The 229,722-nt window shown below is 53.8% G+C and overlaps 64 protein-coding genes and 1 pseudogene across 65 annotated transcripts; 36 read left to right on the forward strand and 29 right to left on the reverse strand.

The window, feature by feature from the left end:
- On the reverse strand, positions 1-1,191 carry EV422DRAFT_204782 (nucleotide-diphospho-sugar transferase; the record flags this gene model as incomplete). Its single annotated transcript, XM_053065329.1, has 3 exons — positions 976-1,191; positions 625-884; positions 1-301 (listed from the first exon to the last, which is right to left on the reverse strand). Coding segments are annotated over exons 2-3 (545 nt in total), but the record flags the coding sequence as incomplete, so codon positions are not given.
- Positions 1,192-1,197: 6 nt separating this feature from the next.
- EV422DRAFT_539858 (uncharacterized protein) lies at positions 1,198-2,781 on the reverse strand. Its single transcript, XM_053071096.1, has one exon. It carries the CDS (start codon positions 2,547-2,549, stop codon positions 1,509-1,511), a length of 1,041 nt encoding a protein of 346 aa, XP_052922730.1. The 5' UTR covers positions 2,550-2,781; the 3' UTR covers positions 1,198-1,508.
- A 164-nt stretch (positions 2,782-2,945) lies between these two features.
- On the reverse strand, positions 2,946-5,153 carry EV422DRAFT_204803 (uncharacterized protein). The gene is made up of 6 exons (XM_053065330.1): positions 4,736-5,153; positions 4,432-4,671; positions 4,069-4,360; positions 3,654-3,995; positions 3,506-3,592; positions 2,946-3,436 (listed from the first exon to the last, which is right to left on the reverse strand). Exons 1-6 carry the CDS (start codon positions 4,823-4,825, stop codon positions 3,345-3,347), a joined length of 1,143 nt encoding a protein of 380 aa, XP_052922731.1. The 5' UTR covers positions 4,826-5,153; the 3' UTR covers positions 2,946-3,344.
- Positions 5,154-5,278: 125 nt separating this feature from the next.
- Positions 5,279-7,300, forward strand: EV422DRAFT_622263 (uncharacterized protein; the record flags this gene model as incomplete). The annotated part of the gene is made up of 2 exons (XM_053074166.1): positions 5,279-5,389; positions 5,459-7,300. Exon 2 carries the CDS (start codon positions 5,483-5,485, stop codon positions 7,298-7,300), a length of 1,818 nt encoding a protein of 605 aa, XP_052922732.1. The 5' UTR covers positions 5,279-5,389; positions 5,459-5,482.
- A 1,192-nt stretch (positions 7,301-8,492) lies between these two features.
- Positions 8,493-11,706, forward strand: EV422DRAFT_204812 (uncharacterized protein). Its single transcript, XM_053065331.1, has 4 exons — positions 8,493-8,672; positions 8,745-8,824; positions 8,898-9,215; positions 9,275-11,706. The coding sequence occupies exons 2-4, from the start codon at positions 8,776-8,778 to the stop codon at positions 11,437-11,439; spliced, it is 2,532 nt and encodes an 843-aa protein (XP_052922733.1). The 5' UTR covers positions 8,493-8,672; positions 8,745-8,775; the 3' UTR covers positions 11,440-11,706.
- EV422DRAFT_539870 (uncharacterized protein) lies at positions 11,681-12,300 on the reverse strand. Its single transcript, XM_053071097.1, has 2 exons — positions 12,132-12,300; positions 11,681-12,049 (listed from the first exon to the last, which is right to left on the reverse strand). Exons 1-2 carry the CDS (start codon positions 12,277-12,279, stop codon positions 11,901-11,903), a joined length of 297 nt encoding a protein of 98 aa, XP_052922734.1. The 5' UTR covers positions 12,280-12,300; the 3' UTR covers positions 11,681-11,900.
- Positions 12,301-13,162: 862 nt separating this feature from the next.
- EV422DRAFT_574472 (acyl-CoA dehydrogenase/oxidase) lies at positions 13,163-15,443 on the forward strand. Its single transcript, XM_053073192.1, has 5 exons — positions 13,163-13,434; positions 13,511-13,759; positions 13,821-14,319; positions 14,394-14,969; positions 15,037-15,443. The coding sequence occupies exons 1-5, from the start codon at positions 13,334-13,336 to the stop codon at positions 15,169-15,171; spliced, it is 1,560 nt and encodes a 519-aa protein (XP_052922735.1). The 5' UTR covers positions 13,163-13,333; the 3' UTR covers positions 15,172-15,443.
- A 208-nt stretch (positions 15,444-15,651) lies between these two features.
- EV422DRAFT_499638 (uncharacterized protein) lies at positions 15,652-16,635 on the forward strand (the record flags this gene model as incomplete). The annotated part of the gene is made up of 4 exons (XM_053068095.1): positions 15,652-15,752; positions 16,183-16,245; positions 16,318-16,393; positions 16,477-16,635. Coding segments are annotated over 4 exons (399 nt in total), but the record flags the coding sequence as incomplete, so codon positions are not given.
- Positions 16,636-16,756: 121 nt separating this feature from the next.
- Positions 16,757-17,155, forward strand: EV422DRAFT_570233 (uncharacterized protein; the record flags this gene model as incomplete). The annotated part of the gene is made up of 1 exon (XM_053072854.1): positions 16,757-17,155. The coding sequence occupies one exon, from the start codon at positions 16,757-16,759 to the stop codon at positions 17,153-17,155; it is 399 nt and encodes a 132-aa protein (XP_052922737.1).
- Positions 17,156-17,240: 85 nt separating this feature from the next.
- On the reverse strand, positions 17,241-19,913 carry EV422DRAFT_539879 (uncharacterized protein). The gene has a single exon (XM_053071098.1). It carries the CDS (start codon positions 19,814-19,816, stop codon positions 17,432-17,434), a length of 2,385 nt encoding a protein of 794 aa, XP_052922738.1. The 5' UTR covers positions 19,817-19,913; the 3' UTR covers positions 17,241-17,431.
- Positions 19,914-19,995: 82 nt separating this feature from the next.
- Positions 19,996-21,186, reverse strand: EV422DRAFT_539880 (uncharacterized protein). The gene is made up of 2 exons (XM_053071099.1): positions 20,577-21,186; positions 19,996-20,515 (listed from the first exon to the last, which is right to left on the reverse strand). Exons 1-2 carry the CDS (start codon positions 20,699-20,701, stop codon positions 20,380-20,382), a joined length of 261 nt encoding a protein of 86 aa, XP_052922739.1. The 5' UTR covers positions 20,702-21,186; the 3' UTR covers positions 19,996-20,379.
- Positions 21,187-21,334: 148 nt separating this feature from the next.
- EV422DRAFT_508610 (uncharacterized protein) lies at positions 21,335-22,719 on the reverse strand (the record flags this gene model as incomplete). Its single annotated transcript, XM_053068759.1, has 6 exons — positions 21,335-21,507; positions 21,597-21,927; positions 22,001-22,110; positions 22,167-22,277; positions 22,332-22,497; positions 22,564-22,719. The coding sequence occupies 6 exons, from the start codon at positions 22,717-22,719 to the stop codon at positions 21,335-21,337; spliced, it is 1,047 nt and encodes a 348-aa protein (XP_052922740.1).
- A 1,543-nt stretch (positions 22,720-24,262) lies between these two features.
- Positions 24,263-26,078, reverse strand: EV422DRAFT_205111 (guanine nucleotide binding protein, alpha activating activity polypeptide O). The gene is made up of 5 exons (XM_053065333.1): positions 25,638-26,078; positions 25,465-25,583; positions 25,114-25,379; positions 24,895-25,041; positions 24,263-24,583 (listed from the first exon to the last, which is right to left on the reverse strand). Exons 1-5 carry the CDS (start codon positions 25,968-25,970, stop codon positions 24,396-24,398), a joined length of 1,053 nt encoding a protein of 350 aa, XP_052922741.1. The 5' UTR covers positions 25,971-26,078; the 3' UTR covers positions 24,263-24,395.
- A 331-nt stretch (positions 26,079-26,409) lies between these two features.
- EV422DRAFT_539887 (Rhodanese-like domain-containing protein) lies at positions 26,410-27,648 on the forward strand. The gene is made up of 3 exons (XM_053071100.1): positions 26,410-26,613; positions 26,793-27,020; positions 27,178-27,648. Exons 1-3 carry the CDS (start codon positions 26,527-26,529, stop codon positions 27,379-27,381), a joined length of 519 nt encoding a protein of 172 aa, XP_052922742.1. The 5' UTR covers positions 26,410-26,526; the 3' UTR covers positions 27,382-27,648.
- Positions 27,649-28,123: 475 nt separating this feature from the next.
- On the reverse strand, positions 28,124-30,617 carry EV422DRAFT_590168 (uncharacterized protein; the record flags this gene model as incomplete). Its single annotated transcript, XM_053073520.1, has 9 exons — positions 30,161-30,617; positions 29,608-29,784; positions 29,440-29,526; positions 29,244-29,378; positions 29,091-29,168; positions 28,916-29,021; positions 28,703-28,831; positions 28,403-28,615; positions 28,124-28,332 (listed from the first exon to the last, which is right to left on the reverse strand). The coding sequence occupies exons 1-9, from the start codon at positions 30,497-30,499 to the stop codon at positions 28,124-28,126; spliced, it is 1,473 nt and encodes a 490-aa protein (XP_052922743.1). The 5' UTR covers positions 30,500-30,617.
- A 325-nt stretch (positions 30,618-30,942) lies between these two features.
- On the forward strand, positions 30,943-32,902 carry EV422DRAFT_539896 (P-loop containing nucleoside triphosphate hydrolase protein). Its single transcript, XM_053071101.1, has 8 exons — positions 30,943-31,174; positions 31,255-31,278; positions 31,339-31,568; positions 31,644-31,773; positions 31,844-32,148; positions 32,230-32,278; positions 32,347-32,442; positions 32,506-32,902. Exons 1-8 carry the CDS (start codon positions 31,160-31,162, stop codon positions 32,758-32,760), a joined length of 1,104 nt encoding a protein of 367 aa, XP_052922744.1. The 5' UTR covers positions 30,943-31,159; the 3' UTR covers positions 32,761-32,902.
- Positions 32,903-33,343: 441 nt separating this feature from the next.
- Positions 33,344-35,947, forward strand: EV422DRAFT_570240 (concanavalin A-like lectin/glucanase domain-containing protein; the record flags this gene model as incomplete). The annotated part of the gene is made up of 10 exons (XM_053072855.1): positions 33,344-33,429; positions 33,501-33,967; positions 34,046-34,116; positions 34,184-34,224; positions 34,328-34,380; positions 34,443-34,753; positions 34,822-35,068; positions 35,164-35,519; positions 35,618-35,729; positions 35,817-35,947. 10 exons carry the CDS (start codon positions 33,344-33,346, stop codon positions 35,945-35,947), a joined length of 1,875 nt encoding a protein of 624 aa, XP_052922745.1.
- Positions 35,948-36,237: 290 nt separating this feature from the next.
- Positions 36,238-36,909, reverse strand: EV422DRAFT_499641 (ribosomal protein L22/L17; the record flags this gene model as incomplete). Its single annotated transcript, XM_053068096.1, has 1 exon — positions 36,238-36,909. The coding sequence occupies one exon, from the start codon at positions 36,907-36,909 to the stop codon at positions 36,238-36,240; it is 672 nt and encodes a 223-aa protein (XP_052922746.1).
- Positions 36,910-37,633: 724 nt separating this feature from the next.
- Positions 37,634-38,332, reverse strand: EV422DRAFT_570242 (uncharacterized protein; the record flags this gene model as incomplete). Its single annotated transcript, XM_053072856.1, has 4 exons — positions 37,634-37,646; positions 37,713-37,797; positions 37,883-37,951; positions 38,170-38,332. 4 exons carry the CDS (start codon positions 38,330-38,332, stop codon positions 37,634-37,636), a joined length of 330 nt encoding a protein of 109 aa, XP_052922747.1.
- Positions 38,333-39,259: 927 nt separating this feature from the next.
- EV422DRAFT_539906 (uncharacterized protein) lies at positions 39,260-40,928 on the forward strand. The gene is made up of 3 exons (XM_053071102.1): positions 39,260-39,282; positions 39,348-39,428; positions 39,505-40,928. The coding sequence occupies exon 3, from the start codon at positions 39,550-39,552 to the stop codon at positions 40,447-40,449; it is 900 nt and encodes a 299-aa protein (XP_052922748.1). The 5' UTR covers positions 39,260-39,282; positions 39,348-39,428; positions 39,505-39,549; the 3' UTR covers positions 40,450-40,928.
- Positions 40,929-48,877: 7,949 nt separating this feature from the next.
- Positions 48,878-49,482, forward strand: EV422DRAFT_205429 (uncharacterized protein). Its single transcript, XM_053065334.1, has one exon. It carries the CDS (start codon positions 49,055-49,057, stop codon positions 49,454-49,456), a length of 402 nt encoding a protein of 133 aa, XP_052922749.1. The 5' UTR covers positions 48,878-49,054; the 3' UTR covers positions 49,457-49,482.
- Positions 49,483-50,178: 696 nt separating this feature from the next.
- EV422DRAFT_570246 (uncharacterized protein) lies at positions 50,179-51,229 on the forward strand (the record flags this gene model as incomplete). Its single annotated transcript, XM_053072857.1, has 2 exons — positions 50,179-50,253; positions 50,333-51,229. The coding sequence occupies 2 exons, from the start codon at positions 50,179-50,181 to the stop codon at positions 51,227-51,229; spliced, it is 972 nt and encodes a 323-aa protein (XP_052922750.1).
- A 1,644-nt stretch (positions 51,230-52,873) lies between these two features.
- EV422DRAFT_508620 (uncharacterized protein) lies at positions 52,874-54,046 on the reverse strand (the record flags this gene model as incomplete). Its single annotated transcript, XM_053068760.1, has 5 exons — positions 52,874-53,191; positions 53,229-53,255; positions 53,300-53,466; positions 53,578-53,745; positions 53,767-54,046. The coding sequence occupies 5 exons, from the start codon at positions 54,044-54,046 to the stop codon at positions 52,874-52,876; spliced, it is 960 nt and encodes a 319-aa protein (XP_052922751.1).
- A 19,036-nt stretch (positions 54,047-73,082) lies between these two features.
- Positions 73,083-73,916, reverse strand: EV422DRAFT_499624 (uncharacterized protein; the record flags this gene model as incomplete). The annotated part of the gene is made up of 1 exon (XM_053068094.1): positions 73,083-73,916. One exon carries the CDS (start codon positions 73,914-73,916, stop codon positions 73,083-73,085), a length of 834 nt encoding a protein of 277 aa, XP_052922752.1.
- An 864-nt stretch (positions 73,917-74,780) lies between these two features.
- On the forward strand, positions 74,781-76,547 carry EV422DRAFT_603512 (uncharacterized protein; the record flags this gene model as incomplete). Its single annotated transcript, XM_053073739.1, has 1 exon — positions 74,781-76,547. One exon carries the CDS (start codon positions 74,781-74,783, stop codon positions 76,545-76,547), a length of 1,767 nt encoding a protein of 588 aa, XP_052922753.1.
- Positions 76,548-76,591: 44 nt separating this feature from the next.
- Positions 76,592-78,877, forward strand: EV422DRAFT_570258 (Endonuclease/exonuclease/phosphatase; the record flags this gene model as incomplete). Its single annotated transcript, XM_053072858.1, has 1 exon — positions 76,592-78,877. The coding sequence occupies one exon, from the start codon at positions 76,592-76,594 to the stop codon at positions 78,875-78,877; it is 2,286 nt and encodes a 761-aa protein (XP_052922754.1).
- Positions 78,878-80,902: 2,025 nt separating this feature from the next.
- Positions 80,903-81,421, forward strand: EV422DRAFT_480240 (uncharacterized protein; the record flags this gene model as incomplete). Its single annotated transcript, XM_053067295.1, has 1 exon — positions 80,903-81,421. A coding segment is annotated over one exon (519 nt), but the record flags the coding sequence as incomplete, so codon positions are not given.
- Positions 81,422-83,284: 1,863 nt separating this feature from the next.
- On the reverse strand, positions 83,285-85,751 carry EV422DRAFT_539919 (SecY subunit domain-containing protein). Its single transcript, XM_053071103.1, has 7 exons — positions 85,541-85,751; positions 85,400-85,467; positions 84,997-85,276; positions 84,661-84,924; positions 84,223-84,581; positions 83,769-84,155; positions 83,285-83,692 (listed from the first exon to the last, which is right to left on the reverse strand). The coding sequence occupies exons 1-7, from the start codon at positions 85,545-85,547 to the stop codon at positions 83,639-83,641; spliced, it is 1,419 nt and encodes a 472-aa protein (XP_052922756.1). The 5' UTR covers positions 85,548-85,751; the 3' UTR covers positions 83,285-83,638.
- Positions 85,631-86,846, forward strand: EV422DRAFT_205821 (uncharacterized protein). Its single transcript, XM_053065335.1, has one exon. The coding sequence runs from the start codon at positions 85,962-85,964 to the stop codon at positions 86,658-86,660; it is 699 nt and encodes a 232-aa protein (XP_052922757.1). The 5' UTR covers positions 85,631-85,961; the 3' UTR covers positions 86,661-86,846.
- A 1,856-nt stretch (positions 86,847-88,702) lies between these two features.
- Positions 88,703-89,853, reverse strand: EV422DRAFT_508625 (uncharacterized protein; the record flags this gene model as incomplete). Its single annotated transcript, XM_053068761.1, has 5 exons — positions 88,703-88,852; positions 88,925-89,036; positions 89,101-89,318; positions 89,459-89,478; positions 89,652-89,853. 5 exons carry the CDS (start codon positions 89,851-89,853, stop codon positions 88,703-88,705), a joined length of 702 nt encoding a protein of 233 aa, XP_052922758.1.
- A 480-nt stretch (positions 89,854-90,333) lies between these two features.
- On the reverse strand, positions 90,334-90,690 carry EV422DRAFT_570261 (uncharacterized protein; the record flags this gene model as incomplete). Its single annotated transcript, XM_053072859.1, has 1 exon — positions 90,334-90,690. One exon carries the CDS (start codon positions 90,688-90,690, stop codon positions 90,334-90,336), a length of 357 nt encoding a protein of 118 aa, XP_052922759.1.
- A 263-nt stretch (positions 90,691-90,953) lies between these two features.
- On the reverse strand, positions 90,954-92,189 carry EV422DRAFT_499644 (P-loop containing nucleoside triphosphate hydrolase protein; the record flags this gene model as incomplete). The annotated part of the gene is made up of 3 exons (XM_053068097.1): positions 90,954-91,055; positions 91,125-91,225; positions 91,322-92,189. 3 exons carry the CDS (start codon positions 92,187-92,189, stop codon positions 90,954-90,956), a joined length of 1,071 nt encoding a protein of 356 aa, XP_052922760.1.
- A 1,087-nt stretch (positions 92,190-93,276) lies between these two features.
- On the reverse strand, positions 93,277-95,761 carry EV422DRAFT_539937 (uncharacterized protein). The gene is made up of 3 exons (XM_053071104.1): positions 94,736-95,761; positions 93,615-94,655; positions 93,277-93,510 (listed from the first exon to the last, which is right to left on the reverse strand). The coding sequence occupies exons 1-3, from the start codon at positions 95,373-95,375 to the stop codon at positions 93,428-93,430; spliced, it is 1,764 nt and encodes a 587-aa protein (XP_052922761.1). The 5' UTR covers positions 95,376-95,761; the 3' UTR covers positions 93,277-93,427.
- Positions 95,620-101,899, forward strand: EV422DRAFT_539939 (uncharacterized protein). Its single transcript, XM_053071105.1, has 14 exons — positions 95,620-96,122; positions 96,200-96,286; positions 96,360-96,470; positions 96,548-96,940; positions 97,018-97,044; positions 97,107-97,219; positions 97,282-97,525; positions 97,593-97,749; positions 97,812-97,945; positions 98,005-98,230; positions 98,300-98,400; positions 98,485-101,241; positions 101,306-101,380; positions 101,467-101,899. The coding sequence occupies exons 1-14, from the start codon at positions 96,038-96,040 to the stop codon at positions 101,781-101,783; spliced, it is 4,827 nt and encodes a 1,608-aa protein (XP_052922762.1). The 5' UTR covers positions 95,620-96,037; the 3' UTR covers positions 101,784-101,899.
- A 1,269-nt stretch (positions 101,900-103,168) lies between these two features.
- EV422DRAFT_603527 (uncharacterized protein) lies at positions 103,169-108,350 on the reverse strand (the record flags this gene model as incomplete). Its single annotated transcript, XM_053073740.1, has 16 exons — positions 103,169-103,488; positions 103,559-103,837; positions 103,906-104,185; positions 104,278-104,345; positions 104,420-104,518; positions 104,604-104,751; positions 104,826-105,625; positions 105,817-106,158; positions 106,221-106,717; positions 106,791-107,000; positions 107,069-107,356; positions 107,440-107,521; positions 107,664-107,894; positions 107,959-107,994; positions 108,071-108,152; positions 108,201-108,350. The coding sequence occupies 16 exons, from the start codon at positions 108,348-108,350 to the stop codon at positions 103,169-103,171; spliced, it is 3,912 nt and encodes a 1,303-aa protein (XP_052922763.1).
- Positions 108,351-110,160: 1,810 nt separating this feature from the next.
- Positions 110,161-111,038, forward strand: EV422DRAFT_508631 (uncharacterized protein; the record flags this gene model as incomplete). Its single annotated transcript, XM_053068762.1, has 3 exons — positions 110,161-110,299; positions 110,422-110,667; positions 110,923-111,038. The coding sequence occupies 3 exons, from the start codon at positions 110,161-110,163 to the stop codon at positions 111,036-111,038; spliced, it is 501 nt and encodes a 166-aa protein (XP_052922764.1).
- Positions 111,039-112,651: 1,613 nt separating this feature from the next.
- Positions 112,652-114,891, reverse strand: EV422DRAFT_570267 (Saccharopine dehydrogenase; the record flags this gene model as incomplete). The annotated part of the gene is made up of 13 exons (XM_053072860.1): positions 112,652-112,761; positions 112,855-112,963; positions 113,050-113,206; positions 113,279-113,359; positions 113,440-113,486; positions 113,574-113,669; positions 113,740-113,904; positions 113,974-114,114; positions 114,179-114,237; positions 114,302-114,351; positions 114,413-114,523; positions 114,594-114,720; positions 114,789-114,891. The coding sequence occupies 13 exons, from the start codon at positions 114,889-114,891 to the stop codon at positions 112,652-112,654; spliced, it is 1,356 nt and encodes a 451-aa protein (XP_052922765.1).
- An 832-nt stretch (positions 114,892-115,723) lies between these two features.
- EV422DRAFT_539947 (uncharacterized protein) lies at positions 115,724-118,067 on the forward strand. The gene is made up of 3 exons (XM_053071106.1): positions 115,724-116,367; positions 116,449-116,622; positions 116,681-118,067. Exons 1-3 carry the CDS (start codon positions 115,947-115,949, stop codon positions 117,874-117,876), a joined length of 1,791 nt encoding a protein of 596 aa, XP_052922766.1. The 5' UTR covers positions 115,724-115,946; the 3' UTR covers positions 117,877-118,067.
- A 1,032-nt stretch (positions 118,068-119,099) lies between these two features.
- On the forward strand, positions 119,100-120,217 carry EV422DRAFT_590179 (uncharacterized protein; the record flags this gene model as incomplete). The annotated part of the gene is made up of 5 exons (XM_053073521.1): positions 119,100-119,243; positions 119,327-119,477; positions 119,551-119,732; positions 119,794-119,951; positions 120,037-120,217. The coding sequence occupies 5 exons, from the start codon at positions 119,100-119,102 to the stop codon at positions 120,215-120,217; spliced, it is 816 nt and encodes a 271-aa protein (XP_052922767.1).
- Positions 120,218-120,288: 71 nt separating this feature from the next.
- On the reverse strand, positions 120,289-121,572 carry EV422DRAFT_539958 (uncharacterized protein; the record flags this gene model as incomplete). Its single annotated transcript, XM_053071107.1, has 2 exons — positions 121,554-121,572; positions 120,289-121,490 (listed from the first exon to the last, which is right to left on the reverse strand). A coding segment is annotated over exon 2 (653 nt), but the record flags the coding sequence as incomplete, so codon positions are not given.
- Positions 121,573-124,202: 2,630 nt separating this feature from the next.
- Positions 124,203-126,056, forward strand: EV422DRAFT_206117 (uncharacterized protein). The gene is made up of 2 exons (XM_053065337.1): positions 124,203-124,403; positions 124,518-126,056. Exons 1-2 carry the CDS (start codon positions 124,352-124,354, stop codon positions 125,675-125,677), a joined length of 1,212 nt encoding a protein of 403 aa, XP_052922769.1. The 5' UTR covers positions 124,203-124,351; the 3' UTR covers positions 125,678-126,056.
- Positions 126,057-126,738: 682 nt separating this feature from the next.
- Positions 126,739-127,873, forward strand: EV422DRAFT_539968 (transporter Sec61 subunit beta). Its single transcript, XM_053071108.1, has 4 exons — positions 126,739-126,935; positions 127,004-127,167; positions 127,577-127,641; positions 127,716-127,873. The coding sequence occupies exons 1-4, from the start codon at positions 126,933-126,935 to the stop codon at positions 127,733-127,735; spliced, it is 252 nt and encodes an 83-aa protein (XP_052922770.1). The 5' UTR covers positions 126,739-126,932; the 3' UTR covers positions 127,736-127,873.
- Positions 127,874-128,449: 576 nt separating this feature from the next.
- Positions 128,450-130,375, forward strand: EV422DRAFT_539974 (60Kd inner membrane protein-domain-containing protein). The gene is made up of 4 exons (XM_053071109.1): positions 128,450-128,731; positions 128,816-129,752; positions 129,862-129,960; positions 130,040-130,375. Exons 1-4 carry the CDS (start codon positions 128,646-128,648, stop codon positions 130,289-130,291), a joined length of 1,374 nt encoding a protein of 457 aa, XP_052922771.1. The 5' UTR covers positions 128,450-128,645; the 3' UTR covers positions 130,292-130,375.
- On the reverse strand, positions 130,376-131,443 carry EV422DRAFT_539979 (mitochondrial import inner membrane translocase subunit TIM8). Its single transcript, XM_053071110.1, has 5 exons — positions 131,230-131,443; positions 130,995-131,019; positions 130,899-130,913; positions 130,763-130,822; positions 130,376-130,675 (listed from the first exon to the last, which is right to left on the reverse strand). The coding sequence occupies exons 1-5, from the start codon at positions 131,308-131,310 to the stop codon at positions 130,593-130,595; spliced, it is 264 nt and encodes an 87-aa protein (XP_052922772.1). The 5' UTR covers positions 131,311-131,443; the 3' UTR covers positions 130,376-130,592.
- A 608-nt stretch (positions 131,444-132,051) lies between these two features.
- EV422DRAFT_499675 (beta-lactamase-like protein) lies at positions 132,052-133,187 on the forward strand (the record flags this gene model as incomplete). Its single annotated transcript, XM_053068099.1, has 2 exons — positions 132,052-132,260; positions 132,332-133,187. Coding segments are annotated over 2 exons (1,065 nt in total), but the record flags the coding sequence as incomplete, so codon positions are not given.
- Positions 133,188-134,820: 1,633 nt separating this feature from the next.
- Positions 134,821-135,424, forward strand: EV422DRAFT_206333 (uncharacterized protein). Its single transcript, XM_053065338.1, has one exon. The coding sequence runs from the start codon at positions 134,889-134,891 to the stop codon at positions 135,204-135,206; it is 318 nt and encodes a 105-aa protein (XP_052922774.1). The 5' UTR covers positions 134,821-134,888; the 3' UTR covers positions 135,207-135,424.
- A 1,606-nt stretch (positions 135,425-137,030) lies between these two features.
- Positions 137,031-140,508, reverse strand: EV422DRAFT_539989 (uncharacterized protein). Its single transcript, XM_053071111.1, has 13 exons — positions 140,012-140,508; positions 139,727-139,892; positions 139,436-139,633; positions 139,261-139,357; positions 139,065-139,170; positions 138,946-138,994; positions 138,821-138,857; positions 138,655-138,748; positions 138,515-138,572; positions 138,383-138,441; positions 138,201-138,315; positions 137,874-138,115; positions 137,031-137,753 (listed from the first exon to the last, which is right to left on the reverse strand). Exons 1-13 carry the CDS (start codon positions 140,185-140,187, stop codon positions 137,462-137,464), a joined length of 1,689 nt encoding a protein of 562 aa, XP_052922775.1. The 5' UTR covers positions 140,188-140,508; the 3' UTR covers positions 137,031-137,461.
- A 2,160-nt stretch (positions 140,509-142,668) lies between these two features.
- On the forward strand, positions 142,669-147,728 carry EV422DRAFT_540012 (7 transmembrane sweet-taste receptor of 3 GCPR-domain-containing protein). The gene is made up of 13 exons (XM_053071112.1): positions 142,669-143,319; positions 143,392-143,621; positions 143,715-143,966; positions 144,026-144,238; positions 144,326-144,902; positions 144,964-145,009; positions 145,127-145,435; positions 145,501-145,595; positions 145,672-146,193; positions 146,268-146,388; positions 146,470-146,696; positions 146,762-147,131; positions 147,210-147,728. Exons 1-13 carry the CDS (start codon positions 143,108-143,110, stop codon positions 147,543-147,545), a joined length of 3,510 nt encoding a protein of 1,169 aa, XP_052922776.1. The 5' UTR covers positions 142,669-143,107; the 3' UTR covers positions 147,546-147,728.
- Positions 147,729-148,341: 613 nt separating this feature from the next.
- Positions 148,342-149,611, forward strand: EV422DRAFT_206652 (uncharacterized protein). The gene is made up of 3 exons (XM_053065340.1): positions 148,342-148,535; positions 148,597-149,421; positions 149,504-149,611. The coding sequence occupies exon 2, from the start codon at positions 148,653-148,655 to the stop codon at positions 149,367-149,369; it is 717 nt and encodes a 238-aa protein (XP_052922777.1). The 5' UTR covers positions 148,342-148,535; positions 148,597-148,652; the 3' UTR covers positions 149,370-149,421; positions 149,504-149,611.
- Positions 149,612-150,177: 566 nt separating this feature from the next.
- EV422DRAFT_206682 (uncharacterized protein) lies at positions 150,178-151,006 on the forward strand. The gene is made up of 2 exons (XM_053065341.1): positions 150,178-150,320; positions 150,382-151,006. Exon 2 carries the CDS (start codon positions 150,413-150,415, stop codon positions 150,911-150,913), a length of 501 nt encoding a protein of 166 aa, XP_052922778.1. The 5' UTR covers positions 150,178-150,320; positions 150,382-150,412; the 3' UTR covers positions 150,914-151,006.
- A 395-nt stretch (positions 151,007-151,401) lies between these two features.
- On the forward strand, positions 151,402-153,482 carry EV422DRAFT_206693 (uncharacterized protein). The gene is made up of 3 exons (XM_053065342.1): positions 151,402-151,707; positions 151,769-153,111; positions 153,203-153,482. Exons 1-3 carry the CDS (start codon positions 151,527-151,529, stop codon positions 153,224-153,226), a joined length of 1,548 nt encoding a protein of 515 aa, XP_052922779.1. The 5' UTR covers positions 151,402-151,526; the 3' UTR covers positions 153,227-153,482.
- Positions 153,483-154,491, forward strand: EV422DRAFT_206603 (uncharacterized protein). The gene is made up of 2 exons (XM_053065339.1): positions 153,483-153,844; positions 153,915-154,491. The coding sequence occupies exons 1-2, from the start codon at positions 153,739-153,741 to the stop codon at positions 154,349-154,351; spliced, it is 543 nt and encodes a 180-aa protein (XP_052922780.1). The 5' UTR covers positions 153,483-153,738; the 3' UTR covers positions 154,352-154,491.
- A 457-nt stretch (positions 154,492-154,948) lies between these two features.
- Positions 154,949-156,385, reverse strand: EV422DRAFT_580455 (uncharacterized protein). Its single transcript, XM_053073338.1, has 4 exons — positions 155,891-156,385; positions 155,754-155,833; positions 155,428-155,731; positions 154,949-155,307 (listed from the first exon to the last, which is right to left on the reverse strand). The coding sequence occupies exons 1-4, from the start codon at positions 156,095-156,097 to the stop codon at positions 155,203-155,205; spliced, it is 696 nt and encodes a 231-aa protein (XP_052922781.1). The 5' UTR covers positions 156,098-156,385; the 3' UTR covers positions 154,949-155,202.
- Positions 156,340-158,031, forward strand: EV422DRAFT_206861 (uncharacterized protein). The gene is made up of 4 exons (XM_053065344.1): positions 156,340-156,918; positions 157,267-157,508; positions 157,586-157,637; positions 157,706-158,031. Exons 1-4 carry the CDS (start codon positions 156,581-156,583, stop codon positions 157,869-157,871), a joined length of 798 nt encoding a protein of 265 aa, XP_052922782.1. The 5' UTR covers positions 156,340-156,580; the 3' UTR covers positions 157,872-158,031.
- Positions 157,775-160,872, forward strand: EV422DRAFT_206761 (Spc98 family-domain-containing protein). Its single transcript, XM_053065343.1, has 10 exons — positions 157,775-157,955; positions 158,054-158,176; positions 158,258-158,405; positions 158,470-158,597; positions 158,678-158,803; positions 158,878-159,115; positions 159,216-159,310; positions 159,394-159,576; positions 159,699-160,154; positions 160,248-160,872. Exons 1-10 carry the CDS (start codon positions 157,875-157,877, stop codon positions 160,746-160,748), a joined length of 2,079 nt encoding a protein of 692 aa, XP_052922783.1. The 5' UTR covers positions 157,775-157,874; the 3' UTR covers positions 160,749-160,872.
- Positions 160,873-161,914: 1,042 nt separating this feature from the next.
- On the forward strand, positions 161,915-163,313 carry EV422DRAFT_540059 (NADH-ubiquinone oxidoreductase B18 subunit-domain-containing protein). Its single transcript, XM_053071113.1, has 3 exons — positions 161,915-162,103; positions 162,260-162,428; positions 162,718-163,313. The coding sequence occupies exons 1-3, from the start codon at positions 162,037-162,039 to the stop codon at positions 162,815-162,817; spliced, it is 336 nt and encodes a 111-aa protein (XP_052922784.1). The 5' UTR covers positions 161,915-162,036; the 3' UTR covers positions 162,818-163,313.
- Positions 163,311-164,786, reverse strand: EV422DRAFT_540063 (uncharacterized protein). The gene is made up of 2 exons (XM_053071114.1): positions 164,571-164,786; positions 163,311-164,263 (listed from the first exon to the last, which is right to left on the reverse strand). Exons 1-2 carry the CDS (start codon positions 164,749-164,751, stop codon positions 163,599-163,601), a joined length of 846 nt encoding a protein of 281 aa, XP_052922785.1. The 5' UTR covers positions 164,752-164,786; the 3' UTR covers positions 163,311-163,598.
- Positions 164,787-165,100: 314 nt separating this feature from the next.
- EV422DRAFT_540066 (uncharacterized protein) lies at positions 165,101-166,221 on the reverse strand. Its single transcript, XM_053071115.1, has 2 exons — positions 165,938-166,221; positions 165,101-165,628 (listed from the first exon to the last, which is right to left on the reverse strand). Exons 1-2 carry the CDS (start codon positions 166,091-166,093, stop codon positions 165,530-165,532), a joined length of 255 nt encoding a protein of 84 aa, XP_052922786.1. The 5' UTR covers positions 166,094-166,221; the 3' UTR covers positions 165,101-165,529.
- Positions 166,222-166,457: 236 nt separating this feature from the next.
- Positions 166,458-168,067, reverse strand: EV422DRAFT_540067 (uncharacterized protein). The gene is made up of 2 exons (XM_053071116.1): positions 167,642-168,067; positions 166,458-167,501 (listed from the first exon to the last, which is right to left on the reverse strand). The coding sequence occupies exons 1-2, from the start codon at positions 167,765-167,767 to the stop codon at positions 166,833-166,835; spliced, it is 795 nt and encodes a 264-aa protein (XP_052922787.1). The 5' UTR covers positions 167,768-168,067; the 3' UTR covers positions 166,458-166,832.
- Positions 168,068-172,386: 4,319 nt separating this feature from the next.
- On the forward strand, positions 172,387-174,133 carry EV422DRAFT_206960 (putative phosphatase regulatory subunit-domain-containing protein). Its single transcript, XM_053065345.1, has one exon. The coding sequence runs from the start codon at positions 172,509-172,511 to the stop codon at positions 173,748-173,750; it is 1,242 nt and encodes a 413-aa protein (XP_052922788.1). The 5' UTR covers positions 172,387-172,508; the 3' UTR covers positions 173,751-174,133.
- Positions 174,134-174,918: 785 nt separating this feature from the next.
- EV422DRAFT_540078 (uncharacterized protein) lies at positions 174,919-178,854 on the reverse strand. Its single transcript, XM_053071117.1, has 2 exons — positions 178,498-178,854; positions 174,919-178,426 (listed from the first exon to the last, which is right to left on the reverse strand). The coding sequence occupies exons 1-2, from the start codon at positions 178,528-178,530 to the stop codon at positions 175,160-175,162; spliced, it is 3,300 nt and encodes a 1,099-aa protein (XP_052922789.1). The 5' UTR covers positions 178,531-178,854; the 3' UTR covers positions 174,919-175,159.
- Positions 178,855-178,998: 144 nt separating this feature from the next.
- Positions 178,999-182,654, reverse strand: EV422DRAFT_540080 (tRNA synthetases class I (M)-domain-containing protein). Its single transcript, XM_053071118.1, has 7 exons — positions 182,149-182,654; positions 181,832-181,948; positions 181,533-181,736; positions 181,329-181,415; positions 180,876-181,265; positions 180,579-180,760; positions 178,999-180,445 (listed from the first exon to the last, which is right to left on the reverse strand). Exons 1-7 carry the CDS (start codon positions 182,253-182,255, stop codon positions 179,379-179,381), a joined length of 2,154 nt encoding a protein of 717 aa, XP_052922790.1. The 5' UTR covers positions 182,256-182,654; the 3' UTR covers positions 178,999-179,378.
- Positions 182,655-183,661: 1,007 nt separating this feature from the next.
- Positions 183,662-186,426, forward strand: EV422DRAFT_508649 (uncharacterized protein; the record flags this gene model as incomplete). Its single annotated transcript, XM_053068763.1, has 5 exons — positions 183,662-185,056; positions 185,158-185,196; positions 185,627-185,663; positions 185,873-185,896; positions 186,080-186,426. 5 exons carry the CDS (start codon positions 183,662-183,664, stop codon positions 186,424-186,426), a joined length of 1,842 nt encoding a protein of 613 aa, XP_052922791.1.
- Positions 186,427-189,979: 3,553 nt separating this feature from the next.
- Positions 189,980-191,374, forward strand: EV422DRAFT_508651 (uncharacterized protein; the record flags this gene model as incomplete). Its single annotated transcript, XM_053068764.1, has 6 exons — positions 189,980-190,011; positions 190,104-190,276; positions 190,408-190,470; positions 190,636-190,734; positions 190,757-190,834; positions 190,896-191,374. 6 exons carry the CDS (start codon positions 189,980-189,982, stop codon positions 191,372-191,374), a joined length of 924 nt encoding a protein of 307 aa, XP_052922792.1.
- Positions 191,375-226,281: 34,907 nt separating this feature from the next.
- On the forward strand, positions 226,282-226,353 carry EV422DRAFT_t117 (annotated as a pseudogene). Its single transcript has one exon. The product of its transcript is annotated as a tRNA-OTHER (tRNA).
- The last annotated feature ends 3,369 nt before the right edge of the window (positions 226,354-229,722 follow it).

Below are 229,722 nucleotides of genomic sequence, written 5' to 3' on the forward strand. Positions count from 1 at the left end.
GTCATTGGGTCGCTCATGGACGTTAAGGGTATGACGAGGGCGCCGGCGCCTTTGGAGATGATGGTGCGCCCGAGGCCCCAGGAGGAGTCGACTTTGCCGCCCTTGCGGGTGCCGATGACGAACTCGGAGGTGTGGAGGGCGGTGAAGAGGCGCGGGAGGACGTGGGCGGGGTGCTGGCCGTCTGCGTCCATGCACAAGAGGTAGCTGCCGTGGGAGTCGGAGAAGCCCCGGAGGACGGCGGAGGAGAGGCCGCGGTCGGTTGTGCGTGTGATCAGCCGGATTGTGAAGCCTCCGGGAACTCCTAAGGGATGAAAACAAAACATGTCAGCGACGGATGGACGATGAAGCGAAAGCGAAGCGATGGACGATGAGGCAAGAAACCGGAGCGAAGCGAGGCGATGAACAATGAAGTGATGTATGGTTGAACGATACCCAACCGCAAAGCGATGGATGGCTGGACGGAAGATGGATGGTGAACGATACCCTGCTCGCTCCGCTCGCGACGCAGACACCACGTTCAGCGAGCGCGCTACGCTCACCATCCTCCTACGGCCCAGAACCTCAGGCATTCTCCTCGCTTCGCTCGGCCATCCGCTCGCCCCTGACTCTGCTCGGTGCCCTTACCGAATCTCTTAATGAGTTCATCACAAACTTGAATCGTCCCATCCTGTGAGTTATCATCCACAACCACAACCTCCGTCTGGTTCAAAAAGGGGCTTTGTTGCAAGGCAGCATAAATATTGGGAATAACGGTTGGCAAGTTTTTTGCTTCCTTATAAGTGGGGATAATGATCGAGTACACTACGTTCGTTGCTGAGGGTGGGTGGGATAGGGAGGTTTGGGGGGCGAGGGCGGATGTGGTTGTCATTGTTGGGATGTTGATGCTGTTATTGTTTGAGTGAGGGACGGGAGGGAGGTGTAAGATTTAGTTGTAGATCACTGTGGGCGAGAGCGGTGCGTGAGGGAGAGGGAGACCTGCCTGACGTACATTCTTTTGAGGGCCTTCGGGGGGAGGGCTATGCAGTAGAAGGCAGGCCTTGTTGCAGGTTTGATGAGCGGCTGAGCAGCGCTGTGCAGGACGCTGCTTGCTCGAGAAGGGGATGGATGTGGACCGGGCAGGCCGCCCGCCCGGCCAGTCAGACAGACTGATGGGAGAGACACGCGTTATCAAGTGCCGCATCAGTCTTCTCGTACGAAGCGAGACCATTTATGTAAACGACTATACATTTGCAGATAAGGATATCATCCCTCATCATGGCGTCTATACGAGCAACACTTACAAAAGCGCCATGCGGGACGGGTAGGAGGGCATGAACACAGGGAACCAAAAAGGTGGGGGGTTGGGACTTGGCAGGCTCATCACAAAGGAGGGGGTATACAGGTACATAATACACAAAGACAGGTAAACGATTTCCAGCGCGCCCATCATGACGACGACAACCTCCAGCAATCGCAAACACTGTGTAACGCGCGGCGAGAGAGACCGGATATATGCATCCTCATCCCGTTCAATCGCTCATATCGTTCCGGTCTTGTTTCTCGTCCCTTCGCCACCTGCTCCGCTTGTACGCCGGCTCAGCGCCGAACGGTTCCGTCCAGTTGAAGATCGGCCCGCCACCGTTGGGAGCCCCACCACCTCCACCGCCGTTCGCTCCACCCCCGATCCCATTCCCACTCGGTGTCCATCGCCGCTTCAACAGCGACGCAGCCCCGCCGATCCCGCCGCCGAGCTCCTGCTGCGACTGGAAAGATGTCGGGTCGTTCGCAGGTTGGAGACCGTTGCCAAAGCCGTTCATGGCTTGTTGTTGCTGTGGAGTTGTCATGCCTTGCATAGCGGGAGCGAGGTGGGGTGGGATGAGTCCGTATGGCCTGCCGATCGCTTGACGCTGCTGCTGCTGTTGTCCTGCATGCTGTTGGGAGGAGCCGTATAGCGGATGCAACGGTGGCGGGACGAAAGTGAAGTCGGAGGATGGGAGGTGGGGTTGTTGATCGTACGGAGATGTTGCTGCTGCGGAGGGTATGACGTTCGTGGGCTGGAGCGGTTGTTGTTGCTGTTGTTGTGAGGGTTCCCGGGAAAGTGGTGGTGGATGTTCGGCAGTCGTTTGCGATGTCGGTTGCTGTGCAGACCCTATGCTATCTGCACTTTGTGGCCCCTGCTGCTGTTGTTGCGCCTGATGGGACTGACCCTCATCTTCCTGCCGTTGTTGTTGCTGCTGCTGCTGCTGCGTTTGCTGCTGCGATGGTGCGTCTCCATCCGCGCTGGACGACAGCTCAATAGCATTCCGCAGCGCCTCATGCTTGGCCGAAAAGAAAGACACCAAATCCGTCACAGTCAGATTCTCCTTGGCCCCTCCCGCAGCGGATCGCTGGGCAGACACGAACTGCCAGAGGTCCTGAAGACACTGATCGTAGCCGGCCAGGTAACCCCGCCGCTGCAATTTGATGGACTCGCGGTAGAGGTGGGTGACGGTTTGAGCAGCGGCTTTGAAGCTTTGGAGCAGTGCGGGGTCTGGGTCGCCCGCTGGGCTGGAGAAGTTGCCAGAGTCCATTGTGGAAATGGGACAGGTATTGAGAACTCCCACGCCGGAAGCAGCTGCCGAACTGTCAAGAAAGGAATTATGTGTCCGGACTTCAACCGAAGACGGGAGAAGGAGCGCACAGAAGGCGGGTCGTTGACACCAAGTGACGAGAAGCGTTTAAATGGTTATGAGGTTTGTTTACGGTGTTGTGGGAACTTCGTGGTGGTGGGAACGTTTGCATGGTTGGCACGTAAAGAAGCCAGCTCTCTAGCTTCTCCTGGGGAGGATCCGTTTTGACCAGAGCCTTTTGTTCTGTTACCCAGGAGGCCGTTGCGAAATAACCTTACAGTTAGGGTTACATGCGTGAGTAACAGCCAATCACAGCCTTCCGCGCGAGAAACAGCCAATAACAGCCTTCCGCCCGAAATAACAGAGTAACAGCCGTAACATCTGCACGCAAAAGATGAAAGAAGGCTGCGTAAGCGGGCTGAGATACGATGTATTGAAGTGAAGAAAAAGTGAAGAAGTCCTTCGCAGCGCCGGACGACTGACAGCCTTATATTCATCTTCCGAGTGTCTCCTTTACTTATGCACTTCTGCAATGTAGGTGCATGATAGGCGTGCGACATAATAGCAGATGCAGGCGGGGATGAGACGGGGTTGTGTGTGTACCATGGATGGGCGCCAAAAATGGTTGCTTGAAATGTCGTATGTCATGGTGAATGTGTGCGATGCATGTCGTGTGTCTGAGTAATGAATAGGTTGTCGACTCCAAAAATCTATATAGGCACGCTCCATCCCCACTGCCTGGGTCACAGGCGTTCTCTATTCCAGCGAGTATTGAGGAGCTTCCTTGGGTCCGTGCTGTCCTGATTGTAGGTTTTCGAGCTCCAGGTCCCCTCTTCGCGTTTTGCTTACTGCATTTGTTAGGATATCTTGTGAGGAAAACAGTTGGGCAACGCTTCAGATCCACCAGTTCCACTTACGCTGTTCTTTCAGTCCCTTCCCAAAATTTCTGAACGTCAGAAGCGCAAAGACGAATGTCGCTACGCAAAGGGCCAATGTTATCCCCTCTGTGAACCATGAGAAACATGAGTATCGTGTCTTTTGCGTCGCAGGATTTTCCACGCTTACCGAAGAACGTCAGCGACCGCCTGCTTCCAGAATACTTTGATGTTGACCCATTCTGAGATACATCCACCAATTTTGAGATCAGGTATCCGATTCCTCCTGCCAGTCCCAGTAGCGTCGCTGTCATCAGAAGTTTGCTTTCACGACGCACAGCCAGGTATGCGACCACTAGTAAAGCGAGCGTAAAGGGAATTGCTACGAGACCGTGGATCCATTTTTCGCTTTCCGATACACTGCCCCTGCCGCTCATGATGACAAGGGCAAGAAACTGAACGTCGAACCCAATGAAGAAGAACACATCGAGCTTCAAAAGCATTAAATAGATGTGGTAAAGCTTGAGCCGATCTGCAATGGGAAGCGTGAGTATGTGTTTTCAGGATGACAAACAACAACACGTTTTCGTGTTAGCCGAACTCACTTCGCACGGATATATCCGCTCCTAACTCTTTGAAGATGCTCCACCCAAATACTCGGTACAGGCGTTGCGAAAGAACGACCCATCCTGTCACAAAGACCGCCATTGCACACAGGATTATTATTTCCAATGTCGCTGTTGAATGGGTATCCAGCGTTCCGGACGGGACCAGTCCCGTTGCGCCAATTTTGTCAGCAATGTCGGTAGCCTGCTTGTATTGTAATCCCGAATATGCGAGCAATGCCACATTGAATAAAGTTGTGGAGACCAATTCGATCATGGAATATGTGTACACCTATATGGAGGCGGCGTAGTACTTGAGTCCACGGCAACTTCCAAAGGCGCCTCCATATGAAACCCACGTACCGCATCAACGGCCAGCACCCATTGAAACACTTGCGCCGCAATAAAGAGCACATGGTAGACTGTCAGGGCTCTGGTATTCGCTATCAAATCCGCGGCGACAGGGTTTTGATTTAGTACTGTTTCCAAATCGGAGTTGTTGGATGCATGTTTCTTTGCAACGATGCTCTCCAGGATAACGATGATGAGGAGCTGAGCAGTTGCCCAGATGATTGCAGCTTTTCCCCACGGGTCCTTCGGTACCTATTAGAAGGAAAGTTCTAAGAAGGAGGGCTTCAAGAGAGTGAAAGGATGGTCAGGCGCCTACCAGTCTGGAGCGCCTATTCCTGGCAGGACGGGCAAGCTCCGTAGATGCTGAGTGGGGTATCCGTTCGAGGGACCTGGCGTCGAGGTCCATGGTGGTTGCTGGAGTGCCCTAAGGTCGACAAGCTTCGTCCCGCTTGAATACGACCGGATACGAGTTCCCGAGTTTCGTACCGCTCCGCAATCCACTTCGGAGGAGTGAAGTATAGAGACCCCGGATGTTGCTGGTAGCGTCGATCAGAATGGCAACCTCGTGAAAATGGATGTAAGCACAGACTCTCTGAAGGTCATACTTACAAAAAAATATTGACCCCATTCCATCTCGAATCGACGGGCCACACACCGGTGAGGCCCTCCTTGGCGCCTGGGCCCTGTTGATTGGCCGGGTGGGAACCGGGTGACGGGCCCTTATTGGCGGGCTCCTATTGGCGGAATGTCTTAGATGCCATACCTCACATACATCATCGTCCAATCAAAGCTCAGGTCGAAGATCCCGTTGAAACACGTTGGGCCAATCAAATCACGGCGTTTTCGCCAGCTCTTCGATGTTGGCAGAAGACACAAGACAAGGTCGCCGTCTTAAGACAAAGTTCTCCTTCAACCAACCGCTAACCTCCCACCTCAACCATCCCAACCAACTGTTAACAACCCAACCATCGTGAGTGTTTTCGCGACCCGCAGGTTCCTTTCCTTATCCTCCTCCACTCACCCTTGTTTGCATCATCAGGAAACACCCATCTTCGGTCAGGTCATGACCTCCTCCGACGACGACCCCACCAACGAAGAAATTGTAGCCCTGTGGAAGCAGCAGAGAGCACGGGAGAAAGCCGCGGCACGGGAGAAAGAAGCTGCTGAATTGAGGGTGGTGGCGGAGAGGGAGCCGCAGGAGTTAAGGGTGGCAGCTGAATTGCGAGCGGCCGAGAGGGAGACGGAAACACCAAAGAGGGCCAGGCTGGATGCCGAAACGGGACTGAGGCTGAGTGCGACCACTAAGGTGGCGGAGAGGGAGGCGGGGGAATTAGGGGTGGCCTCTGAATTGCGAGCGGCCGAGAGGGAGACGGAAACACCAAAGAGGGCCAGGTTGGATGCTGAAACGGGACTGAGGCTGAGTGCGACCACTAAGGTGGCGGAGAGGGAGGCGGGGGAAGTAAGGGTGGTCTCTGAATTGCGAGCGGCCGAGAGGGAGACGGAAACACCAAAGAGGGCCAGGCTGGATGCCGAAACGGGACTGAGGCTGAGTGCGACCACTAAGGTGGCGGAGAGGGAGGCGGGGGAATTAGGGGTGGCCTCTGAATTGCGAGCGGCCGAGAGGGAGACGGAAACATCGGAGAGGGCCAGGCTGGATGCCGAAACGGGACTGAGGCTTAGTGCGACCGCTAAGGTCGCTGCGAAGAGGGGAGGCGGCAAGCAAAGAGTCTTGAAGGCGACAAAGGCAGTTGCGGCGGCAACCGCGGAGAAGGCGGAGACGAAAAACAACGAAACGGCAATCCAACCGCACCCGGCAATCCAACCGCACCCGTTCCCCACCCTATCGACTTTCCAGTACGGACAAACCGCCTTTCCTGGCTTTTTTGGCGGCCAGACAAATGGCTCTCCGTCGACAAATGGGTTTCCGTCGACGAACCGTTTTTCCAGATTCGTTCCTATCCTTCCCGCGCCCGCCCCAAACGACATCCCCGCCGCCACTGCCACGAACATCATTCCGATCAAGAGCTTCGCCAATCTGAATCCCATCATCCCCATCAGAGCCACGAACCCCGACCCCCCTATGAACGCCGATCCCCCTGCGAACCGTAAAAAGAGGAAACGGGCAGCTGCGACCGTTGCGGAACAGTGCACTGCAAATCAATTGGAAGAAATGGCGGCGGACACGAATGACGAGGACTCGAACGACATCATATTCGTCCACAGTGAAAGTGACCTGGGGCGGCCACCTACATCTGTCCCGGCACCCGTCGCCGCAACCGTTGCCGCAACCATCCATGAAACGATCCGCACAATGATCCCTGCAACGATCTCCGCACCGATCCCCGCAACCATCCCGGCGACCGTGCCCACACCCGACATCCCACCCCGACAGGCGAAAAAAATCAGGCTATCGGAGCTTGCCCAAGTTCGTCAGCGAAACCACAGTGGTCAGTTCATGAGGGACACGCCGATCGATATCAACGTATCATCCGTTTTCAATGCCGCCGGAATCGTTGGGGATCGTTCGAATTACAAGTACACCATGATGAAGAGCATCCTGCATACAATGAACGCCATGGACACCTCCACTCTCACCATGATGCACGCATTGTTGTTCTGTCCCTTCGAACAGGTGGTTCGAGAAGCACATCTGCGAGTCAATCGAAACCATTATCAATCCGACCAAGAATGGCAGGATGGGATCGAGAGTTTTATATCGGAAATACATCGGAGGATGGTCGAACGGTTCAACATGGAGTTGGATTTGATGCGGGGCGATCGACTTAATCTTCTCTCCCTGGTCTTGGCTGAACGTGAGCGCGCGTCGGAGGAGGAATGTAAGGAGAAGGAGACGGGGATGGAGGGCCAGCAGCGAATGTAAATATACCCATACAGTTTTTGTTTATGTTTGAGTCTCGAATGAAAATTGAATAGCATTTCGCGAATTTCATGTCAGCTCCATTACCTATGCCAGAGGAATGTCGTCGCCGTGCTCGTCGGTGCTTCCAGCGCCCGCCCCCAACAGCGCCGTCCCTCGCGATGAACAAACTGCGCCCGATCCCCGCGACGGACAAACAGAGATGGATCCGGTGGACGAACAAACTCCCACCCGTGGCCAAAGGTTAGTGACGCAAATCTCAGGTTCCTTCAGCAAGTTGTGGAGGTCGACAAGATGCCCGAGAACAAACGTCTCCGCCGAGGTAGCGACATCAAAATCCCGGAAGGGTTGTCGAGTATCCAGAGGGAGAGCGTTTGGAGATGCCTCAATCCGAGAAGCTGGTTGAACGATCAAGTGATAAATAAGTATGCAACTCGATGAAACTCTCTCACTCAATGTCTCACCGGGAATCGATTTATCTAATGCCGTCCATTTTCAACCCTCGCACACAGGACAGCCAGGCATACCGGAATAAGATCGATACTATTTGCGCCGTCGCCTGGAACTGGTATTCCAACGCCGCGCCAACCTCCACGGTCCCACGGCGCCCCAAGTAAGGACGATCCCAAGACCCCAGCAAACGGACAGTGTCAACTGTGGGCTGTTTGTATGCATGATGGCGGATGCTATTGTTCGCAATGCCGTGGGTGAGATTACAGACGTCTGAGCCGATGATCCTCAGACGCTTCTTAACGCCCGGCATAATATCGCGCTCAGCATCATGCTCTCGATGTTCATGAACGACCGTGGCGATTCGTCTCAATATACCCGAATATCAAGTTCTGAAGGATATGTATCTATTTAGAATATAGGTTGCTTCTATAGATGTAGATAATTTCCTGGGAAGCAAGTTTGCAGTGTGCTCTGGACGAGGAGGAGGCTGCTTTACTGGTGCGTTCCGAAAACTTTTGTCGTGGTACTGTACAGTACGTTCTGCTGTTTGAGCAGGTCCAGTTGCCAAGTTACTGGTCTTTCTGGGCGTGTGCTGGCAAGCAACTCACGCTTTGCAGAAATTGGGTCCCACACTGTTACCTCCGTACAAGTCGACTGGAAGCACATACTATGGCGCCGGCCGCCCTAGCTTCAGAGCACGAAAGGGATCGAGAGGAGTTTGTAGGGGCCAGAATTGCGGAGCAAGTAGCCCGGCAACCTCAGGCATGTGCTCTCATATACTACGGTGCGGCTCGAGGAGCAGCGGTCCAGAGGTTCACATATGCCGAGGTGTGGAAGACGGCTGTGGGGTTGGCCAAAGTCTTCGGTGAAAGACTGCGTTCGGTTGCTTGCTCGAAGAAGGGAGGTTCTGCCATACCGAAAAGTAAGCGTCGCAGAAAGCAAGCTACGTGTCCTCTCTCTCTGTTCCTTTGCTCACCGTTCGTTCTTTGTGAAGGGCAGTCGGCGTGCTAGTCCAGGAGGGACCGATGCTGCCCATGATCCATCTCGCTGTTCTGCTGACGGAACCGGCAACGGGTGAGTGCCTTGATCTCTCCTCATATTGTTACTTGAACTGGATTTTGAACTAAGAAAAGGCGAACGTATGTAGCGATGGTCCCGATGGATCCCGCAGATCCCCGACTGCCTCTGGTGATCCAGGACGTGTCGCCGGACCTGATTGTTGCACAGGACGACGCATACAAAGCATTGGCTAGCGCAATACAGCAGTGCCACAACGCTGAAAGAAGTCTGGGGAATGGAGGGTGGCAGGGTCCGGGCCAAATCACTGTGAGCGAATCAGTAAAGGCAACTCAAACATGGGAAAGAGAACGTCCCGACGCCATGGGCTCGTTTTCCGTTGGTCTTCGGAAGTCAGAAGACGTTTCCCACATTTACATGACCAGCGGCTCTACAGGCAGGCCGAAAGGTACGTGAAATCTAGCTTGTGTCATCATGCTGTGGCCATACCTAACGCTTTTGCCTCAGGCTGTATATCTACACACGGCGCATTAGCATCGTATTGCAGCGCGAAAAATGTAGCACATCAGGTTACGTCCGACAGCATATGCTTTGTGGCGTCCGCACCGAGCTTCGATCCATCATATGGGGACTTCATGGCCAGCTGGAGCATAGGTGCAACTGTAGCGAGCGCTGATCGGCAAACCATCTTCACGATGCTGGGAGAGTGCCTGAAGGAGACAGGGGCAACGCATGTCCTTACGACACCGTCTCTGTTCAACACTATCTTGCACGACAAGCTTGGGCCGAAAGACTTACCAGCGCTTCGCACGATAGCATTAGGCGGGGAACCGATGTCGCTGGAAACTGTGAGGGTCTGGGCCGATGCGGCACGGCTCATCAACACTTATGGTGTCACGGAATGCTGTGTATATCAAGCCTATGCCATCGTTCGAGACGCGGCGTCGCGCAAATTGATTGGCGAAGCATTAGAAGGAAACACCCTCCTCGTCATGACAAACAACGGAGAGCTAGAGATGCTTGCTGACACCGACCCTGCCGCCATGCTCGCCGTCACACCTGGGAAAGAAAGCACCGGAGAGCTCTGGATTGCTGGGAAGCAAGTAGGCGTCGGCTACCTGAATCGATCAGAGCTCACCCAGAAGAAATTCATACATCACCCTACACTTGGACGCTGCTTCCGTACAGGAGATGTGGTCAAGGTCTTCTCGCAGGACGGGAAAGACCACATGAGATTGTTGGGAAGGTTGGACCATCAAGTAAAAATCTCAGGGCAGCGCGTAGATCTCGAAGAATGCGAGGTCGCTTTGCTTGCGTGTGCGACGGATATTCTGCTGTCGCAAGCGGCAGTAGTTTTACATCAAGAGACGAAACAGCTTGTGGCATTCTGCGTACCTCAAGACGCCGAAGGAATCTTTACCGACGATCATCATCAGCGCATGTTGATTGAGTTGCTCCGGACGCTGAGCGCAGAACGTCTTCCGCGGCATATGATTCCCTCTCGATTCATCTTTGTTAAAGAGTTACCGCAAACAAGCACGGGCAAAATCGCAAGAACGAGTCAGGCCAAACAGCCTCTGCCGTTTCTGAACGGTGAATCGATTGACAATGAGGAGACATACGGAGGGTGGACTGCTGCGATCGAGAAGGTGTGGAAAAAAGAAATGGGATTTGCGGCTTCAGCTCGACTGGGGAACCTAGCGCATTTCCAGGAACATGGAGGCGATTCCCTCACAGCGTTGCGGATATGCAAAGAATTGGCAAATGTAGCTGGCGGCTTGAAATCTCAACAAACTTCAAAAGAAGAATCCGATGGCACATTTGGAGAGCTTTTGGGTCAGCTTGCACCGGCAGAGTTGCTGAAGAGGCCGGTTTTGGGGAGTTTCGCGCGATATATACAAGAGTGCTTCGGAAGCCTGGACCCAGACTCTCAATCGCAATTGCGTGAGATATCGGATGAGGGCAGGACAATCAAGATTACCGATATATTCTCAGCTGCTGGCGCTGGTGCGACAGCCATTGTACGATTCTTCGTACAAAAACGGGGAGTCGATCCAGGAGGTGGCGCGGCACAGGACAACCTTCGCCTCGCTACACCCCTACATTGCGCATGCTTGAACGGACATGTAGACACAGCGCGATATCTCTTGGAAGCTGGCGCAAATCCAGGAGCGATCGACACACACGGACGGACACCGTTCCATCTCGCCTGTCAAAGCGGGAGCCTCCCTCTCGTCTCGGTCCTGAATGACGCATACAAACCAAGCAACAAGAAAGGCACGGTATCCCTCTTCCTTCGCCAAGACACCTCCGGCCAATCTCCACTCCACTACGCCGCCCGCGCAGGAGCCCCATCATCCATCCTCGAACTCCTCCTCTCCAAATCCCCCAAACCCGAGTTGTTTCTCGAGCTCCGTGACGAATGGAGGCGGACAGCGCTCCATTGGGCGGTCGTCAACGGACACCGGAACGCCGCGCAGACGTTGCTGGCGTGGGGCGGTGACCGGCAAGCGGTCGATTCGGCGGGAGAGACGCCTTTGGATGTTGCGGAGCGGAGAGCGAGATGTGGGGCGAATGAAAGGCAGGCTGGCGTGGGCGCGAGCGTTTTTGGCGATATCGCAAAATTGTTGGGAGGCAGTGGGGCGACGAAAAATGTTAGCAGGTTTTCTTAGGGTAAATTTGTAGGATGTTCGCGTAGGGCGTATAATGTATATTGGCATTTGCTTTCCGTTTCGATTTCTTCGCGGTCATGTGAAGATTTTCCTCTCTCCCTCTCATGGTGGGTGCGGACTTGAGACAATTCATCATATTCCAAGATTTCTCTGCGCCGAATGCTGGTCGCCCAATCTACATCTGGCTACACCGACCTCCCCGATGACATAAATGTAGCTTGCCAATGATGAAGGCGGACGGGTGGGCGGACTCCATTGGGATTCAGTTCCAAGCGATCGCTATCTACTCTATCTGGTGATTTCGCGGTATCCTACGCCTGATCAGTTTTCCATTTCGCACCTTGATTGCGGTCGCGAGATATCAGCCTCATGCATTCCCTCCCACCCTCAATTGCCTTCACTTCCCATCCCTCCCCTTTCTTACTTTACTCTACACCGTGAAAGGGTACTTCTCGCAAAACTCATCCTTTGTCATCCTCTCCCCATGCTTCTGCACAAACGCCGTGATTGTTTTGTTCAGCTCGGAAAAGGGTCATGGGCCGCATGCACTGTATCGAGTGGTGGTCTGTGTGCTCGTGGAGAAGCACTAGATCCGGAGGAAGGTCCGTGCCTGTGTCCCGTATTGATTGTCATGTGATTCGTCAGTTGCTTGGAAGTACACTGCAACGCTTTCCAGAAGCCTTCGTTCTTACCTGCCGGAATCCTCCAGATGGTCGTATTCTTTCCGCGGAACCCACGAACGACCTCCTGAAGGAACGCGCCGTTTGGCCGGACCGAAGCTCCGTTGGGACCTGCAATGTCGGAATGGACCAGGTCAGCCTCCGCCTCCGCCCACTCCATTCCGCTCTCACCCGCCTCCCCCCGTCCTCCCCCCCCCTCTCCCATAACAACATCATAAATCCCGGCATCGAACGGATGCCTCACCAGCATATCATACAAATCCTCCGGCAACCTCGCCACCAGCCCCACCGTAACTTGCACAACCCGCGGTGGTGGTCGTGGTTGTGGGAGTGTGGTGGTGGTGAGGGGTGCTTGAGCGGCCTTTGCTGGAGGATGGGGTTGTGGTGGTGGAGGGACGGCCGGTGGGTGGGCGGCTTGGGGAGGTTACTACTGTGGTTCCGAACGCTACGGCTGTTGTCGTGGTGGTTGTTGGGGTGGTTGGGGTAGCGGGGTTTTCCCAGCACCACCGCCGCGACTTGGGGATAGACAGGTTGAGGTGCGACAACCTGCCGGCGTCCCTTTGCATGCCCCTTATACTGTACTGTACGTTCCCAAGGGAAACTGGATTTGGTGGCACTTCTGTTGTCTGTCGTTCTGTGTTTGCAAGGAAGTCTGTCTATCCGCAGCGCTCAGCCAGCCGGGCAAGCAACCCTGATGAACTCCGTGCTGCCGTTCGCGCGTCCTCACCCTCGCCTCCTCCTAACGCTTACGCCCAAGACAACCACTTGCAAAAAGTATCGCGCTCCATGCAAACGGGCCACTCGATTTGATTGGCCAATCTGCAGTGTCTGGCTGGTGCTGTCTGGAGCCGTCTGGCCAGTCCTTGACCCAATGCGGTCGTCCCGATGTGGCCACACAACATGTGGGACCGATGTGGGACGCGCAGCCGTATACTCATCCAACGCGTCCGCATGCCACGAGTGTCATGTGTCGCTTGTGTTTTGACGGCGCCTCCGCTTCTGCGTTGACCCTCGGCTGAATCGATTATGACCGGCAACTTCCGCTCGCAACGCTCAGCACTCCAGCACTCTCACAACGCGGACATAAACAGCGTTCAGCCGCCTACACCTCGCAACCATTCATATAAACAACCACCAGCAATCGAGCCCCCCTTCGTCGTTCAAGCCTGTATCGCATTCTCAACGAAACCCACTATAATTGTCGAAAACGAGTCATGGCGGGCACCAAAACATTACGCGAGCTGACACGCGAGGAAGTTGCCAAACACAACACGGAGAAGGATCTGTGGATAATCGTGGACAGCTATGTCTATGAGTAAGTCTTGGAATACGGCCATCGAACGCCACAATGACCGTGTCCTCATCTTCTCCCCCTCCCCGTCTCATTCCAGCATCACAAAATTTGTAGGCCTGCACCCAGGCGGTGAAGGCGTCCTTTTGCAAGTCGCCGGAAAGGAAGCCACGGAACAATTCTATGGCCTCCACAGGCATGAGGTTATGGAGAAGTTCGGCCCACGCTACATCATTGGCCAGATCATAGGCGAGATGCCCAAGCTTCAGCTGCAGCGGTCAGGCGAGTTCAGCAAGGTCCCTTATGCCGAGTCGCCGTTTGTTCAGGGGCGGCCGTCGCCTTATTACAAGTAAGGTTTTGGTTTTCCGTTGCGATTGATGGGGAGCGTTCCTGATCTGGTCCTATGATAGGGAATCCCATGTGAAATTCCGCCAAGCCCTGCGGAAGTTCTACGACGAGGAGCTCCTGCCCGACGCAGCCTCAGCAGACGCAATGGGCGAAGCCCCCGATCTCGAAATTTACCAAAAGATGGGACAGGCGGGCATTCTCGCTACTCGTATGGGACCTGGACCCCACTTGAAGCTTGTGCCTAAACTCCCAGGAGGCGTCTCACCTGACGAGTTCGACTATTTCCACGAACTGGTTGGACACGAGGAACTGACCAGGTTGGGAATCTATGGGTACGCCGAGGGATTGGCTTCTGGGATGGTTATTGGGCTGCCACCTGTTATGGTGTTTGGACCCAACTGGATGAAGGAGAAGATTATTCCGGAGGTTCTGATGGGGAACAAGCGTATTTGCTTGGCGATCTCTGAGCCGACCGTTGGAAGTGATGTTGCTGGGTTGGCCACTACTGCTGTGAAGACGGCTGATGGAAAGCATTTCATTGTGAACGGTGTCAAGAAATGGGTATGTGTATTTTCCTTTCTCCTTGATAGAAATGTATCCTGGGATTGTTGTCTGATTAACGCGCTCCACTGCAGATCACAAACGGCACGTTCTCCGACTACTTCACCACTGCCGTCCGAACAGGCGGCCCCGGCATGGGCGGCATCTCTATGCTCCTAATCGAGCGCACCGAAGGCGTCAGCACCAAAATCATCAAAACCAGCGGCACCGCCAGCGCCGGAACCGCCTACGTCACCTTCGACAACGTCAAAGTCCCCGTCGAGAACCTCATCGGCGGCGAAAACAAAGGGTTCCAAGTGATCATGGCCAACTTCAACCATGAGCGTTGGTCTATGGTCGTTGGATGTGCGCGTGCGGCCCGGCTTGTCACTGAGGAGTGCTTCAAGTGGGCGAACCAGCGCAAGGTGTTTGGGAAGGCGTTGATTGAGCAACCTGTCATTCGGTTCAAGCTGGCGGAGATGGTTGCGGGCGTTGAGGCGACGCAGGGGTGGCTGGAATCTATCACGTATCAGATGACAAAGATGTCGTATAAGGAGCAGTCGCTGCATTTGGCGGGTACCATTGCGTTGCTCAAGTACAATGCTACGCGGATGACGCAGAGGGTCTCGGATAATGCTGTGCAGATCTTTGGTGGACGGGCGATCACGAAGGTGGGTTCACTGGGTATCGTCACGTCCATCGTTCGATTGTTTCGTTCTAATGGTTTTCTCAAATCAGGGCGGCATGGGCCGAATCATCGAAAACTTCCAAGCACGAAACAAATTCGGAGCCATCCTCGGCGGCAGTGAAGAGATCATGGCCGATCTCGGCATCCGACAGACCTTGAAAACTTTCCCCAATACCAGGTTGTAGAAGGTGCCACACATCCATTTTTGCAGAGTAGTAAACGTCTAGTCACCGACAAACGGCGTCTACACATTAGTAGATAGGAGTGGGCTGTGCTGCATGCTTCCACTTCTGGACTTTCTGCTCCTTTTGTATCCAACCAATTACCCATTTTTTCTTGAGTACTGTACTTTTGTTTGAGTTCCATAGTTTGAAATTGAGGTATGTCTCTCTAGAGCACAACATTGACTGCATTGGATTAACTATATACATACAGCCAACCGAAATTAATCAACCCGGGATCTCGCCATTTGCACAGCATCATCGCTCGCAAACCCGGCCATTCTCACGGCCAGGAATCAGCTACCGATACTACAGATACCTCTCTCTCTCTCAACGCTCCCCCTAACTCACCCATGTGGAAGTCCCTTCGCCGCTCCTCAAGCGTTTCTCTTCTTGCAACCCCGCAAAAGTCCAACTTCTGACGGAACATCTCCAATCACAGGCAAACACGTACTGAACGCACAGGTCGCTGTCCGTGCGCCATGCTGCAAGAAATGGTTCGACTGTCCAGAATGTCACGCTGAGGTTTCTGACCATAACTTGGGGTATTGAGGAAAACTGGACTGGGCGCGGATGAGTGGGGTCGGCATCCCGCGATCCTCGATCGGGATAGCGAGGGCCGTGGGAGCGGGCGACTTCTGATGGAGGAAGGCGCCGGAGTGTGCCCAAATCCACCGTCTCTTATGCGCCCGAATGCCTTTCGCCCGAATATCCGCGACCAAGGGCGGGGAAGACGAGGCTGGCGAGGGCGGTGGCGGAGCTTTATGGGTTGGTGTGGTTGTCGATAGATGAGGTTTTGGGGAGGTGGGAGAGCGGGGAGGTTGAGACGGGGTTCAAGGCAGTTGCGGAGAAGGTTTTGTTTGTTTGGTTTGAGATTGGGATGTGATGGGATGTTGGGCGAGACGGTATGGATGCCCGTGTTTTTCATGTGACAGCTTTGCTACGGGATTCTTCCGACTTGTTTCCCACACATAGGAAAACGCTTGAAATGTGCTTTGCATGTAAGAAGTGCAAGAAGGTGTTTCGGAAAGACATGTCGTGGGTATATCCAAGGTGTGGGGACATTCTGAGGGTTGAGTATTCCCCGGCTGATGTTGTCTGTTTTTCCAGCAACTACGAGGAGGAAGACGAGTCTTGCCCAAACTGCGACAACCACTATGTCATTGAGGCCAAGGCGGCACAAATGGTATGCTCTCAAAGGATGTATCGCTGTGTACAGAGGCACGGTACAAATTTCCTGATTCAATCGGGGCTCTCATCTTTTCCCAGGGTATCGGCATCGAAGGAGATGACCCACGACTCCAGAGGGATTTCCGAGAAAAGCAAAAGCAATTGCTCGAAGAAGAATTCATGAGCGATCGACTGGGATGGGGAATTCATGAAATGTGGGGAATTTGGGCGAACAGTTTCCGAGAGAGAGGGAGATGACCATTGATGAGGATGGTTGTTGTATGTGACGTATGGACATTGAACTTTTTTTGGCAGGGCTGTGGGGTTCGTGCTTGGGCGGGCTGAGGCAGCGACGTGGTTCCTGCGCGCCTGATGAGCGATGGGGGCCGTGGCGTGTACACAAATCGAAGATGGATCGGAGCGGACGGTCGCTGGTTCCCAAGAGCAATCCCAGTACCACCTGCCGACGGCGGATTGTGGACACCGTATCATATTCGAACAAGGCGCCTACCGCGTTATCGACGATCCCCGCATCAAACACACGCCGAATCTCGACGTCGCTGAGCTCTACGACTCCCTCATTGCCGTTCAGGGGACTCGCCGCGACGGCATCCAGGAGGTTTTCATCAACCGGCAGCAGAACTCCTTTGTTCGATTCCCCCGTGTAAACACACTCAAGTTTTGGGATGTCCCCTTCCTACGATTCTTCCCATTCGAGTTTTCCGACGAAAAAGTTCCAATTGGGGGAATAGGGAGGGACGAGACGCTTTGCATATGAAGTCTGCCGAGTTATTATCAGTGTAGAATCATACAATCATGAACGATAAAGTAATGCGATGAATGCGAGAATGAATGGGGGGGGGGGGGGGGGGAGGGGGGGGGATATCAAAAGCGAATTCGGGCGTTTGCCAAACTCGCGCGGTAAAAGGTGGGGGGGAAAACACATAGAAACGGTGGCCGCTGCACGGGTTGATGACGCACACGCCTGATGGGGGTACGTGGCACCCAGTATACTGTTTGTACACCTCCACCAATGCGGCCTCTAGCACCCGCCTCACGAGAACCCCACGGGCACCCCCGTCTGCCTATAATCCAACTCGACCACATACTCGCCGACCTTACACCCGAGCGTGGACTCGACATCCACCTCAAACAGCGTCAGATGCTGCTTGCTCTCCCTCCGTTCGGGAGTGTCGGATAGCCGTGAATGGGAGAGGTAGGCGACTTCGATCTCGTCGTCGTCGCCGATGTCGGAGCGGGAGGAGGAGAGCGGGGAGGGGGAGGGGGTGAACAGGTCGAGGGAGGTACGGGATTTTTCGCGGGGTTGCGGTGCTGTAGTTGACGGGGGAATTGGTGACGCGGGGGCGGTTGATCTCGCCTTCCCACTCGCACTCGCCTTCCCACTCGCACTCCCACTCCCACTCGCAGCCTGCAACTCCCTCACCGGGGCGCGTTTCGGACCCGCCATCTGCGGTGGTGGTGGCCGTTGCATATGTGGTTCGGAATGCGACCGGGTGTGCATGAACTGCGCGTTGAAATGCTGTAACGCTGCTGGGGCACGGACGCCATTCACCGCTGACGACAACGACGACGACGACGGGCTCAGAGGGGGCATCAACAGCCCCTGCTGCTTCCCGGTGCCCCCCGCAGCGGCTCCGGCGGCACCCATCCTCCCCGCCCATCCCGCCGAGACGACCGCTCCAACAGCCTTTGCGGAAATCAGCAGCCGCATATCCATCGTATGGGTCGTCACGGTCTGTCCAGGCGGGATAACCACCGCTTTCCCGGCCTTGTCTAGATCTTCGTCGAGCGTGCCAAGGTGTTCCCCGCGGCAGGTGACGTTCCCCTTCATCCACAGAACGGTGACAGGCGCGTCGAGCGGGTTGAATAACACAAGCCGGGCGGCGGATTGCATGGTCGCGGCGAGGTAGAAGAACCGAAAGGGGTCGACGACCAACTGCGTGCGTACGATCATTTTTCGAGTTTCCCCAGGGAGGGTGGATGTTACCGCTAGCGAGGAGAGGGCGGGTTGGAGGTAAGGGAAAGGTGTTGAGGGCGGTCGGGGCGCGCGCGGGGTGGCGGATTGCGGGGAATGGATGAAGGGGGAGCGTTGAAGCAGGGTAGAGGATGGGGAGGGGTAACCACGGATGGTACACTGGGATTGTTTCCCCGTGACATAGTTTGCGAGGAGACGACGGCCGGATTGGGTTTCTGCGGGTGTGCGGGGGTCGTAGGTTGCGGTTGCGGTGATGGTGTTCTTGCCTGGTTGGAGGGACATGTTGCGCATTTGCACGGAACCGACGCGGTGTGAGCCGTCGTGGTAGAGGTCGAGGGTCACGTCGCCCATGCTGACGGTGAGATCGGAGGGGTTGCCGATTTCGCAGACGATGGAGAGCTGCATGTGGGTGGGTGTGCCGCCGACCGTGCGCGCTTCGAGGATCGTGATGTCTTCCATGCCGTCCAGGCCTTTCAGCGCGATGGTTTTCCGCATGGATACGCCTTTGATAGCGAGCAATGATGAATCAAACGGGCGCACCGTCACGTCTTTCGCAATCAAGATCATCTCAAAGGACGCGGACTGGAGCATCATGGTCGCGAACCGGCCAAACGCCGCAGCGTTCGTAACGCGTACTTCGACTGTCGTATCCATCGCCGCCTTCCCATCGCGGACCTGCATATCCGGCATACCTAGAATCTCCCCCGCAATCACCACGTTCGGCTTGTGCGCTCGGCCGTCGCTAGCGGTCGCCGTCGCAGAATCAGGCAAATCGTCCTCGAACGCAATATACACCGGCCCATCAAACCGCAGCGTGGCAGGCAACGGCCCCGCATCCGACACCTCGCACTTCATCCCCATGCTCACGCCATCCATCCGCGGGTTCTCAATCGACCCAGACGTGACGTTTAACGTCGATTTCTCGACCAGTTTTGTCGCGATGTACGGTAGAAGGAACCGGCGGGCGAGGTAGTTTGCAACCAGGATCGGGATGAGGCGGTACCGCGAGAAAACGCGACGGAAGAACCGCACGATGATGTTGTTAGGTGGGGATGAGCCTGGTGGGCGGGGATACCAGACTTTCCCTGTGGTGCCGCCGTTGTCGGTGGGGTTGCCGAGTCCTAGGATCGCGGCTGCTATCCCGTGCAACGTTCCTAGCAGTTGGAAGAGGTGTGACGCGACGGTCGGTAGGGAAGATGCGAAGAGGAGGAGGAGCGCGTGGCGGGAGGTGCGTGAGGTAATGAGTCGGTGGCCGCTACCAGGTTTGGGGGATGGGTCGTCGTCGCCATTGCTTTGCGGTGTGCTGGGTGGCGGCGGATTCGGGGAGGCGAGCGTACGTTGGCCGGGCCTGCTTGACTTACGCCCGTTCACTGTAGTAGTACTACTACTGCTGCTGCTGCCCCCGCCGCTGCCAGGGGCGCTTGAAGTTGCCGCCGGAGCCATGTCTTTGCGTCGGAAGAGTGTACAGTACTTATGTAGTGTGAAAGTGCTGTGGGATAAGTATGTCCTCTTTCCCCTGGGTCCCCTCCCATGTGCTGAGTGCGAGCGAGCGAGGGAACGCGTCGCCCTCCTGCAACTGCAGTCTGCATTCAGTCGGACCGAGACTTATTAAGGCCGCGGACCGACACGTGATGGAACCCACGTGATGGAACGCTCTCTCGCTGCTGCTGCTGCCACTGCCGCGTGCTTTGTTTCCACCCTGGGACCTAACCCTAACCCACATCAGGCAGTGGCGCCCATCCAACACCGGGCTCGACTTCAACGGCGTCTCCCAGGCTACGGCATCTGATTGGATGGCGAGCCTTCAAGCCGACATTGCGTCAAGACCTTGAGACTGACACCTGGCCACATATGGAGTTGAACTCTCACATTCGATACTATCTTCCTTCCTCGTTGTCCTGCAAATGTCAGCATCGAACGGTCCCAACGGGGGCACCAGCGGCATCCCTCAAACGCCGCCGCGACTTTGAAATCGAAGGCTTCACCGCCGACATCTCTACACTGCGCTAACAGCTCAAGCATCTCGAGCGCAGTATACTCAAATACGCGCCCCTAGAGGACCGCGAGCTTGTGTTGCTGAATATCGCGAAGGAGACGGGGGAGAGGGTTGCGAAGATGTCAAGTGATTTGCATGGGTTCAAGGTAAGGTTGAGCAAGTAGTGGCATATGTACCTTAAGCTGACAGTGGACCGATTTGGTGCAGGCAAAGGTGTATGCAGCGGATAGGGATCTTCGGACAGTTCCGGTGTGTGAAGCTTGTGGGATTTGCGTTGGACACGCAACGCCTTGCTGTACGCGGAGCAGCAGCGGCAGCAGCACACATTGCATTTGTTGAGAAAAACCGAAGGCGGCCGGCGGGGGGCGTCATCACCGGTTGATGTTTGTCGGCAGAACGTGGTGCTCGATCTTTTGCTGCCATGATGAGTGCTCAACATTTTGGATTGAGGGCGATGAAGTGGTCATTTCGGCGGGGCTTTGACGAGCAGATGGGGGATCGCCTGATGTCAGGATACGAAAGCATGAATGGAGCAAAAACTACTTGGAATCGTCAGACATATATATCCCGTGACAAATGAAAGGCGACATCATCAACGATGTGATGTTGGATTGTACCAGTCGTACGACTCTGCTATTTACAGCGGTTGGCGAAACAAAAAAAAAGTATTCAAAAAAAAGCAAAAGAAAAAAGGCCATGTAGTATGTAATAATTCTAGTAAACTAGAATAATGAGTAGGTAGTTTCCGTAGTTTACAGTAGGTGGCCAAAACTGAGGTTGCGCGCGCCCGCAGACTCCTGTGGTTTCACCAGCAACCTCCCACCGCGCGCAACCTCAGTTTTGGCCACCTAGTGTATACACCGCTAACTACCATCAACACTACTCAACCGCTAATCTTTCGTTCGTCACCTTGTCTCACAACGCCACGGACACAGCTTCGGGGAACTGCTCACGTACTACAAATGCTAGAGCGCGGTTGAGCTTGGTGTTCGCGACCAGAAGTGGGTGGTCGAACGGAGTGATGTAGTTAAGTCGGGAGTGTTGTAGTGTGCGTTGTTGTTAAGCTGTCGGTATTGGTTGAGGAGCTGGAATAGAGTCAAGTTGACTTTCGTAAATCCCTTTCGCAAGATGGTCATAGCTATACGGGGGCAGTTTCCATGCACTGCACCATTCAAAAAGGCGGTCAGCACTGGAAGGGAGTTACGGACAATGCCAAAAATCACTCACTAGCATGCAATAGCACATCTTTACTGTTGTATCTGGGACTTCCATTCGGATCGAGCACAGGATTACCGTCCATCATTTTTACAAATGATGCGGTCGTGAAGTCGCACGGCTCCGTTGTGTCGTCATGAAGAACAGCGAGCTGGGCGGTTAGAAATTCGCACAGTGTTCGCGAGTCCACATCTGTCTGCGCCCGAGAAGCATTATTGTGTTGGTCCTGCAACTTTGCGAGATCATCTTTCAGAACTTTCTTCTCAAACTGCAAATTCGCAATCTCCTTCTTCAGCTCGTCAACGCTGACGTCCGACTCGGACCATTGCCGACTTAACGGGGTCTGTGGACAAGATTGTCAGGTTCCCGAAAGCAAAAGGCGGTCACCTCAACGACAGCGAGCATGATTCACGTACCGCTTTAGAAGCTAGGTCGTAGAGTTTCTCTACAATACCCTTTAACGCAACCCTCTCCTCCCTTCCCAGTCTCGATCTCTTCCCACACAAGAAATCGACGATGTCTCCGACTGTTGATGACTGTGAAATCATTGAACTATGCCAAATAAACAAGCTGGAGACGTACATTTGACTTGTTCCAAAACACTCAAGATCTTGTCAGTGTCATCATCATTCGTTGATCGTACAATAGGTGCTCCCGACAACGTGTCTTCGGAGGGAAGTAGAGGGTGGTGTTCTGCTCCATATGCGTTAGGGAGGAAAATCATGTTATATCTATCTCTATACATACCAATATCGAGATTTTCTTCGCACAAGATGCACCCCTCCTTCCGATCCGAGATCATGATCGTAACACCTTCATCCCGCAAACGCCTCATGGTTATCGTTGAGTCTTTCCAGTCAAGGAATGAATCGCCGACGGTTTCGACAAGGATGTGTGCGCGGTGGTGCTTGAGCTGCAGGCAATATTCAGTAGTGACATGGATCAAGGAAATTTCGCGGCTTCGAAAGCAATTACTTACCACATTCTTCACAGGAATGGCAAACTTCTCCGCCTCCTCCATCACCTTGCTCAAAAACGCTCCCGTCAATAACCTATCCTCCAACTCAACTCTCACAAACAACTCAAAGGACTCGTTGCTCCCCTGGAGATTGACAGATATCACGTATGAGGTCATTGTCTTAGGATTCAGTTAGATAATTGAGTTGCGCTTAGATGAAGTCGAGCAACGCAAGAAGTGAAATTGAGTGGGGGTCTGGTGCTGCTATTAACTTATCAAGTATTTTGACGGAGTCGCCACAAGTCATCTTCGTACAGTACTGTGCCACAGCAGAGACAGCAGATTGTTACACAAACACCCGGAATTCAATTTGCTACCAAGGACTCAAGGATGGCCAGAATGCGGCTGGGTATGAACTTTGAAGCAGCTGTGCTGTGTTGACTGCTTGCAACAAAAATAACTGGAATATTCGCAATCCAGTCACTATCTTCCAAGCTGAATCGGTGCAGTACGGCGGACATTTCGATGTGATGGGACGGGCACAGTAAGCGAGAGTGAATGCCTCTGGATGGATGTAATGGATGCGGGGGCATGCATATTGTATCGTACATATACAGGATTGGAAGAACGCCCGCCGCTTGAAGAACCTGACTGCATTGGGGCGGCCTCGCAGTGGTTTGACTGCTTTGAAAACTCTTCTCTCGGAGGTAAACCCACGTCCAATTGGCAAGTCCTTCCTTAGCTGCCGGCGAGAGCAGAAGGCGTCAGAAGGAGTGTCATTCTAAACTGGCTACACCCGGTATCGTTCTAGCATTTCCCTACATTTAGCCGATATAGCTGTTGGGTCAAAGCCAAGTCAAAGCTGCCGACATGCACTCTACCAGACCTGAGTGCCTGTACGGCATTCGGACGGCATTTCTTCGGCATTCTTCTGCGTTGTTCGCCCCCTACCTTGTATGCAGGTAGCATCCTCATACGGCCCGCACCGCCGGCCCCGGCGTTGGCGGACTGCCCCACACGCACGACTTGGAGGCGACATTATCGTCATACTTGAGACAGAGCACGTGGAGCAAGCTGTCCAGCAAGGAGGTTGCGGGCGCCTCAACAGTCAGCTCGGAGATGATTGCTCATTTGCACAATGACTTCATCCCAGCGACCTATGTCCTTGACCGCCTGATGCGGACGAGCAGACAAATCTCGTCGGGCCCGTGTGGGCAAGTGTCGATGTTGCTGGCTGGTTTTTGTCAAAGTACGGATTGGCAACAGAGGGCCGGAATAGGAATTTCAGACGCCGGCCTCATGTGCGATGGGGGCATCGACCTCGTCCACGACCGGGCAACGTTCGAGCAATTCTGCCCACAGCCAGCAAGCGAATATCATTCATGGCATCGTTGAAATCAATGCACTCGGATTGTGTGATATCACGCGCCCTGGAAATGTCCTCCTTGTTTGCCTTTGGAGAGCGGCAGAGCAGGGACAACTCCGACCGAAAAACATCAAAACGGGGCCTGCGCTGCGTGATCTACTCTTGAAGGGTAAAGCTTTCGCATATCTGGGCAAAGGGGCAGATCCATGGCGGGGCCTCTAAACCAGAATGCGAAGGAACGATGTGGAGCAAAAGAAAGTCACATGGTGTGTGGTATGGTTTTGCTCCATATGTAGTCGCCTGTTAAATTCCAAAAACACTTCACACTCTGCCCTCCGTCCGCAGCCACAGCATACATATATACGAATCCCAAAACCTATAACCTCTCGCCTCAAAATCTTCCATTCTCCGGAATTTCCACATCCAATACATCCCAAGAATCAGATCCACCTCCCATTCCCCTCCCCAACCTCCAACATCCCACCACCTAAAACAACCCACTAGCATGCAAGTTCTCCTTCAGAATCAACGCCTTGACCGTTGCGAGCACAGTCGCGATATGGCCCGTATCCGTCGCCCAAGTGAAATGGATGTAGACCTTCTTCTCGGCGGAGCGGTTGAGGTTCATGAAGCGTTGCGCGAAGAAGGTTGCTGCTGTGTCGAATGTGTTTGGGCCTTGGGGAGAGAGAAAGGTCAGGTGGCGGTTGCTATTTGAGTGGTGGTTACTGTATAGGTTCGAGGTGCAATGGCACTCCCTCAGAACATCCCACATCTATCTCTCGGCAGCCCATCCTCTACGTCCAAGACTGCTCCTCTGACGACGCAATAAGTCCGGTATGTCTTCCCAAGAGTGCATCTGAATCATCCGGAAACACCAGATGTCTTCCCAAAATTGCACATCCATCCCCCCTTTTTTCTTCCCGTTGACATCATTCAAACTCCCCAACCTCCCCCTTTTCCCGCCGTCTCCGAACAAAAGAACACACCTTTATAATCCGGAAAATAGTCAACAATAGGCGTCGTCTTCAACTTTTGCGTAAACACATCCACCTTGTTCAAAAACAAGATGATCGAGGTGTCCCGAAATAAGGGGTGGTTGCAGATCGAGTCGAAGAGGTTGAGTGATTCCAACACTGGCAAAAAAAGGTATCAGTAAACCCATCCACCCTCCGAAAAAACAAAAATTGAAGCAATTCCCCACTTACTCCGATTAGTCTCATTATCCTCCTTACACCTCTGATCATACGCACTAATCGCTGCCAAGAATATAATCGCATGCACGTCATCAAAGTACGGCGCCCATTTCTTGCGTTCCGAGCGTTGTCCGCCGAGATCGAAGAGGCGGAAGGTGAGCCCGTTGATAAGCAGGCGGTGTTCGGTGATGGAGGTGGTTGTGACGCGGGCGCGCAAGATGTCTTGGTCGGTGGGCGTGTAGGTGGGGGAGGCGAGGCGGGGGAGGTCAGAGAGGTAGCTGTTGGGGTAAACAGAATTAGTGGGATGGGACACAAGGAAAGGAGAACGGCGGGACGCCTTTTTTTTTTCTTCCGACAACTTACTACTGACAACAATCAATCAACTGCAACTCATTCGACCTCGCATAACACCTTTGCACCCCAGCATCGTTCCAAAACACATGCACAGCCTGCACAAACTCCGGCGTCAACAAACCCACACCCTCCCCCTCCCCATTTCCCTCCGCCCTGCCCCCACCCCCCGCATACATCTCCACACCCTCCCTAATCCTCCTCGCCGCCTCCTTCCCCTTCTCACTCTGATACTTCAACTCCAACCTCCTCATCCCCTCCAACAGCGTCGCGAGAGACTCCACAACATTCCCGTGTATCGTACTCTTATACACCTTTCGATCGTCGTCGGCAAAGGGGACGCCGTGGATGAGTTTGAACTGTTTGAGGACGGTGGATTTGCCGGACTCGCCGGCGCCGAGGAGGAGGAGCTTGACGTCGGATTCGGTGCAGCGGGCTTCGGCGGTTAGGAGCCTGTTGATGGCTTGGGTGCGTTGTGCCGAGGCTTTCTCGTCGGGCGTGCTCACGCAGGCGCCCATTGTTAAGGATGGGGCATGTAGGTGGGGGAGGGGATGGGAGGGGTGTGGCGGGGTGTGGCTAGGCCGGGGTGGGATGGATGGTAGTGTGGGGGCCTGTAGGTCTCTTGCTTTGCTAGACGCTGCTCGCGCTGAGGTATCCCTCTATTCGGTACGGATACTGTATGCTATGCTGATTTATCAACGGATGCGTTGAGCGGTTCGATCCACGCTCAGATCTATGTTTTCGCTTTTCTTCTTACGGGCGACCACAAAACGCTTTTTTTGGGCGGCCCATTCATACTCTTCGGAAATCAAGATGGAAATCGCCCAACCTACGAACAGTACGGTTCCACCCTCTTGCCTGCGGAAGGGCCATGCGAAAGCTGCGAAGGGTCTTGCCCTTTGGCGCGGACGGACGTGCGCGCGTCAGTCACGTGAGGCCGCTTCAGATTAATATGCACTCGCTTCTTCTACGTACAGTATCTGTCGTTCCCCCTGCAACAACCAAACCGCTGCTCGCCAACATCGACCTCGACAACGACAGCACAACCTCCTTGCCCTCGTCAACCACATAGCAATGAGGCCATTAACACGAGCGTCACCCGCCATGTGCCTGCGTGCAGTCGCCGTCCACAGAATACCGGCTACCAGGTCTTTCGCTACCGTACGTGTCCTCCTTTTCAGCCCTCATTTTCCAAAACCCACCCACCGGCGTGATTCCCTTATTCCCACCGCTTGCGCTCCGCCTTGTGTGATATCCCTTCTATCCCTCCAGACGAAGGCTTCTCGCTCTCCTCCGCAGCGCATTATATTCTGTCTCTAACCAAATACCCACTCCCACAGACCACACCCCGCCATTCCCTATTCGCCTCCTACCTCAACACGGTCCGCAAGAACGTGAAAGAGATCACTCCGCAGCAACTCAACGCCAAGCTCGCCTCGGCGCCACAACAGGACGGCAACGCCCACACCGCGTTCCACGTCTTGGATGTGAGGGAACCCCAGGAATGGAATAAAGATTGTCTGCCGTATGCTTTGTACACTGGACGAGGGTGCTTGGAGCGTGATATTGTGAGTAGGGGGGCTGAGAGGGGAAAGGGAGATGATTGGGTTTCAGTGGCGGTGCGGCGGAGGAAATGCGGAGTTTATGGCTGGTTGACCTGAAAGCTCAACTCGAATTATTAGCCCATCACTAACACTCCCATTCCCTCCCATCGGACCAATCCAGGAAGGCATCGTCCCCGACCCATACGACAACATCGTAGTCTACTGCGCCGGCGGCGTCCGCTCGATCCTCGCTGCCGACGCGCTGCAGAAGATGGGTTACAAGAATGTTGCGAGCCTGAGCGGTGGGATTAGCCAGTGGAAGCAGGACGGATACCCCCTTGGAAAGGCCCATCAGAGCTTTTCGCCGCTTGTTGCGTATGAATGAGTGATTTTTTGTGTGTCTCGAAAATGGAAAAATTTGAAATGAAATGAAAGGACAAGTCTGCATCTGGATGTGAGGAAGTGGGAGCGGGGTCAGAGCGGGATGGGATAGGAATGGGAGAGAACGAGCGTAACCGAAATGAACAGCATGGCAGAGACGAAACAAATGCTGTTTTCCTTTTGTCAACAGAGTTATTCTGGTTGTCTTCGTGCGTTGAAGATATGTCAATAGTCGAGAAGAGATTCACAATACGAATTTGATTCAGACCGGATGTTGTGGAGATGGACGACCGACATGGAGGGCACACGGCTGCAAATGCCGTCTCCAATCGTCGTGGTCGGAGTGGGGGAAAGAAGTATGAGGAAGAAAAAAGAGAAGCAGGAAAGTACTGCTAGCACTATGGCTGCTAAGGGCAAGGAATTGGAATTGAGGACGGGGACGAAGAAGAGATCTAAGTAGATTCATTCAGGCCTCGGCATTGCCTGAAGAACATGCAGCCGATGCAATTTTTTTGGTACAGTCTGGGGAACGTGGTCTAAGTTTTTGAGTCCGGAAAGGCAACCGAACTGCCGACGGACTATGTCTGTGCCTACACCGCCTATCATCAACGACAGAAAGTGGGGATGCATGGTATACGTTCAAACAACAGACAGCCATGCTGCCGCATTTGGCTTCACGCCAGATTACACCATCACATAATCCCTACGCCCACAGCCCGTGCAACCAAGTGTGCCTCCAACCCCCGTCACCTCCCCGTCCCCCGCCCATCCTCACCATCATCCTCATACCCCCTCTCAAACCCCCTAGCATCATCCCCATACGTACGGGTATCACCCCCCTCACCCCCCTCCTCATCCTCCTGCACAAGAAACGCAAGACAAAACTTATCCTTATCCAACAACGCCAGCGACGTGCCGGAGGGGTTCCATGTAAGGTGGTGTGTTTGGAAATTTGCTGTCGGATGTCAATAAATTTCCCGTCAGATATTTTCCATACAAATAAAACAACAAACAAACCCACATACCAGCGGGCACAACAACAGCCTCACAGGTCGCATTCCGCATCCCCACATCCACATCACACATATACACCGCCAGCGACGCCGTGCAGATCGCCAGCCGCGTCGGGTGTTGCGGGTTCCATTGGATCCGCTTAATTGGGTGGGTATGGTGCAGGATTAGGCGGTGCGAGGTTGGGGGGTGCAGGGCGTGGATGTGGAGGGTTGTTGGGTGGGTGTCTGTTTGTGGGTCGGGGGAGGTGCGGTGATGTCAGCGAACGGGGATATGGGAGACACACATTCGGAAACAGTGGGGGAATACAATACCGTTCCGCACGGCGACGAATTGCCCTGTGGGGTTGAACTCGAGCATCCCGATGCCTAGCTTTGGATTGGGCTTGTCGGGGTCGGGCCGTACTACGTGCTGGATCGCGAATGGTGTCGGCACAATTTCGTCTGTTTGAGAGATACAAGGACAACCCGAACATAAATCAGCGCTGTCATTGCAGTGTAAGACACGGACATCGGCCTCCCACTCACATTGAATCTTCGGCTGCTGGCCTCCACTCTCCGTCGTCGGCGGCTGCGGCCACGGCCCACCACCAGCCCCATCCTCCGCGTCCGAGTTCCGTTCTCTAAATATCGTCTGTCATCACGTCAGCATAGGAGCCGTTGAAGAAGTGCATAGAGCAAAAATGTGGTGGGGAATACTCACGGTCTCCGGGTCAGAGATCTCCTTCGGGTACGTGTACTCCAGGATAGGTTTCCAGGTGTAGTAGTTTAGCAGGCGGACCTGGAGGACGGGTAGATCAGCACCAGCTTCTGCATCACGTTGCAAGAAAGACAAATCCTCCATTCGGGTGCACACCTTCTGATCATAACTTCCAACCGCCAGAAACTGCCCAGACGGCGACCACTGCACAGTCTTGATGCCGAGCCCAGAATCGTAGGCCGAGTAGGTGCCTGCTAGCCGTCCGTCGGGGTGGTGGATGTATACTTTGTACTAACATGGGGAAATTTTAAGTAATCGACGGAGATGGGCAGGAGGGGTATGAAGCATGTACCTCGAGCATAGACTCCCAAGCCGCAATGTACTGCCCGTCCGGTGACCACGCGATGTTTTCTGCGTCGTTCGTTGGGAGTGCGAAACGCTGTCCAACACGTCAAGTTGTTTGTAAACACGCCTCCATCACTGCATCATTTCCCATTCTCTTGCCCATCACATACCTTACCTTCACAGACGACCATTCATCGCACGCGTAGATCCCAACATAGTCTTTACAGTCGACGCGCTCTAGCAGAGCAAGGTACTTGCCGTCGCGACGGAAACAGAAGCCCTTGTCGGAGTATTTCGGGTATTGCATGTAGCAGGCGTCTTTTGTGGTGAGGGACCAGACTGTTGTGCGGAGCTGTGAGATTCATCGGAACGAAAGTGAGTGGGAAGCGAACGGAAGTTGATTGACGGACAGTTGATGATGGCGGTCGATCGAAACGACATCCTGCTCGCTTCGCTCGCTTTGCTCGCGACAAGAATGTTGGGCCGTGGTGGGCTATGCTCACTTCGCTCGCGAAAGATCTGACGATCGCCGAGGCTGGCTAAGAACTGCGGTGAGGCGAGTATTGCCCCTGTGGCTCGCTCCGCCCCGCTCGCCTGCCTCAATCATCCCTGTGCCTCGCTTCGCTGGTCGCAGTCGCTCGCTTCACTCGCGTAAGCGTTCGCTCTGGTCCTCGCTACGGTAGGTCTCCCAGATCGAACCAAAGCCCTCGCTCCCGCCTGCACCCTACCTGAAACTCTGAAAAGCTCAGTAAATGCCTCGAATCCGGCGTCCACACGACGTTCGTACATCCGGCAACGCCCTCACTAATCTTCGCCGTCCACTCCTCATCCAGCAAACTCCACACCTGCACGACGCCCAGTTTCAGCGACGCGCAACACACGAGCTGCGAGTCCGGGGACCACTCTACGAGTTGGACGGAATCTGTGCAGGTGAATAAGTGGAGGATTTGAAGGGTTTCTGCGTCGCGGATGACGACTCGGAATTGGACTGCGGTGGCGAGGTAGCGGCCGTCGGGGGAGAAGCGGCAGAGGTTGGAGGTTTGTTTGTAGAGTTCGGTGAAGTCCATTGTGAGCGGGTGTCTGAGGTTGGAGGGGGTGGTAATGGACGGCGGCCGACAAGGGCACTCTCGGAACGAGAGACCAGAAGAGATGACGAGAAGGATAGAGGTAAGATGGGTTGTGTGCACATACATACATAGAGAGCGAGAGAACACCCCGTTTTGGGAGGCCCAGGTGTTGGTCAAAGTTTGTCCAGTGGGTCGGACTTCTGAAAATGACGGCGCGTTTTTGCCGCCCGTGAATTTGCTGCAGATCGCGGATTGGATGGAAGCAATCGATGTCAGCGTTTGATTGGGCCGCGCTGGACATGGAGCTCATTCACATTCCGTGATGGAGGTTTTCGGCCAATCGCAAGATGGATGGCGAGAGGCCTATGAGCTCCTGCGCACCGTTTGTGGGATTGCAGGTGATTGGACTGGATCCGTGGACGTCTGGCCAACCACGGCCTTCCGCAAAGTCCACGCTCGCAACCCTGCGATTGGCCAGAGGAAAAAGCCCCAGATCCAGTAAACCGATGCACACCTGCCGCAAATGCGCTTTGGAAACCTGAGCCGAATGCCCATTCCCTGTACGGAGTGTTGAAGAACGCACGGCTTTGGCACCTGCCGGACAACAGATCCTGGGCAAAACGCAAACACCGCAGCACTTGACCTTCAACCTGCGCCAAAATGTCGACATATGAGGTACGCTCGTCTTGCATTTTCACCTATGCCCATATGAAGTATGATTACTGACGAAAGCCATGCCTGGCATCTCGCTACAGAAAATCAAAGATATTGAGGCCGAGGTAGGTCGCTGGCCGGCTGTCATAATCTGAAAGGGAGGTGGCTGACGGCTCGCGAAACAGATGGCTCGGACTCAAAAAAACAAAGCAACCAGTTATCACCTGGGTATCCTGAAGGCGAAGCTCGCCAAATTACGTCGAGAGCTTTTGACGCCGCAGGGGGCCGGCGGTGGCGGTGCTGGAGTGGGATTCGATGTTGCAAAGACCGGTGTTGCTCGAGTTGGATTTGTCGGCTTTCCGTCCGTTGGAAAGTCGACGCTCATGTCGAAAATGACTGGAACGCACTCTGAAGTGTGAGTCTTGCAAGGTTTTGGAAGGGGAAGCGTGGCTGCGGAAGGAGGCTGAGACTTACCGTTGGTCGTTACCAGAGGAGCGTACGAATTCACCACGCTGACGACAGTTCCGGGCGTTATCGAGTATAAAGGAGCAAAAATTCAGATTCTCGATTTGCCAGGAATTATTGAAGGCGCGAAGGACGGAAAGGGTCGTGGTCGACAGGTACATGTCGATGTTGACGACGTATTAACAAGCGACGGGGCAATGGGAACTGATGCCCTTGCATTGACAGGTCATCGCTGTAGCACGGACGTGCTCTCTGATCTTCATTGTCCTCGATGTGCTGAAACCGTTGGGAGACAAGAGGCTGATTGAGAAAGAATTGGAGGGTTTCGGCATTCGTTTGAACAAGAAACCGCCAGCAATCTCTTTCAGGAAGAAGGAGAAGGGAGGAATCAACATGACGTCCACTGTGACGTTGACGAACCTTGACCAGGATCTTGTCAAAGCTATTCTATCCGAATACAAGATCCATAACGCAGATATCATGTTCCGATGCGACGCAACACAGGACGATCTGATCGACATTTTGGAAGGGTGGGTTTTGACATGACGCAACGGCCCACGGCGTTGCTTTCAATGGAGCACTCGACTGAAGTATGATTCTCGCAATGTTAGAAACCGTATCTACATCCCCGCCATCTATGTCCTGAACAAGATCGACCAGGTTAGTGTTATTTTGGTTTCAACTAGGTTAGCGCAGTCTAACGTGTGTTTGGTTTGGCAATTCTGCAGATTTCCATCGAAGAGCTGGATATCATCTACAAGATTCCCCACTCCATCCCGATTAGTTCCCACCATGAATGGAACTTCGATGACCTGCTAGAGAAGGTTGGGTTCGAGCATACGCGTTCATTGCATTGTCGTCCTCACTTATTACCTTTCTTATTTCAGATGTGGACCTACTTGGATCTGGCACGAATCTACACCAAACCAAAGGGACAGCTTCCCGACTACAGCGCACCTGTCGTCATGAGGCGGGACAAGTGCACCGTCGAAGATTTCTGTAATGCCATCCACAAGTCCATCCTGAAGGACTTCAAGAACGCCCTTGTGTGGGGCACATCCGTCAAGCACAACCCGCAAAAGGTCGGGAAAGAGCATGTTCTTGGAGATGAAGATGTCGTGCAAATCATCAAGCGGACTTGAACAGGAGGCAGAATGCTCGGAGGGTTATCCCCAGCGTACTTTTGGCTCGCATTATCTATCACCCACCACATCTTGTTTATGTATATACACCATTCTCAAGCTTATGCATTGTGTACCTATCGAATGCTTCCGAATGTTGACAGAGTGTCTCCTGCATGTTTGGCGAAATGATCTGCTGCCTCAAGTGGGGACTTGCTGTGACTGTCCCGAACGATAGAAGCAGTGATTAGCGCCGTGGGGGGAAACACCGCGCGCGTCACACCCACAGTGAGAGAGGGGGAGCGATGACACACGCCCCCAGTGCAGGCAGGCAAGGATCGATTGTTATTAGTGCAACTCCTCCCTGCTCCCACAACCGGACCAGCTACGTATGTACTGTACCATACGCTACAACCACCAGAAGCAACTCGCTACACCTCCCACGGCAACGCAGAGAGCTATTGCTTCCCCGCTTACACTGGCTTCTGTGCCAACTTCACCCATCCCGCGCTACCGGTCGGCCTGTCTTCCGGGTACATCACCAGCGTCGTTCGGTAAAGCCATTCGAACTCCCCCCCATCGGGATACCGCTGCTCCTGGTGCAATGACAAACACCAACACGGCTTCCAACCAGGCGTCCAGTGGGACTGGGAGCGGGCGCCGTCCGACTTCAGTCATCTCGCCTGTCCTGTAAGTGCTGCGTGGCGTTTTCCCACGTTTTCCTTCAAAGGGACTTTCTGCTGATCATGTATTTCCCACAGAAACTTCCTCGGACAATCAGCAATGAGGCTAGCAGGCGGGTCCCCAGTCTCCGAACCCGAAGAAATACCTCCAACAACATCAACAACGCGAGGGGTAGGCTCGTCAAAACCATCAGGACCCATCCGCGTCAAAACGAACCGCAACAAACCCCCAGACTACCTCTCCGGACTCTTCCAATCCGGCCAGCAAACGACCACAAGCGGCGCGAGCGAAAAGCGAATGCCGTTGTACACCAACCTCCCCGCATCCGCGTTCCTGGTGTGGAATAACAACTCGGCAGCAGCTGCAGCGGGGAATAGCGCGTCGAAGCATATGGACCATGACACGGACGGGGATGTGAAGGCGGGAGAGAGCAATACCTCTCCAAAACAGAAGAAGAAGCTGAATCTGCCGACGCAGTGGAATGCGAAGGATAAGAATCAGTCGCTGGACTTGGCGCCGAATGGGTTGAGGATAACGTATACAGGTGCTTACATGGGAGACGCATAAGCGTATGGAGTGATTGCTCATGCGGTTCTAACGCGGCGTTCGCAATGTTATTCAGGACCAGGGCAGATGGACGCGCATGCGGCAGCTGTGCGGACGAATTACCCTATACCGCCTCAATGTGGTCTGGTGAGCACTTCGGTGGGGAGGGACTCCCGTGTGATACGTGGGCCCACTAATGAGTATTTCCTTGTAGTTCTATTACGAGGTTACCATCATAAGCAAAGGCAGGGAAGGGTGAGTAGATGGGCCGTATGGAGCCCGTGGCGAGCGACCGGTGCGAAGGGAGGGTCAAGCGTAGGGGCAGGTTTACTGACCGATCGATCACCCAACGCTGCAGGTTCATCGGGATCGGACTGTGTGCACATAATGTGCAACTAAACCGACTACCAGGTACGACTTGCCAGACCTGGCCGCATCGCATCTGCGGTACTCAAATTCTATCACTACAACAGGCTGGGAAGACCATTCATGGGGCTACCACGGCGACGACGGCCACTCCTTCTGCTGCTCCGGCACGGGCAAACCCTACGGCCCCTGCTTCACCACCGGCGACGTGATCGGCTGCATCGTCAACTTCATGACCAAATCCATCTCCTTCACCAAAAACGGCGCGTTACTGGGCACCGCGTTCCCGAATGCGCTGGATAACCCGAAACTGGAGGGGAATCTGTACCCCTCGATTGGACTGAGGACACCGGGGGAGGTGGTGGAGGCGAATTTTGGACAGAATAAGTTTGAGTTTGATATCGGGTTGTATTTTCAGGTATGAGTCCGTTTCGAACCCCTACGTTTATTACGCACATGACCCACCTCCCTACGTCCCCGACACAGGAAGAAAAGGCCCGAATATGGCACCAAGTCAACTCCGCGCCCCTTCCCCCTCTCCTCCCACCTATGTACTCCCCAACCACACCACCCACCCAACAACCCAGCATAAACCACCTCATCCTCTCCTACCTAATCCACCACGGCTTCTGCGAAACAGCCTCGGCTTTCTCATCTAGTTCCATCTCCGGGGATGTGTCTCCTGTACCGGATGACGAGCCGTTTGATGAGGTTGATATGCGGCAGCGGCAACGTACGTTCTATGGTTTCGTCAAGTTGTGCAGTGTCGGCGGAGTAGGAGGCAGGGCCTACCATGGTATCATTGCCTAACTCGAACTTCCCCGTTAGGCATCAGAGACGCAATCCTAACGGGCTCAATCCCCCTCGCCACACAACTTATGGACCAATACTACCCCGGCATCTTATCGCAGAACCGCCGCCTCGCGTTCATGTTGCAGAGTCAGAAGTTTGTCGAGTTGATGCGGGGGGTTGGTGTCGAGTCAAATCCATCCGAGGCGGTGATTGCGGGAGAGGAGGGGGAGGATGCGATGGATGTTGATGGTGCGGGAGGGGAAGGGGAAGGGCACGAAGGCGGGGCCGGGGACACGGAGGAGGAACGATTACGCGCGGTCGTGGCGCACGGGCAGGACCTGAATGTGACGTTTGGGACTGTCGAGAATGAGTTTGTGCAACGCGCTTTGGTGGTACGTACGTCCCCCCCCTTCCCTTTCGTTACCCCCGTTCTCTTCTCGTGTGCGCTGCGCCATACCCCACTCACGACAGGGATATGTGGGCATTGTAGGAAACGTATTCGCTGTTGGCATACCCTGACCCCTGGACCTCGCCCGTCTCGTACCTCCTCGACCCCGTGAACCGCGCCCTGGTCGCCGACGCTGTCAATTCCGCTATCCTCGGTGCGTCTTCCATCCAACCCCCCCCTCAAATCAAACACCCCACCCCTACTCACATTTGTGAACTTCTTCTATTTCTTCATTATGTAGTGGCATCATCCCGCCCCGGCATACCAGCAATTGAGAGCATATACCGTCAAGCGGCGGTTGTGGGCTGGGAGCTGTTGAAGAGCGGGGGTGGGGCGGCGGCATTTGTTAGGGCTGAGGAGTGTTTGGTATGAGATCAAGAAGGGGGGTTTTCTGTGTGTATGTGATTGAGGGGGGGGATTTTGTGTGTATGTGTTTAGGAATGAGATTTCATGTTTTTTTCTCGATCTTTTATCTCGATCTGGTGTGATGTTTTTTTTTCTCTATTTCGTTTTGCATGAATTTCTTTGTTCGCAATGTATATATACACCAATGGAGAACCGAGAGAGAGAGAGAGGGAAAACACAGAGAGAGCGGAGGCGCCGAGTGATGACGAAACCGTCCGTCCGCCTTCCCACTTTCCCACTCTGCCCACCCCACCTCCCTACTGCCGCTTCGCCCGCGCATTCTCCGGACTCACCCACTTCCCACTCGTCACATACTTCCACGGTTTCGCACTCCACGGCACCGCAACATGCCTCAACGGAATGTTATCCCTCAACGGCACAAACAGCTCCTTCCGCCTAAATATCTTCACCAGCCGCTCAAATTCCACATCCACCTCCTTGCTCCCCACCTCCCTCCTCTCGACGACCACCTTGAGATGGGCGCGGGGGCGATGCATGATCCCAAACCGTGCGCGTCCATGGATCTTCAACCGTTTCAGAAACACCCCCTTCCCGACCCAGGCCTGTGTGATGACATACTCGTCGGCATCCTGGTTGTAGTTCTCCTTGAGGTTGCAGCGGACGCGGTGGAGGAGGGCGCGGACACGGTCGGCGGCGCGTTTCTTGCTCATCGTCATCTGCGTGTGCGCTTCGGGGACCGACATGTGTTTGATGAGCCGCGCGAGGTGGGTGAGTTTTTGCGGGGAGCAGGGGAAATCGCCGGTGGTGAAGGTTGGGATCTGTTTGGGCTTTCTCGATTTCGCGCCTGCGAGGGTGGTGGAGGAGGAGGAGGGGGACGGGGTGCCGGTGGCTGCGGCGGCGTCTTTGATGGCGGCGTCGAAGAGGGGGGAGGCGGTGGCGGAGACTTCGTCCAGTGGGGCGGTTTTCATTGTAGAGGATTGGGTTGAGGAGGAGGATGTTGAGGCGGGGCGGTGGGATTGCAGGAGGGTAGTGGTGGCGGTGGTGGTGGTGGTGGCGGGGAGACGGGTGAGGCAGATGGGACGCAATGGTTGGCGCCGGCAGAGGCTCAGGGCTGGCCGGCGGAGGGAGTGGGCGAGGGTCATTGTGGGCAACTGCTTTCAGGGGGGGGTTGGGTATGTGCCGATAATGTGCGGGGATTGGAAATCTCTGGTGGGAAGGAAGGGTCCGCTAGCTTCAGCAGTCGTTGAAGACCCTAGACAATGGGACGGTGGGGGAATGTTGGTCCCTCTCTGTACGTTAACGTGGGGTTGATGCGGGGCGAGTACGATCTCTCTGTGTTTTGGGAAACCGTTTGCACGTCGTTGTCGAGGGGCCATTTGGCGGAGTGGCGCAGTCGGCCTCGGCACACAAAATTCACACCGCGCGTCCCATACGGGCCCTATTCATATTGCTTCACCACCATCGAACGAGGCTTCAATTCTCAGCTCAATTGATCGGGATTGGTCATGTAGCAACACTTGATGATGTCGTCTCGACGGATGCTTGTATTATGTACAGATTCTCTATGCAAAAGGTCCCCGGCGAACGGGGTGAAGGAAAGGAATCCAAGTATGTGCGGGTGACTGGAAGCAGAGACTATGAAGGATGGGGTCATCTACTATTGTATCTACATGCGCTGGCCAAAAGAAATATCTACATGAAGTGTCTAGCCAGAAGAACAGATGTTAGAATGCCTATGTCCGCATAAGGAGCGGAACATAGTCGGACTTACTTTCGCATGTAACCTGAGACGGTCTTGAAAACCACCAGGAGGATACCACCGCCGGGTCTCAGACAAAGTACTTTCGGTACAAAGCCTAGAATCGAAGTGAAGGATGAGGACACGGTTATTCCGGTTTCTCAGGATACGATGATCCCGTCCCGTTTACCCCTTTTGCGTACCTTTGTAAAGAGCCCGAGGTCCTTCCTCACGCAGGACCAGTCCAAGTGATGGTAAGGCAGATGCCCAGCCTAGGAGGCATTTAACAATGCTTGGATTGTCTCCCATTCCTTGTAGAACTCAGACGCACTCCTTAGAATCCGAATCGAAACTTCGTCTAAACTTAAGACCGTCGGAAGGAGCTTTCTGAGATGCTCAGCAAAGCCTTGGTCATCCGCGGCAGAGCCCAAGTAGAGAACCGTATAGTGCAGAGGTTCATTGAGTATCTCGTGAACACTGCAACCCATACACGGCTGGGTAGACAGCTTTGCCTTGAGCTTTATTCCATCGTCATAAAAATCGTTGAGCTGATCCCACACTGTCGGCGGATTATCGGGATCGAAATTTTCTTCTCCCTCAAGTTTCTGAATAGCGGTGTCAAACAAATCGTTCGCTTTGTCAATAGCCTCCATGATGCGGCGATAGGTCCTTGTCACTTCTGCGGCCCATTGTACATGCAACCCGCAGATACCTGATACGGACGACATAGTTGTTATTGAACATTATCATACTATTAATTCTCATGTTCTCCAGCGCAATATTACTGACCTTTGAGTCGAGGACCGTTCCGGACACTTGACTGGGCAATTGACAAGAGGTATTCAAACTCGACGTCCCGTCTATCCACATTCTCAGGCTTTCTCTTTTGAACGAAAGTTTCTTCGGATAAAGGTCCAGAACCACTATGACTACGTCGTATATCGGCCATGGCAGCGTAGGATAAATCATTCCAAAGAAAGACGAACAGAGGAATCTGCGCCTTGATGACAAAAATGAAATGGGAGTCGCGTGATCACACCGCCAATGGCGCCAAGTTTTTCCACGCCCGTAAACTGTCGAAATACTGTCATAGAACGCCCCTTGATCTCCTGGCCCAAAGAAGCTCCTTCCATAGAAGTTTAGCGATTTTCTGCACCCGTCCATCCGTAGGTCAGTGTGCGCCCTTGGTCCTCCCGAGGGATTCAGAAGGCATCGGGTCCGGACCGAGTCCACACCAAGTCAGGAAACACCGAACAACATGGATGAAAAAATCGCCTACGTCAACCGTATCGATGGCCCGCCCACCGGCGTCTTTTCACTCAGAGAAGTCGCAAGCGGCCCGCAAAAAAACCAGGTACATAAATACCTCGTCGAGATCCCAACCTCCCCCACAACACTCAATGCCCGAAGAAAGCAACATCACCGAACCCTGTTGAAAGAAAGATAAAGAGATTGAACGACTGCGGAAGGAAATCCGGCACTCGAAGGCAAAGCTCGCTGAGTCGCCGTGCACCAAACAATCCGCTTCAGTCAAAATGCCGGCCGACGTCAAACAAACACATAGTGATCATATTCAAGAAGCACATCAGTACGCTCGGAGAAGGTACAGAAGGAAATGCCCTACTGCTGCCGACATCCTCCCTGCTGAACGGGGATGGGTTTTGCAAGATTCCTATAGGGGCGAGTACATAGAAGAGGATTTCTATCGCCGTCGCAGGGATCTCAAACCTGCATCTGGCTCTCCCATAGGTGACTCCGAACCAGAATGTATTTCAGATGATTTATCTGAAGAGGAAACCCTAACCCTAACCCTAAGAGATTACAGGGAATCATGAATTCTTTAATGCGTAAACCGTAAGACCGACCAACAATGCCTAAACCGCTCGTCCCTTCAGAGAAGGTACGCCTCCATGAACGGGCCATCATCGCCCAGCTCAAGAAGGAACGGGCATTCAATCATGATGCGATTGCCGCGCTGATGGACAACCTCATGCCTTCACGTCGGGGCTTCGAGGAGACCGTGCTCGACAAAGTGTGGGCACAATACTATGCTTCGATAGATTACGAGGTCATCAATCTGATCCAAAGAAATCCAAAAGATCCCTTCCTCACCCATAACGAGCACCAGGCTATCACCTGTTTCCTCACTGCTAGATATCTGGCCCTATTGATGCGTTTAGGGACCCGAACACCGAAGGACATGACACTCTACAGGGGCATCTCGATACGGCAAAACAAGCTGGACCAGTTTCGGCAAACGTACGTCCCTGGCCGACGGATCATCACCAACGAATTCATGTCCACCACCCCCACCTTGGACATCGCCCACAGCTTCACTATGTATCCCAACAGCGCCGCTGTGATGATGGTCCTGTCAATCCCCCGTGGGACGCCTATCGACGTCGGAAATAACCACGCCGTTGAAGAGGAGGCGGTCCTCCACAATTGCACACAGTGGCGGGTGGATGCCATGCACATGATAGATCCCAATACCTTCCGGGTCTATATGCACCTTGAGGCGATGAGCACGCCGTTCATCGAGATGGACGATGGAATTGAGGCGCTCTGTCGCCTCTACGAGGAGAATCAGGCAGGTGATCTAATGTACACTCTCGCGCTCTGGGACGATTACCGGAAAGGAGGCGGATGCGCAAACATAAGGCCCGTTCGTCACACCAGTCGCAAGTTCCCCTCCCTGAAGGGTTTGCCGACGGCCGTGGTCTTATTCGTCAAAGGTGGTCAGGCTGTTGCGCCCGGCTCCAGCACATAAGGACAACGTTAAGGACAACGGACCCTTAACCAATGGAGGAATGCTCTTTCTTGTTCGGATTCGGGAGTGTGAGAGCGTGGAGAGCTCGACAAGCCTGTCCCGGGAAAATGGGTCCTTAGGTATGTCTGGCAACAGCACAGTCCCAAACTCTGACGAAGAGGAGATGGGTATAAAAGAGCGCCGTGCCGGGCGCCAGCTCACCTTCAGAAAATCATACCAAAGTCAATATGTCAAACGCACGAACACCATCGAGGACGCTCTCTCCCGAACTGTATGCCCTCTTCGGGATCAAGGAGGGCACCCGGGTCGATCTTCTCGAGATACTGAAATACTTGAACAAATATATTGACGATGTTATGATCTCGACGACGGAGGCGGAAGCGAAGAAGAGAAGACAGAGCGAGAGTGATAGGTGACAAGAGATTGTATTGGGCGAAACGACAAACAAGGACTAGAACAGGAGATGAGCAGAACTGGTGTTGATCTGCTGGGGAGGAAGGGAATGGACGAAGAGAGGCCGGCTATTATAGATAGACAACCCAGCAGATCAAAGAACAACAACAAGAGGGGACTGGGGGGGGGGGGGGGGGGGGGGCGCCAGCTATGCTCCTAGAGCGGCCGTGGCGAGCGTAGAGGGCATTGCTACGGCTGCTGGCTATGGAGAAGTAGTGGGGGGTGTGGAGAAGCCGTGGGGGGATTGGCGAAATGAGAGGAGAGAGGAGGAGCGGCAAATGGGGGATTGGCGGACGAGAGCAGAGCAGGGGATTGGCGAAATGAGAGGGGAAGGCATTGACATTGACATTGACATTGACACCGACATTGACATTGACAGTGGCGTTCGACATTGGTGGCTGTCAGTGTGCTGTCATGAGGTATGCTTATGGTATGGGCTCATTGTCCATAACATCACCCCCCTCTTTAGCGGCGGCGGCGGCGGCGGTGTTGAGTCTTGTGTGGTCGCAGAGGACGGGCATCGGGGACGGAGCAAGGTTTGTCGGGGTACACGCTGTGGAAGCCCTCGAGGGGTTCGTCCGCATGGGTGAGGTGTTCCACGGGCTCCCAGGTGTTCTCAGAGTCAGGCCAGTCTTGCCATTTGATGAGATACTGAAGGTGACGACGATGGGTGTGAGAGTCGAGGATGGCTTCGATGACCCATTCTTCTTGACCATCAATGTTCTCTGGAGGCGCGGGTTTGGGTTTGTGTCGTTTGGGGATGGTGAAGCAAGGTTCGAGGAGCGAGACAAGGAAGACATTGTGGAATTTGTAGGTAGACGGGAGCTTAAGACAGTAGGCGACTGAATTGATCTTTTCAATGATTGGGAATGGCCCAATCTTGCGATTGTCGAGTTTCGGAGAGGGCCTGGTCGTCTGGAGGTTTTTGCAGAGGAGCCAGACGTGGTGGCCAGGTTTCAAGTCCGTTCCAGGAATTTGCTTAGCGCCGGCGTAGTGCTTCATTCGATCTTGGGCTTCCTTGAACTCAAGCGCAAGCTGTTCATGGATTTCCTTGAGTTGTTTAGCGCGGGCTTCGGCAGCCGGATTGACGGATTCAGAGGTAGCAGAGGCCGTGAAACTGAAGTGGGGGTGGAGACAATTGTTGGCGTAGAGGGGAGTGGTCTGGGATGAGGACTGGTGGGTGTTGTTGTAGGCAAACTCGGCGGACGACAGAAGCTGTTTCCAGTTGTCCTGTTGGTGGTTGCAAAAGCATCGGAGATACTGCTCCAGGATCTGGTTGGCGCGTTCCGTCTGGCCGTCGCTCTGGGGGTGGAAGGCTGAGGAGAGGTTGGCTTTGGCCCTGAGGAGCTCGAGAAGTTGACGCCAGAACCAAGACTTGAACCGGGGTCCTCGGTCAGAGACGATATCGTCGGGGTGGCCGTGGAGACGGATGATATTGTGGAAGACTAGGTCGGCGGTGGATGTTGGAGGTATCATCCTCCCGAGTCCCCGGTTAGGGTTCCTGTAGTTTATTTCCTCACGTGACTTCCCCCCCGCTTACGCCACGCTTCCGCGTACGGGACTTCACTCTTTTCTTCCCCTTTTCGGACCTCGCGTCCTCTTTTCTACACCAGACAATATATACTTCACAGCACAGCATTGCACACTACATAGAGTTTGCTCAGTTATCTGCTTCCTCTGCCAACTACTGCTAAGTGGTTATGAGCCCTGGCTTTGCCCGCAACTAGCGGACGTCCAGGATGAAGAACTCACGGCCTCCAGTCACCGCTCTCTTAGAAAGCACCATGCCACCTAAGGACTCAACAACCCAACCTCAGAAGGGCTACGCAGCTGCAGTGACAGCCGGCAAGCCCTCCGCTCACCACACGCGGTCCCAAGGAGGAGCTCTCCTGGGACCCCTACCTGCGGCTACTAGAGGCAGAGGAAAGAAAGTTCAACAACCCCCTGTTAAGAGTTCTGAGTCTATTTATCCGCGCTCTGGCATTGACTCACGTACTCCGCTTAATCAAGGTGTAGCCCGTCATGCCGACTTACGCAGTGAACCGACACCTACCCTGCCTTACAAAATGCCTGGTGAATTTGTGGATGAGAAGAAGAGGAAGGAGGAACTTTCTGCTACTATTGCGGAATGGAAAGACGCAACCACGCCATATGTGGATGCGCCTGAATCACGCGCACATACCAGAACCAAAAACAACCCCTTCCTGATGTATTCCATTCAGGAAGAACCTATGCCTGTCAAGCAGGAAGAGGAGATGATTCAAATAAAGGATCAAATAGCCAATCTGACTGGATTGGTTACCTTGCTCCTGAATTCGGGCCGAGCGCCACAACAAGGCGAACCTACCGTCCCCTCCGTGAACCCGCTTGCTCAGTCGCCAGTGAACAGCACTTGCTCTCATCATTTGACTAGCCCTATCCAGGCAAACGTTGAGGTAGGCAGGGTAATGTAGATGTATTTTGGGTAAAGAAGAAAAGAGGAAGCCGGTGCAGTCGCGCGCGAAGATGTACAAGTAGAAAAATGCAACAACAAGTCATGTGAGTGGGGATATAGACTAGCTAGTGGGTTAGGTTTACCGCAGGGAGTTAGGGTTCCGCAGACAGGTAGGGTTGGGGAAATATGACACGTCTCCCCACCGCACCACATTCCTCCCCCTGCCTCCACAGTGCCAAGCGAGTCAGCAAGCGAAACTGAAATCGGAAAAAAAGGACGTTGATCGACGCAGAGGCACTAGCGCGGTATCGAGGGACCGTCCCGGTGGGCATATGCGGGGGCGCGGTGACGTGAGCGAGCGATCGTTCGAGTAGTGAGCAAACGCGAGAATCCGAAACGAAGAAGAAGCGAGACGAAAAAGTGAAACCGGAAAGGAAGACGTGTGAAGTCGGTGAACATCAACAGCCGTGGCGACTGGGACGGCCGGCGGGCGTGTGGAAAAGAGGGGTCAACGAAGCGGCGTCAAGAGCGTGCGGTTGGTCGACAGGGAGGGCACCTGGGTAGGAAGAGGTGTCGTCCGAGGGGAGCGCAGCGTAGTGGGCAACTAACGAAACTTGGAGTTCGTCCAGGACAAGATCCGGGACATCGGAGAGAGAGTCATTGTCGATCTCTTCTTCGGGCGTAGCATTCGGAGGGGGATCCACTTGGTCGTCGTGGAGGGGAAGGTTGGACGGCAGGGTGAAAGCGGGTGCGTGCCAGGCAGGGCGTATCCTTGCGGGGACCATCCGGAGGTGATTGACAGGGCGGGAGTTGAACGCAGGGCCCCCGTACTCATTGAGGAGCAAGTAGGCGCCACCGGCGTAGGCCTTGGAAATCTGATATGGACCGGTCCAGCGGTTGACGAGCTTGCGGGTCGAGACGTAAGTCGTGTCCAACTCGTTGCGATGAACGTACACCCAGTCGCCAACAGCATAGGTATGCGGGGCCTTCCGCTTAGCGTTGATGGTTTACGCTTATCGATGTTCGAAAAGCATACCATCGTCTTCTTATACGCAAACAAGATTGAGAAAAAACGGCAATACAAATTCGCTTCGGACATTTCGAGTATTTGATTATGCCGTTTGGGCTTACCAACGCACCTGCTGCATTTCAACGTCTTATGAATACGACCTTGCATAAAGATTACGAAGAATTCCTTGCTACCTACCTGGACGACATTTTTATTTCTCGAAGACCTTAGCTGAACATCGGGAACACGTCGATCGTCTCCTGAAGAAACTTGAAGAACACGCCCTTTTCATCAAGCCTTCAAAGTACGTATGGGCTAAAGAAGAACTCGAATGGTGTGGTCATATTGTCGGAAGACATGGTGTTCGCATCGCGCCCTCGAAAATCCAAGCTATCAAGGATTGGGCTACTCCTAAGTCAACAAAAGGAGTTCAAAGCTTTCTCGGGTTCACAAACTACTTCCTTGACTTCGTACAAGGTTGTTCGGACATCGCTCTGCCCCTATCAAGTATTCAATCTTCGAAAGTCAAATTTCGATGGGGTCCTGAGCAACAAGAGGCATTTCAAAAGTTGAAAGAAGCGTTGATCAATGCGCCTACGCTAGCAACCATCGACAAAACCAAGCCGATTTACGTCTATACTGACTCATCGAGCTACGCTATTGCTGGCCTGATTGGACAACCTTCTGGGGATGAAACAATCCCTACAAATCTGCCTACTCTCGTCGGACAATGGAAGAAGTTACCTAGGCTCCGGCCTGTGGTTTTCTTTTCTAGAAAGATGAAAGACGCAGAAACTCGATATCCTACGCACGAACAGGAGTTTATAGCTCTTGTCAAGATGTTGGTTGCCAATCGACCATATCTGATCGGTCGTTACTTCCGATGTTTTAGCGATCACAAGGGACTTGAACTCATCCAAACGCAACCCCATTTGGGCAGAAGACAAGCCAATTGGGTGGAGAAGCTACAAGAGTATGATTTCGACATCCAGTATTTACCTGGACGATGGAATCATATCGCCGACATGCTCTCCCGCAATCCAATCTATGCGCCTCGGTGTGTAGATTGTCAACGACGCCTCGACATGCATACGCAGATCAGCAACATGCTTGTCAATGAACCCTCCTCCAACGCTACGACAGACAATCCACAAAACTCACCTACTTGCTCAGAAGAAGAATGGAAAAAAGCCCTACGCGAAGATCCATATTCAGATTATCTCAATGAAATTTCTCGAAAGCCTCAACACGCGAAAACTTCAAAAGAACTCCGTTATATGTTCAAAAATGGATTAGTACGACACGAAGGACGTCTATACGTTCCTGAAGACATTCGCCCGAAGATTTTACGGACAAGAATTCTTACGGACTATTACTGGCCTACCGTACGCTCCGATGTCATCAAATACGTTGGAACTTGCAAATCCTGTCGACAATTCAAATCTGGTCATCGTTGATACGGATTTCTTTGACCTCTTCCTATACCTTTTGGAAGATGGCACACGATTGGATTCAAGATTTTCGAAGTAGATGAAACAAACTCTTGTCTCGTTTGCATTGATTACCTTTCCGGACGTGTGATCCTAACGCCGATCAGGAAGACAATCACTGGACGCAAACTAGCCGAAGTCTTCTTAGATCATGTATGGAAACATGTCGGTACGCCAAAAGTCTTTGTTACGGACCGTGAACCTCGCGCACTTTCCGACTTCTTCCTGACATTTGATATCCTCCTCAGTGTAAAACATGAATACGCTACGGCTCGTCATCAGCAAACCGACGGCAAAGTTGAGTGAGCCATCCAAACCCTGAAAAGGATTTGGAAGCAATATCTCAACTACGATAAAAGCAATTGGAAGAAACTATTGCCTTTAATCGAATTCGCATACAACACCGCTCCGAGGGAGGAATATGAAGGTTTATCGCCATTCAAAGTAGATCTCGGACGCTCTCCAATCCTCCCGGGTTGGAATCCAACACTCGAAGGACTAGAACTCAAACTTCGAGCTGTAGATCGAAACGAAATCGAACTCTTCAAGAAAGGGCAGGAAGACATCGCCCGTATCGTACGCGAAAACCTTCAGAGATCGCGAGATCAATTTGCACATCAACACGACAAAGGTCGAACGCCAATCGCATACAAAATTGGCGACCTCGTCGATCTAAATCGACCAGGAATCAACCTAGAAGTAGACGCTCGAAGAGGACTTCGATACCCAGCTACGTGGATCGCTACACGCCTGCCTACAAACGATGGCGAAAAGCTCATCCACAATCTTTGTGGATACGGAGACGAACAGCATAGAGCATCTCATATCACATCACACGTGGACGTCGCAAGAACCGCTCACTTCCAATCACACCACTGACAATAGCGACGTAAACTACATCACATCACGCGCGGCGACGCAAGAACCGACCTTATACACACACATCACACACGAGGTCGGCTTAGGGACGCCTTTGCCTCAAAAACACACATCACACAGTGCGTCAACACTATAAAATAAACAAGTGCGTCAACACTTTAAAATGGACATGAGCTCTCCCTTTCTTCACATATCCCTCGTAGTTCACCTCTTATTTATTCGGCGCCCTCCTCAGGATCTGAGCGAGGTGTCGGGGATATCTCATATTCACTTGTATTTCATATTACATCTCTGTACTTCTACTTGATCGGAGGCCCGGGTTGGTCACCCGAGCTCTCGGTGATACATTACATAAGGCGCCAAGCCTCACTGAAGCCACGCAAGCCCCGCTGGCAGCCCATATATAAAGCTGTCAGTCGAGCAGCCGCTGCGAAAAGAATCTTACTTTTTTCTTCACTACAATACACTGCTCTCAGCCCTCTCGGAAGGGCCCAATGTCATCTACGTTTCCTCTGAGGTTACAAAGCCCACCGTTTCATGACCCTTGATCGGCCGACACTTCAAGCCTGAGTTCTTCCACCACTCCAGAACCTCCACGCGACCATGTATCAAAGCTAGCCGCGGTGGACTGATTGTAATGGCACTCCAATCCGTTCCCAACGCCCTCCGTTACCCACCACTGAAGGACAGCGATAGGACCGCTCCTGGATGCGTATTATGCCAGTTTGCCAAACAGAGCGCTTACCCGGTCATGTACTGTACTGGTAGGTGCCCCTTTAACACGAACCACTGTCTGCTCCACTCTGGGTCTCTCGTTGTCGCATCGGAAACAGGTTTGCTTGTGTTCTTTTCGATAGCGGCGCAACTGGGGTATTCCTTGACAAGACATTCATCGAAAAAGCACAAACTTCCCAAGAAACGTATCGAACCCAAGCAGATATGGCTGGCCGACAAGGAATCATACATGATTCTCAACACGGTTGTTTCGGAAAAGTTAGATCCATGGGATCTCGAATCTCAGTTGCTTTTCTTAGTTGGACAACTTCCCTGGCTAGTCAGTAATCTGGCTTATGACGCTATTATTGGAACTCCTTTTTGGCGTTTCTTCAATTACGCTGAACAATTCTCAATGAGCACCCTACCTGTCCTTCGCTGGACCAATTACACTTAGCAGTAGTCAGCAGAGGAAGCAGATGACTGATCAAACTCTATATTGTGTGGGATGTAATATTGTGAAGTATGTGTTGTCTAGAGTAGAAAGAGGACGCAAGGTCCGAAGGGGAAGAAAAGAGTGAAGTCCCGTACGCGGAAGCGTGGCGTAAGCGGGGGGGAAGTCACGTGAGGAAATAAACTACAGGAACCCTAACCGGGGACTCGGGAGGATGATACCTCCAACAGTTTTGGTCCTTCTGGCCATACTTTTGTGTGCCTGATTTGCCTTTTGACGAGGAGACTTTTAATGTCATTTTGATGGAGTGGGAGGGGGCGTCTCGGTGGGGGATGGCTGACGAAGGTCTTGTTCTGGTGGGAGCGGGGTCTGGTTGAAAAGTGCAAAATGCGAGGCTATCCCCTCCATCCCTGTGAGAGAAGCACTAACCATTGCTAACCCTAACTCCCTATCCCTAACCCTAGCTCCATGCATCCACATGACACTACCGTACTTTATTGTTTTCTTCCCTACATGTCGGAGTAGCTGCAGCTTCCTGTCTCCTTTCAGGCGGCCCCTTTGACATGTGGGGAATGCGTCACATGTCCCCAATGTCCTGTCACGTCACATGCTGCTTGAAATCCACATTTCATTCGGCCCATAGAGCAAAAACCACACCCAGCTCAGCAAGGATCCCTCTTGTAATCTCATCTCAACGCACAGTAACAATGGCTGGTTGAGGAATAAAATGGCTGGGGCTGTTTTGGAGGGGACGCAGGGTGGGAGTGGGGGGATGCGGAGGAGGGTAGCGTTTTATGTATTGGACGCGTCAGGTAACAATTGTAATGTGGGTTGTCCGTCCAGTTGGAGAACAACATGTCTGCAAGACAGGCCTCGCGGGATAAACCTGTATTTAAGCGTCCAGACAGTGTTCTCCAGTGGACTCCGACCTCCTGGGTGCTTTACCAGCGCTCGTCGCGTGTTCCTATTCACAACAAGTATTTCTTTTGCTGCATATTGAATAGCAGCGCCGACAAACACCCATTCCGTCTACAATACCTTACAGCAAAGTAGTTACTGTATACGAACATCAGTTCTACAACCCGTGTGGAAGGTAGTCCACATCACTATTGGTTACCTTGCAAAACACGAAACACGGAGAAAGTGTCGCTGACGGATTGGGTACTTCTCAAATGTTAGATATTGCAAAATGGACCGCCAACGTCTCCGCCACCGCCCTCACAATTGCCCGTAAATTCCTTTCCCCCACCACCTTCAACGAGCAGCTATCCTTCCCATACACCCTCACCCCCCTCGCTTGTCAACTCCTCCCGCCAACACCGCATCAATCACCGGAACACCCCACCCCAAAAAAACCAACATGGAAAAAACACACCTGTCCCTTCTGCATCGACACACAAACGGGGGAGCCGAAGGTGTTGAATGGGGAGCATGAGTGGAGGGTGCATTTTGGGACTAGGGGGCCTAAAATGAGGATGGGCGGTGGGGAGAGGGCGAGGAGAGGGAGGCGTAGGGAAAGTGGTGGTGGGGATGTGAGCAGGGAGGAGGTGGCGGGTAGAATAGATGTATATTAGGTAGGATATACAGTTTTTTGGGGGTGGCAGGGATGTGGAACGGTCATGGAATTCAACATCGGCGTTGTTGCTCGCCCACTACGGTCTTTAGATCTATAGGGTCATCGAAAAACGGTCGACCGGAAACGCGCTGTCGAATTCCTCTGTAATGTGCTGTCACCCGCGGCCGTGCGAGTCCCGTTGCTGTCCCCGTTTTCCCGTGCTCATTCATACTCACGAACCTGCACGTCACATCTTTGAGTCCCGCTGCACCCTTGTCATAGCTCATCAACTCCCAAACTGAGCAACCCTCAAAGGTCTGCAATTTACACACATCTTCGCAGTCACTGAATAATTTCAAGGCTCGAAAAGGCCCCCACTCTCTTTTAAGCATTCCATCCGGGTATCGCACTCCCACACCGTATCCGCGCATCCGTACGAAACTCCACAGACTGAGCACGACATAAGACACCCACACACGACACAAACACACCACCACCACCAAAACACATCACATCTCTCAGTCAGTTTAGACTGTGGATCAGTCATCCCGGACGTCCACCAAAATCGTGCAACCCTTGAAAAAAAAACAAATAGTCTTGAGTCAATATGGAGGGCTTGACGAACGGTGACGAGGTAAACTACAACGCGCAGTGAGCCCCCACGCCGAGAGAAGGGTTTGGATCTGACTGTTGGTGATCCATGTGCATCTGCTGGCCCACGGCCTCGAATCCACCGCTTCGATGGATGAGAACGGTGGAGAGGTCGAAGAGGTTGAAGAGGAGGAGGAGATGGTTGTTTCTACTACCGAGCCAAAGGTACCCACTCTGTCCCCTCTCCGTTTCCCATCCCCTCACCTCACCAAAACCTCCCACGCCCTCATGAACCCTCCGACAGCAGCTCCCAAAACGCAAACGCAAACCCGCGACCTCTGCCGCGACCACAACGCCCTCGGACACACTGAACCAAACCGATGTGACAGAAGAGGAAGTCAAACCCAAACGCAGACGCCGCGCGAACGGTGACGCTGCCCTGGGTGCGCCGCCGGCACGTAAACGGGCTACGAAGAGAACCGCTGACGTCAAGACTGAGGGTGCCGCTGATACCCCCGCTGTGCAACAGGATGTGCAGGACGGGCCTGTGACAGAGGCGAAGAAGCGGGTGAGGGAGCCGAGGAAGAAGGCTGGCGTTGTTGAGAAGGAAGTAAAGGCTGAAGATGGAGATGAAGGGCGTGGTGGTGGAGTGGATGAAGGGGGCGCAAATGGCGCTGATAGGATGACGGGTGGTGCGGGGAGTAGCGAGGGGAACAGCGTGAAGAACGAAGCAGATGGAAGCCACTTTGACCACAATATGGCGGCGCGCGGGAAGAGTAATAACGGTGATGGCAATGAGAACGAGATGGATGGAAACGACCAAGACCCCGACAATGCGGTGCGTGGAGAGGGCAGCAATGGTAACAACGGTAACGGTACGGAGAAAAAGCAGACCAACGACAAAAAAGCTGCTGCCGAGAAACCTAAGAAGCCGGCTGCGGCACGTAAGCCCCGCAGCACAGTTCCCATCAACACCAGCACCTCCGATGGCGCTGACACCAGCCTCCTCACCCCCGTTGCGCTCAGCCCTTTGGAAAGCCACGTGCTATGTACAGCGTGGCCGGAGTGTGGCGGAGACTGGAACAAGCTTGCAGCCGTGTTTTTTGAGAAAGTACATGGGATGAGCATGGCGCAGGTTAAGAAGCATATTGCGAATAAGAAGATGCAGGCTGCAAATAAGAAGATGCGGGCGAAGGAGTAGGTGGGGAGGAGGGGTTGCGGGAGCGATGGGGGGGATGCGTAGAACGATGCACGCTGACACCGTCCACCCCCGACTGGAAAGCACCAAAAATCTCAGAACCAAAAACAACGGCCAACGCAGAACAATATTACACCCCGCTCGCATTGGCTCATCTGTCAAAAGAAGAGATATCACCCAAGCCCGAACAATATTCACCAATGGCTTTACACCAAAAGGAGCGGGGATTGCAACATGAAGGAGAAAGTAGGAGGCAGTGTCCTCGTTTCCCCCCTATTACTCCCTCTTATACTAGGCGGTTTCGAGTTCTCATCGGCAAGTTCCGCATAGAGTTTCTTGAATTTGTGTGGCTCTCGTCTATGCATACAGGTCAAATAAGAACAAACGTTTGCGAAAGAGATGAACGGGAAGGGCGGTGGTGGCACTGGTGGGGCTTGCAATTGACAGTGGAAGGACAGCAGGAGGTTGAGATGGCACAAGCCCACGTCACGCTCCGCCAAGCGGCATGCTGTCAATTCATCGCCCACAGGTCTCTCCGCAACCAGAATCGAAGGCAAAGGTATTTAAATCAGCTACATATTTACACTATGTGCAGGGCAAGAAGCGAGGTGGCAAAAGCATGCAGTGGCCAGCGCGCCGAAGGCTTTGATTCCAATAGGTTGCTGCATACGCCAATCCTGATGCAAACTGACGAGGACGACATCTCAAGAAACGACTGGGACTGGAAGATTGATCTGGACGGTGGGAGAATGAATAAGTGTATGCAGGAATGGTATCTTAGTCTCAAACCAAGCTCAGACATACAACGTTGTCGTGTACGAATTTCTCCATTGCGGAGAGCCTTTCCAAAACTTCTTGCACGGTATCGGCGTTGTCTGTGTTGATTACGACTCGCTGAAAACAGACGGCTTCCTTCAGCGCGAACGCAATTCCACGTTCTATGATTCTGGAACAAGCATACCTTATCAAAGTATTGATATGCGAGGCAGGCTTGAGTGGCCTCTGCAATCTGCCAGGAGGGCAACATTAGTTTGAGACCGTCCGACTATGCGATGTACATTTGTTACCTGCTGGATCTGCACCAGCATCCTCTGCTCCTCGCGCAGCGTCATTCTCTCAAGCACCTCAGAGTTGAAATCCCAAGTCCCAACGATGGGTTGAGGATGGAGCACTCTGAGAGCAATGCATGGCGAATGTAGCATCGCGGCTTTAACTCTGAATAGACGCGATGTAGTGCGCATAGCAGTATTCCTCACGGTCCAACGCTCCGCAAGGTAAGATCACAGAAATAACACGTCGTATTTTCCCTCTTCCCATGTACCATAGTTCCATTACAAACTGATCCATATACATCTTTCAAAATATCAAGGAAGCACACTACGTTGCGTGCCATTTAGATGCGTTACATTGTTTACTGGTATATTCTCATGAACATTTCTTTTGCCTTCAGAACTCCTTTTTTTAAATGGCACGAGCATTTACGTCCATTAGGACATCCCCAATGCATGCTTGTTGCGCTAGAGCGCGCTGTTTCGAGGATGGACTTCACGCTCGGCATGATAGCGATGGCTGGACGAATGAAGAAAGCGCCCTTTAAGGCGGTTGGATTCCAACCAACAAGAAGGTGAATGTAGCAGCACAGCAAAGTTACCAAACCTTTAAGAACACCGTCCTCGCGTTATTCCCGGTTTTTGAAATTGGGTATGGAAGTCCACTGTCGGAGTTGCTCCGGATGAGCGAGCGGGGCGAGAGAGCATATGAGCTGGATGCTCGCGGTGCCCGTCGAGTGGCTGAGGGGCAATGAGGCGTAATGGGGCCAACGCCGATGTCGTGCGGTGAGGCTGCCGTCTTGTCTCGTCCGGATGCTCCGGATATGCCGTTGACACGCGTGGATGCCATTGCCGTCCGCTCCAAGTCAAAAGTCATCGAGGCGCTGTCCAAAACGCATTCTGCTCTTCCTTCTTCCTTGGCATATACAGTACATATACAGTATACAACACACCGTTTCCTTGACCTTGCGGGCAGTCCGCTGCAGGAAAGCGTCGACGCTGCCTTGCGCTTTTCCTGGCTTACCTTACAGCCAACGGAACTGGAACGGAAACCATTGCCTGAGCCTTGGGCGCCATGTATTACGACTGTGCCATCTGCGACAGGTGCTTCCATACGAGCAGCTCTCTCTACCAGCATGAGTGGGCGACCCACTTCCCTTGCACTGATTGCGCCAGGGTGTTCTCGACCCCCTAGTCATTGCATCAACACTCGCGCGCCGTGCATGTCAAATGCGCCTGGTGCAAGGAGTACTTCTGGAGCGACAGTGACTACTCCGACCACCTCCATCAATATCATTCTACCTGCGAATACTGCAACAACGTCTGCCAAGACAACGATGCCCTCGCCCGTCACATCGAAGAAGAGCATCCCAGCTGTGCCGATTGCGGCCGCACCTTCCGCCGAGAGCAAGACTTCGACCAGCACGTAAACTCGGGAATTCATACGCAGCGGACGGTGGATTGCAACTACTGTGGGGAATCATTCCGGACCTTCTTGGGTCTGACGTAACACGTCGAATCCGGCAATTGCGAGGTCATGCCAATGACCCGCAAACAAATCAAGAACATCGTCCGTGTACGCGAGCGTGCTACGGGACTCCCTGGTACCATTCTCCAGCCTCGAATAACTTACGGAGATCATCCTTCCCTTCCGGAGAAAGCCACCAGCAGAAGTTGGAACGGCTTGGGTTATGCTTGCTGCGTTTGTAACAGGTCCTTTCCGCAACTCAGCCAACTCAACGAACATTTGATCACCCACGAGCCAGATCATTATCCCTGCATCAATTGCGGACGGCGGTTCAAGGTGTTGTCCGCCTTACTTCAGCATTGGGAGTTGACCCACTGTGGACAGAGCGCGGCAAAAAATGCAACCCGCATCTTCCGGAGGCAGATCCCTGACTGCTTTTAGTTAGGCGAACTCAGTAGCGATAGATTGCAGATTAGAAACCCCGATCAAAGGAAGTGTGGACTCCTTGTGTCATCGGTCGTTAAATGAGTAGAATGAGATTCTGGATGGGTCATACATGGTAGTTGGGGTTGAGAATGCCCTATTAGAGTAGGGAGGAAGCTACAATGCGCACAGCGTTTCTGTTCCGTACAACTACCGCTTTTTCATAACCTCTGCTACAATCTCCAGCCTCAAATACGGAAAGCCTGACACAACTTGCAAGCTATATTCCATTTGAGCTTTTGAAAAAGCATGTAGGAGGGGAAACTGCCCGCAGTATATGCATCCACCGGATGTTGTCCAAGAGCTGGCAACCCCCTTCCTCCACCCCCACATCATACATGTTGCTGCCGACACAAATCCGCATACAACCCATCCAGCTTAACCACCAAAGGCAATTGTTCCACTACTCCTTATCTTCGTATGATTCTGAACCGTAGATTTCTTCAACTTTGCAACCAGGGCTCATAACCTACTAGATCGGCAGTAGCCGACAAAGGTCAGGTTGTACTAGTAGTCTATGCTGCGTTGTCTATAGAGAAAGGGGTAAACCACCTCGTTTTGCAGGCTTTTCCTTAGGGTTAGGGTTGGGGTTTAGGGTTAGGGCTTTTCATCCACAGCGGAATTTCGGGAAGTGCAGCAACCGCAAATATGAGATATCCCCGACACAACACACACCACCTGCTGGTGATAAGGTAAGTCTGTGGAAGATTGCCCCAAGGTGTAATCATGAAAGTATTCATTGCGCTCAACATCCTCCTATCTTTGGCAGGCTGCAATGACGGAAGAAGAGCAGCAGATAGCTAGGGCAAAGCGATTTGGAATACCTGTCGAACCGGCTGCCCCTGCAGACGCAAAGACGGCAACGACGGCAGGACCAAAGCAAGCTGCAGCTGCAAAACCTGCCAAAGAGGTTGCGAAACCCCCTACGCCAGCCTCAGGCTCCAAGGCTCAGGCTCCAGCATTGCCGCTGCATTCCTGCTGCCGCTGCGTTGCCGCTGCATTCCTCACTCCCCTTGATTCTGCAATCCTCGAAAAGATCAAAGTTGCCTACACCACTGATGACCTTGCAAAGACCATCCACGAACAGCTCAAGATCTCCCTTGCCCAACGGACCGGAGAAGCCCAGGATCGTATCAAGCGTTTCTCAGATGATGTTATGGACGACGCGCCCATACCATAAGCTTACCTACTGACAGCCGCCAATGTCAACCGTCAGATGTCAAACGCCAATGTCAATGTCAATGTCAGTGTCAATGTCAGTGTCAATGTCAATGTCAATGCCACTCCCCCTCTCTCCTCTCATTTTGCCAATCCTCTTGCAATATCGCCACTCCTCCTCTCTCCTCTCATTTCGCCAATCCCCCCTCGGCTTCTCCACACCCCCCACTGCTTCCCCATAGCCAGCAGCTGTAGCAATGCTCTCTACGCTCGCCACGCACGCTCTAGGAGCATAGCTGGCGCCCCCCAGCCCCTCTTGTTGTTGTTGTTCTCTGATCTGCTGGGTTGCCTATCTATAAATAGCCGGCCTCTCTTCGTCCATTCCCTTCCTCCCCAGCAGATCAACACCAGTTCTTCTCGTCTCTTGTTCTAGTCCTTGTCTCTTGTTTTGCCAATACAATCTCTTGTCGCCCATCGCTCTCGCCTTGTCTTCTCTACTTTGCTTCCGCCTCAGTCGTTGAGATCATAACAGTTTGATCTGCTCCAACACTGCGATGTTCAGAACCCGTCAAGCCCTGCATCTGCCAAACCTTTTCACCATGTCCCAATCCGGATCCGTACCTTTCACCGCCGAACAATGGAATGATATGTGCCAAGCCATCGCCGCCTTGCAAAGCCAAAACGCCAACTTGCAGGCCAACCTAGCGCAAGCGCAAGCCGACGCACAAGCTGCCCAGAACATTGCCACCCAGGTTCAAGCCGATGCGTACGCCCGTCGTCAAGTCACCAACCCGGCTCCTGGAGCTCTGGAGCCAAGAATCAGCTCGCCCGAGAAGTTTGATGGTACCCGCAGCAAATTCTGTGGGTGGTTGAACAACATCCGGTTGATGCTTGCTCACCAGCCTGACCGCTACCCCAGCGACATCATCAAGATCCAAACTATTGGCACCTACCTCACCGGCACTGCGCAAGCCTGGATGGCGCCCCTAGTCGAACGCCAAGATTACAGCCTTCAGGACTTCAATAGTTTTATCAGTCAGATGCAATCGGTCTTCGGAGACAGCGACAGGGTCCGCACCTCTGAAAACAAGCTCCAGAACCTTCGCCAAACCCGTGCAGCAACCGAGTACGTTGCTGAGTTCCGCCAGCTACAATGCGATGTCTCCTGGAATGACCAGGCCCTGATTGCTACCTTCCGCCGTGGCCTCAAAGAAGACGTCAAAGACCTGATGCTCACAATGCCCCCTGCGGCCACCATTGATGTGGTGATGGAGCAGGCTATCCAGTGCGATAACCGGCTGTTTGAGCGCCGCCTGCAGCGAAACAGAAGCCGCCAGACCTTCCCGGTTCCCCACACCTCGTTTACTACTACCACCACTGTCGACCACAGCGAGCCTATGCAGATTGACGCCGCTCGTCCCCGCGGCCCTCTGAGCCTTCAGGAACGCCAACGCCGCATTTCCAACAACCTCTGGCTTTACTGGGGTGGCGCGGGGCACATTGCAAAAGTCTGCCCCGTCAAGAACAAGACCACCACCCGTGCCGCCAACGTCGACATCAAAGAACCCTCCACCGAACAGGGTTTTCCCAAAGTCCAGCCGCAGTAAAGCCCCAGCGACTGGACAACACACACCGCCCCGGGCCTCCTAACCTCGCAGCTCCTGCAACAAGAGAGGCCACCCCCCTGGTTCCCGACTCCGTTATAGCCGACACAACCCTCCTAGCCGCTGCCCATGTCGAAAACTCCGAAATTAACCCCCGCGCCATGCTTGTGCTGGGTCCCGTCAAACCCTTCAACTACCCCGTTACCATCATGGTATCATCCAGCCGCGCCCCGATACCTACCTCAGCCATGATCGACAACGGTGCCCTGTCCTGCTTCATCGACAGAGACTTTGCCCGCAAACACCGCACCGCCCTAGTCCCGCATCAGCGTCCACTGACGATCGAACTCGTTGACGGTCAACCCAGCTCTGCTGGGCCAATCACCCATCACACCCAACCAGTAGGCATGTGGGTCGACGACCACTTCGAAGAACTCGTCTTCCATGTCACCAAATCACCCCATGCTCCAATCCTCCTTGGTCTCCCCTGGCTCCGCCTCCACGACGTTAACCTTGACTTCAAGAACCTTTCGGTCGGTTTCCGTTGCGACTGCCAGTACCATGAATTCGCGAATTGGGACAACTCCCCAGCACCCCCGAGCCCAGCACCCGCCAGAACCCCCGAGCCCTTGATCCGTATCCCCCAGGATGAAGTCCCCGTCGACGAAACATGGTCGATTCCAGTACCCAAGGTATCTCGCTCCAGCACCCCAGAATCGGCTCCCACGCCGCTCCGAGTCTCGTTCATCTCCGCCCCAGCCTTTCGGGGCGCAGCAAGGCATGACCAGGTCTTTGTCGCCTACGCCAACCCTGCGAAACCCGATCCCCCGGCCTCGCCTAGCCCCAGTAACCCCCCGACACCCGAGAAAGACATCAAAGACTTCCTGCCCCCCGAGTATCAAGACTTTGCCGACGTTCTCGAAAAAAGAAATGCTGACACTCTCCCCGAGCACCGGCCCTACGACTGTCCAATTGATCTGGAAGAAGGCAAGCAGCCACCTTTCGGCCCGATGTACAGCCTCAGCAAACCAGAAATGAAGGCACTCTGCGAATACCTCGAAGAAAACCTCGCCAAAGGATTCATCAAACCCTCAAAGTCCCCTGCCGGTGCGCCAGTCTTATTCGTGAAGAAAAAGGACGGTTCTCTCCGCCTCTGCATGGATTATCGAGGCCTGAACAGCATCACTGTGAAGAATCGCTACCCCCTGCCCCTGATCAACGGTATCATGGATCGTTTGCGCGGCGCCCGCCGTCTCACCAAGATTGACCTCCGCGGCGCTTATAACCTCTTACGCATGCGCCCGGGCGATGAATGGAAGACAGCCTTCCGCTGCCGCTACGGCCTATTCGAATACAATGTCATGCCCTTTGGACTCAGCAATGCTCCTGGCGTCTTCCAATACCTGATGAACGACATCTTCTGCAACATTCTCGATGTGTTTGTTGTCGTCTACCTCGACAATATCCTGATATTCTCCAAGAACCCCGAAGATCACCCCAGACATGTCCGCAAAGTCTTGTCCCGCCTCCGACAGCATGGGTTGTACGCCAAACCCGAGAAGTGCAAATTCAATCGCGAATCCGTTGAGTTCCTAGGCTTCATCATCTCCGAGAAAGGCATCCAGATGGACCCCAAGAAGATCGCTGCCATCACGGATTGGGAACCTCCCAAGACTGACAAAGGCGTCCAGCGGTTCCTCGGCTTTGCCAACTTCTATCGCCGATTCATCCAAGGTTATTCCAAGATCGCTGCCCCGCTCACAGCCCTGACCCGGAAAGACATCCCGTACGCCCGGACACCCGCCGCAAACACCGCCTTTGAGAACCTGAAGAAAGCATTCACCACCGCCCCCAGCCTTGCTCACCCTGACCCAGAGAAGCCCTTCGTCGTCGAAACTGACGCCTCCGACTTCGCTCTTGGCGCAATTCTCCTCCAACCTGACCAGGACAATCAGCTCCACCCCGTGGCCTTCCACTCTTGCAAATTCACGGCCGAAGAGATCAACTACGAGATCTACGACAAGGAACTTCTGGACATCCAAGACTCCTTTGCCCAGTGGGGACACCATCTCATTGGCGCCCGTCACAAGATCACCGTTTACTCCGACCATAAAAACCTTCAGTACTTCATGACCACCCGCACCCTGAACCGCCGCCAACCCCGCTGGTCGATATTCTTCTCGGATTTTGACTTTGTCATTACCTATCGCCCCGGTTCCCAGCAGCACCAAGCCGATGCCCTCTCCCGACGCTCCGAACATGAGCTAAAAAAGGGGGAGGAAGCGTTCCGCTCCCAGGCAACCACAATTTTGACTCCCGACGCCGCGGCCTACCTCACACCCACGGATACCACGCTGCTTGACAAGATTAAGGCCGCCCAGGCCTCTGATCCCCTTGCTAAGACCATTCGCGAAAAGCTCAAGATACCCCTCGCCCAACGAACCGAGGAAACCCAAGATCGTATCAAGCGGTTCTCAGATGAAGTTGGGATCCTGCTGCGCGATAACCTGGTCTATGTCCCCACCAACGAGCTCCGAGCTGAAGTCTGCCACGACATGCACAGTACACCCCTAGCCGGCCACTTTGGGGTATCCAGGACCCTCGAACTCGTCTCCCGCAACTACTGGTGGCCCAGCCAGTGGCGCTTTGTCAAAGCCTACGTCAAGTCCTGCGATATCTGTAGCCAAGCGAAATCCAGTCGACACAAACCGTACGGCCTTCTCCAGCCCAACATTATCCCTGTTGGAGGTATCATCCTCCCGAGTCCTTAGTTAGGGTTCCTGTAGCTAGGTTCCCCTTGTGACTCACCTCCCGCTTACGCCACGCTTACGCGTACGGGACTTCACTCTTTTCTTCCCCTACGGACCTCGCGTCCTCTTTCCACAAGAGACTTGAATACATACTTCTCAGGACTACATCTCACCATACATAGAGTTCGCTCAGTCATCTGCTTCCTCTGCCGACTACTGCTAAGTGGTTATGAGCCCTGGCTCCGCCCGCAACTAGCGGGTGGGTCAGGATAAAGAACTCTTGGTCTCCCGGCGCCGACTCCCAACTTCGATTCAACAAACTCAGAAAGCACGCTCTGCTGCATTAGCAGCCGGCAAGCCCTCTGCCCCTAATACGCGCTTGCCTGGACCCGCTGACGCCGACAAAATGCCTGGTGGATATGTGGAAGGGGAGAAGGGGAAGGAGAGGTTTTCTGCAACTTTGGCAGAGTTGAGAGACGCAACCACGCCGTATGTGGATGCGCCTGAATTGCGCGGAGCCGTGGAAACCGAAATCAACCCATTCCTGACGGCCCCAATTATGGATCCCAATCAGGAAGGGTATATTCCTATCAAGCAGGAAGAAGGCTTCTTCGCTGAGAGGACGGCTGGACTAGTTACCTCTCTCTTGAATCAGGAACGAGCGCCACAACAAGGCGGACCTACCGTCCCCTCAGTGAACCCGCTCACCCAATCGCCAGTATTCAGCACTTGTTCTGATTTGGCTAGCCCTACACCGGCACCTCAACCCGGCACTCAAGGCCCTCCTTTCGCTGATCACCGAAGTGAACCTCTGAGGCCACCCCATGTGCCTTCTCAGTGCGCTACGGCTTACTCCATCCCATACGCTTATCAAGCCCCGGGACGACAGCCACCTCATGCGCCTTCTCAGCGCGCAACGGCCTACACCGCTCCATACGCTTATCAAGCCCCGGAACGGCAGCCAGTTACCCCAGTAACAGTTACCTTGGTAACATCCCCAATGAACAATAAGAAGGAGGCCCCCGCTGCCCCTTCCATGGCGCACGCCATGCACGTTCAAATCCCAGCCACACACGACGACTGCCTCTTCACGGCGAATTCGGGCTGTATGGATTCTAGTACCCTTACTTCGCAGAAAAAGGACACCGTACTAGATCCATCTCTTCAAGACCACCACCGCCTTATTGGACTTGCGGGGATTCTCATCCACCCTACGTCCAGTGGCAACGCGCCCGCTCCCCGCGGGGTGTTTTTCAGGTCCCGGTCTTACCAAACCTCTTATATCAGCTGCAAAATGCACTGATAAAGAGACTCAAAGGCGTTACCCCCATCGACGGATTAACCCGATTTGGACAACAAAACGCTACCCCGGCTTCCACACCATACGCCATTTCAGCGCGTACCCAACCCGCCTCTGCAGTTTCCCCATTTGAACACTCTTCTCCACCCGGAAGCAGTGGGGGCCGTCACGTGGGCATCTCGGCGCTGCAACATTTCAACTGCCGTCGGCTTCATTTTGTCGTCGTCAGGTCTCAGCTCCGTACCCAAGCCGCCCGGGAAGATGTACTTCACATCATGCGCTGCATTCAACGAACCCGCACCGTCGCGCTTACCTATACGTCCAGTAATCAAGGTCTTCGCATCCATACCGGCGTATAATACACATCCCGCAACCGCCCACTTCTCGCGCACGATCACCTTCTACTCATTGTTCAGATTTATCTTTCACTTAGATAGACTCGTGAGTTTGAGTGGGGGTGTTGGAGGTATCATCCTCCCGAGTCCTTAGTTAGGGTTCCCGTAGCTAGTTTCACTTAGCAGTAGTCGGCAGAGGAAGCAGATGACTGAGCGAACTCTATGTTGTGTGAGATGTAGTACTGTATTGTATAAGAAGTAATGCAGAGAAGTCTGAAGCAGAAAGAGGACGCGAGGTCCGGAAGGGAAGAAAAGAGTGAAGTCCCGTACGCGGAAGCGTGGCGTAAGCGGGAGGGGAGTCACGTGAGGAAATAAACTACGGGAACCCTAACCGGGGACAAGCGACTCTTCGATGTCGAAAGCCCGAGTGAGGGAAGCTCTTCGATTGGCGACGGAGGTGGCAACGTTGAGGTACCGGAAGGATAACCATGAGAACCTCGCCAAGCACCTGGCGTTTACGAAGGCGAAACTGGATCGATCGAAGCGAAAGAAGGGGTTGTTCAAGGCATTGATGGAGGAGGCGGACTACCTGGGATGTAAGGCAGTCTTGGAGTCGCGATATAAAGGAAAAGGCGGCATAACGAAGGAGAAAATGAAAGAGGCAAAGCGCCGCAGTGATGCGGCCTAGAGACGGGAGCGAGACAAGATGATGAAGCGACTCCAGTACTTGCGAAAGCACATGGATGATTCCTCTTCGAGTGATGATGGAGACGGTGACGGAAACGGCGGGGGAGGTGGTCCAGGGGGTTCGCCTGGTGGAGGCGGAGCCGGAGCCAGTGGAGCCACCGGTGCCGGGGCAGCGGCGGCTATCATGGTGGCAGGGTAAGGTGCTGAAGTCGTATATAGTGCCCAGAAGCTGCCCCAGTATGTGTGTTCTGTATGTCTCATTCGGACGTAGTCGTCGCCGGCTGTCTATTGCTAGCGACATGACCTTCTTGAATTGCTTGAATAAATTTCGTATGTGTCTCGGGAGGAAAGGGCTTTGTGAAGTAATTAGCCAGTTGTTCCTGCGTTGCGCTGTCGAGGAGTACGACGTCTTTCTTTGCCACGCCGTCGTGTAGCTTGTGGTAGCGTACGTAGATGTGTTTGGAGCTTTGACTAATAGCCGTGGAGTTGGCAATCTTGCGGGCGCTTTGATTGTCAATGTGGATTGGCGTGGGGTCCTTGATGTTGCCGTATTCGTCGCCGAAGACCTTCGCGATGATCGAGCAGAGCCAGTAGACCTCGTTGTAACCAAGGGCTGCGGCGATATACTCAGCTTCCGTGGAGCTGAGAGCTACACACTTCTGTTTGGTGCTTTCCCAGTAGATAAGCTGGCCTTTGAAGAAGCTGGCGATGCCCGCGGTAGATTTGCGGTTGTTGACATCGTCTGCGTAGGATGCGTCTGTATAGACGCTAAGTCCAGCCTGATCTGAATGACCGGACTTGTAGGTAAGCTCGAAGGTGCAGGTACCTTTCAGGTAGCGCATGATGCGAAGTACATCATTCCAGTCGGCTTGGGTAGAAGCTGAGACTTGACGTGCGACGAAGCCTACGGCAGTTGAAATATCCCAGCGCCAGGTAATGGATGCCCACGTGAGGGCCCCAACTGCTTCCTGGTAGAGAAGCTTGTTAGGAAAAGGGGGGCTTGCGGAGGTGGTCGGGTACGCGCAGAGACGGCGCACGGCGTAGAGACCGGGGTAGCTTTTTGTTGTCCAAATCGTTCGAGTAAACCGTCGATAGAGGTAACATTGCTGATTTTGAGTTGGTTCCCGGACGGCGAGAGCTGGTAATTGAAGACCAGACCCAGGCAGTTTTTGATGGGACCGAGATCCGTACAGTTGAAATGAGAACATAGTTCACCTTTCACTTGCTTGACGTGTAAGGGAAAGCAGCAGGCGATGAAATTGTCCACATAGATAAGGAGCATCCGGAGGGCGACCAGAGTGCGCATCGTTGTCGCGCAGCGATAGAAGACGCAAGGGCAGTTCTTTAGCGCAGTAAAGCCGAGAGAACTGAGGGTTTTGCAAAGGGTACGGTACCAGAGAAGCGGAGATTGCGTCAGACCATATAGAGCCTTGCGTAAGAGGTATACCCAGTCTGCACGCAGCTTGTGCAGATCTTCGTAGCCTTGAAATTGTTCAACATAGACGGGTCCATCGATATCGCTGCGTAAGAACGCGTTGGGGACGTTGAGTGGATGGATTTCCATACCGAGAGAGACAGCAATGGAGAGGAAAAGGCGAAGAACTGACATGGGTAGGGTTGGAGCGTAGGTGTCGTTATAATCAATACCCTTGGATTGACAAAAACCTTGAACTACACTGCGGCCCTTGTCGGGGATATCTCATCTTCACTTGTATTTCATATTATATCTCTTTACTTTTACTTGATCTGAGACCCGGGCTGGCCACCCAAGCTCGTAAGACGCAAACGGCCCATAAGACGGTGAGACCAGCAGCCCCTCCAGCTGCACCTCCGCCAGGACCCTCACGACCGACTACGCGCTCTACGCGCGCTTCGTCCGCAGCGTCCGCAAGCGGCTCTTCGATATCGAAAGCCCGAGTTAGAGAAGCTCTTCGATTGGCGACAGAGGTATCGACGTTGAGGACGCACAAACTCAAGCTATCGTTGCGGCTGTCGCAGCTGCTTTTGCTACTCAGCAGTGTGCTGTTACGCAAGACACCCAACGAGCCGAACGCTTCAGACTTCTTATGGACGCTTGCGAGAACAAGCTCGTCGAATACGATGGCGCCAAAGCTGCCAAAAAGACCGAAGAGTTCGTTACATCTCACCACAACTTTCTCGAGTCTTTCACTGTCCCGGCTGTAGCAGCTGGAACAGACGGTACTGGAGCTGCCAATGCCATACCCTTTACTATGGCAGAGTATGCTCCTACGCTCACTACCTCCCTCAAGGGTACTGCTCTTGAGTGGTACAATACGACTTACGCCGCTGGACCTCCCGCAAATTGGGCAGGTTTTGAAACGGCTCTTGTCGCTCACTTTTATCCTCGCAATTTGCGTAATACTATTGAGCTCAAGCTCTCTGGCCTCAAGCTCGGCGACTCTCTTGAGAAATATATCAAGGAGTTTCAAGACACCAATAATGAGCTCGAAGCTGCTCATCGTCTCGATAACACCCAAGGTACAATTCCCCTTATCGATCAGATTCGATACTTCAAGGCCGGTCTTCTCAGGAATACGGTAATCAGTCATTATCTCGCTGAAGCCGTTACGAACTTCGAAGTCTCGGGCACTACCAATATCAACACCCCTATCACTCTCGATCAAGCTATCACTGCAGCTCGTCGTGCTCATGTGGCTCACAGGTTCACTGACGGCAAGCAAGCCAATACGCCTCGTCCGATCGCCTCGGCAACAAGTGCTTGTGGCGGCGGCGGAGCCAGTCGCGGTCGAGGTAGTCGTGGCAGTGGTCGTGGCGGACGATTTGCCCTTTACACCAATTCTCGAATTACGGAATTCGAGCAAGACTTAGGTGATATGACCTTTGGGCTCAATGCCCTCAGTACGTCATACTATCCCCCTGGAGTGAGTCGTCTCACTACAGGTCAAGTTCTCTACCAACGTCAACAGCCCTTCCGTCGACGTGGACAATGGCAAACTACTCACGTTCCTCGTCAACGTCCAATGACTCCTTGTCCCCTTTGTAACAAAATGGGACATTGGAGTGTTGAATGCTGGTCAAATCCCAAAAATTGACAGCAAGGCTCGCAAACCCAGAACCGACACGGTGGTTTTTGACAGCGCGGTCGTGGCGCTCAAACTCAGCAGCGCAGTCGCCAACCTAATCAACAACAAGGTTCAGCCAATCAGGTTGATGCTGGGTCACGCATCACGGAAATTCTCGATGACGCCGTCAACTCTGCGAATACTACAAATACTACTACAAATCAATCTTCGAGTTTTTTCCAAGGTCATTAGAGCCCCTCGGTAGCTCTGCTCGGCCTACAACATACGATCCTACCGATAAACCTGCGTTTGCACCACTGTCTGCTGGACTCTGGGTCTCTCATTGTCGCATCGGAAACAAGTTTGCTCGTGTTCTTTTCGATAGCGGCGCAACTGGGTTATTCCTTGATAAGACATTCTTCGAAAAGCACAAATTTCCCAAGAAACGTATCGAATTGAAGCAGATATGGCTGGCCGACAAAGAATCATACATGATTCTCGAAACGTTCGTTTCGGAAAAGTTAGATCTATGGGATCTCGAATCTCAGTCGGGTTCACAAAGTACTTCCTCGACTTGGGAAGTTGTTCAACTAAGAAAAGTGACTGAGATTCGAGATCCCATAGATCTAACTTTTCCGAAACGAACGTTTCGAGAATCATGTATGATTCTTTGTCGGCCAGCCATATCTGCTTCAATTCGATACGTTTCTTGGGAAATTTGTGCTTTTCGAAGAATGTCTTATCAAGGAATAACCCAGTTGCGCCGCTATCGAAAAGAACACGAGCAAACTTGTTTCCGATGCGACAATGAGAGACCCAGAGTCCAGCAGACAGTGGTGCAAACGCAGGTTTATCGGTAGGATCGTATGTTGTAGGCCGAGCAGAGCTACCGAGGGGCTCTAATGACCTTGGAAAAAACTCGAAGATTGATTTGTAGTAGTATTTGTAGTATTCGCAGAGTTGACGGCGTCATCGAGAATTTCCGTGATGCGTGACCCAGCATCAACCTGATTGGCTGAACCTTGTTGTTGATTAGGTTGGCGACTGCGCTGCTGAGTTTGAGCGCCACGACCGCGCTGTCAAAAACCACCGTGTCGGTTCTGGGTTTGCGAGCCTTGCTGTCAATTTTTGGGATTTGACCAGCATTCAACACTCCAATGTCCCATTTTGTTACAAAGGGGACAAGGAGTCATTGGACGTTGACGAGGAACGTGAGTAGTTTGCCATTGTCCACGTCGACAAGAGGGCTGTCGACGTTGGTAGAGAACTTGACCTGTAGTGAGCCGACTCACTCCAGGGGGAAAGTATGACGTACTGAGGGCATTGAGCCCAAAGGTCATATCATCTAAGTCTTGCTTGAATTCCGTAATTCGAGAATTGGTGTAAAGGGCAAATCGTCCGCCGCGACCACCGCCACGACTACCTCAACCGCGACTGGCTCCGCGGCCGCCACAAGCACTTGTTGCCGAGGCGATCGGACGAGGCGTATTGGCTTGCTTGCCGTCAGTGAACCTGTGAGCCACATGAGCACGACGAGCTGCAGTGATAGCTTGATCGAGAGTGATAGGGGTGTTGATATTGGTAGTGCCCGAGACTTCGAAGTTCGTAACGGCTTCAGCGAGATAATGACTGATTACCGTATTCCTGAGAAGACCGGCCTTGAAGTATCGAATCTGATCGATAAGGGGAATTGTACCTTGGGTGTTATCGAGACGATGAGCAGCTTCGAGCTCATTATTGGTGTCTTGAAACTCCTTGATATATTTCTCAAGAGAGTCGCCGAGCTTGAGGCCAGAGAGCTTGAGCTCAATAGTATTACGCAAATTGCGAGGATAAAAGTGAGCGACAAGAGCCGTTTCAAAACCTGCCCAATTTGCGGGAGGTCCAGCGGCGTAAGTCGTATTGTACCACTCAAGAGCAGTACCCTTGAGGGAGGTAGTGAGCGTAGGAGCATACTCTGCCATAGTAAAGGGTATGGCATTGGCAGCTCCAGTACCGTCTGTTCCAGCTGCTACAGCCGGGACAGTGAAAGACTCGAGAAAGTTGTGGTGAGATGTAACGAACTCTTCGGTCTTTTTGGCAGCTTTGGCGCCATCGTATTCGACGAGCTTCTTCTCGCAAGCGTCCATAAGAAGTCTGAAGCGTTCGGCTCGTTGGGTGTCTTGCGTAACAGCACACTGCTGAGTAGCAAAAGCAGCTGCGACAGCCGCAACGATAGCTTGAGTTTGTGCGTCCTCAACGTCGATACCTCTGTCGCCAATCGAAGAGCTTCTCTAACTCGGGCTTTCGATATCGAAGAGCCGCTTGCGGACGCTGCGGACGAAGCGCGCGTAGAGCGCGTAGTCGGTCGTGAGGGTCCTGGCGGAGGTGCAGCTGGAGGGGCTGCTGGTCTCACCGTCTTATGGGCCGTTTGCGTCTTACGAGCTCGGGTGGCCAGCCCGGGTCTCAGATCAAGTAAAAGTAAAGAGATATAATATGAAATACAAGTGAAGATGAGATATCCCCGACAAGGGCCGCAGTGTAGTTCAAGGTTTTTGTCAATCCAAGGGTATTGATTATAACGACACCTACGCTTCAACCCTACCCATGTCAGTTCTTCGCCTTTTCCTCTCCATTGCTGTCTCTCTCGGTATGGAAATCCATCCAGTCAACGTCCCCAACGCGTTCTTACGCAGCGATATCGATGGACCCGTCTACGTTGAACAATTTCAAGGCTACGAAGATCTGCACAAGCTGCGTGCAGACTGGGTATACCTCTTACGCAAGGCTCTATATGGTCTGACGCAATCTCCGCTTCTCTGGTACCGTACCCTTTGCAAAACCCTCAGTTCTCTCGGCTTTACTGCGCTAAAGAACTGCCCTTGCGTCTTCTATCGCTGCGCGACAACAATGCGCACTCTGGTCGCCCTCCGGATGCTCCTTATCTATGTGGACAATTTCATCGCCTGCTGCTTTCCCTTACACGTCAAGCAAGTGAAAGGTGAACTATGTTCTCATTTCAACTGTACGGATCTCGGTCCCATCAAAAACTGCCTGGGTCTGGTCTTCAATTACCAGCTCTCGCCGTCCGGGAACCAACTCAAAATCAGCAATGTTACCTCTATCGACGGTTTACTCGAACGATTTGGACAACAAAAAGCTACCCCGGTCTCTACGCCGTGCGCCGTCTCTGCGCGTACCCGACCACCTCCGCAAGCCCCCCTTTTCCTAACAAGCTTCTCTACCAGGAAGCAGTTGGGGCCCTCACGTGGGCATCCATTACCTGGCGCTGGGATATTTCAACTGCCGTAGGCTTCGTCGCACGTCAAGTCTCAGCTTCTACCCAAGCCGACTGGAATGATGTACTTCGCATCATGCGCTACCTGAAAGGTACATGCACCTTCGAGCTTACCTACAAGTCCGGTCATTCAGATCAGGCTGGACTTAGCGTCTATACAGACGCATCCTACGCAGACGATGTCAACAACCGCAAATCTACCGTGGGCATCGCCAGCTTCTTCAAAGGCCAGCTTATCTACTGGGAAAGCACCAAACAGAAGTGCGTAGCTCTCAGCTCCACGGAAGCTGAGTATATCGCCGCAGCCCTCGGTTACAACGAGGTCTACTGGCTCCGCTCGGACATCGCGGAGGTCTTCGGCGACGAATACGGCAACATCAAGGACCCCACGCCAATCCACATTGACAATCAAAGCGCCCGCGAGATTGCCAACTCCACGGCTATTACTCAACGCTCCAAACACATCGACGTACGCTACCACAAGCTACGCGACGGCGTGGCAAAGAAAGACGTCGTACTCCTCGACAGCGCAACGCAGGAACAACTGGCTAATTACTTCACAAAGCCCTTTCCTCCCAAGACACATACGAAATTTATTCAAGCAATTCAAGAAGGTTGTGTCGCTAGCAATAGACAGCCGGCGACGACTACGTCCGAATGAGACATACAGAACACCCATACTGGGGCGGCTTCTGGGCACTATATACCACTTCAGCATCTTACCCTGCCACCATGATAGCCGCCGCTGCCCCGGCACCGGGGGCTCCACTGGCTCCGGCTCCGCCTCCACCAGGCGAACCCCCTAGACCACCTCCCCCGCCGTTTCCGTCACCGTCTCCATCATCACTCGAAGACGAATCATCCATGTGCTTTCGCAAGTACTGGAGTCGCTTCATCATCTTGTCTTGCTCCCGTCTCTAGGCCGCATCATTGCGGCGCCTTGCCTCTTTCATTTTCTCCTTCGTTATGCCGCCTTTTCCTTTATATCGCGACTCCAAGACTGCCTTACATCCCAGGTAGTCTGCCTCCTCCATCAATGTCTCGAACAACCCCTTCTTTCGCTTCGATCGATCCAGTTTCGCCTTCGTAAACGCCAGGTGCTTGGCAAGGTTCTCATGGTTATCCTTCCGGTACCTCAACGTCGCCACCTCCGTCGCCAATCGAAGAGCTTCCCTCACTTGGGCTTTCGACATCGAAGAGTCGCTTGTCCCCGGTTAGGGTTCCCGTAGTTTATTTCCTCACATGACTCCCCTCCCGCTTACGCCACGCTTCCGCGTACGGGACTTCACTCTTTTCTTCCCTTCCGGACCTCGCGTCCTCTTTCTACTTCAGACTTCTCTGCATTACTTCTTATACAATACAGTACTACATCTCACACAACATAGAGTTCGCTCAGTCATCTGCTTCCTCTGCCGACTACTGCTAAGTGAACCTACCTACGGGAACCCTAACTAAGGACTCGGGAGGATGATACCTCCAACACCCCCACTCAAACTCACGAGTCTATCTAAGTGAAAGATAAATCTGAACAATGAGTAGAAGGTGATCGTGCGCGAGAAGTGGGCGGTTGCGGGATGTGTATTATACGCCGGTATGGATGCGAAGACCTTGATTACTGGACGTATAGGTAAGCGCGACGGTGCGGGTTCGTTGAATGCAGCGCATGATGTGAAGTACATCTTCCCGGTCGGCTTGGGTACGGAGCTGAGACCTGACGACGACGAAATGAAGCCGACGGCAGTTGAAATGTCGCAGCGCCGAGATGCCCACGTGACGGCCCCCACTGCTTCCGGGTGGAGAGAGTGTTCAAATGGGGAAACTGCAGAGGCGGGTTGGGTACGCGCTGAAATGGCGTATGGTGTGGAAGCCGGGGTAGCGTTTTGTTGTCCAAATCGGGTTAATCCGTTGATGGGGGTAACGCCTTTGAGTCTCTTTATCAGTGCATTTCGCAGCTGATATAAGAGGTTTGGTAAGACCGGGACCTGAAAAACACCCCGCGGGGAGCGGGCGCGTTGCCACTGGACGTAGGGTGGATGAGAATCCCCGCAAGTCCAATAAGGCGGTGGTGGTCTTGAAGAGATGGATCTAGTACGGTGTCCTTTTTCTGCGAAGTAAGGGTACTAGAATCCATACAGCCCGAATTCGCCGTGAAGAGGCAGTCGTCGTGTGTGGCTGGGATTTGAACGTGCATGGCGTGCGCCATGGAAGGGGCAGCGGGGGCCTCCTTCTTATTGTTCATTGGGGATGTTACCAAGGTAACTGTTACTGGGGTAGCTGGCTGCCGTTCCGGGGCTTGATAAGCGTATGGAGCGGTGTAGGCCGTTGCGCGCTGAGAAGGCGCATGAGGTGGCTGTCGTCCTGGGGCTTGATAAGCGTATGGGATGGAGTAAGCCGTAGCGCACTGAGAAGGCACATGGGGTGGCCTCAGAGGTTCACTTCGGTGATCAGCGAAAGGAGGGCCTTGAGTGCCGGGTTGAGGTGCCGGTGTAGGGCTAGCCGAATCAGAACAAGTGCTGAATACTGGCGATTGGGTGAGCGGGTTCACTGAGGGGACGGTAGGTCCGCCTTGTTGTGGCGCTCGTTCCTGATTCAAGAGAGAGGTAACTAGTCCAGCCGTCCTCTCAGCGAAGAAGCCTTCTTCCTGCTTGATAGGAATATACCCTTCCTGATTGGGATCCATAATTGGGGCCGTCAGGAATGGGTTGATTTCGGTTTCCACGGCTCCGCGCAATTCAGGCGCATCCACATACGGCGTGGTTGCGTCTCTCAACTCTGCCAAAGTTGCAGAAAACCTCTCCTTCCCCTTCTCCCCTTCCACATATCCACCAGGCATTTTGTCGGCGTCAGCGGGTCCAGGCAAGCGCGTATTAGGGGCAGAGGGCTTGCCGGCTGCTAATGCAGCAGAGCGTGCTTTCTGAGTTTGTTGAATCGAAGTTGGGAGTCGGCGCCGGGAGACCAAGAGTTCTTTATCCTGACCCACCCGCTAGTTGCGGGCGGAGCCAGGGCTCATAACCACTTAGCAGTAGTCGGCAGAGGAAGCAGATGACTGAGCGAACTCTATGTATGGTGAGATGTAGTCCTGAGAAGTATGTATTCAAGTCTCTTGTGGAAAGAGGACGCGAGGTCCGTAGGGGAAGAAAAGAGTGAAGTCCCGTACGCGTAAGCGTGGCGTAAGCGGGAGGTGAGTCACAAGGGGAACCTAGCTACAGGAACCCTAACTAAGGACTCGGGAGGATGATACCTCCAACAGGGATAATGTTGGGCTGGAGAAGGCCGTACGGTTTGTGTCGACTGGATTTCGCTTGGCTACAGATATCGCAGGACTTGACGTAGGCTTTGACAAAGCGCCACTGGCTGGGCCACCAGTAGTTGCGGGAGACGAGTTCGAGGGTCCTGGATACCCCAAAGTGGCCGGCTAGGGGCGTATAATGCATGTCGTGGCAGATTTCGGCTCGGAGCTCATTGGTGGGGACATAGACAAGGTTATAGTACAGCAGAATCCCGTGTTCATCTGAGAAACGCTTGATACGATCCTGGGCTTCTCCGGTCCGTTGGGCAAGGGAGATCTTGAGCTGTTCGTGGATGGTCTTTGCAAGGTCATCAGTGGTGTAGGCAACTTTGATCTTTTCGAGGATTGCAGAATCAAGGGGAGTGAGGAATGCAGCGGCAACGCAGCGGCAGCAGGAATGCAGCGGCAATGCTGGAGCCTGAGCCTTGGAGCCTGAGGCTGGCGTAGGGGGTTTTGCAACCTCTTTGGCAGGTTTTGCAGCGGCAGCTTGCTTTGGTCCTGCCGTCGTTGCCGTCTTTGCGTCTGCAGGGGCAGCCGGTTCGACAGGTATTCCAAATCGCTTTGCCCTAGCTATTCGCTGCTCTTCTTCCGTCATTGCAGCCTGCCAAAGATAGGAGGATGTTGAGCGCAATGAATACTTTCATGATTACACCTTGGGGCAATCTTCCACAGACTTACCTTATCACCAGCAGGTGGTGTGTGTTGTGTCGGGGATATCTCATATTCGCGGTTGCTGCACTTCCCAAAATTCCGCTGTGGATGAAAAGCACTAACCCTAAACCCCAACCCTAACCCTAAGGAAAAGCCTGCAAAACGAGGTGGTTTACCCCTTTCTCTATAGACAACGCAGCATAGACTACTAGTACAACCTGACCTTTGTCGGCTACTGCCGATCTAGTAGGTTATGAGCCCTGGTTGCAAAGTTGAAGAAATCTACGGTTCAGAATCATACGAAGATAAGGAGTAGTGGAACAATTGCCTTTGGTGGTTAAGCTGGATGGGTTGTATGCGGATTTGTGTCGGCAGCAACATGTATGATGTGGGGGTGGAGGAAGGGGGTTGCCAGCTCTTGGACAACATCCGGTGGATGCATATACTGCGGGCAGTTTCCCCTCCTACATGCTTTTTCAAAAGCTCAAATGGAATATAGCTTGCAAGTTGTGTCAGGCTTTCCGTATTTGAGGCTGGAGATTGTAGCAGAGGTTATGAAAAAGCGGTAGTTGTACGGAACAGAAACGCTGTGCGCATTGTAGCTTCCTCCCTACTCCAATAGGGCATTCTCAACCCCAACTACCATGTATGACCCATCCAGAACCTCATTCTACTCATTTAACGACCGATGACAAAAGGAGTCCAAACTTCCTTTGATCGGGGTTTCCAATCTGCAATCTATCGCTACTGAGTTTGCCTAACTAAAAGCAGTCAGGGATCTGCCTCCGGAAGATGCGGGTTGCATTTTTTGCCGCGCTCTGTCCACAGTGGGTCAACTCCCAATGCTGAAGTAAGGCGGACAACACCTTGAACCGCCGTCTGCAATTGATGCAGGGATAATGATCTGGCTCGTGGGTGATCAAATGTTCGTTGAGTTGGCTGAGTTGCGGAAAGGACCTGTTACAAACGCAGCAAGCATAACCCGAGCCGTTCCAACTTCTGCTGGTGGCTTTCTCCGGAAGGGAAGGATGATCTCCGTAAGTGATTCGAGGCTGGAGGATGGTACCAGGGAGTCCCGTAGCACGCTCGCATACACGGACGATGTTCTTGATTTGTTTGCGGGTCATCGGCATGACCTCGCAATTGCCGGATTCGATGTGTTGCGTCAGACCCGAGAAGGTCCGGAATGATTCCCCACAGTAGTTGCAATCCACCGTCCGCTGCGTATGAATTCCCGAATTTACATGCTGGTCGAAGTCTTGCTCTCGGCGGAAGGTGCGGCCGCAATCGGCACAGCTAGGATGCTCTTCTTCGATGTGACGGGCGAGGGCATCGTCGTCTTGGCAGACGTTGTTGCAGTATTCGCAGGTAGAATGATATTGATGGAGGTGGTCGGAGTAGTCACTGTCGCTCCAGAAGTACTCCTCCCACCAGGCGCATTTGACATGCATGGCGCGCGAGTGTTGATGCAATGACTGAGGGGTCGAAAATACCCTGGCGCAAACAGTGCAAGGGAAGTGGGTCGCCCACTGATGCTGGTAGAGAGAGCTGCTCGTACGGAAGCACCTGTCGCAGATGGGACAGTCGTAATACATGGCGCCGAAGGCTCAGGCAATGGTTTCCATTCCAGTTCCGTTGGCTGTAAGGTAAGCCAGGAAAAGCGCAAGGCAGCGTCGACACTTTCCTGCAGCGGACTGCCCGCAAGGTCAAGGAAACTGTGTGTTGTATACTGTATATGTACTGTATATGCCAAGGAAGAAGGAAGAGCAGAATGCGTTTTGGACAGCGCCTCGATGAATTTTGACTTGGAGCGGATGGCAATGGCATCCACGCGTTGTGGTGCGGTGAGGAAACAGGTCATATTGCCGCAACCCTAACTCCCTGCGGTAACCCTACCCCACTAGCTAGTTTATATCCCCAGTCACCTGACTTGTTGTCGTATTTTTCTACTTGTACATATCCGCGCGCGACTGCGCCGGCTTTCTCTTTTCTTCTTTACCCATAATACATCTATATATCCCTGCCTACCTCATTCTGGTGGAGAATTGGGAAGTAGGTGTTTTGGGGACACCCACACCGTCGCTACAACCGCAACAAAGAAGAGTATCCGTTCTTCCGTTTCGTCCATACTTGGTGTACCGTTTTGAGCATTCCACGCCATTCCCGCCACTTTCCGCGTGGCTATAGCGATTTCCTTAGTTACCGGCGGCGATCCCCGGCATCCATCCATCCATCAGTTCCCGACAACAATCCACCAATCCGACGACGGCTTCCTAGGCATCATCGTCCCGGCTATCCATTCCCGCTGAGTATCCATCGATTGGACCACTCTCCGCAACGATCCATTCATACACGTCGTCGTCCCGTGAGAAAAGCCCAGCTTGAGGTGCAGCCTGGATTTGGGCACTCGCAACAACACAGAGACCGTACTTTTCGTAACCGTCCGTCGAGAATATCCAATGGCGTTCCCTGGCACTCCCGCCTTCTTCGGAAGCAACGATTGGCGTGACACTCGTCCTCTTTTTAGCGACACCCAAGAAGACAATGAACTCAGCGAGCACGACAGCAGCGACGGCCACTCCGCTTGCGCCTGCGCTACGGAGTCCGCGCACGCGCGCATCGACGCCTTCCTTGCCCGCTCACAAATCGAGCATGCGGGTGTAAAGATCGGATTGTATGGCGCCATTTCGCATGTCGATGCAGAAGTCCTTGTCGGCTTGCTTCAATTCTGTACCGATATGGGCATTAGCTTCGATTCAGTATGTGAAGGCTTAGCGGACGGTACCCTTGATCGAGTCTACGTCCAATCCCTCAAGTTCGCACTCGACGCTCATCCCGCGCAATTCGCCCTCCGTGAATTTGCGAACATCGTCAAAACTGCCACTGTTTGGCGTCTCTCGCGTGATCGCTACCATGCCGGCCCGCATGCGGCGACTCGTCCTCAGTCGGCGCCCTCAAACAACCCTACTTCTCGTCCTCCGCATCGCGCTGGTGCTATACCTTCGGCACCTGTAGCCGCTGCCCCTCTAGATGGCGCCGTTAGTCAACAGGATCTCGTCACGTTGATGTTCCGCACCCTCGAACAACTTCAGCGCACCCCGCAGACAACCAATTCACAAGCGTCACTCAACAAAGGCCTGCCCAAATACGAAGGCAATAAATATCATCAGGACTCGTCACGAATCTTGCAATGGCTCCGCACCTTCGACAAGCTCGCTGACTCTTGCGGCGTTCAAGAAAAGGACCGCTTCCGTTGGCTGTCTAAGGCGATTGATGACAAAGACCAGCTCACTTGGACATGGTTTACGTCGTATCAAGGCAACACCCAAGATTGGAACCACGTTCGTACCGATATGGTTTTAGAATGCGCCTCGTCGGTCGACCGCGACCCGTCGCTCCTCGCCGACCGCATCTCAACCTTCCAGCGCGCTCCGGGGCAAACCATTCGTCAGTACGGCAGCCTATTCTTGTCATTAGTTTACGAACTCGAATACCTCAATAAACACATTGCAACGGTCGCTACGGAACTCACCCGGACCCAAATTGCTCGAGCTTTTATCCGCGGTCTAGGCGATAGTGCTACGCTGGCGCACGCGCTTGGTTTGCCGAACTTCAACCAGCTTCCAATCGAGGAGTTGATTCGGGCTTGCGCCGATTACGCCGAACGCAAGGACGCATACTCAGCGCCAAACGTGCCGTATCAGGCGTCGACTCGTCCATCGTACCCCGCACCGACGGCTACGAACATCCCGGGCACCAACAACCAGTATCCCTCAAATGCGCGGAACCAGCGTCCTTCGGTACCTCGCGCACAGCCCGCTCCACGGGTCTTGCAACCAGCGCCGCAAGCTTCGGCCCCGACGACTTCGGCGGCTCCGGCAGCGTCTGGTCCGGATGACTTGACTGCCCGCATGCGCGACCTTTCCATCAAGACCGCCGGTAATAGCAACCAGTATCCTCCGGGCCTTCCCAGCGCGCGCCCTCAACGCCGCGACCGCGCCTGCTTTCGTGGCGGACAATCCGGCCACATCTTCAGGGATTGTCAATCCACCACGAAACTGGATACCTGGCATGGGTACCAGTTAGCGGCCGCCTTCTACCCCAAAGAAGTCCATGAGTACGACGAAGATCATACCGAATATTACTCGATGGTCCTCCGCGATGTGGGCCACTACTACGCGGACCCGGAAGACCAGGATTTTCCCAATGGGAGCTCGGAGCAGTAGGGGACTCCGACCTCCCGCAATACGATCCTCCGGATCCCCGCCCAATGTCGTTGGCGATTTTTATGGCTGAGAAGAGAAAAGCGGATGAGCTCCCGTCCGAACCGGCTTCGAAACGACTGAACACTTCGACGCACCCGATGCCCTTCCCGGCACGGCCCCCGCTCAAGACTCGTCCCTCGGTGACGCCCGCCCGCCCGCCGGGTGTCCTTCCTTCACGTTACACTGTCGGTCAACAACAGAGTACGCCGATGCCGGCGCGGTTTCCCCCGGTACCTCCCCCGCCGACCAGATTACCTCCTACACCCATTGTCGAGTTACCTCGCGTTACTCCACCGCCTAAATCGGTACGCTTCAACACTCCCACCAGTACACCGATGGAGATCGATCCCCGGGGGACATCCGGTCCAACCCGACCTGCCGCACCGCACAAGCCGCCGTCACCGATTGTTCCCACCCGCAAGTCCCCCTCACCGCCGCCCCGCGCCGATTCCCCGGTCGGTGATGACGATCCGCGCATTCCTGCTCCCATCCGTGCGCTGATTGACAAGAAACAATTCGATATCGTCAACTTCCTCAACGAGACTGAAGTGCGCGGACTTACTCTCGCTGACCTACTCCAATGGAGCCCGGCCTTACGCGAACGCCTCCGCGACGCGATGAAACTCGTCCCCAAGGTGCGCCGCGCGGCTCTATGTTTTCGCAAACCTCTACTTGGTGCCTGGCACCCTGACACTGAGCCTCCGGACCATGACAACGACAACACCCTCGACGGACGTCTCGACTTTCACCTCAAAGCTCTCTCCAAGGTTGATGTTTCCGCAACCGGCACCCATTACATGAACGCGCTCATCCAGAATTCGCCCGCGAAGTGCCTCTTCGACGGTGGTTGCTGCTTGATCGCCATCAGCGCCGAGGTCCGCAAGCGCCACCAATGGACTCTCACCAAGGTTCCTCCTACCTTTCATTTGCGCCAAGTTGACGGTTCCGCTCCTAAGCTCGAGGGAGAGGTCCACAACCTCGTCGTCACCATCGAGGGTCATCAAGTTCCGATCAACGTCCTTTCCATCGTCGGAATGGACGCCGAGTGCTTACTAGGTCGTCCATTTCTGGAGATGGTAATGGGCATCACCCATTGGAAGAATTCCATTTACCATTTCAAGATTCACGGCTCCTGGATCCTCGTCCAAGGTAGCACTGGAGAGACGCGCGAAGTCCGTACCCTCACGGCGGCCGAGGAACGTGAATGGGATCAGCACGGTCGTACACCCCTTCTCGATATCACTCCTCCGGCGCCACGCACCCGTTCCCAAACCAGGCAAGCCAACATCTCCTCATTGATCGCTGACGGCTTCAAGGTGGAGATCGATCACACGGGCGATCAGACGCTCGCTGACATTCGTAGTGGCGCTCTCTTCGGCATACTACAAACTGAGCCCTGTCCACCCCTACCCGGCGACGACTATTCCCCGGATTCCGATCAGATGGATTTCCGCATCAACCTGCTACGCACCTTCGCGAATGCCCCGGTCCCCAACCAGATCACCGTCCCGGCTTTCCGACAACTTAAACAGGCTTTGCAACTCGAGCCCAAACTGCCCGAATTCACTCTCCCCGCGACACATGAGTTCCGCTTCCTCACGTGGAATGTTAATTCTTTGCGCAACCTCGTCCGCAAGGGGGTCGACCTGGGCTCCCTCTTCAACCGCCTGAACCTCGATATCGTTTGTTTCCAAGAAATCAAGTGTTCGCGTTCTTCATTACCGCTGTCGCTCACGGACATTCCGGGTTACCGCTCCTTTTGGTCGCTCAGTGAGACCAAACAAGGTGTCAAAGGCGTTGGGACGTACGTCCGCGCTGAGTTAGCCGCTACGCTACGCAAGGTCACAACCGACGCTGATCTACCGATCGACCCGGACGCCGATTGTGAGGGCCGTGTTCTCGCCCTCGACTTCGACCAATGCACCGTGATCAACGTCTATTATCCGAACGGCGGGATGGGCGACGCTGATCAACAGGCTCATGCGATTACTTCCAAGATCGCCCTCCATCAGACTCTGCTTCAGATCGCCACCGCGGCCCGGACGAGCGGACGACATGTCATATTCGCCGGCGATTTCAACGTTGCGCATACCGATTCGGATGTTCACCCCAACCTGAAACACCAGATGCACACCGGTGTGACCCCAGCGGAGCGACAACTGCTCACGCATTTGACCGATCACGATTTCGTCGACACTTACACTACCTGCCACCCTGACGCGCCGGCCGGTGATGGCTACACCACATGGTGGTTCTCCAAGCACGCGCGCGAACGGAACATTGGGCTTTGACTCGATTATATCTTCCTCGGTCTGCCGGATGCGGATTATACTCCTCATATCACTTGCGATGTCCTGCACGAACTCCACGGCTCCGATCACGTTCCGCTGTTATTCACCCTACGCACCATAGTCGAAGAAACGATCCCCGAGTATCACGCCAAGATGTCGTCGTTAGTCAACGCTTCCCCGGAGTACGTTTCGCCCCTAGCCCCCCGCGACTCACCTACGCTCGTCCGCCAAGTCGCCGGCATCACTATCGAGTCGATCACTGCGCGATCCATACGCCCGACACCCATGCGCCCACTCAAGGTCGGCACCCGCACCTTCCAGGTTGCCGAAGATTTACCACCCGCGGTCGTTACCGAGTTAGAACAACTTCTTCACGAATACCACGACGAGTTCTGCAATAAAGACGAAGTGCCCCGCACCTTCAAGAACGTGCCTGAAATGAATCCGGTCTTGAAGCCCGACCATACCGGTCAACGCAAACTCCCTTTCCCGAAAACGCGCGCGCACAGCCCCAAGGATACCAAGGTGTTAAACGAATGGTGCGACCGGATGCTCCGGTGGGACAAGATCGAGCTGGTTACCGATCCCCCAGTGGTCGCTGCGCTGCCCATCGTCGTCTACAAGAATGGTGTAGCGCGGGTATGTGCGCACTTCAAGGTCAACAGCGAGATCCAAGCTTTCCGGTACCCCATCATTCCCGCTCACCTTACCTTGCAACGTGTCGCCGCGGCCGACCGCATCACGGCCTTCGACTTCCGCCTCGGCTATCATCAGTCCCCACTCCATGTCGCCGCTCGTTACCTCACCACCATCTTACTTCCGCGCGGGATTTATCAGTACAAAGTCGGACCCATGGGCTTCATCGACACGGGCGAATGGTTCTCCTTCCAAATCGACACCATGATCGGCGAAGTCAAGTTACTCAAGGACCACACCCACCTCTTTCGCGACGACGCTTACCTGTGCGAAGACAATTTAACAGACCACTCCAGACCCACACACATTGACCGCCTCCGCGCATTCTTGGAAACCGCCCGCACTCACAACGCTTCAATCTCCGAGCACAAATGTCTCTTCGCCGCTGGCCGGGTCCCCGCGCTGGGCAAACTCGTCGGCAATCGACAAATCGCGACCACCGCCAGTAAACTTGACGTCGTCGCCCAGTGGCCTACCCCACGCCATCAAGAAGACCTCCGTTCCTTCCGCGGTTTCATCGGCTTCATCTCGGACGGGCTTCCTGACTACGGTCTCTTGATGGCACCTTTGAATACGCTCCTCCGCAAAGAATTTGCCGATAAACGCAAGTTCCGCGCCGAATGGCTCCGCTCCCAAGAGTACTGTCGCGCCTTTTTAGATGTCAAGCAGCTCGCATCCGACAGCTTCGTTCTTCACGCATACAACCCTAATCGGCCATTGATCATTGCCACCGACGGGTCCGGCACCGGCGCCGGGGTTGTGGTCGCTCATTGTCTCGATCCCGCCGATGACTACCGGGTTACGGCCGACACTCGCTACGTTCCATGTGAATTCTTCTCCCGCACATGGACCGGAGCCGAGCTTCACTACGAACAACCCGAACGAGAATTGGCTGCCATCATTTTCGGGTTGCTGAAAGCGGAAGTCCACCTCACCTTCGAATTCTACATTATCACGGATCATCAAGCTTGGGTCAAGTGTCAGAACGCGCATACCAAGAATCGACGCATCCTCAAATGGTTCAACTACATCAACGCACTCCCTACCGCTGACGGTTGGCCGAAATATATCTTCCGCCGCACGGCCGCCCACATCGACGCCGACGCTCTCTCCCGTCGACCCGCAGCCCCGAGCGAACTTCTCACTTCCACAATCGACGATGAGCTGGATCTGACGCATCCGTGCCCGCTGAACGACATTCACATCAGCGCCAACATCAACCTCCTCACGCTCGGTTGGGAACCGTACGACTCCATTCACGCTTACCTCCGGGGAGATCACGCATTCCTCGGTACCGACCCGGCACATGCTACGCGCATCCGCTCATTGGCTCACCGCTTCTTCATCTACGACGGTCGCCTCTATCGCCGCAGCCTTCCTCGCATGCCACCCCGACTGGTCCCCCGTTTAGAGGATGTCGCAGCCATCAAGCGTACCTTCCATGGCGACCATCCGGGCTCCTTTGGCCATCTCGGCGTCTTGACAGCGTATCAGATGATTGCCTTACGCTACTTCTGGTTCAACTTGTACAGCGACATTGAAGAGTGGGTGCGCGCCTGTCCAGTATGTCAGCTCCGTCAATTACGCCGCCCCAAGCAATACCAGCTGTTTCGCATCATTCCCCCGGCGCTCCTCTTCACGTTGTTAGGTCTCGACTGCGTCACCTACCCGAACGCCCAGATCGGTCGGTCTTCCCAAGTCTACATCGGCTGCCTCTGCGTCTTTGATTACCCGTCCGGCTACGGTTGGGCCTACCCGCTCAAGGCGTTCGACGGCCTCAACATCGTTCTCGCGCTCCGCGATTGGTGCGCTCGGTATGGTGTCCCAGTTCACATCGTGGTTGACAACGCGCAGTATTTTATTGAAGGCGCATTCGCGGCATGGGCGTCCAGGAAATCGATCGAGCTCGTTCAAACGTCGACAATGCACCCCATGGGGAATGGTCGGGCTGAGAAGTTTGTCCAGGACATCACTCGTGTTCTGTCTCACATCGTATTGCAACGGAACTTAGAAGCCAAGGTCGACCCCCCGGACCTGACGATTTGGCCCGACTGCCTCGATTCGGCGATGTACACTTACCTGAATCACGTCGCCCGGACCACAGCCGTTTCCCCCTACAACGTTGTATTCGGCCAGCATTGCCACGTTCCCGGACATGCGACCACCGGCCTGCTCGACCCGGAAGCGCTCGACACCTTGCTCACTGACGAATACCGCGCCGACCGCGACGTCCTCCGCACATGGGCTCTTCAGACCGCTAACCGCAACCGCATCCACGAAACCGAGGCCATCAACGCTACCCGCAAACCCCCGAGAACATATGCGGTCGGTGATTGGGTGTACGTTCATCGCAACGAGCTGGACACGACCTACGTCTCGACCCGCAAGCTCGTCAACCGTTGGACCGGTCCATATCAGATTTCCAAGGCTTACCCCGGTGGCGCCTATCTGCTCCTAGATGAACACGGGACCCCTGCTTTCAACTCGCGCCCTGTCAACCATCTCCGCTTAGTTCCCGCTCGAGTACGCCCTGCGTGGTCCGCCCCCGCGTTTACCGCCGACCTCCCACTCCCGCTCCATGACGACCAATTGGATCCCCCTCCCAACGCTACGACTAAAGAGATCAACAATGACTCTCTCTCCGTCCCTGAACCCATCCCGGACGACCTCCAAGTTTCCCTCGCCGTCCTTTCCGCGGCGCTTCCCTCAGACGACATCTCCTCATATCCTTGCGAACGCCCCGTCGATCCCGCCCATCCTGTTCGCCGCAGGTGTTGACTCTTCCTCTTTCGACTTCCCGCCTTTCTCCCGTTCCGCTTTTTTCTCGTTTCGGTTTTTTCGCTTTCGCTTCATCAACTCGAACGATCGCTCGCCTCCGTCACCACGCGCCCGCTAATGCCCCCGGGACGGTCCGTCTATACCGCGTCAGTGCCTCTGCGTCGATCAACGTCCTTTTCTTCTTCTTTTCGGTTTCGGATCACTTGTGTTGCGTCTTGTTTCGGTTTCTCGTGACTCGCTTGGCACTGTGGAGGCAGGGGGAGGAATGTGGTGCGGTGAGGAAACAGGTCATATTGCCGCAACCCTAACTCCCTGCGGTAACCCTACCCCACTAGCTAGTTTATATCCCCAGTCACATGACTTGTTGTCGTATTTTTCTACTTGTACATATCCGCGCGCGACTGCGCCGGCTTTCTCTTTTCTTCTTTACCCATAATACATCTATATATCCCTGCCTACCTCAGCGTGTCAACGGCATATCCGGAGCATCCGGACGAGACGAGACGGCAGCCTCACCGCACGACATCGGCGTTGGCCCCATTACGCCTCATCGCCCCTCAGCCACTCAACGGGCACCGCGAGCATCCAGCTCATATGCTCTCTCGCCCCGCTCGCTCATCCGGAGCAACTCCGACAGTGGACTTCCATACCCGATTTCAAAAACCGGGAATAACGCGAGGACGGTGTTCTTAAAGGTTTGGTAACTTTGCTGTGCTGATACATTCACCTTCGTGTTGGTTGGAATCCAACCGCCTTAAAGGGCGCTTTCTTCATTTGTCCAGCCATCGCTATCATGCCGAGCGTGAAGTCCATCCTCGAAACAGCGCCCTCTAGCGCGACAAGCGTGCATCGGGGATGTCCTAATGGACGTAAATGCTCGTGCCATTTAAAAAAAGGAGTTCTGAAGGCAAAAGAAATGTTCATGGGAATATACCAGTAAACAATGTAACGCATCTAAATGGCACGCAACGTAGTGTGCTTCCTTGATATTTTGAAAGATGTATATGGATCAGTTTGTCATGGAACTATGGTACATGGGAACAGGGAAAATACGACGTGTTATTTCCATCTGAGTACTTGCAGCCCAAAAAAGTGGCGCGCCAAGGTGAGCCGATGCTGTGCTGTGTTCGTTCTATATCCAGCTGCCAATGAGTCAAGAGCGTTTAGGCGGACGCTCGTAGGATTCCTGGCTGCGAGGGCTCTCTCTAGCTTCGCGCCGATCGTGTTCAAATACATAATTGGGAGGAGCCCGGCTGCTATCCCTCTTTCGCTTGCAGCAATGCGGCTCTAGAACATCGCTTGTCCCTCTTCGTACTGCTCCTTGAGGAAGATCTCAAAGTACTGTAGTGCACAGAAACGGGCAAGCATGTGAGTATATTTACCAGACCACCAGTGACCCCGCGACACGGAAGCATACCTGGTAGATGATGGTAACCGCAAGCAAGATACCGGTCCCGGACCCAATAGCGCCGAGCAGGTCAGCAGAAACCGACAAAGCCCCAATACACAGGCCCCCAAAAGCCGCAGCAGTCGGAATGATCCGCTTCAGCTCCTTGTACATCGACTGATCACGATGACCGCGCATGACCAGCTGTTGCTCTTTCAGCTGTCTAACCACATCGCGCGGAGACGATCCCGACACCTCGATCCATGTTTTGGAAAGGAATGCGCATGCGGAGAGCATGAATGTGACGTAGATGACAAAGTGCACGGGATCGACGAAGGCCTCCTTGAGACTGTGGGGCGGCGAGATGTAGTAGGCAAATCCGCTGGCGGCTTGTTCTTGTGGAATGCCTTCAGGGCTCTGTGATTACGGGTTGAACAGTGAGGTGAAGAATCTCCCAGAGACTGCCCTTCAATAGACAACGCACCTTCCACACGCCCAAAAGACGGACAAGCAAGTTCTCCGGCCATCTCTTATACAAAAGCTGGGAAATGAAAAAGACGTTGGAAACGAGCGCCGACTGTAGCATGATAGGCATGTTGGATGTGTAGAAGAGTTTGATCGGGTAGTTGCCCTGTTGCCCACGGTAGCGGTTGGACTTGACGGGAATGTCGATGCGGAAGCTTTGCAAGTAGATGACAACGGCAAAGACGACCAGGGTCGCAATCAAGTTGGAGAGGTTGGGCAGGTTTTGGCGGTACATGGCCTCCTTCAACGCGCGGAATTTGTCACTTCTGGTGAACAGGAGATGAAACAATGCGACAACGGCTCCTTCAAACTCCGTTCCTGGAATGAATGGCACAGATTGGATATGTCATCTGACGATCAGGAGCCCATGCAAATGAATATCCTTTCCAAATCCTACCTCGTCCGGTGTTGTAGGTGGTGGGACTAAAGGCTTTCCAGATGATGGTTTCGCAGATGTTCGTGGCGATGAAGAGCGAGATGCCGGATCCAAGACCGTAACCCTTCTGCAGTAGCTCGTCGAGCAACAGGATAATCAATGCCGCGATGCAGAGTTGAAGAATCAACAAAACAGAGATCGCTGGTCCGATATCCTTGGGATTTCCGTACACTCCCGACCACACCGCTACCGTCGCTTGACCGATCGCAATCACCATTGCAAACACTATGGAGAGTGCCTAGAGTAAGTACCATCGTCTTGGGTATCCATACGCAGGGTTCATCCATCAACACTTACGTTTCTGAGCCCCCGAAAACAACGCGCGATCTTCTTTGAGGGAGTGATCGACCTCAATGATATTGGCACCGGCCAACAGCTGCATAATCATGCTGGATGTCACGATGGGAGTTATCCCCAGCTCCATCAAGGTTCCTCTATTGGACGCCATGATGACACGGAGCCAGTACATGGGATCTGAGGATTCGGAAGACATGATTCCGAACAGTGGGATCTGACTGCAGACCAGGAAGATGAAGAGCGTGATTGCGGTCCACATGACCTTCTCGCGGAACTGAACCTGTTGAAACGGGTGAAGCATCGATAAATAAGCTTTTGCCGTAAGATGCATCTCCCATCGGGGCGTCGTTCGACGTCAAACCCATTCCCCTGTTTCCAACGGTCGTATTTTTGCCTCCCATACCTTGCGATCTGGCGAGACGACCTCGGGCATCAGCGCAATAAATGGCTTCAGCACATGAAGCAAGCGGACTGTGTGGGACGAATCGACGCATTAAAACCATATCCGACAGATTTCGAAAGGACTTCCTGGCCGCAAACTTACACGACATCTTGGGGGATTACTTGAAGTAAAGAAGGGAGCTTGGGGCGGGTCCACTGCCGACTGACTGCTGGCTAGTGGTTATTAGAGAGCGTACAGTACAGAGAGCGTAGAGCGCGAGCGGCAGTTGAGCGGCAGTGACAATGCAGTCGGCGCATCGCATCCATCCAGCCAATCAGCGCGCGCCAGTCATCGAAGCACCCTCCGAGCGTGTTCTCCAGTTTCCCTTCCTTTTGCTTCGTTTCCATTTTTTTTCCCAAGTGAACTTCAAACCCTCCTTGCCAACCTCAACCTCCGCACCCTCCTATGAACGCAGGTCAACGCACTCCCCTCCAACCCGCCCTCGGCTGCTTACACCCAACCTGCCTCCGACCCTAGTGAGCAGAGGGAACACGGCAACGTGTCGATTGGGGAGAAGTTGAAGATGGAGGTGGACAAATCGGGGCGGAGGAGGAAAGAAAGGGGTAAAGACGACCGTCTCCGAGGCCGGGGCCGGGATGCGATGCGGAGCCCTTCTGTATCGCTCTCACGATCAAGGTCGCGATCCGAGTCTAGGTCTCGCAAACGCAATCGCGCGCCGTCTCGCTCGCCGGGGCGAGCACCTCTACCTCCCCGGGATACGAGCAGTGCTCCAGCTCCGCCTCGACCAATGCAGCCGCCTTTGCCCAGAGAGAGCTTCCGAGACGACCCGCCCTCTTGGCGAGACTCGAATCGGGAACGTGGTATGATGACAACATATCCGTCTGAAAGTGCACACCGCACTTCATACCCACAGCGGGAGAGAACACAGGAGAGGGGGAGGCAGAGGGAGCGGGGGAGGGAGGAGTGGGCGGCGGTGAATGCCGGGCGCTGGCAGCTAGGGCGCAAACACGTTCGGGATAACGCAGCGGCAAACCCGTGCCGCAATCTTTGGCGCTTGGCGGGGAGGGATGTGGGCTTGGATGGTAGTGCGGCGGCCGTGGAGCTGTTGGGTTGGGCCGCCCAAAACAGGTGGATAAGGTGCAAAACGCGAGGGAACCCTCACTGCGAGAACAATGAGTGCATTGTATGTTGCCACAATCGTGGCCTGCGCTGCCCACATCAGGTCCTGGACGAAATCAAACGGAAGAGGCGCCGCAGATGAAAGTGTTTCCGGAGACGCTGCCTCATGCCTACAGGTTGGAGCAATATCGCAACAGTAGCTACCATACGGGATTGGGGAGCTGATCAGATTCATATCGACGAATCCCACAAAAGACATAGGCACTGCTAGGTACCTTTCATTGTTTCCTCCCTGATACTCTGACCGCAACGCCCATCTCACAATGATGTATTTGTAGATCAGCGCTGGACAGCACGGCAGAAGCGGAAGTGCAGAAAGCTATCGATCAGGCGGCTGTGGGGAGGACGAAGTGACTATTGCGCATCGGTGTGTGTGGCCGGTGGAGTGGTAGGGGCAGGAATGGGGTTTGAGGGTTAGGGTTTGAGGAGCTGGAGGCTGGATGGGGTGTATGCGGATTTGTGTCGGGAGCAACGTGTATGATGTGGGGGTGGAGGAAGGGGGTTGCAAGGTCTTGGACATCATCCGGTGGATGCATATACTGCGCGCAGTTTCCCCTCCTACATGCACTTTCAAAAGCTGAAATAGAATATAGCTTGAAAGCTTGCTGCAAGTTGTGTAAGGGTGTCCATATTTGAGACTAGAGATTGTAACGGAGGTTATGACGAAGCGGTAGGTTTAGGGTTAAGTTTGGCTCACTGCATATGGCCAGACTCTCGTCGGTTCCGTGATTCAGCAGATTTGTTATTTGCATAGAGCCCTCGATTCCATGATACATACTGTGGACGAAATGCTGCTTGGGTTGCGGCGATGGGTCTCCTCACCCCCGCCTTGCGGCTAGAGCCGTATACTGTTGATCACTCGATGTACGACCGGAGGAGAGAGTGACTGGAACGTTCGTTTTGGAAAGGTAAGCCAATATTTGAAATTGAAGTCAACACTCTCCGTGACTTACCCGACTCTGTATTACGATAGCAGACTACCATCCTGATGTTGACGTGCGTAGCAGGTTGCCTGAAAGTGCCTTTTCCGAGCGCACCGTCAATATGCCGCGGCGTCTTCGGATTCCGTTGTTGAGCTTGGGTCGGAACTGCCGTCCGTGAGCTCTCCTCCATCTCAATCTGTTCGCGCATGACGATTACTCGTGCCAAGGTCTCGTATCATACTCGCCCGCAGTCGGGCTGGCGCTCTGGCGGCACTCTCTTCCAGAGTGAGTCAGTGCCCGGCGCTCTCTTGTGAGTGAGTGCCCGGCTTCAAGCAGCGCGAGTATGATACGAGTATGATGCGAGACCTTTGGCACGCGTAACCTCCCAATGCCCCTCACGGCCGCAGCGCCAACATAGTTCGTTGGGAATTCCTCGAGAACGGGCTGGTTGGTCACCAGAGCTGGGGCGATGCGGAGCAGGGCACCTTGAGGCGAAATGTCCCTGACGGCCGCACTCAAATCGGATGACGGCATGCGTCGGATCTGGTGCGAAGCTGTCGCTGGAGAGGCGAATCAGATCCTCGCTAAGGTTCGCCGTAACGTATGACCCTCCACGGACACGGTCAACCCCGTATTGTTCCATATAGCGCAACGTTAGCTCATCTTCCGATATGTCGCATATCGCGCGGGTCTCCAGCAACCTGATCGGTCGGTGCAACTGTGTCCAAAGAGATTGCGACTGTCAGGGGACAGCTATTAACCGCGGGAAACTCCAAAAGAGCCGTGACTGTGTAACACCCCTACGCCGCCGGATCACTTCCTAGATTCCTCACGCATCGCCGCGAGCTTTAGAGCTGCCCACTACCCACGGCGGCGGTGCCGTACGCCAGCATCCCACGAGCGCAAGTAAAACGGGTGTTTGGGGGTGGCAGTGGTGTTAGGTAGCGGTGTTTAAGGGCGTGAGGCCGAATGGGTGGAAGGGACTGGCGACGGTTCTTGCGGTTGAGGGCGCCGATCGGAGGGGTGATGCGAGGGACGGGTCACATAAACGTCGTCCCGGATCACTCGTGCCCATGGTCGCGCGGTGCTAGCTCCCTGGGCCCGCCAAATCACCGGACGATGTGCGCGTCATGATCTTCGAATACTGACAAATCAACGTCGTTTACGACTGCATTTTTCAATATGCCCTCCTCCATCTTGATCAATCCTTGGGTTGCGGTGCCTTGAAGAGCCTCCGATATGGTGTACCATTGGACACCGCTTCGTACAATCCAAGCCATTCCTCAGGCTCCACGAACTGTTCATACGAGTCAGGAATGTGTCCCGTCACCAAATCCCTGCTTTCATTGTACTGTGAGGGAAAGTGATTGAAGTATGGAGATCAGACCTGCATAATCTCATCTTGGAAATCACATGCACTCACATTGTCTTGAGAAGCATGTTGTGGGTCGACGCCGCCTGGTTCACATTTTGATCCTCTAACAGCAGGTACGCTGCCACCTTTCTCAACAATTTGGAGACATTCATCCCCCCGACTTGTACCTTTGTCAACAGAAAAATCGTTGGCACGGGGGGCATAAACCTCCAAAAAGATCACACCTTTGTCGCACATCATTGGCATGGAGGTAGTTATAGTCGCCATTAAGTGCCTGGTGCAAGCCAAGGAGCTCCTCTACATCTCCGAGTTCTCCGGCGGAAGGCGCAATCTGCCCTTCCGTAAGACCCGTTTCGCCTGAGTCGACACGGTCCTGCGCGGGACCATTGCTTTCCGAGGCCGCGGTTTCATTCCCGTACAAGTGGTCTATTTTCCGCTTGCCCTTCAGCGGCTCCGAGCGAGCCCCGCATCATCCCGTGACGAGATCTATCAATCAAACGCCGCATTAGTCACGAAGCCAGAGCGCATGCAACCCACAGAGGAGTAACCGCTGTCGTTCGTGATAGAGCAGATGTCCCTTACCTGGGCTGATTGCCGTGAGACTAGACGGCGGCGTGTCTTCCCAGTCGTAGAGGCGGGCGTCCTCTCTCAGGAGATTCCTCGCACGTAAGAGACCAGAACTTAATTCCAACCGACGCATTCGATCGTCGTCCGACGGTTGTCCTATCCATCCAGAGATAGCGAACCCGGATGAATCGGTGTAAACGTTATGTACCCAGAGTTGCTTTCCAGGCCACCCAAGAGTCCAAAGCCTTCCACATCCCGACCATCTCGACCAACTGCCCAGGTTCTTGAGTGCCGTCCCATTCGTGCCGTTCGTCAAGAGCCTGAGCGCCTGGCCAAAATGGCCAAAATGGTCTGACCTTCCCTGCACCGCGCGTCGACTCCGTCCTGCCCCGCAAAAAGTCGACGACCATGGTACCTCAAATCGTGTACCCTATCATGTCGAAGTTCCGTAACCGCCTGCTCGAACGCATGTTTACCCTATTCCGTAGAAAACGAATAGTAGAGCCAAAGGCGTGTTAGTTGCGGCTTCCATCGGATTCAAGGGGTTTGATAAGCATGGGGGGTGAAATTCTCGTCACGAATAAGCGGGACCTGACCCAGAAGTCCTCGGCCTTTGTCTGCAACAAACAAAGGTGATCTAGCTTGGTTTTTACGCCCCCAGATGGACAAGTACGCAGTCATGGCGCCTTGCCTAGGGGATTCACCAGTAATCGGTCTCTCCCCACTTCTGGATCAGGTGGTTACCCCGCCTCGAGAATATTTGGGGATTTCAGTCATCTGAAACTTTTCGCTCAAGGATACAGATGTCTCATATGGATGATTACATGCACAAAAGTGGAAGATACAGATGTAATATCAGCTGTCTTGCGCTACGCCTAGCTACGCCTACCCTACGCATACACAGCCTTAATAACCTCCTCAAGAACCGGCTGGACCTGTTTCCGCAACGAGCGCACATTCCGCTGCTCATACAACCTCGCCCCGGCGTCGATCTGTGTAATGACTGCGAGGTCAAGTGTTGACGCCTCAATCTTCGTCACAAGCTCCGTTTGCTGCTGTTCCGAGACCGTAGACGTGGGGAAGAGGAGCAGAAGTTCGCGTTTATATCCATGTTCAGCTTGTGCGAGAACGCGTCGATCCAGAAACGCACTCCCTATGGGTTGCCTATGGGTCACCGGCGCTCGGCGTCCCTCCCCTAATATTAACGGTGTGGTTGTAGAGGCGGTAGAGTATTTGCCACCGTTCATTCCTGTTCGTTCTCCTTGGTGTGTATCCATGCTTTCTCAAAGTTTGGCTCACTGCACAAATAATATTACCGTAATAACCACACACAAAGGGAAATAAATACATGGCTACACTATGGTACACGGGAAAAAGGGGACAATGCCGTAGTATATGTGCACGTGCAGGATATGCGGGAGGGGGAATCTATACTAATCGTCTACTTTGCGGTGTGTGATGGTGTAGGGTGGTTGGTTGCTGCTGCTGTATTGAGCAATGGGATTTGATCTCAATCCAGATCAACAACCTCTGCGGATGTGTCTTCATCGCCCAGTGTTTGGTCATGGGGTACGAAGAAGTCAGAGACTCGTAGTTGGCGTACTTTCATGTCCTGAGAGAATCAATGTGTGAGCATCGCAGATTGAAAGGTCGAAAGGTCATGGAGAAGTGAGGAACCTACACTTGCGTCGAATTCGTGTAAGAGATGTCCGTCTAGTTCACGGATGGCTTCTCTTATTGGCATCATGGCGGCGTTTCGGCATAATTCTTTGAGGTCGCTGCCTGTGGAACCAACGGCATATTGTCTCAGATTCTCGTGCGTTAAGGGGTTGGGACTAGGACGAGGGAATAGAGCCCAGAGGCCCAGAGCAAACGCACCTGAGTAACCTGCTGTCCTGTACACAAGCTCCTTGACATCGAATCCCGGCTCCAAATCCGCACCCGCCAGCAATAACGACAGCACCCGCGTCCGTTGCTCCGCATCCGGTAACCTAATCTCGAACCGTTTCGGCATCCGCCTCAAAATCGCCTGATCGATATCGGTTGGACGATTCGTAGCTCCCAGTACCAGCACCCGCATATCCCCAGTGCTTAACCCATCCCACAACGTCATAAACTCTGCCTTCATCATCGCGGTCACTTCGTGGTCCTGGCTCTTCCTCTCTCTCAGGAACGAGTCGATCTCGTCAATGAAAATGATGCAGGGCTGCAGCTTATGCGCTAGTGAAAAGACGGCGGAGACTAGTTTTTGCGATTCGCCGAACCATTTCTCCATCAGCGTCGACACATGCAGGTTGATGAAGGTCGCTCCCGACTCCTTGGCGAGCGCTTTCGCCAGCATGGTCTTCCCACAGCCCGGTGGTCCGTAGAGCAGCACGCCTTTCGGTGCTCCCAGCAGTCCGGAGGCGGAGCTAAACAGCTGCGGATAACACAGGGGGTAGATGACGGACTCCTTGAGCGATTTGACGATATGGTCCAGCCCGCCGATATCCTTGAACCCGACGGGAATGTCTTCTGGATACACGACCTCCGCCGCGATGATCTCCTCGTGCTCCGTCAACTTCAGGACCTGCAGACCCAGCCTGCCCAGCACGCGCGTGCTCTTTGCTTTCGCTTCCTCCTTTTTCTTCTTGAAGGGGTCCATCCCTGCCAGCACCCATTTGACGCCAAAGTATAGGACGACCTGTGAGAGTGCGAATATCGATACGTCTACGAGGACTTTTTTAGAAGTTGGGTTCAGCTTCATCATTGCGGCGAGTGTTCGGGCGGGGGAGGATGCGGTGGGTTGTGAGAGTGGTGTGAAGACCATTAAGAGGGGGGGGGTTGTGGTGAGTGAAAAGACTCGTTTTTTTGGCTGTAGAATCAGGGAGTGAAGTAGCAGGCTGAGGAGGACTATACGACGTTGACTGACTTGTGCTGAAGTGGGAGCTGTCGAGTATATGTATATATAGTGGTTGCGGTGAGCAACAAGTATCGGAAGTTGGAGGGGGGTATGTTGCGAACAAGAGGGGAACGCGGACAACGCAGGTTGGAGCGAGAGAGGCCCTTAATCTCGCTTGAAGGCATTAAGGGAAAATAAATAATTATCCTCAAGGGAGGGCGGAAGAACTTGAAGGTTCTCTTTATGCTCATACCTGACGCGAACCAGTGCTACTGGAAGACCCGGGCTCCGAGAATCAACGCGTTGATTTCAAACTATGAAGTCGGCCGACATCACGATCGAAGGGCCACCAAATACGGATTGACAGGCATGAGCTGCTTTGGTCACTATGCAGAAAACAGATGCCGCTTCTGCCTACCTGATCTGCAGACCTGATCTGCCCTGGCGACATGGTGTTCATCTCTGATGGAACAGTCAGGCGGAACAGCACTTTATCTTGCGGTAGTCATCCAAGAAGCGACCAAACGACAGGCGCCGTGCCTATCTGCAATTCACTCACCAGGCCATGTCAAATATGGGCAATTGCAAACGAGATGGCCCGTGTCAAGCTGGAAGCTTTAGAGGCTCACAAAAACCTTGGGCGTGGTGGGCGGAAGAAGAAGGAGAAGAAGAAGAACGAAGAAGGGAAACATCGGTGGGACACGGAGGAGGAGTTGAAGATGAAGATGAAGATGGAGACGGCGCCTACGACCGAGGCTATGAAGAAGATGAAGGACGAAGAGGCATTGACGAAGATGGAGGAACCGGAGAGGGAGGATTTTATTGGAAAGCTAGAGCGCGGGAGAGCGCGGGTCTTATTGGGAGGTACGTGGGTTGTACGAGCAGTAACGAAATCTTCTTGCCCTCCTTTTGTTTTTTCCAACAAGTCCATCTCAGCTCACTTTACAATCACAGTGAATTCCTGAGACCCTCCCTTGTCGGAAGTGACTTTTACTTTGCGCGGGTTAATGTTGGTCGCTATGCGGACTTGCCAGGCATTCTTTGCGACGACTACCGGGGCAGGTGTTGTATAAGGGAGGTCGAATTTGGGCGATACGCAAGCATCATCGGAACACGAGGGATACACAGTGAGCTTGGCGCCTTCTTCGGAGCCCGTGCCCGAGATCCGCAACGACGCCTTCCCGTCGTAAGTGCCGATATCGATGGTAATCTTATCGTTAGGCTGAGGGTCGGAGGTCTTTCTTTCGCTGAACTTGCTGATAAAGCCTCCGGCGTACTTGGTCGCCACAGCATAAGTGTAATCGCGTTTGCCAAATCGGCCGAAAACCGTAACCTGTGCCGCCGTGGTCTCGGTACTCAGAGTCTCGAAAGGGTCTCCAATCGTTGGACCCGTGCTGCCCTCGTATTCCTGAATGAGATACGATTTGGCATTGGCGTCTTTGTTCCAGGAAATCGTAACGATCGCAGCTCCACCCACGACTTTCAGACCCGTTGGGACGGGGACGGGAGCAGCGAGGGTGTAAATGAACTGTGCCTTGGTGAACTCGTCGGAGTCGGAAAAGGCGTAGGCGACATTGAGTTCGACACGCCCGCCGGGGGCGATCGCAGGAGCTGATTGCGCTAGTTCGATAGGACCGGTATATACCTTGGCGGAGGCGCTAAAGATCGGTTTTGGTGATTCGGTTTCGTAGATCGGTGTGTTCAACGTGTATTTGATGATTCCGGCGTTCGAAGAAGTCAACTTCACAAACTGAGCCGTCTGGCCTGTGGCTGGCTCGGCGGCGAGCTTCAGGGGGCCGCGAAGAGTGAATAGGTCTGAAGTCCTCGTAGTCGGATTATCAGTCGGCCCGTGCTCAACCACAGCGCGAATCTGGACCGACGTGGCGTCGATAATATTTGGTCCCACGACCGTTATCTGAGTTTGTGAGGCGGGAGCAGGGACATAGGCGCCGACAATGTCGCTACGGACCGCCTTGGAAGCTTTAGGCTGAAGGACCAGAACATCGTAGCCGGCCAGTGGATTTAATCCAGCCGGCATCGTGGGCTCTTTCCAAGAAACCGTGACAACGTTCTTGATTGCCGGGGTTTCACCCGTGGTTTCCACGGTAGTCCAGTATTTGCTGGCAGGAGGCGCGAATTCTTGAGGTCCCGGAGGACAACCACCCATGCCAGGTCCACCAGTTTCCCCTAATTCATGGATCGTCAGTCCTCGAGGGAGGGCGTCGGGTGTCACATCCAGCCAGCCCATCACGCGAGCTCCTCCTCCTCTGTAAGCAATCTGTGCCGCTTCAACGTCATCAAAAGTGAAGGTGGCTACGAATTGATTATTGTCTGCAAGAAAGTATAGGTGGTCGTTTACTTTGTCTTCATTGCGATTTTACAGCACTGGGGGATGACTAAAAATCACGTACCCGGGTTAATGACGAGGGTAGAAGTATAGCCGTCGTGGGTTGTAGGTTGGGGAGCCCGAATGTCCCGTTTTGTTACGAAAGGGCGGAGATCGGGATTTACGATTCGCACTTCGTAACAATCTTTACATTTGTCTTTGTTGAACGGGTCGACGTACCCTTTCAAGGTAAGGATTTTGCTGCCATCATACACGACGCTGGTTATTTTAGCGTCGAGTGTCCGAACCGAAGCCTCCTTGATGTTGTCGAAATACAGATCGATGATGTCTCCGCCAACAATATCAGGGGTGACTTTGATGTCGGTCCCTGCTCCCCAACAGTAACCGCCCGGGTGGTTAATGTCGAATGCATTGGCTCCTCCGCTGACAACAGCCTTCACGGATGCGACGACTGTGAGGACGGCGTCAGCGGCTAACCCGGAACGGCTAACCATACGGCTAACCCGGACCTCAGCGATTTTGCCTTGCTGTGCCCAGTAAGCTTCGACTGTCAAGAAATCGCGATCTGGGAAAATCGATATGCCATTCGGGGGCATGGGAAGGCAGTCGCCACCATCCTGGCATGATAGGGGGGCGGCGATGGCTACAGCCAAGATAGTAGCCCACACGAGCAGAGACTGTACTACTGCCGAGCCAGAAAACATGGCGGGCGTGCAGATTGTCGTAAAATGTGGGCCGTCTCAGGTTTCTGAGAAGAGAGAGCACTGAGATTTCCTCCTCTGCACGACTACTGAACTTCAGTATCGGCGTCAGGAAATCTCTCGGTGTTTATAAGTCTTTTGGTTGTCCGCGCTGGGAGACGTTTGGATCCATTCCATTCAGTGAGCGGAAAATTCGCGGCTTACCTACTGTAAGGGTCGCGCTGTCGATTTTTGTTGCAAACTTCTCATTTTCGATTTTCCGCCGCTTACCTACAAGGAGGCCCATGTCGGATTCGTCTGTAGGGAGGGCAAGATCAATGGGATCCGGCGGCCCTCCCTGAACAACGATCCCTGAAGGCAGCACTTATACGCCTCTGCCTATATAGCACCCTGCAATCCGTCCCTGAGGGTGCGTATAAATAGAGGATTTTCGATTTTCCGCCGCTTACCTACAAGGAGGCCCATGTCGGATTCGTCTGTAGGGAGGGCAAGATCAATGGGATCCGGCGGCCCTCCCTGAACAACGATCCCTGAAGGCAGCACTTATACGCCTCTGCCTATATAGCACTCTGCAATCCGTCCCTGAGGGTGCGTATAAATAGAGGCGGCAACAGCAGTCATGTTTTTTCGGCATGTATTGCTAACACTGAGGACACTGCTCGGCCATGCGCACATCGCGGCAGAATCTTGTAGGCACACTGCTGCTGGGTTCTCGTGGCGCTTGGGCATTGTCTACGGCGGGATGCGGGGGTAGGAATTTCCGTCCAAGATCATTTTGATAGCGGGACTGCCACCCAGGTTTTCGTCGGCTAATGACGTTTGAACAGATCCGACTTCCTCCATCGAGGGTGTACTTAGTGATCGGAACGCATGTGTCCCAGGTTCCGGTGTTCAATGCCGTCCCTGGGAAATCAGTAAGTTTTCATAAGCACCACTGGTATTGGGACCGAGCACTCCGAAAGCTCACACCACATGCTCTCTCTCTAGCCGTCGACGGGAACCGAGATTGCTTGGAGAAATCCACTACAAATGTCTTCCCCCCGACCGGGGCTGACTGGGTTATCGTCGAGCGTTCTTACGGAGAAAACTGCAAAGGATGTAAGTCACTGTTTAGCCCTTGGAGGTTGAGTCAGATGAACGCCGGACGATTCTTGACACATTGTGGCATTTGCTAGTTTTACAGGCGGCATGGACAAAGGCCTATAAAGTCGGCGCGCAGGCAAGCGACAAATGCGTGTACAGCTGCCCGGCCGGTCATCCTCAACGAACATGCGGTGCAGTTGTCGAAGACTTACTGACTGATTGTGAGCTGGGCCGTACCGACAAAGACTTTAGTGAGATATGGTATTGCGCGAGTACAACATGGCCAGGCGCGGGGTATACCTCGGTGGCACCCGGTGGAGCTCCAGCCACGCCCGGTGCGCCAGGCGAACCTGCTAAACCCGGTGAACCGCCGGTTATTCCGCCTGTGGCCTCACCAACGACAGCGACAACGACAAAGACGAAGACGACACGGGTGCCAACCCCAGTCCCGACCCGAGATGTGCGAAGTGGGGAGCGCTTCTTCCGTAAGATTGGATGGATGACTGACCACCCGCAGCTACTTTGACCACAACTCATCAACGTTCCCCATTCGCTTTCTCAGCGCTTATTGCAATAGGAGTGCCACTCGGTAAGAAGGACTTGCATTGCATTCTTATTATTCCTCAAATTCCTCAATCAGCACATCGGTAGTGTACAACAACTACGGCGATCACGACCCGAAAGGTCTCATCTTCGCGCACGCGCGCAACAAAGAGCATCTGCTGCAAGTGATCGATGACTATCCCGACAGGCTGGCGGCGAAGGTGATATGGATCTATCCTCTGAGACCTTCCAAATCGGTTTTCCTGACATTAGCGTCTTACAGAATTTGACGGTCGATCCTGTTATCACCCCTTTGGTGCTGCGCGCCAGAGTCGGCGAACGTGTCATTATTCAGCTCGAGAATCTCATACCAGACAGATTTGTCGGTATCCATCTGAACGCCGCAGGATATAACACTTCCAGTGACGGGTCCGCTGTAGGGAAGAACCCTCATTCGCTTGTTGCGCCGAACGGTACGCGAGAGTACGTCTGGGAGCTCGAGCACGAAGGGCCGTTCTTCTTTCAAGGTACGTCAAGCAGATTGACCTATGGTAGGGCGTAAGGTGTTCACCACTCATGTGTAATACGGAGCAGATGCCGGAGACCTTAACGGTGGGAAGGAAGGCACCAACTCCCATGGCTTATTCGGAGCCATCATTGTTGAAGAAGCCCACGCCGTGTGGACTGATCCAGAAACTGGGGCGGAACTCATCGACGGACCTTACGCTGATGTTCACCCACCCAAGCGCGGGTAAGTAATGCATGGCGGCTATGACAATTCCGGAAGCATTCGGCCCCTTATTATTGGCACAGGCGGCAGGCGCGAAACAATCTTCCTGGGTGGGGATCAGACCCTCCGAAATACCCGCCGGATGAAGCGTCTTATAGAGAATTCGTCGTATTCATTCACGACGAAGTGGAGGCTTATAATCCTGACCTCGAAGAAGGTACGTGAGCATCATCACAGACATAACTCCTCCGAACTAGCCCTAACTGACTCTCCTAGTGCCAAGCCCTTGCGGAGCCGACGCTCCTAGTGCACAAATGAGCATGAGGAAGCCCGCGAATGCTCCAGAAGTCGAAGTTGGAGGTGCTGCGGATGCTGCTGCTGCGGAGATGCCGCATGCCGCCGAACAAATTGTTTTAGGTGCCCTTGCCGAGGCAGCCGAGCAAGCAGACAAGGACCTTGAAGGTCTGCCCGGTTTGCGAGCTGTGGAGATTATGCCTATAAGGTAACTTAGCGAGCTGCGAGTTGTGTGCTCGCTGCGTACGATGCCTTGCTGAAGCCTTTGTTGGTTTAGTTATCGCTCTGAGCCGATGTTAAACCGCCTTCGAATTATGCATAAGCGTTACAACCGAGGAGAGTACAAGGATGACCCTGATGCGCCCCATGATGAAGAAGGTAAGGATCGGAGCGGCTTTTGGACAGCTGTTGAGAAGAGGTCGACCGGGACTTAGCGAATCCTGTTCGCACCCATCCCCTTAGTGCACCATAGTTCATGGATGTTCGGCGACCCGGTTACCCCTATCTTAAGGAACTACATCGGCGATCCGCTACGGATCCACGTGTTCCACGCAGGTGTGAAGGAGACACATGTTTTCCACTGGCACGTTCACCAGTGGCACGCAAACTACAAGGACCGCACTTCCCCGTTGATTGATGCAATGCTTCTCGGACCGCAAATGGCCTATACCGCTGTTGGTCTTTACGGTTCCGGGTCTCGACTGCTAAATCCCGGAGATGTCATTTGGCATTGTCATTTGTATCCGCACTTCCACCATGGGATGTGGGGTATCCAAAGATCCTATGACACGCTTCAGAATGGAACCATGAAGTATCCCGACGGCACTCAGATCAGGCCGCTCCTCCCTTTGCCGGATCGCGAACGCCCGCCGCTTCCAACCGCTGAGAAACCTGGGTTTCCAAACTTCATCGCGGGGAAGATGGGCAAAAAGTCCCCCCGCGTGCCTTGGCCGGAGAGCAAATTCGGCCCTGTGCCCGAAGGCTACACCTACCGACCGGCGACGGAGTTAGAAGTAGCTGCCATGAACGACGACCCTGTCCCAGGAGGGCTCTTCGTCAAGATACCATTCTCGAGAGCGCTCCCATCCGTCCAGTATAACATCAGCGTTATCGAGAGAAAAACTAAGCTGAACGAGCATGGATGGTTCGTGGACCGCGCAACAATGTTCATCATGGATAATGAGATTCCCGACGTCGATCCGTCCGAGCCTTATCCATACGAGCCGTTTGTGGCCCGAGCAAACAAAGGTCAGGTCATCGATATCACTGCCATCAATAGGTTGCCGAAAAAGTCCCTTGCCAATCGCCATGACAATGCGCTGCCCGTATGCGGTGCTATTGGTTATCAGGGCGAAAGTTCTTTCCATGTTCATTTGGTAAAGTTTGACGTGATGTCCGCAGATGGCTCATCGACTGGTTGGAACTACATCAGTGCGCCTAAAGCCGGCGAGAAGTTTTATTACAAATGGTGGGCCGACGAGGAGTTTGGCAGTATCTTCTTCCACGATCACCTCTTTGCGAACACTCGACAGAAAGCCGGACTGTACGGGAACATGGTCATCGAGCCTGAGGGCAGCAAGTACTTCAATCCTCGGACCAACGCACCTATGATTGCTGGACTCGAAGCGAGAATCGAGACACCCACCGACTCTTACAGGGAGTTTGCGTTCTCCTTTGGCGACTTTGTACCTGCCTTCAACGGTAGTCTCAGCCAAGCCATCCGTCCGCCTACAGCACCTGGTGGTATGGACGATCCTGGTATCTCGATGATCGGGTATCGAGCCGAAGACCTTAACTATCGAGCCTCGCGCGGAAATCCTGAAACGTGGTTCTCCAGTCGCAAATTCAAAGAACCCGTCACTCATCTCTACGAAGCTTACCCTGGTGACAAGATCATCCTTCGCATAGTTCAAGGAAGTCACGAGGAGGATCACTCTTTCCAAATTTACGGCATGAAGTGGCGCGAGTTTTTGGATAACCCTACATCCAAATGGACGAATCAAAAGTCGATCGGAATATCGGAGGCGACGAACCTTTGGATCGATCGAACGTACGGACCAGGCGATCATATGTATAAGCTTTCTGGAATCAATGATCTCTGGACGGGAAACTGGGGCATTATTCGGGTCCACGATGGCATTCGACCAAACCTACCCCTGCTATCTTCAAACCGGAAACCGAACTTCCGTCCACTGTCAAACATATTTTCGCTCAACTCCGCTGCTGGAATGAAGACGCGGGAATACCGAGTCGTCGCAACCCGCAGGCAGATTGACTATGACAGTGATCTCTCCGACCCGTTTGGCATCATGTATGAAGTGGACTCGTACAAGGAACCGGATGGCGCGTGGCAAGCCGTGTCGTCGTTTGGCAAGAAGCCGGAACCCTTGGTTCTCCGCGTGCGAAAAGGAGAGCTGCTCAAGATCCATTTGGAGAACCGGCTGATCACTTCAATGAAAAAGGAGCCGGCCTACGCGAGGATTGCGGTGGAGAACGACGCCCGAAACGTCTCCAATCACATCTCCATCCATGTGGATGTGTTGCAGTTCGACGTTCGAGACTCGATGGGTGTGAATCTGGGTTGGAACCCTGATCAAACTGTTCCACCAGGCCAATGGAAGACCTATACGTATCACGCTGACGAGGAAGTCGGAGCGGTACCCATGCACGATATGGCCGATGTGAGAAATCACCGTCGTCACGGAGCAATTGGAGCGGTTGTTGTTCTCGAACACGATGCTGTGCCTGATCAATGGGTCGGGACTTCGACGGTCATACGTGTCCCTTCCACAGGGCTCATCTATGATCAGTCAGTGCTTGTTGTCCAGGATGGGCTACGCCACTTTAAGAACGGGGATTTGACGATGAATGTCCTAGATACGCCTGTAAGTGATGAGGACGAGGATAGAGGTCAGAAGGGCATCAACTACCGTTCCTGCCCGACACACCGGAGGGTCAATGAGACCCACGTGCTCTTCGATTCCCCCGGGGCGCTGGTGTTACCAGGAAGGGCAGGACGGCGCCACAAGATTTCTGTCATCGGAGGTACGGAACGAGAAAGAATGATGACTATTCACATTCACGGTCACACCTGGAAACGATGGCCGACACCTGGGGTCGCGAGTCCCTATGTCAGCACCATTGACGGCATTACATCGGGATCCGCGGTGTTGATTGACTTGGAGAACCCCGTCGAAGGAGACTGGTTGATCCGTAACGGTGGGTAGCTATTCTGAACTTTTCGACGATGTGGTCATTGACTGGTAGTGGTTATTACTATTAGGGGTCAGCCTCTTCGGCGTTACTGACGGGATGTGGGCAATTTTGCGTAACGGTCCTGCTCAGGCTGAAACGCTGGGTACGTATATGCATAGGCTTAATTTGCGCGAGAGTGCACCCCATAGGACGCCTGTTAATCTCCTATCGCTCACTATCAAACTACAGAGGAGAAACCTCGCAAGTCGTCGATACAACTTCCACCCAAGACTACGCCGACGTCTGTTCCGAACGTCACCAAAACTCCCACGGCCGACGCCAGTAAGAGTGTCGACTCGAGCGTTTCAATAAATGAGGCCACGAGGATTCCGACCGTAATGCCGTCGAGCTCGGCCAAGGCAAGCCAACCCACTACGGCCAGTGTCCCTACGAGTGAGCACCGCGATGCGACATCGCCCGCCGTTGGAAATCTTCCGTCTCTGCCCATATTGACGACAGTTGTCTTGATTGGACTTGGAGGATTCTTTTTAGGACGCGGCTTTTAGACTTTTATGTCCTGTATTGTCTGCTGAATATTTCATATCTTTGGCATGCTTGTTTGAGTCATCATGAAAATAACGTTGCAAGGATGGCACCAGATCGGCTGTGCAGGAGGCGGTGATCCCGACCGCAAGAACCAATTCCATCTCCGATGTGAATTGAGTTTTCCCTACCTACAACACCTCGCCGCAACGACGCCGCGTCGTCAAGGGGGTCTGAGCATCGCAGCAGATATGTGCGGAGTTAGAGGCCGATGCGGGAAATTTCACTTGAATTTGGTAGTCGATCTAACAGAATATAACCCAACGGACCCAGTGACATATCCGTCTCCTACTACGAGGCGGTAGATGCCACTGTGGATTGGAAGTCCAGGAATTTCGCATAGCAATTGGTGGTTTGAATGTCCCAGCGGACGCTGACGTTGGAGGCCGCCTAAAGAGCTCCATCGGGCGCTGCAAACGAGGAGAATGTCGGAAAATCAGCGGTTGGAATCCGGTATGTTGCCACGACCGTTTGGCGGTTCGAAATGGATGGCCGTGCCAGAAGGGCTATACGGCCACCGCATAGATCGATAGACGCCCAAGAATGCTCCCGACACGGATGCTGAGGTGGTTGACTGTGCTGTTTGGTGTATGTATAACCGCAAGGGCGCTTTACTTCTAGGGAGCTGGATCCGGACTTACGACCTCATGTAACAGTATGTTGGGCCGACGGACGAAGCTGCGTTTGGGTGGTGTTGGAGACGCACCAGCCGCGCGTGGAAATCGACAGCGCGATCATCCGCTATACGTGTTCGTGTCCGCCACATGCGCGAGACCCTCGCAATCGAGTCTTTTTCAGTTCATATTCGAGACATGAAGCTCATCCAGAAGCCAGTCATCAAGTTACCGTTCTTTCGCACCTCCGAAAATTGCAAGTAAGAGGAAAAATGTTCCATTGAAATTTCATATACTGTACTATAAAGAATTGAAGATCTGATCCCAAATACGCCGTACACAAAGTAATGTCCAAAGAGTGGCAATGTTCCCAAAACGAAAACGAAAGTCGAATGATGGAAAAGGAATAAAAGTGGTCGGGAAGGACGAGACAATTGCGAAACAGAAGGCAGGTCATCGCAAGTATCCGAGCAAAGCTCAGAGATGACCGGAGAAACGAACGGACGGGATATCGGCAGTGCTCTTGTCGTCCTTGTCGGTCTTGTCCTGCTGCAGGCCATCATTTCGATGGGGAGCCTCGTCCACGAATTCGCTTCCCACATCTACTTCCTTGGGGCTCACGCGCAAGATAGACCACATTCCTTCCATAACGTGCGATCTGATCGGTGCGAGTACGGGAAAGGTATCGGTACTGTTTAGCATCACTCCTCCAAGCTCCCCGAAAAACAACGCCGTCATACCGAACAAGGCCGAACCGCCCAATCTCCTTGCCTGTCGGCCTTGAACACGAACGTCTCCGTGCGTCCCGGGTTGATCGCATTGTCCACGCCTGTCGCAGTCGCTCCCGCGTTCTCAATCTCCGAAAACACATGTCCGTGCACATGCAGCGAAATCGCTCGCGGCTTATCGTTCGCGGCTACCATATGGAACATCTGGTACCTTCCTTGGACCGCATGCCAGATGGGTGTGGGCGGGTTGTCGGGTTGAAGCCAGATGGGGTCAAAGGTTGGTGCCGAGCGATAGTTCAGCCCCTTTTGTCCTTGATCTTCCGGGTCTGATCGTCGTTTGAGCAAAATGAGAAGGGGAACGGCGCGCGCTTGAAGAACAAAATGTTCCATCTTTACCGATCTGGTTTGCCAACCGCCGCATATGAGGGTGACACAAGTCCCGATCGTCGTCCGGCAAGGGCATCTGACCATGCTGCTCCTTCAACCAGACTGAGATGTTGCACGCCTTGAAAAAGAACGGGTCACGCAGGAACTGAGCAAGGGTGTGCGGTCTCGGGGCTTGCAAATCGTTCATAATCTCGGCATTCGCAACATCGCCGTCCGCTCCGGTGTTCACGTTCGTGTCTATGTCGGGGATGGGTTCGTTCGGATTTCTTCTGTTGAAGAGTCGCAAGCCTAGTAATGACAGACAGACAAAGTCAGCATGGGACCAAGCGACAGGCGGAAACAGGGGTGTCTCTTACCATCCTGCAACAAAATGACATGCTCATCCATGACAAACACATCATCCTCATCGATTCTTGGATGGAACCCCATAGCGCCGCCCGCTTGATTGAACCGAATACTCGCGCTGTCGTCAAACTGCCCGGGTACTGACCATACGCGCTGTAGCGTAGCTTCCTGACCGTACCAACGAGAGGGAAGCCACCCTGGGGGGCGAACGACGAGCGCGCCGATTAGACCGTGGTGCCGATGGTTGCGGAAGTCGGATTGATCTTGAAGGACGATGGGGCTGCCATAGAACTGGGAGCCGGCGAACATTCATCAGCCGAATGAATAACATAACGCAACGAAAAACAACGATTCTTCTCCTTTTGGTTAAAGCAGTTTCGTACCTGGTCCGCAAACCACGTGAAAGGCCGAGTTTCGCCGGGTGGGACGGTTTGGTCCGGATTGAAACCGACTGCAGCAGGAATGGGATTAGGGCCCGCCTTGAAGTCGCCACCTGAGGAACTTGAAAGACACGGATGAACCCACCATTGGTCCCATCGTTCGTACGGGTATCAAAGAGAACGATGTCAGCGTGGATGGAAACGTGTTCCGAGACTCTGCGGAAGTTCAACAGATCCACCGGGACTATTGAAGAAGAAGGAAAAGAACGGCATTAAGGGACGATTCTCGCCAAAAGGGCCAGCGTAGAGACCGCCCGCATAAGACTTACCTTCGGGTCTGTGCTTTTCCGCCACCAGGTCCCGACGAATATTGTTGGTGAGCCACACCGTCACAAACTCGCCGACCTGGGCGCGGATGACTAGCGGTTCCGGGTTCTTGCCCTTTTGCGCCACAGAAATCCATGTATTCGTTCCAGGCTCTACAAGGGCGGATTTGACCAGATGTTAGTTTACGCATCCTGTATGTTACACATAACCCCGAGGGAACGAACCTTTGTAAGCCTCGAGCCGATAAACCAAACCAAACGGATCCTTCCAGGCTGCCCCAAAAATCCCTCCGTATAATCAATCAGCCTCGTTTCCGCAACGACCCGGTATTCTCTGTGGCGGCTTGGGTTGATCTTAGCCGGTAAGTGCGGCGTGGTACGGTTGTTGAACGGGTCCGCATTGCTGGGGAGCACCGGCAGCGATGCGTTCAGGTGGTCAAAGACACGAACGAGCGACCAGCACCCGAGCCATGTATCGTCGATCACGCCCCAGTAAATCAGGTGATCGCCAGGCGTGTAGTCTCCCTCGATGATTTTGGTGAAGGCCTTGGAGATGCCGAGAATTTGCTGATCTACGAGGCGCGAGTCGGGGTCTGTCCAGAGGTCGTGCCAGCGGAACCCGTACGCATTGAACGAATGAGACTCTTCGTGCGAGCCTTGCCCGATGCGTAGCCGGATGGTATCGTTTGGGTATGACTGGTAAATAGTGGTGAAGGGATCGCCGAAGACTTTGGAGTCCATCAGCAGACGCGGGTCCGGCTCCTGGTGATGCTCGCGGCGGAAGCGTTTGATGCGTTCGCGGAAAGGTTCAGACTTGTAGTTGACCACCATGACGCCGTTGTCGTTGAGTGCGGACGGGAAAGGCGGCGGGTTGATTGGGATCCCAACTCTTGTGAACGCTGGATGCTGGTCAGCCACAAACTGGACAATTTCGCAGAACCAGTCGCCGTCCGGCTTGCGGATCGCAGCTTGGATCCCCGTGAGCGTGCGTTGAGCCAGATTGTTGTTCAAGAAGTATTCCGCACCTGGAGTAGTATTTGGAACCATTGATCAGAACTCTGCGAAGGCTGGCATGCACAGACCGAAAAAACTGCGGACAACAGAACTCCGAAAGGCTCAATCGGCGACATTGCATACAATCCGCGCTTTTGACGGGTTTGTGGGAAGAGATGGTCGTGAAAGAAGACATGACCGAATTCCTCGTCTGCCCACCAACGCGCAATGTAGTACCGCCCGAACCGAGCGCCACTGATGTAGTTCCAACCGACGGAAGCTCCATCAGAACACTGGACATCAAACTTGACTAGGTGTACGTGCATGCCGACCTCCCCTTCCAAAGGATGTTTCGGGCAGTCGGGCACTGCCATTTCGAAAGCGTCTTCGGGCAGGAAGGTGTCGAACTTGTTTTTAATCGTGTTGACGAGGACATTGCCGTGATTGCCGCGGAGAATCAATGGGTCGTATGGGGTAGGGGTGTTCCGGTCGCCAAACTCTTCCTCCTCAATCATGTAGATATGGCCTTTCGGATCATGCCAGCCGTAGTTGTTGAACAAAATATCTTTATTGATTGCTGAGACGTTGTGCTTGACCTCGCGTACAGGGATTCCGCGATCGATGAACCCCGTTTGCGGGTGGGAAACAGGGCCCAGAAGTTTCCGGGCTGGGGGTTGGCGTTCATCGCAGCAACCTCGATAGGGTTGGCAGGACGATAGTCTGATCCCTCAGGGATGGGGCCGAGTATTGCCTCGGGCCAGCCAATGCGAGGGGACTTCTGACGGAACTCGCCGGGAATGAAGTTTGGGAAACCAGGCCGAAGAGCGGTGGGTGGCGGCGGAGGTTGACGGTCGGGGAGCACGAACAGGGGCTGGATCTGACTGCCGTCGGGGTAGCGTTGAGACCCATTTTGGAGCTTATCGAATACGCGGAAGATTCCCCACATGCCGAGCGTGAAGTGAGGGTACAAATGGCAGTGAAAGATCACATCGCCGATGGATTTCAGTCGTGAGCCCGAGCCATATAATGCGGTGAACGTCGTTGCCCATTGTGGTGACAAACTGAAGGAATCAGTGATAGGGCTGTCGGTCTTTCCGTCGACGGCATACCATTGATGCACATGCCTAGCGGGCGGAATGATAAAGTGAGCGAAACTTGTATTCGTTGCCCAGCTACAAATCTAAGCTCACAACTCACCAGTGGAACACATGCGTCTCTTGGACGCCGCCGTGGACAACCCGAAACTTGGCGGGATCTCCAGCGTAGTTGGTGAACACCAAACCCGGGTCGCCATGCATCCAAGAGGAATGGTGCTGTTCTTCCCCGAAAACGGGACGCTTAAGGATGCCGTTGTTAATGCGGTCGAATACGTCGGATTGACGGTTGCGGAGGGGTTCGGAGCGGTAGCTACGATGGAAATGAAATGCGTCAGGAATATGGGATTAGGGGGTAACCTCATGGGATCCGTAACCTACTTGATTGCGTGAACAGCATCATTGTCTCTTGTTTCGACGTCCGGCCTTCCGACAGACGGCCCCGGTTGCCCTTCGCCGCACGGGTTTTCCGTCAACTTGAAACCCTTTCTGACTTCCGCTTGATCATGGAAAATAGTGACGTGCTCGCGGAATGAAGCGCTAGGGTCGTGCAATTCGGGCTCCTCGCGGAAGAAGTCGGCTTTGAAGTTCCGGTACCCCGATCGCTTCGGTGGATGGATATCAGCAGTAAGGCCGTCGCGGATAGGCTTGCCGGTGTGGGGATGCGTCCTGAATTTGGGACGGTGCTCCAGATGTCAGTCTTCTTCTTCAACGCGGTGTGTCATCTCGACTTTAGCAACTCCGCTACTCACCAGCGAGAGCCGAAGGGTTCCACCACCAACGCCCCAAAGAGGCCGTGTAGATTGGTATCATTTTCGCGCCCGCCGAGGTTGCCTGCATCACACCTTCGTGGCCACACTGCCAATGGTACTGATAGCGGCCGCCTGGAGGTGCGAGAGACGGAGGGTTCCTGCCGACTGAACCAGCAGTTACGATGGAGTGAATGACGAGGGCACCTCGCAATAAGAAGACTCACCAGCGGACCCGTCGTCCCTCACATCATGCCCATCCAGAGCAACGTGGAGGCCTACAGCATGCTTGCGAATGTGGTTCTCCAGGTTGACGGTGACGGAGTCGTGCAAGTTGCAGCGAAGCACAAGAGGGCGCACGAGCGGGTTGAGCTCAAACCGGCGTGCAGTACGCGAAGTCGCATTGATTGAGTTGGGGACAAAGTTCTCGGAATAGCGTTCGAGGGCTTGCTCGTTCTCTACAAGGGAAAAAGCAGCACCAGCTATTGCATCTAAGCTTTTTCAAGGTTTTGCCCAATGTACCTTTCAACGCAAACATGAGTCCGTTGGGATCGTGATCTGAGCATCGGGAATTGAAAGCGCGGATGAGACTGAGTGATAATGATATGATGAGCGACAAGCAAATCCAACGTACCTCCGTAAATGTTGAACACGATAGGAACTTCAAGCGCCACGACATCTGTTCCGAGAGCACAGATGATATCGACAAGGAACCCCTGTATTAGTAACGGCTTGAAACAGCCTCGCTTGAATGCTTAAATCACAAATCCAGTACCGTAATGACGATGCTGCCGTTCAACGGGCACAGTCAAGTCGATGCCATTAAGGTCATAGACCGGGACAGCCGGAAGTGCATTGATGCCGAGCACCCCGTACACAAGCAGTGACAATCGCGTGATGCGTTTAAGGATCATCGTGTAAGAATGTATCGGAAGAGGTGACAGATCGTAAATCGGATGCGAGGTGTAAAATGGATGAGGAGAGTGGGATGTGGGATCCGGAATGAGGATGGGTGGATACGACCGGCCTGCTCCCTTTTATAGCCAACGAGCTCGCATGCCGCTTCAGTGACAGTTCCAAAAAAGAACATCTTCCGCTCCCGCAAGTGGTTGTTCAGTCGCAAGGCCGCCAAAATTCCCATGACCGCACTAAGGCAAGCCTAAGGCAAGCGGAATGGAGAGCGAAAAAGTTTCAGCATGAACGATCAACCCAGTTGTTTGTGACCAGACCTTTTTTTTCGATGTTCACAAAGTCCGCTCCTTGGGGAAGTCCCCCTCATCCAGGCCCAGAAGCCTCCTCTTCCTTGCCTCGAGGGAAACGCACAACGATGCACAAATCCTCGCAAAACTTCATAAATGTCAACGGGCTGCGATGTTATCACAATGGAGCATGCGGTGAACTTACATGGACCCGTCACTGAAGCACTGCCCCTCACTACGCACTGACATCCAGCCGTTCCTCCTTGTCGCCATGTGGCATCAGTGCAAGGTCAAGGAACAATTTCGAATAAGGTGCAAGCAATATGTGCGCAGGATCGTCGAATGTTAGCACCGTGCGGTGTTTTGAAGTTGGTAGTCGCCCAGATTGTTGATGTGAACGTAATTGCTTGGAAGTTCCGATTTTTTAGTATGCTGTCACTACAGCCTGAACGTTCCGGCCGTAGAATCCATGGGACAACGAGGGATCAGCTCCGCTCGTATGAAAAGAATCCATGGCTCTGCCCAGGGGTTGTGGAGCGACGTGCCCTTTTTAAGAGCGAATTTTGCGAACCGCTCAACATGTCGGGGGCCATTTTTTCGGCGGTGAAGGTTTCATCCGTGGCCAGGGCTGTTAGACATGGAAAGGGAGGCGAAAACCCACATATTGCTCAGGTAAATAATTCGGAGGCGAGTCGGAGGTCCACATCAATGTGCTTGTGATTTTGGCCCTGCGGCGTTGTGGTTCGAAAAGTTTTTTGTGGGCGTGGCCCTGCAATCGGTGCTGGAGGAAGTCTACTATTGTAACTCCGACAAGCTTGTCAAAAGTGTCAGTCGCAGCGAAACTGTCAAACTGTCAATCATCGATTAGCGTCTCTTCAACTTTTTGTGTTGTTGCAGTTCTTGGGATGATGTGCATCGACGGAGCCCAGGTGGCCGCGTACTACCGTACGATGCCTCTCCCTCAATGCACTGTCCCGGTGACAACAGCCCACTTCAGCTTCAACATGTCCGAGGACGATCAGCCGCACAAACGATCTAGCACTACCCCAGCAAATATGCCTCAGAAGCACGGAATCCAGATATTTGTGGACTTGGGAAAGCAAAAAGGGCAATAACAACGGGAAAAAGCAGCAAAGGTAGAGCACAAAGGATCATCAAGAAAAAGAAAGCAAGCCTGTCAATCGCAGAGCTGCCGTTATCACAGCTTCCGATGAGCATCGATCGGTATCAGCAAGAAGTTCCGAAGCTCATGGCTGACCTGCGAAGAAGATTCGACTAGACGCTGATGGCGCTCGAACATGGCTGTCTGTCGATCTTGGGACCACAAGCGATTCTCCACGGGTGACCTGTCAGTATCGTATCGCGGTTTCTCGGGGGACAGGCGGCCAACGGGAAAAGTCTGTCTTCCGTTAAAGACGACCAAAGGTTTGTGTGCCTGAAAGCAGGATACTTGGTCGTATTCGCAATTCGGCCCTTCACGATCTGGCCACGGCATTGTTTTTCTGCCCCGATTCCCCCAGTTGCAATGAAGTTTGAAGATCCCCTTCCGCATTGCAGCCATTTTGTGCATTGGTCTGAGGAGACTGGCATGCTCCCGGAAGAATCTGGTGTCGGTCCCGCGCCGCCCCGCCAGCTCTCCCGCAATTCCTTTCTTAATATCCATTGTAAGTTTCGACATCCCGGAAATATGAGGAACTGAGCCGCACCTCAGCACTCGAGATCGGACATGTGAACTTCATCTCGCCCTCCTCGCTGATAGGGAATATTTCTCTTGTCAGCATTGTAGCGTACGGACAACAGCACGCTGAGCCCTCAGGAAAAGTGGACGAGACGAGAACGGAGCAATGCGGCGGAATGGGGGAGTTTGTGAGCCTCCACGCTGCACATTCTGCTGCCACGCTGCTCATTCTGCTGGCATTGTCCTCGCTGATTGTTCCCGCATTGACATTTTCCGCTTTCCGCGAAGCCAGCGCAGTCTTTTCCTTTTGTCTCTCGCTCGGTTTCGACGTTGGTATCTTGTCTACATCGACAGGTAAGCAGAGCCGCTTCCCGAGTACAGTACATTACTTCCCAAGACACAAAAAACGCCAAATGACGCTTCCGAAGACATACAAAAAAACGAAAATCCAAATATCAACAGAAATGGAAGCCCTAAAGTGGTTGCTTCATCTGCAGCGAAACAGATCGGCTTGGAGTGTATGGTTTCTTCTTGCTCGCGATTCAGATTCAGGAAATCACAACTCCGACGCGTCGCGTGACGTAATCAGTTCCGACGCGTTCTTTATAGGGCAGGATTCCGGGAACATGCGGGAAGGGGTTACCCGTCTTAGGAGCAGACTCTCTGATATACTGTCCCACTGCTCTCATGCGGAGAACGGATACTCCGGTCACTCCCCTGCGTAAACAGCTTCCTTCTGTCGCTTTGTAAATGAGTCCCTTCCGCTCTCAGAGTAAAACTGAGACCACACGGACGACACCCCTTTGCTTCTCCTGCAGGTGACGCGAAGCCACTGTGGATAGATTTTCCAGAACGTGGATGGGAAAAACTTCTACTGATTGGATGTATGTTTGAAGGATTTTGGATCCAGCACTTCTAATTGATGAAAGTCCACACTTTACTGATTGTCCATACCCTGTTTAGTGTGGTCCAATATTCTCAGGATTGATGGTTGGGGTTTGTTGTTTTAATGGCAGGGAATGGGCCAGAAAAGGGAGCTGTGGGAAAAGCGGAGTTGTTTCCTGCCTCGCGACGCGACTGCTCAAACGTACAGTATGTGCGCAGTGCGCACGCCGCACTGAGCTTTCTTTTGTGGGGAAAGGCCACCTTGCCACCTAAATACCCGTGCCAAAGGTCTCGTATCATACTCGACCCGGTACTTCCCGCGCTGCGTGAAGCCGGGCACTCTCTCCTAGGACCTGAGAGTGCCGCCGGAGCGCCCTCGGCGCGACTGCGGGCGAGTATGATACGAGACCTTGGCACGAGTACTGTAGTGTGGAAAAGCACGTTAACATACAAGCTGGCTACGTCTCCCGCTTTCTTTTCTCGCACATAGCAGCATACAGCATCCACCCAACGGAGAAAACTGCAGCATACCCGGCTTTGCGTTATGTCTCTGACAATCCAACTCACCTACTGTGACGAGGACTCGGTTTTCATCGCCAAAGGCGAGTTTCCCCTTACGGAGAAGAACCCATATCCTAACTCGATCTGCGCCGTGGACGGCGACTACGCTGGAATCGTACGCAGCATACTCGAACAAGCGGAGGAGTTCGCGCCCGGGACGAACCTACAGGTGAAAACTGACGCCAAGGTTCTCAACGCTTCTCTTTTAAACTAGTGTGCTCAGCGGTTCCGAGGCCCTGATTTGGCGACAACCCTCGTCGCGGCCAAACTGATCCCCGGGAAGCCCTCTACGTGGTCCCATGGGTCCCCTTTTCTACCCCTTAAGCGTTGATACCATCTTCCTAAGGGGCAGAAGGCGCTGATACACGGCAGCGGAATCCCAGTCAGCCTCTCGATTCGCGGTTGATCGTTGAGAGTTATGTAAGCTCCTTCGTTCGCCTATTTTTTTCCTGTTACGCGTTTTCTTCGCTTCCGTAAGGCCGCAGTGGTTCGCGCTTTGCGAGCGAGGGTAGAGGAGAGGATGGGGAAGGAGCGCAAGTGATTCGAGTCTCACGTTTGCAGCCGTACCCACATTTGCAGCCGTGGAGATGACGGTCCGCCTGATAGCGTTGAGGTAATACGTTCTGAGGAAAACTGGAGGGTATTCGACGGATACTGACAAGCACTCGGAATGAAAGCGGGAAAAGCGTGATGCGGTGCCTCTAAATCTTAAGTGCCTTTCTTGAGTTGGGCGCGGAATCGAGCGTGGGCCTGTATAGTTGTCATAATGTATTTTGTGTGCAAGATTGGGGAGGCACGGAAAATGATTGAAAAACAAGGTTTTCCCAAGTCGCGCAATATTCCATCCTACACTACGCAACAGTCTCTACAACCTACTGCAACTACATCCCATCTACAAGATCTCATCAACCATCTTGATACCTTCATCCTCCAGCGCCTTGATAAGCGGGCCAGCAAGTTCCATGTCCATGGGCGCCAGGACTCCTGTGCGCGTGATCTTGCCTGAAAATAGAGCATACGTGTCGGTGAGAATTCGCACGTGTGTGGTGGAAGTTGGGCGAATAATGTATGAAGGAATGGGCAGGCAGGCCTTACCGTCAAGAATCAGCTGGGTGGTGATCGCGCATGGCACGCCGACAGTGACAGCCATAGCTGTGTCGCCGTTTGGCTCTCCGAACCATAGGCCTGTTGATGTACGAGATTGCTGTATGACAATGCAATCCCGTCAGTATTGCACTATTCGACGGCTTCTCTGCCCTATGTGACTAAGGGAGCATCGACGTCGGTTACCTTCGTGCCATCCTTAAGCTCAACGTCAAACTTATGCTGCAGCATAACCATGTCGCGTTCGCCAGCTTGGTACTGCATCTTGTCTTCCAGAGTGGCGCAGAGGGTGTCGAGGATGTTTCCGCGCTTGGTGACGGGGGTTTCGGAGAAGAGGCCGAGCCTGGAGAGGTTGTACGGGATGAGACATTTTTGTAGAAAATGTCTCAGTTCGGCGGGGAAAGAGATAACAAACCACTTCAACCCGCGAATGACACGCTCGCTCTCGTCGTCGTCCTTCAGGCCAGCTTTAGCCTTCACTGCCTTGATGAGATCCCTGTTGAAACTTACGTTAGTTACCAGCTCATTAACATTCCGCATGCCAACACCACCGCTAATATCGCTCGGTATACATACGCTTCACTTGCGCTCTGGCTGTTCAGCGATTTCGCCAACACCGCGTTCTGCAAAATGAGTAAATTCATACAAATTCAGCTGGGATACCCCACCACCCCACCATCCGTCCGCGCCCATATCACAGTGCTGCGTACCCAGGCGATAGCGGCAGACGACTCGTGCAAGAAGTCCTTCTCTTCATCGTTCAAGAATCCAAGGGCTACCAAGACTTTGACGAATTTGGGGAAACCCTGAATGAAATCAACGTTTGGTGAGGTCAGCCCCGCCACAAGGAGAGGGCGCCGTCTTTTGCCCACCCACCTGATAACGCAACGTCCCACGAAGAACGGTCTTGCACTCGGGGATGTTGTACCGCTTGTTGTAAGGAGTAGAGTCACGGTTGGGGTAACCCTCAAATGCAAAGGCGGGGTAGATGTAGATGGGCTTGGCACTGTCCATGAGTTCCGCGCCAGGTACATCGACAGGCTATTTCGCGTTGCGTGCGTCAGTCCAGAGTAGTATGGGGCTTAAATCGACCCCCTGCACTCGACGAACCTTCCCGTTCTCGACGTATCTCGCATTGTTCCGGAGAGCTAAAAGGACACCACGGGAACTCCAGCTGAATTTGTATCCGAGAGGGTTGTTGGAGGCCTCGGGTGCCGGAAGACCGCCACAGTAGGACAGGAAAGACAGAACCTGCCGCACGTCTTTAGTATATCCTTGTGGATAGAGCACCTCAATGACCAATGAGAGACACTACCTTTCCACCTTCGGCATGGACCTCCTCAATGGTCTTGATAGCGTACAAATGGTCGATACCTGTCCACCAACGTCAGCGCACTTTCACTTTTCCAAATGTTCTGCAAAGGACTACTCTCCTTACCAGGGTCAACACCAATCTCATTGAAGATGGTCACACCAGCTTCCTTCGCCCTACAAGCCGGAGTCAGTCCCAACATTCAACATCCTACAGCAGCGCCTCGGACACACGCACGCAGCGTCATGAGCCTCCATCGCCGGCGAAACATAACTGGTCGTAACGACATGCTTCTTGTGTTTAATCGAGGCACCAATCACACGAGCGTGGTGGGTGTATGGGATCAAGCTGGTGGCCAAAGGGTTCACAGATCGTCAACAAGAAAGTCCATACGACAGTAAAGTATGTGCAACCCCACCTGATGACGATGTCGTGCTTGGCAATCTCCTTCTCCAAGGCGGCATCATCGTTCACGTCGAGCGCGATGGGGATAGCACGTTTGTGGCCTTTGGCGAGCTTTTCACCGCTCTCCACTCTTCGACTTGCTGTTGCATGGGTTTAGAGTTAACCTTCGTGATCTGCATTTCATCGCCTGCATTCCACAGACACGCACCAATAGTCACGATATTCTCCTCACGCCGCAACAGGTATCGGAGACAGGGACCGGCTACGAAGCCGTTGCCCAAGAGCAAGATTTTCCTATTCAGGTTTGACATCTTGGTTAGCCAATGCGGTCGACATGGCACTCATTGAGAGCCTGTTGTTGACGTGTCGGCCCACAGTAGAGGTACCACGGCCGCCTCACTCTGCCCTCCAAACTCACTTCTGCTGTGCTGGTGCCATTTTTGTAGTTGTGGGAAGTATGGTGCCTATGCCGATTGTAATGTGCTGCGAAGCGTGGGAATCTGGGAATGTCAAAACGCCACGCACCGCGGGAAGTACCGGGTCGAGTATGATACGAGTGGGTTGCCGCCTCCAGAAAAGACTCGAGATCCGTGGGCTGGTATTGGCCGGAAGGCTGTTATTGGCTGTTTCTCGCGCGGAGGGCCGTTATTGGCTGTTACTTGCGCATGTAACCCTAACTGTAGGGTTATCCGTAGAACCCTAACTGTACACAAGGGTTACCTACGGATAGGGTTACGGATAGGGTTAGGGTTAGGGTTAGGCTTAGGGTTAGGATTGGGGTTAGGGTTAGGGTAACCCAGGCGACAAAATCCTTGTACGCATTCAAGGCATCCAGTATGGATCTGCCAAACATGGCTCCCCCCTTAGCTACCGTCACCAGTGCTGACGAAGGCAACGGGCTCATGTTCGGCCTCCTGGGGAGAGAACAAAAGGCTTCGATGGGCGCTGTCAGCATCAGCGTAGAGAGACTGCGTACGAAATGCATGTCCGTATGGAAGCCGATTTGGAGTTGGGACTCGGGAGGGGGGGTTGCATTACGTATAGCCGTGGCTTTCGCTGACCTCTCCCGCCGGCGCGTCATCATCATCGGTTTGGCGCGAAGGGCGCGAGAGGCGTTCTGCAAAAAGTTGGCGTCGCAGGGCTCTTCTCGGCACGGAATGTTCCGCCGGCAAGGCTTGCGGTGATCGTATATAAAAGCGTGCTGCCTTCCCGAGAGCTTTTTCTTTCCAGCCAGGGCAGCTTCGGAGGAGTATTGAATCGTTTCTTGCTGGGTTTCAGGAAACAGTCGGAGAGTTTGACACTTTCCCTTCCTCGCTACTCATACCAAGTGTTTGCTGCTCCCATACCACAACGACGAGAACAGAGAATGTCTTCCCCCATGCTCACAACAAAGGCCGGAGCGGCCACTGCCCTCCTGGCTCTCCTCCTCCCAACTTCCGTGCTATCCTTCGACACCGGCCCGCACAACGACCTTGTTCGCAACACCCTCGAGCTGTACGGCTATTCCCGCGATGCCCAAGCGCTCTCCGCATTCGCCAACTGGGCCACCGACATGTACGCCTTCACACCCTCTCTGGGAACAGATTTTGCTATCGTCCCTGACCATATCGCCGACCTGGAAATGCAGCACTGCAACAACCTCTACTCGGTCGTGTATGGAGCAAACTATATTTCGCAACATGTGGTCAACTCAAAGGCGGCGATCCAGGACGCTGTGAAGAGGGGAAGCGTATTGGACTATTTGGCTGTTGTTGGGACTAGTTTGCACACCTACCAGGATCTCTATGGTGAGTTGGGCGCGTTAGATAGCGGGGTGCATTTTGATTGAGAGCGGAGGCTGATCAGAGGCGGTACTTCCCGAAACATAGCACACTCGAACTGGGCCGAGTTGCACCGCCGTAAGGACTGCGAATGCTACGGCGTCACAGACACCTTCATGGGTGAACTTATCGCGGCCAACAGTTCCGTAGACACCCTGCTCACAACCAGCCCCGAACTTTCCGGTTGGGCTACATACGAGTGGCTGGACCGTAACTACCCAAGTAAGATCATGGAGATTTTAGCCTATCATAGGATCCCTTACCAACCCCAGTTCCATAGACTTCAACGTTAAGGGTGGAACAGTCGAACACGGCCAATACTGCTCTGGAGTCAACAAGGACAGCTATATCCGCCCATACTACGAGGAGACCTTTGCGTACGCTTTCGCCTCCAGTGTCGAGTGGTTGTACAACCTCGAAAAATGGGCTGGGGAGGTCGAGGCTAGCAACGCCACGTTGAACGCGGCGAAAAACTGGGCACCCGCGAACCAGACCGACCACGACGCCTTGTACAAGAACTTCGACGAGGCGTTTGAGGTGTCGTACTCCACAACCAAAGGAGTTTTCGGCGATGACAACGGACACTGGAAGGGAGAAGGCTCCGGCTCTCTCGGCACTATGGCCAAATCGGTCGCGTCGTTCGCAAAAGACAAGACCACCTTCACCAACCTGTACCTCCGCTCCGAGAACCCCGTCTACAAACTGATCACCAACCCATACCCCTACAATTTCCTCAACACATCGACGGATGTTGTCACGGGCGTTGTTCTACCGGACGACTCGTTGATCGCACAAGCTACGAGTGTTTACACACCTTGGGCGAGGCTGCCCGCGCAATACACGGACGTGACCGCGGTCGTGGTCCGCACCAAGCATTACCGCGTCTCCGACGACCTCAACGGAAAGTTCTCCGACGCCGACCCATGGGCGCAAATCACCATCAACGGCATGGAAATCCGCGAATCTCCTATGCAAAACAAGAAAGAGTTTACACCCTACTGGACGACCCTGAAGTTTGTGCCCTCAAATTCCTCCCAAACCATCAACTACGTCCTCCAGGACGCTGCGGCGACCTCTATGATCGAGCAACAGATCCCCATCTCGGACGATGCCAACGGTGCACTTACCCTAACCTTCGATACGAAGAGCAAGCGCGTGTCGGGGGGAAACATCAAGGAAGGCGTGTACAACAACTACACGCTGACCTTCATTTCGCAAAAGACCAACGGGTCCCTTGTCGAGCTCTACATCGACGCGCGGCCGTTGAAGTGCCCGAATGTGAGTGCCGCTGTCGCCTCGTCGCAGGAGTATGTTACGTTCTGCCCGAACACGGCGTTTGGCGAGTTGGGTGTGTTTACTGGGTGTGATGGGGCTAAGCTGGGTACGACGCAGAATACTGCTGAGGGCCCGGTCGTGGCAAATGTGAGGGTGGCGGCTGTCGTTGCTGCCGTCGTTGGTGCTTTCATGGCGCTTTGAGGTGCCTCGCTTTTCCTTTTATATTTTGGCTTGCATAACATACTTCCTCCTGCTGCATCCACGGCCCCTTATGCCTAGTCAATACCGTCCAAGAAAAACTGCTTTTACAAGTTGCCATCATCGGCGACGCCTCAGGCAGAGGTACAATGATGTGGATGGCAGATAACCACCACGGAAAATGGATTGGGGTGAAAATTCTAGACTACCGGTTACGGGAGATTGCGTCTGGTCATTGCGTCTGGTCTGCGGCCATTGCCAAACACCACCGAACGCACAATTGAGAGGAAATTCTTGGTGCTTAGGACGTCCCGATCGTGCACTTTCATCCGTAGTGGTTGTCTTCCAGGAATCTCAAATGGCGTCCAGTCTTGGTTGATACATTCGGGGGTTGGGGCAACCCACCAATCCATGGACGTATTCCATTCTCCCCTTTCTAGCTTGCCACGGCCCAGCCTATCGCCCATGGCCCATGCCCGCTGCGGGCACTCCGGTTGCCAAAGTACAGTCAGTGGACAAAAAGCTGTCTCTCCTTCTAATTGAATTCAATGACCGTTTCAGACGGCGTCTCGCAATTATTAGGTCGTCACCGGTATACAAGACTAAACCCATGCCGCTCGGCACTGTACAGTACTGTATGGCTTGGGGGGGGGGGGCGGCTGGTGCTGCCTTGCGAAGGATGTATCTTTGCCGTTTTCAAGGCGCCGTGGTGGTTGATCAGCAGATAGGCTGTCTAAGATCTATGCGGGCGCTTGGGGTGCGAGAGGGACGCCGTCACTCCGGCGGGATGAATATCAAAGGTGCTGCGCCACACGCCGAGAGGCCAGCGCTCCGACACTGTCACTTTTCCCTGCCGTTAACAGCGCTCCCGTGCACGGCCTTCCCACCGACACAACACAATCCTTCCTTCCACCTCTCGTCCATTACCCCCACAACCCGTTCCTCTCATATCATTCTAACCCCAACCCCACCCGCCCAAAATGACCTCCAGCCTAGCAAACGTCGAAGAATACTTCCGCATGAACATGGAAAAGAAACTCATGGTGTACGTTCTGTTCTGCCTTACCCTTACCCTCCCCATCTGCTTTCCCCCCATATGCCCCATACCCCTCTCCCCCATCCCCCCATCCCTCACTCACCAACCCCCCCATCCCCGCAGCCGCGCCCCAGAACAAGAGGACCACGACCTAACCCCCGCCACAAAGCTCCTCGAAAAGCGGCGGGAGATGCAAGAGGTCGAAGACGGCCTCACGCATCAGAAGGAAGATTTTGCCATAAAAATCCAAGGGCTGGCAATGAGGCGCGAGGAGTTGGCGAGGAAGGAGGGGAGGTTGCGGGAGAGTTTGGGAAAGTTCGATAAATTTCTGAAGGTATGTGTCGGTCGGAGGGGACATACTGCATAGTGTTCTTCAGGGATGGGGTTATTGATGAGTGTGATTTTTTTTAATTTTAGGAAAACGACGCAAAAAGAACCCGCGCCCAAAAAAAATCCCTCGACGAGCGGAAAGTCCGCGAACAGAAGGAGGATGAGATCACCGTCCTTCGTACCAACATGGCTGAGTTGACCGACGTGCGGGAGAGGCAGGGGCGGAGTGTCGAGACCAGTCAGTAATCACCCTTAACATCACCCCATTTCCCCGGGGGCTCATCAACCCCTTTCTTTTCTTGTGATGCTAGATTTGGCATACCAACGCTACCTGGAACTCCTCCTCGAAACCGTCGAGGAGTTCAGCGAAGTCAAGGACATTATCGCGCGGTTCGATACCCTCGCCGCGACCAACAGCGCCCTCCTCGACCGTGCACGCGAGGCGCAGGAACGCACCGAACGTGACCGCTCCGGATTTGTTCATAGCACCGAGGTATGGGGTGCTAATGCGACAAAATGGTAGCTATTGAGTGATTGATATTTGGTCTGGGCAGGAAAAGAACACAACAATCCTAAACCAAAACAACGAAATCGCAAAACTCCAGTCCAAACTCGAACACCTCCAATCCCGCACAACGAAACTCCAATCCGAATGCGATCAGACTATCAACAACGCCACCCAGAAATCCCTCCTATTAGGCCAGATCAAAATGTACGTCAAAAGGAACAAAAAAATCATATTTCTCTTCTTATCACACCCCTTGCCGGGGTTGTTGATGTCTGTCCATTTTCGATAGGGCAACGAATAATTTGTTCCAATTGGTGAAGAGCCACGTCAATAACCGGCTCGTGGCAACGGGGAGCACCGTGGTGCAGCTGGAGAAGATCCAGCAGTTTATTCTGGATTTGACGGATATTACCAGTGATATGGGGGGGAGGGGTGGTGGGGGAGGTGGGGGAGGGGTGGGTGTTGTGTGAACCCTGTTGTTTTGGAAAATGGGTGGGAGAGGGGAGGTTGTATATAGCGGGCGTAGAGGGAGGATGGTTATGCCCGATTGTCAAATTGGATTTCTTTCTCCCTATCCTCGATCGTCTCCCTGCGGACCGTGAGGACGCTGCCGAGGATGGTGGTGACCTGCGTGGAGCGGGATTGGTGTTGGTAGCCGGCGCCGAGCAGGGCGGTGAGGAGTTGGGCGGCGGCGTGACTTCATCTCGCTCTCGCTCTCGCCCTTCCCCCTCTTGGCCGGCCTGTCATACGACCATAGGGACCATCACGGCAACATTATCAGTTGCCCATCCAACCCAAATGGTTTATTTCGGGCTCCGCGGATGTGAGGCATTCCAAAAATTCATATTACGATTCAAAACACAAGACATCCAAAACGTGATCCAAAACCTTACAAGAAACTGTCCAAAACGACCCAGCGGTGTAGCTAAACCCGTAACCTGCCAACGCTGTCAAGTTCGTTTGCCGACAACCCGCTCCTCAATGTTTCCCACCACGTCTCCCCCGTTTGTTCAGACTTTCATCCTTCACTCAGCAGCAACGCCTCTCAAAAACCACTGCTTGGTCGGCTTATCGTACCCGACGTCAACCGCATTCGGCGGGCCTTCCGGATCGCCCTCTCTGAATTGGTGGGCTGCGAAAGGTCCCGGCTCGGGCCCGGACCAAACCTCCAGATCTGGGCGCATGTCGTATTCCATCTCCTGAACGACGGGTAGGAAAAGAACCGGAGTGGGATGGGCGAAAAGAGGCCGATGATGTTGGGTAAGGATGTCTTCCGCCTCTTGTCGCTGTCGCAGCATTGGGTCTGTGATCCGGAAGGAACCCAGGTCTAGATGGGTTGGCATTTTGCAGACGCTGAAGAGCTCGAGGTGTTCCAGTCTTGGCAGTGCATCCAGGATGTTCGTGACCCCGATGGGGGAGAGGTGTTGCCGATGCTGGCTCAAACCTTCAAGTATTGTTGGCCATTCCGCGGAATGAAAACCACTGATACCATGAAGTGTCAGACTTCGTAATTGGTTCAGCCGCTTTATTTTTGCCAAAGCGCCCCCAATCTCCGGTGCTCTATAAGTTCCATAAAAGCCTGGTTGTTGCGGTCGGCCAACCAGAACCAGGACGCGGAGCGATTGAGACTCGTTCAACAAGATTTGCAGTGTTTCCATATCGGAAATCGCATTGTAGAGCATCAATTCCTGCAGGTTGGCAGCCAAGCCATGTCGCAGGAATGGCGCGCAGCAATAAGGCCAGGTGAGCGGTTCCCCATCGAGGAGGTAACCTTCTTCTTCATCCATTTCATCGCAGTCGCACCAGTCCGTGGGTAGCTACAGTGCCGCACGTCCTTCGTTCTGAACTGTGTTTGCTTTTGCGCTCCATGAACGAGTCCCCACTTCTCAAGCACACAAGCTCAGCATTCCAAACAATCCTCTCTTTTTTGACTGCCTTTGCCATTCTGCCGCAGCCCCTGCACACACCTCCGTACGTAGGCAAGGAGTGGGTAAGGAGTGGGTCTCTGAGCGTTGGGCTTCGATTTCAAGCTCGTATGGTCTTTTCTCACTTTCTTTCTTCACTTTGAGCAGCGCAACTTTAAGTTGAGTGAACCGCATACCGCAAAAATACATGGGACTCACGATTCCTTGCCATGTCAGCACCTTCAACGACTACCGCTCTCGTCAATAGATGGCGACCGCAGCTGCCAGACCTTGTCTTGCGCCGTATATGCGATTTCCTCCCCACCGCCGACGTCAACGCCGCATGAGCAAACAACCGGTTGTTGGGGTGAGGTGCAGGGGGTGTGTTGCCCTTTTGAAGTTGGAGGGTGGTGGAGGGTTGTGGGGCGGCGGCGCGGATCCCGTTTCGGCCGTCCGTGATGTGCCATATTTGGGAGCAGCGAGGAGCGGCGGGCTGCTGCTGATGGGAGGCGGGATGTGCAGCGGGTTGATAGCATTGTTCCTGGGTTGAGCGAGCTTGGGAAGACTGCCAAGGAGGATTAACTCGGACACCAATGGCGGTACTGTAGCGCATCACCTAACATATTGCAGATTCTTCCACACCCTCTCTCACCGCCATTGCCAAGATCTTTTTTGAACTACACACCTACAGCACACCTGTCAGCTGCAGTAGTGTTCCAGAGTGGAACCCCAACTTTCTGCTCTGCTTTTGTTTACAAGGTGACTCCAAAACCAGTCTTCTCATTCTTGCCCCGGAAGTACATCCTTACGCCAACCACCACCCGTCTTGACCCAGTATATCCTTTCGCCGACCACTACCAGGTAACAACCGCAATCCTTCACCATTGGCTACGCTATCAACCTCCGCCATCGCTCGAGACAGCCCGGAATAGGGGCAGCCTCGCGGTTGGCTACGCTATCAACTTCCGCCATCGCTCGAGACAGCCCAGAATAGGGGCAGCCTCGCGATTCGCTCTTCACTTCACGATCGCTCGAGACAACCCGGAATAGGGGCAGCCTCGCGGTACGCTATCAACTTCCGCGATCGCTTCGCCGTCGTAGTCGTGGATGCCAGGGTGAGGAGAGGAGGTACCCTGCCCAGATGGTTTCGCGCATATGGCGCATGCATCCGGGGGATCAAGGAGAAGAGAGAGGGAGATAGAGAGAGAGAGCGGACTATACCCTGCCCAGATGGTTTGGCGGATATTGCGTATCCAACCACTGTCAGCACCCCCCGGATTGGCGCATATGGCGTATCCACCCAGGGGATAAAGGAGAAGAGGGAGAGAGAGAAAGGAGAAGAGAGAGGAGAGAGAGAGAGCGGGCTATTCCATGCTAGGAGAAAGATAATGCGTGTGTAGGAATAGGAGACGAGTTCCATCATCTCTTAAGCAGTGTGACGAAGTGTGATAACTTCGCACGGAAGGGCTATAACTCCGCCCCGACGGGCTATAACTCCGCGCGGAAGGGCTATAACTCCGCGCCGACGGCCTATAACTCCGCGTGGAAGGGCTCTATCTCTGGTGGAAGGCGTGGCACCACAGCGCGGAAGGCTATGAGTCTGCCCGGAAGGTGTGGCACCCGGCCAAAGTGGATACAGCAGCACCCTCGGACACATATACATAGCAATAGCAATAGGTCTATGATACAGAAATCGTTACCTGGGATTCCTCTCACCGATTTACTGATGTTATTGCTCTGATGTTCTTTGATATCCGCGTTGCCCCTTCGAAGACCCCCACACGATGTCGATACGTTCGAGAAAGTGAATGGTTGGGGACGGGGATAATGATGAAAGTCGGTGGATCTATGGGGTGGGTACGCCGTCGCCGTACGATGAGTTCTGCGAACGAATGGTCCTGGGTAATTATTCATCCCATCCAGCCCGGAGTATCTACGTCCCGACATTGCTCTCTCTCGTTCCTGTTTCCCATGATGAGTATTGAGATCCGACGCGGGTGTGTTATACCACTGGTGGACGGTGTTTGTTCGTCAACAGCGTTCTGATCAACAAGGCGTGGGTGGTGAGTCTGGACGGTGGGAATGTATTGGGTGGATATAAACGCTGGGCAATAGTTGGGAGATGAAAATGGGTGGGAGGGGTCGTGGAGTGTCTGGGTTGATTGGGGGCTGTATCTGTGGCCGCCGTCTTCGCGGGAGGAGGAGGACGGAGGCAGATCCCAGAGCGTAGAGGTGAGCGTTCATGTTTCTAACACAAGCTGATGAATGTCTCTGGTTGGATGGGGAAGGGGTGAGAACGGGGAGTGTTGTTTTGCAGGATGTGGAGGGAAGAGAGGGGCGTTGCGAGAGTTTGACGGGGTACTGTACTGTAGTTTGCTGTTGATTGGTGTTATATTCTCCGCCGCAATGTTTATTTCGCACTTCACGTGACTTGCGCGGTTGTTCTCTGTCTGGTGGCGGCCCCTCCTCCTCTGGTTTCTCCTTCTCCTTCTGCCACCAGCACATTGCAGTGTTACATAGTACCCAGTACGCCGCCCCCCCCCCCCCCCCCCCCCCCCACCACAGCGCACAGAGTCCTCCTGCACCTTCACTGTTTCGTCGCTCGCTCTCACTCACTATGCTCGGTTCATATTGTACGTAGGGTTCAGGTAAAACGAAACGCAGCGCCATCCGCGACAGAAGAAACACCTCCCACTGAATATGGCCCAACGACAACCACCCCCGCCAACTACCCCCTCTTGGGCGAAGCCAGGTAACCCTTTTCTTGAGGATCAACAACAGCAACCCCCAAAATCCTCACCGCCGCGATGGAGTGGGGGAGAAGAAGCTTCATCGCGAGATCATCTTGCTCACAACTCCACCCCAGCGACGGCAACGTCTGTCTTTGCGAATAACCCGTTTGTGCAGAGCGATTTGAGGGCGCAGAGTGCGCAGAGTCATGCTTCGACGGCCAGGGGTCCGAATGTGTATCAGACGACGGGCACATCATCGGTCTCCGCGCGCCCGAAGCCGGACCAGCCAACAGCAGTCTCCAACGTGAACCCGAACACTGGTTCGAACCCCCCCTCCAAACCATCAAGGACCGTCCGCCCCAGCACCCCCCTAACGACCCCCACCCCGCCCTCCGAACCCCCCTCCCGCCCTTCCGCCCGGCCCCCTCCCCGCTCCGCCTCGCCCGCCCCACCACCAGCCGACAAACCCTTTTACGTTTCCTACCCCTTCTCCGATTTCAAACCCCCATCCCAGGTAGACCTCTCCCTCTCAACAGGCTGGTTCACCCACACCCCCCCAACCCTACCCCCATCCCTCCACGGCCGCTCCGCCTACCACAGCTACCACTCCTCGCGCTCCCGAAAGGGCACCCAAACAACGAACGAATTGATCCTAGCCTTCCAATGGAAACCCAACCTCGCAACCTCCCACTTCAAAATCACATGGATAAACGACGATATATCAACCGCAAAAGCCGAACAACGTCATAAACCCCCACCCACCCCACCCACGCCTTTCCAACTCACCACATTCGCAACCCAATACGGTAACGCGGTCGCAACATGGTGCGAGGCCCGCATAGGCACCACAGTCGGCAACGGCGAATGCTGGACGCTCGCCCACGACGCCCTGCGCGCGTGCAACGCCATGCCTTCGTTAGGCTACACCCACGGCGCGTGCATCCTCTCCGTGTCCACAACGTCCGAATCCTCCACCCTCTCTGTATCGGGGGATATGCGCCTGGTCGCCCGCGGGGATATTCTGCAGTTCACGGAAGCGGTGTTTAAGAGTCCGAAGGGGTATACGGTGACGATGGGGACGCCTGTGCATACTGCTGTGGTCGTGAGGGTGTTACCACCGTCGAGTGGGGGTGGTGCGGGGTGTACGGTTGTATGGGAGGTTGTAGAGCAGAATACTGGGCTGGAGGTGGGTGTTGTGAGGTCGGTGGTGAGGATGGAGGAGATACGGAGCGGGGTTGTACTGGTGTACCGCGCTGTGGATCCGAGTTGGGGGAAGGTTGAGGCAAAGTGGTGAGTTTGAGTGGGGACAAATACTTTTTTGGGGGGCAAGGGTTTTTTTTTTGGATGCGAGTTATTCTTGGGGATTGGCTGGTGATGTATGTACGTTTGTGGAGGGTGGAGGAAGTGCGCTGGGGTCTTTTTTTTTGTAGCTCTGTATTTTTGGCCCTGTTGGTGCGTAGTGTCTCTGTGTATCGTGCGAATGGATAGCTGTTGTGAAGCGTCTCGGTAAGCGCCTGTCCGCAGGTGAGGTCAGAATGTAACCCCCGTGTCTTCACCCGGTGATGTGCGAAAATTGATGAAAGATTCCACCTCGCCGACCGTTGTGGGTTATTGGCACAGGCCTGAGGATGGAAACAATGTCCGCGACATATGGATCTTTTTGAGAGTGTTCGCCAACTGCAGCCGTATTGTAGGATCGTTTCCTGTCTTGAACCGCAGGAGAGCATTGGGATTCCTATATTTTACGTGTTCCATTCACAAGCACGTTGTATAAACTAGCCGGATGCACGACTGAAGCCGATGTCATTACATGGACAACACATGTTGGACCTCAGATCTTGAGCCCAGCAATGTAATGTGGGTTGTCCGGTCTAGTTGGAGAACGACGCGACATGTCCCAGAGCGTGTTCTCCAGTGGACTCTGGCCTCACGGGTACTTTAACAGTGCTCATCGCGCGTTCCTATTCACAACAAGTAACTCTTTTACTGCACATCGAATAGCAGCGCCGGTATTCATAGCAGCGCCTAAGAAAAAAGTAAGAAGCTTTTCGCAGCAGCCGCTCAACTGACAGCTTTATATATGAGCTGCCAGTGGGGCTTGCGTGGCGTCCATGAGGCTTGGCGCCTTATGTAATGTATCACCGAGAGCTCGGGTGGCCAGCCCGGGTCTTGGATCGTGTAGAAGTAAAGAGATATAATATGAAATACAAGTGAATACGTTATGGGTGAGACCGATGGGGGGGCTGAGTTTCCTGAGGGAGCGATCTTGGACTGGGGTCTTTGTGCGAACGGACGGTCTCAACACAAACCCTTCGGAAGAAGAGTGTCCACAATTAAATCTCCCCGACATGAGAACACGGACAGACGCACACACGTGACCGGCATTCAACTGCGCGACGGCAGCGAATCAGCGAGCGGCATGTCCCATTTGTCCCATTTCCACATCCCGCACACGTCGCCGCTCGTCTCCCGCTGTCACCTTGGAGCACGGCCCCTAATCCTTCAAAGCTGCCGCAATCAATAACTCGCTCTCGCACACAAACTCCATAATGGTAAAGGCACCCTTCTCCTCCCCAGCAGCAACCCCACCCTGGCGAAACTGATAATATATCCCTCGTAGTCCGACTCCGCAGCATCCCCCGTCGTGCCCAGGACCGCCGCCGGCCTGCGAAGGCGCCAAACAGGCTCCTCCACCGCAGCCAGATCGTCAACCTCGAGCAGGCCAGCCGCAGGGCCAGGTGGCATGCTTCGTATCTACACTGACGACTCGCCGGGGATCAAAGTGTGAGTGAAGGGGATTGACCCCGAGGGGATGGCGGATTTTGGGGGACGGGTTGGGAAGGGGGTGCATGAAGGAAGCCGAAGATCTACGACCCACGCAGTTGCGATGTCTGCGCGGACAACATCACGAGCGACAGCGAGCGGTTTATTTGCGGAATGGAATCCGAGGGGGAGGTTTTCCACGCGAACCGGGAGCAATCTCTTTCTTCTTGCCGAGCTCGTCACTATGGTCGCGAGCGAAGCGAGCAGGATGTCCTTTGGCACCCCATCAACCAATCAAATTCTTCTTCGCTCGTCCCATGGACCCAACAAACCACACATGGCATACATCGTTCGCATCGCTCATTCGAACTCGGATCCCCTTGCGCTCGCGTCTCGTTATCTAATCCGCCGTTTTTCCTTCATTCAACAGTGACCCCGTCACCGTCCTCGTCGGAAGCCTGACCTTCATCGCTTCAGTTTTCATCTTGCACATTGGTATGCGCCCCGGTCGTCTATACGCTCTTCCTCCTCCACATGATTCCAATACTAAACCTCCCCTCCGTTCACAGTCGGAAAGTACACGCGTTAAACAGCAGCCCAAAACCGGCAAACACCGACCGCCTCGAAATCAGCGCACAGCCCCCAACACAAGGTCGATCTTCCAGATTGGACTTGCTCACGTGTGTACTATTCGCCTAGACGAGGAACTCAAACGGGATGGGCGGGGGGGGGGGGGTTTCATACCAATCGAGTTTGAACGGGGACATGAAGACCCAACACAAATCAACCCTCTTTCCAATATCCCCGTTTATATATATACAATGAAAGAAATATCTCCCCCTTTTGGGCCTCACGCATACGTTCGGCTGAGACGGGGGCAGAAGGAATGAATGAAGGGTTTGTGGCTTCGTGAGGGGGGTGAACCAAAAATTTGAGGCGACCCCGCCCTGATCCCCTTCAAGACGACCTCGGCGCTCTTCCGCTGCGCCTTTTCGGCCGGTATGGATTTGGCGAAGAGGGAAGAGTCGCCTTTCATCCTAAAAAAAAGTCGTCAATCCATCAGTCTCTTATTCACGAACAAGGGAGAGTTGGGAACGTAACTTTTCGAGCAAAACAGCCAACTTGTAGATTGATCCGCGTTATACCTCCGATCGCGTATCCCGGCGCTCAACATATCCTCGATATTCGCCGATTTCAGCAGCTGGACGGTCTAAGAAACAAACCGGAGGAACAAACCGGACCCTTGGGAGGTCGCCGCCTCACAACCACAGGAACATCCAACCTGTATGTACTGTATGTGGGTGAGTGTCGCGTGCGATGAGGACGCTGGGAGTCTGGCGATTTGTGGGTTAGGGTTCTGGGCTACGCGCGGCGTGCTCTCACATCCCTGCTTTGAATCTCCTTTGAATTTCCGTGCTTTTACACCACCACTTGCACGACGCAATTGCCATTTCCAGCGACAGCAGCCGTATACCACGATATCGCAAGGGTTACCAAAGATGTCAAAGGCACATCCAAGGACCCTTCAGGTGTTCGAGGCGCTGATCTGCCCTCGGGCCCTTCCCCGGAATTTCGGAACCGCATGGTAAGTCCTCAAACCTTCTTTAGTCTTTGGAAGTCTATCTGAGCATGCAAAGAAAACGATGTTGTCTTACCACAACCTTCACAGGACACGGCCTGCGACAAAGGCGCTCGCACGGAACTTCACGGCGATACCATTACAAAGAATGTCCCCACTTGTATGCGGTGCCAGGCTGGGAATAGGTCGGACGGGGACGGGGAATGGTGGAAGGTCTTTTGCACCAGCTCGGACGTTTTTCTGGTCGTCCAAGCCAAAAGACCTGGCCGCTTCGCAGACTGATGGCAGTGCCGAAGAGCCGATATGGCACGACTCAGCGACGCCAGAATTGCTTCCGGGAGCACAGTCTGCTCTTACACCAGCGCCGCCTGCAGGTTTACCTCCTCCCATCATAGCGCCAGCAGGAGTGAGCGCAGAACAAATAGCATCAACCGCATCAACCGCCACCCCCTCCTTTATCACGAACCCCGCAATAGCAGAAGCCGCAACTCAACCCGCCCTATCAGCAATCACCCACATTGGCGACCTCAAACAAATCGGGCTTGGAGGCTGGACACCCCCCGGCCTCGCGCAACAGATGTTCGAAGCCATCTACGTCACCACCGGCCTGCCCTGGTGGGCCACCATCGTCGCCGGCACCCTCATCCTCCGCGTGGCCTTACTGCCCCTAACATTCCGCATGCACCGCACCGCCGCGAAAATGCAGGGACTCGAACCGATCATCAAACCCCTCCAAGAGGAGATGAACCGCGCGGGCGCCAACAACGATCATGACGGCAAAATGGCCGCGGCGTTGAAGATGAAGGCGGAGTTCAGCAAGGCGGGCGTGAACCCGTTGGCGGGCTTGTGGGCGTTTGCGCAGGCACCCGTGTATATTTGTGTCTTCTTTGGACTGAGGGCAATGGCGTTGGCGCCCGTGCCGGGGTTTGAGACGGGCGGGTTTGCGTGGTTCACGAATTTGACGTTGGCGGATCCTACTTATGTTTTGCCGGCGATTGCGACGGCTGGGATGTTATTGACTATGGAGGTGGGTGGTTTGTGATGTTGGGGTGTTCGCTGGGCTTTTTGCCGGAGATGTGAGGTGGAGATGAATGCCGGATGGGAGCTTGCTGACGCTTCTGGATTGTCCCCAACAGATCGGCGCGGACGCTGGCCGTCCCATGGCGGGCACAATGAAGAACGTCTTCCGCGTTCTCGCCTTGCTAGGGTTCCCCCTGACCGCCCACCTGCCAGCTGTAAGGCTCAATTTGCCCCAATGTCTTTGTCCACGACATCCCACAGCGGGAACTAACACCCCCGTCTTTTTTCCCCCAGGGCATTTTCATGTACTGGATCGCCACAAACTCCTTCAGCGTCCTCCAAGTCGCCGCGCTCAAATCGAACGCCATCCGCGCCATGCTCGACATCCCCGCCGTCAAACCCCCCACATCGGTCACGACCACCCCGGAGGAGAGCGAGGATGTGTGGAGGAGCGCGACCCAGCTGAGGAAGACGAGGGATGAGGCCGCGGCGAAGGCGGGGCAGAGGATAAAGCAGCGGGCTGCGAATGCGAGGAGGGGACTGTAGCGTAACATAGAGTTCGTTGCGCACGGTATTGTGTGTCGAAGCGCTATGGGTTTAGGACAGATTGTTCGTAGATGTAGATTCATGTGTTCATTTGTATGTATTGTGCATGTATTTAAACATTCCCCCTCGTGAATAAGTGCCGACCTAGGCGTGTACGAGCCTTTCACTGTCGAAGACCCTTGTCGTGACTCGTGGCCGACATCTCATCGCAAAGTCGCGTGAGATCCATATCGCGACTTCCCCAGTAATACGCCCCCGTGTCATTGACACCAGCATCTATCTTCTAGACCACCAACCTCTATCAACGCTGCTGCTGGGCTCCCAGCGAGTTGAGGAGCAAGATGGTGCTATCTAAGAATCGGTCGACGCAGTTGGTTAAGCATACTACAGTCGGAGGAATGTGTTGTTAGCGACCGCTTTTCGTCCCTTGGACGTACGATAACCGTGCGCGAAAGATATTCAGGTATGTACCTTCGTCAGACTTATCCGTGGCGGCTTTTACTTTCGTGATGCATTTGTCCCAGCATGTGTCTAAGAGGCGGGGAAGAAAGGTTTTTAGTCTTGGGTGGTACGGAGTTGCAACAGTCAGACATAGTTCACATCTTACCCGTGTATTGGTGTACTGTCGGCGGAAAGGCGGAGGTCAAATAGGTGTGTTAGCTTTCTTATCCGATTGCATCAGTCCGAAAGAGAGGGCCCATACCTGTTGCTTGGAAGTTTGCCCGGCGCTATGCGAAAAAGAGACGGAAAGGAAAATAGGAAAAAACATACAGTGAGCGTCGGTTCTCCCCTCTGTATGGATGGTGCAGTCCTGGTGTTTCCTCGAAAGGCGGGTGTCCCAACTGCTCCCACCACTTCCGGTCTCCTTCTACGAATCGACTTATCCAAGCCCCCCCCAACGTCTTTCTCCGTTGTCGTTCCCCAAGCGTTCCCCGTACCTGCTCGTTCTCGACGAATGTCATGAGTTCGGCTTTGCTCTTCTCGTCCAGGTTGAGATCGCCGGTTGGTAGGGAGGCCATTTTTTCGGTCTGGAAGTGGGGGTGTATGGAGGTTTGTGACGGAGGGTGAGTGCAGACTATATATGCAGCGAAGTTCCGGTGAGAAAGTGTCCGTTGTCGAAGTGCTAGAATTTTGAGAACTTGAGAGGCGAGGAGTCGGACCCAAACCTTCACGTCGCCGTCACATTCCACCCAGCATCTCCCAGCATTCCACCTTAGCATTCCACACTTAGCATATAGGACAGCAACCCCCACTCAAAGACCTCCTCTACAGTAAGACCTTTCCATACACTCCATCCCAAGTTCTCACAAACCTCAGCCCACAACCCAAGTTTTAACATCACACCTCATCTCACATCACCTCACCGCCCACCGCCCAACCCACACCCCCTGTCCCTCACACCCATGCAAGAAGACCCCTCAATCCCCACAGGCTGGGCCGACCAACCCACCGGCGAAACCCCCGCTGGCGATGGCTGGCTAGCGGAGGATGTGGAAGAAGGAGGGTTACCGAATGGAGTTGTGCATGAGCTGCCGGAGGGCGGGGCGAGGGCGGTTGTGGAGGAGATTATCTTTTTGGGGACTGGTATGTTTTGGGGGTGGGGGAAGGCAGCCAGGGGGGATGTGGGGATGGAAGTGGAACACTTCTTCTCGGTGGGATATGCGATGCGGGGCGTTCATTCACACCTCCGTCGCGGCATCGGACACGGGCCTCATAGATGAACCACACACCCATCCACCCCACCCTCTCTTTCCTCCCGCACAGGCACATCCGGCAACGTCCCCAACATATACTGCCTCACGAAAGACGTCCCCGACTGCAAAACCTGTCTCGCAGCTCTCGAAGTCTCCATGCCGCAGAACATCCCCCGGCGCGCAGGCGTCGTGCCCAACACGCCGGTGTACAACAAGAACCGCCGGCGGAATACGGGCGCCGTCGTGCGCTATATGCATTCCGACGGTCGTATGAGGTATCGTATTCTCTCCCTTGATACAAATAAATCACACACATGTTGACATCACCATGGTTGATTGGGATCAGGACGATCCTCATAGACTGCGGTAAAACATTCTACGACGCCTCCCTAACCTGGTTCACCCACCACAACCTCCGCCAAATCGACGCCGTGCTGCTCACCCACGGCCACGCGGACGCCATGCTCGGCCTCGACGACTTACGGCAATGGACGATCGGAGGTAAACATCTGTGCGTGCAGGACCACATCGACGTCTACCTCTCACCGCAGACGATGGGTGTCGTCAGTTCCTCGTTCCCTTACCTCGTCGACAAGGGCAAGGCGACAGGGGGAGGGGACGTGCCGAGTCTCCGGTTCCATGTGTTTGAGGCCGGGATTGACAAGTTTGTGGTTGGGGAGTTGGAGGTTGTCCCGTTGGAGGTGGAGCATGGGAGGGTGGATAAGGAGACGCCGTTCATGAGTCTTGGGTTTAGGTTTGGGGAGTTGGCGTATGTGAGCGATGTGAGCGCGTTTCCGGAGCGGACGAGGGAGAAGATGAGGGGGGTTACCACTTTGGTTTTGGATGCGTTGCATTGTAAGTCGTTTGTTCTCCCCCCCCCCCCCCCCCCTTTTCCTGCCATTTTTTTTCTTCCTCTTATCTCTCTACTCAAACTCTCGTTTTATTTTGAAGACACACCCCATGCATCACACCTCTCCATCCCCCAATCCCTCACCGAGATCCTGCGCATCCTCCCGCACAACACAACCCCTCCCGCCCGCGCCTTCCTCGTCGGGTTCTCGCACCGGGTCGAGCACGAGACGCTTGAGCGGGAGCTGGAGCGGGACGAGACGTTGTGGAGCAACGGGGTTGTTGTGCGGCCTGCCTGGGATGGGTTGCGGGTGAAATTACGTGGCGAGGAGGTCGGGGTGGGGGGGGAGTAAGGGATGTGCCGCCCTACACCTTGCCCCCCACGGCCCACATTCGACTCGGATACGCCATCCGAAGATTTTTGTCTCCAGAAAGAAACCCCGGCCAGCCACCCACCACGTCGTCATAAACTCTCAAGACGCGCTTAAATACTTCCAACCCCCCGCCCGCTGGATCCTACATACACAGCAAATCGCGAAGAGGGGAATACACAGATCAAGGGTTTTCGAACGACAGGGACATGTCGCCGTTCGGGCATCCCGTCGCCAGTCAGCACTATTTTTGTTTTTTTGCCCCGAAAACCTCCAAATCCTTCGTGATAAAGACACGCCCTGAGAACCGGAGCCAGCAATCGCCTCATAAAATATCCCCCACACGCAAATATTATCACATCGAGCACGAAGAACCCGATTTTTGTCTTGTTCTTGTCGCAGAGTTTGTCCGTAGGTTGGGTAGATAATGATTTTCTTTGCTTTTTTGTACAGTACTGTATGTATGTTGGATTTGTGTACTGTGTTTTCGGTTTTAGGAGGGGTAAAATGTAAATGGCAGTATCGTGTGGCGATTGAATGCGTTGGGAAGAGTTTGAAAGGGTGGAAGGAAGCTGTGATCACTGCGTGAACGTCCGGAATGTGTTTTTGGGGCCGGTGAGGGATCGAAACGTTTCTGCTTGCGATCCCTTTTCTTCCTTTCTGTGATGTTCGTTTGATGCACACTCTCCGAGAGGTCGGTGGGTGTGGGTTGACTCTGCGTACGTCGATGCACCCTGCAGTTGATCCCACCACACTCAAAGATCCCAAAAACGCCAGTCACGTAAAGATCACGGATAGAGTTGGGATGCCCCTCGATCAATTCTGCAATTCCTCTCCCGCAACAATAAAAATACAACCCCCTCCTCGTCCCTCACACCCCAAGATCATGGTCCCTCGTCACATCCCCCCATTCGTACTTCCCATCCTCCTCCCTCCACCCCTCAACCACCACCACCCCACCCTCAACCGTACACCCACCCACATGCCAGAATCACACCTCCCCGCCCACTATCACGGGCCCGTCGCCTCTTTACAGTACGCCGTCCCCTTATCAAAAGTCATCATCCACCTGCCAGTAATTCGCCCTCACCAGCGCGCCGGCGGTGAGCGTGCGCGCAAAGACAAGTGTGCTTGTCTGGCCGGTCTAAAAAATCATCAATGAGAAGCAGAATCAATCAGATCAGATATCCTCGATTTGGGGGGGGATGGAGGAGGAGGAGGGATAGGGGACAGGGACGTACCGTGGAGGTAACCATCCCCCGTATTCCATTCTGCACGCCTGCGTTCGGTGCGCCTGCACCCGCAGCCGGGGTATGACGTGTTTTTCTGTAGGAGGATTGCGGTGGTGGTGGTGGTGGTTGGGAGGATGCGGAGGCGGAAGCTGTTGAGAAGCGTGGGGAGGAGGATGATGGTGATGGGAAAGATGCTGGTGCGGGGGCGGATCTTGCGTGGGATAGTTTTGAGAAGCGGGGAGTGGAGCGCCGGGAGGAGCGGGAGGCTGTTCGGTTGAACATTGTTTGGGTGGGTGGATGCTGTGCGTGCGGCGATCGTGCTGGGGGGTGGGAGTCCGTTCTGATCGGCGGCAGGTACTGGCTGTTCTTGAGAGAAGAAGCGTCTTGTCTTGTCTTGTCGCTTAGGCACTTGACTTAATTGATTTGCAACCGCTTACGTTAGCAGTTCGAGATGACTTTCACAGCCACCGGTGCTCTCCTGCTCTCTCTCTTTTCGGCACCCAGGTGGTGGACACGGTCACGGTGTCCATGGGGGACATCGCCGCATACCGATCCGTGTGGGCTGGACAAGCTACTGAGCACGGTCACAGAATTGCAAGGGAAGGTCAAAACAGCTGTGGAGAATCCCGCCCTGAAGACCTTCTTAGACGGTTTCACGGAATACTATCGGTCTATGTACCTGCGAGAGTTCCTTGCCGGGGAGGCCATCATTCCTTACGGCCCACCATCGAATATCTGGAAGGAATGCTGGTGGCGCGGTCTCCGCTGACAGACGATAGGAACGGTCCAACGCGCGCAATCTGCAGACCCTCATAGCGTCTGTGTTTTCCGCACCTTTTTCCACCGACGCCCCCGCCATGGACACGTTTACTCCCGATCTGTTGCGGAGGTGGCACAGGATCATCGGCAGAGGTCTGATTGCGGAAACGCCGGAGAATACCGCTCACGAATGCTGGCGCCCGCGCAGGAGAATTACGTACAGTCAGGTAGCAAAAAGCTGTCTCTCCTCGAGATTAAGTCAGTGCCGCCGATGCGTCTCTCCGCCTTGTGGAACGGTCATTGACTTCAATTAGAAGGAGAGACAGCTTTTAGCTACCTGACTGTATATCTCATCCCGCAGAAAATCCCTGCCGAGCTGGAAAAGGTGTGCGATTACGTGCGCAACGCTTTTAGTACGCACCTGAACCCGGCGGGGCGCGTGAAACTGGGAGGAAGTAAGGACCACTACGCGTGCGCGTGCTCAAAGAACCCGGACAGACCCAGGGTATCGGCAGCACCCACTGAAATCTCCGAGGCGGAGGACGATGGCTGCGGAGGAACCACCGAGCCCGCAGGAGTCCATCAGGAGTGTGGATTTTCTTCCCCGGGCCTGAGCATCTGCAGCATCTCGGCGTCCCATACTTCGGGTAGACCCACAATGCCCCGGCTGCAGGACACCATCCCGGAATATCGCCCGGGCCCTCGCATCGACAAACACATGTTGCTGGTACACCGATGTGTCGGCGGTATCTACTGCCACATCCTCATTGACACCGGGTGTAACACCCTCCTCATAAGCAACTCATTCGTTGCCCGACATGTTCTCCCCACCTACGATCGCCCTACCGCCCTTGAGGTTCATTGGGTGACAAAGCCGGATCCTACGGCGCCATGCAGATGGTCTGCGCAGACCTATCCGTCTTTACGGAGGAACGAATCCCTCATAAACCTTCCAGAGTACCCTTCGTCATCGCCCCTATACGTGCGGACATAATCCTTGGCCTCCCTTACATTCTTGACCTCGATATTATTCAACTCTGGCGCGACAATGGGTTCCCCGGACTTCAGTTCAAAGCCAATGACCAGACCCTCCATTTTCGCGCTAAACCCATCACCCGCCGATGGCAGGAACGCAGCGCGTGTACTGCGCACCTCTCGGCTCCTTGCGGAGTTACCCGACCCCGCCGGTTTCACCCAACACGCTAAAGCCCGACTCCGTACACTCCACCATTACCACTACGATGGAACTGGTGCCCCCCGGGAGAATCATCCGATCCATCCGGCTATTGAAAAGGCAATCAGTCTACCCCACCAGCCTGTGATTTCTTTTGAGGCTGGGGACTTCACCGTGGACCCTGGCTGGCGCAGACCTCACCGCTCGGTCCCAGTTAAAAGCCTAGCAGGGGCCCTAGCTGTTGCCGGGCGCGACATTACTATCTGTCCTGAGAAAGGAACCGCTCCCAACTGCTACATCAGCCTCGCCGGTTATGAAGAGGATGGGCCTCCTGTGGAACCCCATGACACAGAAGTCTCAAAACTCGGATTCTACAAGTGCAAACAGAAGAAGAAGTGGATGCGCCATCAAAAGCAACGTACAGGCTGTCACACACTGCAACGCTACTGGCAACCTGGCAGACAAGAAGGATTCGAGTCTGCAAGCGGCATGAAGATCTAGATCTAGGGCCCATCATGGTGGACAGAGACATTCAAGGAGGGGCCAACTTTCGCTACTTCCTCTACACATATCCGGTATAACGGGTTCAGACCAGACATGAACCGTTGGCCTTGCGAGCCCAATCCTTAATCCCTCTGATTATTTGTGCACCCCCCCGCGCCCCCAATAGCATCCTTCCCCTCCTAAGTTCTCCTTAGTTCACCATCATCCCCCTTGGTTTTTAGATGGCGCCTGTTACAGGGTGCATCACCTTTACGCGGCTGGCCTTCGAGTTGGCCGTGCAACCGTGTGCGAACTTAGCTAGCTATTTAGGTTGTAATAGGACTTGGAATTCGAGGATTCTGCTATGGTCGTGACACCTTAGGTGACCAGCATCTGGCAACGGACCTAATACATGGAGGGAAGCACAGTAAGTTTCGGACATCTGAAAGAAATGCCTTTCTTGCTTGAAAGCGCCACAAAGCACCCCTTCTTTATCAAGACAAGATATCATTGAAAGACCAAGCGGGAAACAGGAATGTCTCAAATTCAAATCGATGCACTAAAAGTTCATCTCCCGTCGATAGAAGACCCTCATGGAACAAGGGTTCTCAAACCTCAGAGTCCGCTTCATCCATAGTCACTCCTTTTGCCGTTGTCGAAGCCCGAGGTAGGGTGGAGCGCGGCCCATCCTTGTCTCGCGATCCCTGCGTGTGCTTGTTTCGTGAACCGGCATGGGTCTCAATCACCGTTTCCATCATGCCAGCTGACATGGCGGCGTACGACGCGGCGGCAATCCACGCGATGCAGATGTCAAAGAATACGAACGACCCCCAGAACCCGTATCGTGAGCCTAGCCCGAGGCCCCACCCGAGCGCCACTTCGATGCCCATGATGGTCCACCTATGTATATACAAGACGATAAATGTTTGCCGTCAGTTGGATAAGATTAAAGGTGCACCAGCGCTACGGTAGCCCGTACGCAGGCAAACCTGATAGCATCCCTGAAAGACATTTCCATACCCAAACACAACGGCAATCATCAGATTTCTCACAGTCTCCGTCAAACCATTCTTGGCCTTCGGGACAGACGGTTTCGCTTCCCTTACGGCCGTAGCCAGAAACGACTTTGTCCCAGATTTCTGTCCAGCTTGCATCTGCTTGCCCTTATTCAGGGAGGCTGTCAGGCGGTAGCCGGAGAACAGGAACCCCAGTGCATGCATGAAAAGGGAGATGGCCAGTGACCCCGATAGGGTGTTCCAGAGCTGAGATGCAAACGTATCACAGTGAGGACATGAAGTTACGGTGTATGAGAATAAATACACAGTAGGGCGGGAGTAGCAACATTACCGTGTAGAACAGGTTCAAGACATCCAAACTATTTAGCGCGGCCGCTCGCACGATGGCTACGACACAAGCACATGTGATGACAGGAAACCACACCATAGAAAGGAAGATAAAACCTCTGAAACCAAAGCGTCATTCGAACGCATTTTTTAGCTTCAGCAAAAACGCGTCGTATATATATATACCTGTACGTCGTCAGCGCGTACTTCTGGCGTGTGGTGGAAGTTCCGCGATTCGAAGATATCTACGGAATATTGAGGGTTCCATGTGAATGAAAGTTCCATCAGAGGACCTTCCATGGAGTCCAGGGTACTCACGGTTAACCATTTCAAAAGCATGAGCGACAATGACTCGTAGCCGAACATAAATCCAAAGCTAGAGAGAACGAGAGGTTCAGTGGATTACATCAGCAATCCCCGCTTTCTTCGGGACGAGAGGTGCGAAAGAATCCCCTTACCACATCAAGCTAATCTGTGTGGGAGTTCCATGTGTAGGTAACTGATAACTGTTTGATCTGAAAGCCAGGAACAATGCATGCAGCGCCGTCATCACTTGAAGGTAGAAGAAACAGGGTCGGAAGTAAGAGGACTGGTTTTTTGCTCGCTGCGGCGACGTCCACATACTCAGCGTCATGAGGAAGATCCCAATCAGAACGCCCCACTATTCGGGAAGAAACACAGATGGACACCCAACAAAATGGATCAGCAGAAAGTCATCCGAAAGGATTGAAGATCTAAACATAACATACCTTCAGATTCATTCGAAACCCTTCATGACGAGCTGTCAAAACTATGATCCTAGGGAAAAAATTCGCTTAACATCAGGCGCTCTCAGTGATCATTACGATGCTTGCTTGCGTGAAAATACCCGACTTCAACTACCACATAGATCAGGCTGACTACTTGTCGGAAGATCATGTAAAAGTCGAATCCCTTCGACCTGAGAATCTTGGTATACATTTCATGCGCATCGTCTAGGCCAAAAGATTGGTAAAGATCGTGAGATGTTCCACCCTCTGAGTACGGAAAGCTCCGTGCCATTCACTCAATTTATGCAATCTCACCAGATGTGACGTTGATATAGGATATGTTGTTGGCGAAGAAGAAGTACATTGCATCTTCCGACGAGATGCCAGTTTGAGGAACAATCGATTGCATCTCCTGTGACATCCGAAAATGCCGCATGGTCAGACATTTGCAAAGCGTGGTTTTTGTAATTCAGGTTTGCCTTGTACTTACTTCCGGATTGTATCCGTTCGCTGGAGTCGGCGTCCCAAAATACACATCATGGCAACACCACGGGTCTACAGGGCCTAGTTGAATCCAAAGAGCGAGCTGAGGTCGGGTTGCCGCTGTTGAGCAAGGAAGCAACCCAGGTTGCTGAAGCATCCTTGCAACGTCTGTTCCTTCGGGACACTCTTGGTACCAGCCATTCGCCTAGTATGTATGAATTGACACAAGGGATTGACACGAATCGACACACATGAATTGACAGGAACGCGAATCTACTTCCGACCGCATTCAACTTACATAGCCCAGATATTGATAGCGAGGACATCCGGCCGCAAATGCGTCGGCGATGCTAATTAAAGCCAACGCTGGATTCGACAACGTGGACGGGTCAAGCGCTTCATAGTCACTGCTAAAGCTGCCCAGGCGGCAAATGCCCATGACATTTGGGTCATGGAACTTCGCGCTAGATAATCAAAGAATAATTTCAAAGTAATGAGAAAAAGCCAGTAGCCGGACACAGTTGCGTGATATTTGAACCATCCCGATATGAGATAGTCGACTGATAACCAATGCTTCACTCACCTATTGGGAACACCCGCCAATGATGAATAGTCATGGCGAAGGAGAGGAAAGTCTACGTTTTTGATGGGGTGTACTCCAACCGGCGGCTGGAAGCTTCTGTTGAGGAGAGGGTAGACTATTCCGGCTACTCCTCGTATCATGCACAACAGGAACGAAATAGAAAAGGTGTCTTTCATGGCTGCTACACTTCGCCTTTCTCGCGGAATGAGAACAATTCAATATGAAGGGCCGGCGATTCTTGAAAGGAGGGCTGTTGACCAGCAGGGAGAAATTTTTGTAAATGGAGCAGAGGGGACGTTCCCACGGAATGCGAGCTGCTTTTTGTGGTGGGTTTGCAGAGCCCTTTGTTTATCGAGGCTGATTAGGAAAGGTTTCCGTCGGTACCTAAGTATGAACAATAGGTGGTGCAGCCCCCCTAATGCCTACCTAGTTCCGCAGAGCGTAGATGCTTACTGAAAAAGCTCCTTGAGACAAGTTTAAACTTAATGCTATACGCAATCACGGGGCGACAGTCTTGCATGGCTCCAGAAACAACCGTTTCTGGCTGTGGAAAACCCTAACGACAGCAATTTTTCCAGAAGACAGGTTTCTTGCGCACAGGATACAAATTGAGTTTCTAGAATACGGCTGGAGAACGTCCGAGAAAGAAAGGGCGTCGGCATACCATCGTAACGTATCTCGCGGTCGGAGTGTAGTCGGTGACCGCTGTCGAAATGCGGTCAATCGCATGACAAACACGCGGCACTGTTCTGGACCAGGACTCTGCTAAGATGAGCGTTGGGAGGTTATTTTGCTTCGAAGAAAACGTTTGAAGAAGGGTGTCAAACTGCTTTGACGAGCAGCTTCACCGCATATTCGGTACTATATTTGCCGGAATTTTTGTCGCCGTTGTTCACGGAGATCGAGTTCTCGCCCGCTGGCTGTCTGTACTTCACGCCGATGGTCACTTTCAACTAAGACACGCTGTCTCGGCATGCGTCAGGTTGGTATATATATCATATATCTGAATGAATACCAAAGGCGTCTTGATGGAGACAACTATGAGACAACGCCATTCAATGAGGGACTTTCTTTGATCTTCCACCGTTCTTGCCTCAGTTGTCTTTCGCCTAATGACGACGTGAAAATATCAGAAGCGTGGACAAGCAAAGCAAGAGCATCCAGGGCTTCCATACATCCTTCGCTCGACGTAAGCGATTCTGGGAACGACAGAGGTTCCAGATGTATAGCAATTGGTGCAAACGCTCCCGCCTAGTTAGCTCGATGACAATTCAATAGTCGGCTACGAGTCTGTATGCAATTGGGTTTGGAATGCCAGATATCGGCGATGCGATGGTCAGGGACAAACGCATGTGAAGGAGACGGATAATTCAAAGGTACTGTAGAACGCAGGTGGGAGCGCTGTGGCTCAGACAGCTCGAATTTGCGAACTTACGAATTGTGTGTATGATGAGGGCCTCGATGGGCCTCGGCGAATTGCCGCCAAACGCGTGAGTGCGACGGGTTGGAGTTTCGCTGGCATGCCTTTTCCGACAACGATCTGGGACGCATTTTGTCTTGCACTTTCCTGAAGGGAATCGGGGCCACTTTCCCTAGCAGCAAGGCAGCGAAGGAGTGGCCACCACTATTCCGACAATATGGGAAACCAATTGAGCGACACCAAGCGTACGAACGATTCGCTCATCAATGAACTGATTTTCCTGATGTCGAAATTGCTATCCGTCAACCACTGCATCTTCGAGGACGACCGTGACGAGAGACCTAAGACCATAGGCGCCGCCGTCCGGAAAGCCGAGCTATAAGCTGGTCCAACGCGTGGATATGCCGGACAACGTGGCTTCATTGTGCGTGAAGTACGAGATTTACAGATGCTACATTGCCGCCAAACCAAGAAAAAAGCGTGGCTGGAGAATCGTAAAAGCAAGAACACCGTCGGATGCACCTAGTACCGTTAAGGTGCATCCATTGGTATATGGCCAGTCAGTTCCGAGCATTTGATCATGGCACCGGCGAGTGATTTGCATGCAAGTGGATATGCGTATGGGAAGGTTGTCTCAAGAAAGACGTTGCTTGACCTCCTGGCAATCGTCATGTCAATTTGTGTGCAACCTGGAGACCAAAAGTCCTCGCCCCTCACATTCCCGCCTTTTCATCATCGCAACGGCATCGAGAGGTCGCCGGAGGCCGGTCTGGGTTCCATGGACGCGGAAAGGAGTGTCTTCCTGCCTACGTCGAACGGCATCGAGAGGTCACCGGAGGCCGGTCTGGGTTCCATGGACGCGGAAGAAGGAAGTGTCTTCCTCCCTACGTCGAACGGCTTTGCGCCTGCCGTAGAACGCTTTCGTCCAATGTATAAAACGCCGGAAAGCACCAAAATAGCGCAAAGTTAATTTTAACCTTGTGTGCTACTATTTGGTATCCGTCCCTGGTGTCCCTGTTAAACAGACCATATCTAAACTAAGGGACGCTATGGCTATTCTCTGCACTTGGGGACAATAGGCTCCGGCTCTGGGACACATCCCAAGCAGTCCAGGCCTTCTGGGGACACAATTGGATTGACAGTGCGTAGGTGGGTGCTGTCAAATCGGAAACCTGCACGATGCCCTGCGAAAGTGCTTCAAGGGTCGAGACATTTCGCCACAGGACAATCTCCAACCCCTTGGATTCAATCAGCGCTGAGGCTACTGTGCACGTCTTTCCCCTTCTACCTACCCTTTTAGAAAGCGTTTCTGGAAGTCGGGCCATAGCCATATGAGAAAAGCACTTGATCGTTGAAATCCTTCCAGAATCCAGGCCTCAAATAGAGATTCCAGGGATCCTCGCATTCCAAACCCATGTTTTGATCTCGCGGGGAGGAGGCGCAAAGAGACAGAAAGAGACAGTCGCACTACGTACACCGGGAGGGCAGCCTTCCGAAAGAAGCTTCACGCTAGGGTTTAAAAGGATAGGCCTAGGTGTCCTGTCTCGCGCCAAAACCTCAGCACTTTGCGAAAAAGAAGCACCTTCAGCATCGTTCATCGCAGCTCTTGTAGCTCCGAAAGCCTTTGCATACCCCACATACCCCACAATACCATCTGTGAGCCCCCGTACCGACTCATGCGCGTCTCTGGCATTCCCGCGATTTGGCTCGCCATTTTATGTGCAGCAGGAATCGCGGTTGCCCAAAGCATACAGCAGACCCCCACCACCGCACGGCTCTTCAAGAGCTCGGCGGATCTGCGGATCACCGTAGTAGGCCACGGATACAACTCTGGCAAATATACCGACTTCTGGCCGACGCTGTGGCGAGGAATCAATGCGGCGTCCAAGTAGGTGCCTCGGCTGTCGCGGTGCGTGGAAAGGAGACGACAGATCTGACTCTTCATTCTTCCCAATGTCAGCTTGCTGGGGGTTACGATCTGGGCCCCGCTGTACGATACTGCGTCCACAACCGGCACAGGTTATGGGATCCAAGAATGGGCTGAAGCAGTCGCCAATAAGACGGACGGACTGGTTACGACCTTGAATGATGCAGCATCCCAGCTGACGCCCATAAAGAGCAATCTCTTGGCAGCGCCCAACATGCCCCTGCTGCTATACAACAGCGGCGTCAATTACTCGTCGGTTCTAAGTAAGTGCGACCCCTGCTGATATATAACAGCGGCGTGAAGAGTATTAGCCCTTCCGTTTGATTCGTGGCCTCACTCCTGATGTTCGAATGTAGACTCTTTCGCATACGTCGGACAAGTGGATTGGCAGGCAGGATTCATGGTTGGGAAGGAGCTTATCAAGCGCGGTGGGACCCGGCTGGTGTGTGTCTTCAGAACCCTCGGTCGAGTCGACTTCCAAGACCGATGTGCAGGAGCGGTCGCTGCCTTCAATCTAGCGTTCGGTCGCAACGACGTTTACAGCAGCGCCACTTCCAACCAGTTCAACTATCTGATGGGTACTACGGAAAACATCCCTATTCTGAATCGTAAGTGTGAAGCTATCCTTTGCGATAGTTGAAGTCGCCATGCTGATCAGCGGCTTCAGTCATGGACACTTTCCAGTCGTACCTCACGAGCAACCCAACCATCGACACGATTTTGTCCACCCAACAACAAGTCGTACGCGCCGCCGTAGGCGCTGCCGGAAACACGACGGCAATAGCCCCATCCAGGAAGTTCGTGCAAGGCGTGGTTGATTACAATGCCGATGTGGCGCCTCTGGTCGATGTGGCAGCGCATCAGCAGACTTGGTTACAAGGTATGCGGTGCGCGGCGGGGCATCCGTTGGAGGATCAACTGCCATTTATCCTGAAATCTCTGCTGACAAGTAAGGTGTCTTTTGCAGGCTTCGTACCATCAATCTACATGTATCTGAAGTTGATGGTAAATGAGACCATTTCGGGACCGGTGGTGTCTTCAGGTCCCCTTCTCATTACCAGCGACACAAAAGCGGCGGGCCAGGCAGCAGTCGATCTCGAGAAACTCGATGTCGTTCCATCCAATAGCACATCCGTCGTCTACTTCAATCATTTCTTTGGGCTAGATGTCCTCGGCCAACAAGGCCTCGGCGTCCAAGACGCCATGAAGATGTGGAGCATGACCTTCCAGAACAAATACATCAGCACGCCGTACAGTCTCGCAGACTGGAAGACCAAGCTCGATTCCCAGCTGGCGCCATGCGCGAGCGCCGGTGCAACAGGATGCCCGGCAGGGATTCTCACAACCGACCCCGGCGACGATTGGTTGAACTACGCCACGATGCGTGCAGCTCTTTACAACATTTCCGTAGCAATCATCGGCACCCGAGGCGCGTCGGCCAATACCCGTTTGAACGCACTGTATGTTGGTTCGGACGACTATCAAATCGGATGGGACGCCGCCCAAGCAATGCTATCGCGCGGGGTCACCAAACCCATCTGCATGTAAGTGCTTGTTCTCATCGTACTTGATGTTCACCGCAAACGTGGCCTAATGTGAAAAAAGGACCATCGACGATTTAACGACAGCCACCACGCAAGCGCGTTGCCAGGTGAGTGTGTGTGCCCTTCAGATGCCCTTTCATTTATGGTGGCGGGGATCAAGCGGGGTATCTTGATGACAGGTGTCGAGCTTCAACCTTCTCACGTTCATCTCTTCATCGCGATAGGGAATGGCTGCTGCCTTCACTGCATCAGGCGCGGCCGGCATCACTGTGGCCTCCTCGTACATCCGGGTGGATGCTTACAATACGCCCACCGGTGTTCTCGTGATTCAGGGAGTTTTCAAGCAGAGCGGCGGCGCTCCCGACGGCTACTTCTGCACGAACGAGCTGATCTGCACGGCTCTGGTTCAGGCGCTTCCTGGTTCCGGGGTGTCCCCCAAAGCTGTGATATCAGCCGGTATCAGCAAGGAAGTTGCCGTCGCTATGGGACAGGGTGTCGTGACCGAGTACGTGGATGTTTCGCCATATGCAGCGGTAGGTGACTTCTTGGAACATGGCTTGCACTTCCGCCGTTCGCTTACCTGATGGCCGGTATTTAGGGCTTTCTGGCGATCACCAACCTCGGTATGAAGATCAAGCTCAATGCAGGCTTGATTGGGAACTCTGTGACAGTCGGCGGCAGCGTCCGAAACTGGTATGTCTCCTTCGAAGTGTCGGAGTGATTAGAACCACGCCAGCACATTTTAACATGCGACATTGTCCCAATCTAGGGTGTGCCCACCTGGCTACTCCATCAACTCCGCTTCGACCGCCAAACCTTACAAGCCCACTGCATCCGGTTTGACCGGATACGGTGACTTCTGCGTCCCCTGTACATCGGGAACATACACCGCAGCAGCCAATGCCCTCGCCTGCGGTACCTGTCCGTTCGGGACCTTCACCACCAAAACCGGCACGACCAAGTGCGCGACCTGTGTGCAAGGCGACAACGGCGCCGATCAAGCTGTCTGTCAGGCCTACTTCCTGTCGCTGGAGCAGAAGCCCCAAGGCACCGCCGGCCTGGCGGCGCTGGCCGCTGTTTCGATGCTGGGCGAGATAGGGTTCGGTGTAGCGTTGATGGCGTTGCAGCGGTTCCCAATCATCAGGGCGGCGACGCCGGCGTTGTCCATTCTGATCACCGTTGGTGCGAATCTCGGGTGCTTGTCCGTCATCGTCCTGCAGTTTGGCTTGTCGAAGGCGACTTGCTCCGCACATCTGTGGCTGCTTTGCACAGGTTTCTCGCTTATCGTCACGTATGTACCCGCTGGTTCAGATCAGAAGCGTTCCGTTACTCATCTATCCTCGTGTGTTCATCCTCCCCTCGTAGGCCGGCCGTTGTCAAGAACTACCGTCTTTACAAGATCTTCTTCAACCCCAAGCTGCGCGGAAACGCCCTAAGCATGGGAACAATGTTGACTTATGTTGGCGGTGTCGTCGTCGGCGAATGGGTAAGCAGCGGTGGCAGATTGCTTCAACGAAGGGTCAACCGCACCTCGAACATCATGAACTGACCTTCTCATCCTCCTCAGATACTCCTTGCATTGTGGATGGGAATCGATGCTCCCTCGCCCAAGAAACTGCAGGACTCCACCGGCGCCTTTTCCGTTTGCTCGTCACAAAAGATATCAGTGCAGACAGGCTTCTCGATTGCGCTGATCATGTACAATGCGCTACTGCTGATCGCCGCAGTCATTGTTGCCACCTTGACCAAGAATATCAAGGACAAACAGTTCTCCGAGTCTTTCTACGTTATCTTGTGAGTGCCTGAAGATTTTACATCCGCATTCATGACTTCAGGCTAATCATCACAAACCTTCTCAGCTCATCCGCCGGAATGTTCTTCTGCGGAATCATCGCCATTGCCGCCGGCTTCATGCCCAACATCGACCTCATTGCTCGTTGGTCAATCGTACACCTGTGCATCATTGTCGGGTCGCTGATAACACCCGCAATCCTGTTCGGCTCGCGCATCAAGTCCGCTATTTTCGAGAAAGTATCTGAGGACAATGCTGGGATCGACGTCAAGAAGCCGCTTATATTTGCAAAGGGGAAGACCAACTCGGTGCATGTTGGTGTGGCAGCCGCGATGCTGGAAGGCAACGTCCTCACGCGATGGGTGGGTGTGACGGCGTCGCTGCTGATGCCCTCACCCATACCCGGCGTCGTCTTCCTAATCATCAGCAAAGATCCGGTATGTTCTCCTGATTCCGTGGCACTCGCGGAATGCGCCATCTGGGGAGCTTTTCAACTAACATGTTGTGCTCAATAGGAACATCCAGAGAAAGGCGACTACTACCTGCTAGGCAGAGACGGGTACATGCTCGATCCTAAAGCTGAAGACGCGGAGAATCTCGTTCTCGTCAAGGGCAAAGCTGAGAAAACCCGTCTAGTCCTCCAGCTACCCGGTGAAGGTCAACTACCCGCTTGGTGCGAGGCTATCAGTCGGGCTACAGGCGGGGGAGCAACAAACAATCCGACTCTGTCGGGTTCAGGTGGGACGGCAAATGTCGTGAACGGGGTTGTGGGCAAATCTACGGTCGGACGGACGAAGCGGGAGCATAGTATTCGGGAAACGACTAATTTGGATGGTGACGAGCAGGTTTGAGGTAGATCGGGAGAGGGGAGACATGAGTTGTTGTGACGGTGACGGACACACGAAAACTGATAGCAGGAGGAGTAGTTGTGAAATTTGGGAAACATTAACAAAGCTTCGTAGTAGTTTCTGTACTGAGTCGAACAGGAAGTAGACACTGTATTGAATGGAGTTCTCGTTGACCTAGACGCCCTGTGCCTCCTGGTGATACGTTGGGAGGCTTCTTCCAGATTACTGACCCCAACTGTAATTGCGGCTTCTTACACCGACAGTTCACCGCCTGGACACGCGCTGTCCCATAATTTATCCATAAAGCATGCTTATTCATACGTATGGATGCATACTCATGCATATGCACGCATACGCATCATTTTTGCTGCATTTATCTTGCGTTCAGTATGCGTTCATTGATAGATTATGGAAAGCCATAAAGCATTGCGTTAATGGATAGATTACGGGTGCATTAATGCATGCATATATGCACCTTCTCTCGCCATTGTCGTGGCCCAGCATGCATACCCAATGCGTACCTGTCCTTAATTCACGGCCCGTATGCGTTACACGTTATGCATCCGTTTATGCATCAATACTGATGCATCTATGGATGCATACTCATCGGTTTATGTATAACAGCCTGGCCGTTTCCATTCCCCACCCAACAGCGGTCACCCGATTCTCCATGAGCCAGATTCGATCCAGATCCAGATCCATATTAGGCCATAGATTCTCTAATTAGGGCTCACCCATAGTGACGGGGGAGAATGAGTCACTCCGCCCGCGTACCGCACCACGCACACGAGCCGCACGTCTTTTTTGGACTTTGACAAAAGTGGCTTTCAACTTGCAACCATCCTCCTGGTTGTCATCGTCCATCTTATCCAACCCCTTGTCCAACAAACAACCGAGACACCGTCCAACGCAGCACCTGGTACCGGTAGGGCTGCTTTCAGTAGGTTCACTTCAAACTCAGAGCACCTCGGAAGGAAGTCTGGTCGGAGTTGGGTAGGTCTGACCTCCGTGCATTCTTCGTGGGAATTTGGGCTGACGCCACTGAATTTGGTAGCATCTCTAAAAGAACGAGGGTTGGGGTGGCGGAGGAGTTGAGCTACTGGTGTGGGGATGTACCAGCGGCTTGTTGGTAGTGTGCATGTCATGGCAGATGCTAACAAAATACCATGCCCCCTCCGAGCATGTCGGACCCTCCTGAAGAGAAGGTACCCATCCAGCGTTTACCGTCACATTCGATCTTGCGCCCAGCGAAGTGGGCTGGGGCTAGCACACGGACCTGTTGACATCACATGCCCACTGTGTTTTCAACGAGCCGTGCATGTCAGCTACGATGCGTTTGCACGTACGCATTACAGAGGCCATATTGTGGAACAACCGGCCCCGGTGATTCCGGGAGGGAGCGGTGCATTGGGGAATGGTGGATTGGAGAATGGTGGGGTTTTGGGAAACGGAGATCGCCAACTACAATTCGAAAACGACCACAATACCACGAGACGAGGAATGCGATGGACACCAAGCTCGAGTTCTAGCTCCTCTTCAGGCGAGCATTCAAGTTCATCATCAAGTGACCATAGCTCAAGCAAACCAGACCCCAGCTCTGAAGACGATCCGGGAGACGAGGGCGATGAAGCTATTGAAGAGCTTGCAGCTATTTTCCAACCTCCACCTGCTGAACCCTTCCATCTCAATGACGACCAAATTCCATTTCTACGCTTTCTTCACCACACGATCAAGGCTCGCTGGACCAGAGAGGCTTACCATGATTATTACGAACTCAACATCACCAATATCAATATACCCAGCAACAGGAAGACTGCACTTCGTTGAGCATGGGCCCTTTTCAACCCGAGGATGTCTGTGCACGATCTCCGTATCCCAGGTTGGCCAATCATCTAATACCATCTGGAAAGGGATGTGGTTGACCAGTTTCTCACATTTCTTTACCCTTACCCATCACCCAGATAGCCCCAATATCATTCCGTAAGTACCACTGTCGAGCATCGTCGCCTGGTGGTTCCAGCATCCTCTTATCTCGAACAACCTCACCGACGTCAACGAACAGCACACAATGCCGATGTTGGAGGCTGGTGTCCTGGATATGGATTCTGCGGACATTGCCAGCTGGTATCCCGACCGCTATCCTGTTAAGGAGGCTTGCTGGACCGGATGGCAGTGGGCTACGAGCATGATTGCAACACGGCACATCTGGGAATGTCACTACGAAGCAGCTCACAGCCAGGGGATGCCCGTGAGGTTTATCCATTTGATCCAGTTTGTGGACGGTTTCAAGATATTCAAAACCAGAATAGATAACCTCACCATCCTCGTCGTCGCACCGGGTGAGATCCAGCATGGCCAGCAAAATCGGAAAACCAGCCACGCTATGGCCCCCATGTCATTTATCGACATGAGACAGAAGGACGCAATGGGCACGGAGTTCTTCGCTCACTTGATGAAAAACGAACTCGACATCCGTGCTTGGGGCATGGAGGTATATAATGCAGCAACCGGAAAAGTAGTGTGGTGTATAGTTGTGCCATTTGCCGTGGCAGGGGACGGCCCAGGTCAGAGTTGGTAAGAGTTGCTTGTGGTTTCTCCTGTCCTCCCTACTCACCGATTCACGCAGGGAGAACGGGATACCTCGGGTTTAAGCAGTCGAGCGAACTTGTCCGCCGACCCTGTCATTCATGTGGTGTCCTCCGGGAGCACGTACTCGAGGATCGAGGACATCACGAACCACTTCCGACACCGGGATGAGTGTTCATGCACCGAGCACCGGTATGTTTCTTGCCATTCAACCCCTGATCTTCTGTCGCTGAATGCTATGTCCTCTTGACAGTTGAAATGGAAATGATGCGACTGGACTGACGATGGATCGGTTGAGAGACGCTTGGATGGAAGTAGAACACGGCGATCATCCCGCTATCCAACACGCTGACCAGTACGGACTTGCGTTCTCAAGCCCGACCTGGCTTTTCCCGGGTCTCAGTCCGTGCTGTTTAGCTGCAATAGACCTTCAACATGCCGAGGCACAAGGGGAGATCGAAAAGCACTGGCGACGTTTTTCCTCCCTGCTGCGTATTGAACACGGGGCGGATTTCTGGACCATCCTTGACCAGCGTTATCAGGCTACATGTCGTGCAAACAAAATCAAGCAACCTAGGCTCAAGACGCTCAACCACTGGCTGTACGGGCAAACGCACCAGAACAAGATGATGTTTATCCTACGAAGCGTTGGGGTCCTGCAAAGATTTGTTGTCGGTCGGGACCATCTACGAGCAGAGTGGGTGGGATGGCTTGCACATCGGGCTGGCATTGAATTAGCTTGGCGACATGGAGTGGAGCAGCGATTAGTGCCCGAGCTTCGCTGACTCGCATATGATAGCAACACACTGGCGATATGGATCTACGGCCAAGAGTACTACTCCGTAAACACCCATTATGTTTGCCACACCGCAGATGAAATTTCCAGGTTCGGGTCCCCACACGAAACTAGCACATTCGGGTTTGAGTCGATGATATCGCTCTTTTCGATGAGCAGGACGATCAACACAAATTATCGGTCTCCGGGTGCTACTGTACTTCGTCGTTTTTGGATGCAGCGCTTATGCGAGTCTGCAGTCGACCCTACTGCTGGATTGCACAAGCGGGACCAATGGAGGGACCCGAAGCCAATCCATATGCCGATTTTTGATGCGCTATTGGCGAACCTGTACGAAATCGAACCCACCATCCGCTGGAACGCAGGCCAAGTACTCTCCACGCTACAATTCAACTTTGTGCAATACGAGCTTGGGCACGTTGTGGCCTTCCTTCCTGATGGCCAAACGGGTACCAACAGCCACTATCGGAACCTCGTATTCGGCCGTTTACGAGCGTGTATCTTGCTGGACGACGAGGAAGAGCTTGTTTTCGCTGTCAACATCATGCCTACAAGCACAGATCCTCTGACGATGTTGCCCATTATCGACGGATTTCACAAGAATGAAGATGCCCGGGATGGGGGTTACGGACGACTCACGCTTGTCTATGGGGCATCATGTGTGGGAAAGGCAGAGGTATCACTGTTTGACGATACTCCGGACCGAAGGCTCGTTGTTCATGTGGATGGACTCTGACGTCAAAGCTGGTCAAAGCTGTCGAGTGTGGATGTCGCGTCATTTACGTAAGCAACATTATTCGTCCGACTCTTTCGTTAATTCATGCGCTCAGTACACATCAGAAAGATGCGCTCAGTACATTAGAAAGATGCGCTCAGCACATCACCGGTCTGAAAGTTTCTCTGGTACGCCTTCTTGCTCCGTACCACTCTCCTCTCATCGTTTCATTCGAGCTTGAGCCGCAACCCGTTGGAAACTCTGCTTGCATCCACTTGATTGTTCGCCATCGTTGTGTGGCAGTCATGATCGGCAGAAAGTCTCTTTTTGGAAAGTCATCGTTAACCCATCAACCTTTCCGAACACCCACACAGTTACCCTCGACCGGCGATCGACCGAGCACCCCTAGATCTACCGATGCCCGAGCATACGGATCAAATGCCACAGCAAACACATCGTCCAGGCCTTCCGGCAGCAGCCACCCGCCGCGATCTTCAACAGCGACTCCGGGAAACTCTTCGTCTTCAACCCCTCGACTCTCGCATGAGGACATTCAGCGATATTTGAGAGAACAACACGATCAATTCGAAGACACGTTGGCAAACTTTGTCGAATCCCTTAGCGACACAATTGGCCCTCTTGTTGTCTCTGCTGTTCAAAATGAACTTCGTTCGCATCTGGCATCCGGCGCCATCAGCTCGCTTTCTGCGTCGTCAACACCATCTGCTCAACCCGCCTTACCCGGCAGTGCCGCCGATACATTCCTCACGAAAGGCCCAAAGACTCTGAAGCAGATGATAAAGAATTTTCTCTCTGGCTATGTGCCAGGCTATGCCTCCCTGACAGGGGCACAGATCACCGGATATGGCGCGGGAAACACGGATGCCAAGCAGTTGCTAAGCGATCTCACAGACCCGATGCAAGAACATCCGCAGTGCGCCAAGCTCGAGGAAACATTGGTAGACTTTCTTGAGGATGAGCCACAGCTTCGATCGTACCCACTGGACACTGTCTATTCGGAAATGTTCTCAGTCGTTCGCAATCGAATCATAAATTTGAAGAGCGGTCGAGTCAAAGAAGAAGCGAAAGTGTCTACCCATGGTGAAGCCATCAAACGAGGCAAGCGAAGCATCCCAACTGACTGGGATGATCTTCAGAGGGGTAGCAAACACACACCTCCCCTCAAACCGGTCTCCGCTGATTCGCCGTTTGACGTTGATGATTCCGACGATGTGCAGGATGAAGAGGACGGCCCAAGGAGACAAACCCATACGCCCGGCAAACCAATCGGACGAACCCCCAATTCGCACGCTGGTGAACTGACACCGCAACTGATGGCCTGTCACATCAGCATGCAACCGATCCATATCGAACCTCGCTCCCCGTCGCCTTTACCCCGTCTCCCGACATACCAGTTGAGACAGACCTCCCGGAGCAGGACAATGTGGCCAGTGTTGGTGATGATGACACGGGTAGGAGTTTGTAACTTTTCCTTTGGAGACGTATATGGTCTCGATCTTGGCGCTTTCTGATGTACACCATCCATCCATCTCACATGTACAGTTCTCAACGCTTTGGCAACGGTGAATGGTACACTCCCGGCGGATGACGACACCAGTCCCACCTCCGAGATGATCCGTGCGCTCTACACCACAATCGCAGCAGAGAAAGAGCAGAGTCGCAATATCAAAAGTGTCCTGCACAAGAAGGCAAATCGCCCAACATCTGGGGGCCTGATTACAACGTTAGCTGACATGATCTTGGACCCTTCCACCATCACCGGGATGGATCGTGTATACAAGACTGGCCTGGGCATTTACGAAGAGCCCAATGCTGTTGTCGTGTATGCCGTTTCTCACGCTCTGAAGCCTAGTGGATGGCCAGCTGCGTTGGCCGGCGCGCAGAAGCTTGTTGGTCTGAAGTACATGGCTCCCGAGGAAGAAGATAATGAAGACCCCGTGTACGTTTGAGACATGAATGTGGGAACTGCTCGACACTTTTGTGAGCCTGTATCGATCATGGGGTAGTTTCACTATGTCTCGCGTCTCGGGTCAACTCTCCTGCCGACCAAGAAAGAGAAGACATCTCACACGTCGACAATGCGCAGTCTCATTGCACTGATCCTACGTGCTGGGTTGTCGTCCGATTCGGTTATGTCCTTGACCTTGGAGTTCCTTGAAGACCTGAAGCGAACCAAGTTACCAGGTATCGCGCGATGTCTATCATACACTTTGTTTTCGGACAGGAAGCTAATGCAGACGTTCTCAATTGTTAGGACTCGAGGGACCACTGAATCCGTCCAAGCCAGAGGGAAAGGCGATTAGAGGACTCCGTTTCACCTGGACCAAGGATGATGACACCATGGACGTCATGTGGTCATTGGCCGCCTTTGCCATCAGAATCTTGCTTGCCCGTGAAGATTCCATTGACAATATGTCCTGCGCGCCAACCTGGTCGACGACTGAACCCTTCTCCATGGAGTCATTGCTGGGCGCCCAATGGATTGAAGTATTGAGCAAAGATTTCCTGGATGTCGCTTATGGGGTCGTGTTGACAGCCGGGGACGTCAAGCTTGGACCCGTGATTCACTTCACTTTCATGCTCATTGTCGCCTGCGTTGTTTCGCCGTTGCCTGTTGCTGATATCAAAAGGAATATGGAGACCAAGATGCATTCAATGACCCTGCTATCCGTGGGCAGAAGAAACGACTGATGGCGGCCACGAAGAATCCCAAGCCCTTCTTGGACCAGGTTTACGCTGTTCACTGCGCTGCCCCTTACCTTGTATCAGCCATCATTGGAGTTCCAGCTTGTGATCCACGCGTTCGCAACCAACTCTTGGGGGATTTGTCGGCCCTCTTCCCTCTTCCCGGAGGAGCTGTTGGCAGCCAAATGCGACGAATCCTCGAGCCCTTCAGCGTGCCCGTGAAGTCCACAATTCCATTGGATCCTGGGCATACCGCCTGATTGGATCTATGAATGTAATGGACTCATGCGTGGTTTCAACGTCTGGTACGAACATCCTTTTGTCTTTCGTTTTCCAGGGCCAATGCTCATTCTTTTCATTAGCTTCGCCACCATATCCCCTTTCATCCGCTTTGCCGAAGACACCCCTCCCTCCGTAGGCAGCCTCTGCCCCAAGATTGGCTGCACATGCATGCATACGTTGCGGATGGTGGGAAGCGTACCTGTGGCATGTCTTTATATTTAGCTAGCTGGTGGTGTTTTGAGTTGTGTATTTATATATGAATTTTTGTGCGATTCAATTGCAAAATTTGAAGTGCACAACTGTGCTTACTACCAAGTGTGTGTGTGTTTACGCATGCGTACGCATACTTATGCATCGTCTATGCATAGTTTATGCGTGCATATGCAAAAGCATTAGCATAAGTTTGTCTCATTAATGGTTTTGCAGAAAGTACGCATTATCGATGCATTATGCAAAGCGCGTGGCCGGTAGTGTATAGAGGATACAAACGGGCTTCCGACGGTGATGTTAGGCATTGAACTGTCTTCTCCCGAGAACCAAGTGACCCTAATGTTGATACGGTCGTTAATGGTCTCTCAGTCTTGAAGGTAGTCGCCAACTCTGGTCGAAGTGCTACCGGCTGGCTGCCATAGGTGCAGACGAGGAGACACCAGCAGTGGCACCCGAATCTGTAGACGCAACTGAATAACCGCCAGTCAAAGTCAGGCGAGACGCTAGCAATGTCGCCGGATACACTATCGCTAGCTGAGACTAGGCCCCTGGTGGACTTTGATATGCGTTCCCAAAGAAGTTCAAAAAACGGGCCCTTTTCCTTCCAGGCTCTCCTCCTCCCCTCGCTGCTTTGCTCGTGAATCCCCGTTTGACGCTTTCAAATCACGCTCGATGTACGCCGGCGGGCTATCAGCTGACGATCCAGTGGCCTCATGATCGAAGTGCTTCCCGAGTGACGACGACGGGCGCTCGCATGCGTCGCCAGCTCCTCGAGCGTAGTACACGGCAGGGCTGGTTCGAGAGACGGGGAGTGTGTACAAGCGACCGAGGAAGAACGCGGGCATTATATGCTGCTCGCGACAACATTGAGCATTTCCTTTGCTTGCCTTGCCACTACCAAAAGAGAATCACGAACGATCGCTCTCGCTCACGGTTCAAGTGTGGCGGCGTCACCATCGTCCCGCATTTCAAACATCTCGTCCAAGCGTAGTCTTGCTGTAGCAATGCGAACCATAGGGGGGGGGGGGGGGGGGGGGGGGATAGCTGGAGTACCATTGCGTCGACGTCAGATATAACTTGCGCGGCGGGGAGTTTGGTTGAGGGCGTCTCCTTCTTCAGGTCTGATGCGAGAGTCCGAGTTTGACCCTTCATCATCCTTGCCAGTGTCCTCAAACTCATACGCCGCCACTCCGTCTTCCTTCGCATCTTCCACATGACCTTAAACGCTTTCCGCCATCCAAGCCGGCTCAACCGGGGCATCGCGGCTACCCTCAGGGTCCTGGATGCATGCGCCGTCAATGCTTAACTGCAAGTCCAGCACAAGCATACGTCTGGTGCAGCAGATGGTTCTTCGGCTTGTCTGTTGTTCATCCCAAGCATTGAAGTTGGTCATTTTTCGTGCCAGCGGGAGACTTTTCTGTAGTGTATTCGTGCCTGTTTCTCCGACACCTCCTTGCTGTCCCAACTTCCCAAGAAGGGGTTGGCTGGTTGGGGAGTCCTTTGTGTCCGAAAGCGAACGCGTCCTGCTGCGACCTTCGTCTTTTATGCGAGGAGGGCCGTGGGAAACTGTGGGAAAAGCAACAGCCAACAACGTCCTCCCACTCAATCTCCCCTAACGGAGTCGATCTCTCGAGAACTCAGGCCAGGTTCAGAGAGGCCGCCCAGCAGCATAGCCCGATCTCCCAACGAACACCCAGAACGACCCAAGTCATCACCACTCCAACCACCATCTCACATCCGCACATGACCACCAGCATGCTGGGACCCACCCACCTCCCTGCCGCCTCAAACACAAATACAGCAGCGGCTACAGCTAGCAGTACGCGCAACTACGGAAGAGGTCGTGATGGGGAACCATCCACCTTAAACTCGCTCAGGCATGGGCATGGGCATGGTGACCCGACGGCGACGCCATCTTATGCTACGCACGGCTACTCGGCCACGTTGGGGGAGGTGGACGCTGGGACCACGTTGGCTGAGGAGGGGACTGCTGTGAATTTGGATACCACAAGGACGGCGAGGCCGGTGTTTGGGGAGCGACGGGACGAGGTTGGGGATGGGAATGAGATTGGGAATGAGGGGTGAGTAAACGGATGGGCCGAGCGCTAGCGAGGGAGTTTGGTTCGCTCTGGGAGCTCCAGCGCTAGCAAGGGCGACCAGAGCGAACGCGGACTACGGCGAGCGAAGCCGGGCGCGTGCGCCGACGGCGCAATACTCTCAACCACGGCCCTTGGCGAACCTCAGCGAGCGTTGCATCTTTGCGAGCGACGCGAGCTACGCTCCGTCCACCGCAGCCCCCAATCTCCTTGTCGCGAGCGGAGCGAGCAGGGTATCATTCATCCCATTGCCCAGTCTCATCGAGTGAGCAGGACAAGCAGGACGAGCATCACCTAACAGTGCTTCTCCCACTGTCTTCACTCTCTTTGCAGAACGTTTAGATTGACTAAAGGCCTCCCACCAACCTACGCCTCCACCAAACGCCCCACCTACCCCCACGGCGGAGACAGACCAATGAAATCTCACACCGATGACGATGGGAAGAGTTCCACAATGAAGGACACTACCCAACAACAACAAGACGGCAGCATGCGAACCGCTGCGCGTATCTCGCATACCGTTTACTTGCTGGTGGAGCATTATTTCGCGCTTGCTGGAGCTGATAAGGAGAAAAGTAGGGGTTTGCTCACAGTCATATGGATGGGGTTGCACCGAGTCTTGAGATCCTGAGCTTCGTTCTATCATTGTTAGACGGCGCAAGAGCACAACATGTGTTCCAGTACTGCATGCGGATCTTGCGGAGGTGAGTTTCGAGTACTTTCGTGATGGCGAGACTCTTCCAGCGCCATCCTGATAGACTTTCCCACCCAGCCACCTAGACGCCGCGATCATTCCTGACGAGACGGTGTTGGCGGAAAAGATCAAAAAACAATGTGAGTTTCGTCTCTTATTCACTTTGCTGTTTCGATGGTCCGGTTGGGGAAGATATGCTGTATCGTGCTTATCCCATTATAATGCCATGTGTTTTAATGGATAATGGATGGATAAAGTAACCCGACGCGATACCTCCATGGAGACGGCGCTGAAGTTTAGTAGTTTGTACCAGAAACTCAAGAACAAGGTACGGATCCCCCTCCCTTATCTCCCTTCACTCTTCCCTTATGTCGCATTCCCTATCACCCATTCCCAACGTCCTGATGCGACGTTGAACTATTATAGGGCACATTGAAACACCTTTGGGCAAGCGTCTACCTCCTCCACGCCCTCAGTCAATCGGATACCCACGTCGGCGGCGGACATGGTAGTGGTCGCGGGTCGGCTGCTGCACTTCTGCGCGCGGAGGTAAGTTCATCCCCCCTCCCAACATGCATGCCCCCGATCTCATAATTTGTATGATGATTCTCATGAATTTTATGTTGGCAGCTGGAGGAGAGCAATATGTATTCTGTGGGCCTGGAAAGGTTGCCTGATCCGCGAAAACGACGGGAGGGGTATAGTGCGCCGGATACGTATGTGCCACGGGAGGCAGCTACTAGCCCCGCTGAACAGTTCAAAGGGAAGGATGCGGCGGGTAAGTGCACAATCTCATTACCCAGCTATCTCAAAAGTGTGACGCTTATTGATGTTTTGGGTAGACCGCACGATCCACCACAGCACCGCAACCCTCGAACACCTCCTCATCCGCGACCTCGTCTACGTCTTCCAAGGCATCGACGGGATGTATATCAAACAATCGGGGGATAACATCCATATCAGCGACGACGTGAGAAAAAGAAAAAATGTGTTTCCCATCACCATCTCCCACAGGGTGTGTGATCTGATGAGTTGGGCTTTCTTTGATAGGTGAAATTGAACAAATCCCAACGCGGCATTGTGGGCAAACTCGCCGAGATGGGATGTCTGTACAAGAAAGTGGCCGAATTTGTGGAGGGGTGTAAGGAGGAGGGGGAGGGGGGGACTATGCGGCAGGTAAAATGAAAAAACCAACCTTCATTTTCGTTTTTGCTGTGTAATGTGATCTGATATTTGATTTGTTTTCAAAGGCATTGGCATCATCCCTCTCCCGCGAACTCACCTCCTACTACCGCCTCATCGCGATCTTGCAGCGGCAGATTAACCCCTCCAACACCGTCTATAATCCTGGTTCCGTCATCACCACCACCACTACGTCGCCTGATACCTCTAAGACTATCGCATTGACATTGAAACGCCTGTATGTGTGGGTCCTGGACCCGTTAAGGCGGTTGAGGGTTATGGCTACTGTTGTGAGGAGTGCGCGAGGTAAAATCAATCATTTGAAACACTCATAACTCCTGTTGATTGCGGGAACTGAGCGAGCGACTGATCGTGTTCTCTTTTTTTTTTCGGTGTGACTTTGAAGATAAGAAAGGTGGGATGTTGCTGAGTGTCCTACATACACTCGCGCAGCATGGGGATCCGTTTGTGGAGGGGTTTGTTAGGGGGCTCATGGACGAGGTATGAAAAAATCTCACCCTTGTCCCTGCCCCAATTTTCCCGCCCCTCCCCACCCAATTAATGCTTTCCCGTGATTTTTTTAGGTAGCAACCCCCTTCTTCACCCTCCTCCGCAAATGGGTTTACGAAGGCGACCTCACTGACCCGTACGGTGAATTCTTTGTCACGGAGCGCGGGGATGTTGGGTTGGAGGATTTCTGGGAGGGGAGATATGTGTTAAGGGAGGAGATGGTGCCGAATTTTGTCGGGGAGGCGGGGGTTGGGACGGTAAGTAGAGTGAGGGGCGAAGCGACGAGGGGGAGTGGGGGGCGTATGGGGCGGGTGAGGTTCAGCGAAGCAAAGTGGACCGGGTGTGTGATTGATGCTGACTTATGATATATAATTTCTAGATCTTTGTCCTAGGCAAAACGATCAATTTCATCCGGCACGCCTGCAAAGACACCCAGTTCGTTCTCTCCAAGAATACATGCGCCTGCCGCACCGCCACCACCACCATCACGCAAAAATGTCCACCCACCTGCACACCCCTCTTCACCTACACCTCCCTCCTCACCCGCCTCCTCCCCACGCACATCTCCCACCTCTACGCCCAAGCCAACAAACACGCCTTGTATCTTCTCATCAATACATTCGGGCTCAAGCAGCATTTGGCGAATGTTAATGGGTACCTTTTGTTGGAGGAGGGGGATTGGGCGGGGCGGTTGGCGGAGGTGTTGGCGGGCGCGTTGGGACGCAGGGCCGGGGGGGTGGGGGTGCATGAGTTACGACAGGGGTTGGAGACGAGTTTGAGTGGGAGGCGGGTAAACGAAGATGGAAGAGTGCGGGTTGGGGTGCGGATGTTGGAGGTAGTGTACCTCATTCTGCCTCCTCTTTTCATTCAGATGGTATATGCCTGCGTGTTCTGACAGCCTGTGATGCTTCTTGTTTTTTTTGGTTAGATATCCCCAGGCGACCTAACATGGGACGTCTTCAGCATCACGTACACCGTCACCCCACCGTTGACGACGATACTGCATAAAGCGGCGATGGAGAAGTATACGAGGCTGAGTTGTTTTCTGTGGAAGTTGAAGAGGGTTGAGGGTGCAGTTAGTGGGGATTGGAAGGCTAGGATGAGGTTGGCTGGGAGGATGCGGGGGAGGGGCGACCGGAGGGGGCCCCGTGGCGATCGAGATTCGCGGATATCTCGGACGGAACCGAGGAGTCATCGGAGTGAGCCGCGTGCGAGTGAACGGGGGTCAGTGGCTGAGCGGGGTGCGAGAGGGGAGGGGGATGTAGTAGGGAGTCATTGGGATGATACCAAACGGGAAGACCTTGACGCGCTCCTCCATTCCTGCCTCCTGGTCTGGATGAAGATGTGTCATGTGGTCACGCAGGTTCGGTATTTTGTCTGTTTTGAGGTAATCACATCATCCATTTTGGGTACATCATCTACGAGTTGAGTTATCTGACGCACGAGGGCGGTTTTTTTTTTGGTTAGGCACTGGCGGCGACATGGGCGAGTTTCAACGGGTGTTTGGAAGAGGAAGGGCAGGATATCGAGGGGGTGCTGAAGCGGCATGGGGAGTATCTGGAGACGCTTTTGAGGCGGTGTTTGGTTGATGTGAGTTCCGGCGAGTGGGGGAACGTAGCGAAGCGCGGGAGGGATGGGTAACTTTTCGCTGATCGATCGTTTTTTTTTTTCCTGTAGATGGAAAGATCACCCTTGATGCAGGTTGTGGAGGCTGTGTTGGGGTACCAGGTTGCTCATGTGCGTTCAATTCATAAGCCTATCCTCCTCATATCTGCCCAAAATCGCTCCCCCCCAACTCATCCGTCTGATTATCTTGTTATAGGAAAAACTCCACACCTACGGCGCGACCCTCGCGCGCACCTCACCCCCACGGTCCTCGCTCCTCACCTCATCGTCAACACCGGTGACATCGACTACGACACATGCGGCAGTACCGGGGGATCGGTCGTTTGATCTTGCTGTTACGACCACCTCTCCGCCCCGACGGGTCGATGGGTGGGTGATGGCCGGCGCAAGTGGGGGTCATGCGGGGTATGACGCGGGACACAGTGATGGAGCCGTCGTCGATGACTTGGACGCGATCAAACCGGGGTTGAAGGAAGCGGAGGCGCGGTTTGAGAGTGCTGTTAGTGGGTTGAGGGATTGTCTTGTTGGGTTGACTGGTGGTGTGAGACAAGATAGAGAGGAGTATGGTGGGGATGGTGGGGACACGGCGGGGGAGAAGGGGGTGAGGTTTAAGAAGATGGATGGGGCCAGCAGGGGGAAGGTGACGAGTGGGGATGAGGAGGCGTTTAGGGCGCTGCTTGTGCGGTTGAATTTCAATCGGGTTTTGTATGGGTGAAATGGGAGGGGGAGTGGGAGAAGGAGGGGGCATGTATCATATGGGATGTGTTGTATGTATGTATGTGGAATGCATGATATGGACGTTCTTGGACACATTTCTGGGGGGGAGGATGAGAGGAATAATACTGTACATGCGTTGCGGAAGAGGGAACGCGGGTTCATGCGAAGGGCAACTTGAGAACACGCGCAGACAGCAACTTGGCCCCCTTCGCCCCGTCGCTCCCCTCCAACCCCCCCCACCACAGCCGTTCGCACGAAAACCCGAAATCATCAACCACCACACAGCACATATTCCCATCCCCAATCACACAACCCCCTCGTCAAAACAAAACCACCGACCGGTCAGCGGGAAAAAGAAAAACCAGCACCCGGCAATGCCCTCCCACATCCACGCCGAAGCCGCGCACCACTCCGACCATGACGACGCCGGGGCGCCTCCACGTACGTCCCCTCCCCTCCCTCCCCCCCCCCCCCCCCCCTCCCCTCTCCCGCTCCCACTCGGCTTTCCTCATCTCCCCTCCCTTCCATCCCTCCCTGACCTGACATGCTTTGATTTGATTGTTTAACGGCCCCGATTTGTGGTTTTCCCCCCTGCAGCGACGTACATAACGGCGCAGGAACTCTCCAAGACGCAAATCCCGCTCGCCTGGCGCGACTACTGCGCGCACCTGCTGCCGGCGCTGAACGAGTGTCGGAAGCGGGAGTACTACCTGCCGTGGAAATGCGAATTCGAGAGGGTCGCGTGGATGAAGTGTCAGTATGATGAGTACGTATCTGCTGCTGGGAGGGGAGGGGAGGGGGAGGGCAGGAAGCGAGGTGCAGGCTGGGTTGGGTGGCGATGGGATGTTTGAGCTGGAGCGAGGACGGGCCGAAAAAAGTCTTTTTGGAGAGAAGCCAGCGCAGGCGGAAGGGCCACCCATGGAGCTGCAGCGAAGCCACCGAATTTTGTCCCTCCACATCGAGGGTTGTTATATCATCGCGATGGGAGGGGAGTGCGTCATCGCAGTGTCGGGTCCGGAATGCTTAATTGATCATTTGTCTGGTGTTCCGCACAGTTATCAACGCCGCATGCGCAAACTCGCCAAACGCACCGCCAAGCAGGCCTCCGAGCGCGACGCCGCACGCGCCGCCGACGTCAAGGGCGAGTTGGAGTAGATATCGACTGCGTTCCGTGGGGGAGGATCTCATGGCGCTCGTCGGGGGGCGGGATATCATTGATCATTGTGGGGATGTGGGGGATGTGCGTGGGAGCGTAGAGCGGGATAGGCGATTTGGGTGGCCCGTGGGGAACGGGACGGCGAAGCTCGGGAGGGTATTGCTGGAGGATTTTTCGCGAAACCGCGGGGGATAGAGGTGGCGGTCTGTGGGGGTCACCGTGCACCACACATCCTTCGCAACCCACAACGCTCATTGTCGCGGTCACTCTTCCACCCTCCCACCCCAAATGAACCCTCAGCACGGTGTGGATTTTTTTTCTCTCGGATGTATCATAGAATCAGAAACGAGATAACGCAAATGCCCGAGGCCAGTGGGGTCGTGGTATCGGGAGAGAGGATTTTGCTTTCCCGTTGGCCGGCTGGTGCTTTCGGCCAATTCTCGAATTGAGGGACACCCACAGAATTCCCGACACAGTTTCACCCCCACCTTCACCCCCAAGGAGACCGACACCATGCAGGTATACGCGGATGACACCCCTCCAACGGAACAGCGAGCTGGTTGGTTGGTATTATTATACCCCCACGCTCCATAAATACGTACTGTACATATGATGGTTTATCAAATGCCTGCCGTTCGTGCGCGACGGGGTAACGTTTCCATTGGGAAGATACGACGCTCGTTTCCACGCACAACACACCAAGTTTCAAACTCTCCTTCCCATATATATATAATCTATTCACCAATGAAGCCCGGGAACACTCCCCACGATGTTCGTCCACTACCGCCTCGTAGACATGACCCTCGCCCTGCGCTCCGCCTCGCGATCCCTGATCACCATCTCATCAATCTTGCCAAACGCCGTCGGGGCCAGCTGCGGGTTCTCCCGGATCTCAAAGAACGTATCCCCCTTCCTGCCCGCTTTCCCCTTCCCGTCACCCTCCTCAACCCTCTTCAGCACCTTGATCCGCCTGACATTCGGCGAGAAGATCGGAAACGTCATCTCGAACCCGGTCCCGAGGACGTAGTTGCGCACGACGATGTTGGAGAGCACGCCTTTGCGGCGGATGGCGATGAGCACGCCTGCGACGATTTGGGTGCGTGGGCGGGTGCGCGAGGTGACGTTTTCGATGAGGAGGATGGAGCCGGGGACGACTGCGTGTGGGCCGTTTGGGGTTAGGAAGAGGGCGGCGCGGTTGGGTGCTGCTGAAGTAGCAGAGGTGTTGGATGTTGATGTTTGAGGGGTGATAGCGGAGGGATCGGTGGAATCGAGCCGGGAGCGCAGGTCCACGTCGATGGAGCGGAGGAGGCGGGCGCCGTGTTTGTGGCCGCGTGGGTCATAAGGGATTTGGAGCGCGGAAGGTGAGAGGCCGGAGAGGTTTGGGAGGGGGCCGGTGGGTGGGCGGGGGTAGAAGGGCGGAAGGGGTCCGGCGGAGTCGTCGCCTGCTGGGGATGAGACGGTGAAGGGTTGGTTGGGGAGGTCTGGAAGCGAGATCTTTTTCCGTGCGGGCGGTATACGCATCATCCCAGGCGCCTTGCTCCAGACACCTTGCGGGCCTTCGTCTTTCTGTACACAGCTAGCTCGCCACCAACAACCCCCGCCGCAACACACAGATCCCTCGTTCAATCCCTCCTTTTTCCTCAAAGTCTCCCATCAAGCCTCCCCTCCCCCTCCCCCAAATCCCTCTCGTCCCCCTCCCCCATCTTCTCTCCACCCCTCCGCAACCACATCCTCGCAAACAGAAACACTTACCATCCCCCTTCGGCTCAGTCTTCACCGCGGTCTTCGCCGCCATCCCTCTCGCCCATCCTCGTGCCGGCCGTGGTGGTGACACATGCCGGCCGCCCGAGATCGAGATCGACACCCGCGGGGCGGCGGATGACAGACAACTGCATGACCCTATGCGGGATGCGGTGAGTGTGATTGCTGACATTTGCTGTTGTTGTGATGGACGCCCTGGGAATTATTGCCCGAGTTCCATACCTTGAAGGGATGTTGGGGAGAGCCGGTTGGAAGTCCATAAAACTGTCACGTGACCCCCTCTTCGGCCCGACATCTGGCCTGACATCTCAACTATCTGATCTATCGTACACACTTGCTTCACCCAGACCATGCACCTTCACCGCTGCCGATGGAAGGAGGACAAGGGGGGGATGCCCCCGGCAGTAAGTAGGTGCGATGCAGGGGAGCGTTTTACCTCGTTCGCATATATATATACCGCCGAGACTAGACAGGAAGGGGTTTTTGGAAAACACAACAAGATATGTATTTTAATATTTTATGGGGGGGGGGGGGGGTCGTCGCCACCATACAGGGAGTGGTTGCGGATGGCATGCTCGATGCAGGGCGTCGGGAAGGGGTCTTGAACGGAAGAAAAAAGGGAGATCCTTTCGCTGGGAGCATCATATACATCCCGTCTCTCCCTTTCCGCATCGGCGATGAATGGTTTGAATTGTCCGTATGTATCGAGGCTATGGAGTTGGTGGTGGTGGGAGTGGTTCTGGGGTGATCTTGATGTTGATGTGATAGTCGGGTGATATTTCGAAATTTCGTAGTCCGGGGTTATGTCGAGCGGTAATGTTGCTAGTCTCCACTCCATACACCACCGTTCCTCACTCCGCATCCCATCCCAACTCTCCATCTCGTTTCTTCATACATCTCCTTACGCACATCCCACTCGCACCCTCCGCCTTCGGACGATATCCACATGTCTAAGCCTTCCCCGCCCCTGCTGCGGCAGCCGCCTTCTGCTGCTCCTCGCTCTGCCGGGTCTTGATGTACTCTTCTTGGACGAGGGTCATTCGTAGAAGCTGAATGGAATGAGGAAAGGATTTAATGATGTGGGAGTGGAAAGTGCTAGGCATGTGAAAAATGGGGTCGGTTGTCATCGTGGGAACGTGCAATGGACCAGGCAAGTGAGGCACCCATCTGAGCGCCGTTTCCCTGCCGCTTCCAAACTGAATCCAAGAAAGCAAGGGGAGTATCGCTGCCGAACCTTCATCCCGCCCACTGTCCCAAATGTGCCTTCATTCATTCAAGTGAATCCGCCCCTCTGCTCATCCACCCCGTCCCCCAGACTTTCCACATCCCGTCCGCCTCCTGAATTTTGCAAGACGCACCTCCTTCCGATGGTACAAACACTCCTGGTAGTCCTCAAACCCCTTCCTGCACTCGGTCTTGGGGTCGGTGTCGGCCTGCACGTAGCAGCGCGCGAACTCTTGCCAGAAGGGGAAGCAGCGGCCGCGCCCGCCTGAGGTGCCGAAGCCTGATGACATTTGTGAATGAGTGGGGGGGGCGAGAGGGAGGGCAGCGGGGTGGTGAGGTGGGGGGGGCGAGGTGTGGGTAGGGGAGGGGGAGGGGGTCCCTTTGTTGGAGGTTGTGTGCAGTGTGCTGTCTGGCAGGATGCAGGGAGTGTGGATTTGAAGCGCTTCGTCGAAGTCTTTCTGCTGAGCGCGTTCCTTTGCAACTTCGCACAATCCCCCCTCCATAGCGGAACAGTGCGACGGCCCATACGCAACCATGCCTCAACCCTCACACATACAAAGACGGAGAAGGAGCAGAGAGGGACCTGTGGGCGGGCACATGCATCCCTCTTCGACCTCATCGAAAACACCATCATACAAATCTACGCATGTGCGCATATGAATGAGCGAGGGGTCGCCGCAAGAAATCAATGAGATGCGCACGCATTTATGACATTTACACATACAAAAGGGGACTAATATATACACATGGGATCGGGATACACGGTGCGAGATGACCGATGAGTTGGTACTAGGAGTGAGAGGGGATATTATACGCCGATTCAAAGTTCGGGGTTCGTTTTGTCGAGATCGCAAACATCTATCATCAACGTGGTGCGGATGTGCCGGTCTTCGCCGACTTCAGATGTGTGTTGACCGGCGATGCGACGGCAGTGTCGTGTCGCTAAGGAGGGGTGATGTCACGCCTCGAGTCCAGCACCGTTAATCTCTTCCGTCCGCTAATTCCCTATCCCAGGATTTCACCACCTCTTCAACCCCTCCCAACCCTCTTCCCCGCTCCAGCAGCAGCCTCCAAATCCTCCGCCGCCGTCCCTTCACTCCCACTCCCACTGCCACTTTCCTCCTCCACCACCTCCCCACCCCCAACATCCCCCGCAACAGCCACATACCCATCCACTCCATGATACTCCAGTGGGTTACTCCTCAAATCGACATAGTAACTCCACACACAAACCGCAAAATACACACTCCACGCCGTCGAAATCAATAAACCGGTCGACATGGCCCAGATCAACGTCGCGCAGCTGACGCGGGCTGTCGGTGTATCACCCTTCCCATCATCTCCCACATCCACATCATACCCCGCCGTCATATCACGATCAACACACTCTCGGGACGCGACAACCAGCGCGTACACAGCAAGCACCGCCGTATAGCCCACCTTCACTGCCGTATACCACGCATACACCTTGACTCTCCTCACGTTGTTTGTGAGTGCGGCGTGGAGGCCGAGGGCGGACATGGCGAGGGTGGTGAGGGTTAGGGTGAGGTCTTGGGCGGTGAGGACGGGGAGGGGAATGGGAAGGCCTGGTGGGGGGGTGGGCGAGGGTGGGTTGGTGGGAGAGGAGGGTGGTGGTGTGAAGGTGGGGGGGAGGCGGAGGATGTTGGAGAGGTAGAGGAGGGAGATGATTGAAAAGAGCTGTGTGGGGGTTGTCGAAGAACTGTATTAGTCCTTGTTTCCCCCGGTCGAACGATACGAGATACATCGGTCCCCGTTTCGCCGGTTCATATACAGCATAGAGAAAGGTTGATGTTTCCCTGTACAGCGCTCGTACATACCAAAGAAGACGCCGCAATCAGAACAGTCCCCATCCTCAACGAAAACACACCGCAGCAGCAGGTGCGGAGGAGGGGTGGTGAAGAAGGGCGGCCGGGCCGGACGAGAGGCGTTGTGATAGATGGCATATTAGGCGTTTTGTTCCCGACTTGCGTTCCTTGGTGTGAGTGAGTGAGTTGGTGGGGGTTTGTGTGGTGTTAGGTATATCTGTAGAGGGTGAAGTTAGAGGGTGGCAGGTGGGTGGACAAGGACGGGACGGGAGCGCTGTGTTTTTGTAAGAAAACGAAAGAGGGAAAACGAAAGAGGGAAGCGACACTGACAGTACTGCATTTCAGCCCGATGCCTCTGATGTCATCCATCCTGTCAGCAGGCCGCTCACATGCTGTCACGTGACGTCTCTCATCGCTTTGACCGAGACGTGCCCTATACATAGCCGCCTTTGATACGACTATTGGCAGCATGCTCACCTTGAGGGACTAGCATTGGAGTGACGAGGATATTGAATTTGACGAGATGGGAATGTTGCTTTCGCGGCCACCGTCAGAGTGCAGGACTGGAACCACCAACAGCGGGCGTAGTGCTTCATGTGCATTCCATGGTTTCGGACAGCAGCGGGGGGAGCATTCGCCGATTTCCAAGAGGTCCTCGGAGACAGGTGCTCAGCCCTACTAGTTGAACTTTCGCGCGTGGCCCAGGAAGGCCAGATGCCGCCAAAAGTTATACAGTGTCGACTTCCCAGGCCAGCACGGAAGAGTCCCGCAAGGACGAGTGCTGCCGCCGTCGCGATTCCCAACGACGGACAGCTCAGCGGCGATCACAATCTTGGTTGATCATAACTAGATTCCGTGTAGTCTTGAAGAAGCACGCCACAAAGGCCGGGAGGCGGCATGAGAGGGCCGGAACGCTTGCGCTACCAGCAACATATACGATCTTGACCTTATCTCCGTCGTATATGTCCAATGTTTACACTTCAATGATACAACTTGTCCTTCCGAAGTATGAAATTCTAGGCCAAACGGTGACCATTCCGGAACAATCAAAATCAGCTTTTCATCTTGGTTCCTCAATCTGGAAACCTCGTTCAGACACGGTCAACGATGCGGTCCAGATTGTCGACGAATTTACCTAAAGACCGTGGCATGGTGAGTGAATGAAGGAGAAAAGAACCTCCCTTCCACACCCAACCCGCTGCCGCCCATGGCGCCACCCAATCCAATGCGACCTTTTGCGGAAGGTCCTGTCGGCGCCATCGACATGGGGTGCCTGCTGTAAGCGGTTGAACGTCCGTTCATAACAACGGTTCGGCCTTGACGTAACACCGTTTATGAATTGGCAATGACGTTGAAGTGGTCGTTTGCCAGTCTTCGTCCGCGTCGTTGTATTCGTTGCCGGAGCTTGACCTTTGCCCCTCCCCAGGAGCGAGGTGCAGTCTATTCATTCGTAAACGTTTGTGCTGGACTGGCGGTCAAGCAATGCCATTGCGATCGAGTCGCACATCAAAGAGGCTATAAATCTTCCCTCCGAGCTGCCGCCACAAGTGGTCCAGCACGCCTGACCCAATTTGTCGCGGAGCGAGGCTTGGGCGCCTTTTACGGGAACCCAGGCGCGGCTGTCTTCTAATGATAGCTCTGTATCGATGAAGTGTCGGAGCTGGGCAAGGACCGTATGTGCAAACTCATTCCCGAAACGATCCATCTCATGCCATTGCCTCAATGTAAGAAGGCCCTGTCCCACGTCATCTGGCCGCACAGGCCATCTGCTGCACAGTGCTGTTACGGGATCGCCCGTCACACAAAGCGCCGCACATGAACGCCGTCAGACTCGACGCGATGACCAGGTCGTCTAGGAGCACCCCATTGAATCCGGAACTGCCAGAAATGGCCAGCGAGGACAATAGCGCCGTGATCCCCTTTAGCCGGTCGTGGTCTGACCAATCTAGCAGCCGGTTCCCGTTGCTGCTAATCTCGTCCAGCACTCGGCTAAGTGACTCGAGAGTGTGTCGACGCCCATCCTGGGCGAGCCACGGATATGGGTCATCGGATCTATACCATCCCAGCCGGTCGAAGTCCGACAGGCCGGCTATATACCATATCTGGTCGAGCTGTGCATCCCCCATATATTGACACTGTGCCAGCACGGTCGAGCATGCTCGCAGCGTCGAAACTTCTGCCTCCGCCAAGTAAACATCTTCAGTGTGCCGATCGCATTTGCATCGCTCGAACCGCTCGCACAGCAGTCTCAGCTTCATGGCCAAAACAAGCTGGTGTGCCATGTCACCGCGCAAATGTATGGATGACTGTGGAGTCCGCGTACTTATCGCCAACTGTACATGTACAGTACACACGTTGTAACGCGATAGGCGGAAGCACTCCGAATATGTTCTCTCCCCTTGTCTTTATCTCGTGTTTCGGGGGCGAGAGTCCGAGGATAGCTATATTTATGCGATGGGGAAGAGCAAACATCGGCCAAGTCCAATGAGCGAGTCCAACTCCGACAGTGACGCGCGACGCGACTTAACAGTCGACCGCAAGCTCGGACTGTCAAATTGGGATGCGTTTGTGGCCTACGATTTGCACAAAGAGGTTGTGGTGTGGGTCCATGTGTAGCGGGGAGCCGGTGCCGGGAGTCTGAGCCAGACATTGTTATCACTTCGGTGTCCGTGACAAAGGAACGCCATGTTCGTAAATCCAAATAGATATCACATTTCATCCGCAACCGTACCTTCGTCATGAAGAAACAGCCCGATATAGTACGATTCGCGTGCTCAGAAGTCGGGGTATGTCAAGGCGGCAGCACCGTCGGCTCAGAGACGGACAGGATTAGAGGATCATGTCTCCGCTCTTCTTCGACGAAAAGGCCGAGCTAAAAACCGACATCAGGGTCCACATGGGGAAGTATGTTGCGGGCGCAACATGAACCCAAGAAGACTCACCTTGAGAGAGAAACCAGCGGGACTTCCGTCCATGCCATTTATGTGAAGTAATAAAGCTCAAAGTTAACAGGCTGAACCCCTACTGTAATGTAGGGAGAGATATCTTACAGTATCTAAGATGCATCGCTGTGGACGAGAGAAAAAAAGTTGGCGTTTTTGGGAGCGCAGTCTCATTTTATCTTTTGGACGATCAGTCGAAGATTGTCCATTGGCCCCTGGCAATCTGTTCTCGGGCTGAGGCTGAGGGTGGTTTCAGCATTGAGTATCGGAGATGGAGCGACGACGATAAATAATGAACCAACTTGCATATCCGCCCCCGGCCCTCATTTTGCAATTCTGTGACGGAGCTGACATTAGGGATAGTACTGTGTCGATATCGATGTGAGAAATTAAGCGAGGCTTTCTGGAGGTTTGGACCGCCCTAGCCTTGGACCGCCCCCGATCCAGAATCCCTAGGGCCGCGGACTGCGAGTCTGCGACAGCGGTGCGCTGCAGTGATTTCGCATCTGCATGCACGGAGGTGACGGGCGGAGTTTGATTCGCAATCTGTGTTTCTGTGGCCAACGTCCACGCGCAGCACAGATAGCCATCACCTCCGTACAACACCACTACTCCGTTTTCCTTCCTTTTTTTACTTGCTCGCAGTATTCCAGATTCCAGCCTGAAGTTTGAACCGGGAAATGCCAGCAATGGGTCGGGAGGACAAATGGCCCTCACCCGCCCCTGCACACAGGCCTCGTCCCAACTCCTCGCACGGAGTCTCACCCCACGCCACCCTCCGAAAACACATCACAAATCAACGAAGATCAGCACAAAGCTTGTCAAACCGTTTTCGGCAGCATATGAGACTATCTATCCATCGATACATTTTTCTTGCTCCTCGGACCGCTTCTTCCATGATAGCCTGAAGATAGATATAGTGACCGTGGGGCGTTGCTGAGTCCAGGTTTTCTGTACTTTCCGCTTCGCGAGAACGGTCAAACCGTCCATCCCTAGGGTGTTGAACACCAGCACACATATCTACAGCGCATGGAAGCCTCGACACTCCTTCGCACAATCGATCTACACCAGATTGACGCTCCCAGGGTCCATTCTACAGCTCTCTGGCCTGCTACTTAAGCGTTGCACCTAATTCCCCCGCCGCTCTCGATACGGACAATTGACGCTTTACATTCTAGAAGGCCGTCTGAGGTAAAGACCTGTCGTCAACTCTAGCGACGGGTTTCGGGAGTGGGTGACAGTAGATCATCCAAGGTAAGCCACGTTACTCCGCCTCGAGTTAGAGTTAGAGTTGAGTGTATGTGGAACACAGTAAGGGCAGCTGGCCTCGCTTCATCTCGCGTTGATGCCTTTGTTTACGCCCTGTCTCGGCACTATGCCCGTTATGCGCTGGCGGTATTCCCGCATTGTTTACGCTGGTGTGCGCGTGGCCTGCTCCTCGTACCCCTCGATTCTCTCCCCCTTATGCATTTCCCCGTCTTTACGGACCCTCCGATCCGATGACCCCTTTCTCCCACCCCAGCCATTAACTGAGCCATTCCTCCCGCGTCTCTCTCTTCCCCAATCGTAGGTTGTTCTGCAGACATCTTGAGACTCGACGCAGACACAAGGAGCCCATAGGCATCACCTGCTTTGAATACGCTTATTCCGTGCAAGCTGCAAGGTGTCATCTGCCCTACGATTGGAACAATCATCGCGTCATTCACTACTTTGTGAAGTGTTTACGGCTCGACGGCCGCCGCATCGCATAGCGCATACCCAGCCTTCTCGCCAAACAAGCATAAATACCCCCTAGCCGCTCATCCTCCTCGGACGTGGACCTCTGAACCATCGTCCGGACACACACACCCACCTATTGCACATCATCTTCGCCAACCATACCGCCCTGTGTGTGAAGCAAAAGGACGATATCCCATCACCAGAACCGCACCAGCACAATGGAGCTGCCACCTTCACCAATTCCGATCCGCCATCCGCTCGGAGCTGCAGCCTCGCAAGAGCTCCAAGGACCAGCCGTCATCGCCCCTGCAAAAGTAGACAAGACGCTAGCCCTACGCTCCTGCCTGCGATCGCGGATCCCCGCCCCACGATCGGCCAAGAAGAAACTCCGGTTTAGTCAAACTCTTGAATCGGGATGCCGGTTCGTGCGCGGCTGTCTAGTGACGGCAATTCCCCAAGCCGCAACATATACGATTAGAGACACTGGGGATCTGACCTGGCCGACCGCCGGCGCCGCGCTGCGTGCTTTGCAGACTTGGCGAATCGAGGAGTCAACCCTCCCCGCCAATCTTCGCTTTGAAAATCGGGCTGTGGCGGTTGACCGGGTGTGGGTAGAGAGAGATGAGGACTCTACCCTCTCGGGAGAAGTCCTGGTGAGGAACTACGCGTTCCAGAAATGCGTCACGATTCACTACAGTATCGATAACTGGCGGACATCAGCCGACGTCGACGCGACGTTCGCGACGGCAGTATCGTTCAGCACTCCCGGGTTCGTCGGCGTCGACCGCTTCCGTTTCATGCTCGACTTGGGCAGGGAGTTTGGTCCCAAGACCCTAGACGCGACCGTGGCGTTCGCGGTGCGGTATGAAGTCGCGGGATCAACCGAGTGGGACAATAACTACGGGCGGAATTATACCATCAAGCTTCGAAGGGGTCCAGAAGTAGGCCTTTGCTCATCGCCAGTGCCGTCGCCGGTGCCGTCGCCTCCGCTTTCCAGAAAGGTGATGCCTCCGGCTGCGCAACCGAGGCCATTCGACTGGGTGGACCAGGCCGTCCCGCCGGTGACGCTGAAACGGGGCGCCGTGGAATCATCTCAGACGCCGAGGCTGGGGTTCACCGCCTTTCGGAGCTTGTCGTCGGACCCGATCCTGGCGCCGGCTTCCGAACAGGAGCGGCCCCCGAAAGTTCTTCTGCCCCTCTATACCCCCGTTATCGAATCCTGGGCGGACGACTGGGACGAGTGGCTAGGCCAACCAGGACTGTGCCCTTCTCGGGCCACAGAATTACCACCCGCACCATCGGCCATCACCACTACCATTGCTGCGCCTTCATCCTCATGGACACCCGCCGCAAGCGCATTCACCTTCGGCGCCTTCGTTGAAATACCCACCACCAGCGCCATCTCAGGCGCGGGGTTTGCGTTTGGCCTGTCATCATTGGGCATTCGCAATGAGTTCTGATCGTTCGTTTTGCTTCTTGCTTGCGTCTGGTGATCATATCATTTCTTCGTTCTGCTTCTTGTTTGCGTCGTCTTCTTATTTTTTTATTTTTTTGGAACTTGGAATATACCGTGCGGTCTTTGGCCTCCTTTTCATATTACCATGATGCATTTTGTGCTTCTTCTGTGCTTTATTCGTTTTGATCTTGGGGGTAGTGTGAGCGGTCGCGAGGCTAGTATGAACAGAGTGGGGCAAGTTTCCTGCCAGAAAGCCGCATTTCACACAAGTGTAGTCGTGGAGGAGGAATGGGTTCTTCAAACCATCCCTATCCACCCTCCCGCTAAACTACATCCCAGCGTCCCCCCGTAAAAGCACAAGCTACACCACTCAGTCCGTCAGGCGCAAGCATGTATGGTCAGACAATGTTTTATTCCCACCGCAAACCGCTAACGAGTGCCATTGAATATATACACATTCCCGCGAGTTCGTGCCCGAGCCCGGTCAGGTATCCACTCAGATCCGCTTTGAACTGCCTCTAGTTATATTTTTCTGTCGAAATGCTCCTCCCGCGGGAGGGCAGCACTTGAGCGCCGCGGGCATGGATGGGACGGCCTACAGCGCCAGATCCAATACAGGAATGCTTGGCGAAAAGAAACCCGTGTGTGCGTTTCGGGTGCTATGTCGTGTATCAAACCAATCCCCGCCTTCATCGTGCAGTAAATCCCTGAGTAAATCCCGATCTTGACATACACGCAGCGTATACAGTACATGTAGCAGCAGGAGTCCAAAAGTGTGTCCCGAACCGCTTAAACGCCCATGATCCTCTCCGCAATGGTCCTCCGCTCGCGTATCCGCATCCCGATACTCTGCGCCCCATCACCCGTCTCTGGTCCAGAGTGATGCATTCGTGTCAAGGGTGTGTCATTCGAGCCGGGAGTGGTTGTGGTTGTGCCGTGATTGTTATGAGAGGTGGTGCTTTTCGGGGCCGATTCCGCGAGATGAGCCTTGAGCGCGGTTACGTCGGCGTGGGTGAGGGGGACGATGGTGGGTGTGCGGGTGAGCATTGTTGCTTGGGGTGGTTGGTAAGATGGCTGTAGGATGGTTGGGATGGACAGAATTTGGGTCGGGGATGAGGAACGTAGAGACCGACGTGACAAAACTAAGGAGACGAAACGGGACAGACCGGACACATGTGGTAGCCTTTCGAGGGCTTTCACCCGCCAATGTTATTTTATACACAGACATAATACATGTGGAGGGGGATTCGGAGAAGAAGAAAGCAGAAAAGCATACTCGTACGCCGCATAGATTGCCATATCCGTCCCCAAAACGACTAACATTCATCCAAAAAAATGGCCGTCTATCATTGTACTGTACATGGGTAGCTGGGAGGGAGAGAGAGGGGGCAAGAGGGGAAGAGAAGGCCGTGATCATCGCAAAACCACATTCTTCACCACCGTGTGTTTCGTCCAATGCTCATTCCCGCATATAAAGTCCCCCCTGACAAGCTTGACCCTCTCCTTGAGCCAATCGCCATCATCAACGCGGATATAAATCCCCTCGGCCCGTTGCGCGGTGGCATACCGCGACGGCAAGGCGTCAAGCCTGTCTATCCATTCCTGTTTCGTTGTCAGCGGGAGAAACAGCGCCGGGTCCACAGTGGGCACGACATGCAGGGGCGGTTCGTCGTCCAAACCAATGTCAGCGGCGTCGTTGGCGTTCGCGATGGCTTCATGGAAGCTCGCGCGGGACAGGAAGCTTCCTTTTTGCACGTCGAGGATATCGAATGCAATGAACTTGTCCGGCAGCCGGTCGTAGAAGATTGAATGCTTGGCCACCATCCATTCTCCATACAGGACATAAGCCCCGGGCACATCACCGAGCACACGGCGCAGGCGGCGACTATGCTGATGAAGCCAATGGTTGATCGTCTCGAACTGGGGATGGGATTTACGGTTGACGTAGTGTGAGCGGTTCTGCGCGAGGAGCGTGGAGCGCGGGCCGAGGGTGATGCCGAGGTTCGCGCCATCGATTTTTTCTTCGATTGTAATGGTTTTCGAAGTCGGGCCGTGACGGGATAAAAGCATGTCCAGGCCGTGGGAGTCGCTGAGCACGATGTCGTCAGCGGACACGGAGCAGCCGCCGCTGTTGAAGAGGTGGGGGGTGCGCGGAAACTTGTAGAACCCTGTCAGCCTCTTGGCACCCTCCGTGGAGGAGAATAAAGATGGTCCGATGACCATCTCCGTTGCCGTCGCAGTCATCGTCCCTATCGGACCGGTCGCCGGTTTTGTCCGTCCTCGCTTGTTTGCACCGCAAATCCTCTCAGCAAGCGCCTCAACATCCCCCATCGACGCCACACTCCAAACCCCCACAAAGCCCTCCTTTACTGTTGGCGCCTCCAGGTCCCTCTCAAAACCCCTCACAACCCTCTCCACCTTCCCCTTCTCCCCGCCCAATGTCGGATGGCCCTGTCGCGCACACACCCTCTTCACACAAACCTCCACGCCCGCCGTAAAATGCACCGCAACAGCATCCCGCGGCCCAAACGCGAGCTCCAACCACTGCATGCGGTCGGCGGCGCGCGTATTGCATCGGTCGAGAACGACGCGGCCGCCGCGTTTGATGATGGTGGCGATGAGCGACTCGCAGGCGCGTCGGCTACCGATGTCGTCTTGAGAGATTCGGACATATGTGTTGGCGGTTATGAGCGTGGAGTCATCGGGCGAGATGCAGCCTAGGCGGGCGCAGAAGGTCGATTTCCCCGACCCCGGGAGGCCGACGAGGATGAGCACGTTTGGATGAGGTGGGGGTTGGCCAGTGGCGAGGATGCCGGTCGACGGGATATCCATATTTTCGTTTTCTCCAGCGTCCAACCCAAACATAGAGTCGGCACCGTCTCCGTTTCCCCCCGCATCGCCATCCCCACCGCCGCTATACCGTTTCCAGCAGTGATCGACGTACGTGCGCACAAACACCTCCTGCACCCTCGTCTCAAGACTCCCCGGCCTCGTCGCCCGCAGTACTTCAATCGCATCTGCAGCCGACATCGCCGGCGGCGTCGCGTTCGCACAACTTCCCCCGACGCATTCCACAGCGGTGCAATCCACAACCGCGGCACGGCACGCCGCACACAACGGCGGAAGCACCGCGCACCCGAACCGGGCGAGATAGCACGCCGCAAACGTGCCCGCGCGGCCTACCCCGCCTCCACAGTGTACCAACACGGCGGGGAGGAGGGTGTCGGTGTCGTTCGCTGCTGAATGTAGGTGTTGATTGCATAGTCGCATGAAATGTTCCACTTGGGCGATAGTCGGCGCTTGCAGGTTTTCGACGGGGAGAAAGACGTTGTCGATCCCATTCGTGAACCAGGTCGCAGACAAGGGCGTCTCCTTCGTGGCGGTGACCACCAACGTGATCCCCATTTGCTTCAACGCCGCAACGTCCCCCGCATCTCGTGGCGTAGACATGACCGCCAACCGGAAGGGGACAATCCAACTAAAATTCCTGGGCAACTTGTGCCAGCGGCCATCATCGTCGCTGCTGCATACAAACTGCCGTGTTTTGGAGATGGCGGGAGGCAGGCTGTTGCCGTCGCACTTCTCGCCCGCCATGGCAGACACGATCCCGCGGCAGAGAGTATAATAAGCTCGCTTCTCCTCACCCGAAAGCCCGCTCCATAACGCCGTGTCACCTGCACCCTCGTCCCGCACGTGCAGATACAGGTACTGGTGTCCGGCGCACCGTGTCAGAGCCTTGCGAATATACACCAGCACATCGTTGCGCGTTTTCGTATCCGCCCCATCTCTCCGTACGGCGAAAAACGCCCTCCAATACGCCATACACGCCGCGGCCCACGCACACAATTTCACGTGTGCGTCGGCGACGCGGATGAATGCGCGGAAGTCGGTATGTGAGTTCTCCCGTTGCTCTTCCGCGCACACACGCATCATGGCCTCCGCGGCTTCCAGCGCCTGCTGGTATCGTCCGGATTTGAGAGACAGCGCGCTGATGAGGTCGAGGAGAGAGACCCGGTCGGGGGTGGGGAGCGTGGGGGGTATCAACGCGATCGTGCAGAGATGTAGCGCCTCCGTCATACGCGCTTCATCAACGGGGTTCCGGAGGGCCGCGCGAGCCGCGACGCAAGCCGCCTCGGCAGTCCGTTTTGCTCGCCCCACTCCCACATCACCCGACGGCGGGTGCAGGGATCCCTGCAAAGCGGTACGCGCATCCCCGCCCACCCACAGCGAGTCCAGCCCCTTGTCCCCCGCATGCACATCCGCCTCGCTGAACCCCACCGCGACATGGACCTGTTTCCTTTCCAAGCCCAGCGGTTCCCGCACGGCGGTGGCGGCTGGCCAATGCACGGCCTTGAACACCCCGTCCGCGGTCCCGTCCCGCCGGTACCCCAACCCGACGTCGATCCACGACTCTCCCACGTCCGCGAACTGGTCGTGCGCGTGGAGGATGCTGCTCACCCCCTGGACTTCCGTCCCGTGGAGAAGCGTGATGTGGTGCCCCTCGCACCCGTCCCGCTCCTCGCGCCGTCGCAGCCACGCGCGCGGGACTTTGGGTATGGGCGTTCGCGTCAAACTCGCGTGTGGAGAGGGTCGCCAGTCCAGCCGCGCGGAACGGTCGATTGCGGGGCTGACGGCGACGAGTGCGCCGTTCTGAAAGTCGATTCGCATTGAGCTGTCCACCTGTGATGTATAAAGCTGGGTGTGAACCTTTTTCTTCCGTTGCGAAGTGTGAGAACTTTGGGGGTTCTTACCCTGTCCGGCCAAGTGTCGGATAACGCTGACATGACTGGTATGGTTCTCTGATACACTCAAGATGCTAGGCGATTCGTGAACCGTCCAGTTATGGAGATTCGCCTGATGTGATGTGTTTGATGGAAGATGATGACTGGCAGCGAGAGGGTCTCGGCGGTGGGTGGTTTTGCTTTTGATTTGTACAGACCGGAACGTCAAGAAGAATTCCCTCTCCTCTTCGCGGGTTGCCGTAACAGAGTAAGAGTGGAGCAGCATTGAACCGAGGTGTCTCTCCCCTCACCCCGTCCCCCTCGACCTCACTTGGCATCCCAGCATGTACATATGAATTGTAAGGGCATGTTGAGGATATGCGGGTGGTGCAGTGGCCAAGCGATTGCTTGTCCTCACTTCTGACGGCATCTGACAGCGCGTCGGAGAAGTCCCAGCCGCCATGACAAAACGAATCCCGACCCACCGTTTCTCAGAGGCCTCCACTTTTTTTTGTGCACGAACTGGGATGTGTGAAAGCGATTTTCTGCTGATCCGTGTGTCTCTCTCTCTGGTCACTGCAAAAACCCCTGGGTCCTTTGGAATCCCCGCGCGCACACACTGGTTCATCGATTGCACCGATGTAACGGAACAAAACGCAAGGATGCATATTTGCGGGGTGTATACTCTACGCAAAGGACAGAACGGGAAAAAGAGAGAAAGAAAAACAAAAGAAAAGAAAAAAAAAATCTACGAAAAGGACAGCGGGAATACGATATGTGGTGTGTATATGCATAAAGTTCAACCTCCAATCCCAAATCGACACAAAATCCCATTGGGCGGTTAAAGAGAGTGGTGTCCGCAGTGATCGGTAAGGAGTGATGTGAATAGTACGGCCAAGAGAGGGGGGGAATCACGACGAACTCACAGGCGCATTCGCCGCCTTCCACGCCTCCACTTCCTTGGTCAGCACCTCCCTCACACTCTCCTTCAACGCCACCAACTCCTTGAGCGCGTCGGCCACAACCCCAGCGTTCCCGTCCTTCTTCGCCGTCCTAACCTTTTCGCCGACCTCACTCTGCCGTTTCTCCAACTCCTCCAATTCCCTGCTTTTGACAAACCCCTCCGGCAATGTGATCGCAGCGGCGGTAGCAGTCTTGGCCGCCGCCGCCGCCGCTTTCGCCGCCTTCCGTTTCGACGTCTTCGATTCCTCGGGGGGTGCGTCAGACGCGGCTTGGGAGCCGCCGTACTTGGCCCGCCAGATATCCACCATCTCCGGCTTGATCAGCGTAAACAGATACGTCGCTTTGCCGACAAGGTGGCCCTCGCGTATATCCCCGCCCGTCCACGTGTCCGTGATCCGTCTCACGGGTACATTCAGCATCTCTTCGATCTGGGTGGCGGTTCCCGGCATGTAGGGGGCGATGAGGGCAGAGAGGAGGTAGGCAAGGTTCAGGGCGGTGGCGACGACCGTGTCGCATCGGGACCGGTTGTCGGAGAAGAGTTTGTTGTCCAGTTTGTTGTCTTGGAGATAGGCGTTGCCCCGGGCGGAGATGTCCATGGCCAACTTGAGGGCGTGGCGGAGTTTGACGGATTCGAGGGTTGTGATGTATTGGGTGAGGAGGGTGTTGACTTCGTGGAGGAGTTTGTGTTCCGGGGTGGGGAAATCCGTCTTGGCCGTCTCCCCAAGCCCAACCTCATTCAAATCCGGTAACGTCGCCCCAGGTACAACCCCTCCATATTTGGCCCCCACAAACTTAACGACCCGATTGACGAAATTGCCCAAATTCGCCAACAGCTCGTTATTATTCGCGGCGACAAAGCCGGCCCACGTGAACTGCGAGTCGGAGGATTCCGGGCGGTTAGCGAGGAGGTAGTAGCGCCAGACGGCTGGCGGTAAGGGGAGGGAGCGGACGTGGTTGCCAAAGACCCCGACGGAGCGGGATTTGGAGAATTTGCCGGATTCGTATTGGAGATATTCTAAACATATAGAGAGAACGTTGCTCAGTATTCAATAACGCCAACGCCTCAATTGTAAACGTCGATAGACCCCGTCTACGCGCACACTCCCGCCCCATTCAACGCAAATGGACGACCCGATTTCGAAACCCACCAGTAGTGCTAACATGATGCAGCAAAGTCCACTCCTCCTTCGCATTCAGCAACGTAGACGGAAACACAACCGTATGGAACGGCACATTGTCCTTGCCCATGAACTGGAATAGCTGCACCTCGGCCGGGTTCTTCCACCATTTCTCCCAGTCGTCCGTGAAATTCGCCGTGATCGATGGATACCTAGGGATATCACAGGGGGAGGAAGGAAGGAGCAATACGTTAGTAATCAGCAGACAAACACAAAGAGATAGATGAGAGGCGGAAATGTGGGAGGGGTGATATAATGCATACTCACCCGATACAAGCCTCAAACCAAACATAGAAAACCTTCTCCCTGAACCTCTCCTTGGGCACCGGCACCCCCCACTTCAAATCCCGTGTGATACACCGTTCCCTCAGTCCCTCCTTCAACCACGCTTTCGTGATATTCAACGTATTCGCACTCCACTCGCCCTTTACGCTACACTCATCGACCCACTTTTCCAATTTCTGCTGGGATTTACCGAGGTCGAGGAAGATGTGTTCTGTTTCGCGGAGGACGGGGGTGGTCTTGTCGAGCTTGCAGGTCGGGTGGAGGAGGTCGGTTGGGTCGAGGAGTTTGCCGCAGTTGTCGCATTGGTCGCCGCGGGCGTCGGGGTAGGCGCATGTGGGGCAGGTGCCTTCGACGAAGCGGTCGGCGAGGAAGCTGTACGAAAGAGTGTATTAGTAAGGTCAAGGGAGTCAACGCATTGTGAGGGGAGGAACATACGATTTGTGGTGCTCGCAGTATAACTGCGTCAAGGTCTTTGTGAAGGTCATCTCTGCCTCGATCTCCTTGTACAGCGCTTGCGTGATCCTACAAAAGGAAACGCAAGAGAGTGAGTATACGCATTCAAAGATGAATTACCCCTCCAGGTATCCATCCACCCCCCCTTTCCCACACTCCCCGCTCGCTCCAAGTCCCCTCACTCACTCAGTATGCTTTTTGGTACTCGTCCGTCCAAAATGGTCAAAATCCAGCCCAAACCACTCATAAGTCGATGCATGCACCGCATGGTACTTGTCGCACAGTTCCTGGCACGTGATCCCTTCCTCGAGTGCTTTCGTCTCGGTGGCGGTGCCGTACTCGTCGGTGCCGGAGATGTAGAGGGTGTTGTAGCCACGGAGGCGGGAGTATCTGAAATGGGAGCGAGGGGAGGGACGGATGTGAGTGATGAGGTTGGTGGAGAGGATGGGGGGTTGATGACGAGGTGAGGGATTTCTTTGACGCACCTGGCAAACACGTCGGCGCTGAGGACGCAGCCGATGATGTTTCCGAGATGGGGGACGTTGTTGACGTAGGGGAGGGCGGAGGTGATTAAGACGTTGCGTTCGCCTTTCACGGGAAGCCTAAGATTGAGAGGAGAAGAAAGGAGAGGAGAGGAGAGGAGAGGATGATGAATGTCAGTGGATGATTGCATAGCAAGCAGATCGTTCGCGGTAGCTCACAGCTGGAGACAACCCAATCGGCTGTGCTGTTGCTGACATTTCCTGCTCGCGTCGGTCGCCAACCCTTTCTTCTCTTTCTCGTTCCTTCCCTCAGTACTCACGTAACGGTCTCATGATGCGTGAGCTTGATGGTCACCTTCTCATCGACATTGACGACCTTTTTGGTCTCCCCTTCCTTCTCTATACTCTTAGTCGCGGCGATAGTCATCTTGGATCTTGTAGTTGTCGAGATCGCGTAATTCTTGGCAAGTCTATAGTCAAACCTCGCGGCGGGGAGTCCTGGCGAGTAGGATAGTAGTTGCTGTCGTTGTTGTTGGAGTGGTTGTGTGAGTGGTGAGGCGGAGAGAGTGCGACGTGAGACAGTAACAGCGAGTCGAGAGTGGAAGTGAATTGTGACGGGGTGTGGTGGAGGTATTTTTAAGGGAATACGGAGAGGGCGTGAGTAAGCTGGAGGTTGGAGGGGTGAGGAGGGAGGAGATGAGAGTGTGGATGAGAGAGAGTGGTGGGTGGTGGTGGAAGCTGCTGCTGTTCTCGTCTCGCCGCTCTCCCTTCAGAATTCACTTCACTTCAACTCCCCGTCGTTGACTGACTGAGCAAAGTGAGTGAGTGAGTGGGAGAGTGAGTGAGTGGGAGAGCGAGCGAGCGAGGGCGTGGCTTGCAGTGTGGCTTAGCACCCTCACATGACTCATCGGCTCTCTCACTCCAGTCAGGACGAGAAGGTGGGTGGCGCAGTACTTCATCAACTGCGCAATTCACCCACTACGTACATATACCATCCGAAACCACGTCCCAGCGCCAGAGTTGCAATTGATTGCCTCCGCCCGGATCAGACTGGCAGATCTCAGTATATATGTAGGATGGGATGAATTTGACAGCGCGCGCGAGAAACACACGCGGCGGGCGGGGGAGTCACTCCGTCCAAAATGCATTTCTCAAACCGCTGTCGCACGCACCCACGCACCCACCCACTCACTCTTCGAAAAGAAACCGCCGGTGTCACTGATTCTTAGTACGCTGGGAAAGACAGAGATGTGTCTCTCTCGCGCACACTCCGACCTTCCATTTTGTTCCCAGAGGGAGAGACAGAGGGAGAAGTGAGAAAACAAGCGAGAGACAGAAAGTAGGGTGGCTTTATTTCCCTCCCCCCCCCCAGCCTCACTCGTTTCCCCCCTCCCCCTTCTCAGAGAGCTGCCACCACCCACTCTCCCTCCCACCGCCCTCTAGATCTACCACCACAACCAACGATACGAGAGCCGCGGAGAAGGTGTCTGCTCTGTTCTGTCTATCCACACACGCCGTCCTCCTCAAGCCTTCTAGCGCCTCTCGAACTTTACGTCACGCAGCGAGCGCCTTCCGTGGTAGAGGTGGCATACCCCTGCCACTCCTGCCTGCCTCCTCGTCAAACCCGCAAACATATACAGACAGGCCGTCTACCGCATCGGCAGGTCCGGGGACCTCTCGGATCCCAACAACAAAACTACAACAAAGCCAACAAAAGAACAAAAGACGACAACGTCAACGGCGACGCTTGTGGAGTCCCCTTCACCGAAAGTGATCAGTGTCATTCGTCGCTTTTGGCGGCGTCACTAGAAATATAACACCGAGACAGAAGCGATGGGACGATATCGCAAAGGAGGAACATGGGCAGCTGCCGCCATCCTACTCTTCATCCTCGCCACATCACCCTCGCATGACACTGCGATGGGAGTGGGATTAGGAATCGGACGTGTGCACGCCCTCCCCCTCCCGCAACTCATCAACACCGTCACATCCGCCGTAACCGACACTGCCAACGCCGTCACGGACGCCGCGGCTGGAGTGGTGGACGCGCAGGTCAATGTCGCGGTGGACGGCGAGACGGGAACCACGCCGACGGTCGTGGACGAGGTGGTGGTGCCCACGACGGCGCAGGATAGCGTGCCCCCTGCGGTCGAGACCCCGAGGAGGCAGCAAAGGGTCGTGGATGGGGAGACGCGCGGGCGTGGAGAGGAGAGAAATGACCGTGACCGTGTGGGGAGGAAGCGTACGGGCGCGGATAGGTCTGCACCTGCACCTGCACCTGTTGTCAACATCCCACCACCACCACCCGCTCCCCCCGTCAACGTCCCAGTCACCGCACCCCCAGCACCAGCACCGAACGTCAACACCGGAACGACGACCCCAAACGCAAATGTACCACCACCACCCGCCCCGTTTCCGGCCCCCTTCCCCCCGACAGCCCCCTTCCCCGGCGACCTCTCCTCCCTCCCCGCCACCGCCCGCCGCCCGCCCATCCGCGTCAACCAACGCCCTCAGGGGGATATCTCCGCCACCGCCCAGACATCCGCCTCGACTTCACCCTCCACATCCTCCCCCGCGTCCGTCGCTAATCAAAACGGACCAGAAGCAATCACCACCGACCCCTCCCCCGCCTCGGACTCCTCCTCCACAACCACCGGGTCAGCACCCACCACCCCCGACCAGGGCCAGCCCCGCCCCGGCGCAAACAACCTCCCCCCCTTCGGCATCCCGCGGCCCCCACCCGCGCGGGGCGACAGCAACCGCACCGGCAAAATCGCCCTCTTTGTCGGCATCGGCCTGTGCGTCTCCGCCGTCGTCATCGGCTCCATCTTCTACACAGCCACGAAAGCGCACCGGCGACGTCGGTCCCTTCCCGATGGTGGTGACAACACTCCCCGCAAACGCCGGTTCTTTGGACGCGGCGACTCGGCCGACGACGTCAAATCCCCACCCCCGGCCTACGACACCCTCACGTCCTCCGCGTCCCGCACGACGCCGTCCCCCCCGTCCCCACTCGCTTCGGAATTCACCCTCTCGCTCGATCGCGCCCTGACAGCCACCGGCAACCGCGCCGGCAGGAAGAAGGACCACACGCGGAGCTTCCCGCCCAGCAGGGACTCGTTCACCCTGCGGTTGAGTCTCACACCCGAGTGTATGAAGGGCTGGGGCGAGATGGACCCCCTGCCCGGTAGGGAGAGGGTCGGCGCCACCGCGCCGCGGTTGGACGAGGTGAGGGAGGCGGAGGGGAGTATATGGCGCGGGCTGTAAGGCGATGTGTAGGCACCCACATACATACATACACGCAAACACACACACACACATGAACGCAGCTCTCCGTTGATCCCCCTCCCCCCGCGAAGATCCGTAGTGTATATATCTAGTCCCCCACCACGGCGTACGGTGTTCCATTTTCATCCTGTACATGTTTTTGTTTTTCTTCGTATTACCCCATTTTTTTTTTTCCGTGATGATGTGGATTGCATGATGGGTTCCGGCGGTGGGGTCGGTGTGCGGTGTGGGGGGATGCCGTCGGAAAGAAGAGGGGCGGTGGCGAGGTTGTGGGGAGCGAGGGCATGACAGAAAGAAGTTTGCATGGCGGTTTCCTCTGGTCCGACTGTTCGGAGGTGGGATCGCGGCCGCCGTGGTGTGCGAGTCGCCGGCAACCTTAGCGTCATCGTTGTCGTGGGGTGGACTCGTTCACGTAGGCCTGGATCATCTTCGAGACCGTCGTGGGATCATACGCGATGAAGTGCGCTCCTTTGTTTTGGCCTGCGAAGCGTTACTGTACATACAGTACAGTCAGTTCGCAAACAGCTGTGCACCCCCGGAGACATAAGTCAGTGCAGAATGTTTGGACGCATCATCCTCATATCCCGGACATTGTTTCTAATACCTAGTGGTTCCCCCCCGTCTGCGGCTATGACTGCACCCATCCTTGATGGCATTGAGGCAACTACCAAAGATCCCATTCTTTGTTACGAGTCAGACTATCACGCCCCAGAAGAAGATACGCATTCCAATTTGAAGGCCATCTATGTAATGTAGAGTGCATCACCTCATGCTACAAGAGTAAGTGCCTTCCTGCTGCGCTCAAAGGTGGTCCATATGGGTCCACATTGTTTGCAGACGTAGATCCGCTTCGTACGACTGTCTGTCCTACAGTCGTCGCAATGCTGAAAGTTCCTGGCGGGTTGTTTCTCGCATGATTGGCACCACCACATCGAAACGCCATTTGCTTCCTTCCGTCCGCAGCCACGGCAGACTGGCTGTTCTGGAAATGCAGGTGGCGAGCGGAATGGCTCGATAGAACGTTCACATCCGGCACAAATGGCGATGCCGGAGGTATTCTCCGGAGAGTGACATTCGTCGCAATGGTAAAAGTTCCTCTTCGTGGGAGTCTGACAGCCGTAGCAGTACCAGAACTCCTTGTAAAGGCCTTTCTGAACCTTCTCTGTGCAATAATAGCACAGTTCCGGTGTATGCATCTTGCCATAACGGGCCTCTCGGTTATGCAGGGTTTGGAAACGTTCAATCAACCAAGGGACGTCCAAAAAGTTCGCCAATTGCTCCGTGTTCCGCAGCGCTTGGCCAGAGGCTAGTCTAAGAAGATCCAGAAAAGGCTGTTCAGGCGTAGCTTTTGAAGAAGACGTCAAAACGTTGATTGTACAGTTATAGGACACAGCTAAGAAACCTACCCTCCAGTTCTGAAGCGGCGACTTCAGGACTGTTTCCAGTGCAGTCCTCTTCCATGGCTTTGATAAGTTTTGAGTGCCCTCTGAGCATGTGCAAAGGTAGCTCTACAAGTCGGCGTTCGATGTTGACGGTCAGTGGTTAGTTCATGATGAGCTGAGAGCTGGGCGGACATCCATCTCTGGGAACTGCTTTTGTTTTGTTGTGCCAGTCTGCCAGAAGCTTGAGGTCCACATACCCTCAGAAGGGGCGCGCCTCGATCCCACCTCCGAGCAGTCGGTACGGCGGTCCCACCCTATGCTGGGTTGGCGTTCCTGGGGGCTCAGAGGGCCGCGGGGACGAGCGGTGTCAATCTGCATGGGTTCGCTGTGGTCAACGGTGGTGGTAGTGGTAAACGAGGTATGGGGAACTGGGAAAGTCTGGCGGCTTCCGTTTCGTTCCAGGCGGCGCTCAAACAGTCGGTTATCGCACTGGATAGCCTGCTCCATCACCGCATCAATGATGGCAGCAGGAGGCATCGTGAGCATCAGGTCCTTGACGTTCTCTTTGAGGCCACGGTGGAAGGTCGCATTCAGGGCCTGGTCATTCCAGGAGACATCGCATCATAGCTGGCGGAACTCAGCGATGTACTAGGTGGCTGCACGGGTTTGGCAAAGGTTCTGGAGCTTGTTTTCGGAGGTGCGGACCCTGTCGCTGTCTCCGAAGACAGACTGCATCTGACCGATAAAACTATCGAAGTTCTGAAGGCTGTGATCTTGGCGTTTGACTAGGGGCGCCATCCAGGCTTGCGCAGTGCCGGTGAGGTAGGTGCCAATTGTTTGGATCTTGATGATGTCGCTGGGGTAGCGGTCGGGCCGGAGAGCAAACATCAACCGGATGTTGTTCAACCACCCACGGAATTTGCTGCGGGTACCATCAAACTTCTCGGGCGAGCTGATTCTTGGCTCCAGAGCTCCAGGAGCCGGGTTGGTGACTTGACGACGGGCGTACGCATCGGCTTGAACCTGGGTGGCAATGTTCTGGGCAGCTTGTGCGTCGGCTTGCGCTTGCGCTAGGTTGGCCTGCAAGTTGGCGTTTTGGCTTTGCAAGGCGGCGATGGCTTGGCACATATCATTCCATTGTTCGGCGGTGAAAGGTACGGATCCGGATTGGGACATGGTGAAAAGGTTTGGCAGATGCAGGGCTTGACGGGTTCTGAACATCGCAGTGTTGGAGCAGATCAAACTGTTATGATCTCAACAACTGAGGCGGAAGCAAAGTAGAGAAGACAAGGCGAGAGCGATGGGCGACAAGAGATTGTATTGGCAAAACAAGAGACAAGGACTAGAACAAGAGACGAGAAGAACTGGTGTTGATCTGCTGGGGAGGAAGGGAATGGGCGAAGAGAGGCCGGCTATTTATAGACAGGCAACCCATCAGATCAGAGAACAACAACAACAAGAGGGGACTGGGGGGGGGGGGGGTGCCAGCTATGCTCCTAGAGCGTGCGTGGCGAGCGTAGAGAGCATTGCTACAGCTGCTGGCTATGGGGAAGTAGTGGGGGCTGTGGAGAAGCCGTGGGGGGATTGGCGAAATGAGAGGACAGAGGAGGAGTGGCAATATTGCAGGAGGATTGGCAAAATGAGAGGAGAGAGGGGGAGTGGCATTGACATTGGCATTGACACTGACATTGACACTGACATTGACACTGACATTGACATTGGCGTTTGACATTGGCGGCTGTCAGTGTGCTGTCATGAGGTAAGCTTATGGTATGGGCGCGTCGTCCATCACAGAGACGGAGATCTCGGTGATGAGCACGCTGCGCCTGTCGTCTCCGCAGCAAAAGGAGAAGCAGGAGGTTGTTGTCACCGTCAGGGAGGTCGTCCAGTGCTGCCCGCATGTCTGCAAAGCGAAAAAGCTGGCGCAATCCTTTTCAAGATGCTGGCGGGGAATTCGTTTTGAAAGCTACGGATTGGAGGGCCCCTCTTTGTTCCCAACGGACCGCTCGCAACGTATTCATGGCAATACCCCTCTCCGGGGACAAGTTACCGCCTTTCCGGACAGAATTTGTCGCGGGAATCTGTTCTGAACGGATAGCACAACCTCTCTAGAGAGTTGAAACAGAGAATATATCGCGTCTTAAATGCCCTCCATTCAATGTCAAACATAGATGTCATCAACACTCTCACGATCGACAATGATAGCTAATGCGTGGAGAATTCGTAAAGTCTCAAAGACCAATACAGCATCGTACAATGGTTTGTCCCCCTCCACGTGCTCATGTAGTTCATCCCATATGGTGATGATGCGGCTGCGTGTGGCGCTTGCTTTGGTAGACATAGTCTCATCTGACACTATAACGTCTAGTCTGTCCTCGTCACGCCATAGCATACGATACAAATATCTGGTCTCGATCCAGATACCAATGTTGTAGAAAGCTCTAACATTCATCGATGCGACCTTGTACGTGTTGTACAGATACAGTAGCTCAGATACGTACAAATGATAACGAGACCATTGCTGGGTCGATAGATCAGCGATCGATGCATCAACATGAGTGTCCAACAGAGCTAGCAGCCTGGCGATATCCCCACCCATCAACATGAGCGTCATCCGGTCGATCACATTAGCTCGCTCTGATTCTGGTATGACATCTAGAGCGTGAGGAGAGAGGTTGTAGCGTATGAGGGTACGACTCACTATAGGCGAGTCGAACCTTACGCTGTGCACAGTGGGTACATCGGGTTCCATTGTGAAAGGTGTGGGCTGTAGAGGATCAATGAATATCGGCTGTTATGTAAGTGGTCAACGAGGATGTTAATGGCCACAAGCGGATTGCTTCCAAGACGAATGCAAAGCGGGTGCGATGAGCGACCTGTGCGTGATCGTAAGTTCGGTATGAGATGCAGTTGGGGAGGTCTTCCCAGTCGAGGTAGTCCGCCGCAAGGTGAAAATAAAGTGCCAATCATGCGGCGCCGGAGTGGCGGGATCGATGATCTCAATGAAACTGAGAATAGAGACGGTGTATACCCAACTCCGTCGGAGAAGGGCTTGTTAAACTAGAGCTTATCGATCGTTTTGACGGGGTGCTGCAAGTAGCCGCGTCCGAGACGGAGACTAGAGGCAATTTTCAGTGTTAGCGATACGGCGTCCGGGCCACCAGCAGCGGTTTGTCTGCAAGTCAGGTGTGAAGCGTGTGGGATGGGCGTTTTTGGCGTGATCGTAAAGTCGGCACGAGATGTAGTCGGGGAGGTCTTCCCAGTTGAGGCAGTGAGACTGGATGGGTTGTGCATTCCTGCAACGGACAACGAGAGAGGAAGTTGTAAATGACGAGGCTATTTATAACCGCAGCACGGAGTGCAGGTCATTGGGTCACGTGAGTAGTCTGTTTCATCATTTATATTTATTCACTTTTCCATGAGATAGTTGCTCTAGCTCCCATTTGTCCACGCCCCAGCGCCCCAGGCTTCTCCCGTCTCCATGCCCTCTTACCGTTGCCAGCTCTCGCGAAGGTTGGCACAATTCCCCAAACGTGACGCTCCAATCTCATCGTGTTTTCAACAATGGGCTATTGCAACGAATACTGCTCACATTTTTGGTGAAGGATGGGTTCTACTAGCCTCGACATTACCTTCAACAACAAACACTTGCACTATTCCGCAACGCACCGTCCGGTGGAGCTCATCTTCCTGTTTGCTTTCCTCATTTACCATATACTGCCCGTCTTCATTTTGCGTTGGTGTGGCCAAACGGTTGAGGTGGAGTTGGAGCGCAGCAGTAAGGATCTGCTTTTTGGTTTTTATGTTATCAATTGCAAATGCAAACTCGAATAGTGCTTGAAACAGGCCTCGACGAAAAGGAGCAGAGAGGATGACAAAACGCTGACAGGATTAACGCGATATTTGAAGCCGTACAACATCGTGTCAACTCCGGTGAAAAACCTCGCTTCAAGGTCCTCGCAGTAGGAAACCGTCCGTTACCTATTGATCGATTGCCGTGCGCCGTCAATGAAGTGACCCATAATAATGATCAATGAAGCCATGCAGGAAGAAGTTGACAAACTGAAAGCCAATGAGAGAGGGGTTTTGACCCGCTTCTAAATATGATGTTGGCTGATTGGCCCGACCGGTTTCCAGAGAACTTCCAGGCTGAAGCTGCGGGCATCTATGGATATCCAAGGTCACGGTTAAAGGGAGGGCGCCGACTATGTGTAGCTCAGTTGGTGATAATATACTGTACCTTTGCACATGCTCAAAGGGCATTCAAAAGTTATCAAAGCCATGGAAGAGGACTGCACTGGAAACAGTCTTCAAGTCGCTGCTTCAGAACTGGAGGGTAGGTTTCTTCGCTGTGTCCTATAACTGTACAATCAACGTTTTGACGTCTTCTTCAAAAGCTACATCTGAACACCCTTTTCTGGTTCTTCTGAGACTAGCCTCTGGCCAAGCGCTGCGGAACACGGAGCAATTGGCGGACTTTTTGGACGTCCCTTGGTTGGTTGAAACCTTTCCAAACCCTGCATTACCGAGAGGCTCTTTATGGCAAGATCCATATACCGGAATTGTGCTATTATTGCACAGAGAAGGTTCAGAAAGGCCTTTACAAGGAGTTCTGGTACTGCTACGGCTGTCAGACTCTCACAAAGAGGAACTTTTACCATTGCAACGAATGTCACTCTCCGGAAAATACCTCCGGTATCGCCATTTGTGCTGGACGTGGCCTTTCTATCGAGCCATTCCGCTCGCCACCTGCATATCCAGAACAGCCAGTCTGCTGTGGCTGCGGACGGAAGGACGAAAATGGCGTTTCGACGTGGGGGTGCCAATCATGCACGAAATGACCTGCCCAGAACTTTCAGCATTGCGACGACTGTAGGACAGACAGTCGTGCGAAGCGGATCTACGTCTGCAAGCAATGTGGACCCATATGGACCAACATGGAGCGCAGCAGGAAGGCACTTACGCTTGTAGCGTGAAATGATGCACTCCACATTAGCTGACCTTCAAATTGGAATGCGTATCTTCTTCTGGGGCGTGATAGTCCGACTCGTAACAAAGAACGGGATATTTGGTAGTTGCCTCAATGCCATCAAGGATGGGTGCAGTCATAGCCGCAGACGGGGCGGAACCACTAGGTATCAGGAAAAATGTCCAAGATATGAGGATGATGCGTCCAAACATTCTGCCCTGACTTAGGCGCCCAATTTACTGGGATCGACAATTAGTAAATCGAGTTGGGCTCGACATCTGGCTCGAGTTGTGCGCACATTATCGATAGCTGGTCTCCAGCCCTTTTTCAAGGGGACCTCCCTCTCAATATGCCAATTTACTCAGCTGCATACCGGAGACCAGGGTCTTGTCAAGCTAAACTTGGCACAGTGCGGGATTGGTGTCCAGAGTCGATCTCAAATGGGAGTAAATTCATGTGTGCAAGATCCACCAGGCCTGTCTCCATAGTCTAGACCCGTCTCCAGATCCAGAGCTGGGGGAGTCTCTGTCCCGAGCCTGTCTCCAGTCGCCAAGCCTGTCTCCAGCCTGTCTCCAGTCGTGTCTGCCCTCATGAACGGCCTCTGGACTGAACCTGCCTTCATCTGCGCACTCTACCTTGCCGCCACTCAGCCAGTGCGGAAGAGATGCCTTCCTGGCAATCGTCGGAGCCTCGGGATCGGCCTCTGGGAGCGGGAGAAGCTCCATCAACCTCCCAACGCCGGAGACAGGGACCCGTTTATCGAGCACTTCCGTGTGGCTCGCGGCCCTTTCGAGTGGATTGCTGCACAGCTTCCCTGTGTCTTGTATAAAGATCTGGCTCGGGGAGGTCTCCCTGTGCCCAAGCGCCTCGCAATAGCTCTATATGGGTGGGCTCATGGGACTTCCGAGCCAGTTGTATCCCATGTCTTTCAGGTCTCCCGCACTGCCGTGCGTGTCACATGCAAGGATGTGGCAGTTGCAATCAAGGATGCGCTCGGAGACAAGGTTCTTAGGATGCCTCCCCCGTCAGATCTGGCTGTATGGGGTCATATTGCCTCTGGTTTTGCGTCTTGCCGTGGCATATACCCTTGTAGAGGAGCAATAGACGGCACCCACTTCAGACTGCGAAAACCTCCCTGGGATGAGATTCATAATGCGTACACCAACCGTAAGGGCACACAGTTGATTATCTGCCAGGCTTTTTGTGACTCTCAGGGCCTTTTTCGCGACGTAAGTACATGGAGACAGGGATGGAGACGGAGACGGAGACGGAGACGGAGACGGAGACGGAGACGGAGACGGAGACGGGGACGGAGACAAGGATGGAGACGGAGACGGGGATGGAGCCAGTACTGACTTTAGTGACTTTCCCCTTCCTTGCCTACCCATAGATTTGCATTGGATGGCCTGGGAGCATGCACGACAGCCGTGTGTTTGCAAACTCCGGACTTGGGCTAGGCCTTTGTGCCGGCACGCTTCTCCCTTCAGACTTCTTTCTCGTTGGAGACTCAGGCTACGCGCTGAAGCCATACATGCTGGTCCCGTACAAAGGCCTCGTATCGCCGACTGAGCGGCAGTAGAACTTCAATTTCTCTCAGTCTTCGATCCGCATCATCGTCGAGCAGGCATTTGGACGGTTGAAAAATCGCTGGCGCATACTGCTGAAGGAGCAGCAGGAGCTGCCAGAGCTCGTTGCAAACGTTGTCCATGCCTGTATGGTGCTTCACAACCTTGCGGCTAATGACGCCAATAGCGTCTACTTGGACAAATGGGGTTCCATCCCTCAGGAGACAGGCGTGGAGACGGCGGGTTGCTTATCAACATCCATGGAGACCGATGATACCCTTGTAGACGGACTGGGTGTTCGCCGGCGCTGCTATTCGATATGCAGTAAAAGAGTTCACTTGTTGTGAATAGGAACGCGCGACGAGCACTGTTAAAGTACCCATGAGGCTGGAGTCAACTGGAGAACACTCTCGAGACGCGTCGTCCAGGAAATACCTGTATGTCCTCAGGATATACAGGTATGTCCCACGAGGCCTGTCTCGCAGACATGTGGTTCTCCAACGAGACCGGACATCCCACATTACACCCCCCCCCAGATTCTACGATGCAAGCCTACTCCAGCAAGCTCGAGCAATGTAGAATATGAAGGTGTCCGGGATCGCACCCAGCGCAATCCTTAATGGTCCTCCTCACTTAGCAGTAGTCGGCAGAGGAAGCAGATGACTGAGCGAACTCTATATAGTGTGCAATGCTGTACTGTGAAGTCTGTATTGTCTTGTGGTAGAAAAGAGGACGCAAGGTCCAAAAGGGGAAGAAAAGGGTGAAGTCCCGTACGCGGAAGCGTGGCGTAAGCAGGAGGGGAGTCACATGAGGAAATAAACTACGGGAACCCTAACCGGGGACTCGGGAGGATGATACCTCCAACACCCCCACTCAAACTCACGAGTCTATCTAAGTGAAAGATAAATCTAAACAATGAGTACAATGGTGCGGCCGTACGCGAAAAGCGGGCGGACGTTGGGTGAATAGCTATGACTAAAAATGAAAGAAATGAAAGAGGAAAATGAAAGAAGAGGGAAACGCCGCAAGTATAAAACAAGACATAGCTGTCAGTTGCCCCAGAGAGGTAAGACCAATGTTCCCATACTCAACTACCTTATCCCAGACTACCACACGATACGCTGTGAAAGTGATCAGGTTGACAGCGTACGAGGAGATGGGGAGATTCAAGGGAGAGATTAGTATTTGTGCGCGCATGACCAGGCGTGATCAGTAGTAGGATAGAGACACACCCCCTTTCCCCCCCACTATAAAAAGGATGACACTGGCGTAGATTGGCCGTGGAGCATCTTACCGGCTATAGACTAGACCCTGAGTTTGTACCATAAGTTCCCATTTGACCCAACCAACTAGCGTACCTACGCCTAGCAGCCCGGGGTTGCCAATATATGGAGTACGCCCAAGCGTGTCTACTTGTGTGGTGAGAATAGGGATTCAGTTGGTCTCTACCTTTTACCTTGCACTCTCCATGAGTAGATCATCTCCACCAGCGAATGACCCGATTTAGGACCTATCTCAGGGAATAAGCGACCACTTTCACATTTTGGGGGCTTGGCCGGGAACAAGGAGAGACCACCTTCAAGGAAAAATAGGGAAGGAATTACAAGGAATCTACGAGGTCATTTCCAAGATCGGATTGGCAAACCATATCTGCCACCTTACAAGAAACCTACCCACGCGTCGCATTCTCTGTTTCCCTACGGAGAAGCGAAGCACCAATCTCCACCAGAGATTGAAGATCAGTCGATAGATCTTCACCAAGATCAAGATAGCGAAACTGGCCGACGCAGAATTTGTCGCCAGTCTCCGCTCCGCAAGCCGCTCCTCAAGCCGCTCATAAACCAAGCAAGCAATTGCGGTGAGCAGCGCGACAGCCAAACGAGCAGCCTACGAGCGATACCAAAGTCCTCTGCTAATCAAGAGAGAACGCAAGTCCAAGGGCAAAGCCAAGTCCACGGATTCCCCGTCCAAGGAATCCCAGTCCAAGGAATCCTCCTCCGAGGAATCCTCGTCCGAGAATTGATCGTCAGAACAAGGCCAATCATCCGGTGCAAACCCGTCCCGGACAACGACAGGATCAAGCAGCTTCCCAGGCGGCTTCCCAAGCACTCCACCAGCCCCAGTACCAAGGCCACCTGCTCAGGATTCCCCCGCGGATCCTCCAGCGCAAACCCAGTTGTAATAATGCTAGGTCCGTTGCCAGAGACTAGCTTTGTCTCCGTCTCGATGTATTGAAAGAATTCTAGAGTCTCTACCTCCCGGGGCGCCACCCGAAGGCTTTTCTTCCCTTCGGGAGTCACCCCAGAGCGTAGGACTCCAATATAATCTATGCTACACGTGATCTTATGCCCTACGCGCTCCCTCGCAGTAAGGTGACACCTGCAGCACCTCATTACACCCGTCTACCCATCTATCCATCCATCCAGCCACTGCTGCTGTTGCCCCGGCGACCTCGCAAGAACAAGCCCGAGCGCAGACTCCCCACCAAGAATGGGAGCAAGAGGACACCTGGTTCACGCCGGTTGCTAGAAGGAATCTCGAAATGGCAGATGGCACCCCCGCCGGAGCTCCCCAAGCGGCCACGGCGGCCACGGTACTTGAAGCGGCGGCAAGAGGATTCGAGCGAGCCCACTGGGAGTTGAAGAATGACATCTCGGCGAGATTCAAAGGCAAGCCGGGCAAGGATGCATATGCATTCCTGGAGAGGTTGAAGCAAAAAGCTCAAAGGGCCGTGGACCAAAAGTACTTCGATAACCTCGACGACATGGTGCCCAAGTTCGGTCCCCTCTTCAAGGATGGAGTGAAGAAATGGTGGAGCAGTCTGTCGTCGACCAACATTCCATTTGAGCAATTCAAGGAACAATTCATGGCTCAATACGACGAGAAGATACCCCCTATCTACCGCTCGGCGAAAGTAGCCAGTATGAAGAAACTCAAGAAGGAAACGTCACGCAACTTCGCCATCCGCATCAAGGAAGCCAATCATCGTCTCGGTGCCAATGCCCTGGAGCTAGGCCAGCTCGAGTATGCCTTCTACCAAGGTCACAAGCCCCGTGAGCAAGACAAGATTGAGGAAGTAAAGATAGGGGGCAAGGACTGCTACAACGGGGCGGTGACCTTTGACCAATTTGCCGCAGAAGTGTATCGAAGAATCGACCAGAAACGGCTCCAAAGCCGGCGCCACGCCCAAAGCTCCTCCTCGTCCTCTTCGGACTCGGAGTTGGGCTCCAGTGGCTCCTCCTCTGCTTCTTCCTCGGAAGGAGAACGCAGCCGTCGTCGCCGGAACAAGAAGAACAACAGGAGGTTCCAGCCCCAGCGACGAGGATCTCCGTCGCCCATTCTGAAGACGGCCGTTCAAATTGCCCCGCCAAGTCCCATGCCTACCGCCGATATTGAGAAGCTAGCCAAACAGGCAGCAGAGAACGAGATAACCAAGTTCAAAGAGGAACTCCGCTTGACCGGTAGCCGACGTGGACACATGGGACGGGCCTCACACTTGACGGAATTCGACGACGACCGGGATGATTATTCGGGTTACGAGGCGTACATGATGGACCGACAACGAGGTGCATACCCCCGCCAGCCGTATCCACGCAATGACTACGGCCAGCAGAGGCAGAACGACCTCAGTATGCAAGTGCAGGAAGTCGTCAAGAAGGCGGTTGCCGAAATTGCCGCGCAAATGGCCAAAGTGCAGATTAACAATGGCCAGTCCTTGGGAGGACCCCCAAGGATCGGAGACGGAAACTGTTTCGCCTGCGGAGGCGACCACTTCAAGGACGACGTGGACCGCGAGACGGGGAGACCAGTATGCCCCAAGAAGCAAAGCCCCGGGGCAGGAAATGCCAATGCTGAGAAGCAACATTTTCCCCGCCAGGGCTAGGAGCCGACAGCCTCCTAGTCCTGGAACCAACGGCTCTTGAGCAGGAAGACCACGGAGAATCGCTGCCTCAAGGCCAGGATGAAAGTCTGACCTTTCCTGCTCGGTCACCATCAGAACCGAGAAGAGGCAGTGATTCCGATTCCGAAAGTGACTGGGGGACGCGCGGAGAAAGCACGACAGCTGACAAATTGTTACAACCCCAACACCTGTCCAAGTCGGTAGAAGAAAAACCCAACTCGGACGACCCTGACCAAACACGCTACCCGTCCCCACCACCCGAAAAAGAACTCTACTTGATCAACCTGGTTGACAATAACAATTGGCAATTGCACCCGGACATCTTTCAGCAACTCGATGACAGACCCTGGGGAGGCCCACACTGTCACACTGTGGACCTCTTCGCCACAAAGCAGAACGCTCAAGTTTCAAGGTACTGCTCGGTCGACCAAACCGATACCAATGCAACTGCCCACGACGCCTTCAAGATCCGCTGGGACGCCGAGAATGGCTGGGCCAATCCCCCTTGGCTAGCCATTCAACAAGTGCTCGACAAGGTGGTAACGGACGGAGCAACCATTACGCTGATTACCCCCGTGTGGCGAGAAGCTCCATGGTACTTTCAGCTCCTCACGCTCCTCGTCGACTATCCGAAATTGCTGAACCACGAACGAGACCTCTTCGCCAAGGGTTGCTCCCGCGAACAAGACGAAGGTGTTTACGGGCTTCCGCCCTGGGAACACACTGCGGCATGGAGAATCTCCGGTGATTCTGCGGCCATTCACCACTTCCAAGACCGGTTACACTAAGCATGGACCTACAAAACCGGTGCTTGCCATGTCAAGCGCCTGTCATTCCAGGACTGCTAAGCAGGGACTCTGTCCTTTCTACGGATTCCGTTCCAGACAATCCTCTCCATCCGTCGGCACCCACCGGCGACAGCGGACAAAAAAGGGGAGGAGGACGCCAAGGCGGTGGCAATTGACACGGCCATATTGGAAGCACACAAGAAGGGTTCACTGGAAGAGATAATGCTTCTGGAGAAGACGGTCAAGCGACGGAAACGCAAGGCATGGAAAGGAGAATTCCTTGACAGCCTTGTCTGGAAACGAGTCGGAACGGGCGAGTACGACCCCAAGGCGCAATTCTTCCTGAAATACTTGAGGATAGTCACGACAGAATTGGTGAGCAAGGCAAGGCGGTACCTCGACGTCCGAGACAAGTATGAGATCACCGCGCACCCTGGGGACGACCTACCCACCCAGGACACCTGGATTGCTCCAGTGGCTGGAAATGAAGAAAGATTCCACGCCTGGAGAGAAGCCCGAGGACTGTACCCCACGGAAGACCGCATGGTCATTCCCCCTGATTAAGGCAAAGAAAACACCCTCCTTGATTCCCTTCATGCCCACGTCGAAAAGGACACGACAAGTAGTCCTGACCTACGCAAGATGTACACCATTGCGCAGATCTACGGGAAGATTGAGGACATGCCTCTCGACAGGCTCGTTGTCGACACTGCAGCGAGTCTCAACGGCATCGATGCTACGTTATACCTGATGCTGAAGACCAAGCACAGCTCGAAGATCAAGGCCACCAAGTACGAGCGAGAGCTGTCCGGAATTGGCGAAGGCCGTTCAATAGGCCACGTTGAATTGAGGGTAAAGCCCGGCATCAACGGACGGCACAGTTACAAGTTGAAGTTCAACATCATACCCAACTTGGGACGACCGGTGCTTATCGGCATCCCAGGGCTCGACGCAATGGGAGCAGTCATGGACATGGAGAAGAGATCATTCGCCTTCCGACTACCAACCGAAGAGCAAATGACCACGCCCATGAAGATAACCCTCGAAGACCATCCGCTTAACACTCACCTCCCGACGGTCGCTCCGCTAGTGCCATCACGCTACAACGTAGTCATCAAGCAAGACTGAGTGGTGTTGAAGCCAATGGCGGTGACCCACGTACGGGTCGGCAGAACGAAGCAAGGAATCACCGGAACGACGTACCTTGTCGAAGGCAACAAGGCGTTAGGCGAGTCAGGCATATGGTGTGCAAACCAACTTGGAAAGGCCGACGAGAACGGAGAACACATGTACCCAGTAGCGAATCTCATGCCCAGGAAGCGCATCCTTCGGAAAAATCATGTCGTCGGAACGGCCACCGCCAGCGACCACGACCTGCGGGTAGAACCAGTGCCTGAAGTGTATCTGACGGAGGAGAAGCTGAGCGGATGGTTGACCGAAAACCTGAAGAATGACCTACCGTCACCACCGCCTGCATGGCCAAACAGCCAAAAGGCCGCGGGCCAACGTCATTGGATGATGCCCAGATTGAGAAGCACCACCGGCTCAGCATTCTACACGCCTCAGAGCCAAGAGGAAGTGAAGGCCTACGGAACGGACGAGCCGAAAGAGGGACCAGTTGAGGTGAAAGGGTTGGGACAGGAGAAGATTGGCGAACTGGCAAAAACATCGGCCATCCACAAGATGAAGGATTTGGACGCGGCCGCCACCCCTCTAGAAGATGAGCAATCCTACACGTCACCAGCTGCCCGCCGAGGACGAGACCAAATAGAAGCAATGGCGCCTCGGGCACACCTGACACCAGAAGAAGACAAAGCATTACGGGACGTGCTCCTAGCGAATGCGGAAGCCTTCGACCCCCAAATTTCGGACAAGCCGAACATTCCGTACAAACACCACATGGAGATAATGCCTGGGACTCTTCCCATTGCCCACCCCCCACGCCGACAGGGCCAGGAGAAACAGAAGGTCCTACGAGAGCACACCGACACGATGCTGAAGGACAACATCATCTGGCCCAGTAGATCACCATGGGCCACTCCGGTGTCGCTGGTTAAAAAGCTGGGGGGTTGACTAAGGTTCGTCACTGACTACCGCGAACTCAACGCAAAGACGATACCCGACTCCTATCCGCTGCCTCAAATCGACTCAACCATTGAATTCCTTGCCGGCAAAAAGTGGTTTACAACCATGGACCTACGCTGGGGATTCTGGCAGACACCGATCAAGGAAGAACACAAGCACCTCACAGCCTTCTGTACACCCCATGGGTTGTTCAAGTTCAACAAACTCCCATTCGGACTCAAGAATTCCCCGATTACCTTCCAACATGTAATGGACGCGGTCCTGGCAGGACTGAAGTATAGCTTCTGGCTGGTCTACCTGGACAACATCATTGTGTTCTACGACACCTTCCAGGAGCACATGACCCATGTCTCTCAAGTCCTCACCCGCATTCGAGAATCTGGACTACGAGTGAAGTTGGAGAAGTGCCATTTTGCGGTACACGCAATTCACTTCCTCGGCAAGAAGGTGGATATCAGTAGACAAAGCCAAAGTGACCAAGATCCTCGACGTCAAACCAAGAAAAGCATCTGTTGCAACGCCTCCTCGGAATGTTTGTCGTCCACCATCAGCACAGTAAGAGGTACGGCCAAATTGCTCGACCATTGTACGACTTGCTCAAGAACGACAGAGTGTGGAAATGGGGACCAGAGGAGCAAAAGGCATTCGAGGAATTGCGAGAGGGAATGGCGGACGCAGCAATCCTAAAATTCCCGGAAGAAGGATGCCCGCTGGTACTCAAGTGCGACGCGAGCAAACTCGGACTTGGAGCAGCGCTCTACAAGATCAAGGACGGAAAGGAGATCCCTCTGGTCTTCATCTGCAAGTCGCTTACGGACGCAGAGAAGCAATACTCGAACACGGAGAGAGAGGGATTGGCAATTCACTGGGCCGTGACGAAGCTGGAGTACTACCTCTGGGGAAAACCATTCACAGTGGAGACGGATCACTCCGCGCTGTTGGCGCTGGCCAAGCACGGAGACCTGGCAGGAAAGTGGGCGCGATGGAGATACGCGCTCCAAGACTCACAGATGGAGATTCGGTACAAAGCCGGCAGCTCACGGTCCCATGCGGTACCCGACTTCCTATCGAGAGCCTTGTTGGAAGAGAAAAGGTCGATAGGAACTCAGACGGAGGCAATTGAAGAAGCGTCTGGAGAGAGGAAAGAGGAGGTGTTCATGATGGAGGGAGAAGCGGCAGCTGCGGAGAAGACTTCAGCTACACCAGGTGTCGTTACCCTGGAAGGAGCGTTCGCCGAAGAGATTGAACAAGAGCAGAAGGAGGACAAATTTGTCGCCAGGTACCTTGCATTCTTCAAATCGGGAGAACTACCGGACAACGTCCTGACAAAGCAACTCATGCTACAGACGATCTCCGACCTACGTGTCCAGGATGGCATACTCTATCGAATTCAAGAGTTTCGCCGACCCAAGTACAGACGCCGGATGTTCAAACAGATTGTTGTACCGGCCAAATTGCGAAGATGATGCCTGGAGCTCTGCCACGACGACCTGTTGGCAGGGCACCTGGGCAGGGACAAAACCTTCAGCAGACTTCAACAGTCCTTCTGGTGGCCGGAATGCGTGGCGGACATGATCAATCACCTCGCCAGTTGCATCAAATGCAACTAGCACAAGCCGGAAATGCCGAAGTCTGCGAGAGGAGGAGAGATGGACCCAATTGTCATTGGAGATGTGTGGTGGCGGGTCGGAATGGGCTTGCCCGGACCTTTGCCGGCTACAAGGAATACGAAGTTCAAATATGTACTCGTTGTCATCGACTACGCCAGCAAATTCAGCTTCGCAATTCCATTGAAGGATGCAAAGGCGTACAAGGTTGCCCGGGCTCTTCTGGAGCATGTATTCACCATCTTTGGGGTCCCCGGGGTGATAACATCGGACTGTGGACAGCCCTTCACAAGCGAAGTTCAGAAGGCGCTATTGAAACTACTGGGGTCCGCCCCAGCATTAGCGTCGCCCTACCACCCACCGTCCAATGGGCTTGAGGAGAACACAATCAAGACGCTTTTGAAGATGATCCAGACGTACGTGAACGAGTACACCCACGACGACTGGGACGGACAACTTCCGTACATCTTGTTCGCTCATCGGACCATGATGCAATCATCGACATTGGAGTTGTCATTCTATCTGATGTTCGGACGCGACCCCCAGATGCCGGGATTCTTGTGGGAGAAATCCCGGAGTCATGGGAGCCGATTGTGAAAGGAGCAATGCCGGTCTGGGACTTGCGAGCGGAGATCATCAAGCGCCTGCAGATTGCATGGGATTTGGCCAAGGAGAACGTCGCCAAAGCCCAAGCACGACAAAAGGCGTGGTACAACAAGAACTCCGAGAAGACAAGCTACCAGCTAGGAGAACAAGTCTGGCTGGCAATCCCTCAGTTTCGCAAGTCGACCAACGTGGAAAATGCGACGGCCATCAAGAAGTTCGCTGCCAAATGGAGCGGACCACACCGGGTAGTAGGTCGGGACAACGGCCTCACCTACAAGCTTATGGAACTCCTCTCGCCTGTGGAAGTCATCTACCGGACAGCCCATATCCGGCGCATGCGACCATTCACAGCCAGACGACCGCTAGATCCGACGGAGCTAATTGAGATGGACGAAGAGGTAATTTCGACAGCTCAATTGGCACAGGCAGCGACAGCTCGAGTCTTGAAGAAGACGCCATTCAGGCCTAAAGCGTACGGGACGTCCCACAAACTGAAGAAGCGAGGGCTTGACCCGGACACGGACTCGGAAGACTCTGATGGCAATGTTGAGGATGAACGGGAGGTCTAGAAGATCATCGACCACCGCCAGGACGACAATGGGCAGTGGGAATTCAAAGTCCACTGGAAAAACTGGAACACTCGGAACGACGGCTGGGTGGTACTCTCGGACTTCCGAGGGCAGGAGCTACTGGATACGTACTGGATACGTACGGACCGACGCGAGTGGATCCTCCCGGGTGGTATCCGGAGGGGTGGCCATTGCCTTTTGGTCCGCCAGGAGCGCACGTTTCTTCGCCTCGACCGTGCGAACAAAGTTAGCCTCGGCTTTGGCGACGTCCGCGAGGGCGTCGTTTGTTCCCAGGTCCACCTCCGTTTCCGTGCGTGAGACCCATGCGGTATAGACCTCGGTGGTCTTATCCCTCTTGATCGCTCGCTTGAATTGTTTGGCCGTGAGGAAGCCCTCCTCATTTAAGGCCGCGCGCTTTGGGTAGAAACAGCGGGGGCGAGGGCCTGTATGAGGTTTGAGTAACCGGGCCGCGCAAGCGCTGGGTTGTTGCCATCGGCGGGTGGGAGGTTTAGCGCGGAAAGTTAGTACGGTTGCGTTAGCCTCGAATTGAAGCGCCTGGAACCCATTGTTGCGCCATAAGCGTATGAGGTCAAGGTCCAGGATGTAGTGTAGCCCTAGGATAACATCCGCGTGGATCGGGGCCACGACGAACGGGACCCGAGGGGTCTTATGAGGTATTCGTTCCTCCGTGAAGACGGAGAGGTCGGCACAAATCATCCGCGTGGCGCCGTATGATCCGGCTTTGTCACCCCAGCGCACCTCGAGGGGCGTGGGACAATCGTACGTGTTAAGATCATGGCATTGTGCGAATGAGTCGCTGATGAGCATGGTATTGCAACCAGTGTCTATGAGGATGCAGCAGAAGATGCCGCCGACACATCCATGGACCATAAACGTGTGCTTGTCGATGACGGGCCCGGGGCGGTATGCCGGAATGGTGTCCTGCAGTCGGGGTCCGGGAAGTCCCTCGGGTTGTCTGGACGCTGATGCGCTGCAGGCGGTCAGGCCCTGGGGAGAAAATCCTGACTCTCGACGGAGTATGCGGGGCTTGGGGGCTCCTCCGCGGCCGAATGGAACTTGTCGTTGTCATCATCGAAGACCTCGGCGGGCGCCGCCGAGATCTTGAGTCGGTCCGGGTTCTTAGGGCACGCTCGGGCGTAGTGGTCCTTGCTGCCGCAAGTGTGACATTCGCCTCGCTGCGTTTTCCTCTCCTTCCCAAGGGGTACTCGGTTGGAGTTGAAGGTGCGGGGCGTATTGCGCTTGTTGCGAGCCTGGGCCGGAGCGGCCGTAGCGGGTTGGATCCGTTTGCCGTCTTCCAAAATGCGGGCGATCCCGTCGGCATAACCCCTGATGCAGAAGGCCCTCTGGGCGGCTTCCTGAAGGGTCTTGATGGGGATGTCTTCGTCCTCATTGCCCTGTTGTAGGATGAACTGGCAACACTGCTCACGGATGCAACGTCCGACCTGGTGGAAGGTCAGCCCGTTCAGGAAGTACTGACGTTCCTGTCGCAGCGTGAGATGTTCCTTTTCGGGGAGGATAGCGTTCTGTGTGGTCAGTGCATTGAAGGCCGAAACGTAGTCTGACATGCTGTCTTTGAACTTCAGGACGGCCAGTTTCGCCTCGTTCGAATTACGGAGGTTGGCGGGGTAGAACCTGCGCCTGAGTGCCTTCAGGAACTGTTCCCGGGTGGCGGGAGGCTCTCCGGAGCGAGCCTCGAGCTTCCACCACTCAGCGGCGTCTCCCGACAAGTGGGCTACAAAGTTTTTCACGCCCCCGTCCTCCGTTCTGAATTCGGTGGCTTCCAAATAGCGTAGGTGGGCGTCGACGAACTCATCCAGTTTGGCGACCATGCCTTTCCCGTTAGCCTTACCATCGAACTTGGTCAGCATCTTAGCCAAGGTGGTTCGGAACTCCTTCTTGGCGGCCGTCTTGTGCTTACGCTCTTCGCTAGCCGCCAAATGGTCCTCGCGGCTAACTCGTACTCCAGCGAAGGGGCTGTCATCTGGGCGGTCCCTTCCCAGGAGCTCAAATCGCTGCTGGAGTTGGGCGTTGGTGTTGGCCAGCTGGGCTAGGATTTGGAGGATTGTTGCCTGTCCGTTCTCTTGTCGGGCTGGGGTACGGCTCCTGCGCCGCATGGGGGAGCGGCTTCGGGTCCTCGCCGGGGAGCGGCTGCGGTGGCAGCTTGCTGAGCGGCTCCTTCGACGGGATGGGGAGATGCTCCTGCAACCTTGTCGTCCGAGCTTGTATCGCTCTGGCGTCCGATTCCGGCGTCGGGGGTCCGGGCTTTGACGTTGATGAGGTGAGCGTGAGCTGGAGTGCCTCCTTCCAGGTGACGACCCACGGGGGTGACCCCCTGCGCCTGTGCAAGGGGCGGTTACGCTCCGCGGGGCCGTTGCCTTGGCGTTGGTTGCCGTCGAGCCGTTGCGCCCTTCGATGCGGGTGTTCAAATGGATCAAGCTCTAAGCGGTCATTGTTAACTATTGCATAGCTGACGGCGGTATTAGCACCCGCCTGAGAGTTGCTCATCGTAGGTTGCCGGGGAGATCTTGAAGGGTGGTGCTACCATGTAATAATGCTAGGTCCGTTGCCAGAGACTAGGTCTGTCTCCGTCTCGATGTATTGAAAGAATTCTAGAGTCTCTACCTCCCAGGGCGCCACCCGAAGCCTTTTCTTCCCTTCGGGAGTCACCCCAGAGCGTAGGACTCCAATATAATCTATGCTACACGTGATCTCATGCCCTACGCGCTCCCTCGCAGTAAGGTGACACCTGCAGCACCTCATTAGAATGGCTTGCCCAGCGGGCGGATCCATCGGAGCACTACCCATCACCGTTGCCTACCTCAGTGAAGGGATTTAAGAATCTGCCACCGTTAAAGCCGATAGCTTTCTTTGGGCGGAAGATGCAACCCGCTGAAACACGTTACCCCGTGCACGAACAAGAGCTATTAGCTCTGGTTAGCATATGCAAGGCGAATAGGCATTACTTGCAGGATCGGACAAATGACCGAACGTTTTGTGCGTTCACCGATCACGCTAGTTTGGTCTGGCTGCAGACACAGCCCTTCCTGAGCCATTGCCAAGCACGATGGGTTGAGTCCCTGCAACAATTCAAATTTGATATTGAATATCAACCTGGTTGTTGGAACATGGTCGCGGATGTGTTGAGTTGTAATTCTTATTACGCTCCTCGCTGCGCCAAGTGTAACAAGCGAGTGGAAATCTCTGCGGCCATGGGGATGTCCGTCGAGTATATTCCTTTGGGGAATGCTGAAGGCTGATGAGTACTTCGCTTTGCGGAAAGAGGCGTTGTCACAGCCAAAGGAACGACAGTCTACATTCGATCGTCGTTTTTCGATCGATGACTATAGTCGTTTACTGTACCACAATACGTTCTATGTGCCAGCTACTTTACGGGGAGGGGCATGGGGTGCCGGCGACACAGAGGTCATATATGGCACGTTTGCCTGGATAGGGCTAGTCGAATACTGAGAGCGAGTGCTGTTCACAGGCGACTGAGCGAGCGGGTTCACGGAGGGGACAAAAAGTCCGCCTTGTTGTGGCGCTCGGCCCAAATTCAAGAACAAGGTAATCAATCCAGTCAGAGTGGCTATTTGATCCTTCATTTGAAGCATCTCCTCTTCCTGCTTGACAGGCATAGGTTCTTCCTGAATGGAATCCATCAGGAAGGGGTTGGTTCCGGTATGTCCGCGTGATTCAGGCGCATCCACATATGGCGTGGGTGCATCTTTCCATTCTGCAATAGTAGCAGAAAGTTCCTCTTTCCTCTTCTTCTCATCCACAAATTCACCAGGCATTTTGTAAGGCGGGGTAGGTGTTGGTTCACTGCGTAAGTCGGCATGACGGGCTACGCCTTGATTAAGCGGAGTACGTGAGTCAATGCCAGAGCGCTGATTAATAGATTCAGAACTCTTAACAGGGGGTTGTTGAACTTTCTTTCCTCCTCCTCAGTGGCCGCAGGTAGTGGGCCCAGCAGAGCCCCTCCTTGGGACCGCGCGTGGTGAGCGGAGGGCTTGCCGGCTGTCACTGCAGCTGCGTAGCCCTTCTGAGGTTGGGTTGTTGAATCCTTAGGTGGCATGGTGCTTTACTAAGAGAGCGGTGACTGGAGACCGTGAGTTCTTTATCCTGGAAAGTCCTCTAGTTGCGGGCAAAGCCAGGGCTCATAACTACTTAGCAGTAGTTGGCAGAGGAAGCAGATGACTGAGCGAACTCTATGTTGTGTGAGATGTAGTACTGTGAAGTATGTATTGAAGTCTGAAGTGTAGAAAGAGGACGCGAGGTCCGAAGGGGAAGAAAAGAGTGAGGTCCCGTACGCGGAAGCGTGGCGTAAGCGGGAGGGGAGTCATGTGGGGAAGTAAACTATGGGAACCCGGGCGGGAACCCGGGAACTACGGGCGTAGATTGCCCGGGGAGCATCTTACCGGCTTTAGACTAGACCCTAAGTTTGTACCATAAGTGCCCATTTGACCCAACTGACTAGCGTACCTACACCTAGCAGTCCGGGGTTGCCAATATACGGAGTACGCCCAAGCGTGTCTACTTGTGTGGTGAGAATAGGGATTTAGTTGGTCTCCACCGTTTACCTTGCACTCTGCACGAGTAGATCATCTCCGCTCGCAAACGACCCGATTTAGGACCTATCTCAGGGAATAATCGACCACTTTCACACAGCTCTAACTCGTACGTTTCCGGGTGTGGTCCTTCCTTCTTCACGATGAAGGGTCCGAGCCAGCTCTGTCTAAACTTGACTTGCCACCATAAACCCGGCGTTAAAGGAAAGACTTGCAACCGTGTTTATCTGACGGGGATGGTGCACCGGGTCAGGGGTGTGACATTGCAACACCTTCACCTCAACTTGCCAATGCATCGGCGCCTGCGGAATTCTACCCAAATCAACCTCGAAAGGGCAGTATCCAGTTCTGTTCTGCGTACGGTTGTAGGCAAACTCCAACAATGGCAGTTTGTCAACCCAATAGTCTCCCGTTACATTAAGGTATTGTTTAAGCATCCTCTTCAAGATAGCGATACACTGTTCGACCTTTCCGTCCGTCTGTTGATGTCGTGCCGTGCTCAAGCTCTGCTTAGAGCCCAACAACGATTGAAACACCTTCCAGAAATCTGCCAGGTAGCGGGGATCTTGATCTCCGACGATCAAAGCTACAGTACCTGTATGGCGCCATACTTCATGGAAGTCAAGCTGGGCCAACTCCTGGGCGATGACAGATAGTTGATGAAGACAATAATACTGTCGTAAAACGCATCATCATGCACCTTCCCCCCCCCCCCCCGCCCCCACGACCGTGTTATTGGCATCGAGACAGGATCCATACCCATCGTGTGCCAACGTCGGTCGGGAACTGGGAGCGAACAAAGTAAGCCAACGCGCTTATTGTTCGGTCACTTGAACCTTTGGCAAGACCCACAAGTCTTGATGTACCCTCTCACATCTGCGTCCATATCGGGCCAGTAAAACTCACGTAGGAGTTTGCCCAATGTACCTTGTAGCCCCATATGCGAGCCAGAGAGCAAAGAGTCGTGGTACGCTTGCAATACTGTTCCTCGTGAAGCAGCTGGCACGTAGAACGTATCGTGATACAGTAAACGACCATGCCCATCGATCGAAAAACGTCCATCGAATGTAGACTGTTGTTCCTTTGGCTGTGACAACGCATCTTCAGCCTCTAAGGTTCGTATCCAATCCTCAAGCATATCATTCCCCAAAGCAATATACTCAATGGACATCCCCATGGCCGCAGCAATCTCAACTCGCTTGTTACACTCGGCGCAGCGCGGTGCATAATAAGGATTACGACTCAACACATCTGCGACGGTGTTCCAACGACCAGGTTGATATTCAATATCAAATTTGAATTGTTCCAGGAATTCAACCCACCGTGCTTGGCGATGGCTAAGGAAGGCTGTTTCTGCAGCCAGACCAAACTAGCGTGATCGGTGAACGCGCAAAACGGGCGGTCATTCGTCCGATCATGCAAGTAATGCCTATTCGCCTCGCATATATTAACCAGAGCTAACAGCTCCTGTTCGTGCATGGGGTAACGTGCTTCAGCGGACTGCATCTTCCGCCCAAAGAAAGCTATTAGCTTCAACAGTGACAGATTCTTAAATGCTTTCACTGAGGTAGGCAACGGTGATGGGTAATGCTCTGATGAATCCGCCACCTGGGCGTGCCATCCTCCTATTGCAAAACCCGATGCATCCATAAACACGTATAAATCTCGCTCTGGGTCATACGACACGAGCGTAGAAGCTGTAATAATAGCTTCCTTCAGCTTAACAAAAGCTGTTTCCTCAACATCGCCCCATGGTCTATTGCCCGACTGTAGCTCTGTCAATGGATACGCGATGTATGCATAACGATCGATGTATTGACTCAGGTAGTTTGTCAACCCTAAGAAAGATTGGACCTCTTTCTGTTTGGTAGGACGTGCACAGTTTTGCACGGCGTCCAATTTCGAGAGTGCAATGGCCATCGTATCCTCTCCCAGGATATGGCCGCAGAATTCAAGCTCCTTCTGCATCCATTTACACTTGGACGGCTTGACATAGAGTTTATGCTCAGCGAGAGCAGCTAAAACGCTATCCACATGAGCGATATGCTCCTCAGCCGTTTCCGAGAAGATTAAGATATCATCCAGGTAAGATATGACATACGCATCATACATCTTCCCCAATAAGTTATTGGTTAACCATTGAAACGTTGCTGTTGCATTCGTTAATCCAAACGGCATAACCAAGTACTCAAAGTGACCAAACGGGTCTGCAATGCTGTTTTTGTTGGAGATATGATCCTCCTGAGTCCCCGGTTAGGGTTCCCGGAGTTTATCTCCCCACTTGACTTCCCTCCCGCTTACGCCGCGCTTCCGCGTACGGGACTTCATCCTTTTCTTACTTCTCAGACCTCGCGTCCTTTTTCTACTTCAGACAACACTGTATAACTTCTTATACGATATAGGGCTTCGTCTTCCCATTACATAGAGTTCACTCATAGTCCGCTCTCCTCTGCCAGCTACCGCTAAGTGGTTATGAGCCCTGGCTTTGCCCGCAACTCGCGTACGAATCAGGACAAAGAACTCACGGTCTCCCATTGCCGGTTCCCTCAGTAAGCACCATGCTACCTAAGCATTCAACAAACCAAACTCAGAAAGCAGTATGTTAAATCTGCTGCATTAGCAGCCGGGAAGCCCTCCGCTCCCAATACGCGCTCTCAAGGGAGAGCTCTCCTGGATCCACTGCCGCCAGCTACTAGAGGAGGAGGAAAGAAAGTTCAAACCGCTGTTAAGAGTTCTGAATCTATCAATTGGCGCTCTGGCATTCACTCACGTACTCCGCCTATTCAAGGCGTACCCCGTCATGTCCAACAACAAAGCGAACCAACACCTACCCCGCCTCACAATATGCCTGGTCGATTTGTGGATGAAAGGAAGAGGAAGGAGGAGTTTTCTGCGACTATTGCAGAGTTGAAAGACGCAACCACGCCTTATGTGGATGCGCCCAAATCGCGCAGACCAGCGGAAACCGGAAACAACCCCTTCCTGATGGACCCAACTATGGATCCCAATCAGGAAGAACCTATTCCTATCAAGCAGGAAGACAGGCTACTTCGTCTGGAAGACCAAATAGCCAATTTAGCTGGATTGGTTACCTCTTTCTTGGATCAGGACCGAGCGCCTCAACAAGGCGGACCTACCGTCCCCTCCATGAACCCGCTCACTCAATCGCCAGTAATCAGCACTCGTTTTAATTACTCGGCTAGCCCAATGCCGGCCAATTCGCCATATGTGACTCCGTTGTCACCGGCACCCCATGCGCCTCCTGAGCACGCTGCGGCTTACACCGTCCCATATTCTTATCAAGCCCTGGAATGGCAGCCATACAGTCAGTGGACATAAAGCTGTGTGCATGCCAGATTAAGTCAGTGTCTGACGCGCGTTGCGCGACATCAACTCATTATCCTTAATCTTGGGCATTGCGAAACCTGACCTATGAATGGATCTAGATCTGAATTTCGCTAATACCTAGTTGTCCCCCCATTGGCTGCGATTACGGCTGCCATTCTTGATGGCATTGACCGGGTCAATGCATCAAGATGCGGCTGCATTGTGGGCCATATAGTTTGCACAACGTTGTCCAACATTCCAGGGGTAGGGTTCGCTTTCGATACCTTCCTTTTGAGCATTGCCCACAGATTCTCAATCGGATTGAGATCTGGACTCTCCGCTGGCCAGGGAAGAAGCTCGATGCCGTGTTCATCAAAGAACTGTCGAGTTTCAGCTGATGTATGAATAGACATGTTGTCCTGCATGAAGAGAGGATTGGGCAGAAAACTCTCAAGATTCCGCCACATCGGCAACATGTTAGCAGTAAGATGTTGCACATAGGCAGTAAAGTTAATCCCTTCACGGTTTTGACCCTCTCGCTGAACACGCTGCATCTCTTTCATTGGACCTACTGCATTTCCAATGAATGCTCCCCAGTACATGAATGTTTTTCGTCCACTCTTCCTGGTGCCCTGGATGCAATCGGAATGAAAACGTTCAGTTCGTAAGCGCCAGCACCGCATTTTAGGTACCCAGCCAATTTCAAAGGACGTCTCATCAGTCCAGAAAACACGAGACCAGTCCGCTTCCGTCCAGTCTTGGTGCTGCAGCGCAAATGCAAGGCGTGCTGCTCAATGGTCCTCTGTCAATAGTGGCTTTCGGACCTTGAAGCGCGAGGTGAGATAAAGCAGGTCCCGCAGGTAGCGACGCACTGTTTTTGGGGACACTTGGAGTCCGGTGAGCTGTGTGAATTCAGAAGTGATCTGTTTTAGTGTTTTCTCCCAAGTGCTACTGTCAGCAACAACAATGCGGAAGGCAGCCAAATCATCGTCAGAAGGCTGGTACTTAGCTGGTCTTCCTGTTGGCTTCTTCGATTGATAGGAGGTTGGTGCAGTGGCACCCTCGTTTGCAAGCCTCTTAATAGTGTTCCTCACAGTATTCCTGTGAACGTGCCCCTGCCTTGCAATTTGAGATGTCGTCTTGCCTGCTATATGGAGGGCAACTATGGCTGCCCTTTTTTGTGGTGTGAGAGGTTTCCCCATAGCTGAGGTGGTGAAGATGTTGGCGTGCATTTCGCCATCACCGCTTTGTCGCTGGCTTCAATACTCAAGCTTGCGGCTCGAAAACGCGCTGTGCGCTTTGTGAAACGGTCATCGAAATCCATATGGGGTGCACACAGCTCTTTGTCCACTGACTGTACATGCAAACAACTTCTCAAGTCCCTGCTTTCCCTGAAATTCCTCAAGAAAGTGAACCTCTGAGACCAGTTACTCCCGTAACGTCCCCTACGGCCGGCAAATCACCATCCAAGGTCTTCGCTAACAGTACACTCAGTAAACTCGGCACCTACATTGGTGAAGCCAACGTTGCCAAGCTACAAGTGTTCATCGATCACGTCGACATGATTATGAAGTATCAGATGATTTGACCTTCCAAATGCATAGACTACGTCATCAACACGCTCACTGGATCTGCTATCCAGTGGTGGGAAAGCCTTCGCGAAGTCGACCGCTCTTCCATTATTTCATGGCACGATATTCAAGACGTCTATGGACTGCCTCCTCGACCCGGACTACGCTCCGCGATGTTAGGTCGCTTCATTCCCCGCACTCATTTGCCGCAAGTTCTTAACAGGCTGCGCGCACTGATGCCCAGGTCCATTAACCATCAAAGTTCAACCAAATTCGTTGCCCAGTTCAACCTTTTGGCTGGACAACTCCCTGGGCTCCCGGAATCCGTGCTCCGTGCCGATTTCCTTCAAGCTCTACCCAAGAATCTGAGTACCCAGATCAACTGCCCAGGAAGAATATGACGATCATCTTCGTCTTTCTCAACAAGCTGCTATCCGTATAGCCACCCAGATCAACGAGAAGACCCCGAGTATGCCTCAGTCGGGCGCATCCGCTGCCCACGTTACTTCCACTCTACCTCAGAAGAAGAACAACAAATCCAAGACTGGCGGCTCTAGAGGCAACCCCTCTACCCAATCCTCGTCTTCTGACGCAACCAAGAAGCCTCCCCGGTGCAAATACTGCCAAAGGGACGGCCACAAGTCGGAAAACTGCTTTACTTACAAAGCTGTCAAGGATATCATGGACAAGAACGCGAAAACCAAGCAGGACGCACCCGCTGCAGCCTCCATGGCTTATGCCATGCACGTTCAAGTCCAACCGACCAACCACGTTGTCCGCCTCTTCAAGGCAAATGTGGATCCCGGTTGTACAGGTCATATGACCCACTATATCAAGGATTTAGATCCATCTTCTCTTCAAGACTACCAACGCCTTATTGGACTCGCGGATTCTACTACCATTACTTCCCAGAAGAAGGGCACCGTATCCAACCAATGTATGTCAGGCGGCAACACGCCCCCTCTGTGCGATGTGTTATTGGTTCCGGGTCTTACCCAGCCTCTTATATTAGTCGCTAAATGCACTGATAACGGCATCACCATCTCCTTTCATCCCACCGACGTCGTTGCGTTCAACACCGACACCGAATTACTCGCAATGGGAATCCGCCAAGGCGAGGCGTATATTTCGAGTGACGGGTTACTACATTCGAACCCAATGCACATGCACTGATTGAATCCTTAGGTAGCATGGTGCTTACTGAGGGAACCGGCGCCGGGAGACCGTGAGTTTGTTATCCTGATTCCTACGCAAGTTGCATGCGAACCCAGGGCTCATAACCACTTAGCGGTAGCTGGCAGAGGAGAGCGGACTATGTGTGAACTCTATGTAATGGGGAGACGAAGCCCTATATTGTATAAGAAGTTATACAGTGTTGTCTGGAGTAGAAAGAGGACGCGAGGTTTGAGAAGTAAAAAAAGGGTGAAGTCCCATACTCAGAAGCATGGCGTAAGCGGGAGGGAAATCACGTGGGGAGATAAACTATGGGAACCCTAACCGGGGACTTGGGAGGATGATACCTCCAACACCCCAACTCAAACTCACGAGTCTATCTAAGGGAAAGATAAATCAAACAATATGTTCAATGGTGCGGCCGTACGCGAAAAGCGGGCGGTCGGGGGGATGAATGGCTATGCCTAAAATGAAAGGAAATGAAAGAGAGAAATGAAAGAAGGGGGGGGGGGGGGGGGGAGGGAGGATGACGCCGCAAGTATAAAACAAGAGACAGCTGTCAGTTGCCCCAGAGAGCTCAGACCAACGTGCCCATACTCAACCTCAGTATCCGAGACAATCAGTCGATATGCAAAATGATGGCGAACAGGGGCAAGAAAGACGGGAACGGAAAGACGAGCGGCAATGGAAAGGACGGCAAGAAGAAGAAGCAGACAGCCTGCAAGTCGGGGAAGCCGAGTCCTCCAGCTGTACCTCCGCCGGGACCCTCAGTACCGACTACGCCCTCAACCCGCGCATCCTCCGCAGCGGCCGCAAGTTAGTCGTCCATGTTGTCCTCCCGTGTGAGAGAAGCTCTGCGACTAGCAACCGAAAGGACAACTACGAGAATCTAGCGAAACATCTGGCGACTACCCACGCGAGGGTCCAGAGATCAAAGAAGAAGAAGGGGTCTTTCGAGGCTTTGATGGATAAGGTGGACTACCTGGGTTGCAAGGCAGTGTCGGAGTCGAGGTATACGAGTAAGGGGCATATCAAAGGAAAAGGCAAAGGAAGCAAAGTGCCGCAGCGACGCAGCCAAGCGAAACAAGAGGTATAAACTGAAGAAACAACTTGCATACTTAAAGAAGCACATGGAGGAGTCGTCCTCGGAAGTTGAGAGTGACGGGGATGGAAACGGTGGGGGCACTTGTTCAGGTGCTCCGCCTGGAGGAGGCGGAGCCGGAGGAGGAGGAGCTCCCGGTGCCGGGGCAGCAGCGACTATCACGGTGGCAGGTTAAGGTGCCGAAGTCGTATGTAGTGCCCAGAAGCCGTCCCGGTATGGGTGTGCCGTATGTCTCATTTGGACGTAGTCGTTGCCGGCTGTCTATTGCTAGCGACACGTCCTTCTTGAATTGCTTGAATAAATTTCGTATGTGTCTTGGGAGGAAAAGGCTTTGTAAAGTAATCAGCCAGTTGTTTCTGCGTCGCAGTGTCGAGGAGTACGACGTCTTTCTTCGCCACGCAGTCGCATAGCTTGTGGTAGCGTATGTCATTGTGTTTGGAGCATTGAGTAATAGCCGTGGAGTTGGCAATCTTGCGTGCGCTCTGAGTGTCGATGTAGAGTGGCGTGGGGTCCTTGATGTTGCCGTATTTGTCGCCGAAGACCTCTGCGATGATCGAGCGTAGCCAGATGACCTGGTTGTAACCGAGGGCTGCGGCGATATACTCAGCTTCCGTGGAGCTGAGAGCCACGCACTTCTCCTTGGTGCTTTTCCAGTAGATAAGCTGGCCGTTGAAGAAGTTGGTGATGGCCGCGGTAGATTTGCGGTCGTTGACAACGTCTGCGTAGGATGCGTCCGTATAGACGCGAAGTCCAGCTTGATCTGAATGACCGGACTTGTAGGTAAGCTCGAAGGTGCGGGTACCTTTGAGGTAGCGCATGATGCGAAGTACATCATTCCAGTCGGCTTGGTTAGGAGCTGAGACTTGACGTGTGACGAAGCCGACGGCAGTTGAAATATCCCAGCGCCAGGTAATGGATGCCCACATGAGGGCCCCCACTGCTTCCTGGTAGAGAGGCTTGTTGGGGAAAGGGGGACTTGCAGAGGCGGGTCGGGTACGCGCGGAGACGACGCACGGCGTAGAGGCCGGGGTAGCATTTTGTTGTCCAAATCGTTCGAGTAAACCGTCGATATAGATAACATTGCTGATTTTGAGTTGGTTCCCAGACGGCGAGAGCTGGTAATCGAAGACAAGACCCAGACAGTTCTTGATGGGACCGAGATCCGTACAGTTGAAATGAGAACATAGTTCACCTTTCACTTGTTTGACGTGTACGGGAAAGCAGCAGGCGATGAAATCGTCCACATAGATAAGGAGCATCTGGAGGGCGTCCAGAGTGCGCGTCGTTGTCGCATAGCGATAGAAGACGCAAGGGCAGTTCTTTAACGGGGTAAAGCCGAGAGAACTGAGGGCTTCGCGAAGAGTACGGTACCAGAGAAGCGGAGACTGCTTCAGACCGTATAGAGCCTTGCGAAGGAGGTATACCCAGTCTCCGCGCGGTTTGCGGGGTCTCTATAGCCTTGAAATTGTTCAACATAGACGGGACTGTCGATGTGGCTGCATAAGAATGCGTTGGGGACATCAAGTTGATGAATCTCCATACCGAGAGAGACGGCAATGGCAAGGAATAGGCGTAGAACGGACATGGGTAGGGTTGGAGCGTAGGTGTCGATATAATCAATACCTTTCGTTTGTCGAAAGCCTTTATTTAGATAGCATCAAGATGCGGCACTTAGAAGGCCCTGCAACACTTAGGACGCGTCTTGGGAGGCTCTGAAGATGTCTGGACCGTTTCCCAGACATCCAGGCATCAGCACTGCGCTTTCATGATGTTCTTAGAGCTCATAGCGGTCCGTAGTGCCCGTATGGAGCTGTGATCGGGTTGTAGTATGTAGGTCTGGCTTGATTGAGCTTGTGGTAGCCTGTAGCACCTTCCGCGGACTCGGCAGACGCCCATGGGGCATCAGCAGGTACCTGTGAGGCTACACAGACTTTTCAAAACCTTACAAACCTTACCAACCTTAACTGCGGCACTCAGAGACGCCTTGGGCGTTCTGAGGGGGTTTCAGAGGGTGCTTTGGAAGCCCCAGCACATAGCTAAATCCCCAAGAAAGAAGCCCCAGATTCCTATAAAAGGCAGACCTGTTGCCCATCCCCGCTCTTCACTTTATCCTCTTCAATACACAACTTTCTATCGCACTACTCTAGCTACAGTACTGTCGTTTACATCACAACAATGCCCTTTAGGCAGCTACGTCTCTCAGTCATCGGCGAACCAGTCTTGGTGACCTCTCAGATACACCTATATCAGCTAATGTTTCAATAGGTTATGAGCCCTGAGCTTTATCACCACTAAAACCGTCTTTGCCAATCCTATTCAAGACGTTCCCAACCCCCTACGGACGCTACCTACGCTCTACCCTCGACATATCCTTCCAAAAACACCAATTTTCGACAGAAAACGTACCAAAGTGCTCAACTCGACAAGATACGCACTACTTGACACTCAAAACGCGTCCAACGATATACCATCATCCAAAACGTGTCCAAACACTCGAACAGATGAATTTAGCTCGAACACACAATGGCTGGAGACTCAGAGACTTTGAAACTTATGGTGGATAAGTTCACTGGGGAGAACTACCATCTATGGAAGTTTAGGTTGATGATGATGTTGAAGGCGAAGGGACTTTGGGTGGCAGTGGAAGCTGGGAAGTAGGAGAAGGAAGGAGATACGGCTACAGCAAGCCCGTCGAAGGGAAAGGGGGCTGAAGGAGAGGAGGAGGAGTCGATGGAGAGGAAGGACAAGAGAGCTTTGGCATACATCTGCCTCAGTCTGAACGACACTCAGCTTATGCGTGTGCATACAGCTCAGACGGCTTGGGAAGCCTGGTCTAAGCTAGCTGAGGTGCACCAACGAGAGGGGCACGCCATCAAGCTCTTCCTACGTCGAAAGTTCCTTACCATCACTATCAACGAGTTAGATTCCATCACAAACCACATCAACGAAGTCAGACAGCTTGCACAACAGCTGGAGGCTATTGGTGCACCAGTACCCAAACACAAAATCATGACCACCTTGATATACAGCTTACCAAACAGCTACAAACAAGTTATCACGAGCCTCGAAAGCAGGGCAGACGACTTAGACATGGAGTTCTTGACAGCCAGACTTCTGAAAGAAGAAGCTAGGCGCAAGGAGAACTGAAACCAGTCAGATCGACTGGAAATGCCGTCGTTCGGGACGGGGGACACCAGCAGGAGGCAGGGGGTTCAGCCAGGTTCGCCAGGAAGAAGGGAAAGTGCCATCACTGTGGCATTGAAGGGCATTGGAAGAACGAGTGCAAGAAGCTCAAACGAGAGCTAGCTCAAGCCAACAATGCGAATCAAGCTAAACCACACCAGGCCAGCCAGGGAACCGGCTTCCTCGTCATGGCAGCTATGAAACGCACGGAAATCAGCCCAGAGTGCTGGATTATCGATTCAGGAGCCTCCTCGCACATGACACACGTCAGGGGATGGCGCCGGATGACAAGACGCTGGAAACCGAGATCCAGGTCCAGCTAGCTGACAACCGTTCAGTCCTAGCCACCGGAACAGGGTCCATCTCGATCAGAACACACGGGGAGCATGCTGGCACCCTTCAAAACATCTGGTTCATTCCCAACCTGGAAAAGGACCTCATCTCAGTAGCCCAGCGGACTAAGAACGGAGCAGAAGTCGTGTTCTCGAGTGCAGAGTGCACAATCAAGACCAGGGACGGTGCTCTTGCCTTCAGAGCTCTCAAGGAGAATGGCCTGTACACCATGACAGCCCAGGCTATCCCTGGACACGCCTACTCAGCAGGAGCACTTTGTAGCACACCCTTTCATATCTGGCATCAGAGAGTCGGTCATCTGAATGCCCAAGACGTCCAGAAGCTCACCAACGGCTACCAACGTGACATCAGAGTCACCGGACATCCTGATGGCCACATCTGCGAAGTCTGCACGCTCTCCAAGCAGTCCAGCGCTCCCTTCCCGAAGAAACAAGCTACCCGAGCCACAGAAGTCCTGGCACTCGTCCACACTGACCTCTGTGGCCCCATGAGGACGTCAACCTCTGGGGGATGTATCTACTTCGCATCATGGATTACTGACAAGTCCAGAATCGTCCAGGTCAAGCTCCTACGCAAGAAAAGCGATACCTTTGATGCCTGGGAGGAATACAAGGCTCTTTTGGAGAAACAGACTGGGAAATCAATCAAAGTCCCCCGATCGGACAAAGGAGGCGAATACGAATCCATCCAATTCGCCCTTGCACTCAGAAAGGCTGGAATCCAACACCAGCACGCCGCTACCGACACCCCACAGCAAAATGGAGTAGCGGAACATATGAATCGAACTCTAGTCGAAATGGCACGCTGCCTACTCACCCAGGCTGGTCTCGGACATGAATCCTGGGGCGACGCTCTGCTTGCAGCTGTCCACATTCGAAATCGTTGCCCTTCGGCTGCCCTAGACAACTTCAAGACGCCATATGAAGCCTTCTTCGGTCGCAAGCCCCTCCTCCTTCATCTCAGAGTGTTTGGATGTATAGCCTATGCTATGGTTCTCACGAAAAACTGAGGAAAACTGCACAACAAAGCCAAGAAGTGCCTCTCTCTCGGTTATCGCTCTTCCAGCAAAGCCTGGAGGCTCCAGTCACTCGAACCCGACGATCAGGGCGCCATTATCGAATCAAGAGATGTCCAGTTCAATGAAAACAAGTTCTACAACAGCCTGGACAACGAGGATACGCATGAAGACACGTCAGATCGCTCCTATGACAGCTTAGCGAGCTTTGAATTCGATCCTGAGCCTGACAGCATCGTTTCGCACGCACCCAAGCCCACAGACAACACCGAATTGCGCCCGCACGCTGCAGAGGGGGATTTTGTGCCCCCTGGCGCATCTCCCAACCCACAACCTGACACTGATCAATGGGCAGAGGCCCCAGAGGACCTAGACGACCAGGAAGCCCAGGAAGATGACGATTTGGTGCATTACAGACGCATCAGACGCTCCCAGAGCACTCGAGTACGCCAAAGCAACCTTGCCTATGCCCTGGCTACCGAAGTACTGCACACAGAGCCCAAAACCCTCAAGCAAGCTCTAAACTCGAACGACTCAGCCAAGTGGAAGAAAGCCATGGATGCTGAATACGCATCCCTCGTCAAGAAGGGCACCTGGTGGCTCTGTCCAGCACCCAAAGATCGCAACCTTGTCGGCTGCAAGTGGATTCAAAGATCAAGACGAACGCTGATGGCAGTATCCAACGCTACAAGGCCAGACTAGTCCCCGAAGGCTTCTCACAAGAAGAGGGAGTTGACTCCAACGAAACATTCGCACTAGTGGCCAAGTTCGACACCATTTGGCTACTCCTGTTGTGGGGAGCAGCTGGACCAAATGGACGTATCCACCGCATTCCTGAACCCCACACTCAGTGAGGAGATCTATGTGAAGCAGCCACTGGGCTACATCAAGCCAGGAGAAGAGCATCTCGTGCTTAAACTCAAGAAGACACTCTATGGTCTTAAACAAGCCCCCAGGGAATGGAACATCGAAATCCACGGCACTCTCGTTGAGAAAGGCTTCACATGTCTTGATTCAGACCATTGCGTCTATATCAGATTCTTTGAGGGCTGGCTACTCATCATGATCCTCTATGTGACGATCTCATACTTACGAGCAACAAGAGACTCGATCTTGACAACTTCAAGGCCAAGGAACTTCAGAAGGCGTACAAGATGAATGACCTTGGTGCCCTACACTACTACCTGGGCCTCCTAGTCACCCGAGACCGAGCCAAACGACTCCTGACACTCAACCAGACTGGGTACATCGAAATATGCCTTGAAGCATACGCCATGATCGATTGCAAGCCTGTATCGACTCCCAGCGTTGTGGGAAGCCCTCTCACCAAGGAAATGGCACCTCAAACGCCTGAAGAGACTGCAGAGATGCAAGACAAGCCCTATCGAGCCATTGTAGGCAGTGTGACCTATGCAATGATCGGCACAAGACCATACATAGCCCAAGCAGTTGGAGCTGTGAGCCAGTTCTTAGCCAATCCAGGCAAAGGACACTGGAAAGCTGCCAAACGCATTCTGGCCTATCTCAAGACGACCAAACAGCACCAACTTCGACTGGGAGCGGTCCAAGGAACCCCCGAACTCGTAGGATGGTCAGACTCAGACTGGGGAGGCTGCCCAGACACTCGGAGATCGACCGCAGGATACCTCTTCACCTTCGGCGGCCCAGTAAGCTGGAAATCACGCAAACAACGCACTACAGCACTCTCCTCCACCGAAGGCAACCACATGGCACTCACTGACGCCTGTAAAGAAGCCATGTGGCTCAGATCTCTACTCAGAGAACTGAGCACGCACCAAGACAAGACAGAACTCGTCCAAGGCCCCAGAGTCCTCTGGTCAGACAACCAAGGAGCTATGGCACTCGCCACGAACCCAGTTCACCATGCACGAACCAATCACATCGACATCAGATACCACTTCATTCGTGACCAAAACGCACACAAGACAGTTATCCTCCAGTACTGCCCAACAAAGGAGATGATAGCTGATGCGCTCACCAAACCCCTCCCCATGCTGGACTTCACACGTCTAAGAGCTGCGATGCACTTAGAGGCTGCAGAGCCTTCAAGTGAGAGGGAGTATTGAGATAGCATCAAGCTGCGGCACTTAGAAGGCTCTGCAACACTTAGGACACGTCTTGGGAGGCTCTGAAGATGTCTGGCCCATTTCGCAGACATCCAGGCGTCAGCACTGCGCTTTCATGATGTTCTTAGAGCTCGTGGCGGTCAGTAGTGCCCGTATGGAGCTGTGATCGGGTTGTAGTATGTACATCTGGCTTGATTGAGCTTGTGGTAGCCTGTAGCACCTTCCGCGGACTTGGCAGACGCCCATGGGGCATCAGCAGGTACCTGTGAGGCTACACAGGCTTGGCAAAACCTTACAAACCTTACCAACCTTAACTGCGGCACTCAGAGACGCCTTGGGCGTTCTGAGGGGGTCTCAGAGGGTGCTTTGGACGCCCCAGCACATAGCTAAATCCCCAAGAAAGAAACCCCAGATTCCTATAAAAGGCAGACCTGTTGCCCATCCCCGCTCTTCACTTTATCCTCTTCAATACACAGCTTTCTATCGCACTACTCTAGCCACAGTACTGTCTTCTACAACACAACACTGCCCTTTGGGCAGCTACATCTCTCAGTCATCAGCTAACCAGTCTTAGTGACCTCTCAGATACACCTATATCAGCTAAGGTTTCAATAGCCTTGAACGATGCCACGGCCCTTGAACTTCTTGAAAGTACCATCCGGGTTGAAGATTTGACAAAGTACCCAACTAGAACCGAGTAAGCGCTGATCGCTCGGACGGGGTACGCGCTCCCAAGTACCGTTGTCGATGAGAGCTTGGAACTCTTTATCAGCAGCGCGCTTAAAGTCGGCTGGTTGAGGGGAGGCCATTGCTTGGCGCCAGGTCATAGTGACAGATTGAGGGGTGTCCTCGGTACACGTGTTGAAGGCGCACGAGTAGCCCTCAATGGTTTGGGCGTGTAGAGCGGCTGGGCGAGTCTCCCAGATGTCCAACACTTCAGTCTCAATGAGATCAGAGCGTGGTTGCCAGGTAGGGGTAGTAAAACCAACCCACTTGACTGGGTATTCCTTTTGAGCGTTCTTTCCTTTACCAGGACGTCGGTTGAGGATGCGTTTGCTGGGGATGGCAAAGGACTCTGAGGAAAGGGAAAAGTCTTCTAAAATGTTGAGAAGAGCAAGATCCTGACAAAGGTGTTCAGTGAGGCAGTAGGTTCGTCGAAACAAACGTCACAGGAGACCGCAACAATGTCCCCTACTGGATCCCATTTGTAATAACCATTGGTACCTTGATGGTGCACGTAGCCCACGAGGTATGTCCTTGTAGAGCGGGTGGCCATCTTGTCCCGGCCGTTGGGTGGGACGACCGTGTACGCAAGACAGCCAAGCTTGCGCAGATGCGCAACACTTGGGCGGCGCCCGATCAGGTATTTGAAACGCGATTTAGCGTCCGGTGATGCATTTGATTGCGGGTGTTTGTAAGATTTTGAGGGACATGCCAGTTTGATTCTTGAGCCACTTGTGAAAGATCATCAACCTTTCTTGAATAGTGGATGACTCTTTGTCTGTGATAGAGTAGGTACGGGCAAAATTGATGCCATCATCGAGGAACGCGAGACTGTAGGCTGTCCATCAATGCCAAAGATTCGAAAAGATCCTTGTAAATCGCTGTGTATCAGCTCGCCAGGCTTGTTATCTGCGCTGGCTCACAACACTCAACGCGGACGCACGACGGACCCCGTTGGGTCAGATCACGCAGTAGTTCAACGCAGGGCGTGATGATCCAGTCAGTTCCCGTACAGTTCAACGCCGGTTGAGTGACTTAGGACTTCAGCGGTCTTTTGCGGTCACAAAGCCTCGTCTCCTGCCCCATTATAAGCGGAATCGGCTCGCATTTGCTAGAGCATATCGCGACTGGCACATCATGGATTGGGCAAAGCTTGTGTGGACGGACGAAACGTCGTGGGAGCTTGGACATGAGAGCCAAATTCGAGTCTGGCGTCGCCCTGGAGAACGTCTTCATGAAGACTGTTTTCAGGCAAACCCTTCACGTGGACGTTCCATCATGTTTTGGGGCTGTTTCATCGGCGACCGCATTGGCCCGTTTGTTAGCTACCGTGGACGCCTTAATGCGGAGGCCTACACGCAAATTTTGCAAACCCACTTCCTTCCCTTCATCGAGAGGGTCACCAAGGATGAGCCCGAGCTTGAGAACTGGATCTTTCCGCAGGATCACTCCCCCGTTCACACCGCGCGAAGATCAAAGGAGTTTTTTCGACAAAAACTTCATTCCTTGCATGGAATGGCCTGCATATAGTCCCGATTTGAATCCCATCGAGAATCTGTGGGCTATTCTGAGGAATCGAGTCGAAAAACAGCGCCCAAGCACTCTCGATGAGCTTGAACGGATGGCGACGGAGGAATGGGCATGTTTGGACCCTGCGATGATCTTTTCAATTACTGACAGCATGCAGTGGCGTATGCAGCAGGTTATTAATGCCAAAGGCGGCAGCATTGACTACTGAACCATCCCCGATAATAGTGCAGAATAGGTTGTATAAGTATGTTTTCATGTATTGTATAAAAATAAACCCTTGCTGCATATAAAACCACGCGAAAATTCCGAAAACTTTTGTCGTGGTACTGTACAAGACGTTCATGTAGAAGTGGGGGGGTAATGGAAGCAACCAATGCATGGGCATTAGACTCCAAAGTAGTAGACCGTCCTTCTAAATAGTGTGCGTCGCCTTGGCGGGCTCCCATTGCGAGTAAGTTGGTGTCGGTGTCCAATGTAACGACGTTGGTGGGGTGAAAAGAGACGGTGATGCCCAAGGAGGCATCCACTGTTACCGCAAGGTTTATGATCTTTCATAAGTGGCTCAAGAATCGAACCGGCATCTCCCTCAAGATCCTACGTACGGGTAGGGGAGACCCGCCCAGCCGCTTTCAACGCCCAAACCATTGAAGCCTTCTCGAACTCCTTCAACGCGCGTACCGAAGACACGCCTCAATCCGTCACTATGACCTGGCGACAAGCAATGGCCTCCCCTCAATCAGCTGACTTCAAACTCGCAGCTGATAAAGGGTTCCAAGCTCTAGTTGATAACGGGACTTGGGAGCTCGTACCCCATCCGCGAAATCAGCGCGTACTTGGTAGTACTTGCGTATTTCGTCAAATCTTCAATCCGGACGGTACTTTCAAGAAATTCAAGGGCTGCGGTGTCGTTCAAGGTTTTCGCCAACAACGAGGTATTGATGACAACAACACCTATGCCCCCACCCTGCCCATGTCAGTTCTACCCGTATTCCTTACCATCGCCATCTCTCTGGGTATGGAGATTCATCAACTTGATGTACCCAATGCATTCTTACGCAGCAACATCGAGGGTCCTGTTGATATTGAACGATTTCAGGGCTACGAAGATCCACGCCATCCACGCGGAGACTGGCTATACCCCTATGCAAGGGTTTATACAGTCTGAAGCAGTCCCCGCTTCACTGGTACCGCACCCTTCGTGAACCCCTCGGTTCCCTTGGCTAGCAAACGCTGGGTAATTGCCCCTGCGTCTTCTATCGCTGCGCGGCAACCACGCGTACCCTGGACACCATCCAAATCCTTCTCCTTTACGTGGATGACTTTGTTGCCATGTGTCTACCCATCTATGTCGGTCCAGTTGAAGGTGAACTATGTTCTGACTTCAACTGTATGAACCTTGATCCCATCAAGAACTGCCTTGGTCTTGTATTCAACTAGAAGCTCTCGCTGTCAGGCAACCGCTACATCGATGGATTACTCAAACGATTTGGACAACAACACGCAACCCTGGCCTCCACCCCATGCGCTGTGTCAGCGCGTAACCGACCCGCCTCTGCCAGCCCCCCTTTTACCAACAAGCTTCTATACCAGGAAGCAGTGGGCCTCTCATGTGGGCATCCATTGCTTGGCGCTGGGATATTCCAACTGCCGTCGGCTTCATCACCCGTCAGGTCTCAGCTCCTACTTGAGCCGACTGGAATGATGTACTTCGCATCTACCTTAAAGGTGCCTGCACCTTCGGACGACGAACATTGGCTTGGTTGCCATCAGTGAACCCGTGAGCCACGTGGGCGCGACGAGCTGCAGTGAAAGCTTGATCAAGAGTGATGGGATTGTTGTTTTTGATGTTGATACCGTTTTGAACTTCAAAGTTTTGAACAGCATCAACAAGGTAATGGCCGATCATTGGATGCTTGAGAAGACCAGCCTTGAAGTAGCAAATTTGGTCAGTGAGAAGAACCATGCCTTGAGTATTATCAACACGATGAGCGGCTTTGAGTTCATTGTTGGTGTCTTGAAAGATTTTTCAAGGGAATCTCGGAGCTTGAGGCCGGACAGCTTGAGCTCGATAGTGTTGCGCAAGTTGCAAGGATAAAAATGAGCGATAAGAGCAATTTGAAAAGCTGTTCAAGTTGCAGGAGGAGCAGCGGCAAAGGTCGTATTGTACCACTCAAGAGCAGTACCCTTGAGGTAGGAAGTAAGCGTGCGTAGTAGCGTACTCAGCCATAGGGAAAGCTTGAGCGTTTGCGCCTCCAGTACCATCCGGTGCAGCTTGTACAGCTGGAATAGCAAGAGAGTCAAGAAAGGAGTGGTGTGACGAAAGGAACTCCTCGATCCTTTTGACAGCTTTAGCACCATTGTATTTGACGAGCTTGTTCTTGCGAGGGTTCAGATACGTTTCTTGGGAAATTCGTGCTTTTCGACAAATGTCTTATCAAGGAATAACCCAGTTGCGCTGCTATCAAAAAGAACACGAGCAAACTTGTTCCCGATGCGACAATGAGAGACCCAGAGTCAAGCAGACAGTGGTTCAAAGGCAGGTTTATCGGTAGGATCGTATGTTGTAGGCCGAGCAGAGCTACCGAGGGGCTCTATCGACCTTGGAAAAAACTCGAAGATTGATACGTAGTAGTATTCGTAGTATTCGCAGAATTGACGGCGTCATCGAGAATTTCTGTAATGCGTAACCCAGCATCAACCTGATTGGCTGAACCTTGTTGTTGATTAGATTGGCAACTGCGCTGCGGAGTTTAAGCGCCACGACCGCGCTGTCAAAAACCACCGCGTCGCTTCTGGGTTTGCGAGCCTTGCTGTTGCGTTTCGGGATTTGACCAGCATTCAACTCTCCAATGTCCCATTTGTTACAAAGGGGACAAGGAGTCGTTGGACGTTGACGAGGATCGTGAGTAGTTTGCCATTGTCCACGTCGACAAGAGGGCTGTTGACGTTGGTAGGGAACTTGAACTGGAGTGAGACGACTCACTCCAGGGGGATAGTATGACCTACCGAGGGCATTGGGATGTAACGGGAACACACATATTTTGGGTTAGTGGTTAAGACACCTGGCTCTCACCCAGGTGGCGTGGGTTTGATTCCTACCTTCCCCAAACATTTTTCTCTTCTTTCTGTGACTGCACCACCTCTCCGGGGCGTTCCAAGCGATCGGCACGATTCTCTTGACAGGGGACTCGGGACGATGATACCTCCAACACCCCCACTCAAACTCACGAGTCCATCTAAGTGAAAGATAAATCTAAACAATGAGTACAATGGGGCGGCCGTACGCGAAAAGCGGGCGGACGTCAGGTGAATAGCTATGACTAAAAATGAAAGAAATGGAAGAGTAAAATGAAAGAAGAGGGAAACACCGCGAGTATAAAACAAGAGACAGCTGTCAGTCGCCCCAGAGAGGTAAGACCAATGTTCCCATACTCAACTACCGTATCCCAGACTACCAAACGATACGCAAAACAATGGCAAACGGAGGCAAGAACGGCGGGAGTGGCAAGAAGAGCGGCGATGGCAAGAAGAAGCAAACGGCCCGTAAGACGGTAGCGCCCGCGGCCCCTCCAGCTGCACCTCCGCCAGGACCCTCACGACCGACTACACGCTCTACGCGCACTTCGTCCGCAGCGTCCGCAAGCGACTCTTCGATGTCGAAAGCCCGAGTTAGAGAAGCCCTTTGATTGGCGACGCAGGTGTCGACGTTGAGGTACCGGAAGGATAACCATGAGAACCTCGCGAAGCATCTGGCGTTTACGAAGGCGAAACTGTATCTATTGAAGCGAAAGAAGGGGTTGTTCGAGGCTTTAATGGAGGAGGCAGACTACCTTGGATGTAAGGCAGTCTCGGAGTCGCGATATAAGGCAAAAGGCGGCATATCGAAAGAGAAGATGAAAGAGACGAAGCGCCGCAGTGATGCGGCCGAGAGACGGGAGCGAGACAAGATGATGAAGCAGCTCCAGTACTTGCGAGAGCACATGGATGATTCGTCTTCGAGTGAGGATGGAGATGGTGACGGAAACGGCGGGGGAGGTGGTCCAGGGGGACCGCCTGGTGGAGGCGGAGCCAGAGCCGGTGGAGCCCCCGGTGCCGGGGCAGCGGCGACTATCACGGTGGCAGGTTAAGGTGCCGAAGTCGTATGTAGTGCCCAGAAGCCGTCCCGGTATGGGTGTGCCGTATGTCTTATTTGGACGTAGTCGTCGCCGGCTGTCTATTGCTAGCGACACGTCCTTCTTGAATTGCTTGAATAAATTTCGTATGTGTCTCGGGAGGAAAAGGCTTTGTAAAGTAATCAGCCAGTTGTCTCTGCGTCGCGGTGTCGAGGAGTACGACGTCTTTCTTCACCACGCAGTCGTATAGCTTGTGGTAGCGTACGTCGATGTGTTTGGAGCATTGAGTAATAGCCGTGGAGTTGGCAATCTTGCGTGCGCTCTGATTGTCGATGTAGAGTGGCGTGGTGTCCTTGATGTTGCCGTATTTGTCGCCGAAGACCTTCGCGATGATTGAGCGGAGCCAGATGACCTGGTTGTAACCGAGGGCTGCGGCGATATACTCAGCTTCCGTGAAGCTGAGAGCTACGCACTCCTGCTTGGTGCTTTTCCAGTAGATAAGCTGGCCGTTGAAGAAGCTGGCAATGGCCACGGTAGATTTGCGGTCGTGGACATCGTCTGCGTAGGATGCGTCCGTATGGACGCAAAGTCCAGCTTGATCTGAATGACCGGACTTGTAGGTAAGCTCAAAGGTGCGGGTACCTTTAAGGTAGCGCATGATGCGAAGTACATCATTCCAGTCGGCTTGGGTAGGAGCTGAGACTTGACGTGTGACGCAGCCGACGGCAGTTGAAATAACCCAGCGCCAGGTAATGGATGCCCACGTGAGGGCCCCCACGGCTTCCTGGTAGAGAAGCTTGTTAGGAAAGGGGGGGCTCGCAGAGGCTGGTCGGGTACGCGCAGAGACGGCGCACGGCGTAGAGAGTGGGGTAGCGTTTTGTTGTCCAAATCCTTTGACTAAACCGTCAAAATTGGTAACATTGCTGATTTTGAGTTGGTAACATTGCTGACGGTGAGAGCTGGTAATCGAAGACTAGACCCAGGCAGTTCTTGATGGGACCGAGATCCGTACAGTTGAAATGAGAACATACTTCACCTTTCACTTGTTTGACGTGTATGGGAAAGCAGCAGGCGATGAAGTCGTCCACATAGATAAGGAGCATCTGGAGTACGTCCAGAGTGCGCGTCGTGCTTGCGTAGCGATAGAAGACGCAGGGGCAGTTCTTTAACGGAGTAAAGCCGAGAGAACTGAGGGTTTCGCGAAGGGTACGGTACCAGAGAAGCGGGGATTGCTTCAGACCGTATAGAGCCTTGCGTAAGAGGTATACCCAGTCTGCGCGCGGCTTGTGCGGATCTTTGTAGCCTTGAAATTGTTCAACATAGATGGGTCCGTCGATATCGCTGCGTAAGAACGCGTTGGGGACGTCGAGTTGATGGATTTCCATAGCAAGAGAGACGGCACTGGAGAGGAAAAGGCGAAGAATGGACATGTGTAGGGTTGGAGCGTAGGTGTTGTTGTAATCAATACCCTTGGATTGATGAAAACCTTGAACTACACCGCGGCCCTTGTATTTCTTGAAAGTACCATCCGGAACAAAGATTTGACGAAGTACCCAAGTACTACCGAATACGCGCTGATTGCGCGGATGGGGTACGAGCTCCCAAGTACCGTTATCGATTAGAGCTTGGAACTCTTTATCAGCTGCAAGCTTGAAGTCAGCTGTTTGACGGGAGGCCATCGCTTGTCGCCAGGTCATAGTGACGGATTGAGGCGTGTCTTCGGGATGCGCGTTGAAGGCGTTTGAGAGGGCTTCAATGGTTCGGGCGTTGAAAGCGTCTGAACGAGACTCCCAAATATCCAACGCTTCAGTCTCAATGAGATCAGAGCGTGGTTGCCAGGTAGGGGTAGTAAAACCAAACCACTTGACGAGGTATTCCTTTTGGACGTTCTTGCCGCGGCGCTGATGTTTGGAAAGGATGTGTTCGATAGGGAACTCCTCTTGCGAGGCGGGAGCATCTTCTAGAAGATCTAGGAGAGCAGGATCTTGACGAAGGTGCTCAGGGAGTCCAGTAGATTCTTCGAAACGAACGTCACGGGAAACGGCGAGAGTGTCGCGTGCTGGATCCCATACATAATAACCTTTGGTGCCTTGTTGGTGAGCATAGCCCACGAGGTACGTCTTGGTAGCACGATTAGCCATCTTGTCCCGGCCCTTGGGTGGAACAACAGTATACGTGTGACATCCAAGCTTGCGCAGATGCGCGATGCTCGGGCGGCGACTGGTAAGGAATTCGGAGCGAGATTTAGCGTCCGGGGATGCAATTGAATGCGGGTAGAGGTTGTGCAGGTAAGAGCCAGCCTCCAGGATGTACGGCCAAAGCTTGCGGGGTAGGTGAGTGTCCGCAAAGATGGCGCGTACGCGGTCCA

Source organism: Fimicolochytrium jonesii (assembly GCF_025526975.1).
Source record: "Fimicolochytrium jonesii strain JEL569 chromosome Unknown EV422scaffold_25, whole genome shotgun sequence".
In the NCBI taxonomy this organism is placed as follows: Eukaryota; Fungi; Chytridiomycota; class Chytridiomycetes; order Spizellomycetales; family Powellomycetaceae; genus Fimicolochytrium; species Fimicolochytrium jonesii.

Bases quoted from the DNA above. Each gene is read 5' to 3' on its own strand.
- EV422DRAFT_204812 (XM_053065331.1), top strand. From the start codon at position 8,776: ATGCTGCCCATGATCCATCTCGCTGTTCTGCTGACGGAACCGGCAACG. The intron at 8,825-8,897 runs GTGAGTGCCTTG...GAACGTATGTAG, and splicing joins GCTGACGGAACCGGCAACGG to CGATGGTCCCGATGGATCCC. The intron at 9,216-9,274 runs GTACGTGAAATC...CTTTTGCCTCAG, and splicing joins CTCTACAGGCAGGCCGAAAG to GCTGTATATCTACACACGGC.
- EV422DRAFT_540067 (XM_053071116.1), bottom strand. From the start codon at position 167,767: ATGCCATCTATCACAACGCCTCTCGTCCGGCCCGGCCGCCCTTCTTCA. The intron at 167,502-167,641 runs GTATGTACGAGC...ACCCCCACACAG, and splicing joins TGATTGCGGCGTCTTCTTTG to CTCTTTTCAATCATCTCCCT.
- EV422DRAFT_540078 (XM_053071117.1), bottom strand. From the start codon at position 178,530: ATGTCAGCGTTATCCGACACTTGGCCGGACAGG. The intron at 178,427-178,497 runs GTAAGAACCCCC...TATACATCACAG, and splicing joins CCGACACTTGGCCGGACAGG to GTGGACAGCTCAATGCGAAT.
- EV422DRAFT_206861 (XM_053065344.1), top strand. From the start codon at position 156,581: ATGACCACCAGCATGCTGGGACCCACCCACCTCCCTGCCGCCTCAAAC. The intron at 157,509-157,585 runs GTAGGGGTTTGC...TATCATTGTTAG, and splicing joins TGGAGCTGATAAGGAGAAAA to ACGGCGCAAGAGCACAACAT. The intron at 157,638-157,705 runs GTGAGTTTCGAG...TTTCCCACCCAG, and splicing joins TGCATGCGGATCTTGCGGAG to CCACCTAGACGCCGCGATCA.
- EV422DRAFT_206333 (XM_053065338.1), top strand. From the start codon at position 134,889: ATGACTTTCACAGCCACCGGTGCTCTCCTGCTCTCTCTCTTTTCGGCA.
- EV422DRAFT_540059 (XM_053071113.1), top strand. From the start codon at position 162,037: ATGCCCTCCCACATCCACGCCGAAGCCGCGCACCACTCCGACCATGAC. The intron at 162,104-162,259 runs GTACGTCCCCTC...TCCCCCCTGCAG, and splicing joins CGACGCCGGGGCGCCTCCAC to CGACGTACATAACGGCGCAG. The intron at 162,429-162,717 runs GTACGTATCTGC...TGTTCCGCACAG, and splicing joins ATGAAGTGTCAGTATGATGA to TTATCAACGCCGCATGCGCA.
- EV422DRAFT_539870 (XM_053071097.1), bottom strand. From the start codon at position 12,279: ATGGAGTGGGCGGAGGCGGAGGCTGACCTGGTCCATTCCGACATTGCA. The intron at 12,050-12,131 runs GTAAGAACGAAG...TACGGGACACAG, and splicing joins CATCTGGAGGATTCCGGCAG to GCACGGACCTTCCTCCGGAT.
- EV422DRAFT_539880 (XM_053071099.1), bottom strand. From the start codon at position 20,701: ATGCAATGTGTGCTGCTGCCGCTGCTGCTCCGCGTACAGCAAGGCGTT. The intron at 20,516-20,576 runs CTGCACCAAATC...GCTCAACCTTAC, and splicing joins TCCGCTGCATACACCTTTGC to CTTGAACCCATGCAAATCAC.
- EV422DRAFT_539989 (XM_053071111.1), bottom strand. From the start codon at position 140,187: ATGAAAGACACCTTTTCTATTTCGTTCCTGTTGTGCATGATACGAGGA. The intron at 139,358-139,435 runs GTAAGTACAAGG...CGGATGTCACAG, and splicing joins CGAACGGATACAATCCGGAA to GAGATGCAATCGATTGTTCC. The intron at 138,995-139,064 runs GTATTTTCACGC...TTTTTTCCCTAG, and splicing joins TATGTGGTAGTTGAAGTCGG to GATCATAGTTTTGACAGCTC.
- EV422DRAFT_539979 (XM_053071110.1), bottom strand. From the start codon at position 131,310: ATGGCCTCCCTACCAACCGGCGATCTCAACCTGGACGAGAAGAGCAAA. The intron at 131,020-131,229 runs GTACGGGGAACG...TTTTTCGCATAG, and splicing joins CATTCGTCGAGAACGAGCAG to CGCCGGGCAAACTTCCAAGC. The intron at 130,676-130,762 runs GTACATACCTGA...CTCCGACTGTAG, and splicing joins CACGGATAAGTCTGACGAAG to TATGCTTAACCAACTGCGTC.
- EV422DRAFT_204803 (XM_053065330.1), bottom strand. From the start codon at position 4,825: ATGGACCTCGACGCCAGGTCCCTCGAACGGATACCCCACTCAGCATCT. The intron at 4,672-4,735 runs GTAGGCGCCTGA...TCCTTCTAATAG, and splicing joins GGAATAGGCGCTCCAGACTG to GTACCGAAGGACCCGTGGGG. The intron at 3,996-4,068 runs GTGAGTTCGGCT...TTCCCATTGCAG, and splicing joins AGCGGATATATCCGTGCGAA to ATCGGCTCAAGCTTTACCAC.
- EV422DRAFT_540066 (XM_053071115.1), bottom strand. From the start codon at position 166,093: ATGTCATCAGGCTTCGGCACCTCAGGCGGGCGCGGCCGCTGCTTCCCC. The intron at 165,629-165,937 runs GTGCGTCTTGCA...CATTCCATTCAG, and splicing joins GTTTGTACCATCGGAAGGAG to CTTCTACGAATGACCCTCGT.
- EV422DRAFT_539974 (XM_053071109.1), top strand. From the start codon at position 128,646: ATGTCAAAGGCACATCCAAGGACCCTTCAGGTGTTCGAGGCGCTGATC. The intron at 129,753-129,861 runs GTGGGTGGTTTG...TGTCCCCAACAG, and splicing joins GGATGTTATTGACTATGGAG to ATCGGCGCGGACGCTGGCCG. The intron at 129,961-130,039 runs GTAAGGCTCAAT...TTTTTCCCCCAG, and splicing joins TGACCGCCCACCTGCCAGCT to GGCATTTTCATGTACTGGAT.
- EV422DRAFT_539879 (XM_053071098.1), bottom strand. From the start codon at position 19,816: ATGGCTCCGGCGGCAACTTCAAGCGCCCCTGGCAGCGGCGGGGGCAGC.
- EV422DRAFT_539887 (XM_053071100.1), top strand. From the start codon at position 26,527: ATGAGGCCATTAACACGAGCGTCACCCGCCATGTGCCTGCGTGCAGTC. The intron at 26,614-26,792 runs GTACGTGTCCTC...CCACTCCCACAG, and splicing joins CTACCAGGTCTTTCGCTACC to ACCACACCCCGCCATTCCCT. The intron at 27,021-27,177 runs GTGAGTAGGGGG...GGACCAATCCAG, and splicing joins GGTGCTTGGAGCGTGATATT to GAAGGCATCGTCCCCGACCC.
- EV422DRAFT_540063 (XM_053071114.1), bottom strand. From the start codon at position 164,751: ATGTCAGCAATCACACTCACCGCATCCCGCATAGGGTCATGCAGTTGT. The intron at 164,264-164,570 runs GTAAGTGTTTCT...TCTCATCCCCAG, and splicing joins GACTGAGCCGAAGGGGGATG to CAGGCGACGACTCCGCCGGA.
- EV422DRAFT_540080 (XM_053071118.1), bottom strand. From the start codon at position 182,255: ATGACTATCGCCGCGACTAAGAGTATAGAGAAGGAAGGGGAGACCAAA. The intron at 180,761-180,875 runs GTGAGTATGCAT...TGATATCCCTAG, and splicing joins TGGTTTGAGGCTTGTATCGG to GTATCCATCGATCACGGCGA. The intron at 180,446-180,578 runs GTGGGTTTCGAA...CTATATGTTTAG, and splicing joins GCATCATGTTAGCACTACTG to AATATCTCCAATACGAATCC.
- EV422DRAFT_574472 (XM_053073192.1), top strand. From the start codon at position 13,334: ATGGCGGGCACCAAAACATTACGCGAGCTGACACGCGAGGAAGTTGCC. The intron at 13,435-13,510 runs GTAAGTCTTGGA...GTCTCATTCCAG, and splicing joins GTGGACAGCTATGTCTATGA to CATCACAAAATTTGTAGGCC. The intron at 13,760-13,820 runs GTAAGGTTTTGG...GTCCTATGATAG, and splicing joins CGGCCGTCGCCTTATTACAA to GGAATCCCATGTGAAATTCC.
- EV422DRAFT_205429 (XM_053065334.1), top strand. From the start codon at position 49,055: ATGTTAGATATTGCAAAATGGACCGCCAACGTCTCCGCCACCGCCCTC.
- EV422DRAFT_539896 (XM_053071101.1), top strand. The intron at 31,279-31,338 runs GTAGGTCGCTGG...CTCGCGAAACAG, and splicing joins TCAAAGATATTGAGGCCGAG to ATGGCTCGGACTCAAAAAAA. The intron at 32,149-32,229 runs GTGGGTTTTGAC...TCGCAATGTTAG, and splicing joins CTGATCGACATTTTGGAAGG to AAACCGTATCTACATCCCCG.
- EV422DRAFT_539858 (XM_053071096.1), bottom strand. From the start codon at position 2,549: ATGGACTCTGGCAACTTCTCCAGCCCAGCGGGCGACCCAGACCCCGCA.
- EV422DRAFT_206761 (XM_053065343.1), top strand. From the start codon at position 157,875: ATGGATAAAGTAACCCGACGCGATACCTCCATGGAGACGGCGCTGAAG. The intron at 158,598-158,677 runs GTGAGAAAAAGA...TTTCTTTGATAG, and splicing joins ACATCCATATCAGCGACGAC to GTGAAATTGAACAAATCCCA. The intron at 159,116-159,215 runs GTAAAATCAATC...GTGACTTTGAAG, and splicing joins TGTTGTGAGGAGTGCGCGAG to ATAAGAAAGGTGGGATGTTG.
- EV422DRAFT_540012 (XM_053071112.1), top strand. From the start codon at position 143,108: ATGCGCGTCTCTGGCATTCCCGCGATTTGGCTCGCCATTTTATGTGCA. The intron at 145,596-145,671 runs GTATGTCTCCTT...GTCCCAATCTAG, and splicing joins GGCGGCAGCGTCCGAAACTG to GGTGTGCCCACCTGGCTACT. The intron at 146,194-146,267 runs GTATGTACCCGC...CTCCCCTCGTAG, and splicing joins GGTTTCTCGCTTATCGTCAC to GCCGGCCGTTGTCAAGAACT.
- EV422DRAFT_205821 (XM_053065335.1), top strand. From the start codon at position 85,962: ATGGAGGTGGACAAATCGGGGCGGAGGAGGAAAGAAAGGGGTAAAGAC.
- EV422DRAFT_206960 (XM_053065345.1), top strand. From the start codon at position 172,509: ATGGAGCTGCCACCTTCACCAATTCCGATCCGCCATCCGCTCGGAGCT.
- EV422DRAFT_206693 (XM_053065342.1), top strand. From the start codon at position 151,527: ATGAAGATGCCCGGGATGGGGGTTACGGACGACTCACGCTTGTCTATG. The intron at 151,708-151,768 runs GTAAGCAACATT...CACATCAGAAAG, and splicing joins GTGGATGTCGCGTCATTTAC to ATGCGCTCAGTACATTAGAA. The intron at 153,112-153,202 runs GTAGGAGTTTGT...TCACATGTACAG, and splicing joins TGTTGGTGATGATGACACGG to TTCTCAACGCTTTGGCAACG.
- EV422DRAFT_206603 (XM_053065339.1), top strand. From the start codon at position 153,739: ATGCGCAGTCTCATTGCACTGATCCTACGTGCTGGGTTGTCGTCCGAT. The intron at 153,845-153,914 runs GTATCGCGCGAT...CTCAATTGTTAG, and splicing joins GAAGCGAACCAAGTTACCAG to GACTCGAGGGACCACTGAAT.
- EV422DRAFT_539968 (XM_053071108.1), top strand. The intron at 127,168-127,576 runs GTGAGTGAAGGG...TTCATTCAACAG, and splicing joins GACTCGCCGGGGATCAAAGT to TGACCCCGTCACCGTCCTCG. The intron at 127,642-127,715 runs GTATGCGCCCCG...CTCCGTTCACAG, and splicing joins AGTTTTCATCTTGCACATTG to TCGGAAAGTACACGCGTTAA.
- EV422DRAFT_539947 (XM_053071106.1), top strand. From the start codon at position 115,947: ATGTCTTCCCCCATGCTCACAACAAAGGCCGGAGCGGCCACTGCCCTC. The intron at 116,368-116,448 runs GTGAGTTGGGCG...CCCGAAACATAG, and splicing joins CACCTACCAGGATCTCTATG to CACACTCGAACTGGGCCGAG. The intron at 116,623-116,680 runs GTAAGATCATGG...CCAGTTCCATAG, and splicing joins GCTGGACCGTAACTACCCAA to ACTTCAACGTTAAGGGTGGA.
- EV422DRAFT_539939 (XM_053071105.1), top strand. From the start codon at position 96,038: ATGCGCACATCGCGGCAGAATCTTGTAGGCACACTGCTGCTGGGTTCT. The intron at 97,526-97,592 runs GTACGTCAAGCA...AATACGGAGCAG, and splicing joins AGGGCCGTTCTTCTTTCAAG to ATGCCGGAGACCTTAACGGT. The intron at 98,231-98,299 runs GTAACTTAGCGA...TTGTTGGTTTAG, and splicing joins GTGGAGATTATGCCTATAAG to TTATCGCTCTGAGCCGATGT.
- EV422DRAFT_580455 (XM_053073338.1), bottom strand. From the start codon at position 156,097: ATGCCCCGGTTGAGCCGGCTTGGATGGCGGAAAGCGTTTAAGGTCATG. The intron at 155,834-155,890 runs GTACTCCAGCTA...GCATTGCTACAG, and splicing joins TATCTGACGTCGACGCAATG to CAAGACTACGCTTGGACGAG. The intron at 155,308-155,427 runs GTTTTTTGAACT...GCGGTTATTCAG, and splicing joins GCCTGGAAGGAAAAGGGCCC to TTGCGTCTACAGATTCGGGT.
- EV422DRAFT_206682 (XM_053065341.1), top strand. From the start codon at position 150,413: ATGGATCGGTTGAGAGACGCTTGGATGGAAGTAGAACACGGCGATCAT.
- EV422DRAFT_539919 (XM_053071103.1), bottom strand. The intron at 84,156-84,222 runs GTGCGTTGTCTA...CCGTAATCACAG, and splicing joins GTCTTTTGGGCGTGTGGAAG to AGCCCTGAAGGCATTCCACA. The intron at 83,693-83,768 runs GTATGCTTCCGT...TGTGCACTACAG, and splicing joins CGGTTACCATCATCTACCAG to TACTTTGAGATCTTCCTCAA.
- EV422DRAFT_206652 (XM_053065340.1), top strand. From the start codon at position 148,653: ATGTACCAGCGGCTTGTTGGTAGTGTGCATGTCATGGCAGATGCTAAC.
- EV422DRAFT_206117 (XM_053065337.1), top strand. From the start codon at position 124,352: ATGGCCCAACGACAACCACCCCCGCCAACTACCCCCTCTTGGGCGAAG. The intron at 124,404-124,517 runs GTAACCCTTTTC...ACTCCACCCCAG, and splicing joins CCCCTCTTGGGCGAAGCCAG to CGACGGCAACGTCTGTCTTT.
- EV422DRAFT_539937 (XM_053071104.1), bottom strand. From the start codon at position 95,375: ATGTTTTCTGGCTCGGCAGTAGTACAGTCTCTGCTCGTGTGGGCTACT. The intron at 94,656-94,735 runs GTACGTGATTTT...ACTTTCTTGCAG, and splicing joins TACCCTCGTCATTAACCCGG to ACAATAATCAATTCGTAGCC. The intron at 93,511-93,614 runs CTGTGGCGACCA...ATCGGCACTTAC, and splicing joins CAAACGCGATTACACTTATG to GACGGGAAGGCGTCGTTGCG.
- EV422DRAFT_205111 (XM_053065333.1), bottom strand. From the start codon at position 25,970: ATGGGCGCCTGCGTGAGCACGCCCGACGAGAAAGCCTCGGCACAACGC. The intron at 25,042-25,113 runs GTAAGTGGGGAA...TTTTTTTGCCAG, and splicing joins GGATAATGAGACTAATCGGA to TGTTGGAATCACTCAACCTC. The intron at 24,584-24,894 runs GTGTGTTCTTTT...TCTCTCCCCAAG, and splicing joins CTATTTTCCGGATTATAAAG to GCCCAAACACATTCGACACA.
- EV422DRAFT_539906 (XM_053071102.1), top strand. From the start codon at position 39,550: ATGCCTAAACCGCTCGTCCCTTCAGAGAAGGTACGCCTCCATGAACGG.